General features: G+C 44.2%; 4 protein-coding genes across 5 annotated transcripts; 1 reads left to right on the top strand and 3 right to left on the bottom strand.

Moving 5' to 3' along the window:
* Positions 1–61,092: 61,092 nt before the first annotated feature.
* Positions 61,093–77,809, bottom strand: LOC138675887 (mitochondrial inner membrane protease ATP23 homolog). The gene is made up of 6 exons (XM_069764492.1): positions 77,599–77,809; positions 76,609–76,654; positions 75,925–76,006; positions 68,111–68,248; positions 66,711–66,794; positions 61,093–62,166 (listed from the first exon to the last, which is right to left on the bottom strand). Exons 1-6 carry the CDS (start codon positions 77,738–77,740, stop codon positions 61,963–61,965), a joined length of 696 nt encoding a protein of 231 aa, XP_069620593.1. The 5' UTR covers positions 77,741–77,809; the 3' UTR covers positions 61,093–61,962.
* A 4,626-nt stretch (positions 77,810–82,435) lies between these two features.
* On the bottom strand, positions 82,436–92,353 carry LOC138675886 (mitochondrial inner membrane protease ATP23 homolog). Of its 2 annotated transcripts, none has more exons than XM_069764490.1 (6): positions 92,137–92,353; positions 90,101–90,146; positions 89,450–89,531; positions 87,590–87,727; positions 84,381–84,464; positions 82,436–82,893 (listed from the first exon to the last, which is right to left on the bottom strand). In XM_069764490.1, exons 1-6 carry the CDS (start codon positions 92,255–92,257, stop codon positions 82,690–82,692), a joined length of 675 nt encoding a protein of 224 aa, XP_069620591.1. In that variant the 5' UTR covers positions 92,258–92,353; the 3' UTR covers positions 82,436–82,689. The 2 variants fall into 2 exon arrangements, with proteins under 2 accessions (XP_069620591.1, XP_069620592.1); XM_069764491.1 differs by having other exon boundaries at positions 90,024–90,146; positions 92,137–92,350.
* Positions 92,354–92,507: 154 nt separating this feature from the next.
* Positions 92,508–206,205, top strand: RPAP3 (RNA polymerase II associated protein 3). Its single transcript, XM_069764489.1, has 17 exons — positions 92,508–92,611; positions 95,009–95,174; positions 96,315–96,458; positions 97,597–97,722; positions 102,632–102,759; positions 102,856–102,977; positions 121,401–121,471; positions 122,562–122,708; positions 131,964–132,091; positions 143,256–143,377; positions 143,572–143,642; positions 151,893–152,006; positions 170,817–171,046; positions 194,381–194,561; positions 196,940–197,037; positions 199,467–199,567; positions 205,990–206,205. Exons 2-17 carry the CDS (start codon positions 95,022–95,024, stop codon positions 206,073–206,075), a joined length of 2,022 nt encoding a protein of 673 aa, XP_069620590.1. The 5' UTR covers positions 92,508–92,611; positions 95,009–95,021; the 3' UTR covers positions 206,076–206,205.
* Positions 206,206–213,918: 7,713 nt separating this feature from the next.
* Positions 213,919–215,956, bottom strand: LOC138674057 (G-protein coupled receptor 61-like). Its single transcript, XM_069762015.1, has one exon. It carries the CDS (start codon positions 215,935–215,937, stop codon positions 214,567–214,569), a length of 1,371 nt encoding a protein of 456 aa, XP_069618116.1. The 5' UTR covers positions 215,938–215,956; the 3' UTR covers positions 213,919–214,566.
* Positions 215,957–288,358: the final 72,402 nt, after the last annotated feature.

The following is a 288,358-nucleotide window of genomic DNA, read 5'->3' as shown; positions in this document are numbered from 1 at the left end:
AAGAGAAAGAGAAGAGAAAGGAGAGAGAAGAGAAGAGAAAGGAGAGAAGAGAAAGAGAAAGGAGAGAGAAAGAGAAGAGAAAGGAGAAGAGAAGAGAAGAGAGAGAAAGAGAAGAGAAAGAGAAGAGAAGAGAAAGAGAGAGAAAGAGAAGAGAAAGGAGAGAAAGAGAAGAGAAAGGAGAGAAAGAGAAGAGAAAGGAGAGAAAGAGAAGAGAAAGGAGAGAAGAGAGAGAAAGAGAAGAGAAAGAGAAGAGAAAGAGAAGAGAAAGGAGGAGAAAGAGAAGAGAAAGGAGTGAGAAAGAGAAGAGAAAGGAGAGAAAGAGAAGAGAAAGGAGAGAAAGAGAAGAGAAAGGAGAGAAAGAGAAGAGAAAGGAGAGAAGAGAAGAGAAAGGAGAGAAAGAGAAGAGAAGAGAAGAGAAAGGAGGAGAAAGAGAAGAGAAAGGAGAGATAGAGAAGAGAAAGGAGAGATAGAGAAGAGAAGAAGAAGAGAAGAGAAGGAGAGAAAGAGAAGAGAAAGAGAGAAGAGAAGAGAAAGAGAGAGAAGAGAAGAAAGGAGGAAAGGAGAGAAAGGAGAGAAAGAGAAGAGAAAGGAGAGAGAAAGAGAAGAGAAAGGAGAGAAAGAGAAGAGAAAGGAGGGATAGAGAAGAGAAAGGAGGAAGAGAAAGAGAAGAGAAAGGAGAGAAGAGAAAGAGAAAGGAGAGAAAGAGAAGAGAAAGGAGAGATAGAGAGAGAAAGGAGAGATGAGAAAGAGAAGAGAAAGAGAGAAAGAGAAAGGAGAGATAGAGAAAGAGAAGGAGAGAAAGAGAAGAGAAGAGAAGAAGAGAAGAGAGAGAAAGGAGAGAAAGAGAAGAGAAAGGAGAAGAGAAAGGAGGAAGAGAAGAGAAAGGAGAGAAAGAGAAGAGAAAGGAGAGATAGAGAAGAGAAAGGAGAGAAAGAGAAGAGAAAGGAGAGAAAGAGAAAGGAGAGGTAGAGAAAGAGAAGAGAAAGGAGAGAAAGAGAAGAGAAAGGAGAGGAAGAGAAAGGAGAGGTAGAGAAAGAGAAGAGAAAGGAGAGAAAGAGAAGAGAAAGGAGAGAAAGAGAAGAGAAAGGAGAGAAAGAGAAGAGAAAGGAGAGAAAGATAAGAGAAAGGAGAGATAGATAAGAGAAAGGAGAGATAGAGAAGAGAAAGGAGAGATAGAGACAGAGAAAGGAGAGATAGAGAAGAGAAAGGAGGGATAGAGAAGAGAAAGGAGAGAAAGAGAAGAGAAAGGAGAGAAAGAGAAGAGAAAGGAGAGAAAGAGAAGAGAAAGGAGAGAAAGAGAAGAGAAAGGAGGGATAAAGAAGAGAAAGGAGAGAAAGAGAAGAGAAAGGAGGGATAGAGAAGAGAAAGGAGAGAAAGAGAAGAGAAAGGAGGGATAGAGAGGAGAAAGGAGAGAAAGAGAAGAGAAAGGAGAGAAAGAGAAAGGAGAGATAGAGAAAGAGAAGCGAAAGGAGAGAAAGAGAAGAGAAAGGAGAGAAAGAGAAGAGAAAGGAGGGATAGAGAAGAGAAAGGAGGGATAGAGAAGAGAAAGGAGGGATAGAGAAGAGAAAGGAGAGAAAGAGAAGAGAAAGGAGGGATAAAGAAGAGAAAGGAGAGAAAGAGAAGAGAAAGGAGGGATAGAGAAGAGAAAGGAGAGAAAGAGAAGAGAAAGGAGGGATAGAGAGGAGAAAGGAGAGAAAGAGAAGAGAAAGGAGAGAAAGAGAAGAGAAAGGAGAGATAGAGAAAGGAGAGAAAGAGAAGAGAAAGGAGGGATAGAGAAGAGAAAGGAGAGAAAGAGAAAGGAGAGATAGAGAAAGGAGAGATAGAGAAAGGAGAGAAAGTGAAGAGAAAGGAGGGATAGAGAAGAGAAAGGAGAGAAAGAGAAGAGAAAGGAGGGGAAGAGAAAGGAGAGAAAGAGAAGAGAAAGGAGGGATAGAGAAGAGAAAGGAGAGAAAGAGAAGAGAAAGGAGGGATAAAGAAGAGAAAGGAGAGAAAGAGAAGAGAAAGGAGGGATAGAGATGAGAAAGGAGAGAAAGAGAAGAGAAAGGAGAGAAAGAGAAGAGAAAGGAGAGATAGAGAAAGGAGAGAAAGAGAAGAGAAAGGAGGGATAGAGAAGAGAAAGGAGAGAAAGAGAAAGGAGAGATAGAGAAAGGAGGGATAGAGAAGAGAAAGAGAAGAGAAAGGAGAGAAAGAGAAGAGAAAGGAGAGATGGAGAAAGGAGAGAAAGAAGAGAAAGGAGAGAAAGAAGAGAAAGAGAAAGGAGAGAAAGAGAAGATAAAGGAGAGAAAGAGAAAGGAGAGATAGAGAAAGAGAAGAAAAAGGAGAGAAAGAGAAGAGAAAGGAGAGGAGAGATAGAGAAAGGAGAGAAAGAGAAGAGAAAGATGAGATAGAGAAAGGAGAGAAAGAGAAGAGAAATGAGAGAAAGAGAAAGGAGAGATAGAGAAAGGAGAGAAAGAGAAAGGAAAGATAGAGAAAGAGAAGAGAAAGGAGAGAAAGAGAAGAGAAAGGAGAGATAGAGAAAGAGACGAGAAAGGAGAGAAAGAGAAGAGAAAGGAAGAGAAAGAGAAGAGAAAGGAGGGATAGAGAAGAGAAAGGAGAGAAAGAGAAAGGAGAGATAGAGAAAGGAGGGATAGAGAAGAGAAAGAAGAGAAAGAGAAGAGAAAGGAGAGAAAGAGAAAGGAGAGGTAGAGAAAGAGAAGAGAAAGGAGAGAAAGAGAAAGGAGAGATAGAGAAAGGAGAGAAAGAGAAGAGAAAGGAGGGATAGAGAAGAGAAAGAGAAGAGAAAGGAGAGAAAGAGAAGAGAAAGGAGAGATAGAGAAAGGAGAGAAAGAGAAGAGAAAGAGAAGAGAGAACAGAGAAAGAGAAGAGAGAGAAGAGAGAGAAGGCATAGAGAAAGAAGAGAGAGAGAAAGAGAAGAGATTGAGAAAGAGAAGAGAGAGAAGAGATAGAGAAAGAGGAGAGGAGAGAAAGAGATGAGAGAAGCGAGAGAAGAGACAGAGAAAGAGAAGAGAGAGAGAGAAGAGAGAAAGAGAAAGGTTAACCCCTTAGCGACCGCCGATACGCCTTTTAACGGCGGCCGCTAAGGGTACTTAAACCACAGCGCCGTTAATTAACGGCGCTGTGGAAAAAGTCCATAGCGCCCCCCAGAGGCCGATTTTCTCCGGGGTCTCGGCTGCCGAGGGTAGCCGAGACCCCAGAGAACATGATTCGGGGGGTTTTTAACCCACCCCGCATTTGCGATCGCCGGTAATTAACCGTTTACCGGCGATCGCAAAAAAAAAAAAAAAGCGATCTCTTTTTAATTTCTCTGTCCTCCGATGTGATCGCACATCGGAGGACAGAGAAAAGGGGTCCCAGGTGGCCCCCCCAATACTCACCTAGCTCCCCCGATGCTCCTCGTGTCTCCCGGTGGGCGCCGCCATCTTCAAAATGGCGGGCGCATGCGCAGTGCGCCCGCCGGCCGGCACCGGGAGAATCTTTGGGGTCTCGGCTGCCGGGGGTAGCCGAGACCCCAAAGAGCACGATCGGGGTCGGTATTACCGACCCCTGTTTTGCGATCGCCGGTAATTAACTGTTTACCGGCGACCGCAAAAAAAAAAAAAAAAAGTAAAGTGTAATTCTCTGTCCTCTGATGTGATCGCACATCAGAGGACAGAGTAATAGGGGGATTCGGGGACCCTAGCATACTCACCTAGGTCCCTGGATCCTCTTGCTGCTCCTCCTGGCCGCCAGCAGCAGAACATGGCGGACGCATGCCCAGTGCGCCCGCCATCTGTCTCCATCTGCCGGCCGGCAGGAGAACAGCAGTTGGGGCTAAAATTAGGGTTAGGGGTAGGGTTAGGGGTAGGGTTAGGGTTAGGGGTAGGGTTAGGTTAGGGGTAGGGTTAGGGGTAGGGTTAGGTTAGGGGTAGGGTTAGGGGTAGGGTTAGGGGTAGGGTTAGGTTAGGGTTAGGTTAGGGTTAGGGTTAGGGGTAGGGTTAGGGGTAGGGTTAGGGGTAGGGTTAGGGGTAGGGTTAGGTTAGGGGTAGGGTTAGGTTAGGGTTAGGGGTAGGGTTAGGGGTAGGGTTAGGTTAGGGGTAGGGCTAGGGTTAGGGCTAGGGCTGGGGCTAAATTTAGGGTTAGGGTTGGGGTTAAATTTAGGGTTAGGGTTGGGGCTAAATTTAGGGTTAGGGTTGGGGCTAAACTTAGGGTTAGGCTTCTTTCACACCTACGTCGGTACGGGGCCGTCGCAATGCGTCGGCCCGACATACCAACGCACGTTGTGAAAATTGTGCACAACGTGGGCAGCAGCTGTAGTTTTTCAACACATCCGCTGCCCAATCTATGTCCTGGGGAGGAGGGGGCGGAGTTACGGCCACGCATGCGCGGTCAGAAATGGCGGATGCGACGTACAAAAAAACGTTTCATTGAACTTTTTTTGTGCCGACGCTCCGCCAAAACACAACTGATCCAGTGCACGACGGACGCGACGTGTGGCCATCCGTCACGATCCGTCGGCAATACAAGTCTATGGGCAAAAAACGCATCCTGCGGGCACATTTGCAGGATCCGTTTCTTGTCCAAAACGACGGATTGCGACGGAATGCCAAACGACGCAAGTGTGAAAGTAGCCCTAGGGCTAGGGTTAGGGTTGGGGCTAAAGTTAGGGCTAGGGTTGGGGCTAAAGTTAGGGTTAGAGCTGGGATTAGGGTTAGGGTTTGGATTAGGGTTCGTATTAGGGTTAGGGTTTGGATTAGGGTTGGCATTAGGGTTACGCTTGGGATTAGGGTTAGGTTTGGGATTAGGGTTAAGGTTAGGGTTGTGATTAGGGGTGTATTGGGATTAGGGTTAGGTTTGAGGTTAGGGTTGAGATTAGGATTAGGGGTGTGTTGGATTTAGGGTTTTGATTAGGGTTATGGTTAGGGTTGACATTAGGGTTGTTTTGGGGTAAGGGTTGTGATTATGGTTAGGGTTAGTGATTAGGATTATGGATGAGGTTGGGATTAGGGTTAGGGGTGTGTTGGGGTTAGGGTTGGAGCTAGAATTGGGGGGTTTCCACTGTTTAGGTACATCAGGGGGTCTCCAAATACGACAGCCAATTTTGCGCTCAAAAAGTCAAATGGTGCTCCCTCCCTTCTGAGCTCTGCCGTGCGCCCAAACAGTGGGTTACCCCCACATATGGGGCATCAGCGTACTCGGGATAAATTGGACAACAACTTCTGGGGTCCAATTTCTCTTGTTACCCTTGTGAAAATAAAAACTTGGGGGCTACAAAATCTTTTTTGTGAAAAAAATAATATTTTTTATTTTCACGACTCTGCATTCTAAACTTCTGTGAAGCACTTGGGCATTCAAAGTTCTCACCACACATCTAGATAAGTTCCTTGGGGGGGTCTAGTTTCCAAAATGGGGTCACTTGTGGGGGGTTACTACAGTTTAGGTACATCAGGGGCTCTGCAATCGCAACATAATGCCCACAGACCATTCTATCAAAGTCTGCATTCCAAAAAGGCGCTCCTTCCCTTCCGAGCTCTGCCGTGCGCCCAAACAGTGGTTTACCCCCACATATGGCGCATCAGCGTACTCGGGATAAATTGGACAACAACTATTGCAGTCCAATTTCTCCTGTTACCCTTGTGAAAATAAAAACTTGGGGGCTACAATATCTTTTTTGTGGAAAAATATTTTTTATTTTCACGACTCTGCATTCTAAACTTCTGTGAAGCACTTGGGCATTCAAAGTTCTCACCACACATCTAGATAAGTTCCTTGGGGGGTCTAGTTTCCAAAATGGGGTCACTTGTGGAGGGTTTCTACTGGTTAGGTACATCAGGGGCTCTGCAAACGCAACATAATACCCGCAGACCATTCTATCAAAGTCTGCATTCCAAAACGGCGCTCCTTCCTTCCGAGCTCTGCCGTGCGCCCAAACAGTGGTTTACCCCCACATATGGGGTACCAGCATACTCAGGACAAATTGGACAACAACTTTTGGGGTCCAATTTCTCTTGTTACCCTTGTGAAAATAAAAATTTGGTGGCTAAAAAATCTTTTTTGTGGAAAAAAAAAATATTTTTTATTTTCACGGCTCTGCATTATAAACTTCTGTGAAGCACTTGGGCATTCAAGGTTCTCACCACACATCTAGATAAGTTCCATGGGGGGTCTAGTTTCCAAAATGGGGTCACTTGTGGGGGATTTCTACTGTTTAGGCACATCAGGGGCTCTCCAAACGCGACATGGCGTCCGATCTCAATTCCAGCCAATTCTACATTGAAAAAGTAAAACGGCACTCTTTCTCTTCCAAGCTCTGCGGTGCGCCCAAACAGTGGTTTACCCCCACATATTGGGTATCGACGTACTCAGGAGAAATTGCACAACAACTTTAGTGGTCTAATTTCTCCTGTTACCCTTGTGAAAATAAAAATTTGTGGGCAAAAAGATCATTTTTGTAGAAAAAATGCAATTTTTTTTTTCACGGCTCTACGTTATAAACTTCTGTGAAGCACATGGGGGTTCAAAGTGCTCGCCACACATCTAGATAAGTTCCTTAAGGGGTCTAGTTTCCAAAATGGTGTCACTTGTGGGGGGTTTCCACTGTTTAGGCACATCAGGGGCTCTCCAAACGCGACATGGCGTCCAATCTCAATTCCAGCCAATTCTACATTGAAAAAGTAAAACGGCACTCCTTCTCTTCCAAGCTCTGCGGTGCGCCCTAACAGTTGTTTACCCCCACATATTGGGTATCAGCTTACTCAGGAGAAATTGCTCAACAACTTTTGTGGTCTAATTTCTCCTGTTACCCTTGTGAAAATAAGAATTTGTGGGCGAAAAAATCATTTTTGTGTAAACAAAAGCGATTTTTTATTTTCACGGCTCTACGTTATAAACTTCTGTGAAGCACTTGGGGGTTCAAAGTACTCACCACACATCTAGATAAGTTCCTTAAAGGGTCTAGTTTCCAAAATGGTGTCACTTGTGGGGAGTTTCCACTGTTTAGGTACATCAGGGGCTCTCTAAATGTGACATGGTGTCCGATCTCAATTCCAGCCAATTCTGCATTGAAAAAGTCAAACGGCGCTCCTTCACTTCTAAGTTCTGCGGTGCGCCCTAACAGTGGTTTACCCCCACATATGGGGTATTGGCGTATTCAGGAGAAATTGCATAACAAAATTTATGGTTACATTTCTGTTTTTACACTTGTGAAAATAAAAAAAATGGTTCTGAATTAAGATGTTTGCAAAAAAAAGTTAAATGTTCATTTTTTCCTTCCACATTGTTTCAGTTCCTGTGAAGCACGTAAAGGGTTAATAAACTTCTTGAATGTGGTTTTGAGAACCTTGAGGGGTGTAGTTTTTAGAATGGTGTCACACTTCATTATTTTCTATCATATAGACCCCTCAAAATGACTTCAAATGTGATGTGGTCCCTAAAAAAAAATGGTGTTGTAAAAATGAGAAATTGCTGGTCAATTTTTAACCCTTATAACTCCCTAACAAAAAAAAATTTTGTTTCCAAAATTGTGCTGATGTAAAGTAGACATGTGGGAAATGTTACTTATTAAGTATTTTTCATGACATATCTCTCTGATTTAAGGGCATAAAAATACAAAGTTTGAAAATTGCAAAATTTTAAAAATTTGCGCCATATTTCCGTTTTTTTCATAAATAATCGCAAGTAATATCGAAGAAATGTTACCACTAACATGAAGTACAATATGTCACGAAAAAACAATCTCAGAATCAGCGGGATCCGTTGAAGCGTTCCAGAGTTATAACCTCATAAAGTGACAGTGGTCAGAATTGCAAAAATTGGCCTGGTCATTAAGTACCAAATTGGCTCTGTCACTAAGGGGTTAAACAAAGGTTATCCCACATACCGGGTGTGCAAAACAATAAAATATTTATCACTAAAGACATACAAACACCTTTGCAAACTACTATTCATCCCTTTACAAGAAAACAAAACAACGTTGCAGTCCAACACCAAATTGATTCACCAATTTTCAGAAAGCCTAAAGTTACCAAACTACCAGAAGAAAAGTAATCACATTAAACCAAACAATAACTCCGTTAGAGATAAAGGAAGTGATTAAGACAATGAAAAACAAGTCCCCCGGCCCTGATGGACAGACAAGCGAATATTACAAATTGTTTCAGGACCTATTAACCTCTTATAGAAATTCAGTTATCCATTGGAATCCGGCTGAGCCAATGAGCGGTGCCATACGGGATTCAAATCCCCCGCCAAGGCGCACGCGCTCATTGGCTGAGCGGTGCCACGCGGCTTTGGCAGGGGATTTAAATCCCGCGACGCTTATTGGCTCAGCCGCCGGCAGCTAAGCCAATGAACGGTGCTGCGTGGCTTTGGCGCGGATTTCAATCCGGCACTCCCGATGCAATAGCATCAGGCCTATTTCTAGTTTATTATATATACAGTACATATGCGATTATGCTGCAGATCAGGTGCCATGGCTGGTGACTGCCTGCAGAAGGGTTGGGTTTGTTTAATATGGATATAGAATATTCATTATGTAAACTAGGGGGCAGGTCAGTGAGGGATCAGCGACCTGTCAGCAGTCTGCATTATGAATACCTAAGCAGAGCTTCACACGAAGACCCCTTACAGGCCGCCCCGGGGCACAAGCATATCATTAACTCAAAACTGAAAATAAAGATTAAACAACCACAAGATGGATTTCATCAAACAAGGTATCATTGCAATCAGTATAACGGCGCCGACCTGACACTGTGTGTAGATTCCTGACGCAGTACTGCTGTAAGGTTCCCGTTAAGGATAGGTTCCCCTCTCTGGACACATATCTTCATAAATAGGAGAAGGATCTACAATGCACAATCACTCCAGATCAATGACTGACATCCTTCTCAATGATAGGCATACACTTGAAGTGTACAAATCATTTAGAAAATGCAAAAATAACTATTGTACAGGTAGTATTTCACACCATATACACTGCCACTGATGTGGACCAACAATAGAGCAAAACAATTATGGGATGCAATCACCCATCTAATATCCCAGATTAGCACCATCCCAATGACAACCACCCAGCACTTCTGGCCATTGACTTGGATTTAGTTCCTCCTGAGTTTCGGGCAGTGATTGTGCATATTCTCACAGCTAGCAAAATCAAAATCACAAGATATTAGAAAAATCCTGTGTGTCCGTCACTAGCTGGAATTACAGCACTGGTGAAGGAGAATTGTCTCTAGGAAAAAATACTTGCTTCATCTACTAATAACATTTTGTCGTTCCTCAACAATTGGGACAGATGGCTGTCATTCTGGTTAAATGCTGTGGCTGTAGAGAGGTAGCATGGAACTAGTTACACTACTGGATATAAACCATCTGTTGTCATCACCCTCTTTGCTTCCTCTTCCCCATTTACCTGTAATTTGTTCTGACGAGAAATTACTATTACTGTTTAACTAATAATAATTGAGGAGTTCAAGAGAATGAAACGTCATGATGATCAACAGTGATTGATAATATGTTGTAAATTATGACTAAATATTTCATAAAAAATGTCATGGTTAAAAAAAGACATGCACATACAGTACACAGATATACAAACATATGCAGACATGCACACATACAGTACGCAGACATGCACATATATGCCGACATACACATACAGTACGCAGACATGCACACATATGCACACATGCACATACAGCACACAGACATGCACATACATATGCAGACATACACATACAGTACAGATATGCACATACAGTACGCAGACATGCACACATATATGAAGACACACAGATAGTACAGATATACACACATATGCAGACATGCACACATACAGTACAGATATATACAGAAATACAGACATGCACATACAGTATGCAGATATGCACACATACAGTACAGATATGTACAGAAATACACATACAGTACACAGATATGCACATACAGTACGCAGACATGCACACACATATGCAGACATGCACACATACAGTACAGATATATACAGAAATATAGACATGCACATACAGTATGCAGATATGCACACATACAGTACACATACATGCACACACATATGCAGACATACACACATAGTACGCATGCATGCACACATACAGTACACATACATACACACACATATGCAGACATACACACATAGTACGCATGCATGCACACATACAGTACACATACATACACACACATATGCAGACATACACACATAGTACGCATACATGCACACATACAGTACACATACATACACACACATATGCAGACATACACACATAGTACGCATACATGCACACATACAGTACACATACATACACACACATATGCAGACATACACACATAGTACGCATGCATGCACACATACAGTACACATACATACACACACATATGCAGACATACACACATAGTACGCATGCATGCACACATACAGTACACATACATACACACACATATGCAGACATACACACATAGTACGCATGCATGCACACATACAGTACACATACATACACACACATATGCAGACATACACACATAGTACGCATACATGCACACATACAGTACACATACATACACACACATATGCAGACATACACACATAGTACGCATACATGCACACATACAGTATACAGACACTTGCACCCACTCCTGATTTTGGCTTACAAATTCCAACCCCAAATCCAAGCTACAATCTGTCTGAATGAGACCACAGATGGGGGCAGTAATATGGGATGGTGCTTTTAGGATTTCTCACAGTAAACAGATATGGTACCAGGGACGAGGTCCGACACCTGCTGCAATCCCTGTATCCTGCAGTACTGCGGCCATTGTATGGGGGTCCTAGAAAGTTACACCACAGGGAAGAGAGTGGAGGGGAGGAATACGGGAACAGATCATCGACACTTATCTGTCACTTCCTGATGAGCTTTTCCTGCGGAGCCGGAGATCAGTAAATCACAATCTTCCATCTGTGGCCTGGAGAAAACACTGCTCTCGTTTGGCATCTAAGGGGGCACATCTGGCGGTGAGACGACTGCTCTGCTCAAGTGATCGGCGACAATGGTGCGGGTGGCGGATGGAACTGTGTCACGGAGAAGGCGATGATGTCACAGAGGTAAAAGGCGATGATGTCACAGAGGAGAAGCCCAGGAGGAGGACAGTAATTCATTATTTCACTGATTTGAACACATCTTCATTTTTGTTAATCTGGAATACATAATTATTTAGAGGCTTTTCTGTGACAGAACAACCACCCCCAACATCCCCAACACAGGATGGGCCCCAGAATCATCACTACTATCCTGCACATGATATAACCTAGAACTATCCCGGTAGAAAAGGTGACAAGACGACTACCTGCAGCCACCAGTAGAGGGAGCGCAGGAGCAGCTGCAGAAAGCCGCACACACATTACATGTCCTGCGCATACAGGGTACAGGGCGCAATATTGAAAAAAATGAGTAAACGAAATAACCAACTGTCGCCGCCGCCGGGCTCCTCCTCCGGATCCAACACAGTCACGGCCGGTGCGCAGGCGTCCCGACTCCCTATAACACCGCCCTCTGCCCCCGGCTGTCGGTACCTCCCTGCTCTCCGCACCGCCGGGGCGGGGACAGAAGATGAGGGACACCGTTCCCTCAGGACGACCGCTACTTGTGGCCGTTAGAGCCGTTGTCACGCAGGGGACGTCGGTCAGCGCGGTGACGTCACTGCTTGGCCCCGCCCAGTGTCCCCTGTGACACGTGATAGGAGGGTTGCGTCTAGAGCGGAGCTGTGCGGAGGGCACGAGACCGGAGGTGCGGAGCGAGGACCTCACAGTCCCCTCCGGTGTAGTCAGCTCAGGCTGCGGGACTGTCCCGATTGTGAGTCCCGCACAGCCAGCAGATGCAGCCGACACGCCCCCTTGATTAGGCCACGCCTCCGTATCTTCTCCCGTGTTTCAGAGAGGGAGAGAGCACATCTGTGCGCGCATTCTGAGGGTGTGTGTGTGTGTGCACAGTCTGAGGGGTGTGTGTGAGAGCACTTTCTGAGGTGTGTGTGACATTCCAAGGTGTCTGTGTGTGTGACATTCTGAAGTGTCTGTGACATTATGAGGTGTCTGTGTGACATTCTGAGGTGTATGTATGTGTGTGTGTGACATTATGAGGTGTCTGTGTGACATTCTGAGGTGTATGTATGTGTGTGTGTGTGACATTATGAGGTGTCTGTGTGACATTCTGAGGTGTATGTATGTGTGTGACATTATGAGGTGTCTGTGTGACATTCTGAGGTGTATGTGTGTGTGTGACATTCTGTGGTGTCTGTGTGACATTCTGAGGTGTATGTGTGTGTGTGACATTCTGTGGTGTCTGTGTGTATATGTGACATTCTAAGGTGTCTGTGTGTATATGTGTAGTAGATAAATAACTTGGCACTCAACGTGGTGGATAGTGGTAATCAAGAAAATCAAAATGTATTACTTTGAATAGCAGTCCAGCAAAATAAACGTTTCGGTCAAACATTAAGACCTTCTTCAGTAAACTGCATAAACATGTAACAGAATATGACAATTACAATGTCGAAAATAAAGCACTAACAAAAATAAAAACAAAAGTAAATCTCATAATCAAAATATGTGATGGAAGGGAAGGAAGGAAGGAGAGGTAGGGAAGAGATTTTTTTACATACCCGACTGCTGTTATGATGGAGTGTGTTGTGAATTCTGTGGCAGAGCTCCCTCCTGTGGTCACAAGTGGTACTTCGGCTGATTCTCTCTGGGAGCTTCCGTTTGTGGAGGAAACTGGTACTGCTGCTTCTGAGTTTCCTCCCTCAGGTGATCTGGTGAGGTCGTTAGGTGCTTCTCTACTTAACCCCACCTAATGCTTTGATTCATGCTTCCTGCCAATGTTCCAGTGTTGGACTTGTGTTTCTCTGGATCGTTCCTGTGGCCTGCTGCTCTGCTTAGCTAAGTGCTTCTTTGCTATTTGCTGCTGTTTTTTCTGTCCAGCTTGTCTATTTGTTTTGCTGGAAGCTCTGGGACGCAAAGGGTGTACCTCCGTGCCGTTAGTTCGGTACGGAGGGTCTTTTTGCCCCCTTTGCGTGGTTTTCTTTAGGGTTTTGTGTAGACCGCAAAGTTATCTTTCCTATCCTCGTTCTGTCTAGAATATCGGGCCTCACTTTGCTGAATCTATTTCATCCCTACGTTTGTCTTTTCATCACACTCACAGTCAAACATTAACCCCTTGACCCCCAAGGGTGGTTTGCACGTTAATGGAACCAAAATTTTTTTTTGTTAGGGAGTTATAAGGGTTAAAAGTTGACCAGCAATTTCTAATTTCTACAACACCATTTTATTTTAGGGACCACATCTCATTTGAAGTCATTTTGAGGGGTCTATATGATAGAAAATAACCAAGTGTGACACCATTCTAAAAACTACACCCCTCAAGGTGCTCAAAACCATATTCAAGAAGTTTATTAACCCTTCTGGTGCTTCACAGGAATTTTTGGAATGTTTAAATAAAAATGAACATTTAACTTTTTTTCACAAAAAATTTAATTCAGCTCCAATTTGTTTTATTTTACCAAGGGTAACAGGAGAAAATGGACCGCAAAAGTTGTTGTACAATTTGTCCTGAGTACACCGATACCCCATATGTGGGGGTAAACCACTGTTTGGGCGCATGACAGAGCTCGGAAGCGAAGGAGCGCCATTTGACTTTTCAATGCAAAATTGACTGGAATCGAGATGGGACACCATGTTGCGTTTGGAGAGCCCCTGATGTGCCTAAACATTGAAACCCCCCCACAAGTGACAACATTTTGGAAAGTAGACCCCCTAAGGAACTTATCTAGAGGTGTGGTGAGCACTTTGACCCACCAAGTGCTTCACAGAAGTTTATAATGCAGAGACGTAAAAATAAAACAAATTTTTTTTCCCACAAAAATTATTTTTTTAGCCCCCAGTTTTGTATTTTCCTAAGGGTAACAGAAGAAATTGGACCCCAAAATTTGTTGCCCAATTTGTCCTGAGTGCGATGATACACCATATGTGGGGGGAACCACTGTTTGGGCACATGGGAGGGCTCAGAAGGGAAGGAGTGCCATTTGAATGCAGACTTAGATGGAATGGTCTGCAGGTGTCACATTGCATTTGCAGAGCCCCTAATGTACCTAAACAGTAGAAACCTCCCACAAGTGACACCATTTTGGAAACTAGACCCCCTAAGGAACTCATCTAGATGTGTTGTGATAGCTTTGAACCCCCAAGTGTTTCACTACAGTTTGTAACGCAGAGCCGTGAAAATTAAAAAAAAAAATCTTTCCCCCCAAAATTATTTTTTAGCCCCCAGTTTTGTATTTTCCCGAGGGTAAGAGGAGAAATTCGACCCCAAAAGTTGTTGTCCAATTTGTCCTGAGTACGCTGATACCCCGTATGTTGGGGGAAACCACCGTTTGAGCGCATGGCAGAGCTCGGAAGGGAAGGAGCGCCATTTGGAATGCAGACTTAGATGGAATGGTCTGCAGACGTCACATTGCGTTTGCAGAACCCCTAATGTACCTAAACAGTAGAAACCCCCCACAAGTGACCCCATATTGGAAACTAGACCCCCCAGGGAACTAATCTAGATGTGTTGTGAGAACTTTGAACCCCCAAGTGTTTCACTACAGTTTATAACGCAGAGCCGTGAAAATAAAAAATCTTTTTTTTTCCCACAAAAAATATGTTTTAGCCCCGAGTTTTGTATTTTCTCAAGGGTAACAGGAGAAATTGGACCCCAAAAGTTGTTGTCCTATTTGTCCTGAGTACGCTGATACCCCATATGTTGGGGTAAACCCCTGTTTGGGCACACGGGAGAGCTCGGAAGGGAAGAAGCACTGTTTTACTTTTTCAACGCAGAATTGGCTGGAATTGAGATCGGACGCCATGTCGCGTTTGGAGAGCCCCTGATGTGCCTAAACAGTGGAAACTCCCCAATTATAACTGAAACCCTAAACCCTAATCCCAACAGTAACCCTAACCACACCTCTAACCCAGACACACCCCTAACCCTAATCCCAACCCTATTCCCAACCGTAAATGTAATCTAAACCCTAACTGTAACTTTAGCCCCAACCCAAACTGTAGCCCTAGCCCTAACCCTAACCCTAACCCTAACCCTAACCCTAGCCCTAACCCTAGCCCTAACCCTAGCCCTAACCCTAGCCCTAACCCTAGCCCTAACTCTAACCCTAGCCCTAATGGGAAAATGGAAATAAATACATTTTTTAATTTTTCCCTAACTAAGGGGGTGATGAAGGGGGGTTTGATTTACTTTTATAGCGGGTTTTTTAGCGGATTTTTATGATTGGCAGCCGTCACACACTGAAAGACGCTTTTTATTGCAAAAAATATTTTTTGCGTTACCACATTTTGAGAGCTATAATTTTTCTATATTTTGGTCCACAGAGTCATGTGAGGTCTTGTTTTTTGCGGGACGAGTTGACATTTTTATTGGTAACATTTTCGGGCACGTGACATTTTTTTAACGCTTTTTATTCCGATTTTTGTGAGGCAGAATGACCAAAAACCAGCTATTCATGAATTTCTTTTGGGGGAGGCGTTTATACCGTTCCGCGTTTGGTAAAATTGATAAAGCAGTTTTATTCTTTGGGTCAGTACGATTACAGCAACACCTCATTTATATCATTTTTTTATGTTTTGGCGCTTTTATACGATAAAAACTTTTATAGAAAAAATAATTATTTTGGCATCGCTTTATTTTCAGGACTATAACTTTTTTATTTTTTTGCTGATGATGCTGTATGGCGGCTCGTTTTTTGCGGGACAAGATGACGTTTTCAGCGGTACCATGGTTATTTATATCTGTCTTTTTGATCGCGTGTTATTCCACTTTTTGTTCGGCGGTATGATAATAAAGCGTTGTTTTTTGCCTCGTTTTTTTTTTTTTTTTCTTACGGTGTTTACTGAAGGGGTTAACTAGTGGGCCAGTTTTATAGGTCGGGCCGTTATGGACGCGGCGATACTAAATATGTGTACTTTTATTGTTTTTGTTTTTTTTATTTAGATAAAGAAATGTATTTATGGGAATAATATTTTTTTTTTTTTTTCATTATTTTGGAATATTTTTTTTTTATTTTTTTTTACACATTTGAAAAATTTTTTTTTTACTTTTTTACTTTGTCCCAGGGGGGGACATCACAGATCAGTGATCTGACAGTTTGCACAGCACTCTGTCAGATCACCGATCTGACATTCAGCGCTGCAGCCTTCACAGTGCCTGCTCTGAGCAGGCTCTGTGAAGCCACCTCCCTCCCTGCAGGACCCGGATCCGCGGCCATCTTGGATTCGGGGCTCGAGCAGGGAGGGAGGGAGGTAAGACCCTCACAGCAACGCGATCACATCGCGTTGCTGCGGGGGGCTCAGGGAAGCCCGCAGGGAGCCCCCTCCCTGCGCGGTGCTTCCCTGCACCGCCGGCACATCGCGATCATCTTTGATCGCGGTGTGCCAGGGGTTAATGTGCCGGGGGCCGTGACCGCTCCTGGCACATAGTGCCGGATGTCAGCTGCGATAGGCAGCTGACACCCGGCCGCGATCGGCGGCGCTCCCCCCGTGAGCGCCGCTGATCGCGCTGGACGTACTATCCCGTCCATGGTCATAGGGGCCCACCCCACATGGACGGGATAGTACGTCCGATGTCAGAAAGGGGTTAAGACCTTCTTCAGTAAACTGCATAAACATGTAGGATGAGATTCCTACTCCTCTACCTCTCCTGTGGTTTAGTTTCACTATCTACTATATAAAGCTGAATGTGTGTGTGTGTGTGTGTGTGTGTGTATGTGTGTATGTCCGGGATTGGCATCTGCACCGTCACAGCTACAGCCACAAAATTTTGCACAGTCACACGTCTGGACCCCGAGAGCGTCATAGGCTATATTGTGAGGCAAAATTTTAACCCCGCGCGTTCCAATTCACCAAACAATTTTGCCCCTATCTACATAATGGGGAAAAAAGTGAAAGGAAAAGTGTTGGAGGCGTCGCAGCTACAGCCACAAAATTTTGCACAGTCACACGTCTGGACCCCGAGAGCGTCATAGGCTATATTGTGAGGCAAAATTTTAACCCCGCGCTTTCCAATTCACCAAACAATTTTGCCCCTATCTACATAATGGGAAAAAATGAAAGGAAAAGTGTAGGAGGCAAATTGACAGCTGCCAGATGTGAACAAGGGGGACTTAAAGAATGAGAGCGATGGCGCCAAAGAGTATATACCGTACAGTTGCTAAGGTGGGGCCTCGACATGGGATACTCACCACACACGGGGATATGAACACACACAAAATGCGCCACACACTACCACGTGCTTGAACACATATTACCCTCAGCACACATTTCACCACAAATACACCAACCTCGCCACATAAAAGTCAAAACACATGCAAAAACTAGGCTCTTGCAAAACTCGCCACAAGTGCAAAATTCTCCTCATGAAAAACTCGCCACACGCAAAACTTGCACACGCGGAAAAATTGCCACATGCACAAAAGTTGCAACACATGCAAAAGTTGCCTCACACAAAACTTGCACATACTCAAAAGGCACCACACATAATACTCGCAACGCGCAAAACTCGCCATGCGCAAAACTTGCTGCACACAACTTGCTACACTAACCTGTCACATGTAACTCGACACACAAAAAGTTGCTACACGCATGTTGCTACACAAAACTCATCTCACAAAAGTCGCTACATGCATGTCGCCACACGCAACTCAACACACACAACTTGACAAACGAAAATCGCCCTAAAACACACACAAGTCTGGTATTATCCTTCAAAAATAAAAATCTGATTAATAAGCAGACAAACTACAACAATTTCACCATATAGGAAATACGGCAGCTGTCAGTCACATGACCTGTCTATTATGTGTATGTGTGAGCTAATATATACTGCCAGGGGGAGGGCTTCCTGTTGGCTGGGGATTTATCAGGCTGCCAATTTAGCTTACAAATACTGAGGTAAAAATACTGAGCAAATAACGTGTGAACGAGGTCTAATACAGGAGGAGATGACACACAGGTATATACTATATACAGGGGAGATGACACACAGATATATACTATATACAGGAGAGATGACACAGGTATATACTATGTAGAGGAGGAGATGACATATAGGTACATATATATACAGGAGGAGATGACATACAGATATATACTATATACAGGAGGAGATGACATACAGGTATATGCTATATATAGAAGATGACATGCAGGTATATACTATATGCAGGAGGAGATGACACTCAGATATATACTGTATACAGGGGAGATGACACACAGGTATATACTATATACAGGAGAAGATGACATACAGGTATATGCTATATATAGAAGATGACATGCAGGTATATACTATATGCAGGAGGAGATGACACTCAGATATATACTATATACAGGGGAGATGACACACAGGTATATACTATATACAGGAGGAGATGACATACAGGTATATACTATATATAGAAGGAGATGACATTCAGGTATATACTATATATAGGGGAGATGACACACAGCAGGTATATACTATATACAGGGGAGATGACATACAGGTATATACTATATACAGGAGATGACATACAGATGTATACTATATATAAGGGAGATGACAAACATGTATATACTGAGGTGATGAGGTGAAAATGAGAGGTGTGAGGTGAAAATGAAAAGGTGTGACTGCAAAATGAGAGAAGTGAGGAAAAATAGTGGAGTGATCAGAAAATGACAGATGTGAGGTTGAAATGACAAGTGTTAGGGGGGAATGAGAGGAGTGAGGGAGAAAATGAGAGGTGTGAGGGAGAAAATGAGAGATGTGAGGGGGAAAATGAAAGATGTGATTGGGAAAATGAGAGGCGTGATCGGAAAATAAGAAGTGAGGTGCTATAACTAACCACAGATATTTACTATGCCCAGACAACGCCGGGCTCTTCAGCTAGTTATTAATATATCATTTATTATCCTATCTCTGCAGCTCCTTCTTCTACATTATCCTTTTCAATATTACCTCTGTGGATGAGAACATATATCCTCTTGTTCGGTTAGTACACCTATTTCCTTCTAATTTAGGTATTCTTATGGCACATTCCTTTACATATTGCTCTTGTTATCTTAGGCTATATGCCTCCATCTTTGAGGTCCTACTGGATTTCAACATAGGACCCCTCAGTCATACACACATAAGTGCCGTATACACTCCATCATAACAGCAGTCGGGTATGTAAAAAAAATCTCTTCCCTACCTCTCCTTCCTTCCTTCCCTTCCATCACATATTTTGATTATGAGATTTACTTTTGTTTTTATTTTTGTTAGTGCTTTATTTTCGACATTGTAATTGTCATATTCTGTTACATGTTTATGCAGTTTACTGAAGAAGGTCTTAATGTTTGACCGAAACGTTTATTTTGCTGGACTGCTATTCAAAGTAATAAATTTAGATTTTCTTGATTACCACTATCCACCACGTTGAGTGCCAAGTTATTTATCTACTATATATTTACTGGTGTGGGAAACCTCTCTTGAGCACCGACACAGCTGTGCCACGATATACTTCACTATTGACTTTCCTCTGCGTGAGCACGCTGTCTGCTATGTCATCCTTGACATTTTCATATAATCCGGATGAAACTAATACCATACTTTCTAAGTTAAATCTCCCCAGTGACTTCCTCAAAGCACCTCCGAGAGAAACGAGAGGGAGGGATTGGGAGCGTGAACAACGACACCAGATCAATTTGGAACTACACTGTGCCACCCTTACTGAATACCTGCGTGTGAAGAGAATCCCGAGGGGGTTGCGAGTTCCCCTCCGTCCTACCTTGTTCAGTGACTGTCAGGAATTCTGTCAAAAATATGAGCAAATACTGAATAAGTGCTCGTTTGATTTAATGACTCTTACAGTAGAACACTTGCAAAAAGCCATAGCCTCCAGTAAAGACACACTAAAAAACATCGAGACACAACTATCATCTTCTAGCACTGCCGAAGAACTTGAGGCCCTAAAGACTCGTATTAAAACAGTCACTGACCAACATAGACGAGATACTGAATATAGGAAAAGAACTAAATTTCAGAGAGACTCGGATGATTACCAAAACAATCGAGTCTATCGCTGGCAAGATAAAACTACATTCTATCCGAACACAACTAGATCTGATTTTCATTCCTCCATTGACCTTTCTACTTCAGGCTCAGAAACTGACAGACGTGACAACCCCAGTGGATCCAACAGTTTTTTAGGCCAGCGAAGAAGACGACAACCACAAAGAAGAAGAGGACAAGGAGGAGTCAACAAAAGAAGAGACGCGGACTTCTACAGGGTGACCCGGTCCCAGGTAAAACACCATTGGTAATAAATATCTCATCAAAGACTCTCAGCATTGCGGAATACAACGTCCTGCAGAAGGGCCTCTCCTTCTGCCCTTCATACAAATTCGACACATTTAATATGGACATGGACTTATATCGTTTTTACCGCCGCTTGAGACTACTAGTACATTTTGACTCCTCTGAGACATCTCCTGTTACCACCTCGGACACCCCTAGATCCTTGATCTCGTCACATAGTCTAGGATTACGTAACAAGAGTACGTATAGACCACCTAGGTCCTCTCATGCGGTTGAAGCCTTTATAGGCATCATTGAACAATCCTTCTCTAAACTCCATCAGGATATTGAGACACATAAATTACACACCTCTACCAATCTCAGTGCCCCTGACTTCCAAGCCTTACAGACATTAAGAAATGATAAGGAGATCATCATCAAGCCAGCCGATAAAGGCGGGGCTATAGTGATCATGAATAAATCCGATTACACTCAAGAGATCCACCGACAACTAAGTGACGACACTATTTACCGTCTGTTACCAGCTGACCCCACCATCATGATTAGAAACTTCATCAAGGAGACTCTTGATCCCTACGTGGAAAAGGGTGTCATTGATGGCAAAACGCGAGAATATCTGACTAAGGATTTCCCTATTATCCCGGTATTCTATATACTGCCCAAGATACATAAAAATCTTGAGCACCCACCTGGCCGCCCGATAGTGGCCTCTACCGAGTCCATACTCTCCCCACTGGCCATCTTCCTGGAAAAGATCCTGACACCACTCATACGTACATCACCATCATTTCTCCTTGATACAGGTGATTTTCTACACCAACTACGCAACATAGACTCTCTTCCAACTGACCTCCTGCTAGTCTCTCTAGACGTTAAAGACCTATATACGTCTATCCCCCACGCTTAAGGGATCCTCAGCGTTAGACATTTACTCAAACTCATTACTCCACCCTGACGTAATTAACCTCTGTATAGACCTTTTGACAATAGTTCTTACAAAAATTTTTTTTATGTTTGAAGACCAATTCTTTTTGCAAACGAAAGGCACCGCTATGGGGTCCAACGTTGCTCCGCCATATGCCAACAGCTACATGGCCCTATTCGAGGAGGAGATTGTATACCCAGACCCTCTGTTCCAAGCCTACTGTCCCTTTTGGAGACGCTACATAGACGATGTTTTCTGTCTATGGACCGGCACACCACAGTCTTTGGACTTGTTTTTCCATACACTTAATACGGCCTGGCCAGGACTAACTTTTACCATGACGAGCAATACAGAGAGAGTCAGTTTCTTGGACACGCTGATTTTCAGGGATGAGCTAGGTACTCTCAGGACAGATCTGTACACTAAGCCAACTGACAGAAACAGTTTGTTGCACTACAGCAGTTTACACCCTACAGCTACAAAAAAATCCATTCCTCGGTCACAATTCAAACGTGTACAGAGGATAGTCACCGATCCTAACCTTCTCAAGACCAGAACAGACGAGATGTACCTCAAATTTAGAGAAGGGGGCTATCCCCCCGAGCTCCTAACTGAGGCCATCAATCCCCACACTACAGCACGTCCCCTCAACAATAAAAGAGTACCCTTTGTACATGTGTATCACCCATATGTACATATCCTACATCACAATATTAGACGACATTGGAATCTACTTCGTACAGCTCATCCACAGATTCCAGAATTTCAGGATCACTTCCTGCCATGTTATAAACGCCCTTCTAATATCCGTGATTCACTGGTCAAAGCTGATTTAGGCAACAATAAGGATAATACGCAACGCTTCCTTACTCAACCTAAGCATGGTACCTTTCCATGCCTACATTGCAACCAATGTAACAGTGTAATCAAGGGGGACGTTTTTCATCATCCCCATTCCGGTAAGAGGTATAATATCAAAGGGTATTTTACTTGTGATTCGTCATTTGTAATTTATGCGATTAAATGTCCTTGTGGCCTCTTGTATATTGGTGAGACAACTCAACCCATTAGATCTCGTATCTCTAAACATAAGTCCACTATTCGCTGCCAGAACTTACTTTTGCCGCTTCCGTCCCATTTTATAACCAAGGGCCATAACATATCGCAATTGAGATTTCAAATATTGGAACACATCCCGATACAGAGACGGGGTGGGAACAGAATCCACCTCCTTAAAAAGAAGGAGGCATACTGGATCCATGAACTACAAACTCTGTCTCCTAAGGGTCTAAACAGAGAGTATGACCCCTTGGCCTTTATTTAAGATGGTCCATAGCCAAACGTTACTCCTCCATAATGCCATATATTAGGCTATATATGTAATCTGTACAGTATGCCATATACTAATATGCCTGTCTTTCTTTACAGAGTCGCCTTTATTGACATTCATCATGCAAGTCACTGCCTGCTCCCTCCCCCTCCTTGGATTTTCCCTTCCTCTGTTCCCTACCCGGCTGCATTTATTGCCACAATGTTACATTCATTTACTTGTATTTTCTTCTGTTTGTACATATATCCACCCTTTCTTACATACATATTGCCAACATACAGTCATCATTCCTCTTCCTCTGCCACACTTACACTATTATACAATATGGTATGACATACTCTATTACACTCTTCCGGTTTGCTACCTATTGCACTACAAGTCCCAGCATGCTTAGCGCTGTATTTCTGTCATGCGCACATCATCCTTTTGGTGACGCGCCCACTGGCTCTGGCCCCACAGACCACAGCGTCTCTCCTGATGACGCTGTTCCGGCTGCTGCCGCTCCCGGGACTACATGTCCCACAGTGCTCTGCGCCTTCTTCCGGTCTGACGCACTTCCGGTCGTCGATCCCGTAGGTAGTCCCGCCCCACCGCTATTTAGGCCGGGTCCTTTTGATTTGGAGCATTCAACCAGCGATGGACACCGCGTTGATGTACTCCTACGGCCTATCCTATATCGGTGAGTTACTTGTGCTATGACTTTCTTCTGTCTGCCGGTCACTGTAGTTCACTACTGACTTTGTTACATATTATAGGAGCTGACTTATACCGCTATCCCTATATGGAACTTTCTCCTGGATACTTTATGTAATAGGTGAGCGGATTTTTCCCTCCATTCTAGTACACATTATCAGAGAGCCTTTTACATATTATGTATTCCTTCTAGATTACTGCCGCTCACATTCTTTATTCTGAATCCCTACAAGGATTTCTTTGTCTATGGTGAGAATCTTAATATCCTGTACAGAGTCCCCTGCCTCATAGGCCCAGTTACAGTGCTCTTTCCTTTCACCCATAGTTATCTTTTGGATACCATCTATTATCCGTGTTTGTGACACTATCCTTCTGCCACGTATCTCTCAAGACATCCATAGTAGGTGAGATTCCTACTCCTCTACCTCTCCTGTGGTTTAGTTTCACTATCTAATATATAATTGCCTAGAATACTACTTCCTGCAATTTGTGCCAACTTCCGTGGCTTTGTCTGGAGCTAATGTCCGGAGCTAATGTCCGGAGCTAATGTCCGGAGATTAATTGCCTAGAATACTACTTCCTGCAATTTGTGCCAACTTCCGTGGCTTTGTCTGGAGCTAATGTCCGGAGCTAATGTCCGGAGCTAATGTCCGGAGATTAATTGCCTAGAATACTACTTCCTGCAATTTGTGCCAACTTCCGTGGCTTTGTCCGGAGCTAATGTCCGGAGCTAATGTCCGGAGATAAGTGACGTCAACAGTGTCCAGTGTCTGATTGGTTGCCGCCTGCTGCGAGCGACCAATCAGAAACATGCCGTACTGTGACACACTCCGCCCGCCATTTTGGTGTGATTTTTGAATTTTTACCTCACAGCAAGTTTCTACTACGTGGAGGCGGGCCCAGTGACGTTGCTCTTCAAGCTCCTGCCGAATTTCGTAAAAAAAATGATAATACCATTTACCAAAACTATATATATTTAGTTGTGAAGTGGTTCAGTGACATTTTCACACCAATTTTGAACTTTTGTTTGGTGTTTTCTCCATATACTGCCTATTATTCACTGACTGTTATACTGAGAGACTGCCGTTTATTAACCTCTTCTTTGCCACATTGGGTATATTGCTCTATTATTTGCCACATAAGGACATTGTCCATTATTGCCCAGCAATTTCTCTGCAATATAAACTGCCTATTTATTAATATCTGCATTCCTGCAAAGAACTATTGCCTATTATTAACTGGCTATTTTCCTACTACCTGACACTGCCTCTTATTAACCTGTTGTTTGCCACCACCACGCTTAAAGCTGTTTAGCTTAGCCAACATGAGCTCTAATAGTAAGGATACTAATGACACAGAGCCCAAAGCTGCTGATGGCGCACGTAAGATTAGGTCTGATAGAAAGTATACTAATAATGCAGAGCAAAAAGACGCCGATGCCGCACGTAAGCGCAAACAGCGTGCTAACAAGAGTACAGAGGATAGATGCAAGCGCATGGACACTGTTAAGTATACTAATGACACAGAGTCCAAAGCTTATGATGGCGCACGTAAGATCAGGTCTGATATAAAGTATGGTAATGATGCAGAGCGAAAAGCCGCCGATGCCGGACGTAAGCGCAAACAGCGTGTTAACAAGAGTACAGAGGATAGATGCAAGTGCCTGGATACTGTTAAGTATACTAATGACACAGAGCCCAAAGCTGCTGATGGCGCACGTAAGATCAGGTCTGATATAAAGTATGGTAATGATGCAGAGCGAAAAGCCGTCGATGCTGCACGTAAGCGCAAACAGCGTGTTAACAAGAGTACAGAGGATAGATGCAAGCGCCTGGATACTGTTAAGTATACTAATGACACAGAGTCCAAAGCTGCTGATGGCGCACGTAAGATCAGGTCTGATATAAAGTATGGTAATGATGCAGAGCGAAAAGCCGCCGATGCTGCACGTAAGCGCAAAGTTGTCGTCTGATGTCTTTCATCCCTCCCCTCATAAGCATGTTCATGGATCCTGTGTAACTGTACCTTAAATAACAAGAATTGTCAAGAGCTGGTGAGTGCAGCCATTTTTTGTTCTTTCTTACTATTATTTATTAATTGTATTATTCTTACATTTGAATAAATAAAGTATATATGGATTCTAGACTCCCGATTCTTTAGAATCGGGCTGCCATCTAGTCTAATATATAATTGCCTAGAATACTACTTCCTGCAATTTGTGCCAACTTCCGTGGCTTTGTCCGGAGCTAATGTCCGGAGCTAATGTCCGGAGCTAATGTCCGGAGCTTAATTGCCTAGAATACTACTTCCTGCAATTTGTGAAAACTTCCGTGGCTTTGTACGGAGCTATTGTCCGGAGCTAATGTGCGGAGCTAATGTCCGGAGCTAATGTCCGGAGCTAATGTCCGGAGATAAGTGACGTCAACAGTGTCCAGTGTCTGATTGGTTGCCGCCTGCTGCGAGCGACCAATCAGAAACGTGCCGTACTGTGACACACTCCGCCCGCCATTTTGGTGTGATTTTTGAATTTTTACCTCACAGCAAGTTTCTACTGCGTGGAGGCGGGCCCAGTGACGTTGCTCTTCAAGCTCCTGCCGAATTTCAAGTATATATGGATTCTAGACTCCCGATTCTTTAGAATCGGGCTGCCATCTAGTTATTAATATATCATTTATTATCCTATCTCTGCAGCTCCTTCTTCTACATTATCCTTTTCAATATTACCTCTGTGGATGAGAACATATATCCTCTTGTTCGGTTAGTACACCTATTTCCTTCTAATTTAGGTATTCTTATGGCACATTCCTTTACATATTGCTCTTGTTATCTTAGGCTATATGCCTCCATCTTTGAGGTCCTACTGGATTTCAACATAGGACCCCTCAGTCATACACACATAAGTGCCGTATACACTCCTGTTATGAAAGGCAATTCAGTATCACAATGGACATGGAGGTCAGAGCACACACAGTGATCTGACAACAACCCAAAATAACAGAACGAGCTCTGAGACGTGGGAACTCTGCAGACCGCAATCCCTGATCCTCTCCAAACACAACTAGAGGCACCCGTGGATTGCGCCTAACGCTCCCTATGCAACTCGGCACAGCCTGAGAAACTAACTAGCCTGAAGATAGAAAAATAAGCCTACCTTGCCTCAGAGAAATACCCCAAAGGAAAAGGCAGCCCCCCACATATAATGACTGTGAGTGTGATGAAAAGACAAACGTAGGGATGAAATAGATTCAGCAAAGTGAGGCCCGATATTCAAGACAGAACGAGGATAGGAAAGATAACTTTGCGGTCTACACAAAACCCTAAAGAAAACCACGCAAAGGGGGCAAAAAGACCCTCCGTACCGAACTAACGGCACGGAGGTACACCCTTTGCGTCCCAGAGCTTCCAGCAAAACAAATAGACAAGCTGGACAGAAAAAACAGCAACAAATAGCAAAGAAGCACTTAGCTAAGCAGAGCAGCAGGCCACAGGAACGATCCAGAGAAACACAAGTCCAACACTGGAACATTGGCAGGAAGCATGAATCAAAGCATTAGGTGGGGTTAAGTAGAGAAGCACCTAACGACCTCACCAGATCACCTGAGGGAGGAAACTCAGAAGCAGCAGTACCAGTTTCCTCCACAAGCGGAAGCTCCCAGAGAGAATCAGCCGAAGTACCACTTGTGACCACAGGAGGGAGCTCTGCCACAGAATTCACAACACACTCCATCATAACAGCAGTCGGGTATGTAAGAAAATCTCTTCCCTACCTCTCCTTCCTTCCTTCCCTTCCATCACATATTTTGATTATGAGATTTACTTTTGTTTTTATTTTTGTTAGTGCTTTATTTTCGACATTGTAATTGTCATATTCTGTTACATGTTTATGCAGTTTACTGAAGAAGGTCTTAATGTTTAACCGAAACGTTTATTTTGCTGGACTGCTATTCAAAGTAATAAATTTTGATTTTCTTGATTACCACTATCCACCACGTTGAGTGCCAAGTTATTTATCTACTATATATTTACTGGTGTGGGAAACCTCTCTTGAGCACCGACACAGCTGTGCCACGATATACTTCACTATTGTGTGTATATGTGTGTGACATTCTGAAGTGTGTGTGTGACATTCTGAGGTGTGTGTGTGTGTGTGTGTGTGTGTGTGTACATGTGTGTGTGACATTCTGAGGTTTGTGTGTGTGTGTGACATTCTGAGGTGTCTGTGTGTATATGTGTGTGACATTCTGAAGTGTGTGTGACATTCTGAGGTGTATGTGTGTGTGACATTCTGAGGTGTGTGTGTGTGTGACATTCTGAGGTGTGTGTGTGTGTGTGTGTGTGTGTGACATTCTGAGGTGTCTGTGTGTATATGTGTGTGACATTCTGAAGTGTGTGTGACATTCTGAGGTGTAGGTGTGTGTGTGTGACATTCTGAGGTGTGTGTGTGACATTCTGAGGTGTGTGTGTGTGACATTCTGAGGTGTCTGTGTGTGTATAGTGTGTGTGTGTGTGACATTCTGAGGTGTCTGTGTATATGTGTGTGACATTCTGAAGTGTGTGTGACATTCTGAGGTGTATGTGTGTGTGACATTCTGAGGTGTATATGTGTGTGACATTCTGAAGTGTGTGTGACATTCTGAGGTGTGTGTGTACATGTGTGTGTGACATTCTGAGGTGTCTGTGTGTATATGTGTGTGACATTCTGAAGTGTGTGTGACATTCTGAGGTGTATGTGTGTGTGACATTCTGAGGTGTGTGTGTGTGTGTGTGTGTGTGTGAGACATTCTGAGGTGTCTGTGTGTACATGTGTGTGACATTCTGAGGTGTGTGTGTGTGACATTCTGAGGTGTCTGTGTGTATATGTGTATGACATTCTGAAGTGTGTGTGACATTCTGAGGTGTGTGTGTGTGACATTCTGAGGTGTGTGTGACATTCTGAGGTGTCTGTGTGTGTATAGTGTGTGTGTGTGTGACATTCTGAGGTGTATGTGTGTGTGTGACATTCTGAGGTGTGTGTGTGTAACATTCTGAGGTGTCTATGTGTACATGTGTGTGTGTGAGATTCTGAGGTGTATGTGTGTGACATTCTGAAGTGTGTGTGTGTGTGTATGACATTCTGAAGTGTCTGTGTATATGTGTATGACATTCTGAAGTGTGTGTGACATTCTGAGGTGTGTGTGTGACATTCTGAGGTGTCTGTGTACATGTGTGTGACATTCTGAGGTGTATGTGTGTGACATTCTGAGGTATATGTGTGTGACATTCTGAAGTGTGTGTGTGACATTCTGAGGTGTATGTGTGTGTGTGACATTCCGAGGTGTCTGTGTGTATGTGTGTGTGTGACATTCTGAGGTGTCTGTGTATGTGTGTGTGTGACATTCTGAGGTGTGTGTGACATTCTGAGGTGTGTATGTGTGTGTGACATTCTGAGGTGTCTGTGTGTGTATATGTGTGTGACATTCTGAAGTGTATGTGTGTGTGACATTCTGAGGTGTATGTGTGTGTGACATTCCGAGGTGTCTGTGTGTATGTGTGTGTGTGACATTCTGAAGTGTATGTGTGTGTCTGACATTCTGAGGTGTGTGACATTCTGAGGTGTCTGTGTGTGTGTATATGTGTGTGTGACATTCTGAGGTGTGTCTGTGTGTGTGACATTCTGAGGTGTATGTGTGTGTGTGACATTCTGAGGTGTATGTGTGTGTGTGACATTCTGAGGTGTCTGTGTGTGTATAGTGTGTGTGTGTGACATTCTGAGGTGTCTGTGTATATGTGTGTGACATTCTGAAGTGTGTGTGACATTCTGAGGTGTATGTGTGTGTGTGACATTCTGAGGTGTGTGTGACATACTGAGGTGTATGTGTGTGTGACATTCTGAGGTGTGTGTGTGTGACATTCTGAGGTGTCTGTGTACATGTGTGAGATTCTGAGGTGTATGTGTGTGACATTCTGAGGTGTGTGTGTATGACATTCTGAAGTGTCTGTGTATATGTGTATGACATTCTGAAGTGTGTGTGACATTCTGAGGTGTATGTGTGTGTGACATTCTGAGGTGTATGTGTGTGACATTCTGAGGTATATGTGTGTGACATTCTGAAGTGTGTGTGACATTCTGAGGTGTACATGTGTGTGACATTCTGAGGTGTATGTGTGTGACATTCTGAGGTGTATGTGTGTGACATTCTGAGGTATATGTGTGTGACATTCTGAAGTGTGTGTGACATTCTGAGGTGTGTGTGTGACATTCCGAGGTGTCTGTGTGTATATGTGTGTGTGTGACATTCTGAGGTGTATGTGTGTGTCTGACATTCTGAGGTGTGTGACATTCTGAGGTGTCTGTGTGAGTGTGTGTATATGTGTGTGTGTGACATTCTGAGGTGTGTCTGTGTGTGTGACATTCTGAGGTGTATGTGTGTGTGTGACATTCTGAGGTGTGTGTGTGTGACATTCTGAGGTGTCTGTGTGTGTATAGTGTGTGTGTGTGTGACATTCTGAGGTGTGTGTGTGTGTGTGTATATATGTGTGTGTGACATTCTGAGGTGTCTGTGTATGTGTGTGTGACATTCTGAGGTGTGTGTGTGTGACATACTGAGGTGTATGTGTGTGTGACATTCTGAGGTGTGTGTGTGTGACATTCTGAGGTGTCTGTGTACATGTGTGTGTGTGAGATTCTGAGGTGTATGTGTGTGTGACATTCTGAGGTGTGTGTGTGTGTGTGTATGACATTCTGAAGTGTCTGTGTATATGTGTATGACATTCTGAAGTGTGTGTGACATTCTGAGGTATATGTGTGTGACATTCTGAAGTGTGTGTGACATTCTGAGGTGTATGTGTGTGTGACATTCCGAGGTGTCTGTGGGTATATGTGTGTGACATTCTGAAGTGTCTGTGTGTGTGTGTATGTGTGTGTGTGACATTCTGAGGTGTGTCTGTGTGTGTGACATTCTGAGGTGTGTGTGTGTATGTGTGTGTGACATTCTGAGGTGTGTGTGTATATGTGTGTGACATTCTGAAGTGTCTGTGTGTGTGACATTCTGAGGTGTATGTGTGTGTGTGACATTCTGAGGTGTGTGTGTGTGACATTCTGAGGTGTCTGTGTGTATATGTGTATGACATTCTGAAGTGTGTGTGACATTCTGAGGTGTATGTGTGTGTGACATTCTGAGGTGTCTGTGTGTGTATATGTGTATGACATTCTGAAGTGTGTGTGACATTCTGAGGTGTATGTGTGTGTGTGACATTCTGAGGTGTGTGTGACATTCTGAGGTGTCTGTGTGGGTGTGTATATATGTGTGTGTGACATTCTGAGGTGTCTGTGTGTGTGTATATGTGTGTGTGACATTCTGAGGTGTCTGTGTATATGTGTGTGACATTCTGAAGTGTGTGTGACATTCTGAGGTGTATGTGTGTGTGACATTCTGAGGTGTATGTGTGTATATGTGTGTGACATTCTGAAGTGTGTGTGACATTCTGAGGTGTATGTGTGTGTGACATTCTGAGGTGTATGTGTATATGTGTGTGACATTCTGAAGTGTGTGTGACATTCTGAGGTGTATGTTTGTGTGTGACATTCTGAGGTGTATGTGTGTGTGACATTCTGAGGTGTGTGTGTGTGACATTCTGAGGTGTCTGTGTACATGTGTGTGTGTGAGATTCTGAGGTGTATGTGTGTGTGACATTCTGAGGTGTGTGTGTGTATGACATTCTGAAGTGTCTGTGTATATGTGTGTGACATTCTGAAGTGTGTGTGACATTCTGAGGTGTATGTGTGTGTGACATTCCGAGGTGTCTGTGTGTATATGTGTGTGTGTGACATTCTGAGGTGTCTGTGTGTGTGTGTGACATTCTGAGGTGTGTGACATTCTGAGGTGTCTGTGTGTGTATATGTGTGTGTGTGACATTCTGAGGTGTGTGTGTGTATGTGTGTGTGACATTCTGAGGTGTCTGTTTGTATATGTGTGTGTGTGTGTGACATTCTGAGGTGTGTGTGTGTGTGTGACATTCTGAGGTGTCTGTGTGTATATGTGTATGACATTCTGAAGTGTGTGTGACATTCTGAGGTGTATGTGTGTGTGACATTCTGAGGTGTATATGTGTGTGACATTCTGAAGTGTGTGTGACATTCTGAGGTGTATGTGTGTGTGTGACATTCTGAGGTGTGTGTGTGTAACATTCTGAGGTGTCTATGTGTACATGTGTGTGTGTGAGATTCTGAGGTGTATGTGTGTGTGACATTCTGAGGTGTGTGCGTGTGTGTATGACATTCTGAAGTGTCTGTGTATATGTGTATGACATTCTGAAGTGTGTGTGACATTCTGAGGTGTATGTGTGTGTGACATTCTGAGGTGTCTGTGTACATGTGTGTGACATTCTGAGGTGTATGTGTGTGACATTCTGAGGTATATGTGTGTGACATTCTGAAGTGTGTGTGACATTCTGAGGTGTATGTGTGTGTGACATTCCGAGGTGTCTGTGTGTATATGTGTGTGTGTGACATTCTGAGGTGTATGTGTGTGTCTGACATTCTGAGGTGTGTGACATTCTGAGGTGTCTGTGTGTGTGTGTATATGTGTGTGTGTGACATTCTGAGGTGTGTGTGTGTGTGACATTCTGAGGTGTGTGTATGTGTGTGTGACATTCTGAGGTGTCTGTGTGTGTATATGTGTGTGACATTCTGAAGTGTATGTGTGTGTGTGACATTCTGAGGTGTATGTGTGTGTGTGACATTCTGAGGTGTATGTGTGTGTGTGACATTCTGAGGTGTCTGTGTGTGTATAGTGTGTGTGTGTGTGACATTCTGAGGTGTCTGTGTGTGTGTGTATATATGTGTGTGTGACATTCTGAGGTGTCTGTGTATATGTGTGTGACATTCTGAAGTGTGTGTGACATTCTGAGGTGTATGTGTGTGTGTGACATTCTGAGGTGTGTGTGTGTGACATACTGAGGTGTGTGTGTGACATTCTGAGGTGTGTGTGTGTGACATTCTGAGGTGTGTGTGTACATGTGTGTGTGTGAGATTCTGAGGTGTGTGTGTGTATGACATTCTGAAGTGTCTGTGTATATGTGTGTGACATTCTGAAGTGTGTGTGACATTCTGAGGTGTATGTGTGTGTGAAATTCTGAGGTGTCTGTGGGTATATGTGTGTGACATTCTGAAGTGTCTGTGTGTGTGTATTTGTGTGTGTGTGACATTCTGAGGTGTGTCTGTGTGTGTGACATTCTGAGGTGTGTGTGTGTATATGTGTGTGACATTCTGAAGTGTATGTGTGTGACATTCTGAGGTGTCTGTGTGTGTGACATTCTGAGGTGTATGTGTGTGTGTGACATTCTGAGGTGTATGTGTGTGTGTGTGACATTCTGAGGTGTCTGTGTGTATATGTGTATGACATTCTGAAGTGTGTGTGACATTCTGAGGTGTATGTGTGTGTGACATTCTGAGGTGTCTGTGTGTGTATATGTGTGTGACATTCTGAAGTGTGTGTGACATTCTGAGGTGTATGTGTGTGTGTGTGACATTCTGAGGTGTGTGTGACATTCTGAGGTGTCTGTGTGGGTGTACAGTGTGTGTGTGTGTGTGTGTGACATTCTGAGGTGTCTGTGTGTGTGTATATATGTGTGTGTGACATTCTGAGGTGTGTGTATATGTGTGTGACATTCTGAAGTGTGTGTGACATTCTGAGGTGTGTGTGTGTATATGTGTGTGACATTCTGAAGTGTGTGTGACATTCTGAGGTGTGTGTGTGACATTCTGAGGTGTATGTGTGTATATGTGTGTGACATTCTGAAGTGTGTGTGACATTCTGAGGTGTGTGTGTGTATGACATTCTGAAGTGTCTGTGTATATGTGTATGACATTCTGAAGTGTGTTTGACATTCTGAGGTGTATGTGTGTGTGACATTCTGAGGTGTCTGTGTACATGTGTGTGACATTCTGAGGTGTATGTTTGTGTGACATTCTGAGGTGTCTGTGTGTATATGTGTGTGACATTCTGAGGTGTGTGTGTGTGACATTCTGAGGTGTGTGTGTGTGACATTCTGAGGTGTCTGTGTGTGTGTGACATTCTGAGGTGTGTGACATTCTGAGGTGTCTGTGTGTGTATATGTGTGTGTGTGACATTCTGAGGTGTGTCTGTGTGTGTGACATTCTGAGGTGTGTGTGTGTATGTGTGTGTGTGACATTCTGAGGAGTCTGTTTGTATATGTGTGTGTGTGACATTCTGAGGTGTCTGTTTGTATATGTGTGTGTGTGACATTCTGAGGTGTGTGTGTGACATTCTGAGGTGTGTGTGTGTGACATTCTGGAGGTGTGTGAGTGACATTCTGAGGTGTCTGTGTGTATATGTGTGTGACATTCTGAAGTGTGTGTGACATTCTGAGGTGTATGTGTGTGTGTGACATTCTGAGGTGCATGTGTGTGTGACATTCTGAGGTGTGTGTGTGTGACATTCTGAGGTGTCTGTGTACATGTGTGTGTGTGTGTGAGATTCTAAGGTGTATGTGTGTGTGACATTCTGAGGTGTGTGTGTGTGACATTCTGAAGTGTGTGTGACATTCTGAGGTGTATGTGTGTGACATTCCGAGGTGTCTGTGTGTATATGTGTGTGTGTGACATTCTGAGGTGTCTGTGTGTGTGTGACATTCTGAGGTGTCTGTGTGTGTATATGTGTGTGTGTGACATTCTGAGGTGTGTCTGTGTGTGTGACATTCTGAGGTGTGTGTATGTGTGTGTGACATTCTGAGGTGTCTGTTTGTATATGTGTGTGTGTGACATTCTGAGGTGTGTGTGTGACATTCTGAGGTGTGTGTGTGTGTGTGACATTCTGGAGGTGTGTGAGTGACATTCTGAGGTGTGTGTGTGACATTCTGAGGTGTCTGTGTGTATATGTGTGTGACATTCTGAAGTGTGTGTGACATTCTGAGGTGTATGTGTGTGTGTGACATTCTGAGGTGTATGTGTGTGTGTGACATTCTGAGGTGTCTGTGTACATTGTGTGTGTGACATTCTGAGGTGTGTCTGTGTGTGTGACATTCTGAGGTTTCTGTGTGTATATGTGTGACATTCTGAAGTGTGTGTGTGTGTGTGACATTCTGAGGTGTATGTGTGTGACATTCTGAGGTGTGTGTGTGTGACATTCTGAAGTTTGTGTGTGTGTGTGACATTCTGAGGTGTATGTGTGTGTATATGTGTGTGTGTGACATTCTGAGGTGTGTGTGTGTGACATTCTGAGGTGTCTATGTGTATATGTGTGTGTGTGTGTGTGTGTGTGTGACATTCTGAGGTGTGTGTGTGTGACATTCTGAGGTATATGTGTGTGTGACATTCTGAGGTGTATGTGACATTCTGAGGTGTGTGTGTATACAGTGGGGCAAAAAAGTATTTAGTCAGTCAGCAATAGTGCAAGTTCCACCACTTAAAAAGATGAGAGGCGTCTGTAATTTACATCATAGGTAGACCTCAACTATGGGAGACAAACTGAGAAAAAAAAATCCAGAAAATCACATTGTCTGTTTTTTTAACAATTTATTTGCATATTATGGTGGAAAATAAGTATTTGGTCAGAAACAAAATTTCATCTCAATACTTTGTAATATATCCTTTGTTGGCAATGACAGAGGTCAAACGTTTTCTGTAAGTCTTCACAAGGTTGCCACACACTGTTGTTGGTATGTTGGCCCATTCCTCCATGCAGATCTCCTCTAGAGCAGTGATGTTTTTGGCTTTTCGCTTGGCAACACGGACTTTCAACTCCCTCCAAAGGTTTTCTATAGGGTTGAGATCTGGAGACTGGCTAGGCCACTCCAGGACCTTGAAATGCTTCTGACGAAGCCACTCCTTTGTTGCCCTGGCGGTGTGCTTTGGATCATTGTCATGTTGAAAGACCCAGCCACACTTCATCTTCAATGCCCTTGCTGATGGAAGGAGGTTTGCACTCAAAATCTCACGATACATGGCCCCATTCATTCTTTCATGTACCCGGATCAGTCGTCTGGGCCCCTTGGCAGAGAAACAGCCCCAAAGCATGATGTTTCCACCACCATGCTTTACAGTAGGTATGGTGTTTGATGGATGCAACTCAGTATTCTTTTTCCTCCAAACACGACAAGTTGTGTTTCTACCAAACAGTTCCAGTTTGGTTTCATCAGACCATAGGACATTCTCCCAAAACTCCTCTGGATCATCCAAATGCTCTCTAGCAAACTTCAGACGGGCCCGGACATGTACTGGCTTAAGCAGTGGGACACGTCTGGCACTGCAGGATCTGAGTCCATGGTGGCGTAGTGTGTTACTTATGGTAGGCCTTGTTACATTGGTCCCAGCTCTCTGCAGTTCATTCACTAGGTCCCCCCGCGTGGTTCTGGGATTTTTGCTCACCGTTCTTGTGATCATTCTGACCCCACGGGGTGGGATTTTGCGTGGAGCCCCAGATCGAGGGAGATTATCAGTGGTCTTGTATGTCTTCCATTTTCTAATTATTGCTCCCACTGTTGATTTCTTCACTCCAAGCTGGTTGGCTATTGCAGATTCAGTCTTCCCAGCCTGGTGCAGGGCTACAATTTTGTTTCTGGTGTCCTTTGACAGCTCTTTGGTCTTCACCATAGTGGAGTTTGGAGTCAGACTGTTTGAGGGTGTGCACAGGTGTCTTTTTATACTGATAACAAGTTTAAACAGGTGCCATTACTACAGGTAATGAGTGGAGGAAAGAGGAGACTCTTAAAGAAGAAGTTACAGGTCTGTGAGAGCCAGAAATCTTGATTGTTTGTTTCTGACCAAATACTTATTTTCCACCATAATATGCAAATAAATTGTTAAAAAAACAGACAATGTGATTTTCTGGATTTTTTTTTCTCAGTTTGTCTCCCATAGTTGAGGTCTACCTGTGATGTAAATTACAGACGCCTCTCATCTTTTTAAGTGGTGGAACTTGCACTATTGCTGACTGACTAAATACTTTTTTGCCCCACTGTATGTGTGTGTGACATTCTGAGGTGTGTGTGACATTCTGAGGTTCTGTGTGTGTATATGTGTGTGTGTGACATTCTGAGGTGTGTGTGTGTGACATTCTGAGGTGTCTGTGTGTATATGTGTGTGTGACATTCTGAGGTGTGTGTGTGACATTCTGAGGTGTGTGAGTGTGTGACATTCTGAGGTGTATGTGTGTGTATGTGACATTCTGAGGTGTGTGTGTGACATTCTGAGGTGTGTGAGTGTGTGACATTCTGAGGTGTCTGTGTGTGTGACATTCTGAGGTGTGTGTGTGTTCGGAGCTGAAGTTGGTTTCTTATTCGGCAATTTGTTTCTGTTTTTTATAGGTTTAACAACAAAAAATAAGCATCACAATAATAAAACACAATGCAGTGAGGTGCCCTGATGTGAATACACGTAAAAACAGCTATAAAAACAATAAAACTGGCACATGGACAAAAAAAGGGGCATCAAAATGGGCAACAAAGAGCGTTGAAGAAAGGGTTAAATTCCTTTGGGCCACTGATCTCACACTGCAGACATATAGAACAGGGCACCCCACATCAAAACCAGCTTTCTCCAGCCTGGCCCAAATGGGTTCTGGGCATCAGAACTGGCATCAAAGTTGGCAAACAGCCCATTGTCACTTATTTGAATAAGCAACTGATGTTTTTAAGGGTTTAAATGGCGTTGGGCCACTGATCTGACATGTAAAATACATAGATAGTGATGCGTTGCAGCAAACCCAGGTCCTTCCTGCTTGGCACAAATGGGTTCTTGGCATCAGAATTGGCATCAAAGTGGGCAAACGGACCATTGTCACTGATTTGAATAAGTAACTGGTGTTTTTAAGGGGTTTAATGACGTTGGGCCACTGATCTGACATGTAAAATACACAGATAGTGATGCCCTGCATCAAACCCAGGTCCTTCCAGCCTCACTCAAATGGGTTTAGGCCATCAGAATTGGCATCAAAGTAGGCAAACAGCCCATTTTCACAGATTTGAATAAGTACTGGTGTTTTTAAGGGGCTAAATAACTGGGCCACTGATCTCACACTTAAAATACACATATAGTGATGCCATGCATCAAACCAAGGTCCTTCCAGCCTGGCCCAAATGGGTTCTGGCCATCAGAATTGGCATCAAAGTGGGCAAACCGCTCATTTTCACATATTTGAATAAGTAACTGATGTTTTTAAGAGGTTAAATACCTTTGGGCCACTGATACCACAGTGCATACATATGGAACATGGAGCCCCACATCAAACCCAGGTCCCTCCAGCCTGGCCCAAATGGGTTCTGGGCATCAGAACTTGCATCAAAGTGGGCAAACAGCCCATTTTCACAGCTTTAAATAAGCAACTGATGTTTTTAAGGGGTTAAATGGCTTTGGGCCACTGATCTGACACTTATAATGCACAGCTAGTGATGCCCTCCATCAAATCCAGGTCCCTCCAGCCTGACCCAAATGGGTTGTGGGCACCAGAATTGGCATCAAAGTGGGCAAACAGCCTATTTTCACAGATTTGAATAAGTAATTTATGTTTTTAATGGGTTAAATGCCTTTGGGCCACTGATCTGACACTCAAAATACACAGATAGTGATGCCCTGCATCAAACCCAGGTCCTTCCAACCTGGCCCAAGAGGGTTCTCGGCATCAAAGTGGGCAAACAGCCTATTTTCACATATTTGAATAAGTAGCTGGTGTTTTTAAGGGGTTAAATGCATTTGAACCACTGATACCACAGTGCATACATATAGAACAGGGAGCCCCACATCAAATCCAAGTCTCTTCAGCCTGGCCTAAATGGGTTCTGGGCATCTGAACTGGCATCAAAGTGGGCAAACAGCCTATTTTCACAGATTTGAATAAGTAACTGATGTTTTAAGGAGTTAAATGACTTTGAGCCACAGATCCAACACTTAAAATACACATATAGTGATGCCCTTCATCAAACTCAGATCCCTCCAGCCTGGCCCAAATGGGTTCTGGGCACCAGAATTGGCATTAAAGTGGACAAACAGCCCATTTTCACATATTTGAATAAGTAACTGATGTTTTTAAGGAGTTAAATACCTTTGGGCCATTGATACCTCAGTGCATACATATAGAACAGGGAGCCCCACATCAAAACCAAGTCTCTTCAGCCTGGCCCAAATGGGTTCTGGGCATCAGAACTGGCATCAAAGTGGGCAAATAGCCCATTTTCACAGATTTGAATAAGTAACTGATGTTTTTAAGGGGTTAAATTGCTTTGCGACCCTGATCTCACACTAATAATACACAGATAGTGATGCCCTGCATCAAACCCAGGTCCTTCTAGCCTGGCCCAAATGGGTTCTGGGCATCAGAATTTACATCAAAGTGGTCAAATAGCCGATTTTCACAGATTTGCATAAGTACTTTTCGGACTATAAGACGCACCGGACCATAAGACGCACCCCAAATTTGGGGTGAAAATTGCAGAAAAAAAGATTTTTTATGAGGTGGGGGTCCGTGTTGTCCGAATTTACAGTATCTTACCTGAGGGCTGGCGGTGGCAGACCAGGGTCACAGGAGGCATGGTGTCGGCAGAGGTGCGGTGATGCGATGGGCGATATGGCATGCACCTGAGCAGGGTCCCTTCCTGTTTAGGTGGGCGATGCCATGGCCTGGTGTCCATGGGGGGTTGCAGCAGTGCTGTGGCGGCGGCAGAGGTGCAGGGATGATGAGGCGCAGTGAGCGGTATGGCGTGAGCAGGGTCCCTTCCAAAGGTGAGGTGACGCAGCGGCCCGGTATCCAAGGTGAGCAGCAGAGCCTGGTGAATCATGGCTTTATCGGTGGCAGTGGCCATCTTCCTGAGGACGCACGTGCACAGATGACGTGCTCTGCTTCCGGAGGCTTCAGGAAAATGGCCGCGGGAGGCCACGCATGCGCAGATGGAGATCGCGGCGATCATTTTCCTGAAGCCGAGTTCGCAGATTATTGCATGCATTTTGATGCCCTGCATGAAATTCATGTCACTTTAGCTTTTCCCAAATATGTTCTGGCAATGAGAATTGGCCTCAAAGTTGGCATCGATTTTGATGTTTTGAAAAAGTAACTGTTTTTTTTATGGGGTTAAATGACCTTGGGCCACTGATCTCCCACCACCATTACATGCACATGCTGGAGACACACTAGCGATTTAAAAATTGGTCCGATTTTGATGCAGGAGAGTTGGACGAGTGTAATGCAATTGTCATGTGAGTGTCATGCGTTTTTTTTATGTGAGTACAATCTATGAGATTTTACATAGAGAAATGTTCTAAATTATTTACACAAAGTTTTAAAACGAAATATTCTTCAAAACATATATATACTACTCACATTCTCTTCCCTCTCCACTCCTTGTCTACAATCCCCACCCCACAAACTTGCACACCCTCGCAGAAATCTTAAACACCTTGATCTACCGTCACACTCTGAATCCCTCCTCCCTCTCACAGACGTAAGTTCCCTACACAATGCGGATGCCGCTGCCTCTCTATATAACACCACAATAGCTTTAGCTTTGGAATCTGTTGCCCCTCTCACACATACCAAAGCTCGCAAAATCAACAGACACCCTGGCACACCAGCCTGACCAAAGAACTGAAGCGAGCTTCCAGGGCTGCTGAGAGGAAAAGGAAAAGATCCCACTCTAACGAGCTTTTTATCGTATCCTAACAGTCCCTCACTACTTTCAAGACCACACTCGCCACAGCTAAACAAACCTACTTCTCATCTCTCATATCCTCCCTGTCTCACAACCCTAAACAATTATTCAACACCTTCAATTCTCTCCTCCGTCCCCCAGCACCTCCTCCCTCACCACTTATCTCAACTGAAGACTTTGCCTCATTTTTCAAGCAGAAGATTGATAACATCAGAGACAGATTTGGTCAACAACCCCCAGGGCCCTTCCTTCCAACTTCCCAGCCCTCCATCTCCAAAACCATCTTCTCCATCATTACAGAAGATCGACTCTCCACTCTACTCTCAAGATCGCATCTCACCACCTGTGCACTTGACCCGATCCCATCCCACATCATCCCAAACCTCACCACAGTCTTCATCCCAACTCTAACCCATCTCTTCAACCTATCACTAACAACTGGTGTTTTCTCATCAAGCTTTAAACATGCCTCAATAACACCTATCCTCAAAAAGCACTCTCTTGACCCATCCTCTGTATCTAGCTATCGCCCTACATCACTTCTCCCCTATGCCTCAAAACTACTGGAACAACACATCCATCTTGATCTATCTTCATATCTCTCTTCCTGCTCCCTCTTCGACCGCTTACAATCTGGCTTCCGGTCACACCACTCCACTGAAACTGCCCTAAGGTCACCAACGACCTATTAACCTCCAAGAGCAAGCGACACTACTCTGTCCTCCTCCTCCTGGACCTCTCCTCTGTCTTGGCAGAGTGGACCATTCCCTATTACTACAGACCCTCTCATCCCTTGGCATCACAGACTTGGCCCTATCCTGGATCTCGTCATACCTAACAGACCAGGCATTCAGCGTCTCCCACTCACACACCACCTCCTCACCTCGCCCCCTATCTGTCGGAGTCCCGCAAGGTTCGGTCCTAGGGCCCCGGCTCTTCTCCATTTACACCTTTGCCCTGGGACAGCTCATAGAATCTCACAGCTTTCAGTATTATCTCTATGCTGATGACACAGAGATCTACATCTCTGGACCAGATATCACCTCCCTACTAACCAGAATCCCTCAATGTCTGTCCGCTATTTCATCTTTCTCCACTAGATTTCTAAAACTTAATATGGACAAAACAGAATTCATCATCTTTCCCCATCTCACGTGACCCCCCCAAGGGACCTATCCATTACACTAAACGGCTGCCCACTCTCCCCAGTCCCACAGGCTCGCTGCCTCGGGGTAATCCTTGACACTGATCTCTCCTTCAAACCTCATATCCAAGCCCTTTCCACTTCCTACCGCCTTCAACTCAAAAATATACACAGATCCGTACGTTCCTAAACCAAAAATCTGCAAAAACCCTAGTCCATGCCCTCATCATCTCTCGCCTTAACTACTACAACCTCCTGCTCTGTGGCCTCCCCTCGAACACTCTTGCACCCCTCCAATCTATTCTAAACTCTGCTGCCTGAATAATCCACCTGTCCCCCTGCTATTCCCCAGCCTCTCCCCTTCACTGGCTCCCCGTTGCCCAGAGACTCCACTACAAAACCCTAACCATGACATACAAAGCCATCCACAACCTGTCTCCTCCATACATCTGTGACCTCGTCTCCCGGTACTTACCTACACGCAACCTCCGATCCTCACAAGATCTCCTTCTCTACTCCCCTCTAGTACTAGTACGGCGCACCGATCACCGCGGTCTCGCGCTGAGCGCCGCGGTGATCGGGTGCGGGTGTCAGCTGTATATGCCCACAGCAATGCCCACGATCGGCGGTAGCGCCGATCGCGGGCATTTAACCCCTCTGATGCCGCTGTCAGTAGTGACAGCGGCATAGAGGGGGATCGCGCAGGGACAGGGGCTCCCTGCGCTCTCCCACCGGAGAAACGCGATGAGATCGCATTGCTCCGGTGACCCGGAAGGAGTCCCCGGATCCAAGATGGCCGCCGGACTCCTTCCGGGTCATGAAATGACATGGCTAGCCGGCGCCTGCTGAGAGTTGCTGAGAGCAGGCGCCGGAAAGCCACCTAAGCTTGTCTGTCAGATCGTTGATCTGACAGAGTGCTATGCACACTGTCAGATCAACGATCTGATCTAATACAGTGATGTCCCACCCTGGGACAATGGTAGAAAGTAAAAAAAAAAAAAAATAGAATGTATATAAAAAAAAAAAAAAAAAAAAAAAAAAAAAAAAAAATCGCCAAGTAAAGAAAAAAAAATTTTCCCAGTAAATCAATTTATTTATGTAAATTAAAAACAAACAATAAAAGTACACATATTTGATATCGCCACATCCGTAATGACCCGCTCTATAAAACTATCCCACTAGTTAACCCCTTCAGTGAACACCACAAAAAAAAAAAAAGGCAAAAAACATTGCTTTATTATCATACAGGCGAACAAAAAGTGGAATAACACGCGATCAAAACCACGGATATAAATAACCATGGTACCGCTGAAAATGTCATCTTGTCCCGCAAAAAAAAGCCGCCATACAGCATCATCAGCAGAAAAATAAAAAAAGTTATAGCTCTCAGAATAAAGCGATGCAAAAACAATTATTTTTTTTATATAAAATAGTTTTTATTGTGTAAAAGCGCCAAAACATAAAAAAATGATATAAATGAGGTATCGCTGTAATCGTACTGAACTGAAGAATAAAACTGCTTTATCAATTTTACCACACGTGGAACAGTATAAACGCCCCCCCTAAAAGAATTTCAAGAATTGCTGGTTTTTGTTCATTCCGCCTCATAAAAATCGGAATAAAAAGCGATCAAAAAATGTCATCTGCCCGAAAATGTTACCAATAAAAACGTCAACTCGTCCCGCAAAAAACAAGATCTCACATGACTCTGTGGGCCAAAATATGGATAAATTATAGCTCTCAAAATGTGGTGATGCAAAAACTATTTTTTGCAATAAAAAGCGTCTTTTAGTGTGTGACAGCTGCCAATCATAAAAATCCGCCAAAAAACGCTATAAAAGTAAATCAAACCCCCCTTCATCACCCCCTTAGGGTTACCATTGGGATTAGGGTTAGGGGTATGTTTGGATTTGGGTTTCAGTTAGAATTGGGGGTTTCCACTGTTTAGGCACATCAGGGGCTCTCCAAATGCGACATGGCGTCCGATCTCAATTCCAGCCAATTCTGCTTTGAAAAACTAAAACACTGCTCCTTCCCTTCCGAGTTCTCCTGTGCGTCCAAACAGTGGTTCCCCCCAACATATGGGGTATCAGCGTTCTCAGGACAAGTTGGACAACAACTTTTGGGGTCTAATTTGTCCTGTTACCCTTGGAAAAATAAAAACGTGGGGGCTAAAATATCATTTTCGTGGAAAAAAAAATATTTTTTATTTTCACGGCTCTGCGTTTATAAACTGTAGTGAAACACTTGTTGGTTCAAAGCTCTCACAACACATCTAGATAAGTTCCTTAGGGGGTCTACTTTCCAAAATGGTGTCACTTGTGGGCGTTTCCACTGTTTAGGCACGTCAGGGGCTCTCCAATCGTAACATGGGCTCCGATCTCAATTCCAGCCAATTTTGCATTGAAAAGTCAAATGGCGCTCCTTATCTTACCCTTGGGGAAAAAAAATTGGGGGCAAAAAGATCATTTTTTGTGAAAATTAATAAGAATTTTTTTTTACGGCTCTACATTATAAACTTCTGTGAAGCACGGGGAGGTTCAAAGTGCTCACCACACATCTAGATAAGTTCCTTAGAGGGTCTACTTTCCAAAATGGTGTCACTTGTGGGCGTTTCCACTGTTTAGGCACGTCAGGGGCTCTCCAATCGTGACATGGGCTCCGATCTCAATTCCAGCAAATCTTGCATTGGAAAGTCAAATGGCGCTCCTTCCCTTCCGAGCTCTGCCATGTGCCCAAACAGTGGTTTACCCCCACATATGGGGTATCGGCGTACTCAGGACAAATTGTACAATGACTTTTGTGGTTCAATTTCTCCGGTTACCCTTGGTAAAATGAAACAAATTGGACCTGAAGTAAAAATTTTGTGAAAAAAAAGTTAAATGTTAAATTTTTTTTAAACATTCAAAAAATTCCTGTGAAGCACCTGAAGGGTTAATAAACTTTTTGAATGTGGTTTTGAGTACCTTGAGGGGTGCAGTTTTTAGAATGGTGTCACTTTTGGGCATTTTCTGTCATATAGACCCCTCAAAGTCACTTAAAGTGTGAGGTGGTCCATAAAAAAAATGGTTTTGCAAAATGGTTTGTTGCAAAAATGAGAAATCGCTGGTCAACTTTTAACCCTTATAACTCCCTAACAAAAAAAAAATTATGTTTCCAAAATTGTGCTGATGTACAGCAGACATGTGGGAAATGTTTTTTATTAACTATATTGTGTGATATAACTCTCTAATTTAAGGGCATAAAAACTAAAATTTGAAAATTGCTAATATTTCATAATTTGACAAATTTTTGTTTTTTTTCACAAATAAATGCAAATCATATTGAAGAAGTTTTACCACTTTCATGAAGTACAATATGTCATGAGAAAACAATGTCAGAATCACCAAGATCCGTTGAAGCGTTTCAGAGTTATGACCTCATAAAGTGACAGTGGTCAGAATTGTAAAAATTGGCCCTGTCACTTAGGTGAAAACAGGCTTTGGGGTGAAGGGGTTAATGACTGGGCCAATTTTTATGATTCTGACCACTGTCCCTTTATGAGGTTATAACTCTGGAACACTTCAATAGATCCTGATGATTCTGACATTGTTTTCTCGTGACATATTGTACTTCATGTTGTTGGTAAAATTTCTTTGATAGTACCTGCGTTTATTTGGAAAAAAAACTGAAATTTGGCGAAAATTGTAAAAATTTTGCAATTTTTCAACTTTGAATTTTCATGCCCTTAAATCACAGAGATATGTCATACAAAATACTTAAGTAACATTTCCCACATGTCTATTTTACATCAGCATAATTTTGGAACCAAATGTTTTTTTTGTTAGGGAGTTATAAGGGTTAAAAGTTGACCAGCAATTTCTCATTTTTTACAACACATTTTTTTTTTTTTAGGGACCACATCACATTTTAAGTCCCTTTGAGCGGTCTATATGATAGAAAATATCCAATAGTGAACCATTCTAACAACTGCACCCTTCAAAGTGCTCAAAACCACATTCAATAAGTTTATTTACCCTTCAGGTGTTTCACAGGAATTTTTGGAATGTTTAAAAAAAAAAAAAATGAACATTTAACTTTTTTTCACAAAAATTTTAATTCAGATCCAATTTGTTTTATTTTACCAAGGGTAACAGGAGAAACTGGACCCCAAAAGTTGTAGTACAATTTGTCCTGAGTACGCAGATATCCCATATATGGGTGGGAACCACTGTTTGGGCACATGGGAGAGCTCGGAAGGGAAGGAGCGCCGTTTGACTTTCCAATTCAAAACTGGCTGGAATTGAGATCGGAAACCATGTCGCATTTGGAGAGCCCCTGATGTGCCTAAACAGTGGAAACCCCCCACAAGTGACACCATTTTGGAAAGAAGACCTCCTAAGGAACTTATCTAGATGTGTGGTGAGCACTTTGACCCACCAAGTGCTTCACAGAGGTTTATAATGTAGAACTGTAAAAATAACAAAAATCATATTTTTTCACAAAAATGATCTTTTCGCCCCCAATTTTTTATTTTCCCAAGGGTAACAAAAGAAATTTGTCCTGAGTATGCTGATACCCCATATGTGGGGGTAAACCACTGTTTGGGCGCATGGCAGAGCTCGGAAGGGAAGGAGCGCCGTTTGACTTTTCATTGCAAAATTGACTAGAATTGAGATAGGATGCCTGTTGTGAATTCTGCTTTTGGGTTCCCTCCAGTGGTTGTAGGTGGTAATGCAGTTGTCCCTGAGTGGCAGTCATGGTCAGGTGTATCTGCTGATTGCAGTTCTGACTGGGGTATTTAGGTGTGCAGGATTCATTAGTCCTTGCCAGTTGTCCATGGTTCAGGGAGGTTTTGGATCTTTGTCTGGTTCCTCCTGCCTTGCTGCCAATTCAGCAAAGATAAGTGTTTGGTTTTTTTTTCTGTGGCACACATGCTGTGTGCTTGATGATTTTGTGCTATTCATTTGTTTTCTCTTGTCCAGCTTAGATTGTGTCAGTGTTTTCTCAGTCTTGTTGGATTCTCAGGAGTTGCAGATATACGCTCCACATCTTTAGTTAGATGGTGGAATTGTTTGTATCATCTGCTGTGGATATTTTTTGGAAGGGTTTTAATACTGACCGCTTAGTATTCTATCCTATCCTTTCCTATTTAGCTAGAAGTGGCCTCTTTTGCTAATTCTTGTTTCCTGCCTGCGTGTGTCTTTCCTCTACTACTCACAGTCAATATTTGTGGGGGGCTGCCTATCCTTTGTGGGGGGCTGCTCTGAGGCAAGGTAGAATTTCTACTTCCATCTATAGGGGTATTTAGTCCTCCGGCTGTGTCGAGGTGTCTAGGATTTGTTAGGCACACCCCACGGCTACTTCTAGTTGTGGTGTTAAGTTCAGGATTTGCGGTCAGTACAGTTTCCACCAACTCCAGAGAAAGTTCCATGCGGCTCCAAGGCCACCAGATCATAACAGATGCCATAGGCCCCCCACAAGTGACCCCATATTGGAAACTAGACCCTTTAAGGAACTTATCTAGATGTGTTGTGAGAACTTTGAACCCTCAAGTGTTTTACTACAGTTTATAACGCAGAGCCATATCAAAAATAAAGTTTAGCACTCAACTTAAGTATCCAATAGTGCATTTATTTGTAGCACTCGAAACGTTTCAGTCCTTGTGGACTTTCATCAGTCACGTGCTAATCCTAGCAGATGTAGTGGAGCTCAATATGTGAAATTTATACACAAATAGTGCAGAGAAAGCTTAAAAGAGGGGGAGCCGCCACACTGTACCGCAGTGTATGGGGATATCCGATATGGCTTAATGCCAATGCTGTGGGTGCGGGGCGGTGACCATAGGAGACCCTTCAGCACGTAGAGGCTGTAGAAGCCTGGGAGTGGGGTGAGGAACCTTGCCTTCAGACGCGGTATCCACACCATTGCGAGGCAGAATGTGCAAAGACCAGCAATTCAAGAATTTCTTTTGGGGGGGCGAGGGGGGGCGTTTATACCGTTCCGCGTTTGGTAAAATTGATTAAGTAGTTTTATTCTTCGGGTCAGTATGATTACAGCGATATCTCATTCAGAACTTTTTTATGTTTTGGCACTTTTATACAATAAAAACTTTTATATACAAAATAATTGTTTTTGCATCGCTTTATTCTGAGGACTATAACTTTGTTATTTTTTCGCTGACAAACGCTCGCAAACAAACAAAACAAATCCAGACATAAATAAATGTACATTGTTGCAAATTTTCATTGTGGAAGATGCACCGAATAGCTACAATTTCTAGAATTTTTGGCTACCTGCTGCAAGGTCTATATTTATCCCATGCAGATTTGGTGCAAGTTTAATAAAGCATTTTTATTGGCTTCACATTGAATCCTTGGTGCAAATACTACAGCCTCTGTGCTGCGTCTACTAGTAGTTCTCCATATAGAATAGCAGGAAGTGACCTACTGTCCATAGTGATGTCATTGCAGCAGTAATTAGCATTTTGGAGATGTTGAGATTAAGGTCCATAGTTCACCCTTCGCATTGCAAATCATGCATCAAACAAATCAATATACTGTGAATTTCAACATCGATCAATTTTCGCTGTCGAATTTCTCTGCATGTGCATTAGGTTTCTGAAAAATCGTAGTTACTTATGGATAACGGTATTTCTCTGATCCCATGATGGCACCACAAAGAGCAGATCCGCCCTCAGGGACAGGAAACCTACAGGTGAAAAAGGCGGTACCTCTCCCCCCCGCAATCAGTTGGTTTACAGAGCATTAAAAGAACTGCAGATGCAACTTGAATGGTTATATATAAAAAAAAAATAGAGGCACTGCGTGGCTAATTACTAAACTAACTAATTCCAGTGTGCACACCCACACGTGAAGGGAGGGAACGTACAAGTGCCGTCATGGGATCAGAGAAATACCGTTATAGGTAAGTAACTACGGTTTTCTCTTTCCCCCATGACGGCACCATGGAGAGAATTACATAGATTGTACATTGGGGGGCACTGCCTCCAGGACCCTTCTCCCAAAGGTGAGATCTGAAGAAGAGGCCAAGTCTAGCCGGTAATCCTACTATATAATTGTCTAAGGGTCACTTCCGTCTGTCTTCCTGTCACGGATATTCTTTGGTCGCAGCCTCTGTCTGTCATGGAATCCAAGTCGCTGATTGGTCGTGGCAAAACGCCCACGACCATTGCCACAACCAATCAGCAACGGCCACAGTCCGGCGGCAATATGGCCGCTCTTTCCTCCCCGCAGTCAGTGCCTGCTCCATACTCCCCTCCAGTCATCCAGTCAGCCCTCACACAGGGTTAATGCCAGCGTTACCGGAGCGCGGTGTAATGCACTCCGGTTACGCAGCTATTAACCCTGTGTGACCAAGTTTTTACTATTGATGGTGCGTATGCAGCATCAATAGTAAAACGATCTAATGTTACAAATAATAATAAAAAAGCCAAAAAACTTTATTCTCACCCTCCGACGTCGCGTCCTGTCCGCCGGCAGGTTCCGGTGCTAAGGATGCTATGGGAGAAGGACCTGCCATGTGACCAGGTGCTGAACCTAGAGTCGCCAACTCGTATATAGTTAAGTAAATAAGGCAGCACACTGCAGCGCTAGAACATACAAACTTGAAAAACGAAATTTGAACTGCATTACTGCACTAGAAATATGAAAAGTGAGAGCGCATAAAAATGGCCAATTTTATGTGTACCTGGTAGCCCCGTTACGGCATCTCTCTTATACCAGGTCCTAAACTTGCCTTACCTCGCTGAGAATAAATGTCTCCATCTGAATGGGTACATGTGAAAACCTCTTACTAGACTAAAATTCTCTCTCTGTGGAGGGGTATTGGACCTGCTGTAATTAAAACACCTGAAGCTAGGAGGCGGAGTGCACGATCAGTAGGCTAGAGAATACATTTCAAAAACCTGACCTGCACATCCAAACATAGACTCAGTGTGAACAGGTGCTGAACCTAGAGTCGCCAACTCCCCTCCACAGAGAGAATTTTAGTCTAGTAAGAGGTTTTCACATGTACCCATTCAGATGGAGACGTTTATTCTCAGCGAGGTAAGGCAAGTTTAGGACCTGGTATAAGAGAGATGCCGTAACGGGGCTACCAGGTACACATAAAATTGGCCATTTTTATGCGCTAAAAGCTCTCATTTTTCATATTTCTAGTGCAGTAATGCAGTTCAAATTTCGTTTTTCAAGTTTGTATGTTCTAGCGCTGCAGTGTGCTGCCTTATTTACTTAACTGCCATGTGACCGTGACGTCGTCACAGGGCCTGCACGAGGACCTGCCATGACGTCACAGTCATATGACCGCGACTTCATCTCAGGTCCTGCGCAAGAAGGACCTGCCATGACGTCATGGTCATGTGACCGCGACGTCATCACAGGTCCTGCGCTCATAGTCATACCAACCCTGGCACCGGAAGCTGCCGCGTGCACTGTACACAGGAGCCAGGACTAAGGTGAGTATATGTTTATTTTTTATTTTAGGTCACTGGCCAATATACTACGTGGCTGACCAATAGACTACATACTACGTGGCTGGGCAATATACTACGTTGCTGGGCAATATACTACGTGACTGGGCAATATACTACGTGACTGGGCAATATACTACGTAGCTGACCAATATACTACGTGGCTTGGCAATATACTACGTAGCTGACCAATATACTACATACTACATGGCTGGGCAATATAGTACGTGGCTGGGCAATATAGTACGTGGACGGGCAATATACTACGTGGACATGCATATTCTAGAATACCCGATGCGTTAGAATCGGGCCACCATCTAGTGCTTAAAGAATATAGAGGGAGAAGACCAAGTAGCGGCTCTACATATCTGCTCTATCGAGGTGCCGGCTCTCTCTGCCCAGGAAGTTGCCACTGCTCTGGTTGAATGGGCTCTTATCTCCTCCTGAACGGCTGCTCCACATGAGGAATATGATAGGGTGATGGCGTCTCTTATCCATCTTGCCAGTGTGGACTTTGATGCTTTCTGTCCCTTCCGTGGACCCTGGAAGCATACAAAAAGATCTATCCTTCCTACACTCCCTAGCTACCAGATACTGGACTAGACATCTCTTTACATCTAACGTATGCAGCACTTCTTCCCCCTCACTTTTGGGATTGGGGCAGAAGGAGGGCAGAGAGATTTATTGGGCCCTATGCAACTGCGATGCAACTTTCGGGCGATAATTAGGGTTGGTTTTAAGGACGACTCGATCCTCCAGTATCTGTGTAAAGAGCGGGTATGCCGATAAAGCCTGTATATCGCTCACCCTATGAGCTAATGTTACAGCTACGAACAGAGAGGTTTTAAGGGATATGATTTTCAATGGGGCTTCTGACAAAGGTTTGAAGTGAGCCTTAGTTAATGCATTCAGGACTAAATTCAGGTCTCAGGGAGGAGTAGTATGAAGGGAAATAGGCCTGGATCTACTTGAAGCCTTAATAAATCTTACTACCCAACGGTTCCTGGCCAGGTCGTAGTTATACAGGGATCCTAGCGCTGCAACCTGAACTTTTAAAGTGCTTGTGGACTACCCCTGTTCCAACCTTCTGTAAGAATTCTAGGATTTTGTTTATTGGGACCTCCCCGGTTACGTTGGCACCTGATACGGAGATACATTTTTTCCACACTCGCCCTTATGCCCTGGTAGTTACTGGTTTCCTACTTTGTAGTAGGGTGGATACTAAGTTTGAAGAGAACCCCCTACTGCTCAGAAGTTCCCTCTCAAATGCCAAGCTGTCATGTGTAAGTTTTCTACCTGTGGAGGATTCACTGGCCCCGGGACGAGAGGTCCGGAATGTCCGGAAGGACACAAGGATCCGAGATGGACCTTATCTTCAGCCATGAAAACCATATCCATCGTGGCCAGAAGGGTGCTATTATGATTACACTTGCGTTTTTCTTCCGAATTTTCCTCAACACTAAGGGAATCAGAGCTATTGGTGGAAAAGCTAGATGGTAATTCCAGGGTATTGTAAAGGCGTCTAGAGCTACTGGGCCCCCCCCCAGGGATCGATTGAGCAGAAGGTCTTTATTTTCCGGTTCCGACTGTTCGTGAATAGCTCTATTTCTGGCCGGCCCCAAAGTTCTACAAGCTGATCGAATACTGAGATTCAGTTCCCACTCCCCTTGTCTCAGACGTGTTCAGCTTAGGAAGTCTGCCGTCTGATTTTCTGTGCCTTTTATGTGGAAAGATGACAATGAGTCTAAACTGTCCTCTGCCAGATGAAGGATGGATTTTGTTACCTCCATCAAGGCCCGAGACCTGCTGCCCCCTGGTGGTTTAAGTATGCTACCATCACCTGCTTGTCCGAGAACACTCTTACGTGGTAGGATAGAAGGGAGCCCAGAAAGTGGATGAGAGCAAATTTTACTGCTAGTAGCTCTTTCATGTTTGAGGAAGCTAATTTTTGTTCTTCTGACCAAGGACCTTAGGGATATTTGATCTTCCAGGTTAGGGTGCTACCGTTCGTGGTTAGAGTTTTGGATATTGGCCATACCCAGGGTACAGGGACTGTACCGTTTTTGATGTTTAACTGCCCTTCTAAATTCCCACCTAGGGATGCCCCTACCTCTAATATTTCCCATTGTAGATCCCGGGTATGGCTTTGTGCCCACTGGACCGCCGGGATACAAGCTGTCATTGATCCCAACAGGGACATAGCCTTCCTCAAAGTGGTGACAGGGGAGTCTCTTATACGTGATACCATCTATCATATTTTGAATTTTTCCCGGTGGGAGATAACATTCTTGTTTGTACGAGTCTAGGATTATTCTCAAGTACTCTTGAACCTGACTCGGTACGACTCTGGACTTGGATAAATTTAGCATTCATCCGAGACTCATCAGGGACTTCATGACCTTGTCCAGCTGTTTGCAGTGATGAGAGGAGACCCTTATTACTAGGAGATCGTCCAGGTATGGGATTATCAGAATGTTTTGTTCTCTTATATGGGCCATAACTTCCTCCATTATTTTGGTTAATACTCTTGGAGCAATCGCCAGGCCGAAAAGGGAGTGCTCTGAACTGGTAATGTTTTACTTTCCCCTGAATCATTACTGCTACTATGAGGAATTTTCGATGGTCCATGTGGATGGGTACATGATAGTATGCATCTCTTAAGTCTAATACAGTCATGAAGCAGGATGGAAAAAGCATTTTTACACATGATTTTATTGTTTCCAATTTGAAAGGTTGGGTTTCTAGGAACTTGTATAATTTTTTTAAATTTACAATTGGCCTGTACGTCCAGTCTGGTTTCTTCCGGAGAAAGAGAGGGGAGTAGAAACTTCTTGTAGCACGTCCTTCTCTATCAGATTCAGAATTTCTTTTTGAAGGGCTATTTGTTCTTCTGCTGCTTTTTGAGGAGTTACTACAAAGGAATTGGCTGAAAGGGTATGAAATTTCAATTTTAGGTCCCTTCTTATTATGTCCAGAATCCATGAACTTCTGGATATTTTTTCCCCAGGCCGGGAAAAAAGTGTAGTTACTCACCGATAACGGTGTTTCTCAGAGCCCATGACAGCACTACCAGAGAGAGGGGATCCGCCCTTCAGGGACAGGAAACCTACAGGATAAAAGGGCGGTACCTCTCCCCTGCATCAGTTTTGTTTACAGAGCATCGGAGGTCCTCCAGGTTAGTCACAACAACATAAAAAATATGCAATTTAATCATAATGCTTAACAGTGAACACCGTGTCTATATGTAAAAACCACTTCACACAAATAATGTGCTCACCGCACACGTGATGAGGGGGGAATAAGCAGGTGCTGTCATGGGCTCTGAGAAACACCGTTATCGGTGAGTAACTACACTTTTCTCAGTCGCCCATGACAGCACTACCAGAGAGAATTACAGAGATCATTGCTTAGGGAGGGACCACAGCCTGCAGAACCCTTCTCCCGAAGGTTAGGTCAGACGAAGAGGCTAGGTCTAAGCGGTAGTGTCTGAAGAAGGTTGAAGGTGATGACCAGGTGGCCGCCTTACAGATCTGATCTAATGGTACCTCTGACCTTTCGGCCCAGGAGGTCGCCATAGCCCTTGTAGAATGTGCCTTCAGTCCTTGCGGAATGGCGTTCCCGGAGGATGAGTACGCCAAAGCTATTGCGTCTGTGACCCATCGAGCTATAGTGCCCTTAGAAGCTTTGAGTCCTTTCCTGGGTCCCTGGAAGCAGATAAAAAGAGACCCTTCCTTCCTATACTCCTGGGTGATTTTTATGTATTGGACCAGGCACCTTTTAACGTCTAGTGTATGGAATTTCTCTTCCTTCTTATTTTTAGGGTTTTGACAGAAAGAAGGAAGGATGATCTCTTGGGATCTATGGAATGTTGACGCAACTTTCGGTAGATAGGAAGGGTCTGTTTTTAATATAACTTTATCATCCAGAATTTGTGTAAATGGAGGGTTTACGGACAGGGCTTGGAGGTCACTTATCCTACGGGCCGAAGTCAGGGCTATTAGGAGGGCCGTTTTAAGAGAAAGAATTTTAAGGGGTACCGATTCTATGGACTCAAACGGGGAGTCTGTTAAGGCTGACAGAACTAAGTTCAGATCCCAGGTTGGTAATCTACTTATAGTTAGCGGTTTAGACCTTGCGGTTGCTCTGATAAACCGTATAACCCAAGGGTTGGCTGCTATGTTCTCACAGTATAAAGCTCCTAGAGCTGCTATCTGTACCTTTAAGGTACTTACCGAAAGGCCTAAGTCTAAGCCCTTCTGTAGAAATTCTAGTATTTCAGATACTGGAACACCATCTTGCAATTTTACCCCAGAGGAGGACAAAATTTTTTTCCATGTTTTGCCGTATATTTTTGTGGTCACAGGTTTTCTACTTTTCATTAGTGTAGACACTAGCTTGTCAGAAAACCCTCTTTCCCTCAATAGTGACCTCTCAAAAGCCACGCTGTCAGATGGAGATTTTCTGATTGAGGGTGGAACACCGGTCCCTGAGACAGGAGGTCCGGAAGATCCGGAAGCACCCAAGGATCGGTGATTGATAACATCCTCAGCCATGAAAACCAGGCTCTCTTGGGCCAGAAGGGGGCTATCAAGATGAGTCTGGATTTGTCCTGTCTGATCTTTCTCAGAACTGCTGGAATGAGAATAGTAGGGGGAAATGCATACGTTAGGGTCTGTGTCCAGGGTATTGTGAATGCATCCACAGCCTGAGGATTCCCCCTGGGATCTAGGGAACAGAAAGTTTCCACTTTATTGTTGTGCATATTGGCAAAGAGGTCTATTACAGGGATCCCCCATAGATCTGTGATTTTGTTGACTATGCCCTGATTTAGAGACCACTCCCCCTGCTTTAGTAGGGTACGACTCAGAAAGTCCGCTTTTTGGTTTTCCACCCCCTTTATATGTAGGGCTGATAGGGACAGGAAGCTGTTTTGTACCAGGCTGAAAATTTCGGAGGTAGTTTCCATTAGTGATTGAGACCTGGTTCCCCCCTGGTGGTTTAAGTAAGCTACTACTACTTTGTTGTCCGAGAATACTCGGACATGATGGCCTTGTAGTTGGTCTAGGAAGTACAGTAGTGCATGATTCACGGCTCTCAACTCTTTTTGATTTGAGGAAGATCTGAGCTCCTGACTTGTCCATATCCCCTGAGTGACTCTCGTCTAGGTGAGCCCCCCACCCTGTGGGACTTGCGTCTGTGGTAACTTATCTGAGACGCCTCTATTACCCAGGGAATCCCTTTTGATAAGTTGTTGGGATTCAGCCACCAGCCTAGGGAATGAATAGTGGGTAAACTTAGAGTCATTCGACTTTCTAACCGTCCTCCCAGTATTTTTTGGTTGCTTAAAATATCTCACTGAAGTGTCCTTGTGTGGAGCTGTGCCCACTGAACGGCTGGGAGACAGGCAGAGAGGGACCCCAGTAATGACATTGCCTTTCTTAGAGTCATGGTAGGGTTTGCACGCGCTTGTGACACTAGGTGGATTATGTTTTGTTTTTTCTTGTCTGGTAGGTAACAAACCTGAGAACTTGAGTCCAGGGTGAGACCCAAGAATTCTTGAACCTTGGTTGGTTCCAGTTTTGATTTTTTGAGGTTCACCAGCCATCCCAATTTTGTTAGGGTGTCTATGACTGTCGCATTGTTGATGGCAGAGTTCGGCCGAGTTGCTCACAATCAGAAAATCGTCTAGATATGGAATAATCAAGACGTCTTCCTCTCTCAGATGTGCCATCATCTCCGCTATCAACTTTGTGAAGATGCGGGGAGCAATTGATATGCCAAAGGGAAGAGCCCTGTATTGGTATTCCCTGGTCTGTCCTTTTATGACTACTGCCAGTCTGAGGAATTTCTGAGAGGTCTTCTGGATGGGGACGTGATAATATGCGTCGCTGAGATCTAGAACTATCATAAAACAGTTGGGAAACAGATTTTTTATCGTTGATTTTATTGACTCCATTTTGAATCTGTAGTTTTTTACATAGGTATTCAACTTCCGTAAGTTTATTATAGTTCGGAAGGTTCCGTCCGGTTTGGGAACCAGGAACAATGGAGAGTAGAATCCCTTCCCTCTCTCTAGAGGGGGGACTTCTTGGATGACAGCCTTGTTTACTAGTTTTACAATTTCTAGTTCTAGAGCTTCTTGTTGATGAGTAGATGATCTCAGCGGTGTTACCACATAATTCCGTGGGGGTAGGGATAGAAATTCTATGCGAAGCCCTTCTCCTATTAATTTCAATATCCAAGGGCTGGTCGAAATTTTCTCCCAGGCCGGGAGGAATTGAGTCAATCTCCCTCCCACCCTGGGGAAGACGTCACTTGGGGGGGGGGGGGGGTGTTTCTATCTCGAGGGGAGTTACCAAGAGGAAACCTCTGTCTTTCCTTCTCCCGTCATCCCATCGGTTTTGCTCCCTCGGTGGTCTCCTTCTAAAAAATTTTCTGTTCCGAAAGGGCCGTTTATTATATGTTGGGGCCAGGATGGGAAAACCTTTCTTTTTATCACCTGCTTTTTGCAGGATATCGTCCAAAGTCTCTCCAAAGAGGAATTTACCTTCACAGGGGATTGAACACAGTTTGTGTTTAGTTTGTAAATCCCCCGGCCAGCTTTTTAACCATAGGGTTCTACGTGCCGCATTTGAGAGAGCTGCCGATTTAGATGTTAATTTAATGGAGTCGGCCGAAGAGTCTGCCAAGAATGCCGCGGCTCCTCTAATCATAGGGATGGAGTCTAAAATTGTATTCCTAGGGACCCCATCTCTAATCTGTTTCTCTAAGTTGTCGACCCAAATCATTAAGGAACGTGACGTACATGCCGCTGCTATAGTTGGCCTTAAAGGGACTCTGTCACCTGAATTTGGCGGGACTGGTTTTGGGTCATATGGGCGGAGTTTTCGGGTGTTTGATTCACCCTTTCTTTACCCGCTGGCTGCATGCTGGCTGCAATATTTGATTGAAGTTCATTCTCTGTCCTCCTTAGTACATGCCTGCGCAAAGCAATCTTGCCTTGTGCAGGCATGTACTACGGAGGACAGAGAATGAACTTCAATCCAATATTGCAGCCAGCATGCAGCCAGCGGGTAAGGAAAGGGTGAATCAAACACCCGAAAACTCCGCCCATATGACCCAAAACCAGTCCCGCCAAATTCAGGTGACAGGTTCCCTTTAAGCATCCTCCGGCTGACTCCCAGGCCTCTTTAAGAAAGGTATCTGCTCTTTTGTCAAGAGGGTCTTTCAAGGTTCCCATATCCTCGAATGGTAATGCGAACTTTTTCGAGGCCTTAGCTACCGCAACATCGAGTTTGGGGGCTTTATCCCACGAAACCGAAGCTTCTTCTTCAAAGGGGTATTTCCTTTTAATAGAGGGAACCGATGCATTTTTTCTCTCAGGTTTCTCCCACTCCTTCTTAATTAACGTTTGAATATTTTCATTAAGGGGAAATACCTTACGCTTTTTTTGGGAAAGACCACCAAACATAATGTCCTGTACCGTTTTATCAGGATGAGGATCTAACACCCCCATCGTCGATCTTACAGCCTTTACAAGGCCGTCAACCTCATCTAGGGGGAAGCAATGACGACCCCCACTTTCACTGTCTGAAGAGGAGGGGGATGAATCTTGTGTATCCGAGTTTTTACTCTCGGAGCTAGAAGAGTCGGAATTTCTATCAGGAGCTGATTTCTTAGTAGATCTCCTGTCGCTTTTAAGGGAGTTAAACACAGTCTCAACCTCCGCTTTAATTACAGAGCGTAACTCAGAGGCGAAGTTCGGGGTCTCCTCACAGAGGACTCGCTCAATACAGGAGTCGCATAATTTCTTCTCCCAGGACTGTGGTAATGCTTTCTCACATAAGGGGCATGTTCTATTTTTCATCTTCCCCGTTCTCTTCCTTGCCTAAGATAAGGGAGAAGGGGAACCCCAATTACAAAAATGAGCTTTCACGAAGATCACTCACCAATCTGACGCAGCCACAGGTACCGGTTCTGGAGGAGGGGTAGGATCCTGAGGTGTATGATCCGTGGCCGGCCGCAGGTTTACCGCACTGGAACTACATGGTGTGGAATGGCTACTGGATCGGGAACTTCGGTTGCTTGCAGAAGTTCTCTTCCCCTGGGCATCCGGTTTCTGGCGCTGCTGCTGCTGCGGTGGCGGCGGTGGCTGGAGCTCCTGATCGCTGTCTTCCATCTTGGAACAGCATGCAGCAAGGGTCTGTCAAGTGCACCTTCTTTTTAAAGGGTGGCGCTTGGTCCCCTCTCCCTGTGGCTGCACTGTTTGGGGGAAGCGTTTTTTTTTTTTTTTCCTTCCTTTTCTAGCCACTGCGCATGCGCGCGCAGCCAGTCGACCCGGAAATGAAGGATTCCGGTTCCGGGGCAGCGCCATCTTGGTGTAGCCATTTACCTCACTGCCCCCGAACCGGAAGTTCCTCCACTACTTCCGGTGCGGCGCCATCTTGGATCCTGGCGTCCTGCGGCAGTGTGCTGGAGCGCTCCAACTCCTATCCGGAGTGGCGGCGGCGCTTCCCCCCGCTCACGCTTCCGGACCCCTCGGTCGAAGTCGTGGCGGCCTCGGATACCGGACCAGCCGTGGCAGGGGCCTCCCCGCCGCCATAACTCGGACTGGCCGGTTCCGGATCTTCGCCAGGTTAGTCTTCTGGTCGTCCATGCCAGGTACCGTCCGAGAAGGTTCCCCGTCAGGGACAGGAAACCAAACTGATGCAGGGGAGAGGTACCGCCCTTTTATCCTGTAGGTTTCCTGTCCCTGAAGGGCGGATCCCCTCTCTCTGGTAGTGCTGTCATGGGCGACTGAGAAAGTAGTTTAACCTTCCTCCGACCTGGGGAACACCTTCATTGTGGTTGCTTTTTGTTATCGGGGGTGGGGATTGAGGGTTTCGATTGAACATAAATTTTTTGCCTTTATTTCTTTTATCTTCCCATCCATCCTTATTGCCTTTCGGGGGCTTTCGCCGCATGAATCTTCTGCTCCGAAAAGGCCGTCTGTAGGACTTGCTGGGGAACCCAGGAAAAGATTTTTTCTTGTGTCCTGCTTTGTCCAGGATGTCATTATTGGTATTTATTTATTTATATAGCACCATTAATTCCATGTCATCTAGAGTCGATCCAAACAGGAACTCTCCTTCACACGGGATGGAGCATAATTTAGTTTTAGTTTACAGGTCCCCCGGCCAGCATTTGAGCCATAAGGCTTGCCTTGCAGCATTTGAGAAGGAGGCGGATCTGGCCGCTAACCTGTCCGAGTCTACGAATGCATCCGCTAAGAACGCTGCTGCTCCTCTCTTTACAGAGACCGACTTTTTAATAGTTTCTCTGGGGGTTTTCCCTTTCAGTTATAAGTGGTCTAGTCATACCATTAAGGCTCGGGCAGTACACGTGGCTGCTATAGCTGGGTTTTAATCCTCCCCCAGCTGCCTCCCAGGAACCTTTTAAGAAAATTTCTGCCTTTTTATCAATGGGGTCTTTTAATGTCCCCATGCCGAAGCGCAGGGCAAATCTTTTGGAGGCTTTCGCCACATCTAGCTTTTTATCTGGTCTCTTCCTCTCTCTTTTGACTAGGAAGTGGATTTTTTCATTTATTGGGAAAGCTCTGTTTTTTTTTGCTTTAATCCACTAATCATTAGGTCCTGGGCTATTTTCTTAGGACGTTCCATCTACTAGTCCCATGATTGTTTTGACATTCTTTACAAGAGCGTCAGTCTCTTCAATCGGGAAGCAGCTGCGACCCCCTTCAGAGGATGATGAGGAAGACTGGGAAGATGACGAGTTACTTGAATCGGGCAAGTTGCTCTCCGCCTCACTAATACTGGATTCAGGGGATCTGTGCCTGGACCTATGTTTATTCTTGAGCCTTTGAGGGCATCTTCTACCTGACTTTTTATCACTGTTCTAAAGTCTGATGCAAAATTTGGGGACTCTTCTTGAATTGTTTGTTCTATGCATGCAGCGCAGAGCTTTTTCCCCCACGTGGTGGGCAGCTCTTCTGTGCATGTGTCCTATGTTTGGGCTTAGCTATGCATTTCTTCCCCTAAAAAAGACATAACAGACCCTAATTAAAGGGTGGACTTTCACGAAGATCACTTACCCTCCTGTAGTAAGAGAGATACCGTCTCTGGCCTAGGGATTATCTCCACAACTGGATCCACTTCTGGCCGTGCGGTTTTGTCGGAGCCCCTGTTGAGACCCTGAACGACCGCCGCTTCTGCGCTGCTGGGAAGAAGCGTCTCCCTTACGCTGTTGTCGCTGTCTCTGCTCATGCTCAGGGGACTGCACCTGCAGGTTCTGCTCCTCTGGCTGCTCCTGATCACTCATAGCAGTCTGGGCGGTTTCCCTGCCATTTAGGGCTTTAGACTCTCCAGGCCCCCTACCGCCCCTCAGGAGACACAGCGCTGTGGGTGACTGATTTCCGAGTGACGAACCGCGCTAACTCTGGGAACGCCCCTCGCGCATGTTTTCCCAGTAGTGTTTTGCGCCGCTCACGTCATAGGGTGGTTTGTCTCGCACGTGTACCGGTGTCCTGGCTTCATACCTTTCGGAGGCCCAGAGGATATGCAGTGAGGTAACCGCTGTTACCCTCTAGAGTGGCTGGTCCGGCGGCATGTAAATTGAGGCGGCAGCCACCACCCTCACGCCGGCATGCTCCATGTGGATGTTCCGGTGGTGGTCTCTCCAAGTGACCGCTTTCACTTAACCGCCTGGCTTATGATCCTCTCGGGAGAGGCAGACATGAGTCATGTTCTTCACTGCCTCTCCCCGCACACCCTCAAGGTCCACCGACCCTGGCGATGGCGCTTCGGGGAAGGAGAAAAAAACGCCCCAGCCAAGGCATGGAACCCCCGCTGCCTGGATCGGACTGGTCGGTCCTCGGCATCCCACGACGATCTAAGGTATGTTCGTTGCTGTAGGCTCCCCATCAGGGACAGGAAACTAACTGATGCGGGAGAGAGGTACCACCTTTTTCAGCTGTTGGTTTCCTGTCCCTGAGGGCAGATCCCCTCTCTCCGTGGTGCCGTCTTGGGGGAAAAGAGAAAATACAATGATGCTAATAATGTAAAACCTCAATCACACGCCCGTTATTTGCATACAAGAGCTATTCATGTTTTTCACGCACAGCACTCGTACCTATAAGAGTGATTTCCCGTGGGTTTAGTGATATGTGCAAAATCGCAGACACATGTCCAATTTTCATCCAAATGTAGGATCTTAATTAGCAATGCAAGTAAAAGAAAATCAGAGAGCCCGTGGTGGCGGCCCAATTTTCATTCGCTGTTAGATAGAAAAAACGTTTATCTATCCCATTCCTTTCTTTCACGTACGATAAAAACTGATGACACTCGGATCAAATTCGGATAAAACTGACTGAAATCCCTGATGAAACTCTGTAAAAATGTTCTTGTACGTGAAAAAATGTCTGAATGAGGTCTGCTATATAGAGAAATTACAGTGGAAAATCTGCTGGGTTTTTACCACATAAGAACGTACTGTAAACATATGATCAGCGTAGGAAGCAGCACTACGGTGGTGTTAATGACTACTAAGCATATTTAATTTATTTTTTTCTACAAATGACACAGTAATAAGTGTTTTCGGAGAACAAATTATTCTTATAAAACTTAAGCTTAGGGCTACACAGCAGAATTATCTTGTAGTGAGCGGAGCTTCTTTCAACATGGTGAGGACACTGAAAACACAAGTCACCAGCAACAACTAAAATGGTCGCGGGCCTTTCAACCAACTTTCCATAAATCAGTAGTACCCAATAATAGAGAACACTAATATCATATCCAAGAAAAATGCTTCTTTCTCCATTTATGAGCCACTTCTTTTCTTCCTCACTTAACTCATCACCTTGTGCTAGATGGGCTGACAAGACAAGGGAGGAGCAGTCAGAAAACAATCAGAGGCAGAGACACAGGCAGATAGTGCTGCAGCTTCCAGTCAGCTGCTTTTGCAAATCTTATAGCTGGATTCACAGCCGCATAGTGTTCTCCATGCTGTTTCTGAACATCAGAGACAGAAGAGCAGGAATTCCTCGTATAAACCTACAGGGGGAAGACGAAAGAAGAAACGAATGATACAAATCAATCTGCTGTTCACATGTTCAGTCCTTTGAGCGTTTTTCTTCCACTTCAGGTTTTTAAAAATGGCAGGTGAGAAAAAAAAAAAAAAGAGGAGGGAAGTGCATCTCTCCTTTTCTTTGAAGCGTTTATTGATGTAAAATACTCCAAAACTAGGCACTTACAGTTATTAGAAGGCTACAAAAAAAGAAACAGGAAAAAAAAAAAAAATTGTATGCACAGACCCTTACAAAGGGCGACTGTAGAAAGCTGTTTCCTCAGCTACAGGTTCTACTGTGTAGCATTAGACAGCTGGAGGATTAATATGTTATTTATTTCATATATTCGCATAATATCTTCCACGATTTCTAAACTCCTTGTATGCCATATTTGCTTCAGCTGTGTTATGAGGAATGCGACCAAAGGGTTCTCGGTCATTAAAACATGAATCAAACACTTCATCCACTGCCTTCTCTGCAGTCTCTTGACTAAACTTCCTTGCAGCCATAATGGAGCGAACGGCTCGGTCTCGCACACATGTCTATTAGAGAAATAAATACAAACAAGTCTTAGGTTACTCACCCGTGCATGAAATATTAATACAAGGCAGAAAAGCTAAAACACAAAAGAATCGTTCTACAGTTATCTTCGATTAGTAGCAATATCTTGAAGCTGTAATATGACAGATAAGCTGAGACTAGCAGATACCAACCACAATAGTAAGGGCTGTCGTCTCCTGGGTTCTTCATGTTCTGCAGCACTGTAAGAAAAGCACGGTATGTGCACAGACTGTTCGTAGAGGTTTAGGAGCAGAACCTGCAAGTTTTTGCTCCAAAAGCAACTGAAAAACTCCCTTATAGGGATTGCTCACTACTAGGACAACCCCTTCTTGATCTAAATCTTTGGTGCTGATAAAATAAAATACTTACACTCACCTTCCGTGCCGGCGGTGTCGGGGCTCACGTGCGGTTATGACACGTGAGCCTGGCGCCCAATCAGCGCTGGCGTCACTGGCCCTGCCTTCACACGAATTGAACATCCAGAGTAAGTGATAGAGCAGCAGCATTTCTGACTTCATCTTGATGTTCAGTATGTCCAAAGGTAGGGCCAGTGATGCCAGCGCTGACTGGGCACCAGGCTCAAGTGTCACACCAACCACACGAGAGCCCTGGGAACGCGAGTGCCAACATCACTGGAACAGTGCTGGCATGGGAGGTAAGTATAAGCTTTTTTTTTCTTTTATTGGCACCAAACATTTAGATCAAGAAGGGGTTGTCCTAATAGTGGACAGCCCCTTTAAAGTCTGGAGTATGGTTTTAGAGGACCAGAGCCAGTACTCAACTCACCAGTTTTATTTCTCCGTGCAAGAGACCCTATAGGTTGACTCTGCTAAGGTTGCACAGACCTTACTCCACACAGTCCTCACAACTAAGGAGTACATCCTGCCCAGCACCATGAGGAGTCCTTGTCACAACTTAATTTGTGAGAACATTAACCCCTGCTCTCCAGGCAATACTTTGTGCTTTTATTTTTTCTTACTCATTTTCCAATAACCATTTTACTTTTCCCGTTGACATAGCAACATGAAAGCTTGCTTCTTGCAGGACGAGATTTCGTTATGAATGACACCATTCATTTTAGCAAATTATACACAGAAGAAAGAAAAACGGGGAACAAATCCAAGAGGGTTGAAAGGATGAGAACAAACACTAGGAAAATGCCACTCTGCCATCGATTTTTGGATTTTGTATTTAAAGGGAACCTGTCACCCCCGTTTTTTGAGATTGAGATATAAATACTGTTAAATAGGGCCTGCGCTGTGTGTTACTATAGTGTATGTAGTGTACCCCGATTCCCCACCTATGCTGAGAAATAACTTACCAAAGTCGCCGTTTTCGCCTGTCAATCAGGCTGGTCAGGTCGGGAGGGCGTGTTCACAGCGCTGGTTCTTCCTCAGCTTTACGTTGGTGGCGTAGTGGTGTGCGCCTGTTGACGTGACTAATCCACTATGGGCACGTGAACAAGCAGCGCGCGATCTGCGCTGTCATCCCTTTCGTCGGTGGGGGCGGCCATCTTCCTGGGGCCGCGCGTGCGCAGATCGAGTGCTCTGCTGCACGGGGCTTCAAGAAAATGGCCGCAGGATGCCGCGCGTGCGCATTAGAGATCGCGGCGGCCATTTTCCTGAAGCCCCGTGCAGCAGAGCACTCGATCTGCGCACGCGCGGCCCCAGGAAGATGGCCGCCCCCACCGACTAAAGGGATGACAGCGCAGATCGCGCGCTGCTTGTTCACGTGCCCATAGTGGATTAGTCACGTCAACAGGCGCACACCACTACGCCACCAACGTAAAGCTGAGGAAGAACCAGCGCTGTGAACACGCCCTCCCGACCTGACCAGCCTGATTGACAGGCGAAAACGGCGACTTTGGTAAGTTATTTCTCAGCATAGGTGGGGAATCGGGGTACACTACATACACTATAGTAACACACAGCGCAGGCCCTATTTAACAGTATTTATATCTCAATCTCAAAAAACGGGGTGACAGGTTCCCTTTAAGGTGGTCATTGAGCACTAAATGTGACCTGGCAGTAGGATATAAATATCCTGCATCCGCCTTGTAGCCATATTACACCTTACATAACCCTATGACGTTTAAGTGGTGTCCAGGGCCATAGCCTCCTCCCATAAACCGTGATGCGATCATTGGGTGTCGCCATCTTGGTACATTTGTGAAGCCCTTCATTTTGACTATATATATTGCAATCCCACGGCATACAGTGAAAATAAAAGTAAAACTTGCCACATTTAACCTGTCGACAGGATATATGGATATATTACACAAAACTACCGTATATACTTGCGTATAAGCAGAGTTTTTCAGCACATTTTTTGTTAGCTGAAAATCTCCCCCTTGGCTTATACATGAGTCATTGTCCCAGTTTACAGAAGGGGAGCATCGGGTCGCAGGAGGCAGGAGTCGGTGGCTGTGGCTAAAGCCTGTGCCCGCTGCTAAAGATAAATAAATATTCACTGTACTGGCAATGAATATTCATTTCTTTTATAGCGCTTGCACAGTTACAGCTGCAGCCGCCGGCTTCCAGCAGCTGCCGGGCTCTCTAGGGTGCCCACTCATTAAGGTAATGAACATTCACCTCTCTCCACTCCAATAGGCGTGGAGAGAGGGAATATTGATTACCTTAATGAGCGGGGACGTGTGATCGCCCGGCCGCAGGAGCTGCTAGCACCGGAACGAGATGCTGAGAGGGCGCATAGGGAAGGTAAGTAGGATTTTTTTTATGCTTTTCTCATGGAGGCCATACATACAAGGATGGGAATAAGGAGCCATGCAGACAAGGATGGGAATAAGGAGCCATGCAGACAAGGATGGGAATAAGGAGCCATGCAGACAAGGATGGGAATAAGGAGCCATGCAGACAAGGATGGGAATAAGGAGCCATGCAGACAAGGATGGGAATAAGGAGCCATGCAGACAAGGATGGGAATAAGGAGCCATGCAGACAAGGATGGGAATAAGGAGCCATGCAGACAAGGATGGGAATAAGGAGCCATTCAGACAAGGATGGGAATAAGGAGCCATGCAGGCAAGAATGGGAATAAGGAGCCATGCAGGCAAGGATGGGAATAAGGAGCCATGCAGGCAAGGATGGGAATAAGGAGCCATGCAGACAAGGATGGGAATAAGGAGCCATGCAGGCAAGGATGGGAATAAGGATCCATGCAGGCAAGGATGGGAATAAGGAGCCATGCAGGCAAGGATGGGAATAAGGATCCATGCAGGCAAGGATGGTAATAAGGATCCATGCAGACAAGGATGGTAATAAGGATCCATGCAGACAAGGATGGTAATAAGGATCCATGCAGACAAGGATGGGGATAAGGAGCCATGCAGACAAGGATGGGAATAAGGAGCCATGCAGACAAGGATGGGAATAAGGAGCCATGCAGACAAGGATGGAGATAAGGAGCCATGCAGACAAGGATGGAGATAAGGAGCCATGCAGACAAGGATGGGAATAAGGAGCCATGCAGACAAGGATGGGAATAAGGAGCCATGCAGACAAGGATGGAGATAAGGAGCCATGCAGACAAGGATGGGAATAAGGAGCCATGCAGACAAGGATGGAGATAAGGAGCCATGCAGACAAGGATTGGAATAAGGAGCCATGCAGACAAGGATGGGGATAAGCAGCCATGTATACAAGGATGGGGATAAGAAGCCATGCATACAAGGATGGGGATAAGAAGCCATGCAGACAAGGATGGGAATAAGGAGCCATGCAGACAAGGATGGGAATAAGGAGCCATGCAGACAAGGATGGGGATAAGCAGCCATGTATACAAGGATGGGGATAAGAAGCCATGCATACAAGGATGGGGATAAGAAGCCATGCAGACAAGGATGGGGATAAGGAGCCATGCAGACAAGGATGGGGATAAGGAGCCATGCAGACAAGGATGGGAATAAGGAGCCATGCAGACAAGGATGGGAATAAGGAGCCATGCAGACAAGGATGGGAATAAGGAGCCACGCAGACAAGGATGGGGATAAGGAGCCACGCAGACAAGGATGGGGATAAGGAGCCACGCAGACAAGGATGGGAATAAGGAGCCACGCAGACAAGGATGGGGATAAGGAGCCACGCAGACAAGGATGGGAATAAGGAGCCATGCAGACAAGGATAGGGATGAGGGGACAATGCATACCAGGATCATACTCGAGTCAATAAGGTTTCCCAGTTTTTCGACACATAATGAGTTGCCTCGGGTCGACATGTATACGAATATATACGGTAATCTGGGTACAATATTTTGATTAAAATATTGCAAATGTATAAGAAATGTGAGCAGAATTTCATATACTGTATATTAAAAAATTCAATGGTCAATTTGAAACCAGATCGCTTTATCATCAAAAGAAACTCTGCTGCTATGAATGAACATGATTCATGAACACAGAGCTGTCAGGCATTTCCAAAATATGTTTTGGCTGTTGCTGAGCCACCAATAAAGATGAATGTAGCACAATGATCTCTGAGTGGAGGAGGGGCAGAGTTTATTTACATACCTGATGATGCCGCTTTACTCCAAATTTGAACTGCGACATTTCATTGCCAAGGGAGCAATCTCCACTAAGACTCGCAGCTCGGATCTAAAGCACAATTAAAAAGTTTTTATTTATAACCCGCTAATTAAAAATTCAGGTAGGACAGAACTTTACAGACTCCAAGCTGACTCTGCCTTTATGTAGCTTAGAAAATTCCAGAAAATGAAACTGGAGCAGTTTTGCCTTGAGGAATGGGCAAAAATCCCAGTGGCAAGATGTGGAAAGCTCATAGAGACTTATCCAAAAGGACTTGCAACTGAAAAAAGAGGATCTACAAAGTACTGACTTTACAAGGGTGAAATAGTTATACACACTGACGTTTTCATTTATTTTGTCCTATTTGTCGTTTGCTTCACAATAACAAGAAAACCAAATTCTCACAGCGGTAGGCATGTTCTTTACATGAACTGATGCAAACCCTCAAAAAAAAAGTGAAATTCCAGGTTGTGAGGTAGCAAAACACAAAAAATGTCAAGGGGGTGAATACTTTTGCAAGCCACTGTAGTAATTTAATTGAAGAAGCCCTCACATTAACTCTTTATGCCTAAACATATATTCATGTAATGTAGTGTGTGTTAATATACTCCCCTACCATCGCCTTCACCGGAATCCAACGCCGTCCTGCTTCTCAGTGACTTTGTCGCTCTTCAGACTGTCCGGCTCACTCTATGCAAGTCCTGGAAGTGGCTTCTACAGTGTAAGCCTATGGAGCGTCAGAACGAGGCCCCTTAGGGTAAAAGAGACTTCTGGCACCCTCATTAGGGCATCGAGTGAGCCGGACAGTCTGAAGAGCGGCAAAGTCACTGAGAAGAGACGCAGAACAGCGCTGGATCATGCAGAAAGTGGCAGCAGGTGAGTACATAACACATACACTACACTGCATACATATGTCTAGGTAAAAATGAGTGCAACTTAATGTGAGATGTTTCTTCGGGGGCTGACCAAAATCTGTGACCCAAGGTAGACGATTTAAAGACAATATTACTAAATAATAACCACGTGTATGTAAAAAAAATGGAGCCAGTGGAAATGTGATGACAGAAATAAATTTTGGCCTGACCCCGCAGGTCTAGAAAAGAAGCTTTGGAATTCCTAGCTTGAATAAAGCGATGGTCCTGCCTGCACACCACAGCTCCAGAGCCCTGATCTCACTCAGTGGGGGCCCTGTGATCGGACCCAAGTAATCAGCAAGTCATCACCCCGTTCTGCGAATCTAGAGAATTTGCATTTTTGGTGTAAATTCCCATAAGAATGTTTTTTCTAGTTTAAGGCTTTAACCAATCAGGCTTTAGTTTAAAAAAAAAATAAAAAATGTTCTCCGAAAAAGTTACTGAAATACTATGAAATGAAAATGAACATACCTCAGTGCAGGCTAAATGGCGAATGTTGCTTAAAAAGTCAACTTGTGCGCGGCAGTGATCATAAGCATGAATCAACTCGTGTGTGAGCATTCTGTTCATGGTTGTCTGATCATTAATGTTATTCTGACATATTACAATCTAGAAACAAAAAAGACAAAACTAAGGAGATAGTAAGACACAAAATATATTGTTCCCAAAATATTGTCATAAACAATTAGTAAAAAAATGTTATATAAGGCTACGCTCACATTAGCGTTACGCTAATGTGCGTCGCTGTTGCGTCGGCGACGCAGCGGCGACGCGCCCCTATGTTTAACATAGGGGACGCGTGCGTTGTTTTGGTGGCGTTTTTCGCCACGTGCGTCGTTTCCGACGCTAGCGTCGGACGCAAGAAAACGCTACATGTAGCATTTCCTGTGCGTCCGATTTTCGTCAAAAACGACGCACGCGTCGCAAAACGCGCGCGTTTTTGCGCGCGTTTTTCCGAGCGTCGCCGACGCAACGGCGACGCGACGCTAATGTGAACGTAGACTAAACAGTACATAGAAGACAGACCACTGATACTTGTACTGTCATTTTTACCAAAACTGCATCCATGTCCATCACATGACCAGGACACATACCTACCATCCTGCAGATGGAGGGTTAATCTGTAGGTTACTAGAGTTGTGAAGCTGTGTGGCTGCTGCACTGACAGCTCAGCTGCAGGGAGGAAATGAACTTAATTCTTCCTGGTAGCCTCCGGCTTTCATAGAGGCGGCGCGGCTTCAGTTACTTCTCAGTATGTATGGAGTGACACCTGTAACCATGTCCCCACACTGACTGACTAAGGCTAGTTTCACACTAGCGTTTTGCTGAGCTGTGGACTTCCTCCGTGAAGCCCCGCCCATGGCGGCACCTCCACATACGTCCGCATGCGGCCTGTGTACCTATCTTTAACCTTAGGTACACAGGTCGTGCGGATGTATGCGAATGTCTCCGCATGCGTCATTTTGACAATGCGGCGACCCGCGTCGAACGCAGCTGGTTGGAATTTGTTTTTTCTCTGCATCGTCAAAACGACGCATGCGGAGGCATCTGCATACAGCCATATGACCTGCGTACCTAATGTTAAAGGGAACCTGTCACCTGTATTTGGCGGGACTGGTTTTGGGTCATATGGGCGGAGTTTACAGGTGTTTGATTCACCCTTTCCTTACCTGCTGGCTGCATGCTGGCTGCAATATTGGATTGAAGTTCATTCTCTGTCCTCCATAGTACATGCCTGCGCAAAGCAAGATTGCCTTGTGCAGGCGTGTACTACGGAGGACAGAGAATGAACTTCAATCCAATATTGCAGCCAGCATGTAGCCAGCAGGTAAGGAAAGGGTGAATCAAACACCCGAAAACTCCGCCCATATGACCCAAAACCAGTCCCGCCAAATTCAGGTGACAGAGTCCCTTTAAAGATATTTATGTGTGACGCCCCAGGGTCCTGGTTGTCACAGTGGCATTGCTTTCCTCACGGGAAGAGTGATGTCACGCTTGGAAGCGATGGAAGATTCCTTTTTGACAGGTAATCAGCACATACAACACCATTCTGACTCCAGGCCAGAAGGGGGAGCTCTACACCAGACTTCAGGGGAGCTGCTCTCTCTGGTCGGGAAGAGGAGTTAGTTGCTAGGCAGTTAGGAAGAGTTAGACAGTTGGTGCGAGACAGCAGACTGGAGCAGTCTGAGGCAGAAGGACGAGGGAAGGGGCTGTACAGCCTGAAGTGCTGTAGCTTCTAGATAGCGAGATACAGAAGGAAGAACAGCCTTTAGCTAACGTGCCGGAGAGTGAAGCACAGGAGAGTGACAACAGGGGAGAATAGCTGGGACTGGGCTACATCCCTGATTGAGCGCAGACACCGGTAGCCAGAAGACCGAGGCTTTTGTGGGACTCTAAGACACATAGCAGAAACCGGCAGGACAGCTGGATTATACATCACCTGTTCGCCCTAACACCCAGGAGACAGTGACACAAAGCCTGGGTCGTGATAGAGACCCTGTAAAAAGGCTCGAGTCACCTACGCGTTTGTGTCCCACTTCACTAAAGGACAGAGATAACTGAGAGGACCTTGCTGAGACACCATAGGCAGTAAGGGACTATAACAACACAGTGCTAGAAGGAAGGCTTTTAACTCCACCTGATAAAGCTGGACTCTGAACTTGCTTCCAAGCCGGCCGGACCATGCCTGTACCTGTGATCTGGTGCCCTGGACTGTGGCTGCCTGCTACCATCAGTAAATCAGGTAAAAAAAGACTTCACAACTGCATCCTCCTTTCTTTACTGCATCACTCACCGTCCTCCATCTATTCACCGGGAGCCCTGGGGACCTACTTCACCTGTGGGAAGTTATACCATCTGGCTGCCATCACCCCAGAGGACCCCTTTAAGCAGCGTTGGTCATCCCTGACCGAATACCACATGTGGCATCATGAACATTTATTATTTTACAGATCCCTTTAAAGACCTATCCCTTTAACATGGGCACCTAGGGCCACGGACCAGGTCACTGCCGCCGTAACACGTCCCTTTAAGTAACAGACCCGGTACCGAGTACCCCACGGCCCTGATGGGTGACTCATACACAGGCCGCATGCGGACGTAGGCAGAGCTGAGCGGCGGAGGTGCCGTCGTGGGGGCGTGGGGCTTCACGGACGAAGTCCACGGCCCTCCGCAGCTCAGCAAAACTCTAGTGTGAAACTAGCCTAACAGCCGGCTCAGCAGTTCATCAGTACAGAGCTGGCTGTCAGTGTTGGGGTGTGGCTTGAGCTGCCGTTCACCAAGTACTGATCGGTGACTGAGGCCGTGCCTCTACATGTAAGGCTACTTTCACACTAGCGTCGGTACGGGCCCGTCACAGTGCATCGGGCCGACGTACCGACGCATGCTGTGAAGTAAAAGCACAACAGGGCAGCGGATGCAGTTTTTCTACGCATCCGCTGCCCCATTGTAAGGTCCGGGGAGGAGGGGGCAGAGTTCCGGCCGCACATGCGCGGTCGGAAATGGCAGACACGACGCACAAAAAAACGTTACATGTAGCTTTTTTTGTGCTGACGGTCCACCAAAACACGACGCATCCATCGCACGACGGATGCGACGTGTGGCAATCCGTCGCTAATGAAAGTCTATGGAGAAAAAAATGCATCCTGCGGGCAACTTTGCAGGATGCGTTTTTTTTCTCCAAAACGACGCATTGCGATGGAGGCCAATCTACGCTAGTCTGAAAGTAGCCTAAAAGACTGTTGTGAGGGGGAAAAAAAAAAAAAAGGTAATTTCCTGGCAGCCGGGCTGTGAGTGTGCCAGGCACATGGATCCAGGATGCTAGTAACCTGTAGATTAACCCCATAACTTTAGGTCAGGTCTGCAGATTGACCCCATGCAGTTTAATTGCGTGTTTTTTTTTTTATTTTTGACACAAGTTCGGGTACTTTAAAAACTATAAAAATCATGAAAAATTGATAAAGAAAATATTTTAAAACAACTGCATAACTTTCCATTGTAAAAACAATAATATTCATTTGCAGTAACCAGAATTCTCCTTTGACAATGAGCAGAAGTCTCCAGGAAAATTTGTTAATTTTTTTTCCACCTAAATATTTCTACAATGAATTAAGGATACGCCTGAAAAGCCATACTATTCTTCCATATGTACCTTTTCTTTATAACATAATCATTCTACAGCCATCTTGTCATCCACCGTATGACCTCCTCCCAAGCACATCTTCATACAAAGTCAACCCAACTCTTCAAATACCACAGACCTAAGGGAACGTTCACGTGAACAGACTTTCAATGTAAGTGACATCCACATGGAAATTGGGCCCCAGACAGGCTAGTGTTAGCTAAAGGGAACCAGTCACCAGAAAAACAGCTATGGGGTTAGGGTACCGTCACACAGTGGCATTTTGATCGCTACGACGGCACGATCCGTGACGCTCCAGCATCGTAACAATATCGCTCCAGCGTCGTAGACTGCTGTCACACTTTGCAATGTACGACGCTGGAGCGATAATTTCATGACGTATGTGCGATGTAGAAGCCGTTGGTTACTATGCGCACATCGTATACAATATCGTGCACACCTTTGTTACACCATGCGATCATGCCGCCACAGCGGGACACTAGACGACAAAAGAAAGTTTCAAACGATCTGCTACGACGTACGATTCTCAGCGGGGTCCCTGATCGCAGGAGCGTGTCAGACACAGCGAGATCGTAACTATATCGCTGGAACGTCACGAATCGTGCCGTCGTAGCGATCAAAATGCCACTGTGTGACGGTACCCTTAGTCCGCAGGATAATGGAGTTATTATGGTGCCCGGCGCCACACTTAGATTGAGTACACAGAGCGATGGCTGCAGCCGCGACCCCGGCCAGCCGGCCCCAATGCAGAGGCAGTGTCAGTCAGTGCACAGAGAACATACAATATAATATTCTTCGGGTCAGTGCGATTACAGCGATAGCAGATGTCACACACTAAAAGACGCCTTTTATTGCAAAAAAAATTGTTCTCGCATCACACCATTCTGAGAGCTATAATTTTTCCATATTTAGGCCCACAGAGTCATGTGAGGTCTTGTTTTTTGCAGGACGAGCTGACTTTTTTATTGGCACCATTTTCAGGCACATTGCATTTTTTGATCGCTTTCTATTCCAAATTTTGGGATGCTGAATAAACAAAAAACAGCAATTCAGGAGTTGTTTTTTTGAGTGTTTTTCTTATCACTTTTACCATACGGTGAGCAGCATAAGGCAGCTTTATTCTTCAAGTCAGTACATTTACAGCAATACACCATTTTTATTCTTTTTTTTCAGTTTTGGGGCTTTTACACAATAAAAGTTAGTTTTTGCATTGCTGTGTGCTGCATGCTAAAACGTTCTTATTTCTATGCTGACAGAGCTGTATATATATATATATATATATATATATATATATATATATATATATATTTTGAGAGACAAGATGATGTGTTCAGCTAGACCATTTTTATTTATATTGACTTCTTGATCGTGTTTTAGTTCACGTGTCTTTGGAGATATGATGAAAAGCATAGTTTTTTGCCACTTTTTACACATTTTTCACTGAAGGGGTTAAATAGTGTGGCATTTTTATAGATCGGGTTGTTCCAGCAATACAAAATATGTGCATTCTTTTTGTTTATTTTTACATAATAATGTGTATTTATTGGTATAATATTTTATTATTTTTTGTTTATTTAATAAAAAAAAAAAAAAAAACATAAAAAATATTTTTACAATTTTTTTTTTTTAATTAGTCCCTCTATGGGACTTTAACTTTTATTAGTCTGATTGCTGGAATAATGCATTGCAATGCACCAGTATTGCACTGAAGGAAGCCTTTTAGATCATGCTCGGAGCATGGTGCAACAGGCTTTCCGTAGCTGGGTGACCGGACGTCGTCAGGATGCCATGGCAACGATTGGGCCCTTGCGATGACGCCGATCTGAAGAGAAAAAGAGCCTCCTCCCACTCCCTGCTTTCTAAATATTACAATTGCGATTGATCGAGGCATTCAGGGGGTCAAATGGCCCGAGACGATGTGGGCAGCGCTGCTGGCAGCGATAGCCGATACTCGGTTTTCACTTATTTCGAGCTCCAGGCGGCGATCGTGCAGGCACTGCTCCCGCATGATTGCCATGAGGTAAATTTAAACCATTTTGTGGGAATGCCTTCCTGACCATGGCGTAAACTTACATCAAATGTCGTGAAAAGATTAAAGGGGTTCTCTGAGAAATGTACTAAAATAAACATACATTAAATGTTAAGCAATTGTCTAAATACCTTTATTTAGCAAGAAAGATCTGCTATCTACTGCCCTCTATCAGGATCTTAACCCCTTACTGACATTGGACATATTAGTACGCCGATGTCAGTATTCCCAGCTCACCACCGGAGCCTACATCTTTCCGGGGACATGGTTATCAGTGAAGGATTGCTGTGAGCGCCGACCACATAGAGGCGATCTGAACATCGCCTCTATGTAGCTGAGCCGATCAAGTTGTGCCAGCTTCTAGTCTTCTATGGAGACTATTAAAGGGAACCTGTCACCCCAAAAATCGAAGATGAGCTGCGGCCACCGGCATCAGGGGCTTATCTACAGCATTCTGCAATGCTGTAGATAAGCCCCCAATGTAATCTGAAAGCTGAGAAAAAGAGGTTAGATTATACTCATCCAGGGGCGTTCCGGTCCGATGGGTGTCACGGTCAGGCACCTCCCATCTTCATTCCATGACGTCCTCTTCTCATCTTCACGCCGCAGCTCCGACGCAGGTGTACTTTGTCTGCCCTATTGAGGGCAGAGGAAAGTACTGCAGTGCGCAGTCGCTGGGCCTCTCGGACCTTTCCCAGCACCTGCGCACTGCAGACAAAGTACGCCTGCACCGGAGCTGCGGAGTGAAAACAAGAAGAGGAGGTCATCGTAAGAAGATAGAAGGCGTTGGACCGGACCGCGACGTCCATCGGACCCGGACCGCCCCTGGGTGAGCATAATATAACCTGTCTCTTTTTCTCATCTTTCAGGTGACATTGGGGGCATATCTACAGCATTACATAATGCTGTAGATAAGCCCCTGATGCCGGTGGCCGCAGCTCATCTTCGATTTTTGGGGTGACAGGTTCCCTTTAAAGCATACCAAAAGTAAAAAAAATGTTGTTTTTTTTTAAACATAAAAAAAAAAAAAAAAATATATAAAAGTTTAAATCACCCCCCCTTTCGCCCCATTCAAAATAATACAATAAAAAAAAAAAAATATCAAACCTACACATGTTTGGTATCACCGCGTTCAGAATCGCCCGATCAATAATAAAAAGAATTAACCTGATCGCTAAACGGTGTAGCGAGAAAAAAAAAGTAAAAACGCCAGAATTACGTTTTTTTGGTTGCTGTGACATTGCATTAAAATGAAATTACGGGCGATCAAAAGATCATATCTGCACCAAAATCTTATCTATAAAAACGTCAAACCCTCGCCCAACCTGAGATCACGAAAAATGGAGACGCTACAGGCATTGGAAAATGGCACAATTTTTTTTTTTTTTTTTAAAACAAAGTTAGATAAAAAAAAGAACCTAGACATGTTAGGTGTCTATGAACTCGTAATGACCTGGAGAATCCTAATAGCTGATCAGTTTTAGCATTTAGTGACCTAGTAAAAAAAAAGTCAAACAAATAACAAGTGTGGGATTGCACTTTTTTTTTTGCAATTTCACCACACTTGGAATTTTTTTCCCGTTTTCTAGTACAAGACATGGTAAAACCAATGGTGTTGTTCAAAAGAACAACTCGTTCTGCAAAAAAAATAAGCCCTCACATGGCCATATTGACGGAAAAATTAAAAAAAAGTTATGGCTCTGGGAAGGAGGGGAGCGAAAAACGAAAACGCAAGACGGAAAAAAGCTCCGGTCATGAAGGTGTTAAACAGGGCACCTGCCATCAATTACACCCAGTCCTAGAGCTCAGATGGCACCTAGTAGGAGGACAGAGATGATGTCAGAGCAGCGTCCTGTCAGGCATCGTGACGGCATCCCTGTGATCAGTCACCCTGAGTGAAGCCGCAGCAATGGAGAAGATGAGACAGCCTAGCAGCTTAGTGCGTCCGTCCTACTGCATGTCCTGGCAGTTGCCATGTTTGAGATCCTGACAGAGCACAGTAGTTTCTAAATAATGGTATCCAGAAAAATGTTTACTATTTAAATGTGTATTTATTGGTTTTCCTCAGAGAGCCACTTTAAGCCATTTTTGCAACAAATACCTTGGCTGAATTACCTCAGAGGTAGAAGAATCAAACCCTCCTCCTACTTTTTCATCGCATTCTTCACACGCAAAATGTCTATCCCTGTATGCTGTGCTGAAAAAAAGAAATACATGGAAAAATCAGATTTCTCGTCATATCTCGTTATACTAAAACATCTAAACATGAATCACAAAGTGCATAAAAGTATATATCGTAATCAATATTATCAGTCAGAATTACAGGGTTTTCCAGTTTTGGCACAATGTTTTTTTTAATGGAGCTTTACTCCCTCTCACTGGGTCCAGTGATGAGTCTATGCCACTGCTCCAGTGCCATTGTTGGCAGAGCTGACACACCGACACCGCTGCAGCCAGCGACAGAGCGTCTCTGCCTGAGTCACATAGACCCACTGAGCTCAGTTATTGGCTGCAGACGGACACTGGAACTAATGGTGCAGACTCAGTGCTGGACCCAGGGAGGGTGAGTTATGCACAGTGTATTTGTTTAAACTGACAGCAGTCAGGAACAGGCGTTTTCCAAAACCAGAAACCCCCTTTATATTCTGGTAACCCTGTTAATGAGGAGTACGGCAGATAATAAATCCGTACAACGGACGCCGAGGTTGATATGTCATGGCTACAAGCTTCCAACTTATTATTTTCTGGTCTGAAATGCTTCCAATGTATAAAACGGTTTTACAAAGATAAGAAACTTACCAACCAGCTTGATTCATGGCGGCTAAAAGTAACTTGACATGAGGACCTAAGGAGGAACACAAGGCTTAGCACATGAACGACTAAACACTATGGATAATGTAATCCTCTGCTGTATGTGACCTTAGTAATCGCCAACATGGCTGCAACTACCAGGGAGCGGTCAGTGAGGAGGACGCGAGGCGCTAAAGTGTAAGGACGTATTCCTGCTGAGGGTGGGAAGCGTGCTGCCAGTCACTGGGAGAGTATGGAGAAAAACACACAATGGAGACCAAAGCCACGGGAGTGTACATACCACATACATACGTGACCACGGGTCCCTGCGAGGATTCACAGGTCTGCAGTCACATAGAATGACTGCACACTTTCCCTATGTCTGGTCACTAAGTAATGGTATAAAGGCACAATGCTGCAGGCGGCGGTCGTGTGTGCGCTGACCCCCACCATCAGGAAAGTGAAGGAAGGCATACCCAGGTGAGCGCCACCTCCTCACAGACGGAAGACAGCTTTAGTATCTGAGGGCGGCAGCGATGGCATGTACGCATCTTATACATGGGCACGTGTAAAATTCTTAGACGGCCATACATGTCATCATGTTCATTAAAGGGGCGGTCCACATTTGGCTATTTATCTTAAATACATGCATCTGGGGTTAAACATTATTTTTGCTCCTGGGTTTCATTACGACTGCACCTTTCGGCTTTCACAAGCTCTTTGCTTCCCTGTACAGGTAATGTTGGTGTGTTCTGCGGTCATAAGTCAGAGGAGAAGGCGAACTACAAGTACCAACTTCCCTGTCATTCCATCAGAATGATGGATTCTCAGAAAACTCATTCTGTAGCCAGAACCAGTGCACCACAGAGAGGAAGCTGCCACATTGTTAATGAATCCTAACTGCACAAATCCTATTCAACTAGGAAGGAAAAACCTCCCCTTTAACGATGGGACCCCCAAACTAGGAAACTACGGCATACAGCACCAGCGGTCACCTACTCGTGTCCATCGCGATCTTCAGCCTCGCTTTACATCTGATCTTCAGCCCGTACACCCGCGATAAGAACGGCTCTTGCTTGGGATTCCGGGGATCCCGCTCCGGGAACAGGTGGTACCCGTGCTCATCCTTCCCGTCCCCCATACCGGGGCCTGACCCTGTGTGGCACACACGCGCACGCAGCTGTCAGAGCAGCAGACCTGACCTTCAGGCGCTGGGAGATGACGTCAGGCGCCGTGGCGGCCATGTTTGATGTGGGCAGAGAATATGCATATCACTATTTGATCCCAGCTTAGGACCTGTGCTCTCGTTACTGGCAGCTGGAGGGGCAGGCCTACACGTGCATGCTGCCATGTGTCACATCTGTGCTTGTGGCCAGGGGCACTGGTTCCTACCACAACAAATAGCTTTCTAGGAAGCCCCAGTATGTCTGACTGTATAGGATATGCATCCCATCATGTTACTAACCAAATAATGGCTACTAGTGTGTAATGACAGCCATAGGGGTGGCACAGTAGTTGGACTAGCCATTAGGCCGGTTTCACACATCCATTTTTTTCCGGTACTGGCTAAAAAAAAGGTAGCAGAGATGTCAGTGTCCGTATGTGAGCTAGACTGCAGAGACCTCGTCACTGACTTTTTCCCAGGGTGCTGAGGGCACTGTGGTTCAGCCCGGCTGGGAACACAGCCTCACTGACCGGCGGTAACTAAGGCTACTTTCACACTTCCGTCGGTACAGGCCTGTCGCAATGCATCGAGCCGACGGACGTTGTGAAAATAACTGCACGACGTGGGCAGCAGATGCAGTTTTTCAACGCATCCGCTGCCCATTCTGCAGTCGGGGGAGGAGGGGGCAGAGTTCCGGCCACACATGCGCGGTCAAAAATGGCGGACGTGACGCACAAAAAAGTTACATGGAACGTTTTTTTGTGCCGACGGTCCGCCAAAACACGACGCATCCATCGCACGACAGATGCGACGTGTGGCCATATGTCGCAATGCGTCGCTAATGCAAGTCTATGGAGAAAAAACGCATCCAGCAGGCAACTTTGCAGGATGTGTTTTTTCCCCAAAATGACGCATTGCGACGTTAGCCAAACGACGGAAGTGTGAAAATAGCCTAAGATGTTGTCACCGCTGGTCAATTATGCTCCCAGCATCTCATTTGATGATGAGCGCTGTCTTCAGCACCTGGTGCTGGGGATCAGTGCTAACTGTACCGCTGCTTCTCAGGCGCTGGTGTGTGTTATACGGATGACATCCAAGTGTGCATCTGGGGGACGTTTTGGGGCCCATGCTGCTGGTAAAAAACGTACATGACCCGTGTGGGTCACACAGTCCATGGAAACACACTGATACGTGCATAGCAACATAGATTTCAATGTGTGTCTCCAGTATGTGTGAAAACTGTCACCACACGTACCGGAGACACAGACGTGTGAAAGAGCCCTTATACAGCATATCCCATGCCATTTCCCCACATACCAGGAAAATGCATGAAAAAAATACAGCTAAACAAAAATGGATGAAATCAGTGGCATGTGGGGTAATCGGCAGCTGCCACTAACCGATCTACAGAGCTGCGGTGTATTACCCCATACATCCGGCCTCTGACAACACTGCAGAGGTTCATAGGGATGTTGGACCCCCACTGATGTCATTGTGATGATCTATCCTACAGATATGTCCTCAGTGTGTTATGTCCTGGACAAGCCCTTTAAATTCACTATACCAGACACCAGAGCCAGTTACATATGAGGCCAATTACCGTAAATTGGTTTATTAGGGAGATAAAAAGTCGTTTAGATGCTTTTACCATACAGATTACTATAACCTACTAATGTACTGGAATTCTGAATACTGCCCCCTCGCCCTAAGTTCAGACCTTGTAGATTACTACAGGGGCTTCTCACTAAATTAGAATATCATCAAAAATTTACTTTATTTCAGCTCTTCAATACAAAAAGTGAATCTTATATATTATACAGTCATTACAAACAAGTGATCTATTTCAAGTGTTTATTTCTGTTAATGTTGATGATTATGGCTTACAGCCAATGAAAACCCAAAAGTCATTATCGCAGTAAATTAGAATAATTAACAAAAAACTCCTGCAAGGATGGAAAGGGGGCATGACACTATGGCTCGTCTAACTAATAACATTCGGTCTTAGGCTATGTGCACACGTTGCGGATTTTGCTGCGGTTCCGCAGCGTTTCCGCTGCTGCGAATCCCCAGCAGTTTCTCATGAGTTTACAGTACAATGTAAACTTATGGGAAACCAAAAACACTGTGCCCATGCTGCGGAAAAAGCCGTGCGGAAACGCAGCGGTTTATTTTCCGCAACATGTCAATTCTTTGTGCGGAATCCGCAACAGTTTTTCATCTGCTCCAATAGAAAACTGCAGATGGAAAACCGCAGCAGAATCCGCATTAAAAACCGCGATAAATCCGAAGTAAAAACCGCAGCGGTTTTGCACTGCGGATTTATCAAATCCGTTGCGGAAAAATCCGCAATGGAATCCGCAACGTGTGCACATAGCCTTATTCCTTACACCAGTTTCAGACTGGAGTAAGAGTTGTAGCAAGGCCACATTGAGGTGGATGACACTTCTAAGACAACTCATTCATTAAGAAGTATGAGCTTCTTACTGAATTAGAAGCATCTGACTCCAAAATGCCCCTTATCAAGACCAGAGGTGTTCACTCTGGTTATAGCGTTGGCACCCCTGCACAGTCGCCGCAGTACTCCTCATTCCTGGACCGCTTTCCGGTACCCTCCCCTCACCTCGGATCCGGCGCCTCTGCATGATTCCCAGTGGGTGCGCCGACCCTCTGTGCAATCCGTCCCTTGTTCCACTAGTCCATCCCCTGCTGCTGCTTCCTGGACGCTGCGCGCTCCCCACAGGCTTCCAGGAATGGCTCTGAGGGCATGCATTCTCCCGGTCTCTTAAAGAAACAGCGCACCATTTTCAAAAAGTATCTCAAGCAATGGCTGAGCGACTCTGGCTATTTCTGGCACCTCTGCCCTAAGAGAGGTGCCTGAGCAACGAGTGTTTCCTGTTGCTATTCTCAGGTTCCTTGCACCGCGTGCCAGTGTTTCTCAAGTACCTTGCTAACTCTGGTTTGTTTCCCCAGTGTGCCTGCCAAGTCTCTCTGGACTACACCACTACCCTTCACACCTGTTCCCACCAGCTGCTGCCCGCTTCTGCCGTTTACCCTCCTGCAGTTCCTGCCAGCCTGCCTGTCACGCAGAGTCAGCTTCCACTTGTTCGGGGTCTAACTGGAGGTAGCGCCTTGCGTCCGTCGGGCATCTCAATCAACCTGGCCTTGTTTGAGAGGTCTTGCTATGGGTGTCTGGAGCTCGCATAGGTACGCTCCCTTCGGAGCCCCCAGATAGTGGTTGTGTGGTTCCACAAAAATTTCATTAAACGAATGTGCACTTCAACATCTGTCTCCATTTCCATTCGATACACTGGTCTTAAGAATTCAAGGCCTCAGACCGCAAGGTAAGCAGACCGCATCCTCATTTCTTACTGAGGTCAGTGGGTGCTGGAGAAACCCTTTTTTAATGAGCTCATTATCTGAACATCAGAATATCAGGAAAAAGTGCCATACCTGCCTGTACATCGTGTGTGATATTGTAGGTAATACCAGACACCACATTTTGGCAAATATGTTTTTTTTTTCCTGGAAGAAAGTGGCAATGTTCCTATTTTAATCAAGGTAAACTCCTTTATTTACCCTGATCAAGGAAAAGCACCTTGTTGCTCCAACAGGCCCCAAGCACACTGTTCCCCCTCCTTGGTACACCCCTGATAATATTGCCATCATTTTTGTAGAAGATGCTTTAGGAAAATGCCGGCAGTGGTTTCCCTGACGTGTCCTTTCTGACCTCTTTTTGGACATCTGTTGCGGAGTCTACATTTTCATATTCTATGTAAAATTGAAAGTGGACCAATTAGCACGCCAATAAGGCAGTACAAGGCTGACCTGCTGTTCTCCTGGTTGGGGGTAGGAGGGGAACTATTCGGAGTGATGCACTTAAATGATGTCACAAAGAATTTCAGACATTTCGAAAGCCATGAAGCCACCAAAAAGTAGAGAGAGCTGACAATTCTGTTGGCAGCCTCCACTTCAAAGCAGCCACTATTTGTACATTTCAGAGGATGGACATCAGCTGGAAGAACATGACTTTGGGGCAGACCGCATATCTAGGACTGCACTTCAAAAAATAAGCTCATGCACGGCCCCAAAATGGTGTGTTAGCATTGTCTTCCTCTCATGCACCCTGTCCTGTATCACCAAGAAAGTTCACCATCACAAACTGGTTAATACAGTCAAGGAGTATTTGTTGCAGAATATTTTGAGAATTCCTAAAATTCCACTATAGTACGATGCAAGGAAAGGGAATTACAATTCTGTAGCAAGCCATTACAGAAATGTTCCGAAGGGTTGTTTTTTTTTTTAACAGAAACAGCAGATTGAATCATTTACAATGGATTAAAATCTATAGCTGCAACTGCAGCAAAATCCACATGCAACACTAGTAGATTATCAGATTTTGGTGTGAATGTTTAGGTCAGATCAACAGCATTAATAGTAACGTGATGGCAGCATTGGAGAATGAATTGTTCTGGCTAGCAGTACAACCAAATTGTCAATCAGAAGGGCAAGAACAGAAGTGATGTCCTCTGAAGATAGAAATTTGAGACAACTCCTATAGGATATGCAGTGTATTGTGTGCTTAGTATTTATTGGGTGCGGAGGGCAGAACGGTAAACTCCACTGGAAAAATTGGAGCAGAGTGAATCCACAGATGAGACATTACATAAAACCTTGGTTTTACTTCCTGTGATGAAAGAAAACATTGTCATATAAACTTTATTATATTCCTCACAAAACAAATCAATTTTAAAAATCACAGAATTAAATATAAAATTAAAAAGAACATACAATAAACAGAAACAGAAATTGAGGCATATTCTAATACATTCTATCATCTCTGTTAGAGGGGCGCAATCCTCATTCATGATTACTAGATCATAACAAGAATTCATCTGAACCCTGATTTATCTGCGCTTTTCTGTAGCTCAAAGGTTTGCGTAATGTCTTCCTCGGTTTTTAAAATCTCTGTGCGCCATATCGGCATCTCTTGCACAATGAGGGATTCGACCAAATGGTTCATAGTCATTAAAGCACGATTCAAACACGTCATTTACGGCTTTTTCTGCTGCCTCCCGACTGATCTGCCTGACTGCCAATATGGAGCGGAGAGCGCGGTCTCTGACACAGGCCTGGTAGGGAAATAAGGAAAAGGTTAAGCAACACCAGAAATCAATATTACGCATGTCAAATAACATGTATTATTTGCACAAGGCATCAAATCAGTGTCATTTGTTTCTTATTACGATTAAGACCGGAACAGAGCATGCATTAATACAGCAGAATGCCCACTACATTCGTCTATTCAAGGCCCTGTCCACATGTGGTTTTTTTCAAACTGAAAAAATTACTAACAGGGAAACCAACAGAACAAAGAACTTGTGCAGCAGATGAAAGCATCACCTGGCCGATGGGGTCTGTCACTATCCTGTAAGAAATAGCACGGTCTACTGCACGCTATCTTACAGGAGGGAATATGCTGTGCAGCCTCTGATGTGAACAAGGCCTATTCAGGTCTTCCAGCATCCTATCCACGATGGGGAAGCTGAAGAAAATCACATTTGAATTCCTTCATTGAAATGCTGTTAAATACAGTGCATCAGAGGCCTGGCCTGGAGTAGACACCATCCACAAGGATTTATCAACCTCATGTCGCCTTCCCATGTGATCCTTTTACAAAAATAGAACACTTCATTCTCACTTGTCCTCTAAGTGTCTTGTCCCAAGAACCCGGTCAAAACCCACTGACTGCAATTACCACAAATCTCCATATCCCACAGCCCTGGACTCAGAGGTTGTTCACTTCAATCACCTGAAGACATAGTGAAAATTGAATTAGAATTCATTTATTTTCAGTTATCTTAAACCTGGAAGTGCGCTATAGTCTGGCACATTATACAGTTCAATATCTCTTGTGCCACAAAAATATATACCGTCTGTGCAAAAACTCTTTGTAACTGCTGTCCATGACTACGATGAGGAATCTGAAAGTTGGACGCCTTCCCCTCTATCAACTCAAAGTTCTCTATTCAGTTAGATGAAACTGGGTGTGTTCTAGACAGGACAATTGCCTTAAGTCCAGCCCACTTGGCTAAACTCCCCTTCCTCAACCATCTGCCAGCCATAAATAGAAGTGCTAAGAAAGGATTTCCCAGTACCCTGTGCACGATATCTACAGGACTTAAAGAGGTTTTCCTAGAAAAAATTAATTTTAATCAATAGATCTTGGAATGAAAATACTGTAACTTCCACTGTATGAGTTGTTAAAAAATGTCCCTGTGCTGAGATAATCTTATAAATGCGCCCCTGCTGTGTACTGTGTAATGGCCGTGTCTGACCGTGCAGGAACATGGTCTGGTAATACCACAGCTCCTGGGTGGGGAAGGAAGTAATAGAGAATACATACAGTACAGTGTGGGATTACAGCTGATTCTTTCTGTGAGGTAAAACATTTCACTGCCTGTTTTTAAGCAATGTTTTACCTCACAGAAAGAATTGTTTATTTCCCACTCACTTATTATTCACTTCTTGATCTGGTGTCCAGTTATTAGGCTATCTGAATGGATCCATCCATAAAACATTTTGCGGGAACCACAGGTACCCACACTTCGGGACATACCTGATGATGCTGTTTCAAGCCAAAGTTAAAGCGGCTAATTTCATTACTAAGTGAGCAGTCTCCACTGAGATTGGCAGCTCTGATCTGTAGAAAATGGCAAAACGTAAATTACAAGAATATCAAAGCGGAGCATCGGCTCGTCAAACAGACATCTGTACTGGTCACTACTGAGAAACGTGTTCTTTTAGGCCATGTGCACACACTGAGTTTTGGTCAGTATTTTACCTCAGTATTTATAAGCCCAGACCAGTAGAAGAACAACCAGAGGGAAGGTATAATAGAAACATATCACCATTCTACATTTATCACCTGCTTCTGGTTTTGGCTTACAAATACTGAGATAAAATACTGACCAAGTACTGACCGTGTGAACGTGGCCTTATAGTCTCTGTGCCTCTACTCTCCGTCCCAATCATGTGTGCGGAGGAGCTGACACACTCCGGCTGGTATAGTATGCATTAGCTTCTCTGCCCGCTCAAGGAGTCTCAAGCATTGTCATTTCCTAATTAAAGGGACTCATGCATGAGACTCCTCGAATGTTGTAAGGATGCCATAACTGCACTTACCAGAGCCCTCTGCAGTCTCTTCACATCCAATATTAGATATGAAGGGAGAGCAAGTGGCCCATTGCACTGCTCCTACACAACCATCATCTCCCAATTAGGTAAAGGAGAACTCAGGCAGGTTTTTATCTTTATTTTCGCCCCCTGTGTAGGCAATTAGTAAGGTGTGTGTAGTATGTGCATGAAAAGACTTATTGGTTGCAGCCATTTCTAACGCACCCTCTTCGGCATCATGCAATCGGCTCACATTAGAAACTATTACTTCAATTATTAATATAATAATAATAATCTTTATTTTTATATAGCGCTAACATATTCCGCAGCGCTTTACAGTTTGCACACATTATCATCGCTGTCCCAGATGGGGCTCACAATCTAAATTCCCTATCAGTATGTCTTTGGAATGTGGGAGGAAACCGGAGTGCCCGGAGGAAACCCACGCAAACACGGAGAGAACATACAAACTCTTTGCAGATGTTGTCCAAGGTGGGATTAGAACCCAGGACTCCAGCGCTGCAAGGCTGCTGTGCTAACCACTGCGATTAATATCCCAATTTCCAGACTCAGTGTGACCCATGCACAATACTAGGTCACTATGTTTACCTCCATAACAAATAATACTAAAACACTGGAGAAGGCTAGGAGTTTTGATAAAAATGTAGAAAAGCTTTATTTGTTCACAATACAAGAATACTTAAAAAGACACAGACAAAATAAATAGATGTGTTATAGAAAAAACACCAAGAGGACTCGAGCACTGTACACATCATTTGCATTGTAGCATGACCATTATTTGCTAATGGGTGAAGATAATAGATGAAAATGATCCCTACCCTAGATGTCCCAAAACAATAGATCCCTCTTTTTAAATCAATCAAGTCCCTTTCATTAATGATATTCACAAATGGCCACCTGGGGATAAATTCTCAAACAAGTCCACCAACTATCTAAAGAGTTCTGTCAATTAAGTATGCCCAACATGGTGGACACAGGGGGAAAGGGCAGGGAGAGGAAAAGAAAATCTCTCACCGTGTGCTTAGATGCTCACTGTACGCACCCCAACGTGCGTTTCGCTGCTGTCAGCCTCGCTTTCTCAAGGGGCAGTGTGGCTTGACTCAGCTTGAGGACCTTAAGTATCCATGGATACTAGTCACATGGATATCACATGACCCGGCCGGCTCATGTGGCGCATGCGCGTGCCGCCACCCACAACACACCACCCCCGTCCGGTCGTATCCCAAGACAGGTCCCAGTCATGCACGCAGCGGGACAATGCCAGACAGAGAGAGGCAGCCGCAAGTGACCAGTACACGCACGTGTGTGCGCGTCGGGATGCGACCGGGCGGGGGTGGTGTGCCATGGGTGGCCGCGCACGCATGCGTCACATCTATGCAGCCATGAGCTGGCCGGGTCATGTAATATCCATGTGACTAGTATCCATGGATACTTAAGGTCCTCAAGCTGAGTCAAGCCACACCTCCCCTTGAGAAAGCGAGGCCGACAGCGATGAAACGCACGTTGGGGTGCGTACAGTGAGCATCTAAGCACACGGTGAGAGATTTTCTTTACCTCTCCCTGCCCTTTCCCCTCTGTGTCCACCATGTCGGGCATACTTAATTGACAGAACGCCTTAGAGAGTTGGTGGACATGTTTGGGAATTTATCCCCAGGTGGCCATTTGTGAATATCATTAATGAAAGGTCCTTGATGGATTTAAAAAGAGGGATCTATTGTTTTGGGACATCTAGAGTAGGGATCATTTTCATCTATTATCTTCACCCATTACCAAATAATGGTCATGATACAATGTAAATGGTGTGTACAGCGCTCTAATCCTCTTGGTGTTTTTTCTATAATATCTATTTATTTTGTCTGTGTCTTTTTAAGTATTCTTGTATTGTGAACAAATAAAGCTTTTCTACATATTTTTATCAAAACTCATAGTCTTCTCCAGTGTTTTTGAATTATTAATGTAGGTCTAGGAGACCCTTCTTCAGAGTCTCATAGACTTACATTGACTGACAAAGGCCACCTAGAAACGCTGTGGGAGCTGGATGGTGGTAACTTCGATCATATATTGCAGAAGAGAGACAGAGCAGAGCTGAAAACAGTAGCAGACAGCAACCAGTAAGTATTTTAATACATACAATGAACATAAAATACTGATAGCACACAGAAGGGACATAAAAAACGCGCTGGAGTGGTACCTTATCTGTACGCCAATTAGAAAGCCGTATACACATACCGTGAGGTCTGTCATTTTCCTCTTAATATGGATTGTAAAAAATAGTATGCATTTGTACTTCCCAAGTTTTACATTACATGCGATTAAAGAAAACTATCAAAAACAGAAAAAAAAAATACATTTCCACCCACACTGAAAACTGGCCTTGTATCAGTAAATCAAGAGGTGGAGAAATAGCAGACAACGTTTTGTTGCGGCAGTTATATCTAATATGTGCCAACAGAAGGTTCTGCCAGCTTGATTGCCACCCTTGTGCTTTATGTTTTGGGTGCATATCCTTTTATTGCTTGAAGGATCCAACAGCTGCACCAGATCTTTTATAATGCTCGTAACCCTTCTTAGCCAGCTTAGATCACTAAGAGATCAGTTGACAATGGGAACATGTGTAAGTGATCTGCTTACCTCCGAGCATGCTAAATGGCGAATGTTGTTAAACCAATCTACATGTGCACGGCAGTGGTCAAATGCGTGAATCAGCTCGTGGGTCACCACGCGGTCCATGTGTGGCTGATTGTGGATATTATTCTGACACAGTACAATCTGAAAGGAGGGAAATATTATTCAGACATTATTTCTCCTGTTTTACAGGAAATCCTTATGGCTTGGCCTGGGACAACTCAGAGTCCCATGGCTCTCTGTATCACCGCTCTGCTGCTGGCACAGATCTACATCTCTGGGCCTGATATCACCTCCCTACAAACCAGAATCCCACCATGACTGTCCACTATTTCATCCTTCTCTGCTAGATTTCTAAAACTTAATATAGACAAAACAGAATTCATCATCTTTCCTCCATGTCACTTAATCCCTCCAATGGACCTATCCATTAAAGTAAATGGCTGCCCACTCTCCCCAGTCCTACAAGCTCGGTGCCTCAGGGTGACCCTTTGACTCTGTTTTCTTCTTCAAACCACTTAGCCAAGCACTTTCCACATTTTGCTGACTCCAACTCAAAAAGATTTCCTGGATCTGTACATTCCTAACCAAGAACCTGAAAGACCCTAGTCCATGCCCTCACCATCTCCCATCTTGACTACTGTAACCTCCTGCTCTGTGGCTTCCCCTCGAACACTCTCGCACCCCTCCAAGCTATTCTAAACTCTGCTGCCCGACTAATCCACCTGTCCCCCCGCTATTCCCCGGCTTCTCCCCTCTGTCAATCCCTGCACTGACTCCCATTACCCAGACACTCCAGTACAAAACCCTAATCATGGCATACAAAGCCATCCACAACCTGTCTCCTCCATACATCTGTGACCTCGTCGCCCGGTACTTACCTACACACAACCTCCGATCCTCACAAGATCTCCTTCTCTACTCCCCTTCCCACAATCGCATACCAGATTTCTGTTGCGCATCACCCCTACTCTGGAACCCTCTACCACAACACATCAGACTCTCACCTACCATCGAAATCTTCAAAAAGAACCTGAAGACCCACCTCTTCCAACAAGCCTACAATGAACAGTAACCATCGCTTCACCAAACTGCTGCACGACCAGCTCTGCCCTCACCTACTGTATCCTCACCCATTGTGAGCTCTCGTGGGCAGGCTCTTCCATCCTCCTGTACCAATTGTGACTTCCAGTGTGTAAGATTGCATGTTAAAAGGGGTATACATAACAAAAACGAGTACAGGAAAGCATAACGGAATAAGTGGCACGATAATAATAATAATAAATGGCTGTCCAAAACTACTGATAACTAACCATAGGATAGTTCATTGGCAGGGGTCCGACATCTGCTACTCTCACTGATTATCTGATGGCTGCACTGGCAGAAGCTGGATGAGAATGGAGAATAGACGGCAGTCCTCAGCAGTGGCCAGTAAGCCATGTATAGAGAGGTTGTGTTCCGCTAAACATATTGCCTTCATTCGGCCTCTGCCAGAGATGTCAGCTGATCGGTGGGGGTGCTCGGTGTCAGACTCACACTGAGCGGATATTGATGACCCAGTGGGTTCGAGACAGCTGAAATACATTAAGGCTCGGGTTACGCAGTGACCTTGGCCACGACACTTGTGCGACCAAGGTTCGTTTGGTGTTGCTGCTACATCGCAGCGTGATACAAGTGAATGGAGCGCATTGAATGGTAGTGTGGTAAGAAAGTCAAAAGAAGTCCAACCTCGGATGTTTCGCAACCTCCTTCTTGTAAGCGGTCATGTAGTATCAGCATTGAGTGAATCTTGTCGCACAACAGGTGTCTCTACCAAAGTCGCTGTGTAGTCTTCGAATAATCTTTGTTTTTAAGAGGTTCACTTACTTCAGACGTATCTGCATCAAAGCCTCCACTTACTGATCCATCACAATCCTCACAGGAAAAATGTCGAACTCGTGAAACTGTGCTGAAAAAAAACAAAGTGCGGACACTTAAAGGGATTTCTGGAGGGCTGGAGCACATTGATATCAAAGCTTTATTGCTATGTCCCAACTGGTATATTTGGTCCAATCAAGAACGCAGAGAACATTTCTAGTGTTTTATTCTGGCCTAGAAAGTGCGGGTATCAGCAAGATGGTCGGCTGCCTAATGATGCAAACATGATCTCCCTCTATTGCTGCCCACTAAATGCTCCCTTTCAGTCCCAAAGAAGGAGACACACGTGGACCTCAGTCAGCCCGCTTGGCATGGCTCGTTTACCCAATGGGCGGCAGCAGCTTTGCCACTGACTATACACATCCTGATATGTGAGTGAGGTTTGCTGAATGCCGGCCATTATCGGGGGTCATTCTGTCCTCTAAATCAGCTGCTGTGCTAATTAGGGAATGGACCATAGTAAGGGCCCACCCTTATGTAAATGATATGTATAACCGCAGCACTGAAGTATGACAAGACTTACCTTACTGTAGTGACACTGACAACTGCACTCTGGAGTGGAAAATGAAGGAATTCTACTGATCCACAAGTGACACTTACCAACCAGACCTCGTCATGGCATCTAAAAGGAGCCGGGCGTATGGACCTGAGGGACAGAAAGTGAGAAGGGTCAGTATAAGGGTAACATACATTACACGTACGTATACGCTCTGCATTAATTGCACGTATGTCTATACATACACACGTACATAGTGTACACACACACATTATACACACGCACACGTACATAGTGTACACACACACACATTATACACAAACACGTACATAGTGTACACACACACACACACACATTATACACACACCCGTACATAGTGTGCACACACATTATATATACACATAGTGTGCACACACATTATATATACACATAGTGTACACACACATATATACACACATAGTGTACACACACATTATATATACATAGTGTACACACACATTATATATACATAGTGTACACACACATTATATATACATAGTGTACACACACATTATATATACATAGTGTACACACACATTATATATACATATTATACACATTATATACACATATTGTATACACACACATTATATATACATATTGTATACACACACATTATATATACATATTGTATACACACATTTATACATATTGTACACACACACACATTATATATATACATATTGTACACACACATTATATATACATATTGTACACACATTATATATACATAGTGTACACACACATTATATATACATATTATACACACATTATATATACATATTGTATACACACACATTATATATACATATTGTATACACACACATTATATATACATATTGTATATACACACATTATATATACATATTGTATATACACACATTATATATACATATTGTATACACACACACATTATATATACATATTGTATACACACACACATTTATACATATTGTACACACACACATTATATATACATACATCTTGTATACACACATTATATACACATACATCTTGTATACACACATTATATACACATACATATTGTACACACACATTATATACACATACATATTGTATACACACATTATATATACATATTGTATACACACATTATATACACATACATATTGTACACACACATTATATACACATACATATTGTATACACACACATTATATATACATATTGTATACACACACACACACATTTATACATATTGTATACACATTATATATAAATATTGTACACACACATTATATATATACATATTGTACACACACTATACATACATATTGTATACACACACATTATATACACATACATATTGTATACACACATTATATACACATACATATTGTATACACACATTATATACACATACATATTGTATACACACACATTATATACACATACATATTGTATACACACACATTATATACACATACATATTGTATACACACATTATATATACATATTGTATACACACATTATATACACATACATATTGTATACACACATTATATACACATACATATTGTATACACACATTATATACACATACATATTGTATACACACATTATATATACATATTGTATACACACATTATATACACATACATATTGTATACACACATTATATACACATACATATTGTATACACACATTATATACACATACATATTGTATACACACATTATATACACATACATATTGTATACACACATTATATACACATACATATTGTATACACACATTATATACACATACATATTGTATACACACATTATATACACATACATATTGTATACACACATTATATACACATACATATTGTACACACACATTATATACACATACATATTGTATACACACATTATATACACATACATATTGTACACACACATTATATACACATACATATTGTATACACACATTATATATACATATTGTATACACACATTATATACACATACATATTGTATACACACAGTATATACACATACATATTGTACACACACAGTATATATATATACATAGTGTATACACACGCTAGGTCGTTATACACCCCCCACACAAGTACAGGCTGACTGTCACCTACTCGTCTCCATGGCCATCTGCAGCATCTTGTGGCATTTGTGGTGGGCTTCGCCCCTGCTCTCCCAGCTGTTCCTGGCCGGGGGGCAGCCGTGGTCTCTGGGGGCCGCCCTGTCTCCCTCCATCTGTCTCCCCCTTTGCTTTCCCCTTCACAACTCTCTTCCCAACCCCACCGAGCCCGCACAGGAAGCTGCCATCTTCATCTTGGACTGTGCACATGTGACACCGTGACGTAAGTAATCACGCGGAACACATTCAGCCATTTTTATTTGTGGCAACCTAAACTCTCCACATTCCACATGCTCTGTATGTATCTGATAAGGGGCAGTACACCGGACGTGCCGCTAGGGTGTGCTGCTGCATAATGCGGCGATAGGTGACTTGGCGACGTTGGTCTCTATGGCTACAGTATGTGCGCAGAGCATGCCGGGAGTGAGTGGGAAGTGATAGTACACAAGCGGCTGAGGGAGAAGCTGGAGGTAAGCGACAGCCATGTGTGCGCACGGTACTGGCACGGGTCTGCTGCTTTACGGCTGGCGGTGAAGTGTGCCATGCCAGTCACGTGTGCTGGCCTGCGGGGATTGTGGCAGACATTCCTTCTACTAGGCTGTTCTTACAGGGGCTGTGCACCAGGAGACCCCTCTCTGTCAGACATAGGCCCCCACCTGTGCATGGTTGTGTCAGGACGTCTTCACCTCAGTATTACACACCACCTATGAGGCTGTACACCTGACAGGGCATCTCCCCAGTGTAACAGCTGCCCTGCACACCCTGTGAGCCTGGAGAATCTCCAGTCCTGCGCTTTGTTTCTTCCAAGAGACACAACTCTCTTGCGGGCATCGTGTGACGTTCGTCGCAATGCGTCATTTTGGGGAAAAAAACGGATTCTGCAAATGTGCCGACAGGATGCGTTTTTTTACCCATAGACTTGTATTAGCGACGGATGGCCACACGTCGCGTCCGTCGTGCACTGGATGCGTCATGTTTGGTGGACCGTCAGCACGAAAAAACGTTAAATGTAACGTTTTTTCGTACGTCGCGTCCGCCATTTCCTGCCACACTTGCGTGGCCGAAACTCCGCCCCCTCCTCCCCGGACTTTAGAATGGGCAGCGGATGCGTCGAAAAACTGCATCCACTGCCCACGTCGTGCCAAATTTTCACAACATGCGTCGGTACGTCGCGCTGACGCTTAGCGACGGCCCCGTATCAGCGCAAGTGTGAAAGAATCCTTAGGCTGCCGTCACACTATCAGTATTTGGTCAGTATTTTACATCAGTATTTGTAAGCCAAAACCAGGAGTGGGACAATTAGAGGAAAAGTATAATAGAAACATATGCTCCACTTCTGTATTTATCACCCACTCCTGGTTCTGGCTACAAATACTGATGTAAAATACTGACCAAATACTGCTAGTGTGACGGCAGCATCACTCTGTTGTCCCCATACGAGGGTTTGTTATTCCAGGGATGAGATGTAGTTCTGAATATCACCATTCATTGTTCATGGTGTGAAATGGTAAGAAAAAACAAAGGTAATTGTATTTTGTTGTTTTTTTATTGATAATGTAAAAATGTTCTGACAGAAGGATTCTGTAGGGCAGTACAATTACAGCAATGCTAAACTTAAAACCAATGTGTCACGACTTTTAAGTTTTGAATTTAAATTTAAAAAAAAAAAAAAAAAATGATGTGTCGCCCTCACTTTTGACAACCAGCCTTGCTAAAGCAGATAGCTGGGGGCTGGTATTCTCAAGTTAGTAAGGGGCCATGGATATATTTGTCCCCCCCAGCCTAAAAATAGCAGCCTGCAGCTGCCCAGAAAAGGCGTATCTATTAGATGCGCCACTTATGGCGCTTTGCCCGGCTCTTCCCACTTGCCCTGTAGCAGTGGCAAGTGGGGTTGATATCACCAGATAATACAAAGGTGACATCAAGCCCGCGGATTAGTAATTCAGAGGTGTCTATAAGACACCCATCCATTACTAATCCTCTAGTTGAAAGGATAAATAAAGACACAGCAAGAATAAAGTTGTTTTTTTATTTGAAGTAAAACAAAACACACATATCCATTTTTGTTTAAAAATAACAAACACAGTTATACTAACCTAACACCTAATTCCACTGAAGCTCTCGTCTCCTGTATTAAAACTACAATATCCCCCAGCTCTCCGCCGTTCTGTCCCACACCATAGTCCATGTCTGGGGGATAAACAGTTTTAAACCTGGACTGTGCCAAGATGCGTCTGTCCAGAATTAGAACCTTTGGTGAATGAGCTGCTGCGAGCGTATCATCATTCACCAGCGGTGACCACATCACGGTTACTGTCGGTCACTGAGGCTGTGTTCCCAGCCGGGCTGAACTGCGGTGACCTCAGCATTGTGAGGAAAAGTCACTGAGTTCACCACAGATCACCATGAAAATGACAGCCCCAATGCAGAGCCAGTGTCAGTACCAGCCTCATGGCGGAAAGTAGAACCCTGCCGGGGGAATAAGGTTCATTTTCAGCCTCGCATGGTTCGGCTACGTGCAGGCGCCAGGCAGATTAGTAATACTATTAACCTGCAGGTTAATAACGCTCTTTCTGGTGACAGCTTTCCTGTAAAGTTATTCTTAAGGATCATTCACCAACCACTTATTCTGTTATTGGCTCACACATGGCCCACAACAGCTGGATCATCACCAGCACACCCTCCCCCTCCACCACCAATAATTTATCAAGCAGTTCCACCACATTCCGAGCCCTGGCACGAGGAGGACAGTTCAGGTGGTCTCCACAATCAATGATTCTATCTGTAGTAGGATAGTTTTGCTTTCAATTTGGTGCTGTGAGCAGGTACATATGGATGTATGTAACACGTATAATATTTTTTTCAAGGCACATCACCACCATGTCGTCTCCAAACAAAGCTCTAGAGTTGCAGTTACAAATGAAGCAGAATGCCGAGGAGCTGCAAGACTTTATGAGAGAGCTCGAAACCTGGGAAACGGACATAAAACAGAAGGATGCTAAGCTGAGTAACCAGACAGTCGTGGGGGAAGAGGTAAGCATGTCTGCAATACGCGTACAAAAGAGGAATCATTCTCTACTTGTTGTTTGCAGCTTTTTAGCCAATCCTATATGCATAAACAAAGTTAGACCTTATACCGACCTGCAGTGGCCCTCTGCAGCCCATTAGTGTCCCCTAATTAAAATGTTTATATGTGGAGAAATAAAGTGACTGGAAGACAATCGGATGTCTGCCAGGGCCGTGGAGTCGGTAAAAACTGGACTGACTCATAAAATATGAAATACATTGGGTGCAGGATGTGCTGTAAATGTTTCCATAAGAATTTGGGAAAGTTCTGAAATGTCCGTTTTGATCTAAGGATCTTGGCTGTTAGCTGAGATGAATCTGTGCTGCACTTTATGTACATGCTCAGTAGTGAGGCCGGGCTGGGGAGTTGGAGGTTTGGCTTACAGATTCCACAGCTATGATTTCCACTGTGATATCTCTGGAAAAACCTCGATATCTTCCCTACCTGACCATGGACGCTGACACCCAAAAAAAACCAGCGCAAGAACTGGAACCACTGTTCCTCGTCCACAACTTCTGCAATATTGACACAGACCCTTGCTCCATTTCTTGTTGAATAAGTCTTCCAGCAATGGAATAAACGCCTTTGTCAATATTTTTTTTTCTGCCCTCAGAGCAGCGTAAAAGTAGCGACAGATTGTGCCTTTAAGGCTGTGTGCACACGATGCAGATTTACTGCGGATCCGCATAGATTTTTCCGCGCAGAAACGCTGCAGATCCGCAAGTGATTTACAGTACAATGTAAATCAATAGGAAAAAAAAATGCTGTGCTAATGGTGCGGAAAACTACGCTTGGAAAACGCTGCGGATCAAAAGAAGGAGCATGTCACTTTTGCGCGGATCTTCAGCGTTTCTGCACCCTTCCATTATAGAAATCCGCAGGGGTAAAAAACGCATGAAATCCGCAACAAAAACGCACAAAATCTGCATAAAAAAAGCATCAAATTTGCACCTGCGTTTTCTGCCAGGAGATGCAGATTTTGTGCAGAAAATTCTGCACCCCAATCCGCAACGTGTGCACACAGCCTATGTCAGTCAATATATTACTTGTGTATGGACTGGAACATTTTGTACCCTAAATTAATATTTTCATACATTTTCTTATAGACTCTACCACCAATTAGAAACAAAGACTATAGAAAAAAGAAAAAAAACAGAAGTAAAGTATCTACTGAAACTAAGAAAAATGAAAAGAATCAAAACCCGAAAGGGAAATTGCATGACTATGACTACTGGGACAAGCTGGATGTGGTAATTGTAATTTGTAATAATACAACTCCAAAAGACCACCTCTTTTTATAGATCCGCCTATCCAGACTAGAGTTTCTATATTCCACCATACATTGTTCATACTGGCCATCTTCTTTGAGAAGGGTGCCCACCTAAAAGACCACGTATTTATGGTATTTTAGGTGGTCATGTCAAAGCGACCTCTCTGTATGTACAAGAAAATGAACCGTCAGCCTGGCCCCTTCATAGGCAGCAGTAAAGATGTGCTGAGCGAAGATGCTCGGATAAGGTGCTAGCTCAAATAATATGTTCAAGTCCTTGCGGCTGTTCATCAGCCACAAGACAGTAGGGATTTCATAACAAGCAGGAGTTCCCCACGTGTTGTGGCTGTCGAACAGCTGTGAGACACTCAGCACCCTAACATGCTTGGATAACATTTCCCGAGCATGTTCGCTAATCTCTAGTGCTAACACAAGTCGTTCTCTCTTGTGGACCTTCTGATCTGTGATCTGTCTGCTTTTGCTATGTAAGCTGAAAGCAATACGGTGTAGGGGCAGAGACCCTGATTCCAGTGTTCTCACTGTTCTGTGGTTTGTTGTTTTCAATAAAGTCAGTGTTTTATAAGAAGGACATGCTCACTAGAGGAGTAGGTTTCTCCTGCCTCCTGGTCCCACCTTGCCAACATCATTGAATAGCAGCTTTCTGTCAATATACTATGTACATAGAAAGTTGCCAATCAGTGGTGTGTGTGTGTGTGTCATTTAGGGCTCAGTATTTAGAGCCCTGCTAGATCTGAAGCAGAGAAAATTCATTACATCAAAGCTGCTGCATCCCATCAACTAAGTGACACATCACTGGAATCAGGCTCTCTGTCCCTAAATCATGCTGTTGTAAGACTAAATAACAAATACTTCTGTCAGATTCCCTTTACGTGTGGTTGACAGTGTGTAAAGAAGCTGATTTTCGAGTCAACTTAATTAAAAAAAAACTGGTTGTTTTAGTGAAAGTTAATCACTACAGAAGTATTTTTTTGTGTAATTTTGGTAATTGAATAGCTTATTACGTGTTGTCTTTGTAGTAGACACATCTGTATTTATTTTATCACACGTATGATTGATTTTCCAGTGTAACATGTAAGTTATATATCTTATCATTTTAGGACAAAGCCTTACAGGATCTTGATAAAGAAGAAAACACAAATGAATCAATGTCTGCCGAATCTGATTCTGATGGTGAAGATGGCATTAAAATTGATACAGAAAAAGCTTTAGCAGAAAAAGAAAAGGTATTCAAACTCTTTAAAAATGAGATGTTTCTATAATTTGGGTAGGGTCAGGTGGATATTTTTCTTTTCTGCTGTTGCTTCTCAGTTTTCCTTCAGGTTACTTTGTTTATTTATTATTGTTTGTTTATTTCAGTTATTAAATGTTATTTCAGGTATTTTAATATAGTACCACAAATAAGTGGAGGTAGCAGCGCATGCGATTCCACCACTTCCATTCCTTCCAAGCCTTGTTCTTGAGGCATGCAGGTTCCGGCACTGAACATTTATGACATTTCCTGGGACTGTCACGTAAATGGTTTAGAACAGACAACCCTTTTTAAAGATGATTGGTCACCAGATCTAACAATGTGCTTCATGAAATAAATCACCTAGCCATGATGAAGACCCAGTACTTATGTTCCAAATCCATCTCCGAATGACCGTCTAATCCTTCCTGAACACTTAGCATGTTATGAGTCCAGCTGTGCACTGCCAGATTCCAAGTGTATCGCCACCCACCTACCCTGAGTGACAGGCTCTTTTCACTGCTCTCATTGATGAAATCTGGCCCAGGCTTAGACGTTGCCGTGTCCATATTACTACTGTAAGTAAGAACCCATCTTCCAGTAGCGTCTAACGACATCTGCAACAACTGCAAGCTCATATGTGAAAGTTATGTGGACAGTATGTCTGTGGTCAAACATGGTAGGCTTTGACTGTTTCTCCGTGCTGGTGGCAGGAGAGAGGAGATGAAATTGAATCCTGATGAAGCAACGACCCGCAGAACCCCCCTTAGCACAATTTATATATTTGCTGGGAAAAGAGGGGTAAACTTTTTTCTTTTTTTATAGGACAGAGGTAGTCTAGAGAATATAGCTATGTGAGTAGTGTTGAATGAACACTATGGAGACATTAGGGCAGGTGCAGACGATTGTATGAAAACTAGTCTGATGTTTCAACCAGAAAACTCAGATGATTTTCATATGTATTGTCATTCATGAATCATCCGTATTTATAGGTCATCAGTCTAAAATGTCCATAATTAAGTAGATTCCTATGTTAATAATGATAGTGCATCCTTAAAGTGTACCTGTTCAGCAGTTTTGGCCAATATCAGATATGGCCATCACCTTTCAGGGCTTATACATCGCATTCTATAATTGTGTATATAAGCCCCAACCCGAACTGCAAGAACTGAAAAATAGGTTTTATTATATTCACCTGTGGGGCGGTCCGGTCCGATGGGTGTCGCTGGTCTTGGTCCAACGGCTCCCATCTTGTGGATGACACGACCCTGCATCATCCGCACAGGCTCCCTGACATCGTGCTCCTGCGCAGGTGTACTTTGCTTTGCCTTGTTGAGGGCAGAGCAAATTACTGCAGTGCGCAGGTGCCGGAGCTCTTTGACCTTTCCCGGCGCCTGCACACTGCAGTACTTAGCTCTGCTCTCAACAGGGCAAAGAAGTGTGCCTGCGCCGGAGCACGATGTCAGGGAGCCTGTGTGGATGATGCAGGCTTGTGTCATCTAAAAGAAGCAAGCACGAGGGTGGCGATCATAAGAAATGGGATGAACTTGACCAGCAACACCCATCGGACCGGACCGCCCCACAGGTGAGTATAATAACTTATTTTTCAGTTCTTCCAGGTCGGGTTGGGGGCTTATATACAGCATTATAGAATGCTATGTATAAACCCCGAAAGGTGATGGCTGCATCTTATATCATATATACCTATATATATGATACACACTTCATTATTTGAAAAAATGTATATTTTATTATTTACATCATGACACAAATATAACACGGGAAAAGAACCACCAGATGGCACAAAATTGCTGGAAACAGCACAAGGGCAGGAAATTACATGTGATAATTTACATCAAAACAGTGTAAAAAATTCTATGTATGTATGTATGTGTGTGTGTGTGTGTGTGTGTGTGTGTGTATATATATATATATATATATATATATATATATATCTATATATATCAAGTGATATATGAACAGTGGCATTTAGATATTAAAAAGGGATTTTTTAAAAAGAGAAGTTATATCCCACTGTCCAATAACGCTAAGCTATTGTATAGTATTTGTTATATATATGTATATAGCACAAAGGAACATATATGTGCAGTCTATATTAAATTATAATAAACCAACAATATGACACTAATAATATAATACTTCACATACAATAAAGTAATTCCCAATATATCCTCATAAATTATATAATAAATATCAGTGATGTTAGTAAAAATATTATAAATAAGTATTTCATATAGTATTTGCTAGAGGAAAAAAGTGCTATTGTGCAATCTTGACCAATAGGGAAATACCCATCATATGGCTTTTGCTACAGAAAACATGCTATGTGCAATATACATCCTAGCGTTTTACCAGACAATCAAAAAGAATCAAATGCAATCACTTGCTGAATAAGGACATACCCAGGTGTAGAAGACCAGCACAGCCCGACGCGCGTTTCGCCTTGGCTTTGGCTTGGCTCTACCTCCTCAAAGCCAAGGCGAAACGTGCGTCGGGCTGTGCTGGTCTTCTACACCTGGGTATGTCCTTATTCAGCAAGTGATTGCATTTGACTCTTTTTGATTGTCTGGTAAAACGCTAGGATGTATATTGCACAATAACATTTGTGAGGATTCTGTCCTATTTTTACTCTGACAACATGTCTGTACAATATGCTCATTTCAAGGAGCCCTGAGATGGATACGGTGGTTCTAGCGATAGATCCATAAATACTAAAATTTCCACTCCTTTCTGAGGAGTGCAGGTGCTCTGACTGCTGAAATGTCCATACTTTGCACTGAAGTTTGGCTTAATCTAGACATGGAGTTCTTTTTAGGTTGTTTATGACGTATAAGCAAATTCTTAACCAGGTTATGCACCTCAGATCGAGCAGAATAAAGTAGTGACAGACACGGATTTTAGTGATGTGTTACTAAGGCTACTTTCACACTAGCGTCGTGCACTGCACGTCGCTATGCGTCGTTTTGTAGAAAAAACGCATCCTGCAAAAGTGCTTGCAGGATGTTTTTTCTCCATTGACTTGCATTAGCGTCGCATTGCGACGCTTTGCCACACGTCGCAACCGCCGTGCGACGGTTGCGCCGTGTTGTGGCAGACCGTCGGCTGCAAAAAATGTTACATTTAACGTTTTTTGCTGCCGCCGGTCCGCCATTTCTGACTGCGCATGTGCGGTCGGAACTCCACCCCCACCTCCCCGCACCTCACAATGGGACAGCAGATGCGCTGGAAAAATGCATCCACTGCCCCCGTTTTGCGGCGCATTCACTGCTAGCGTCGGTACGTCGGCTCGACGCACTGCGACGGGCCGAGTATGACGCTAGTGTGAAAGTAGCCTTACTTGTCAATGTGGTGTAATGTTCATCAAATCATAGTTTCTCTGGTGCAGCATCAGCAGAGTGCTGTGAGCTCAGGACCTACTGTGCATAGAAAGTTGTTAATTAGTAGTACATCATTGAAAGTACTGAACATGGCAAAGGCGTGGTTGGAATATGCTAACCAATTTAATTTAAAAAAATGCCATTGTTTAAAGGGTGTTCCTATCTGTCCCTGCGTGGCTGCTTCCATAGTCCCAAGCTCTTTTGGCTGCTGCATTGAGATGGATACTCCTACTTCAGCCATTAGTGGCAGACATGGGAATACCCTTTCTAGAGTATTGCATTAAATTTGGAAACATTTGAAACATTGTAGAGCTTCTGCTGTTAATTGAAAGAAGGCTGTTCGTTTTCATAGCAAAAAAACAAACGCATGTTTATTTCCGTATTTTTAGGGAATCCAGGTAGGATTGTGCTAAATACTAGATGCATGTAGCTAGCTGTGACTGAGAATCATGACAACATAGTGATAGCGAATTTAGATTGTGAGCCCCATTGTGGACAGCGATGATAATATGAAAACTGTAAAGCGCTGCGGAATATACTAGCGCTATATAAAAATACAAGATTATTATTATGTTCTCTTAGAAGTGCTCAATCTGCTGGGGATGTTGAGCAGAGTGGAGTGTGTTGAATCTGGTGAGTGACCAACTAAAATGTGAGTTGTTGCTGTGTGATATACATACCAGTGTCTCTGAATGCAGACCACATAGTTCAGCTAGGAAAGCAGAGCAGTCTGTGTGTTGGAGCTGCAGAAAAAGTGTAGAAGCTGCAGCCTGTTCAGTGTGAACTGTTCCCGGGGTTGTAGGACCGTACCTCTTCTATGTGTAAAGTTTGCTCTAGGAGAAAAGACTGTAATCTGTTCGGGCGAACCCACACTGACATGTACAGCTCTGGCAAAAATTAAGAGACCACTGCAAAACGTTCAGTTTGTCTGATTTTTCTCTTTATAGGTATATTTTTGAGTAAAATGTAAATTGTTCTTTTATTCTATAAACTTCTGACAACATGTCTCCGAATTTCCAAGTAATACATTTTATATATTTTTTTGTCTGACAAAAATGGTCAAAATAAAAAACCCCTCAGTGCTTTGAGACCTCAAATAATGCAAAGAAAACAAGTTAATAATAATAATTTAGAAACAACAATACTAATGTTTTAACTCAGGAAGAGTTCAGAAATCAATTTTTTGTGGAATAACCATGATTTTTAATCACTGCTTTGCGGTGATACCTTTGTGCAAAGAGGAGGCTGTTTTTGGTTATGAATCCCTTGGAGTTTTATGAAAGCAGAAAAACTGCACATATTTGGATCAAACCGCATTGCCTGTGTGAAATCCACCTACTGCTTAATGTGAATTCCTACATAATAAACATATGTACATTATTTTGTGGGATCAGGTCTTGGCTTTATATGATGTTGATAACTAGAACTGTAGAAACTTACTAATGCAGACACATCTGAAACAAGGTTATCTTTAATAAGTTATGTACATTTTCAATTTTTACACAGGGAAATAATTGTTTTAAAGCTGGGAATTATGATGAAGCTATCGAGTGCTATACAAGAAGCATGGATGCTGATCCATACAATGCGGTGCTGCCCACAAATCGAGCATCTGCTTTCTTTAGACTAAGGAAGTAAGTGTTTTGCCTTTGTTTTTTTTTTTCTATTCCTGAACAAGCTGACTATGATCTCATTTTCTTTCCATACGTTTCATTTTTTGTTATTTTTAGGTATGCGGTCGCTGAATCAGACTGCAATCTGGCCATTGCTTTAAACCGTAACTACTGGAAGGCTTATGCTCGCAGAGGAGCCTGTCGCCTGGCATTGAAGAACTTCCAAGGCGCAAAGGAAGGTTGTCTAATGTGTTTTTTTTTTTTTACAAAGTCCCACAGAAGTATTCTATGAGTATCTATTGCTACTTTATTTTCTGTTTGTGACACTGGAAACAGTTCTGGTCATCAAGCCGCTTTCTGAGATACAAGTATTGATTTAAATGTACAATTTTAAGTAAGGTAGTGACTTGTATTTACTAGTGATTGTTGTATTTGAAGGGGAAATATATAGTCATGGACACAAATTTTGGTTGTCACGTCATTGTTTTTAGATCTTTTAGTCTATTTGCTTGGGTAATGAAGTGCAATTCTAAGCATTTCATAAGTTTTTACACTTTTATTGACAAATACATCCAGTTTATGTAAAGACCAATATTTACAGCGTTGTCCCTTATTTTTCAAATTGAAAGTTTAAGGGTATGTACACACAATGCGGATTTTGCTGCGGATCCGCAGCGTTTCCGCAGCTGCGGGTCCGCAGCAGTTTCCCATGCGTTTACAGTTCAATGTAAACCTATGGGAAACCAAAAACGCTGTACACATGCTGCGGAAGAAAAAGCGCGGAAACGCAGCGGTTTACATTCCGCAGTATGTCACTTTCTGCGGATTCCGCAGCGATTTTACAACTGCTCCAATAGAAATTCGCAGTTGTAAAACCGCAGTGAAATCCGCAGAAAAACCGCAGTAAATCCGCAGCGGTTTTACACTGCGGGTTTATCAAATCTGCTGCGGAAAAATCAGCAGTGGACCAGAATACGTGTGCACATAGCCTTATTGGTTATATCAACATACAGAAAAGAAAACACTAGGAAATTAAACAAATTGGAAGCCATACCCGAAACAGAGGCCAAACGACACAGTACCTCTAACATTGATGGAAGGAAAACGGTTGCCATTCAGTAGCCTCCAATAGGTAAATAGTGAAAAATGAAAATAACATGTCTGACAGTCATCCCATACCTTGGCAAGGAAGGCTAGAAAGACTGGTAACGATGGGAAGGTAGAACAATGGAATATAGGGGTAGGTGGAGGGGAAGGAAGGGCATACAATTCAACATTCAAACAAAAAAGTACAGGGAAGCAGGAGACGAGCTGGGGTACGTGATGCGATGGACCTCTATAGGGAGGAGGATAGAAAGGTATCCCAATAAAACCATTTTTTGCTGATTTTGATCTTATCCTCCTGGGTTTGAATAATCTATATTTCTATACAGTGGGTCATAGCGATTTCAGCGAGCCATTCTTCTAAGGAAGGTATATCTTGAGATTTCCAGTGACTTGGAATTATTGTTTTAGCAGCCTGAAGCAGATGTCTCAAGTTGTCTCTTATTTATCAAGACTTCTGCAATTCGCCCTGGCAGTTGGATATCAACCTCTGGACCAAATCTTAAGTTTAGTAATAACCCAATTTTGCCTACTCGGTGCTGGAAATTTATCTACGTTCCCCACGTCATGAGGATTTAATTGCTTGTTCTTAATGGGATTGTGGTCTACAAAGTTTCCTGGTTATGAATCCAAATTTAATTTTTTTTGTTCACGGTGCCACTGATTTGTCACTTTAGCTTTGGGACATGGTGTTCCAGTATGCCGGAAAAAGCATTGTTCATCACCAAATTGCTCCTGGATTGAATGGGAGAATTTAACTTTAGTTGATGCTTAGATGCATAGCCGCGTTCTTAGGCAAAATTGTGAGTGAGCCCCTCCCTAAGATCATAAGCATCCCAATACGTGTGGTCTTAGGATAATTTAACCCCTTCACCCCATGGGCCGTTTTCCATTGTTTTTGGTTTTTTCCTTCCCTTCTTCCAAGAGCCATAACTTTTTTTTTTTTTTTTGTTTTCGCAGAACGAATTGTACTTTTCAATGACTTCTTTGATTTTACAATATAATGCACTGGAAATGGTTATTGTTATAACTTTACAATATAAAGTTATTGTTTTGTTTTTTTTTGTATTTATCATGGTCACTATATGGTAAAACTGACATGGCAGTATGATTCTACAGGTCAGTACAAGTACACAGATGCCCAGTGGTGGAAAGAAAAAAAAAATTGCTGTTGTCTCCATTTTCAGAGGCCTGTAACGTTTAGATTTTTCTGGGGCTGGGTGATGGCTCATATTTTGTACCCTGAGCTGACATTTTTACTGCTACAATTTTGGGGTAGATCCAATGTCTTGATTGCCTCTTATTGCATTGTCACGGCAGCCAGAAAAAAGTAATTCTGCCGCGCTGTTTCTTGATCGGATTACTTTGTTTTATATTTTGATGGGGGTTTTTTAATTGTTTTATTTTCAGTGGGTCAAAAGGGGAGGGATTTCAACTTTTATATTTTTTTTTTCTATTTAACCCCTTCATGACCCAGCCTATTTTGACCTTAAAGACCTTGCCGTTTTTTGCAATTCTGACCAGTGTCCCTTCATGAGGTAATAACTCAGGAACGCTTCAATGGATCCTAGCGGTTCTGAGATTGTTTTTTCGTGACATATTGGGCTTCATGTTAGTGGTAAATTTAGGTCAATAAATTCTGTGTTTATTTGTGATAAAAACGGAAATTTGGCGAAAATTTTGAAAATTTCGCAATTTTCACATTTTGAATTTTTATTCTGTTAAACCAGAGAGTTATGTGACACAAAATAGTTAATAAATAACATTTCCCACACGTCTACTTTACATCAGCACAATTTTGGAAACAAAATTTTTTTTTGCTAGGAAGTTATAAGGGTTAAAATTTGACCAGCGATTTCTCATTTTTACAACGAAATTTACAAAACCATTTTTTTTAGGGACCACCTCACATTTGAAGTCAGTTTGAGGGGTCTATATGGCTGAAAATACCCAAAAGTGACACCATTCTAAAAACTGCACCCCTCAAGGTGCACAAAACCACATTCAAGAAGTTTATTAACCCTTCAGGTGCTTCACAGCAGCAGAAGCAACATGGAAGGAAAAAATGAACATTTAACTTTTTAGTCACAAAAATGATTTTTCAGCAACAATTTTTTTATTTTCCCAATGGTAAAAGGAGAAACTGAACCACGTACGTTGTTGTCCAATTTGTCCTGAGTACGCTGATACCTCATATGTGGGGGTAAACCACTGTTTGGGCGCACGGCAGGGCTTGGAAGGGAAGGAGCGCCATTTGACTTTTTGAATGAAAAATTGGCTGCACTCTTTAGCGGACACCATGTCACATTTGGAGAGCCCCCGTGTGCCTAAAAATTGGAGCTCCCCCACAAGTGACCCCATTTTGGAAACTAGACGCCCCAAGGAACTTATCTAGATGCATAGTGAGCCCTTTAAACCCCCAGGTGCTTCACAAATTGATCCGTAAAAATGAAAAAGTACTTTTTTTTCACAAAAAAATTCTTTTAGCCTCAATTTTTTCATTTTCACATGGACAACAGGATAAAATGGATCCTAAAATTTGTTTGGCAATTTCTCCTGAGTACACCGATACTTCACATGTGGGGGTAAACCACTGTTTGGGCACATGGTAAGGCTCGGAAGGGAAGGAGCGCCATTTGACTTTTTGAATGAAAAATTATCTCCATCGATAGCGGACACCATGTCGCGTTTGGAGAGACCCTGTGTGCTTAAACATTGGAGCTCCCCCACAAGTGACCCCATTTTGGAAACTGGACCCCCCAAGGAACTTATCTAGATGCCTAGTGAGCACTTTAAACCCTCAGGTGCTTCACAAATTGATCCGTAAAAAGGAAAAAGTACTTTTTTTTCACAAAAAATTTATTTTCGCCTCAATTTTTTCATTTTCACATAGGCAATAGGATAAAATGGATCCTAAAATTTGTTGAGCAATTTCTCCCGAGTACGCCGATACCTCATATGTGGGGGTAAACCACTGTTTGGGCACACGGCAGGGCTCGGAAGGGAAGGCGCGCCTTTTAACTTTTTGAATGGAAAATTAGCTCCAATTGTTAGCGGACACCATGTCGCATTTGGAGAGCCCCTGTGTGCCTATGCAATGGAGCTCCCCCACAAGTGACCCCATTTTGGAAACTAGACCCCCCAAGGAACTTATCTAGATGCATACTGAGCACTTTAAACCCCCAGGTGCTTCACAGAAGTTTATAATGCAGAGCCATGAAAATAAAAAATAATTTTTCTTTTCTCAAAAATGATTTTTTAGCCTGGAATTTCCTATTTTGCCAATGGTAATAGGAGAAATTGGACCACAAATGTTGTTGTCCAGTTTGTCCTGAGTATGCAGATACCCCATATGTGGGGGTAAACCACTGTTTGGGCGCACGGCAGGGCTCAGAAGGGAAGGCACGCCATTTGGCTTTTTAAATGGAAAATTATCTCCAATCATTAGCGGACACCATGTCGCGTTTGGAGAGCCCCTGTGTGCCTAAACATTGGAGATCCCCCACAAATTACCCCATTTTGGAAACTAGACCCCCAAAGGAACTAATCTAGATGTGTAGTGAGCACTTTGAACCCTCAAGTGCTTCACAGAAGTTTATAACGCAGAGCCATGAAAATAAAAAAAAAAATTATTTTCTCAAAAATGAATTTTAGCCCGCAATTTTTTATTTTCCCAAGGGTAACAGGAGAAATTTGACCCCAAAAGTTGTTGTCCAGTTTCTCCTGAGTACGCTGATACCCCATATGTGGGGGTAAACCACTGTTTAGGCACATGCTGGGGCTCGGAAGTGAAGTAGTGACGTTTTGAAATGCAGACTTTGATGGAATGCTCTGCGGGCGTCACGTTGCGTTTGCAGAGCCCCTGATGTGGCTAAACAGTAGAAACCCCCCACAAGTGACCCCATTTTGGAAACTAGACCCCGAAAGGAACTTATCTAGATGTGAGGTGAGCACTTTGAACCCCCAAGTGCTTCACAGAAGTTCATAACACAGAGCAGTGAAAATAATAAATACGTTTTCTTTCCTCAAAAATAATTTTTTAGCCCAGAATTTTTTATTTTCCCAAGGGTTACAGGAGAAATTGGACCACAAAAGTTGTTGTCCAGTTTCTCCTGAGTACGCTGATACCCCATGTGTGGGGGTAAACCACTGTTTGGGCACACGTGGGGGCTCAGAAGGGAAGTAGTGACTTTTGAAATGCAGACTTTGATGGAATGGTCTGCGGGCGTCACATTGCGTTTGCAGAGCCCCTGGTGTGCCTAAACAGTAGAAACCCCCACAAGTGACCCCATTTTGGAAACTAGACCCCCAAAGGAACTTATCTAGATGTGTGGTGAGCACTTTCAACCCCCAAGTGCTTTACAGAAGTTTATAACGCAGAGCCGTAAAAATAATAAATACGTTTTCTTTCCTCAAAAATAATTTTTTAGCCCAGAATTTTTTATTTTCCCAAGGGTTACAGGAGAAATTGGACCACAAAAGTTGTTGTCCAGTTTCTCCTGAGTACGCTGATACCCCATGTGTGGGGGTAAACCACTGTTTGGGCACACGTGGGGGCTCAGAAGGGAAGTAGTGACTTTTGAAATGCAGACTTTGATGGAATGGTCTGCGGGCGTCACATTGCGTTTGCAGAGCCCCTGGTGTGCCTAAACAGTAGAAACCCCCCACAAGTGACCCCATTTTGGAAACTAGACCCCCAAAGGAACTTATCTAGATGTGTGGTGAGCACTTTCAACCCCCAAGTGCTTTACAGAAGTTTATAACGCAGAGCCGTGAAAATAATAAATACGTTTTCTTTCCTCAAAAATAATTTTTTAGCCCAGAATTTTTTATTTTCCCAAGGGTTACAGGAGAAATTGGACCACAAAAGTTGTTGTCCAGTTTCTCCTGAGTACGCTGATGCCCCATGTGTGGGGGTAAACCACTGTTTGGGCACACGTGGGGGCTCAGAAGGGAAGTAGTGACTTTTGAAATGCAGACTTTGATGGAATGGTCTGCGGGCGTCACGTTGCGTTTGCAGAGCCCCTGGTGTGCCTAAACAGTAGAAACCCCCCACAAGTGACCCCATTTTGGAAACTAGACCCCCCAAGGAACTTATCTAGATATGTGGTGAGCACTTTGAACCCCCAAGTGCTTCACAGACGTTTACAACGCAGAGCCGTGAAAATAAAAAATCATTTTTCTTTCCTCAAAAATGATGTTTTAGCAAGCAATTTTTTATTTTCTCAAGGGTAACAGGAGAAATTGGACCCCAGTAATTGTTGCGCAGTTTGTCCTGAGTATGCTGGTACCCCATATGTGGGGGTAAACCACTGTTTGGGCACACGTCGGGGTTCGGAAGTGAGGGAGCACCATTTGAATTTTTGAATACAAGATTGGCTGGAATCAATGGTGGCGCCATGTTGCGTTTGGAGACCCCCTGAAGTGCCTAAACAGTGGAAACCCCTCAATTCTACCTCCAACACACCCCTAACCCTTATCCCAACTGTAGCCGTAACCCTAATCACAACCCTAACCCCAACACACCCCTAACCACAACCCTAACCCCAACACACCCCTAACCCTAACCACAACCCTAATTCCAACCCAACTCTAAGGCTATGTGCCAACGTTGCGGATTCGTATGAGATTTTTCAGCATCATTTTTGAAAAATCCGCGGGTAAAAGGCACTGCGTTTTACCTGTGGATTTACCGTGGATTTCCAGTGTTTTTTGTGCGGATTTCACCTGTGGATTCCTATTGAGGAACAAGTGTAAAACGCTGCGGAATCCGCTCAAAGAATTGGCATGCTGCGGAAAATACAACGCAGCGTTCCCGCGCGGTATTTTCTGCACCATGGGCACAGCGGATTTGGTTTTCCATATGTTTACATGGTACTGTAAACCCGATGGAACACTGCTGCGGATCCGCAGCGGCCAATCCGCACCGTGTGCACATAGCCTAATTCTAAAGGTATGTGCACACGCTGCGGAAAACGCTGCGGATCCGCAGCAGTTTCCCATGAGTTTACAGTTCAATGGGAACCAAAAATCGCTGTACACATGCTGCGGAAAAACTGCACGGAAACGCAGCGGTTTACATTCCGCAGCATGTCACTTCTTTCTGCGGATTCCGCAGCGGTTTTAGAACTGCTCCAATAGAAAATCGCAGTTGTAAAACCGCAGTGAAATGCGCAGAAAAACCGCGGTAAATCCACGATAAATCGGCAGCGGTTTAGCACTGTGGATTTTTCAAATCCGCTGCGGAAAAATCCGCATAGGACCAGAATACGTGTGCACATACCGAAACCCTAACCCTAGCCCTAACCCTACCCCTAGCCCTACCCCTAGCCCTAACCCTAGCCCTAACCCTACCCCTAACCCTACCCCTACCCCTAACCCTAGCCCTAACCCTACCCCTACACCTAACCCTAACCCTAACCCTAACCCTACCCCTAACCCTAACCCTAGTTCTTACCCCAACCTTAGTGAAAAAAAAAAAATTCTTTATTTTTTTTATTGTCCCTATCTATGGGGGTGACAAAGGGGGGGGTCATTTACTATTTTTTTTATTTTGATCACTGAGATAGGATATATCTCAGTGATCAAAATTCACTCTGGAACGAATCTGCCGGCCGGCAGATTCGGCGGGCGCACTGCACATGCGCCCGCCATTTTGGAAGATGGCGGCGCCCAGGAAAGAAGACGGACGGACCTCGGGCGGCCAGGTAAGTATAAGGGGGGGGAGATCAGGGCACGGGGGGGGCGTCGGAGCACGGGGGGTGGATCGGATCATGGGGGGGGTGGATCGGAACACGGGAGGGAGGATTGGAGCACGGGGAAGGATTGGAGCACGGGGTGAGGGATCGCTGTGCGGGGGGGGGTGGATCGGAGCACGGGGGGGGTTCGCTGTGTGCGGGGGGGGGGATCGGAGTGCGGGGGGGTTTGATTGCAGCACAGGGGGTGTGATTGGTGCACGGGGAAGCGGACAGGAGGACGGGGGAGCGGAGCACAGGACGGAGGGGAGCGGACCACAGATCGGGGGGCTGGGGGGGCGATCGGAGGGGTGGGGTGGGTGCACATAAGTGTTTCCAGCCATGGCCGATGATATTGCAGCATCGGCCATGGCTGGATTGTAATATTTCACCAGTTTTTTAGGTGAAATATTACAAATCGCTCTGATTGGCAGTTTCACTTTCAACAGCCAATCAGAGCGATCGTAGCCACGAGGGGGTGAAGCCACCCCCCCTGGGCTAAACTACCACTCCCCCTGTCCCTGCAGATCGGGTGAAATGGGAGTTAACCCTTTCACCCGGCCTGCAGGGACGCGATCTTTCCATGACGCATATGCTGCGTCATGGGTCGGAATGGCACCGACTTTCATGACGCAGCGTATGCGTCAAAGGTCGGGAAGGGGTTAATTTTTTCATCATATTTTTCACCCCTTCAACCCTGGGCCATTTTTCGTTTTCACGTATTCGTTTTTTGCTCCCTTTCTTCCCAAAGCCATAACTTTTTTTTTTTTTCCTCATCAATATGGCCATATGAGGTGGTTGTTTTTTGCGGGGCGAGTTGCACTTTTGAACAACACAATTAGTTTTACCATATAGTGTACTAGAAACGGGAAAAGTGCAGTGAAATTACAAAAAAATTCCACAATGGCTTTTTTTTTAACCCCTTCATGACCCAGCCTATTTTGACCTTTAAAGACCTTGCCGTTTTTTGCAATTCTGACCAGTGTCCCTTTATGAGGTAATAACTCAGGAACGCTTCAACGGATCCTAGCGGTTCTGAGATTGTTTTTTCGTGACATATTGGGCTTCATGTTAGTGGTAAATTTAGGTCAATAAATTCTGCGTTTATTTGTGATAAAAACGGAAATTTGGCGAAAATTTTGAAAATTTCGCAATTTTCACATTTTGAATTTTTATTCTGTTAAACCAGAGAGATATGTGACACAAAATAGTTAACAAATAACATTTCCCACATGTTTACTTTACATCAGCACAATTTTGGAAACAAAATTTTTTTTTGTTAGGAAGTTATAAGGGTTAAAATTTGACCAGCGATTTGTCATTTTTACAACGAAATTTACAAAACCATTTTTTTTAGGGACCACCTCACATTTGAAGTCAGTTTGAGGGGTCTATATGGCTGAAAATACCCAAAAGTGACACCATTCTAAAAACTGCACCCCTCAAGGTACTCAAAACCACATTCAAGAAGTTTATTAACCCTTCAGGTGCTTCACAGCAGCAGAAGCAACATGGAAGGAAAAAATGAACATTTAACTTTTTAGTCACAAAAATTATCTTTTAGCAACAATTTTTTTTATTTTCCCAATGGTAAAAGGAGAAACTGAACCACGAAAGTTGTTATCCAATTTGTCCTGAGTACGCTGATACCTCATATGTGGGGGTAAACCACTGTTTGGGCGCACGGCAGGGCTTGGAAGGGAAGGAGCGCCATTTGACTTTTTGAATCAAAAATTGGCTCCACTCTTTAGCGGACACCATGTCACGTTTGGAGAGCCCCGTGTGCCTAAAAATTGGAGCTCCCCCACAAGTGACCCCATTTTGGAAACTAGACGCCCCAAGGAACTTATCTAGATGCATAGTGAGCACTTTGAACCCCCAGGTGCTTCACAAATTGATCCGTAAAAATGAAAAAGTACTTTTTTTTCACAAAAAAATTCTTTTAGCCTCAATTTTTTCATTTGCACATGGGCAACAGGATAAAATGGATCCTAAAATGTGTTGGGCAATTTCTCCTGAGTACACCAATACCTCACATGTGGGGGTAAACCACTGTTTGGGCACATGGTAAGGCTCGGAAGGGAAGGAGCGCCATTTGACTTTTTGAATGAAAAATTATTTCCATCGTTAGCGGACACCATGTCGCGTTTGGATAGCTCCTGTGTGCCTAAACATTGGCGCTCCCCCACAAGTGACCCCATTTTGGAAACTAGACCCCCCAAGGAACTTATTTAGATGCCTAGTGAGCACTTTAAACCCTCAGGTGCTTCACAAATTGATCTGTAAAAATGAAAAAGTACTTTTTTTTCACAAAAAAATTCTTTTCGCCTCAATTTTTTCATTTTCACATGGGCAGTAGGATAAAATGGATCATAAAATTTGTTGGGCAATTTCTCCCGAGTACGCCGATACCTCATATGTGGGGGTAAACCACTGTTTGGGCACACGGCAGGGCTCGGAAGGGAAGGCGCGCCATTTGACTTTTTGAATGGAAAATTAGCTCCAATTGTTAGCGGACACCATGTCGCGTTTGGAGAGTCCCTGTGTGCCTAAACATTGGAGCTCCCCCACAAGTGACCCCATTTTGGAAACTAGACCCCCCAAGGAACTTATCTAGATGCATATTGAGCACTTTAAACCCCCAGGTGCTTCACAGAAGTTTATAACGCAGAGCCGTGAAAATAAAAAATCATTTTTCTTTCCTCAAAAATGATTTTTTAGCCTGGAATTTCCTATTTTGCCAAGGATAATGGGAGAAATTGGACCCCAAATATTGTTGTCCAGTTTGTCCTGAGTACGCTGATACCCCATATGTGGGGGTAAACCACTGTTTGGGCGCACGGCAGGGCTCGGAAGGGATGGCACGCCATTTGGCTTTTTAAATGGAAAATTAGCTCCAATCATTAGCGGACACCATGTCACGTTTGGAGAGCCCCTGTGTGCTTAAACATTGGAGATCCCCCCAGAAATGACACCATTTTGGAAACTAGACCCCCAAAGGAACTAATCTAGATGTGTGGTGAGGACTTTGAACCCCCAAGTGCTTCACAGAAGTTTATAACGCAGAGCCATGAAAATTAAAAAATTTTTTTTTCTCAAAAATGATCTTTTAGCCTGCAATTTTTTATTTTCCCAAGGGTAACAGGAGAAATTTGACCCCAAAAGTTGTTGTCCAGTTTCTCCTGAGTACGCTGATACCCCATATGTGGGGGTAAACCACTGTTTGGGCACATGCCGAGGCTCGGAAGTGAAGTAGTGACGTTTTGAAATGCAGAGTTTGATGGAATGCTCTGTGGAATGCTCTGTGTTGCGTTTGCAGAGCCCCTGATGTGGCTTAACAGTAGAAACCCCCCACAAGTGACCCCATTTTGGAAACTAGACCCCGAAAGGAACTTATCTAGATGTGTGGTGAGCACTTTGAACCCCCAAGCGCTTCATAGAAGTTTATAATGCAGAGCCGTGAAAATAATAAATACATTTTCTTTCCTCAAAAATAATTATTTAGCCCAGAATTTTTTATTTTCCCAAGGGTAACAGGAGAAATTTGACCCCAATATTTGTTGTCCAGTTTCTCCTGAGTACGGTGATACCCCATATGTGGGGGTAAACTACTGTTTGGGCACATGTCGGGGCTTGGAATTGAAGTAGTGACGTTTTGAAATGCAGACTTTGATGGAATGCTCTGCGGGCGTCACGTTGCGTTTGCAGAGCCCCTGATGTGCCTAAACAGTAGAAACCCCCCCACAAGTGACCCCATTTTGGAAACTAGACCCCGAAAGGAACTTATCTAGATATGTGGTGAGCACTTTGAACCCCCAAGTGCTTCACAGACGTTTACAACGCAGAGCCGTGAAAATAAAAAATCATTTTTCTTTCCTCAAAAATGATGTTTTAGCAAGCATTTTTTTAGATTCACAAGGGTAACAGGAGAAATTGGACCCCAGTAATTGTTGCGCAGTTTGTCCTGAGTATGCTGGTACCCCATATGTGGGGGTAAACCACTGTTTGGGCACACGTCGGGCTCGGAAGTGAGGGAGCACCATTTGACTTTTTAAATACGAGATTGGCTGGAATCAATGGTGGCGCCATGTTGCGTTTGGAGACCCCTGATGTGCCTAAACAGTGGTAACCCCTCAATTCTACCTCCAACACTAACCCCAACACACCCCTAACTCTAATCCCAACTGTAGCCATAACCCTAATGACAACCCTAACCGCAACACACCCCTAACCACAACCCTAACCCCAACACACCCCTAACCCTAACCACAACACACCCCTAACCACAACCCTAATTCCAACCCTAACCCTAAGGCTATGTGCCCACGTTGCGGATTCGTGTGAGATATTTCCGCACCATTTTTGAAAAATCCACGGGTAAAAGGCACTGCGTTTTACCTGCGGATTTTCCGCGGATTTCCAGTGTTTTTTGTGCGGATTTCACCTGCGGATTCCTATTGAGGAACAGGTGTAAAACGCTGCGGAATCCGCACAAAGAATTGACATGCTGCGGAAAATACAACGCAGCGTTTCCGCGCGGTATTTTCCGCACCATGGGCACAGCGGATTTGGTTTTTCATATGTTTACATGGTACTGTAAACCTGATGGAACACTGCTGCGAATCCGCAGCGGCCAATCTGCAGCCAAATCCGCACAGTGTGCACATAGCCTAATTCTAAAGGTATGTGCACACGCTGCGGAAAACGCTGCGGATCCGCAGCAGTTTCCCATGAGTTTACAGTTCAATGTAAACCTACGGGAAACAAAAATCGCTGTACACATGCTGCGGAAAAACTGCACGGAAACGCAGCGGTTTACATTCCGCAGCATGTCACTTCTTTGTGCGGATTCCGCAGCGGTTTTACAACTGCTCCAATAGAAAATCGCAGTTGTAAAACCGCAGTGAAATGCGCAGAAAAAAACGCGGTAAATCCGCCATAAATCCGCAGCGGTTTAGCACTGCGGATTTATCAAATCCGCAGCGGAAAAATCCGCAGAGGAACAGAATACGTGTGCACATACCGAAACCCTAACCCTAGCCCTAACCCTAGCCCTACCCCTAACCCTACCCCTAACCCTACCCCTAGCCCTAACCCTAACCCTAACCCTAACCCTACCCCTACCCCTAACCCTAACCCTAGCCCTAACCCTAACCCTACCCCTAACCCTAACCCTATTCTAACATTAGTGGAAAAAAAAAATTTCTTTATTTTTTTATTGTCCCTACCTACGGGGGTGACAAAGGGGGGGGTCATTTATTATTTTTTTTATTTTGATCACTGAGATTATATCTCAGTGATCAAAATGCACTTTGGAACGAATCTGCCGGCCGGCAGATTCGGCGGGCGCACTGCGCATGCGCCCGCCATTTTGGAAGATGGCGGCGCCCAGGGAGAAGACGGACGGGACCCCGGCTGGATCGGTAAGTATGATGGGGTGGGGGGGACCACGGGGGGGGGGGATCGGAGCACGGGGGGGGGAATCGGAGCGCGGGAGGGGTGGAACGGAGAACGGGGGGCGTGGAACGGAGCACGGGGGGGCTGGAACGGAGCACGGGGGGGGTGGAACGGAGCACCGGGGGGGTGGATCGGAGTGCAGGAGGGGTGATCGGCGCACGGGGGGGTGATTGGAGCACGGGGGGAGCGGACAAGAGCACGGGGGGGAGCGGAGCACTGGACGGAGGGGAGCCGGAGCAGTGTACCGGCCAGATCGGGGGGCTGGGGGGGCGATCGGTGGGGTGGGGGCACATTAGTATTTCCAGCCATGGCCGATGATATTTCAGCATCGGCCATGGCTGGATTGTAATATTTCACCCGTTATAATAGGTGAAATATTACAAATCGCTCTGATTGGCAGTTTCACTTTCAACAGCCAATCAGAGCGATCGTAGCCACGAGGGGGTGAAGCCACCCCCCCTGGGCTAAACTACCACTCCCCCTGTCCCTGCAGATCGGGTGAAATGGGAGTTAACCCTTTCACCCGGCCTGCAGGGACGCGATCTTTCCATGACGCCACATAGGCGTCATGGGTCGGAATGGCACCGACTTTCATGACGCCTACGTGGCGTCATGGGTCGGGAAGGGGGTTAATTTACCATGTTTACTAAATGCTTAACCCCTTCCCGGCCTCCGCCATACTATTAGGCTGGTTTCACATTTGCGTTTTTTTTTTTTGCGGTAAAAAACGCAAAAACAAGCATGCGTTTTTTTCCCCTATGTTTAACCCCTTTCTGACCTCGGATGGGATAGTACGTCCGAGGTCAGATCCCCTGCTTTGATGCGGGCTCCGGCGGTGAGCCCGCATCAAAGCCGGGACATGTCAGCTGTTTTGAATAGCTGACATGTGCCCGTAATAGGCGCGAACAGAATCGCGATCTGCCGCTTAACTAGTTAAATGCCGCTGTCAAACGCAGACAGCGGCAATTAACTACCGCTTCCGGCCGGGCGGCCGGAAATGACGTCATCGCCGACCCCCGTCACATGATCGGGGGTCGGCGATGCTTCAGAATTGTAACCATAGAGGTCCTTAAGACCTCTATGGTTACTGATCGCCGGCAGCTGTGAGCGCCACCCTGTGGTCGGCGCTCACAGCACACCTGATTTTCAGCTACATAGCAGCGAACAGCAGATCGCTGCTGTGTAGCAGAGCCGATGGTACTGTGCCTGCTTCTAGCCTCCAATGGAGGCTATTGAAGCATGGCACAAGTAAAAAAAGAAAGTTAAAAAAAATGTGAAAAAAATAAAAAAAAATATAAAAGTTTAAATCACCCCCCTTTCGCCCCAATCATAAATCAATAAAAAAATCAAATCTACGCATATTTGGTATAGCTCCGCTTAGAATCGCCCGATCTATCAACTAAAAAAAAGCATTAACCTGATCGCTAAACAGCGTAGCGAGAAAAAAATTAGAAACGCCAGAATTACGTTTGTTTAGTCGCCGCGACATTGCATTAAAATGCAATAACGGGCGATCAAAAGAACGTATCTGCACCAAAATGCTATCATTAAAAACGTCATCTCTGCACGCAAAAAATAAGCCCTCAACCGACCCAATTTCACTGCACTTGGAATTTTTCTCCCGTTTTCTAGTACACTACATGCTAAAACCAATGATGTCGTTCAAAAGTACAACTTGTCCCGCAAAAAATAAGCCCTCACATGGCCAAATTGACGGAAAAATAAAAAAGTTATGGCTCAGGGAAGGAGGGGAGTGAAAAACGAACACGGAAAAACGAAAAATCCCAAGGTCATGAAGGGGTTAACATTAAAAACGCATGCTTTTTTTGCATGTGTTTTGACGTGTTTTTGCAACGCATGCGTTTTTTCTCTGCATGCGTTGTGTTGCAGAAATGCAACATGTAGTAATTTTTGCGGCGTTTTTTTTGCCGCAAAAAAAACACATGCGTTTTTTCGCGGCAAAAAAACCTATTGATGTCTATGTAAACGCATGCGTTTTTAAGCACATGCGTTTTTGCGTTAAAAACGCATGCGTTTTTATAGAAAAAAAACAGAAAACACACTGATATGCCACCCCCACCATAAAGGTGATAAAGGGATCCTAACCTTAAAGGGATCCTAACCCTAACTCTAGAGGGATCCTAACCCTATCCCTAACCCTACCCCTAAGGGGATCCTAACCCTAACCCTAAAGGGATCCTAACCCTAATCCCTTTAGGGTTAGGATCCCTTTAGGGTTAGGATCCCTAACCCTACCCCTAACACTAACTATTTCTGTTTATAGTGGGTTTTTTACTTTATTTTGATGATTGGCAGCTGTCACACATTTCTCAGCATGCGTTTAAAAAACGCAAATGCATGAAAAAACGCATGTAAACGCGTCAAAACGGCGCGTTTTTTTCACCACATGCAAAAAGGCATGCATCAAAAAAGTTTGCACGCGTTTACATGCGTTTTTTCACCATGCGTTGTTTTTTTTTTTCAAACGCATGCGTTTTAAAACGCAAGTGTGAAACCAGCCTTACTGCGGAGGTCGGGTCCCCTGCTTTGATGAGGGCTCCGGCGCTGAGCCCACCTCAAAGCCGGGATATGTCAGCTGACATGTGCCCTCAATAGCGGCAGGTGAAATCGCGATTCACCCGCTGCTATTAACCAGTTAAATGCCGCTGTCAAACGCGGACAGCGGCATTTAACCGGCGCTTCCGGCTGCGCGGCCGGAAATGATTGCATCGCCGACCCCTGTCACATGATCGGGGGTCGGCGATGTGTCAGGACAGTAACCATAGAGGTCCTTGAGACCACCCTGTGGTTGGAGCTCATAGCAAGCCTGCGATTCAGCTACATAGCAGCGATCTGATGATCGCTCCCATGTAGCTGAGCCGATCCAGTTGTGCCAGCTTCTAGCCTCCCATGAAGGCTATTGAAGCATGGCAAAAGTTAAAAAAAAATGTTTTAAAAAATAAAAAAATAAAAGTTTAAATCACCCCCCTTTTGCCCCATTCAAAATAAACCAATAGAAGAAAAATCAAACCTACACACATTTGGTATCGCTGCGTTCAGAATTGCCCGATCTATCAATAAAAAAAAGGATTAACCTGATCGCTAAACGGCGTAGTGTGAAAAAAAATTGAAACACCAGAATTACGTTTTTGGTCGCCACGACATTGCATTAAAATGTAATAACGGGCGATCAAAAGAATATCTGCACAAAAGTGGTATCATTAAAAACACCAGCTCAGCATGCAAAAAATAAGCCCTCACCCGACCCCAGATCACGAAAAATGGAGACGCTACGGGTAATGGAAAATTCTGCAAATTTTTTTTTTTTTTTTACCACTTAGATAAAACGTAGTGACCTGGAGAATCATAATATCAGGTCAGTTTTAGCATTTAGTGAACCTAGTAAAAAAGCCAAACAAAAAACAAGTGTGGGATTGCACTTTATTTTGCAATTTCACCGCACTTGGAATTTTTTTCCCGTTTTCTAGTACACGACATGCTAAAACCAATGACGTTGTTGAAAAGTGCAACTTGTCCCGCAGAAAAAATCCTTCACATGGCCATATTGACTGAAAAATAAAAAAGTTATGGCTCTGGGAAGGAGGGGAGTGAAAAACGAGAACGCAAAAACGGAAAAGGGCAAGGTCGTGAAGGGGTTCAACTGACCTGCTATTATGACTCTCCAGGTCCTTACGAGCTCACAGATACCAAACATCTATAGGTTAAACATCCCCCAAAAGCAACTTCTCCCAACAATCCAGGAGCAGTTTGGTGATGAACAATTGTTTTTTTCCAGCATGAAGGAGCACAATCCCACAAGGCAAAAACGTGAGCAAAATATTGCAATTTTGGGTCCCTGGCCAAGAAACTCCACAGATCTAAATTCTATTGAGAACCTGTTGTCTATCCTCAAAAAGCAGTTGGACAAACAAAAACAGAGCAATCCTAATAAACTCTTAAATAGTGATTAGACACGAATCTTGGTTTGGCCCCGATGCTGATATCCATCATGCCAGGGTGAACTGCAGAAGTCTTAAGAAATTGCGGCGAACACTAAATATGGAGTCTTTTCATAAACTTGATGTATTGGTCAATAAATGTGTAAAAACGTATAAAATGCTTTTCATTGTACTTTAGTAACTATAGAAACATTTTTCTATAAGATCTAAAAACACTGAAGCAGCAAAGTTAGTGAAAACCAAAATGTATGTCAGAAACGTTTGACCATGACAGTAAATGCTTTTGAAAACACTTTCCGCTCCTTTATTCTCGGACTTGTGGTGTACCAGATAACTTTCTGCTCTGAGAAGCTATCCATTATTTTGCACAGTAATATAACTGACTTTTACTGGTTCTTTTCACGGATGTCAAACTCAAATATACAGTGGGCCAAAATTAAAACTTAAAACGTGGGCAAAATGTCGAGAAAATTTTGATATTTATAACATTAATGTAGACAGAAAAAAATAGGGGTGGTGAGGGGAAAAGATCAGATGGGGGAAAATCTGCCTAGGGTGGGAAAAACCCCAATACTGCAGAAGTTAGGGCTTGTAGATAGCAGTATACCAGGGGAATTGAAAGGGTGCAGGGACTCGATTAAAAGGAAATATAGGGAAATATAGAGCACATCGGAAGTACTGAAACAATAATATTCGCAGAGTCAAGATGCTATGGAGTGAAGAATAAGATCTCAATGCATAGTGAAAGGATAACTGTGTGCACAAAAAAAAAACAAAATGGACAATATGTGAAAAAGAACAATGAAATACATCACGGTATGAGCTCAGCGGCTCAATAGCATACCTGGGAGGAGATAGAGGGTAAAAAATGGAAGAAAAGGATCCACCTGGCCGTATGAATAAAAATGTGTAGCTTTATTTCACATGGTTAAAATAGGAGTGTCCAGACAATTGAAAAATCATGTCCATTTTGACCCGCGTTTCTGGCCTAAGCAGTTAGCCATAGAATGATGGAGGGTAGTAGGCGCTAGGCGTGCTGAGATGTATGTGTAGGTGTATGAGCACAAGCGGAGTGCGTGCTGCTGAAGTAGGGATAGTAAGGGGGAACTTCCAGCTCAGGCGAATGCCTGTCATGCAGGGAGAGCATTACTACGGGGCGTGTTGTAAACAGTCTTGCTATAACCAGGGCGTGTGCCGAACCGGGAGTGTGCGATTGGTAGTATTAGCGGTGCATGCGCTGTCTAGTAGACTTCTTTTTTCTCTCGCAGATATAATAGAACTACACTGCAGACCAGATTTGGCCAGCGGGCCTGAGTTTGACATCTTTGTTTTAGAATTTTGCAATGAGAAATCCTAGTTATGTAGAAAGTACTTACTTCATGTGTGTAATTGTTCTGTTTTTGGCAAGATTATGACAAGGTCTTAGAATTGGATCCAAACAATTTTGAAGCCACAAATGAGCTAAAGAAAATAACCGTGGTGAGTTTTTTTTTTTTGTATTAATTAATTCAGATGGCTTTTAATATAATATATTTAGTTTCTTTGTTGCATTTAGTAATACATATTGGGGTTGATTGATCAAAGTATTTATACCAGTTTTCTGGCATGAAACACTTTTAGAATTTGCTAAATTTTTGTAGAACACAAACTTGCTCGGAAAATGTGCAACTATTGGCATTTTCACATCAGATTCTGCCAGGGCAACCAAAATAGATGGAGCTGGAGAGGAGCCAAGGGTGGGAACAGGCTTTTCCTGCCTGTCAAATTAACTAAAACTGATGGTATTTTGTCATGCTAGAAATGTAACTCCAATCGCTGACTGGAGTAGCATTTCTGGTGAGGCACAGGGAAGAAGCATGCCAAAGCGAAGATGCTCAAATGTATTAAGTGACAAGGTCCTCCTAATGATTTTGGGGCATTGTACTCTAGCGAGCCCTTCATAAACACTTCATAATGCCAGTCTTAATGAATTGGCTCCATTATATTTGAGCTACCTAATCGTTATGATGACTGTGAATAATGCACGACTCGTTAAAGGGTTGATTGTGACTTGTAGGATCGCTACTTCCAACAGGTGGCGCTATAGAGTTTAAGTCCTCTTTTTCTCAGAAGAGGCAATTTGCATATTTAATTTCCCAGAGGCGAATAAACCTCCTTACCTTGACAAGCCAGAGCTGGTATGTCCCTCTCCATAAGGAGAAACGATACCCCTTAGACCCCAGTCCAGAGCCTCTCACCTAGCCAAATTAGTTCTCATGCTTCGCACTGACGAGGGCCAACAGCCCGAAACACCGTGTCTGCGAATTGAGATACTGATTTGGCTTTTATCCTAAGAAATATTGCACGACTCGTTAGAGGGTTGATTGTGACTTGTAGGATCGCTACTTCCAACAGGTGGCGCTATAGAGTTTAAGTCCTCTTTTTCTCAGAAGAGGCAATTCGCATATATGAATAATATATAAAGAGTATTTACATCAGCATTTGTATTGTGCATAGACTCATAACCAGACACTAAAGAAACAAATTTGTATCCACTGGCTTTAGTCAACCATTTGTGTGTATATCTTAGGAGCTTCGGTCATCCTCCAGTACATTACAGGAAAAGGAAGAAATTAGTGAAAGCATACGGGAGAAAAGTTCAGAAGTGTGTGAGGAAGAAAGGAGTCATATAGAAGCTCAACAATTGAAGCAAAAAGCCATTGTGCAGAAAGATCTAGTAAGTTTTTTCACTATTGTCAGAAAAATATAAAATTTGAGAGTCCTCAGTGGTTGATACCTTTTTAATGGCTAACTGAAAAGATGGTAACAAATAGCGGCTTTCAAGACTACACAGGTCTCTTCATCAGGCATAAACTAACACAAAATCTGAAGAGTCACATAAACAGGACACCTGAATAATGCAGTGAATAAGACAGGTGATGAGAGTGAGAGAAACAGTTATGGCAGTTCATAGAGGAGTATGAAAGTTATATTGTCTTCTGATTGAGGTCTGGTCTGGCGATTGTGATGCCCCACAAGGTCTGAGGAGCAAATTCCGTAAGTGATGTCTCCATATATCCATACAACACATACATTCCTGCTATGATTGTGTCAAAGGTCATCATAAGTTTTACTCCCACACTCTTTTGTCTCTCTGGGACGTTACCTTTCAATACCAGCAATTTTATGTCCCTGGTCCTGCGATCAGAGATACAAAAATGTTTGGCCACGGGTAAATCATTTAATTTTTTTTCTTTTATTGTGTGGCGATAAGAATTCATCGTACCAATAGGACATTTGGTAAGAACACTACGTTAGGTGTGGTGCAACTGAAAGTACCTGGGATCTTCTGTTGCTGATGTGAGATTTTACGTCTTTTTCTGCTTGCAGTTTGTGTTGTTGGAGATTTTCGGAAGCTGCTGACAATGATGTTTCTTAGGCTACTTTCACACATCAGGTTTTTGGTTTCAGGCGCAATCCGGCTATTTAAAAAAAAAAAAAAAAAAAAAAGGGATCCGTTTTTTTTTTTTTTCTACGCCGGATCCGTTTTTTTTTTTGTCATAGAGTTGTATTACCGCCGGATTGCGCCTGATGGGCAGACGTTTCATCTGTTTTTCTCCTTCGCCTCATTGGGGGACACAGACCATGGGTGTATGCTGCTGCCACCAGGAGGCTGACACTAAGTGATACAAAAAAGTGATCTCCTCCCCTGCAGTATACACCCTCCTGCTGGCTCCCAGCTAACCAGTTCTTGCTTAGTGTCCGTAGGAGGCACACGGACGGGTCTGCTATTCAGACCCAAAGAACTCTTTTTTACCGTTTTTTACTTTTTACTACGGTCGAATGGGGCGACGGATTCTTTCATGTTCCGATCTCCTCGAACCAACAACAGGCGAGCACGGGAGTTTTACCTCTCCGTATCCTCTCCTGCGACGTGGGAAGCCACTGCCTGAGCTGATTCTAGGGGCGACGGGCCTCTTCATGGGCACCGATCTTCCCCCTCCCTTATCAGACGAGCACTGGAGTTTCACCTTCAGTATCCTCTTCTGCAGCCAGGCCTATTGCCGGACATTCAGCCCTGTCCACCAGGTTTTACCCTCGGCTGTACAGAGGCACCTTCCAGCGTGGCGTCCGAGCAGCCCCCACTGCATCACCACTGAAAAAGCGGATGATGGAAGGAGGCAGACGGTTCCCCAACCCTGCACCGTCCTATCTACCCGGGCACAGCTCCTACCTGCAGCATCTGCCATCCCCTTCATATTGGGGTAAGTGCTCCGTGAGATTTGGGTTTTTCCGGCGGTCAGAGGAGGGCTCCATAGCGGCAGGGTCTCCCCACAGAGCTTCGCGGCACTTTTCCCTTCAGTCTGCAGGTGCGCGCCGGCCGAAGCCATAAATTTAGTCCCCGGCTTCGGCCCTGTTTAGGCCGCATCCCGGGAAGCCCCGCCCACCGCTTGCTTCATTCTAGCGGCTCCGCCCCCCTATTCAGGCGCTTCTCATTCCAGACGAGATCTCGGCGGCCATCTTCCTCCTCCTCCATTTGCCGGTCATTAGTTTTTCTGGAAGGGGCTGCCGCCGGCGGTTTTTTCAGCGCTGAAGTCAGCGGTATTCCAGTCGGGGGACTCAGAGCCTCGGTAAGGTGATTCGCCCAAACTACCCCCCTGCCCGCACCCCGGCAGTATTAAGGGACTAGCTTTCCCTGTTTTTTATATACTTAAGGCCTGCAATCTCTGGCTCTCCTGCAAGCTCCGGTCTTAAAGGCACGGGTCTTAAGGGTACATGACCTCATTCCCTGGTATTTAAGACTCATGCCCAGTAGTCGCTGGGCCCCTAGGTGCATCCCCAGCTTTCCATGCCTTTTTATTAAACTCATGACCAGCATTCCCTGGTCTTAAGGGTTCCCTAGTCTTAAAGGGGCACATCTCCAGCATTCTCTGCTCTGCCAGAAGCCGGTCATTTTTCCCATAGTTCTTAATCAAATGAGCTCAGGAGCCCCCGCTGCCGCCGATCCCGGCTCTTCCAGTTTCCCTCAGGGGGCTCCACCTTTCCCTGGCCTTACACACATGGCCAGTATGTCCTGGTCTTAAAGGCACATGGCCAGTATGCTCCCGTCTTAAAGGCACATGACCAGCATTCCTGGTCTTATAGACGCATGACCAGCATTCCTGTTCTTAAAGGCACATACCAGCTTTGCTGGTCTTAAAGGCATATGTCCAGCATTCCTCACTCGACCAGTATTCCTGGTCTTAAAGACACGTGACCAGTATACCCTGGTCTTAAAGGCACGTGACCAGTATACCCTGGTCCTAAAGGCACATGACCAGTATACCCTGGTCCTAAAGGCACATGACCAGTATACCCTGGTCTTAAAGACACGTGACCAGTTTACCCTGGTCTTAAAGGCACATGACCAGTATGCCCTGGTCTTAAAGGCACGTGACCAGTATTTCCTGGTCTTAAAGGCACATGACCAGTATGCCCTGGTCTTAAAGGAACGTGACCAGTATCCCCTGGTCTCAAACGCAAATAACCAGTATGCCCTGGTCTTAAAGGCACATGACTAGTACGCCCTGGTTTTCAAAGGCACATGACCAGTATACCCTGGTCTTAAAGGCCCATGTCCAGTATGCCCTGGTCTTAAAGGCACATGACTAGTACGCCCTGGTTTTCAAAGGCACATGACCAGTATACCCTGGTCTTAAAGGCCCATGTCCAGTATGCCCTGGCTTTTAAAGGCACGTGACCAGTATACCCTGGTCTTAAAGGCTCATGACCAGTATGCCCTGGTCTTAAACGCAAATGACCAGCATGCCCTGGTTTCAAGGGCACATGACCTGTATGTCCTGGACTTAAAGGTTCATGTCAAGTATTTCCTGGTTCTTAAGGGCTCATGACCAGTAGGCCCTGGTTCCTGAAGGCACATGTCCAGCATGCCCTGCTTTTAAAGGCACATGAACAGTACGTCATCTTACTAAGGCACAAGACCAGTATTCCCTGGTCTTAAAGGCTCATGACCAGTACTCCCTAGTCTTAAAGGCGCATGACCAGTATTTACTGGTCTTAAGGGCACATCACCTATCCTAAGCTGGTCACCCTAACTGAGCTCCGGAGCACTCTACATGCTCCCTCTCCTACAATGGGAGCCGTCGGCTAGCAGGGGCCGCAAGTATTCTAGAAAAACGTACAGGTTCTAGAAAATCTCCATCAACAAATTGACGGGGGATGCACCGGACAGAAACCTCTAAGTAGGATGCCATACCTGGTCGGATTTTTATGGGCGACGGGTCCTTTAGAGGGCTCCAATTTCCTCCCACACCTTCAACAGACGAGCACACGGAGTGTCGCCTCCATGTATCCTCTTCTGCATCCAGGCCTATCACCAGACAACCTGTCCTGTCCACTCGGAATTCTGGGCATGTACGGAGGCACACATTTGTGGCATCCTAACAAGGAGGTTTTCCCCCCTTTGTATCAGATGCAAGAAAGCGGACGATTCCTCTCCACGTCCCTGTTAAGAAGAGGGTGGATCGAGGGTTCCTTATTTTCTACTCTGCACGACAATGGCAGAGACCTGCTGGTTGCAGTCCCGCATTCTGCCACTGGGCAGACTATCCGGGTAGAATTTCTTGTGGTATACCTACCTGTATCCTGGCCGGTGTATCATCAATTAAGATACCACAGACGGTCGGATAGCAAATCTAGTTTGTTCCGTCTTGTGTTTTCGGGTTCAGCGCTCTACCCTTCCTTGGCCGCCACATGGGTTGCTTGACCAATAGTCTCCTGGTCAGAGACCTTAACTACTTCGTTTTCAACAGTATAGCTGGCCAATCAAATCTTCTGAGCGGGAGACTAGCAGGGGATCGTATCTCCTCTACAGACCCAACCAGCAGTGGAAGCATTGTCCAGGACAGTCTAGATCTAAGGGACCTTGGTTCCAAAAAGGAGGGAATGAAAAGTGTCACCATTCCTGGACCTCAAACTTATAACAACCTTTGACAAGGTCCTCCTTTTTTCGGATGGAGTTCCTCCGCTCAGCCATTACTTCAACAGATAGAGGTGGACTTTTCTGGCATCCATCGACATTCAGGATTCTTACCCCTCACATGTCTATTTCTCCTCTCTACAATAATCTCTTCGCCTTTCCATTCGCGAACAGCTTTTTCAAGTCACGACCTTGCCCTCCGGCCTGGCTACCACACCAGAGTGGTCGCAAGGGTCATGACTGTTGTCATGTGCTTCTTGCACCCTAGAAGCATGATCATCCTGCCCTATTTGGTCGACTTTGTAGCCGCTCTTCTAGGACTACGCTGAGTCGTCTATATGACTTGCAATACCCTCTCAACTGGTCTAACAGCTAAACTTAGACAAGTTTTTTCCTCATGCCCAGTCCAGCAGATCCTTTTTGAGGATGATCCGGCCCAAGAAGGATGGTTATTCTCTCTCGAGTCAAGGTCGTGGCCCTTTAACAGAGAGCTTGTGCACTTGATCACTCATTCCCTCGGTTCAGTCAAGTTCGCTAGGAGGGTTCTGAAAAAAAAAAAAAATAGGCGACAATGGAAGCGTTTTCCTTCGCTGCGCTCGTTTTCTGCAAGTCAATCAGGCTTGCAAAGGGTAGTCTCTGAACTCCTTCCTTGTCCAGAGCCTTCTCCTGGTCCAACGGTTATTAGGGAATACCAATGCCAGTCTTCTTCTCCCGATCTTTTCTCTGGAGATCCGAACGGTACGACTGATCCTACAGCAGGTCCACTGCCTTTTGGCGGGTCTTCAGTTGGATAATGCCACGGCTGTGCCACACGTTAACCATCTAGCAAGTACCCACAGTCAAGCGCCATGGCCAAGGTACCTCGCACTATCTGATGAACCGAGATATATCATTCGGTGATCTCAACAGTACATATCCCTGGAGTAGAACACTGGGCGGCAGACATATTCAGCCGTCAGGTTTTCTCCTCAAGTGAGTGGGAACTTCACTCGGAAGTCTTCCATCGGATCTGCCTTCACTGGAGTACTCCAGATGTAGGTCAGATGGCGTCCAAGCTGAACGCTAATGTACTCCGTTCTTGGTCTGGCCTCGCTCCAGGACCATCGCAGTGCATGCTCTGTTCTTCCATGGTACCAATTTCTATAACCCCTCTTCCACTACGTCTGAGATCTTTTCGGAAGCAGGAAGGGCCCCAGTGATCCCGGGAGACCCGCACTGACCATGTCAGGTTTTCTCGCTTACGGTTCTAGTATTTTTCCGTCTTATTGTGACAAAACTGGAATTATGGACTTTCTCGCAGGGAGCCTTAACCTGTAGTTCTTCCCTACCGCGTACCGTTAGATCCGTGGGACCTTAATGGTCCTGGGCATCTTACAGTGGACTCCTTTTTTGATCCGGACAGATTTTACTATCAGGGAAGGTCACTTCCCTTCTTTCTCTGCGTTCTTGTCCTCCTGACGAGTCTTCTGAACTCGTCGTTCTGTTCTTTGTCTTTTTTCCTTATTACCATCAAGGCAGGGTTGCCCTCAAGCCATCCCCTTCCCTCGTTGCCAAGGCGGTATTGTATTCCCACTGTTGCAGGGGCATCGTCCTCTCATCTCTTTCGGCTCCAGTCCACAAAACGGAATGGGTTCTCCATAATCTGGAAGAAGTGAGTGCTCCGAGTGGGTACGTATCGAGGACGGCGTCCTTCCAAAGGTTGGACACATTACTTGGGTTCCTCGATGGTAAGTAGGCTTCCTGACGGTCGCAGGAAGGGTTTAGCCGTTTCTTCGGCCATGTTAGCCTGGTGGATTCTTTCTCCATCCAGGAGTCCTTCCGGGCTAGATGTCAGCCTATTTCCCTGTCTGAGGGCTCTAGGCACCAGACGTCGGCAAGCACGACCGCAAGCTTGCGGATTCCTCCAGTCCGCATGCATTCTTGAAGCACTATTATTCACATACTTCCACAGATGTGAGTCTGGGCAGGCGGACTTTGCAGGCCGCGGTGGCACACTTGTAAGTAGCGGTTACACGGCCTGATCTGATGTTGTCCCCGCCCAGGGACTGCTTTGGGACGTCCCATGGTCTGTGTCCCCCAATGAGGCGAAGGAGAAATAGGGATTTTTGTGTACTCTCCGTAAAATCCTTTTCTCCGAGCCATTCATTGGGGGACACAGCTCCCACCCTGTTTTTAGCTTATGATTGTTTTTTATCTTTTGATATGTTACACTCTCATACATAATGTGACATGTTTTACGCTTATATGTCGTTATTGATCTCCTACTGCTTTTGCACCGAACTGGTTAGCTGGGAGCCAGCAGGAGGGTGTATACTGCAGGGGAGGAGCTAACTTTTTTTGTATTACTTAGTGTCAGCCTCCTGGTGGCAGCAGCATACACCCATGGTCTGTGTCCCCCAATGAATGGCTCGGAGAAAAGGATTTTACGGTGAGCACACAAAAATCCCTATTTTTTCCAGATCCGTCGTAACACTCGTTTCCGACGGATGTAGAAAATGTCCAGAGGGACGTTTATTTGTCCGGCGAAAAAAGCGCACAGTGACGGAGCCTGCAAAAACGTGTGAAACGATGAATCCGTTAAAGCCGCAATGCTGCTCTTGGTATTATGCAAATTGTCTCTTCATCGAGGAAGAGAGCTAGAACTCTATGCCACCTATTGGAAGGTAGCAATCCTACAAGTCAATGTTGACTTTTTAACGAGCCTTGTGACATGACTTGGGATAATAGCCAAACCAGAATCTCAAAGAATCTTAAAGGGTCAACATTGACTTGTAGGATTGCTACCTTCCATTAGGTGGCACTAGAGTTCTAGCTCTCTTCCTCTCTGAAGAGACAATTTGCATAATTAGCATATTACCCAGAGGAGCATTGCAGCTTTAAGTCTCCTCATCTCGGCATGCTTAGCATGTCTATCTCCGCAAGGGTAAATGATACTTTTTGGATCCCGGTAAGACGCCTCTCATTTAGCCAAACCAGATCTCCACTTTGCACTGACGAGGGGCAGCACCCCGAAACACAGTGTCTGCAAATTGAGATTCTGGTTTTGCTATTGTCTTAAGTCATGTGACACGGCTCGTTAAAGGGTCGACATTGACTTGTAGGATTGCTACCTTCCAATAGGTGGCACTAGAGTTCTAGCTCTCTTCCTCTCTGAAGAGACAATTTGCATAATTAGAAATCTTAGAAACAGAATTGTCAGGAGCTTCCTGTCCTCTCCAACAACAGGTACCTTTCCCAGAAAGCAGAAAAAAAGTAAAACCTGTCCATTTATAATGGCCACGGACAAGATAATGATCCCCAGCTCACATCAAGACTACAAGATCCCAGGTACTTTCAGCTGCGTCACTTCTAAGGTGGTGTACTTAATTATTTGTACTAAATGTCCAACTTGGGGTCTGTATATGGAGGAGACAGTACAAAAACAAAGATGACTTCTCATCGCCACACAATAAGAGAAATAGGAATAGATCTACCTGTGGCCAAACAGTTTTGAAGCCCTTGTCACCGCATCATAGACATGAAATAGCTGGTATTTAAAGGTAGCTTCACATCCCAGAGAGACAAGAGTGTGGGAGTACAAACTTATGATGACATTTGACACATTCAGCAGGAATGTATGAGGTGCATGGATTTATGTCTTATTACATCAATTAAGGCATGTGCTCCACAAACTTTACACTCCTTATACTATACCTGACGAAGAGACCTGAGTAGTCTGGAAAGCTGCTATTTGTCACCATTTTTCCAGTTAGCCATTAAAGGGTATCAGTCACTGGGGACTCTCAAATCTTAATATTTTTCTATCTAGTTGCTAACACAGTACAAAGATATATATTTTTCTTGTATCACTATTGTCATTAACACAGTGCACTCCTCAATATATATCATTATCAGCCTTCAGGTGTGGGAGTAAATATCCGCTTCCTGATTCTTTGCAGTTACATGATGTATCCTAGGAAGAGTCACAGATGCAGCATCAATATCGGTACGATGGTACCATAATAGGCATCAAATTTTCCACCTTGAAATCCTCTTTGTATTTGACCCATGTGAACGCTCTTAGGACTTAAAGTGCATTTTTACATCTACTATTTGGGTGTAATTGTAACCCCTAGTGAACATGTACTAGGGTATAACATTGATATCCTTATTATTCATTCATTATTATTCATCATTCATGAAAATATCTATTCATCCAGTTATAATGATTAAGTCCATGCCAAAATGGTCATACAAAATTTAGAAGAGAAGACGTGTCTTTTGAGTGACTTTGACCTTGAAGTTAATTGTTTAAGTAACACAGAGACTTTAAAGGGAATCTGTCAGTAGAATCAATTTTCTGTCTATATGAGTATGTAGATCCTGACACAGCTCATTTAGATATAAGAAAAATAGTCACAAATTAACATGAGAGCTCTATGTACCTGCTGAAGATTGTACAGTTCTGATGCAAATCTCTCAAGCACATGCCAGATCGTTTCCACATGTAATAAAGAGCCTAATGTATGTGAACCCATACGCTGACCCATTATACCATCAATAGCCCGAACCACTGACAATAGACATGTCAATTTGGAGTAGTCTTCTGCTGCTCTGGCCCATCCACTTAGATGTGAAGTGTTCAGCCACTCACTGGAAACCCGAAAGACGATCATGAAGTTATAAAGGGAATCTGTCAGTAGAATCAACCCTCCTAAGCCGTCTACATGGGCATGTCAGTCATAGGAAGCCGAATAAGATGGTACCTTGATATCTATGATCCAAAGTCTTATTCTAGAGTAAAATCTCATTTCTCTGATCACTATTTTGCCCACACAACAAGGAATTGGGGCTGTTCTGAAGGTAATCGGAGCCAGCATTGTAAAGGTGTCCCTTATGTAGCCATGAGTGTACAGTTATCTTGCAGTGCTCTTATTGCTAAATTTAGCTTATTCTTTATTTTTTTTTTTTTATTCCATACAGACATTTCCACTCTATCAAAATGTCTAACAAAATTATGTTTTATTACTACAGGGAAATGCTTACTTTAAAGAAGGAAAGTATGAACTTGCCATTGAGTGCTACACACAAGGAATAGAAGCAGATAGTTCAAATGCACTGTTACCAGCAAACCGAGCTATGGCCTACCTAAAAATCCAGAAGTAAGGGCTGTTTTCTATCTAGATGTAATACATCCTTTGACTTGATTGAATGGCATATGCCAGACTGTAAGGTTTAGATGTGTTTAGAGAAGTGAGAAGGGCCAGTGTCCAGGTCACTTGAGTCTGATGCTGGCCATAGACATAAGTTAGCCAGTAGCCATTTGAACTCATAAGTTATGTCTGCAATGTTTCACCATTTATCACTATGTAAGAGATTGGGAGTTCGTTATCTAAAATACCTAATATATACATTAATTAAGACCGCAATGGCCACTACTTTAGTTAATAAAAGTAAAATAAAATGATGTTCAAGGCTTGGACAAATCACTTTTAGGCTATGTTTGACAAGTGTGACCAACCTGTCAATCAGTTTTCCAAGCGATGCTACAGATCGCTTGGAAAACGCTAGCATTCTGCAAACTAATTACGCTTGCAAAATGCTAGTGTTCAGCGGGATTACGCATGCCAATTCTGCATGTGATATACCCGCGGCAGGGATGCAGAATTACTGCAGAAATTTCCACGGCAATTCTGCAACTTGTGCACATAGCCTAAAAGGATTTGTATTTTGAGAGACCTTTTTTTAAAATGTGATCTCCAGAAGAATGGCAGTGTACAGAGTAACACTCCTTTATCGATTAATAGAGGATGATAAATATGATTGTGTGTGATCTAATAAGGTCTTCATGAGACAAATCATTCAACCCCTTTACGACCTCCGATACGTCTTTTAATGGCTGCATTTAAGGGTACTTATTCCGCAGCACTACTTTTTAATGGCGCTGAAAAATAAGGGTATAGCGCCCCCAGTGTCGGAAAATCTCCGGAACATGATCAGGGACCGTTTTTACTGGTCATTGTCACGTGATCGCCATTATTCATTGAATAATAGCGATCACAAAAAATGATCTGAATTTCAATTAATTTCTCTCTCCTCTGATATGATCTAGCATATCAGATATGAGAGAAATGGGGTACCTTCGCCATGCCCGGGCCATCCTGCTCCATCCCCCGGCCCTCCATGTCATTGTCCTGAAAGAAAATGGCAAACGTATTAGCAGTGCGCCTGCCGTGATCTACCGGCCCCCAGCAATAATAGGAGATTTTTCCTATTAGTTCATTTTGATAGACTCTATCACAGTGATCAAAATAAAAAAAAGTAACTCAAACCCCCCTTTGTCAACCCCTAGTTAGATTAAAAATAAAAAAAAAATGTTTTTCCATTCTTTGCAGTTAGGGTTGTGGTTAAAGCTGTGATTAGGGTTGTGTTAGGGTTAGGGTTGTGTTAGGTTTGGGGTTAGGGTTGTGTTAGGTTTGGGGTTAGGTTTGGGGTTGTGTTGGGGTTAGGGTTGTGTTGGGGTAAGGGTTGTGTTGGGGTTAGGGTTGTGTTGGGGTTAGGGTTGTGTTGGGGTTAGGGTTGTGTTGGGGTTAGCGTTGTGTTGGGGTTAGGGTTGTGTTGGGGTTAGGGTTGTGTTGGGGTTAGGGTTGTGTTGGGGTTAGGGTTGTGCTAGGTTTGGGTTAGGGTTGTGTTAGGTTTGGGGTTAGGGTTGTGTTAGGTTTGGGGTTAGGGTTGTGTTAGGTTTGGGGTTAGGGTTGTGTTAGGTTTGGGGTTAGGGTTGTGTTAGGTTTGGGGTTAGGGTTGTGTTAGGTTTGGGGTTAGGGTTGTGTTAGGTTTGAGGTTAGGGTTGTGTTAGGTTTGGGGTTAGGGTTGTGTTAGGTTTGGGGTTAGGGTTGTGTTAGGTTTGGGGTTAGGGTTGTGTTAGGTTTGGGGTTAGGGTTGTGTTAGGTTTGGGGTTAGGGTTGTGTTAGGTTTGGGGTTAGGGTTGTGTTAGGTTTGGGGTTGTGTTATGATTGGAGTTAGAATTGAGAGGTTTTCATAATGAAAAAAAAGATTACGATATGACGGCTAGTGTGTTAAGCGCAAGTGCTCTCTACATCAGTTTGCATCGGGTGCTCGGATAGGCACTGAGTATCGCAGATCCCCGCATGTTTTTTTGGGGGTGTCTAACAGCCATGAAACATGCGGGGCAGGAACTCAAGTATGTCACTCGAGCACCCGCGATATTCGGTACATAGCCAAACACGCGATGCAAACTGGAGTAGCGACCACTTGCGCTCCGCACTTATGACGACATATTTAATATGACGACCTAATGTTATCAAATTCTGTTATGTACCGGTGCGTTCAAAATGCTCACTATACCCCTTAGGGGTCTAATTTCTAGAATGGGGTCACTTGTCGGGGGGGGTTTCCACTGTTTAGGTACATTATGGGGTCTTCAAACGCGACATGGTACCTGCCATAGATTCCAGCCAATTTTACGTTAAAAAAGTCAAAAGGTGCTCTCTCCTTCTCAGCCCTGCCATGCGCCCAAACAGTGGATATCCCCCACATATGAGATATCGGTGTATTCAAGAGAAATTGCACAAAACATTTTGTGGTCCGTTTTCTCCTGTTACCCTTGTAAAATAAAAAGTTTGGGTCAAAAGTACATTTTTTGTGCATAAATTTAAATGTAAATTTTTTTTCTTCCACATTGCTTTAGTTCTCGTGAAGCACCTGAAGGGTTACTAAACTCAATGTGGGTTTGATCACCTTGAGGGGCGCAGTTTTAGAATGGTGTCACTTTATTTTTTTAACGAAGAAAAAGAAGACTGACAGCACTCACTTATTGGGGCGCCAGGTCTGCATCCAGGGAACCTTCCTGGATCATCCACATAGTCCAAAGAGAAACAAAAGACCAGCGCTCCATCCGGATGTAGTATTCCAACGTGCAAACTTTATTGAGCCATGTAACAGCGACGTTTCGACCCGGAGGTCTTTATCAAGCATGATAAAGACCTCCGGGTCGAAACGTCGCTGTTACATGGCTCAATAAAGTTTGCACGTTGGAATACTACATCCGGATGGAGCGCTGGTCTTTTGTTTCTCTTTGGACTTTATTTTTTTAGGGACCATATCACATTTGGTTTGTAAATTTTGTTAGAAAAATTAGAAATTGCTGGTCAACTTTTAACCCTTAAAATGTCCTAACAAAAAAAATTGTTTCCAAAATTGTGCTGATGTAAAGTTGACATGTGGGAAACACTATTATTTATTAACTATTTTGTGTGACTTAAATCTCTGATTTAAGGGCACAAAAATTGTTTGAAAATTGAAAAATTTTCTACATTTTTACTAAATTTCCGTTTTTTTTATAAATAAACAAAAGTCATATTGAACAAATTTTACCACTAACATGGAGTACAATATGTCACAAAAACACAGTCTCAGAATCAGTGGGATCCATTGAAGCGTTCCATAGTTATTACCACATAAAGTGAGTGGTCAGAATTGTAAAAATTGGCGTGGTCATTAACCCCTTAATGACCAGAGGTATTTTTGGTAATTTTCCAATACCCGTAGCGTCTCCATTTTCATGATCTTGGGTTGGGTGAGGGCTTATTTTTTGTGCACTGAGCTGACGTTTTTAACTATTCCATTTTGGTGCAGATACGATCTTTTGAACGCCCGTTACTGAATTTTAATGCAATGTTGCGGCAACCAAAAAAATTAATTCTGGCATTTTGACTTTTTTTTTTCTCCGCCATTTAGCAATCAGGTTAATCCTTTTTTCTTATTGATAGATCTGGTGATTCTGAACGCGGCAATGACAAATATGTGTATGTTTTTATTTTTAATTTTTTTTATTTTGAATGGGGTGAAAGGGGGGTGATTTGAACTCATATATTTTTTTTCTTATTTTAAAAAACTTTTTTTTTTTTTTCACTTTTGGCATGCTTTAATAGTCTCCATGGGAGGCTAGAAGCTGCCATAACCCGATTGCCTCTTCTACATACAGGCAATGATCAGATCACCTTCATGTAGTAGATTTACTAACTTGCTAAGAGCGCCGACGACCGGGTGGCACTTATAGCAATCCGGCAGTGACAACCGTAGAGGTCTCCTAGAGACCTCTAGTTGTCACGCCAACTCACCAATGACCCGGTCACCGTTGGTTGGATTTCTGTCCCGATGTCCGTAAGCGTGCGTTAAATTCCGCTGTCAGAGTTTGATAGCTGCATTTAATGAGTTAATAGCCACGTGTGGATCACGATTCCAACCATGGCTGTTCTGGGCACATGTCCGCTGTTCAAAACAGCTGACATTTGCCAGGATAGATGTTGGCTCACCGCTGGAGCCCACATCAAAGGGAAGGAGTCCAACATCAGCGTAAATGTATGCCTGATGTCGGAAAGGGGTTAAAGTCAAAATTGGCTCTGTCACTATAGGGTTATGGTTCTGTCCATGCTGACTTCAATGTGGAATTTAAAGGGGTTGTTTAGTACTAGGACAAGTCATTCTTAAAACGAACCTGTCAGCAGGATTTTGCTAAGTAAACTACAGGCATTGTCATGTTGCTTCTGTTATACAGATTAAAATAACTGGGGTGAAGAAATCCGTCTTCTGGTTCTTGTGTAATCAGTGTTAAAAGTTTTTAGTTAATGATATGCCCATGCTCTGGGGCAGGACTGTGGACAGAGTCTTATCTTCTTGCTCTAAGCCAGGAAAACAAAGGAAATACCTGCCCACAGGCTGCCCCTAAGCACAAACAGTCTGTCTCTCTCTCTCTGACTCTATGATGAGGAACATGTTTGTGCTTCGGGCGGCTGTGGGCTGGTATTTCCTTGATTTCTCTGGCTTAGAGCAAGAAGATAAGACTCTGCCTACAGCCCCGCGCCGGAGCACAGGCTTATCATAACTGAAAACTTCCAGCACTGATTCCACAAGATGTATTTCTTCCCCCCAGGTATCATTTTAATCTGTATAACACTGACAAGCTGTAGTTGACTTGGCAAAATCCTGCCAACAGGTTTGCTTTTTAACCCCTTTCCAACGTTGGGCATAATAGTACGCCAATGTCTGACTCCTTCCCTTTTATGTGGGCTCCAGCACTGAACCCACATCTTTCCCGGCACACGTCAGTTGTTTTGTACAGCTGACATGTGCCTCTAACTCGCACTCACCGGAAACGCAATGGAAATCCCACCCATCAGTGACCCCGTCACGTGATCGTGGATCACCGATGGGATGGCATCTCCAGCAGACCTCTATGGTTTTTTTGATTCAAATAAATTTTTATTAAGAATAATAAGATAAGTGACATGTTACATTCTCATTTTCAATACAAAGTTTTTTCCCCCCTTCAAACAACCCCCTTCAATCCCAACACCCCCCACCCCCACCCAACAAAGCAGCTCACCTTGCTTAGCACTTGCATCATTAGAACAATATACGGTAATATCTAATCCCTCAGCCAATAATATAAGCCACATTTTATATTACCATTAATTAGGAACCTTAATTCACTCACCTTTTATAATTACCCTATCCCATAGCAATCCACGGAGACCACAACTTATTGAACATTTCAATTTTCCCTCTTTTTTTATAAAACCCCTTTTCCAGTGTCAGGCCCTGCTTCACATACTGGAGGAATTCTCCTCTTGACGGCGGTTCTAACCTAATCCAATTTCGAGCTATTACCTTCCTAGCCATGTATAACAATCTGACAATAGCTATCCTTAGGTTGTTATCCACTCCAATCTCATCCACACATCCCAACAAGCACCCAACTGGATCCCTTGGCACCTTACATCTATACGCACCTTCCATACGACTCAAAACTACCACCCAAAAGGCAGCCAGTCTCGGACACGTCCACATCATATAGAGTATATCAGCATCTGCAGTTTTACACCTCGGGCATTCAGAATCATCACGCAAACCAGCCTTATATAGCACCATTGGAGAGTTATAAACCCTGTGTATCACATAGAGCTGTGACAGTCTATACGGTTCGCTCATTGACAATCGTGGGACCCATTCTAGCACCGACTCCCAAGTCTCATTCTCCATTGGACCCAGATCCCTCTCCCACTTAGCTCTCGCCATTATTGGAAACCCCAGTAGGAAAGTATGCAACAGATCTTTATACAAAGTAGATATGACTCCCCCAGTAGTCCCTTCATTACACACATACTCCAGTACTTTATCCCTCTGAATTCCAATACCTCAGTTTCTACTCTGAGCTCCAAAAGCATGCCTCATCCGCAAATACTGAAATTCCCCCACTGTCCCAAGACCAAATTCCACCTGCAATTAGGAAAATGATTTCAATTCACCTCGCTCAATTATTTGATACACGTATTGAATCCCTTTGACCTGCCATTCTGTCAGTACCGCCAGTGCCTCAAACTCCTGTAAATTATTTTTATGCCATAGCGGTGAGAATCTAGTCAAATCCGTGATCCCACGTATATGTCTCAGCCTACCCCACAGCCTGCGTATCAACAACACAGTCGGGTATAATTTCCCCAGAGCCCCCAGGGATCCATCCTCCAAACATTGTACTACTGGCCTTCTTTTTGTCACCACTTCCATCAACCGCTGTACCGCCCCAATGACCCTTCATGCGCCCAGCCTTTTAGATGCTGACTTTGGGCTGCAAGAAAATATATTTCAGGGTTAGGCAGTGCCAGTCCCCCATCTTCCTTGGGTCGCTGAAGTGTCTCCAGTCTGATACGCGGATGCTGTCTCCCCCATATTAAATTCCTAAACAGAGAGTTAATCTGTCTAAATCTCCCGCGCGGTATCCAAACTGGCGCATTATGAAGAATATACAGTATTTTTGGCATCAGAATCATTTTAATAAGATTCACCCTACCTACCACATAAAGCCAGACTGGTCTGAGTGTACCAGGCCGGAAATGACACTTGTCAACCTCATCGCCAACACTTAGCCAGGAGTTTAACGTCTATAGTAAGCAAGGAGATTGGCCGATATGAATCCGGCTGTGTCGGGTCCTTCCCCTCCTTAGGAATCACCACTATTATGGCCTTCCGCATAGATGCCGGTAGACGTCAGCCATTCCTAGTCTCCTCCAGGAGCACCCTTAATTTAGGGATCAACACTTCCCCAAAGTTTTTATAAATTTCGGCAGGAAATCCATCTACGCCAGGTGCCTTCCCATTAGCCATAGATTGCAATGCCTGACCCAACTCCTCCTCCGTGATGGGAGCCTCCAAATCCTCTCTATCTATGTCACTCTGCCTTGGGAGCTCTAATTCTTCAAGGAACGCCACCGTGTCCTCCAGCGACCCATCTATTCCGAGAGGAATGCAGACCTCTATGGTTGTCCTAGCTGGATTGTTACAGTTTTCTGCTCAATCAGAAAAAATAAATCCTATAAATCAAACAAATTTCCTTACAATGATCATGATTAGTTCCAACTTATTATGAAACCAGAAAAAGATCTCTCATATGGAGATAAAGAACCCCATTATGGAGGAAGTTCAAAGGAATAATGTTGGTACAAGGGGAACAGGGTAAGGAGACCTACCCAACTGGTTAAAATAAAATAAAAAATTGTGAAATTATGAACTTTTTTTTTTTGCAATTTCACTGCTCTTGGAATTATTTTCCGGAGCACAATATGTTAAAATCATTGGTGTAGTTCAAAAGTACAACTTCTCCCCAAAAAACAAGCCCTCACATTGAAATTTTGACTGAAAAATAGAAAAGTTATCACTCTGGAAAGAAGGGGAGCAAGAAACGAAAATGCAAAAATGAAAATACCTCCAATCATGAAGGGGTTAAATACTATATTGCCACCTTGTATCAGTGTTGTTACAGCTATGACTGCTCCAGGTTTCCCAAAGCTCTTGTGATATTGTTATACCATGTGAGCCCTTCAGCCAATCACAGATGCTAATGAGTCACTGTCCTCTGTCTTCCTTTCATATTGCGACCATGCAGGGGAGGTGTTAGCGCTGCGGGGCTCACGTAGCATTGCAATGTCCAGTGCGTCTTGGGATACCTGGCACCGACATCACTGGAATGGCGCCGGTATGGGAGGTTAAAGGAGTATTCCCATCTCCAAGGTCCTGTCCCATTATGTAGTGTGTGTAAAATAATTACCGTAATATTAGTAAATACCTCTAATTAGATATGTAGAATAGTTCTTCTAATTTAACTATTTTGCGTACCCCATGTGCAGGGCATTACTGTAGCTCAAGTATCCTTGGATACGACCATGAGTGGTCGTAACAATGGATATCTAAGCTACTGCAATGCCCTGCATATGGGATAAGTGACATGGCTAAATCAGAACTATTCTACATATCTAATTGGAGGTATTTGCTTATTATTATTACTAGATGGTGGCCCGATTCTAACGCATCGGGTATTCTAGAATATGCATGTCCACGTGGTATATTGCACAGCCCACGTAGTATATTGCCCAGCCACATAGCATATTGCCCAGCCGCGTAGTATATTGCCCAGCCACGTAGTATATTGCCCAGCCACGTTGTATATTGTCCAGCCACGTAGTATATTGTCCAGTGACGTAGTATATTGCCCAGTGACGTAGTATATTGCCGAGCCATGTAGTATATTGCCCAGCCACGTAGTATATTGCCCAGTCACGTAGTATATTGCCCAATTACGTAGTATATTGCCCAGCCACGGAGTATATTGGCCAGTTACGTAGTATATTGCCCAGTTACGTAGTATATTGCCCAGTTACGTAGTATATTGCCCAGTTACGTAGTATATTGCCCAGTTACGTAGTATATTGCCCAGTTACGTAGTATATTGCCCAGTTACGTAGTACATTGCCCAGTTACGTAGTATATTGCCCAGTTACGTAGTATATTGCCCAGTGATGTAGTATATTGCCCAGTTACGTAGTATATTGCCCAGTGACGTAGTATATTGCCCAGTGATGTAGTATATTGCCCAGTTACGTAGTACATTGCCCAGTTACGTAGTATATTGCCCAGTGACGTAGTATATTGCCCAGTGATGTAGTATATTGCCCAGTGACGTAGTATATTGCCCAGCCATGTAGTATATTGCCCAGCCACGTAGTATATTGCCCAGCCACGTAGTATATTGCCCAGCCACGTAGTATATTGCCCAGCCACGTAGTATATTGCCTAGCCACGTAGTATATTGGCCAGTTACGTAGTATATTGCCCAGTTACGTAGTATATTGCCCAGTTACGTAGTATATTGCCCAGTGACGTAGTATATTGCCCAGTGACGTAGTATATTGCCCAGTGACGTAGTATATTGCCCAGTGACGTAGTATATTGCCCAGCCACGTAGTATATTGCCCAGCCACGTAGTATATTGCCCAGCCACGTAGTATATGGCCCAGTCACATAGTACATTGCCCAGTGACGTAGTATATCGCACAGTGACGTAGTATACAGCACAGAGCCACGTAGTATATTGCACAGCGACGTAGTATACAGCACAGAGCCACGTAGTATATTGCCCAGCGACGTAGTATATTGCCCAGCCACGTAGTATATTGCCCAGCCACGTAGTATATTGCCCAGCCACGTAGTATATTGCCCAGCCACGTAGTATATTGCCCAGCCACGTAGTATACTGCCCAGTTACGTAGTATATTGCCCAGTTACGTAGTATATTGCCCAGTTACGTAGTATATTGCCCAGTTACGTAGTATATTGCCCAGTTACGTAGTATATTGCCCAGTTACGTAGTATATTGCATAGTCACGTAGTATACAGCACAGAGCCATGTAGTATATTGCCCAGTGACGTAGTATATCGCACAGCGACGTAGTATACAGCACAGAGCCGCGTAATATATTGCCCAGTGACGTAGTATATTGCCCAGCTACGTAGTATATTGCCCAGCCAGGTTTGTCACAGGTGAAAAAATAAAAAATAAACATATACTCACCTTTCCGAAGGCCCGTTGTAGTCCACGGCAGCTTGTGGTCCCAGGGTTGGTATCCCAGTGCAGGACCTGTGATGACGTCGCGGTCACATGACCATGACGTCATGGCAGGTCTTTGTAGCGCAGGGCCTGTGATGTCGCGGTCACATGACCGTGACGTCATGGCAGGTCCTTGGCGCACAGGGCCTGTAATGACGTCGCGGTCACATGACCGTGACATCATGGCAGGTCCTTCTGCCATACCATCTTTGCCACCGGAAACTGCAGCGGAAGATGGCGGCCGGCGGGAGCTGCTCAGTTTACAACGGAGGGTGAGTATAGCAGGTTTTTTGTTTTTTTAAAATTATTTTTAACATTACTTTTTTACTATTGATGCCGCATAGGCAGCATCAATAGTAAAAGGTTGGGGACACACAGGGTTAATAGCGGCAGTAACGGAGTGCGTTACCCGCGGCATAACGCGGTCCGTTACCCCCGGCATTAACCCTGTGTTAGCGGTGACCGGAGGGGAGTATGAGGGCGACAGGCACTGACTGCGGGAAGTAAGGAGCGGCCATTTTCTTCCGGACTGTGCCCGTCGCTGATTGGTCGCGGCAGCCATGACAGGCAGCTGGCGAGACCAATCAGCGAATGAATAACCGTGACAGAAGGACAGACAGACAGACGGAAGTGACCCTTAGACAATTATATAATAGATTACTACACCTACTACATATTGGGATAGTGTATTGGAGATAAGAATACACCTTATAAATAAAATGTGTTTTTTATTTGCAAGGGAGAATATACTATTTAAGAAGGGATTGTCCCAATTACTGTGCAACCCCTTTTAATTTGTTCTCAGTTTTGGTTACCCTTTTATGACTGGCCATATGAATGCAGGGGCTGCAAAGCATTTGGAGAAGGCATTTATCTAACTTGTCATTTTTTTGCTTTTATATTTTACTTATCGAACACTACCATGGCTCATGGTTATACCAGGGTATAAGATTAGATGAAATGTACTTTGCTGTTGAGTAGAATGTCGGTGCACTTCTGATGCTCATGTGTTTGAAGTTTTGTAGACGTTTGATGTCTTTCAGTTGTGTTTTCTAAAGTCAAGGTCACTTTCAGTCTGTGCTGAGCCATCCGCATGTAATTCCTTTAGAGACTTTAGAGACCTTTGTGTGAAGAGAGTGACATTTAAGAATGTGAATGTACAAGAGAGAGGTCAGAAGAAGGTTAATGCTCAGGAATCGATGGTCTTCTCATTTTTTTCCTAAGTACAGTTTCTTCTCTGCTCCCGTTTTATAGGGAATATTATTATTTCACTTATGAGCATCAGTAGAAGACCTGACTTAATGTATGGATGACATCCAAATACACTGAATCTCCAGAAGGCATTCATCTGTTTCTATTTCATTCAGATACAAGGATGCAGAGGAGGACTGCACGCAAGCAATAGCTTTAGATACTTCATATGGAAAAGCCTTTGCCAGAAGAGGGACTGCAAGGGTAATGCTTGGGAACCTGGAAGAAGCAAGAGAAGGTGAAGTTGGATGGATGGAGTCTGATGGCCATTACACTATACAATTATTCTGCAATCTTACCAAATATTATAAAATCCCCAACATCCTTAATGTGATAGCAGTAGTAAGCACCGCTGCGCTGACCTTGAGATAACTTCTAGCATGTACTCTTGCACTACCTTCAAGTTATTAACTTTTATTTGTTCTCTTGTAGATTTTGAGATGGTACTAAAACTTGAACCTGGAAATAAGCAGGCAATAACAGAACTGGCCAAAATTTCTCAGGTCTGTACAGGGATGAACTAGCACTTATTTGTCATGACTTTTAATTGTTATATTGAGGAATATTTATCAATCTAAGTATGCAAGAGCTCTGGTGTAATTTGCTTCTAAAACCTTTCTTTTATGACTTCCACCATTTTTTGGGGCATGGCCTTGTCAAAAAGAAATGTGATTGTTCAGAAAATGGGAATATTCTAAAAGGTGACCCTGCACCAATAAAGTAAACTAATAGGTGGTGCAAATTTAACCTAGATAATCTAAAAATCTGTCAGATTTATCAGATAGCACAAGATGAATCTGTGGCTTTTTACGACTGTGTAAAGTAAGAAATAGTGTTGATAAATGATGTATATGGAATAAATTAATCAATGCAACTGTGGTCTTACATTTTAAGTATTCATAATTAATATTAAAGTGAGCCTATAATTAGATTTATGCTGACTGAATCACGGCAGCATGAATCCGAGCCAAGCTGTGTGATTACAGACTTTTACATGTTTCAAAAGAAACGTAGTTTGAAGAGCTGGCAGGTGGATATATGAAGAAACCTGACTAGTCCAATGCTGTCCCCCAACAGCTTTTCCTTGCTCTGGTAAGTTGGTTGACTGACTGTTCTCACATTTGTGTACTGTACATAGGCAGACACCCGTCGGACAAGGGGAGCAAGGCAAGTAGACTCTCTTCAGGGATCACACCAGACTTGTCGAGTGTCTTTCTAAAGTCTCCGGTTTGCCTTTCAAACTGTTGTCTTTGAAACGACATTGAATTTTAGAGTAAAACATATCTGGCTATAGTCACACAACTCGGCTGTGATGCATGCTGTTTGTGGTTTGGGCAACCTGAATCTAATGAGAGGTTCCATTTAAAACATGTAAAAGTTACTTTGATATACATAAAGACATCATGTTTGTGTAGGAAAAAGTAGGAAACTTAGGAGCAAGACAGGGGAGGGAGATGCTGAACAGGTAGCACATGTTAATAAGGTTTTAAGTAAAATGGAGTAACCAGCAGTATTTCCTTAAAGGCATTGTCCAGCCTTAGGCTACAAGTCTGAAGTCACTGTGAATCCTTACATTGTGCACCGGATGCAGGCAGTTATGTGACCACGAGTGTATGATTTGTGTTCTTTTGACCACAATCTGACTAGAATGTGTCTGGCCTCACTCGATACTAGAGATGGGCGGACACCTGGATGTTCAGGTTCGGCCAAACAATTACAAAAGGTTTGGATTTGGGTACCAGAACAGTACCCGGACCAAACCCGGATCATCACCGCTGATTAGACAGCCGCGTTTCCCACATTGTCAAAAGACAGCATGAGCGCTCAGTTGTGATCGAAGCTATAAAGTTTACCTTCAGTCACTGGTGTCAGCGGACGGGACTAATGCTCCCATCAGCCGACGCCTGCTGCTGCTAATAAGAGCGAGAGCAGGCAGCGCCTGATGGGAGTATTCATCAGCCGGCGCCTGCGCTGTATATAAATAATTGAAAAAAAAATTGTGTGGGTTCCTCTGTATTTTTGATAACCAGCCAGGCAACACTCAGCTGTCAGCTTCAGCAACGCCAATTTTTTTTTTTTTTAATTATTTAAATAAATCATTAAAAACTGCGTTCTTTCCCACACTATAATCCATGTCTGAGGGACAAATAGTTTTCATCCTGGATAGTGCCAAGATGCAACCATCCAGGCTGAGAACCACTGATGAATGAGCTTCTGCGAGCGCAGTATCAGTGATTTGCGGTGGCATCATCGAGAACACTGAGCACACTGAGAAAAAGTCTCACAGTGCAGAGAGGAGTTCACTGCAATTCACCAGGAGAACTTGAACTGCGATGAATTTTAACTGCGGTGAACTCACCTCTGCACCGTGAAACTTTTTCACTGTGCTAGCGGGGATCTCACCAAGGTCACCACAGTTCATTGGGCCAGCCGGGAATGCATTTTCAGTGAGCGGTGGTAACCTCGATGATCTCACCTCTAGTCACTGATGCTACACTCACGGCAGCTCATTCATCAGTGGTCCTAGGCCTGTACAGTCGCATCTTGACACCGCCCAGGTTGAAAACTGTTTATCCCCCAGACATGGATTATGGCATGGGACAGAACGACAGACAAGTGAGGGATATTGTATTTTATTTTTGTTTTATTTCATTAGACGAAGGATTCAATGGAATGGGCGTTATGTGAGTATAACTGTGTTTATTTTTAAATAAAAAAGTAAAAGTGTATTTTGTTTTATTTCAAATAAAGGACTTTATTCTGGCTGTGTCTTTATTTACCATACAACTGTAGGATTAGTAATGGAGAGGTGTCTTAACCCCTTAAGCCCCGAGGGTGGTTTGCACGTTAATGACCGGGCCAATTTTTACAATTCTGACCACTGTCCCTTTATGAGGTTATAACTCTGGAACGCTTCAACGGATCTTGGCGATTCTGACATTGTTTTCTCGTGACATATTGTACTTCATTTTAGTAGTAACATTTATTCGATATAACTTGCGTTTATTTGTGAAAAAAACGGAAATTTGGCGAAAATTTAGAAAGTTTCGCAATTTTCCAACTTTAAATTTTTATGCCCTTAAATCACAGAGATATCTCACGCAAAATACTTAATAAGTAACATTTCCCACATGTCTACTTTACATCAGCACAATTTTGGAACCAAAATTTTTTTTTGTTAGGGAGTTATAAGGGTTAAAAGTTGACCAGCAATTTCTCATTTTTACAACACCATTTTTTTTTAGGGACCACATCTCATTTGATGTCATTTTGAGGGGTCTATATGATAGAAAATACCCAAGTGTGAGACCATTCTAAAAACTGCACCCCTCAAGGTGCTCAAAACCACATTCAAGAAGTTTATTAACCCTTCAGGGGTTTCACAGGAATTTTTGGAATGTTTAAATAAGAATGAATATTTAACTTTTTTTCACACAAAATTTATTTCAGCTCCAATTTGTTTTATTTTACCAAGGGTAACAGGATAAAATGGATGCCAAACATTGTTGTACAATCTGTACTGAGTACGCTGATAGCCCATATGTGGGAGTAAACCACTGTTTGGGCGCATGGCAGAGCTCGGAAGGGAAGGAGCGCCATTTGACTTTTCAATGCAAAATTGACAGGAATTGAGATGGGACGCCATGTTGCGTTTGGAGAGCCACTGATGTGCCTAAACATTGAAACCCCCCACAAGTGACACCATTTTGGAAAGTAGACACCCTAAGGAACTTATCTAGATGTGTGGTGACCACTTTGACCCACCAATTGCTTCACAGAAGTTTATAATGCAGAGCCGTAAAAATAAAAAATCATATTTTTTCACAAAAATGATCTTTTCGCCCCCAATTTTTTATTTTCCCAAGAGTAAGAGAAGAAATTGGACCTCAAAAATTGTTGGCCAATTTGTCCTGAGTACGCTGATACCCCATATATGGGTGTAAACCATTGTTTGGGCGTATGGCAGAGCTCGGAAGGGAAGGAGCGCCATTTGACTTTTCAATGCAAAATTGACTGGAATTGAGATGGGACGCCATGTTGCGTTTGGAGAGCCCCTGATGTGCCTAAACATTGGAACCCCTCACAAGTGACACCATTTTGAAAAGTAGACCCCTTAAGGAACTTATCTAGATGTGTGGTGAGCACTTTGACCCAACAAGTGCTTCACAGAAGTTTATAATGCAGAGCCGTAAAAATAAAAAATCTTATTTTTTCACAAAAATGATCTTTTCGCCCCCAATTTTTTATTTTCCCAAGGGTAAGAGAAGAAATTAGACCACAAAAGTTGTTGTGCAATTTGTCCTGAGTGCGACGATACCCCATATGTGGGGGGTAAACCACTTTTTGGGTGCATAGCAGAGCTCGGAAGGGAAGGAGCGCCATTTGACTTTTCAATGCAAAATTGACTGGAATTAAGTTGGGACGCCATGTTGGTTTGGAGAGCCCCTGATGTGCCTAAACATTAAAACCCCCCACAAGTGACACCATTTTGGAAACTAGACCCCATAAGGAACTTATCTAGATGTGTTTTGAGAGCTTTGAACCCCCAAATGTTTCACTACAGTTTATAACGCAGAGCCGTTAAAATAATTTTTTTTTTTTTTTCGCAAAAATTATTTTTTAGCCCCCAGTTTTGTATTTTCACAAGGGTAACATAATAAATTGGACCCCAAAAGTTGTTGTCCAATTTGTCCTGAGTACGCTGATACCCCATATGTGGGGGGGAACCACTGTTTGGGCACATGGCAGAGCTCGGAAGGGAAGGAGCGCCATTTGGAATGCAGACTTAGATGGATTGGTCTGCAGGAGTCACGTTGCATTTGCAGAGCCCCTGATGTACCCAAACAGTACAAACCCCCCACAAGTGACCCCATATTAGAAACTAGACCTCCCAAGGAACTTATCTAGATGTGTTGTGAGAACTTTGAACCCCTAAGTGTTTCACTACAGTTTATAACGCAGAGCCGTGAAAATAAAAATTATTTTTTTTTTTCACAAAAATGATTTTTTAGCCCCCAGCTTTGTATTTTTACAAGGGTAACAGAATAAATTGGACCCCAAAAGTTGTTGTTCAATTTGTCCTGAGTACGCTGATACCCCGTATGTGGGGGGGAACCACTGTTTGGGCGCATGGCAGAGCTCGGAAGGGAAGGAGCGCCATTTGGAATGCAGACTTAGATGGATTGGTCTGCAGGCGTCACGTTGCATTTGCAGAGCCCCTGATGTACCCAAACAGTAGAAACCACCCACAAGTGACCCCATATTGAAACTAGACCTCCCATGGAACTTATCTAGATGTGTTGTGAAAACTTTGAACCCCCAAGTGTTTCACTACAGTTTACAACGCAGAGCCGTGAAAATAAAAAATCCTTTTTTTTCCCACAAAAATGATTTTTAGCCCCCCAAATTTTTATTTTCCCAAGGATAACAAGAGAACTTGGACCCAAAAAGTTGTTGTCCAATTTGTCTCGAGTACGATGATACCCCATATGTTGGGGTAAACCCCTGTTTGGGCGCACGGGAGAGCTCGGAAGTGAAGGAGCACTGTTTTACTTTTTCAATGCAGAATTGGCTGGAATTGAGATCGGACGCCATGTCGCGTTTGGAGAGCCCCTGATGTGCCTAAACAGTGGAAACCCCCCAATTATAACTGAAACCCTAATCCAAACGCACCCCTAACCCTAATCCCAACTGTAACCCTAACCACACACCTAACCCTGACACACCCCTAATTCTAATCCCAACCCTAATCCCAACCGTAAATGTAATACAAACCCTAACCCTAGCCCTAACCCTAGCCCTAACCCTAACCCTAATGGGAAAATGGAAATAAATACATTTTTTTTAATTTTATTATTTTTCCCTAAGGCTAGGTTCACATTGCATTAGGGAAATCCGTTTAGCACTAGCGGATTGCGCTAACGCAATGTCTTTTTAGGTGTCGTGTTTAGTGGTCGCGTTAACGTCCCCGCTCTGGAAGATCGGGGATCGGACCTCGGGCGCGCCGCGGACGCTGCAAGCAGCGTCTGAGGCGCGCCACAAAAGAACGGCACCTTGCTAGCGCGAGCCGAAAATGGCACGCTCTAGCGATGCGCTACACCCGAAAATCACATTGCTGTCAATGGTTGTGCTAACGGACCCGTTGCACGGCGTTAATTGTGACATTTTCGCCGTGCAACGCTGTCCGTTAGCGTTAACCCATTAACGCAATGTGAACCTAGCCTAACTAAGGGGGTGATGAAGGGGGGTTTGATTTACTTTTATAGCGAGTTTTTTATATCGGATTTTTATGATTGGCAGCCGTCACACACTAAAAGACGCTTTTTATAGCAAAAAAGTTTTTGCGTCTCCACATTTTGAGACCTATAATTTTTCCATATTTTGGTCCACAGAGTCATGTGAGGTCTTGTTTTTTGCGGGACGAGTTGACGTTTTTATCGGTTACATTTTCGGACATGTGACAGTTTTTGATCGCTTTTTATTCCGATTTTTTGTGAGGCAGAATGACCAAAAACCAGCTATTCATGAATTTCTTTTGGGGGAGGCTTTTATACCGTTCCGCGTTTGGTAAAATTGATGAAGCAGTTTTATTCTTCGGGTCAGTACGATTACAGCGATACCTCATTTATATCATTTTTTTTATGTTTTGGCGCTTTTATACGATAAAAGCTATTTTATAGAAAAAATAATTATTTTGGCATCGCTTTATTCTCAGGACTATAACTTTTTTATTTTTTTGGTTATGATGCTATATGGCGGCTCGTTTTTTGCGGGACAAGATGACGTTTTCAGAGGTACCATGGTTATTTATATCCGTCTTTTTGATCGCGTGTTATTCCACTTTTTGTTCAGCGTTATGATAATAAAGCGTTGTTTTTTGGCTCGTTTTTTTTTTTTTTTTCTTACGGTGTTCACTGAAGGGGTTAACTAGTGGGCCAGTTTTATAGGTCGGGTCGTTACGGACGCGGCGATACTAAATATGTGTACTTTTATTGTTTTTTTTGTTTTTTTTTTATGTAAAGAAATGTATTTATGGGAATAATATTTTTTTTTTTCTGCTTTATTTAGGAATTTTTTTTTTATTTTTTTTTACAAGTGTGGAAATTTTTTTTTTTACTTTTTCACTTTGTCCCAGGGGGGGACATCACAGATCACCGATCTGACAGTGTGCACAGCACTCTGTTAGATCGGTGATCTGACATACAGCCGGGCAGGATTAGAGCTGCAGCTGCAGCCTGATCCTGACCCGGAAGTGCTCCCTGCAGGACCCGGATGCAGCCCGGCGGCCATTTTGGATCCGGGGACTGCAGGGAGAAGACGCTCGGTACACGGTGAGCACATCACCGTGTACCGATCGTCTCAGGGAAGCCCGCAGGGAGCCCTCTCCCTGCGCGATGCTTCCCTGCACCGCCGGCACACCGCGATCATCTTTGATCGCGGTGTGCCGGGGGTTAATGTGCCGGGAGCGGTCCGTGACCGCTCCTGGCACATAGTGCCGGATGTCAGCTGCGATAGGCAGCTGACACCCGGCCGCGATCGGCCGCGCTCCCCCCGTGAGCGCGGCCGATCGCATATGACGTACTATCCCGTCCATGGGAATTAAGTCCCAGGTCACCTGGACGGGATAGTACGTCATATGGGATTAAGGGGTTAAAGACACCTCTCCATTACTAAGCCGTGGACTTGATGTCACCTGACAATACAAAGGTCACATCAACCCCACTTGCTACCGCAAGTGGGAATAGACAGGCAAAGTTCCAAAATTGCCACATGTAATAAATGCGCCTTTTCTGGGTGGCTGCGGGTTGCTATTTTTATTCAATATCTATGGCCCCTTAGCAGCCTGAGAATACCAGCCTCCAGCTGTCTGCTTGAGCTTGGTTGGTTGTCAAAAATTGGGGAGAAACCACACCATTTTATTTTTAAATTACTTATTTAAATAATTAAAAAAATCTTAGTGGGGACACCTCTATTCTTGATATCCAGCCTTGCTGACAACTGACTGTTGCAGCCCCTAGCTGTGACTTTTGCTTGGCTGGTTATCAAAAAAACAGAGGGACCCACGCCGTTTTTTTTAATTTTTTTAATTTATTTACTGTGCAGGTGCTGGCTGATGAATACTTCCATCAGCCACTCCTGCTCTCGCTGTTATTAGTGGCAGCAGACGTCAGCTGATGGGAGCAGTAGTCCCATCAGCCGACACCAATGACCAAAGGTAAACTTTTTACCTCCGAGCACAGCTGCGGGTTCTCACTGTTATTTGACAATGTGGGAATGCAGCTATCTGTCCGGCGGTAATGATTTTACCGCCTATTAAAGCAGTGTTTGCGAAAAACACGCAGTGATCGGGGAGCCGAACCCGAACAGTAACATGAACTTCCTGGTGAAGTCCGTGTTTGGTGTCCTTTCCCGAACAGTAGGTGTTCGGTACGGATGCCGAACTTTACTGTTTGTGTTCGCCCATCTCTACTCAATACACTTGTATTGAGCGAGGATGCACCCATCTAGTTGGCATGTGACTGCATATATGCAAATCACCTACTTGCGGTCATGCGCCCGGCAAGACAGAATCCTCGCAGTGAGCATGTTGTGAGGATTCACAAGTTTGAAGTCAGAGCGAATATAGACTTGTAGCCTAAGGCTGGTCAACCCCTTTAATTGTTGCCAAGTCATAACATTTCTCATGCTCTCATTTTAATATCCTCTAATATGAGTGGGGCTACATATTTATTCCTCTTTTTTTATTTGTCTAGGAACTTGGTAAAGAATCAGAAAATAGAAATCGTCAGTCTGCTGATGAGAGTAAAGAACTTGATAAAAGACGCATTGTAAAAGCAATAGATAAAGCGCCTTATCTAAGGTCAAATGTAAGTGTATGCATGCATAGTAAAATGTGCAGTAGTAATTCAGTATCTTTTTTGTGAGCAAAATAGTATCATTAATGCAATCTTCAGTTATTCAATAAGCTTGAAAAAAGCATCTCCTCCTTATTTGCAGCCTATTCTCTTTTGCTTATGTTGAACTTGAGAAACGCAAATCTACCTCCATGTGAGGAAAAGCTCCCCATGATTTAGCAGTTTTAGGTTTTGCACTTTTGCAGAAGAAACAAGGAAGTTTCTTTTGTGACCTGATGACAACACATTACAGAATAATTCTCATCATGTACAAAACCTACTTCAGAGCTATGTATTTTCATGAAATAAGCTGCAAAAAAGTCAGTCATATAGAATTGAGCTTAGCTTACTTATCTTGTCAAAGTTCTGGCCAAGCATGTGAAATTTAAAGCGAACTTGTGACCATTTTTTTTCCGATATAATCTATGGCCACCATCTTTCAGTCCCATGTGACCACATTCTACAATTCTGCACATATGACTCCAATTCGCCTTGCAAGGCCAATAAAAAAACTTTTTTTGTTTTGCTCACTTATTAGTTAGTATTTGATGGGCATCGCTAGTCTTGGTCTGGTGCCTCTGCTCTTCTTACGATGCCTCCCTTCTCTTCCTCGTGTGCTTGACGCATCTTGTCATCCAGACAGTGTTACCCTTTGCGCTTCTGCACAGTCGCAGTTCTCTTTGCCCTGCCACGGGCAGAGAAAAGTACTGCAGTCCGCATGCTTCGGGAAAGGTCAAAAGAGCTCCTGCGCCTGTGCACTGAAATATTTTACTATACCCTTGTCAGGGCAGAGAGAAGTGCACCTGGGCAGGAGCGTGATGCCAGGGGCACTGTGTGGATGCGTAGGACCCCGAACCTAGACCAGCGACGCCCATTGGATCGGACTGCCCCATAGGTGAATAAAAGGTCTTTTTTTTTTACCTTGCAGGACTAATTGGAGTCATACAGTGGGGGAAAAAAGTATTTGATCGCTTGCTGATTTTGTAAGTTTGCCCACTGACAAAAACATGAACAGTCTATAATTTTGACCCCTTTCTGACCTCGGACGGGATAGCATCAAAGCTGGGACATGTCAGCTGTTTTGAACAGCTGACATGTGCCCGTAATAGGCGTGGGCAGAATCGCGATCTGCCCGCACCTATTAACTAGTTAAATGCCGCTGTCAAACGCAGACAGTGGCATTTAACTACCGCATCCGGCCGGGCGGCCGGAAATGACGGCATCGCCGACCCTCGTCACATGATCGGAGGTCAGCAATGCTTGTACCTTGTAACCATAGAGGTCCTTGAGACCTCTATGGTTACTGATCGCCGGTAGCTGTGAGCGCCACCCTGTGGTCGGCGCTCACAGCACACCTGATTTTCTGCTACATAGCAGCGAACAGCAGATCGCTGCTATGTAGCAGAGGCGATCCTGCTGTGCCTGCTTCTAGCCTCCCATGGAGGCTATTGAAGCATGGCAATAGTAAAAAAAAAAAAAGTTTAAAAAAATTTTGAAAAAAATAAAAAAAATATAAAAGTTTTTAAATCACCCCCCTTTCGCCCCAATCAAAATAAATCAATCAAAATAAAAATCAAATCTACACATATTTGGTATCGCCGCGTTCAGAATCGCCCGATCTATCAATTAAAAAAAAGCATTAACCTGATCGCTAAACGGCGTAGCGAGAAAAAAATTCGAAACGTCAGAATTACGTTTTTTTGGTCGCTGCGACATTGCATTAAAATGCAATAACGGGTGATCAAAAGAACGTATCTGCACCAAAATGCTATCATTAAAAACTTAATCTCAGCACGCAAAAAATAAGCCCTCAACCGACCCCAGATCATGAAAAATGGAGACGCTACAAGTATCGGAAAACGGCGCAATTTTTATTTATTTATTTTTTTAGCAAAGTTTGGAATTTTTTTTCACCACTTAGGTAAAAAATAACCTAGTCATGTTCGGCGTCTATGAACTCGTAGTGACCTGGAGAATCATAATGGCAGGTCAGTTTTAGCATTTAGTGAACCTAGCAAAAAAGCCAAACAAAAAAACAAGTGTGGGACTGCACTTTTTTTGCAATTTCACCGCACTTGGAATTTTTTTCCCATTTTCTAGTACACGGCATGCTAAAACCAATGATGTCGTTCAAAAGTACAACTCGTCCCGCAAAAAATAAGCTCTCACATGGCCAAATTGACGGAAAAATAAAAAAGTTATGGCTCTGGGAAGGAGGGGAGTGAAAAACAAACACGGAAAAATGAAAAATCCCAAGGTCATGAAGGGGTTAAGGGTAGGTTAATTTTAATATTGAGAGATGGCATATTAAAAATAAAATCCAGAAAAATCACATTGTATAAATTATATATATTTAGTTGCATTTTGCAGTGAGAAATAAGTATTTGATCCCCTACCAATGATTAAGTGTTCTGGCTCCTACAGACAACTGTATTACATAGTCACCTTTATAAAAGACTCCTGTCCACAGACTCAATTAATTAGTTAGACTCTAACCTCTACATCATGGCCAAAGAGCTTTATAAGGATGTCAGGGACAAGATCATAGACCAGCACAAAGCTGGAATGGGCTACAAAACCATTAGTAAGATGCTGGATGAGAAGGAGACAACTGTTTGTGCAATAGTAAGAAAATGGAAGAAATACAAAATGACTGTCAATTGACATCGTTCTGGGGCACCATGCAAAATCTCACCTCATTGGGGTATCCTTGATCATGAAGAAGGTGAGTGATCAGCCTAAACTTACACGGGGAGAAATTGTTAATTATCTCAAGGCGGCTGGGACCACGGCCACCAAGAAAACCATTGGTAACACATTACGCTGTAAAGGTTTAAAATCCTGCAGTAGCCTGCAATATCCCCCTGCTTAAGGAAGCACATGTGCAGGCCCGTCTGAAGTTTGCCAATAAACACCTGGATGATTCTGTGAGTGATTGGGAGAAGGTGATGTGGTCAGATGAGACAAAAATTGAGATCTTTGCCATTAACTCAACTCGCAGTGTTTGGAGGAAGAGAAATGGTGCCCATAACCCAAAGAACAACGTCCCCACTGTCAAGCATGGAGGTGGAAACATTATATTTTGGGGTGTTTCTCTGCTAAGGGCACAGGACTACTTCACAGCATCAATGGGAGAATGGATGGAGCCATGTACCGTAAAATTCTGAGTGACAACCTCCTTCCCTCCGCCACGATATTAAAAATGGTTGGTGGCTCGGTCTTTCAGCAAGACAAGACCCAAAACATACAGGCAACGAAGGAGTGGCTCAAAAAGAAGTACATTAAGGTCATGGAGTGGCCTAGCCAGTCTCCAGACCTTAGTCCCGTAGAAAACGTATGGAGGGAGATGAAACTCTGAGTTGCCAAGCAACAGCCTCAAAATCTTAATGATTTAGATGATCTGCAAAGAGGAGTGGACCGAAATTACTCCTGACATGTGCACAAACCTCATCGTCAACTACAAAAAAAATGTCTGCTGTGCTTGCCAACAGGGGTTTTGCCACCAAGTGTTAAGTCTTGTTTGCCAGAGGGATCAAATACTTATTTCTCACTGCAAAATGCAAATAAATTTATATAACATATACAATTTGCTTTTATGGATTTTATTTTTGATATTCTATCTCTCAATGTTAAAATTAACTCACCCTTAAAATTATAGACCGTTCATGTCTTTTTCAGTGGGCAAACTTACAAAATCAGCAAGGGATCAAATACTTATTTCCCCCACTGTACGAGTTTATACAGCATTTGGGGCTGAAAGGTGGTGACCATAGGTTAAATTGGAAAAAAATGGTGACCTGTTCCCTTTTAAAGGTATTTTCTTTGGACATATGTTCTTTCCAGCAGAGGTCAGTCATGGGTAAGACAGGACAGAATTTCAGTTTTCTTCCTGTACTATGAGTTTACCTTTCCCAAAACCAATCTAATGTCATTGCAAATGCTCACTTAACAAGTCATGTTACTGTTTTTTAAGTATAGCTGATTGAAACTTATATTATACTAGCTGAAGAGCCCGGCAGTTGCCTGGGCATAGTAAATATGTGGTTAGTTATAGCACCTCACTTCTCTTATTTTCCCATCACACCTCTCATTTTCCCCCTTACATCTCTCATTTTCCCCCTCACTCATCTTATTCCCACCTAACACTTGTCATTTTGACCTCACATCTGTCATTTTCCAATGACTCCACTATTTTCCCTCACTTCTCTCATTTTGCACTCACACCTTTTTATTTTCACCTCACACCTCTCATTTTCACCTCACACCTCTCATTTTCCCCTCAGTATATACATGCTTGTCATCTCCCTTATATATAGTATACACCTGTATGTCATCTCCTGTATATAGTATATACCTGTGTCATCTCCTATATATAGTATATATCTGTGTCATCTCCTCTTGTATATAGTATATACGTGTGTCATCTCCTCTTATATATAGTATATACCTGTAAGTCATCTCCTCCTGTATATAGTATATATCTGTGTGTCATCTCCTCCTGTATATAGTATATACCTGTGTGTCATCTCCCCTGTATATAGTATGTACCTGTATGTCATCTCCTCCTATATATAGTATACTAGATCGTGGCCTGATTCTAACGCATCGGGTATTCTAGAATATGCATGTATGCATGTCCACGTAGTATATTGCACAGCCCACGTAGTATATTGCCCAGCCACGTAGTATATTGCCCAGCCACGTAGTATATTGCCCAGCCACGTAGTATATTGCCCAGCCACGTAGTATATTGCCCAGTCACGTAGTATATTGCCCAGCCACGTAGTATATTGCCCAGTCACGTAGTATATTGCCCAGTCACGTAGTATATTGCCCAGTCACGTAGTATATTGCCCAGTATAAGCAGCATACAGGTGACCAACAGCACTCACTTGCAGGGGCGCTCGTTTTAAGTCCAGGGAACCCTCCTGGAGAAACATATATCCAGAGAATAGGAAGAACAGCGCTCCAAACTGGTGTTATTGTCTAAAAAGAGAAGTCTTTATTCCAGCCATGGTGAGGTAGCAACGTTTCGGCCGCACATCCGGCCTTTTTCAAGCATACAACATAGTGCTGTGGGCTGTCTTAAATAGTGTGCACTCCACACAGGGAGCCAATCACCAATCACTGCCAGCCCACCATTAAAACATACAAAAAAATAAGCAAAAAAATAAAGTGCAAAACAGACATCAGATATATGTGAACATGTAAATCATATACAAATAGGTCACCTCTATATATGATAATATAATAATCACTTCATAAATGCAAAACATATAGTGTTTATTTATTTCTGCCCCATATGTTTCCATGATGCATGTTCATCTCCATAGCAACCACTTGTCAGTGGGTTTGGCTTCATGTCAGACTTCCTGTGTTGTCCCAGTCAGTTGCAGTAGTTGGCGCTGAATAACTTAAACACCCAATCCGGACTTCTAATACATCGGTGTGCAGCCCAAGCCACCAATGCAGTGAGATCATTCATTGAAACATACTTACAGCGTCATTGGTAATGTTCACCCTGGTCTTCCCCATGCTCTTCTGGTCTCGACACAGGTCGCGGTGTGCTTGCATCAGCGCCCCACGTCATTGCTGAGTAACCCCGCCTAAACGGGGAGGAGCTCAGCGCCGGCATGATGCATCCCAGCAACGCACACCGCAAACCCCACGTGATTGCAGATCACATGGATTGCCAAGGAAACTCCGATGCTCCACTCCGGTCAGCTGTAGTAACCATAGTAACCACATAACACTGCTAGCACTGCATAACCGCAGATCGCATAGGTTGCCGAGGGAACACCAATGTTATGCTCTATTCGGCTATAGCATCCATAATTATTATTCAAAGCGCTCATACTTCACCATAATGTTAGCCCATAGTTTAGTGAAGAGTCTAATCCGCTTATATGGGCATATTGGTACATAGGATGTAGCTTAATAATAGAGAAACCGCATCTAACTAAAAATAATCAGAGCATATATTCTATCTATATTATCGATAATCCAAAAAGTCTTACAATCATGGAACAACCATAGAGCATCATAATTATTAATACATATATCATGATGGCAGTTCAAATGGGACAGTCGGGGAGAATCCCAGACTGGACAAACCAGAATATTAGTATATATGATATAGGACTGTATAAATCCAGTATTTAATTCTAGTAAAGGATCCTAATATTCCATGCACCGACTGTCGCATTCGCTGTCCATCTGGTGACACACAAAAACAAAAACAGACACATATATGTTAAAAGCAATATCTGTACATATTAAAAACAAAGACGATGGCGATCCTAAGAAGGGGACATCAAATAATCAGGGCATGCAAATTTGTGGATTAAAGTCTATATTCAAACCCTTTGGTTGCAGTGCATTTAAAGTATAAATCCATCTCATTTCTTTGGTTTTTAACATTTTTAACCTATCCCCTCCCCTTCTTAAGGTTGGAACACTGTCAATGACTCTAAATCTTAATTGGTTCACTGAGTGCTTGTTCTCTAGGAAGTGCTTAGGAACCGGCAACTCTATTAAGGTACCTTCACACTAAGCGACGCTGCAGCGATACTGACAACGATGTCGATCGCTGCAGCGTCGCTGTTTGGTCGCTGGAGAGCTGTCACACAGACAGCTCTCCAGCGACCAACGATGCCGAGGTCCCCGGTAACCAGGGTAAACATCGGGTTACTAAGCGCAGGGCCGCGCTTAGTAACCCGATGTTTACCCTGGTTACCATCGTAAAAGTAAAAAAACAAACACTACATACTTACCTTCAGCTGTCTGTCCCCGGCGCTCTGCTTCCCGCACTGACTGTGAGCACAACGGCCGGAAAGCAGAGCGGTGATGTCACCGCTCTGCTTTCCGGCTGACCGGCGCTGACAGCCAGAGCAGAGAAGTACAGCGCCGGGGACAGACAGCTGAAGGTAAGTATGTAGTGTTTGTTTTTTTTACTTTTACGCTGGTAACCAGGGTAAACATCGGGTTACTAAGCGCGACCCTGCACTTAGTAACCCGATGTTTACCCTAGTTACCAGTGAAGACATCGCTGAATCGGTGTCACACACGCCGATTCAGCGATGTCTGCAGGGAGTCCAGCGATGAAAGAAAGTTCTGGCCTTCTAGCTCCGACCAACGACATCACAGCAGGATCCTGATCGCTGCTGCGTGTCAAACACAACGATATCGCTAGCCAGGATGCTGCAACGTCACGGATCGCTATCGTTATCGTTGTGAAGTTGTTTAGTGTGAAGGTACCTTTAGTCCCGTTCTGATCGTGCTTTTATGTTTACTGATGCGTGTTCTAATCTCAGTGGTGGTCTCACCGATATACACCAATCCACATGGGCATGTAATCATATAGATGACATAGCTCGATGTGCAGGTGTATCTCTCTTTTAGATAGAATTTCTTTCCCGTCAAGGGGTGACAAAAAGAATCTGCTTTTAGCATGTTGTTGCAACATGCGCAACCAAGGCATGGGAAATTCCCAAGTCTTGGTGCGCTAAAAGTTTGCTGATATGACACGCTAGAAGTGCTGAAGTCGGATTTCACTAATTTGTCACCCAAATTTTTCCCCCTCCTGTAAGACATCATGGGGAATGTTCTAAAACTAGGGACTTGTGGTAGGCCACGTTGTACAAGGGTCCAATGATTCTTTATGATGTCACCAATGCGGTTGCTCACTGAACTATACGTAGACACAAACGGAACCCGTTCGCATCTAGGTTTCACTGAATTTTTATTCCTAGCACTTTCACGTGAGGTATTAAGAGCCTTCGTTTTAAAGTTAAAGACTCTTTGGATTATTGATAATATAGATAGAATATATGCTCTGATTATTTTTAGTTAGATGCGGTTTCTCTATTATTAAGCTACATCCTATGTACCAATATGCCCATATAAGCGGATTAGACTCTTCACTAAACTATGGGCTAACATTATGGTGAAGTATGAGCGCTTTGAATAATAATTATGGATGCTATAGCCGAATAGAGCATAACATTGGTGTTCCCTCGGCAACCTATGCGATCTGCGGTTATGCAGTGCTAGCAGTGTTATGTGGTTACTATGGTTACTACAGCTGACCGGAGTGGAGCATCGGAGTTTCCTTGGCAATCCATGTGATCTGCAATCACGTGGGGTTTGCGGTGTGCGTTGCTGGGATGCATCATGCCGGCGCTGAGCTCCTCCCCGTTTAGGCGGGGTTACTCAGCAATGACGTGGGGCGCTGATGCAAGCACACCGCGACCTGTGTCGAGACCAGAAGAGCATGGGGAAGACCAGGGTGAACATTACCAATGACGCTGTAAGTATGTTTCAATGAATGATCTCACTGCATTGGTGGCTTGGGCTGCACACCGATGTATTAGAAGTCCGGATTGGGTGTTTAAGTTATTCAGCGCCAACTACTGCAACTGACTGGGACAACACAGGAAGTCTGACATGAAGCCAAACCCACTGACAAGTGGTTGCTATGGAGATGAACATGCATCATGGAAACATATGGGGCAGAAATAAATAAACACTATATGTTTTGCATTTATGAAGTGATTATTATATTATCATATATAGAGGTGACCTATTTGTATATGATTTACATGTTCACATATATCTGATGTCTGTTTTGCACTTTATTTTTTTGCTTATTTTTTTGTATGTTTTAATGGTGGGCTGGCAGTGATTGGTGATTGGCTCCCTGTGTGGAGTGCACACTATTTAAGACAGCCCACAGCACTATGTTGTATGCTTGAAAAAGGCCGGATGTGCGGCCGAAACGTTGCTACCTCACCATGACTGGAATAAAGACTTCTCTTTTTAGACAATAACACCCGTTTGGAGCACTGTTCTTCCTATTCTCTGTAGTATATTGCCCAGTCACGTAGTATATTGCCCAGTCACGTAGTATGTTGCCCAGTCACGTAGGATATTGCCCAGTCACGCAGTATATTGCCTAGCCACGTAGTATATTGCACAGACCACGTAGTATATTGCCCAGTCACGTAGTATATTGCCCAGTCACGTAGTATATTGCCCAGTCACGTAGTATATTGCCCAGTCACGTAGTATATTGCCCAGTCACGTAGTATATTGCCCAGTCACGTAGTATATTGCCCAGCCACGTAGTATATTGCCCAGCCACGTAGTATATTGCACAGCGACGTAGTATACAGCACAGAGCCACGTAGTATACAGCACAGACACGTAGTATATTGGCCAGTCACGTAGTATATTGCCTAGCCACTTAATATATTGCCCAGCCACGTATGTAACAGGTTAAAAAAGACTTAAAAGCTTCTGGTTCCAGGGTTGGTATGAGCGCTGGACCTGTGATGACGTCGCGGTCACGTGACGTCATGGCAGATCCTTCTCGCATAGCATCCTTAGCACCGGAACCTGCCGCTTGCACTGCCGAGGACAGGACGCCACGTCGGAGGGTGAGAATAACGTGTTTTTTTTTTTGTAACATTAGATCTTTTTACTATTAATGCATACGCAGCATCAATAGTAAAAACTTGGTCACACAGGGTTAATAGCAGCGGTTACGGAGTGCGGTACCCGCGGCCCGTTACCGCTGGCATTAACCCTGTGTGAGCAGTGAGTGGAGGGGAGTATGCGGGCGCCGGGCACTGCAGGGGAGTAGGGAGGGACTAATCAGACTGTGCCCATCGCTAATTGGTCACGGCAGCCATGACAGGTAGCTGGCGAGTCCAATCAGCGACGCGGGATTTCCGTGATGGAAGTTGCCGACAGACAGACAGACGGAAGTACCCCTTAGACAATTATATATATATATATATATATATATATATATATATAGATACCTGTAAGTCATCTCCTCCTGTATATAGTATATATGTGTCATCTTCTCCTGTATATAGTATATATCTGTGTGTCATCTCCTCCTGTATATAGTATATACCTGTGTCATCTCCCCTGTATATAGTATGTGCCTGCAAGTCATCTCCTCCTGTATATAGTATATACCTGTGTGTCATCTGCTCCTGTATATAGTATATACGTGTGTCATCTCCCCTGTATATAGTATATACCTGTGTGTCATCTCCCCTGTATATAGTATGTACCTGTGTCATCTGCTCCTGTATATAGTATATACCTGTCTCATCTCCCCTGTATATAGTATATATGTGTGTCATCTTCCCTGTATATAGTATATACCTGTGTCATGTCCCCTGTATATAGTATATACCTGTGTCATCTCCTGTATATAGTATATACCTGTGTGTCATCTCCCCTGTGTGTCATCTCCCCTGTATATAGTATATACCTGTGTGTCATCTCCTCCTGCATTAGACCTCGTTCACACGTTATTTGCTCAGTATTTTTACCTCAGTATTTGTAAGCTAAATTGGCAGCCTGATAAATCCCCAGCCAACAGGAAGCCCTCCCCCCTGGCAGTATATATTAGCTCACACATACACATAATAGACAGGTCATGTGACTGACACAGCTGCTGTATTTCCTATATGGTACATTTGTTGCTTTTGTAGTTTGTCTGCTTATTAATCAGATTTTTATTTTTGAAGAATAATACCAGACTTGTGTGTGTTTTAGGGCGAGTTTCATGTGTCAAGTTGTTTGTGTTGAGTTGTGTGTGGCGACATGCGTGTAGCAACTTTTTGTGTGTCGAGTTGCATGTGACAGGTTAGTGTAGCAAGTTGTGTGGAGCAAGTTTTGCGCATGGCGAGTTTTGCACGTGGCGAGTTTTGTGTGGTACGTTTTGAGTATGTGCAAGTTTTGTGTGAGGCAACTTTTGCATGTGTTGCAACTTTTGTGCATGTGGCAATTCTTCCGCGTGTGCAAGTTTTGCGTGTGGCGAGTTTTCCATGAGGTGAGTTTTGCACGTGTTGCGAGTTTTGCGTGAGCCTAGTTTTGCATGTGGCGAGTTTTGGATGTGGCGAATTTTGCTCTTGGCGAGTTTTGAGTGGCGACTTTTGTGTTTCGACTTTTATGTGGCGAGGTTGGTGTATGTGTGGTACAATGTGTGCTGAGGGTGGTATATGTGTTCAAGCACGTGGTAGTGTGTGGCGCATTTTTTGTGTGTGTTCAAATCCCTGTGTGTGGTGAGTATCCCATGTCGGGGCCCCACCTTAGCAACTGTACGGTATATACTCTTTGGCGCCATCGCTCTCACTCTTTAAGTCCCCCTTGCTCACATCTGGCAGCTGTCAATTTGCCCCCAACACTTTTCCTTTCACTTTTTCCCCATTATGTAGATAGAGGCAAAATTGGTGAATTGGAACGTGCGGGGTTAAAATTTCGCCTCACAACATAGTCTATGACGCTCACGGGGTCCAGACGTGTGGCTGTATCTGCGACGGTGCAGATGCCAATCCCGGACACACACACACACACACACACACATACAGCTTTATGTGTTAGATGATAATTACTTATGTCCATAATTCTGCTATTTGGAAGAGGAAGCTGTTAAATGGGGCTCCAGTTGCCCCACCTCCAACCATACCCTTGCTGAGGCACTGCTAAACGAAAGGAGGTTGGTGTCCTTGGTGCAAACCCTTAAAAATATATAACATGGTATGTGCAATAAACTATGGAATGGCAGGTAATCAACAGTAAAAAGTGCAATTGAAAAATAGGTACGTGAGCATAAAATGTTTTTTTGGACTGTCTGCAATGAGATATATGGTACTTTATTTTTACAAAAAGAGAACTATTTTGCATCTACAATGTATCCAGATGGAATTTAGTAGATTACCGTATATACTCATTTTTCAAGCAGAAGATTGAGAATATCAGAGACCGTTTTAGTCGACAACCCCCAGAGCCCTTCCTCCCAACTACCCACCTCCAAAACCAACTTCTCCACCGTTACAGAAGATAGACTCTCCACTCTACTCTCAAGATCGCACCTCACCACCTGTGCACTTGATCCGATCCCTTCCAACTTCATCCCAAACCTCGCCACAGTCTTCATCCCAACTCTAACCCATCTCTTCAACCTATCACTAACAACTGGTGTTTTCCCCTCAAGCTTTAAACATACCTCAATCACACCTATCCTCAAAAAGCCCTCTCTTGACCCATCCTCTGTATCTAGCTATCGCCCTATATCACTTCTCCCCTATGCCTCAAAACTACTGGAACAACACGTCCATCTTGATCTATCTTCCCATCTCTCTTCCTGCTCCCTCTTCGACAGCTTACAATCTGGCTTCCGGTAACACCACTCCACTGAAACTGCCCTAAGGTCACCAATGACCTATTAACCGCCAAGAGCAAGCGACACTACTTTGTTCTCCTCCTCTTGGACCTGTCCTCTGCCTTTGACACAGTGGACAATTCCTTCTTACTACAGACCCTCTCATCCTTTGGCATCACAGACTTGGCCCTATCCTGGATCTCATCATACCTAACTGACTGAACATTTAGCGTCTCCCATTCACACACCACCTCCTCACCTCGCCCCCTATCTGTCGGAGTCCCGCAAGGTTCAGTTCTAGGGCCCCTGCTCTTCTCCATTTACACTTTTGGCCTGGGACAGCTCATAGAATCTCACGGTTTTCAGTATCATCTCTATGCTGATGACACACAGATCAACATCTCTGGACCAGATATCACCACCCTACTAACCAGAATCCCTCAATGTATATCCGCTATTTCTTCCTTCTTCTCCGCTAGATTTCTAATACTTAACATGGACAAAACAGAATTCATTGTCTTTCCCCCATCTCACGCGATCCCACCTCAACGAACCTATCCATTACAGTAAACTGCTGCCCACTCTCCCCAGTCCCACAAGTTCGCTGCCTCGAGGTAATCCTTGACACTGATCTCTCCTTCAAACCGCATATCCAAGCCCTTTCCATTTCCTGCCGCCTTCAACTCAAAAATATTTCACGGATCCGCACATTCCTAAACCAAGAATCTGCAAAAACCCTAGTCCATGCCCTCATCATCTCCCGCCTCGACTACTGTAACCTCCTGCTCTGTGGCCTCCCATCGAACACTCTCGCACCCCTCCAATCTATTCTAAACTCAGCTGCCCTACTAATCCGCTATTCCCCGGTCTCTCCCCTCTGTCAATCCCTTCACTGGCTCCCCGTTACCCAGAGACTCCAGTACAAAAGCCTAACCATGACATACAAAGCCATCCACAACCTGTCTCTTCCGTACATCTGTGACCTCGTCTCCCGATACTTACCTGCACGCAACCTCCGATCCTCACAAGATCTCCTTCTCTACTCCCCTCTTATCTCCTCTTCCCACAATCGCATACAAGATTTCTCTCGCGCATCACCCCTTCTCTGGAACTCTCTACCACAACATATCAGACTCTCACCTACCATCGAAACCTTCAAATAGAACCTGAAGACCTACCTCTTCCGACAAGCCTACAACCTGCAGTAACCACCGATCGACCAAACCACTGCACGACCAGCTCTACCCTCGCCTACTGTATCCTCACCCATCCCTTGTAGATTATGAGCCCTCGCGAGCAGGGTCCTCTCTCCTCCTATACCAGCTGTGACTTGTATTGTTTAAGATTATTGTACTTGTTTTATTATGTATACCCCTCCTCACATGTAAAGCGCCATGGAATAAATGGCGCTGAAATAATAAATAATAATAATACTCGTGTATAAGCCGAGATTTTCGGCACATTTTTTTTCTGCTGAAAACGCCCCTCTCAGCTTATACACGAGTCATTGCTGGCAGGGGAGGGGGGTGGGTTGAGCAGAAGACATCATACTCACCCTACTGGAGTCATTGCTGCATATCAGTCCCTGCATCTCGGGCGCTGGCATCTCTCTTCCTGTCTTCCTTCCTGTGCTGAGCGGTCACGTGGTATCGCTCATTAAAGTAATGAATATGCACGCGTCTCCACTCCCATAGGCATGGAGCGCATAATCATTACTTTAATAAGCGGTACCATGTGGCCGCTCAGCACAGGAAGGAAGACAGGAAGAGAGATGCAGGCGCCTGAGATGCAAGGACTTATATATGCAGCGCCAGGAGGGTGAGCCTTGCGATATTCACCTGTACCCTTTCCACCGCCGTGCTGTCTTTTGTGTCCTCTGGCTGTGACGTTCAGGTCAGAGGGAGTGATAACGTCTTTAGTATGCGTGCTGCCCTCTGCCTGAACAGTCACTGCAGAGAGCCGGTGACGCTGAGGAGCAGCGGGCAGTGACGAAAGGTGAGTATGTCATTTTTCTTTTTAATCGCAGCAGCAGCATTATATGTGGCTTATTTTAATATGGATCATCTTATGGGGCCATCATTAACCTTTGTGCAGCATTATATGGGGCGTATTTTAATATGGAGCATCTTATGGGGCCATCATGAACTGTATGGAGCATTATATGGGGCTCCTGATTCAATATGGATATTCAAAAACATTTAACCTACTGATGTCTCAATTAATTTTACTTTTATTGGTATCTATTTTTATTTTTGAAATTTACCAGTAGCTGCTGCATTTTCCACCCTAGGCTTATACTCGAGTCATTAAGTTTTCCCAGTTTTTTGTGGCAAAATTAGGAGGGTTGGCTTATACTCGAGTATATACGGCAAATGACTCAATTGTGTCTAAATCTGTGAATGTTAAAAAAGGCACCCCGCCACAGCAGCTTAGGCTGGTTTCACATTTGCGTTTTTTTTTTTTTTTCGTTTTTGTGCAAAAAAACGCAAAAAAAGCATGCAGTTCTTTTCCTATACTTAACATTAAAAACGCATGCGTTTTTTTGCATGCGTTTTTGCAACGCATGCTGTTTTTTTCTGCATGCATTGTGTTGCAGAAATGCAACATGTAGTAATTTTAGTGGCGTTTTTTTGCGGCAAAAAGAACCTATTGATGTCTATGTAAACGCATGCGTTTTTAAGCACATGCGTTTGCATGCGTTATTAAACGCATGCGTTTTTATAGAAAAACACAAGAATACACACTGAAAAGCCACCCCCCAACCCTAACCCTAGGGATCCTAACCCTAAGGGTTAGGATCCCTAGGGTTAGGATCCCTAGGGTTAGGGTTAGGATCCCTAGGGTTAGGATCCCTAGGGTTAGGGTCCCTAGGGTTAGGATCCCTAGGGTTAGGGTTAGGATCTCTAGGGTTAGGGTCCCTAGGGTTAGGGTTAGGGTCCCTAGGGTTAGAGTTAGGGTTAGAGTTAGGGTTAGAGTTAGGGTTAGAGTTAGGGTTAGAGTTAGGGTTAGGGTTAGAGTTAGGGTTAGGGTTAGAGTTAGGGTTAGAGTTAGGGTTAGAGTTAGGGTTAGAGTTAGGGTTAGAGTTAGGGTTAGAGTTAGGGTTAGAGTTAGGGTTAGAGTTAGGGTTAGAGTTAGGGTTAGAGTTAGGGTTAGAGTTAGGGTTAGAGTTAGGGTTAGAGTTAGGGTTAGAGTTAGGGTTAGAGTTAGGGTTAGAGTTAGGGTTAGAGTTAGGGTTAGAGTTAGGGTTAGAGTTTGGGTTAGGGTTACAGTTTGGGTTAGGGTTAGAGTTTTTGTTTTAGGGTTAGGATTCCTAGGGTTGCTAGGGATCCTAACCCTAACCCTAGGTATTTCTGTTTATAGTGGGTTTTCTAGTTGATTTTGATGATTGGCAGCTGTCACACACTTCTCATCATGCGTTTCAAAAACGCAAACGCAGGAAAAAACGCATGTAAACGCGTCAAAACGCCGCGTTTGCGGTAAAACATGCAAAAACGCATGCGCCTAAAAAACGCAGCGTTTAACCGCGTTTTTTCACCAAATGCGTTTGCGTTTAAAACGCTGCGTTTTTAAACGCAAATGTGAAACCAGCCTTAGTGTGTCAGCGACCCCCACCGCCAAAGCAGCACTGAGTATCGGCGACCCTCCCCCCGCCACCACAGCATCACTGAGTGTCAGCACCCCCTGCCACCGCCACAGCAGCACTGAGTGTTGGCGACCCCCGCCACCACAGCATCTCTGTGTATGTGTTTCAGACATGGGCTTGTGCGACTCTCTCTTTGCCTGTCTCAGAGATGGGTCACTGACAGACTCTGTGCTACTGTGCGGGGGGCAATGACATACTCTGTGCTGCTGTGCGGGGGGCAATGACATACTCTGTGCTGCTGTGCGGGGAGCACTGACATACTCTGTGCTGCTGTGCGGGGAGCACTGACATACTCTGTGCTGCTGTGCGGGAGCACTGACATACTCTGTGCTGCTGTGGCAGGGTCTCTGGAGGGGTCGGTGTACGTATGAGCGGCTGATCAGTGTTGGCTCCCGATGCAGAAGAGGCACTGAACAAACAAAAATCAACATTTACCGCAGTCATCAAGAAATGGACCATCTGTAAAAAAAAAAGTGTCCAGACAGTTACCGTACCAGTATACATGTAAAAACGCTAAAAAGATCTACGGTATTTGTAAATGAGGTATAGCCATAAATAAATTCTAAAGTAATCCTCTTGTTACCTTTTGTGATATTTGATACAAGTAATAAAGATCTACAGTACTTTTATAATTTATACCTGGCTATAGCTCTTTTTCAATGCAAAACACAGTGGAATCTTTCATCAAGGAAAGCAGACATCCCCAAAAGACAATGTATTAACAAAATTTAGATGAAATACAAATTATTGAAAAATGACAATTAAAATATAAATATATCAATGGCACCACATAACAAATTATTAATCAAATTATAAGACCTACAATTTCCAAAATGAATGAATGCCGCATCTATTTGTCATATACGTGTTGGGTAACATTCCTTTTAGAAGTTGTAGGTCTTATCATTTGATGAATACTCCATTCAGGATTACTATGGTAATTTTACTGGTTAATTTATATATTTCTATTTTAATTAGCATTTTTCTATAAATTGCATTTCTCCTTCGCCTCATTGGGGAACACAGACCGTGGGTGTATGCTGCTGCCACTAGGAGGCTGACACTAAGTGATACAAAGAAAGTGATCTCCTCCCCTGCAGTATAAACCCTCCTGCTGGCTCTCAGCTTACCAGTTCTTGCTTAGTGTCTGTAGGAGGCACATGGGTCTGGTTCAGACCCCAACGTTTTTATTTTATTTTTTACTTTTCTGTACATTTTTATTTTTTAATTAATGGAGTGAAGGGGCGACGGATCCTTTCAAGGTTCCAATCTCCCCCCGAATAATCAACAGGCGAGAACGCCGAGTATACCTCCCACGTACCCTCTCCTGCGACGTGGGAAGCCATGCCTAACCTCACTTCAGGGGCGACGGTTCCTTCACGGTCCCGATCTTCCCACACCAGCAGCAGGCGACCACATGGAGTGTCACCTCCATGTATCCTCTCCTGGAGCCAGGCCTATTGCCGGACAACTGGCCCTGTCCACCCGGGGGCTGAACTCCGTGGATGTACAGAGGCCCCTCTCTTTGGCGTCTGAGCAACCCCCCTGTCCCACCACTGTTAAAGCGGATGGCACAAGGAGGTGGATGGTCCCTCTCCTCCTCCCTAACAAAGGATTGAGATTTACACCTTTATCCCTGCACCGTTTTTGCTGCAATACCCGACCTGCAGTCATCCGCGGCGGCTCCATGCTGGGACGCGCACCGATGGTGAGTGGATCCAGTCAGCGGTGGGCCTCTGCCAGCGGGATATTCACATGCTCACAGGCAGTCTCAGGCTTCCCTGTGGCTCACCTCCCCGAGGTAACGCTCCAGCCGGATGCAAAAATTTAGCCTCCGGCTTCGGCAGATGTGTAGGCCGCACCCCGGAAGCGCCCTAAGGCGGCTCTGCCCACTTTTCTGGCGCTTCTCGCCTGGCACGGAAGCGCTCAGTTTTCTCGGCCACTACAACGCCCCTCACTTCTACTGCTGGTATCGCTCCCGCCGGCTGCACAAATTTATAAATTTTCAGGGGGAACACTGAAGTCCAGAGTATTAATTAGGAGCGCCTTCTCCCTGGCCAGCAGCAGTAGGTGAGTCTGGGGAGCAGTGCGCTCATGTGAGACAACCTCCTTTTAAACAAGATGTTAGCAGGGCTGTGGAGTTGGTAAGCCAAACCACAGACTCCGACGCCCAACTCCTCAATTTCACTGACTTCCAACTTCACTAGCATGATTAGCAGCCCATATACTCTTTTATTCTTTCCGACATCCTAAAATTCAATTGGATTTTAGCAAAAGAAAAGATCAAAACACCATTCACAGTTTTTAAGGCTGCGGAGCTGAAATCGGCATTAAAGCAAGTGCATATACTATAACGTGCCACTGTCATTAGCCTCGTGAGCCTTAGGCTACGTTCACATTAGCGTTTTGCATGTTTGCGTCGGGCGACGCAGCGGCGACGCATGCGTCATGCGCCCCTATATTTAACGTGGGGGACGCATGGACATGCGTTGTGCGACACATGCGGTTTTTTTGCCGCAAGCGTCGGGCGCAGAAAACGCAACAAGTTGCATTTTTCTTGCGTCCAAATTTCGGCAAAAAACGACGCATGCGTCGCAAAACGCAGCGTTTTTGCGTGCGTTTTGGTGCATTTTTATTTGCGTTGTGTGTTGCGTCGCCGATGGAGCGGCGCACAACGCAAATATGAACGTAGCCTTAGAGATGCCCATGACTCTGTGTGTGTGGAGCTTAGGGTGCTGTTTGCTGAATCCGCAGCTTCTGAACTAAGGACTCGTGGGAATGGCCATAATGCCTCTCAAATAATCAGTCTGCCAACAAGCTTGTTGTCCTTATCCCATAGCCACTGGCAGAAGTTTGAATACAGTTCTGGATGATCATAAATGTAATATTTTCTTGGTTGAATTTTTGGACATATAAATACCTTTTGTTTCTGATTGCAAATATTTCATAATTTTAGAAACCTTTGAGGAGGATGGAAATTGAGGAGATTGGAGGTTTGTTACTAGCTCCAGTGGATGTTATTGGTAAATCTCACGATGATGATAATGGTAGTGTTTTAATCCAACCTGAGGAGCCTGAAAAAGGTAATGAAGACTTGAATTCTAAAGAACCAATTTCCATTTACCCAGAAGCTCCCAGTGCAAAGATGTTAAAGATTGAGGAAATCAGCGATTTGCCAACACATCAGTAAGTACTAACTAACCATTTGATCATTTATAAAAAATGTTTTGAGTTGTGATAAAAGAATGCTTTCCTACACATATGTATGTAGTGTACCCTGATTCCCCACCTATGCTGAGAAATACATTACCAAAGTCGCCGTTTTCGCCTGTCAATCAGGCTGGTCAGGTCGGGTGGGCGTGGTGACATCGCTCTTTTCTTCCCCAGCTTTCCGTTGGTGGCGTAGTGGTGTGCGCATGTCGCAGTGACGAATCCACTGCGCGCACGTGAAGAAGCAGCGCGCGATCTACGCTATTACCCCCTGTCATCGGTGGGGGCGGCCATCTTCCTGGGGCCGCGCGTGCGCAGATGGAGTGCTCTGCTGCACGGGGCTTCAGGAAAATGGCCGCGGGATGCCGCACGTGCGCAGAAGAGATCGCGGCGGCCATTTTCCCAAAGCCGAGTTTGCATCTCGGCTTTGGGAAAATGGCCGCCGCGATCTCTTCTGCGCACGCGCGGCATCCCGCGGCCATTTTCCTGAAGCCCCGTGCAGCAGAGCACTTCATCTGCACACGCGCGGCCCCAGAAAGATGGCCGCCCCCACCGATGAAAGGGATAACAGCGCAGATCGCGCGCTGTTTCTTCACGTGCGCGCAGGGAATTCGGAACTTGGACATGCGCACACCACTACGCCACCAACGGAAAGCTGGGGAAGAAAAGAGCGATGTCACCACGCCCACCTGACCTGACCAGCCTGATTGACAGGAGAAAACGGCGACTTTGGTAATGTATTTCTCAGCATAGGTGGGGAATCAGGGTACACTACATACACTATAGTAACGCACAGCGCAGGCCCTATTTAACAGTATTTATATCTCAATCTGAAAAAACGGGGTGACAGGTTCCCTTTAATATTGCAATACCATACATCCCTATAATAAGGCACATAATATGCGTGCAGGATACTTCAATAATATAGAAACTTTAGTCATATGGCAAAAAGAAAAAATGTAACTGATGAAAAAAGGCGTACAACAAAAATGGTGATGAATGAGACAGTAATAGTACGCATAGGACCTGCGGGAGGGGGAGGGAGAGGGGGAACTAGACAATGCAAGAGCCCAAAACCTCAATCCCATGGGAAAAAAAAAAAAACTAGTCATACCCACAGTCCAAAGCCATAGAGAAAAATCTTGTGAAGTGGGGAAGCAGAATGTGGGATAGGCTCCCACGCGTATCGCCGCCTGAGTAGCGGCTTCCTCAGGGAAAAGATATCTAGTTTTTTTTTGTTTTGTTTTTTTTCCCCATGGGATTGAGGTTTTGGGCTCTTGCATTGTCTAGTTCCCCCTCTCCCTCCCCCTCCCGCAGGTCCTATGCGTACTATTACTGAGACACTTCATATATTAACATCTCTTATGCTTTTCTATTTTTTCTACTGTCTCATTCATCACCATTTTTGTTGTATGCCTTTTTTCATCAGTTACATTTTTTCTTTTTGCCATATGACTAAAGTTTCTATATTATTGAAGTATCCTGCACGCATATTATGTGCCTTATTATAGGGATGTATGGTATTGCAGTATTAACATCTTTACACCCATTTCATGGAGTGGTCATTTATCCTTGCATTATCTTCGCTTGTGCAGTCAGATTCTTGTGATAACATTATTGTGGGAAGCACATGTTTTGTGGGCTGTCATTTTCCTCATTCTAGGATATGATATATGATATATGATATATATATATATATATATATATATATATATATATATATATATATATATATATATATATATATATATATATATATATATATATATATATGCATGTTTTCTTGCATGTTTGCGTTTTTTAAGTGTTTTTAATGGTTTTTGTGTTGTTGTTTTGTGTGTGTACTTATGTGCAGTCTTGAGTTTTTTGCCAATTTAATAATAAAAACTATTTTTGATACTGGATTATATACGGAGGTGTTCCTGTCTATGTGGGCATGATCTTTTTCTTGCTCTTTCTTCATGTTTAATCACAAGCCCACAGTGAACCTTCCAATCTTTGTTGTATTTTTGCGGTGCCCTCCATTTATATATTTATTCCTTATACATACCAGGATGGGGACGCAGGATGGGTGCAGCACATGACAGGATGGGGGCGCAGGATGGGTGCAGCACATGACAGGATGGGGACGCAGGATGGGTGCAGCACATGACAGGATGGGTGCAGCACATGACAGGATGGGGGCGCAGGATGGGTGCAGCACATGACAGGATGGGGACGCAGGATGGGTGCAGCACATGACAGAATGGGGACGCAGGATGGGGCAGCACATGACAGGATGGGGACGCAGGATGGGTGCAGCACATGACAGGATGGGGACGCAGGATGGGTGCAGCACATGACAGGATGGGGACGCAGGACTGAGCAGCACATACCATATGTGTATATATATATATGTGTATATATATATATATATATATATATATATATATATATATATATATATATATATATATATACAGTGGGGCAAAAAAGTATTTAGTCAGTCAGCAATAGTGCAAGTTCCACCACTTAGAAAGATGAGAGGCATCTGTAATTTACATCATAGGTGGACCTCAACTATGGGAGACAAACTGAGAAAAAAAAATCCAGAAAATCACATTGTCTGTTTTTTTATCATTTTATTTGCATATTAAGGGGGAAAATAAGTATTTGGTCAGAAACAAAATTTCATCCCAATACTTTGTAATATATCCTTTGTTGGCAATGACAGAGGTCAAACGTTTTCTGTAAGTCTTCACAAGGTTGCCACACACTGTTGTTGGTATGTTGGCCCATTCCTCCATGCAGATCTCCTCTAGAGCAGTGATGTTTTTGGCTTTTCGCTTGGCAACACGGACTTTCAACTCCCTCCAAAGGTTTTCTATAGGGTTGAGATCTGGAGACCGGCTAGGCCACTCCAGGACCTTGAAATGCTTCTTACGAAGCCACTCCTTCGTTGCCCTGGCGGTGTGCTTTGGATCATTGTCATGTTGAAAGACCCAGCCACGTTTCATTTTCAATGCCCTTGCTGATGGAAGGAGGTTTGCACTCAAAATCTCACGATACATGGCCCCATTCATTCTTTCATGTACCCGGATCAGTCGTCCTGGCCCCTTTGCAGAGAAACAGCCCCAAAGCATGATGTTTCCACCACCATGCTTTACAGTAGGTATCGTGTTTGATGGATGCAACTCAGTATTCTTTTTCCTCCAAACATGACAAGTTGTGTTTCTACCAAACAGTTCCAGTTTGGTTTCATCAGACCATAGGACATTCTCCCAAAACTCCTCTGGATCATCCAAATGCTCTCTAGCAAACTTCAGACGGGCCCGGACATGTACTGGCTTAAGCAGTGGGACACTTCTGGCACTGCAGGATCTGAGTCCATGGTGGCGTAGTGTGTTACTTATGGTAGGCCTTGTTACATTGCTCTCTGCAGTTCATTCACTAGGTCCCCCGCATGGTTCTGGGATTTTTGCTCACCGTTCTTGTGATCATTCTGACCCCACGGGGTGGGATTTTGCGTGGAGCCCCAGATCGAGGGAGATTATCAGTGGTCTTGTATGTCTTCCATTTTCTAATTATTGCTCCCACTGTTGATTTTTTCACTCCAAGCTGGTTGGCTATTGCAGATTCAGTCTTCCCAGCCTGGTGCAGGGCTACAATTTTGTTTCTGGTGTCCTTTGACAGCTCTTTGGTCTTCACCATAGTGGAGATTGGAGTCAGACTGTTTGAGGGTGTGCACAGGTGTCTTTTTATACTGATAACAAGTTTAAACAGGTGCCATTACTGCAGGTAATGAGTGGAGGAAAGAGGAGACTCTTAAAGAAGAAGTTACAGGTCTGTGAGAGCCAGAAATCTTGATTGTTTGTTTCTGACCAAATACTTATTTTCCACCATAATATGCAAAAAAATGATAAAAAAACAGACAATGTGATTTTCTGGATTTTTTTTTCTCAGTTCGTCTCCCATAGTTGAGGTCTACCTATGATGTAAATTACAGACGCCTCTCATCTTTTTAAGTGGTGGAACTTGCACTATTGTTGACTGACTAAATACTTTTTTGCCCCACTGTGTGTATATATATATATATATATATATATATATATATATATATATATATATATATATATATATATATATATATATACAGTACAGACCAAAGGTTTGGACACCTTCTCATTTAAAGATTTTTCTGTATTTTCATGACTATGAAAATTGTACATTCACTTTGAAGGCATCAAAACTATAAATTAACACATGTGGAATTATATACTTAACAAAAAATGTGAAACAACTGAAAATATGTCTTATATTCTAGGTTCTTCAAAGTAGCCACCTTTTGCTTTGATGACTGCTTTGCACACTCTTGGCATTCTCTTGATGAGCTTCAAGAGGTAGTCACCGTGAATGGTTTTCACTTCACAGGTGTGCCCTGTCAGGTTTAATAAGTGTGATTTCTTGCCTTATAAATGGGGTTGGGACAATCAGTTGTGTTGTGCAGAAGTTTGGTGGATACAAAGCCTACTGAATAGACTGTTAGAATTTGTTTGTATTATGGCAAGAAAAAAGCAGCAAAGTAAAGAAAAACGAGTGGCCATCATTACTTTAAGAAATGAAGGTCAGTCAGTCCGAAAAATTGGGAAAACTTTGAAAGTGTCCCCAAGTGCAGTGGCAAAAACCATCAAGCGCTACAAAGAAACTGGCTAACATCAGGACCGCCCCAGGAAAGGAAGACCAAGAGTCACCTCTGCTTCTGAGGATAGGTTTATCCGAGTCACCAGCCTCAGAAATCGCAGGTTAACAGCAGCTCACATTAGAGACCAGGTCAATGCCACATAGAGTTCTAGCAGCAGACACATCTCTACAACAACTGTTAAGAGGAGACTTTGTGCAGCAGGCCTTCATGGTAAAATAGCTGCTAGGAAACCACTGCTAAGGACAGGCAACAAGCAGAAGAGACTTGTTTGGGCTAAATAACACAAGGAATGGACATTAGACCAATGGAAATTTGTGCTTTGGTCTGATGAGTCCAAATTTGAGATCTTTGGTTCCAACCACCGTGTCTTTGTGCGACGCAGAAAAGATGAACGGATGGACTCTACATGCCTGGTTCCCACCGTGAAGCATGGAGGAGGAGGTGTGAAGGTGTGGGGTGCTTTGCTGGTGACACTGTTGGGGATTTGAGATCTTTGGTTCCAGCCACGCTTTTTTGTTAAGTATAGAAGTCCATATGTGTTAATTCACAGTTTTGATGCCTTCAGTGTGAATGTACAGTTTTCATAGTCATGAAAATACAGAAAAATCTTCAATGAGAAGGTGTGTCCAAACTTTTGTTCTGTACTTTATATATATATATATATATATATACCGTATATGCTCGAGAATAAGCCGAGATTTTCAGACCATTTTTTGAGTTGAAAGTCCCCCTCTCTGCTTATTCTCAAGTCATACCCAGGGGTTGGCAGGGGAGGGGGAGCGCGGGGCTGTCTAATTATACTCACCTGCTCCTGGCGCGGTCCCTACAGGTCCCTGGCTCCCCGGCGCCCCAGCTTCTTCCTGTACTGAGCGATCACATGGTACCGCTCATTACAGTAATGAATATGCGGCTCCATCTCCCATGGGGTGGAGCCGCATATTCATTACTGTAATGAGCGGTAACGGTGACCGCTCAATACAGGAAGAAGCTGTGGCACCGGGGAAGCAGGGACCGCGCCAGGAGGAGATGAGTATAACGGGGAGGGGAGCGCAGCGTTGCGCGATATTCCCCTGTTCCTCGTTCCGGGCGCCGCTCCGTCTTCAGCCTTTTCTGCAGTGACGCTTCGGTCAGAGGGCGCGATGACGTGGTTAGTGCGCACCCTCTGCCTGAACGTCAGTGCAGAAAACGCTGAAGATGGAGTGGCGCCGGAACGAAGTCAGGTGAATATTGAAAGTGCCAGGGGCCTGAGCGACGGAGAGGTGAGTATGTGATTTTTTTTTTTTTTTTTTTTTTTTTTTTTTTATCGCAGCAACAGCAAATGGGGCAAGTGGTTGTACGGATCATCTTATGGGACCATAACCTTAGTGCAGCACTATATGGGGCAAGTGTCTGTATGGGGCCATAATCAACGTTTGTGCAGCACTGTATGGGGCAAGTGTCTGTATGGAGCATCTTATGGGGCCATAACCTTTGTGCAGCACTATATGGGGCAAGTGTCTATATGGGGCCATAATCAACGTTTGTGCAGCACTGTATGGGGCAAGTGTCTGTATGGAGCATCTTATGGGGCCATAACGTTTGTGCAGTACTATAAGGGGCAAGTGTCTGTATGGGGCCATAATCAACGTTTGTGCAGCACTGTATGGGGCAAGTGTCTATATGGAGCATCTTATGAGACCATAATCAACATTTGTTCAGCACTATATGGCGCAAATATCTTTATGGAGCATCTTATGGGGCCACAATTAACGTTTGTGGAGCATTATATGGGTCAAATATCTTTATGGAGCATCTTATGGGGCCATAATCAACATTTGTGCAGCATTATATTGGGCAAATGTGTCTATGGAGCATCTTATAGGGCCATTATTAACCTTTATGCAGGATTATATGGAGCATATTTTAATATGGGGCCATCATAAACTTTAGGGAGCATTATATGGGGCTCCTTATTCAATATGGATATTCAAAAACACTTAACCTACTGATGTCTCAATTAATTTTACTTTTTTTGGTATCTAATTTTACTTTTGACATTTACCCGTCAAAATCCCGGGACCTGCTAGCCACCTGTTGCGATGCTCTAGTAATATCGTAGTCAGAATTCCATCTGCTCTCTCCTTTTCCGTCTCTCCCCTCGGCCCGAGAGTTGTGAAAAGGATAAAGGAAGAAGGCTCCCTATATTCCTGTTATCTTTGGATTGGCCAAGAAAGGCCCTTTGAATATGTTCATAGATGCCCCTTGGAAGCTTCCAGGCCGTCCAGATCCTCTCTCTCAAGGTTCCCTCTGCCACCAGAGTTCATAGTCTCTGTCTTTAGCATGGATGTTGAGGCCATAGTGCTGGGGGAGGCTGCTTTTTCCCTGGCTGGTCATTCAGACCATGATTGGGACCGGGAAACCAGCAGCCTTTCATATCTACTACAAATACTGAAAGGCCTTCTTTTGGTGGAGTATGGACAAGGGTCTGGTCCCTATGTCTGTTTTCCTTTCATTCTTGGTTTTCTTCAAGGAGTCGCCCACCTGGCTCCTCCTTATTGTCCTCCAATAAATCCATGGGATTTTAATCTTGTCTTAGGTGCGCCACAGCGCGCCCCTGTTTTAGCCCATTCAACACATGACATTTCTCTTTGTTCAATTATGTCCATCAGGAGAGTTTCCAAGTTAGCGGCATTGTCCTGCCATTCCCCACTCCTGATCCTATATCAGGACAAGGTGGTTCTCGGGCCTGGCCCTTCCTTTCTTCCCGAGGTGGTCTTTTCCTTTCTCATTAACAAAGTCATTGTCCTTCCTTCTGTGTCTTTCCAGTCCATCCCCTGGAGAAGTCCCTCTACAAGCTGGATTCCGTCACAGCTCTCCGAGTCTACCTTTCAAGGACTGCTCCCTTTCGTCAATCTGATTCCCTGCTCATCATCTCTGAAGGTTGCCTTAAAGGCTCCTAGTTTCTCTATTGCCGTGAGGCAGGCCCCTTCCAAGACAAACAGCCTCTTGCGGCGGTGCAGGCTCCTCTGGTGCTGAAGCCTCACTCCGCCCTGCGGTAGGGGCCTCCTAGGCTGTTTGTCACCAGGATTTGGCTTTCCAGACCGTAAGGCCGCAACTTGGTCATATTTGCCCTCTATTGTTAGTCTTTACAGGGTTCATACCATGCCTCGTCTAATGCAGGCCTGGGAAGCAAGGTGCTGCAAGTGGCGGTTTTGCACCGACTGACCTAAGCCCATTTATTCCTTGAATCTTCCTGTGTCCCACCCTAGGGACTGCTTTGGGACGTCCCATGGTTACCTGTGTCCCCCGATGAAGCGATAAAGAAAGAGGGATTTTTGGTACTCACCGTAAAATCTTTCTTGGAGCCTTCTTTGGGGGACACAGGTGCATTTTCCACCCTAGGCTTATACTCGAGTCATTAAGTTTTCCCAGTTTTTTGTGGCAAAATTAGTGGGGTCGGCTTATACTCGGGTCAGCTTATACTCGAGTATATACAGTGTGCATATATAGAGGACAACCTTTTTTTGCATATTGTGTATGGAGGTAGCTGATCCTGGTATGCACCTATTCAGACTAATTTGGATGTGCCAGTCAGTCAGTTTTTTTTTGTTGTTTCTATATTGTCTTAGGCTGGTTCCACACATCAGTGTGTCCGGTACTTGTGGTGTCAGTTTTCACACGTACCGGAGACACTGACACACGTAGACCCATTCAAATGAACGGGTCTGTGCTCATATCTGTGTTTCCACACGGACCGTGTGTTCAAGTGACACACACCTAGGCATGTCCGTTTTTGTGCAGCTGCACGGATCACACGGACCCATTCAAATCAATGGGTCTGTGTAAACACGTACCGCACACGGATGCCATCCGTGTGATGCATCAGTATCACACGGACAGCTGCCATGGAAGAAACGCTACAGTAAGAGCTGTTTCCCGGCGGCTGGTGCTGAAGCTGGCAGTCCTCATTCTCCCCTGCTCTGCCGGCGAGCAGAGGAGAATGATGAGCATTGTATTAAAGTCCAAACGACAGCAGGTGGTGGCTTTTGGGACTGTTACCCCATCATCCAACACCTGCTGTCGCTAATAACAGTGACTGCAGGTGCGGATGATCGGGGTATTCCACAGCCGCCAGCTGCGATTGCTATTTAATTGAACAAACCAAACAAAACTCACAGCTGGGTGCTGCAACCCCAGCTGACAGCATCTGCAAGGTTGGTTATCAAGAATAGCGGGGTCCCCACACTGTTTTTTTAAATTATTTAAATAATTTTTAAAAAACGGCGTGGGGTCCCCCCCATTTTTGACAACCAGCCTTGCTAAAGCTCACGGCTGGGGGCTGCAATTCTCAGGCTGGTAAGGGGCCATTGATATAGGCCCCCCATCCTAAAAACAGCTGCCCGCACTGCCCAGAAAAGGCGCATCTATTAGATGCTCCTTTTTTGATGCTTTGCCCGACTTTTTCCACTTGCCCTGTAGCGGTGGCAAGTGGGGTAATTTTTGTGGAGTTGATGTCGCCTTTTAGGTGACACCAAACCCATGGTTTAGTAATGGAGAAAAATACACAGACTCCTTTTAATGTTCTAAATTAAACCATACTTACTGCAACACCTAATTCCCCGACGCCCTAGATCTCCTGTAATAAAAGTAAAATAATAAATCAACAATATACCATACCTGTCCGTTGTTGTGTCCCACACTGTAATCCCAGTCTGGGGGCTAAATAGTTTTCAACCAGGACAGTGCAGCATCATTCACCAGCTGGGACATCATCACGACCGGGCTGAACTGAGGTGACCTCTGGACCGTGAAAAAAAAAAAGCCGGTGATGTCACTGGTGGTGAATGATGCTGTGTTCTCCACAGCTCATTTACCAGTGGTTTTCAGCCGGGACGGTCGCATCTTGGTACCGTCCTGGTTTAAAACTATTTAGCCCCAGACTTGGATTACAGCGTGGGACACACTGACAGACAAGTCTGGTATATTGTTGGTTTATTATTTTATTTTTATTACAAGAGATCGAGGGCGTTTGGGAATTAGGTGTTACAGTAAGTATGGTATAATTTAGAACATTAAAGGAGTCTGTATTTTTTCAAATAAAGGACTTTATTCTGGCCATGTCTTTATTTAACATTACAACGATAGGATTAGTAATGGATAAGGTGTTTTATAGACGTCTCTGCATTACTAAGTCATGGGCTTCATGTCACATGAAAGGTAACCTCAACCCCACAAATATTACCCCACTTGCCACCGCTACAGGGCAAGTGGGAAGAGCCGTGCAAAGCGCCAGAAAAGGCACATCTAATATATGAGCCTTTTCTGGGCAGCTGTGGGCTGCTGTTTTTAGACTAGGGGGCCTATATCAGTGGCCCCTTACCAGCCTGAGAATAGCAGCCCCCAGCTGTGAGCTTTAGCAAGGTTGGTTGTCAAAAATGGGGAGGACCCCACGCCATTTTTTTAAAATTATTTAAATAATTTAAAAAAAACAACGTGGGGACCCCTCTATTCTTGATAACCAACCTTGCAGAAGCTGACTGCTGAGGGTTGCAGATCCCAGCTCTGAGTTTTGTCAGGTTGGTTCAATAAAATAGGGGGAAACCCATGTCGGGTTTTTTATTCATTTATTTCCAAGCAATCGCAGCCGGAGACTGTGGAATACCCCCATCCTCCGCACCTACTGTCACTGGTATTAGCGACAGCAGGTGTCGAATAATGGGGGTAACAGTTCCAAAAGCCATCACCTGCTGTCATTTGGACTTTAATATAACGCTCATCATCCTTCTCTGCTCGCTGGCAGTGCAGGGGAGAATGATAACAGCTGGCTTCAGCACCAGCTGCCGGAGAACATCGCTTACTGTAGCACTTCTTCCCCAGCTGCTGTCCGTGTGGTACTGATGCGGCACACGGTTGCCACACGTGTGCCACACACGGACACGGATATCTCCGGTATCAATTTTTCCGGTACCGGAACTATCAGGACTAGTGATGAGTGAGTGTACTCGTTGCTCGGGTTTTCCCGAGCACGCTCGGGTGGTCTCTGAGTATTTATGACTGTTCGGAGATTAAGTTTTCATTGCCTCAGCAGCATGATTTACAGTTATTAGCCAGCTTGATTACATGTGGGGATTAACTAGCAACCAGGCAACCCCCACAAGTACTCAGCCCGGCTAATAGCTGTAAATCATTCAGCTGCCGTAATGAAAACTAAATCTCCGAACACTAACAAATACTCGGAAGTCACCGAGCGTGCTCGGGAAAACCCGAGCAACGAGTACACTCGCTCATCACTAATCTGGACGTATGAAACTGGCCTTACTGACCGAGCACTTCGCCCTACACCACGTGGTGATTTTTAATTACAGCAGTTTCCTACCGGCCCATAAATGCAGGCTTTACTGTGAGAAGTGTCCACATTCACTCAGGAATTCAGACATCAGCCTAAGGGCTCATACTCATCTGCGAGAAACTCGGGTGAGTCTCGTACGTTAATACCCGGCGCTGCTGCCGACACTCGGGAGCGGAGCGTGCGGCTGCATGTATTCCTATGCGGCCCGTACGCTCCGATCTGAGTGCCGGCAGCAGCGCCGGGTATTAACATGCAAGACTCATCCGAGTTTCTCGCAGGTGAGTATGGGCCCTAAGAGAGGTATTCACACTGGTTAGGGGATCAGTCTTTGAAACCACCTTTATGTTGGTTGTTGGGCAGACATTGTTTGGCCAAATTTTGTGAAAAGTGGCTCATTTATGTTTTCCTAATATTCAAAAGCAATATTGCTATTCATATTTCATATATTTCACATTGACATGCTTTAGCACGATGGAGTGCAATCTTTTTTTTGTATATTGTATATGGAGGTAGCTGCTCCTGTTATGCACCTATTCAGACTAGTTTGGATATGCCAGTCGTTTTTTTATATGTTGTCCCAGCTGAGAAACTGGTGACTCCTCGCTGAGCATAGTACGTGCCCTGGAGGGATTCAAAAATCTGCAGTCACACAGAGTGACTGCAGACTTTTCATCTTGGACCAGACAACCCCTTTTAAGTTATGTGCATACATGGTGCGGTCTTGGAGCATGTCTATTGTCATGTTATTGGAATAAAATTTTGAAGATTTTACCCGATGAGCTGGAACAAAGACCCTTTTTGTTTTTGCTCGCCAGAGGTAGGTTGACTGCCATTAGGTACCGAGATGAGATCCTCAGACCCCTTGTGAGACCATATGCTGGTGCGGTTGGCCCTGGGTTCCTCCTAATGCAGGACGATTCCAGACCTTATGTGGCTGGAGTGTGTCAGCAGTTCCTGCAAGATGAAGGCATTGAAACTATGGACTGGCCCGCCCGTTCCCCGGACCTGAATCCGATTGAACACATCTGGGACATCATGTCTCGCACCATCCACCAACATCACGTTGCACGACAGAGTGTCGAGGAGTTGGCAGATGCTTTGGTCCAGGCCTGGGAGGAGATCCCTCAGGAGACCATCCGCTGTCTCATCAGGAGCATGTCCAAGCGTTATAGGGAGGTCATACAAGCACGTGGAGGCCACACACACTACTGAGCATCATTTCCTTGTCTTGAGGTATTTCCACTGAAGTTTGATTAGCCTTTAACTTCATTTTCCACTTTGATTTTGAGAATTCCAACTTCAGACCTCCGTGGGATATTAGTTGTGATTTATGTTGATCGTTTTTAGGTTTTACTGACCTGAACACATTCCACTATGTAATAAATAAAGATTTACAACTGGAATATTTCATTCAGTGATATCTAGGATGTGGGATTTTAGTGTTCCATTTATTTTTTTGAGCAGTGTATTATATGAAGTCATTACAAGCAAATGATCTATTTCAAGTGTTTATTTCTGTTAATGTTGATGATTATGGCTTACAGCCAATGAAAACCCGAAAGTCATTATCTCAGCAAATTAGAATTCTTTATAACGCCAACTTTAAAAATGATTTTGAAATCCGAAATGTTGACCTACTGAAATGTATGTTTAGTAAATGCACTCAATACTTGGTCGGGGCTCCTTTTGCATCAGTTTCTGCATCAATGCGGCGTGGCATGGAGGCTATCAGCCAGTGGCACTGCTGAGGTGTTATAGAAGCCCAGGTTGCTTTGATAGCAGCCTTTAGCTTGTCTGCATTGTTGGGTCTGGTGTCTCTCATCTTCCTCTTGACAATACCCCATAGATTTTCTATGAGGTTAAGGTCAGGCAAGTTTGCTGGCCAATCAAGCACAATGATACTATTGTTTTTAAACCAGATATTGGTACTTTTGGCAGTGTGGACAGGCGCCAAGTCCTGCTGGAGAATGAAATTTCCATCTCCCAAAAGCTTGTCATCAGCGGGAAGCATGAAGTGCTCTAAAATTTCCTTGTAGATGGCTGCGCTGACTTTGGTCTTGATAAAACACAGTGGACCTACACCAGCAGATGACACTGCTCCCCAAACCATCACTGATTGTGGAAACTTCACACTAGACCTCAAGCAGCTTGGATTGTGTGCCTCTCCACTCTTCCTCCAGACTCTGGGACCTTGATTTCCAAATGAAATGCAAAATTTACTTTCTTCTGAAAACAACAACTTAAACCACTGAGCAACAGTCCAGTTCTTTTTCTCCTTGACCCAGATAAGACGCTTCTTGTGTTGTCTATTGGTCATGAGTGGCTTGACACAAGGGATGTGACACTTGTAGCGCAAGTCCTGGATACGTCTGTGTGTGGTGGCTCTTGAAGCAATGACTCCAGCAGCAGTCCACTCCATGTGAATCTAGCCCAAATTTTTGAATTTCCTTTTCTTAACAATGCTTTCTAGGCTGCGGTTATCCCGGTTGCTTGTGCACCTTTTTCTACCACACCTTTTCCTTCCACTCAACTTTCCATTAATATGCTTGGATGTAGCAGCCAGCTTCTTTAGCAGTGACCTTTTGTGGCTTGGCCTCCTTGTTGAGTGTGTAAATGACTGCCTTCTGGACATGTCAGCAGTCTTCCCCATGATTGTGGAGCCTACCGAAACAGACTAAGGGACCTTTTGTAAAAGCTTATGAAGCCTTTGCATGGTTTTTTTGTTAATTATTCTAATTTACTGAGATAATGATTTTTGTGTTTTCATTGGCTGTAAACCATAATCATCAGCATTAACAGAAAATAAACACTTGAAAGAGATCGTTCTGTTTGCAATGACTTTTTGATGATATTTAATTCCGTTATAAGCACTTGTCACTTGTCTATCTTGTAAAAGGAGGATCTCAAACAAATACTATATATTATTTGCAAAAAAAATAAAAAAATGACAAAAACTCTTTAAAAAAGAATCTGATTTTCCACAGACACGAATCTCAAGAAAACTAGCTACATATATATTTTTAGTAAACTTTCGATAATTAAGCACATGCCCATTCTCTATTTTAATCAGCCTAAAAATATCCATTGCTTGGAAATATGTCTACGGTAACTATTACAAGCCATTGTGCTGAATAGCGGTTTATTTTTATACATAGGTCATGAAGGGAATGTTGCTCTAATTTCTGTCAGTTTTTATTAGATGGGAATATTTTTAGACAACTATTTTTAGCTTTGGAGTTGTAGTGTTGTTTAATTGCCTCAACAGAACAACTTGAAAATCATTCACGTGGATCATCCATTTAATTAAATCCATTTATGCCGCTGAGTAGTCTGTGATTTTTCTTTGAAATTCAGGAATTCCTCTTTTCTAATGAAAATCACCATGCTTTTATTAGACACAATGACTACAGAAATTGCAGGCCCGAGTGCTGCACTTAGATCTCATCTAAGACGGGTAGTATGATTGTACATTATTATGGAATATTTTCTTATTGCTTTACAATCATTATTAGCTGCAGCTCATGAAAAGCATAGCTTAATTACCAGGACAGTTCTTATGCTGTAGCCCTACAGCTGTCACTCTTACCATCATGTATATAATACGGTATTGTTCTGTCATTTACCACCATCTGAAGGCTTTATTGCATGCTACTTTTAAGAAAACAGCATTTCTGCAGCAGAACTGCTGAAATGAAATTCGCTAGGGTATGTACGGTTGAGCACAAGGCCGAACTGGGACTGAAAACACTCAGGCCTATAATGACTTTTTAATTCCACCACAAAGTGACAGAACAATACCATCATAATGCTGATCATTAGAAAGGTTATGCAGTGCAGTGCAAGTACATTTTTGGCATGCAGTGCAGCTTACCAAATCCTAGCTATGTGTAACATACACGGTTAGGATTTCGTCACGTTGCCACAATATGTGATTTGCATATTTGCAGTCACGTTACGAGAAGTCATTGAGCAAAGTGGCGGAGACTACAGCTGGCATGGTACCGTAGATATGCATATCGCAGACTTACTGCCATATGATGACTGCTGGAACCGTCAAGCGGAGTCAAATCCTAACAGCGTGTATGTTACACACTGTTAGGATTCGGCAAGCTGAGATTCTTGTCTATAATTTACTCATGTACTGTCCATTTAGCAAAACACTGTACCAAAACTATTATCAATAGTGCATTATAATAGACAAATAATACCACTAGACTATAACCAAATATGTACAGCATAGCATGTACAGTAGTGATGATGCCACCATACTGTTTAATCAAACCAACTGTAATATGACTGATATTACCACCATACAGTGACCATATAATGGTTGTATCAGTTTTTAATTTGTGCTGTGCAGACCATGTGCAGTGTGTACCCAAAAAGAAGGACCGGTCAAATAATGGACCCTCCTCCAAAAATAAACAAAAATAAGTGAAAGCTTCTGAATAAAATCTAATAAATCTTTAGTAAGAAGCAATAATAATACCGTATTTTTCAGACCATAAGATGCACTTTTTCCCAAAAAAATTTGGGGGGAAATGGGGGTGCGTCTTATGGTCGGAATATACTTACAAATACTATGGCAACGATCCCGGTTCGACTCTGCAGGGCGATGCAGCCTCCCTTCCCAGGCTGGTGTGGCGGTGGTGGTGATGCTCTGTTTGGCAGGGGACTCCGCCTGCATTTCGTGAAAGCCCGGAGGCCCCCAGCCGATCCAGTGCTGCGATGCGGTGGCCTCTGGGAAAATGGCCGCTGAGGGTGGTGCATGCTCAGATTCAGATCTCGTTTCACGAGAACTCGAAACGAGATCTCATTGCCGAGATCTGAATTGAAGCATGCCCTGCACCCGAAGGTCATTTTCCCGGAGGCCACCGCATGCTCAGATTCATCTGGATCTGCGGGGCCCTGTGCTTTAACGAAATACCGGCGGAGCCCTGCCGCCCTACAGAGCACCACCACTGCCGCTGCCCCACAGAGGAGCAACATAGAGCACCGCCACCGCCGCACCAGCCTGGGATGGGATTTCCCAGATACCACCGCACTAGCCTGGACCACCGAATAACCCCTGTGACCACTCCTCCACCTGTGCCGAACCCTCCCCTGGTAAGTTGAATTCGGACTGTAAGACAGACCCCCATTTGACACATATTATATTCCTTCTGAAAATTTAGGATGCGTCTTATGGTCCGGTTCGTTTTATAGTCTGAAAAATACGGTAAATAAAATCCATAACAAGGAATTATTCACAGGGAAAAAGTGACCTGAAGTGCTGCACCACTCCAGGAAGCACGCAGAGAATCAGTAATATGTATAACACAGTCAAATGAGACCAGCTATATTCAGAGTTTGCACAACATGGGGAAATATATTCTAAACCCTACAGTCAGCATATAAAGTGTCAAGTGCAAAAACATCCAAATGTGGCATAGCCTTAGTAGGATTTCAAGTGCCATTGCAACAATAATTCCTTGTTATGGATTTCATTTATTATTATTGAGTCTTAATAAAGATTTATTAGATTTTATTCAGATGCTTCTTTTTTTTCTGTTATCATATACAGTATGTGTATACTTTACAGATACCAGTGACATTCTCGCTGGTAGTAATCTGCCATGACAGCTTTTTCCATCTATGATTCGTCTTTGCAAGATGTAACACAGACATTTGTGGCTTCTCGCTTTTCCGGGACTCTCCTCACATTCCCCCACGTCTACAAAAACCATATAGTGCCTTAGACAGTAATAATGCCCACTCCGTAACCTGCACAGTAATAGCTCGCTCTTTTCCTGCCTCGCACAGAAACGGTGCCCTCTATAACCCAACACAGTAATCCTATTTCCCCAGTACCTCCAGATAGGAATAATGCTCTCCTCTGTGCTTCCTCTTATTAATAATGTTCCCCTGGGCCTCCTTATAGTTGCAGTTTTTTGAAAAGGTATTCATACTCGTAAACTTTTCCACGTTTTTTTTTTTCACATTACACCCACAAACTTAAATGTATTTTATTTGGATTTTATGTGATCTACCAACACAAAATGGCAAATATTTGTGAATTGTAAAGGAAATTACCGGTATATGGTTTTCTAATATTTAAAAATATATATCTGAAAATTTTGATGTGCATTTGTATTCAGTAGTCTGATAGCCCTACATAAAATCCTGAGTGCCCAATTTCCTTCAGAAGTCACATAATTATTAGTACATTTAGGCACTAATTGTGTGTAATTTACTCTCTGTATACCTACATATGTTTTGTGAAAATCTCAGAGGTTTGTTTGAGATTAGGGATCAGACAGCATTATGAAAACCAAGGAACACACTGGACAGGTGAGGGATACAGTTGTGGAGAAGAGTATATCTGTGTTAGGTTATAAAAAATAGCCAAAACTCTAAACATCTCACAGATCACTATTCAAGCCATCATCCAAAAATGTAAGGAATATGGCACAACTGCAAAGCTACCAAGGCATGGTTGTCCACCTAAGCCGAGATCCCAAGCCAGGAGAATACATATTAGAATCTGTCCATAGGACAACTATTACTTGTATGCTCCACAAATCTAACTTTTAAGGGAGAGTGCTAAGAAGAATAGAAAACCCTATGTGTGGCAGAAAGCTAACGATGCACATTACCCTGGAAACACCATCTCCACCATCAAACGTGGTGGTAGCATGCATCATGCTGTGCAGATGTTTTTCTACAGCAGGGGCAGAGAAGATGGTCAAAGTTTATGGGAAGATGGATGAAGCTAAATACAGGACAATCCTCGAGGAAAACCTGTTAGAGGCTGCAAAAGACTTGAGACTGGGGTGTAGGTTCACCTTCCAGCAGGTCAATGACCCTAAATGTACTACCAGAGCTACAATGTAATGGCTTAGATCAAAGCATATTCATGTGTTGTAATGGCGCAGTCACAGTTGCCGAAATCCCATTGAGAATCTGTGGCAAGACTATAAATTACTGTTCACAGACGCCTCCATCCAATCTCACTGAGCTAGAGCTAGTTTGCAATGAAGAATGTGCATAATTTTCATCCTCTAGATGTACAAAGCTGGTAGAGACATATCCCAAAAGAGTTGCAGTAAAAGGTGGTCCTATAAAGTCTTAACTCAGGGGAAGATGGGGGGGAGCTGAATACAATTGCACTTCACAATTTTTTTTCAGATTTATAGTGTTAAAATAATTACAAAACCATGTATAATTTCCTTTACACTTCACAAAATAATTGTGACTTTGTGTTGGTATGTCACACGAAATCCCAATAAATACATTTAAGTTTGAGGGTGTAACGTGAAAAAAAATATGTAAAAGTTCATGAGGTATGGATACTTTTTCAAAGCACTCAATATAGCCCTTATAATAGCAATGTCCTTCTGTTCCCTATTATAAATATTCCCCCCTGTACTTCCTTTTAAACATCCCCATCTTTACCATCTTATAATAATGCCCCCTGTTCTTCCTTATAATACTCTCCTGTGCCTCCTTATAATAAGAATGTCGCCTATTGTGCCTCCTTATAATAATGCCAACCATTGCGCTTCCTTATAATCACGCCCCACGTTGTCAGTGTAGGAGTAATATAGTCAGCCTGATGCTGGCAAAGAACCTAAACTAATGCCACACCTCGCTCCCACCGCATGATGTGCTCCTCCTCACTGCAGTCTGGGGTATGGAGGGGTGGGCGTTGCAGAGCCGTAATGTCATAACCCCATCCGATGTTTCCTGTGTGGCGCCAGTTGCCAAAAGCTGCCTCCCTCTGTACAGTTTGACAGTATCAAGGTCCTGAATTTGTTCATTAAGGTCAAAATGATAAAAACAGAATCGATAAAAAATGCAATTAGGGAAGGTTTATGTTATTAAGCTTTTTCCAGGTCACAATGACAATACCAAGAGTTAGGGAAATATAGGAGTTAGATATGTTATATTGACGGTGCTGGCAAATTTATTGCTCAGTGATTATGCGCATAGTCGGGATTCAGTAACTCTTTCCTGACGTGATGTACATGTACGCTAGCTTCAACTTAATGATGTTTAACCACTTGAATAGATGCTGTCAATCTCTGATAACGATGTTCAAGTAGAGTGATTGCGTTATGCAACTGTCCCGGTGCCCATTGCCACCACCCACCCCACCCGTGCGTGACTGATCATGGAGTGCTGATGGGTTGCCATGGTAACCAGAATTACACTTGATTCTTGTGCAGGAGAACATCATTTTTACTATACACTGTAGTAGTGTAGCATTGCTGGATATAGAACAAACCGTGAAATGGTAGCAGGTTCAACTCCCCCCCCCCCCCCCCCCCCCCAAAAAAAAAGAAATAAAAATGTTTTTAAAAAATAAGTTTTAACCACTCCATAAACTTAGTTTAAAAATTGAGAATTAAAAATAATAAACATATTTGGTATTTTCTTCTGTAAAGGTCTTGTCTATGAAAATATTAAATTAACCTATATAATAAACACTGTAAAAAAGACAGAACTAACATTTTTGGTCACCACACCTCCCTCAAAAATGCAATAAAAAGCGAGCACATCATCATAAGTATCCCGAAATGGTATTAAAATGCCAGCTTGCCATGTGAAAACCAAGCTCTCACACAGATCCATTGATGGGAAAAAATAAAATTTACCCAGTAAATATATTTTTACAAACTTCTTAATATTTTTTATTTATTTTTTTATTACTAACAATAGTGTATATCTATATATATATATATATATATATATATATAATTGTCTAAGGAGTACTTCCGTCTGTCTATTTGTTTGCAACTTCCGTAACGGAAGTACCCGCGTCGCTGATTGGTCTCGCCAGCTGCCTGCCATGGTTGCCCCGATCAATCAGCGACGGGCACAGTCCGATTAGTCCCTTCCTACTCCCCTGCAGTCAGTGCCCGGCGCCCGCTCCATACTCCCCTCCAGTCACCGCTCACAAAGGGTTAATGCCAGCGGTAACAGACCGCGCTATGCCGCGGGTAATGTTAACGCTGCTATTAACCCTGTGTGTCCCCAACTTTTTACTATTGATGCTGCCTATGCAGCATCAATAGTAAAAAGATGTAATGCTAAAAATAATAATAATAATAAAAAAAAACCTGCTATTCTCACCTTCTGTAGTCCGACGATGTGCTCGGGCCTGCTGCCAGCTTCCGTTCCCAGAGATGCATTGCGAAATTACCCAGAAGACTTAGCGATCTCGTGAGACCGCTAAGTCATCTGGGTAATTTCGCAATGCATCCTGGGAACGGAAGATGGCGGCAGCCACGCGTGCATTGCCAGAGCTTCGCTGTATCCCGCCAGGTGAGTATAGAACTATTTTTTATTTTAATTATTTTTTTTAACAGGGATATGTGCCCACACTGCAATATACTATGTGGGCAGTGTTATATACCGCGTGGCTGCTATATACACTACGTGGCCAGTGTTCGATACTATGTGGGCTGTGTTATGTACTGCATGGGCTGTGCTATATATTACGTGGCCAGTGTTATATAGTGCATGCCCTGTGTTATATACTACGTTGCCTGTGTTATATACTGTGTGGCTGCTATATACTGCGTGGGCTGTGTTATATACTGTTTGGGCTTTGTTATATACTGCGTGGCCACTGTTATATATTGCGTGGCCTGTATTAACGCATCGGGTATTCTACAGTATGTATGTATGTAGTATATAGGAGCCATGTAGTATATAGCAGACAAATACTACGTGGCCTGTGCTATATACTATGTGGCTGCTATACATACATACATACATACATACATACATACATACATACATACATATTCTAGAATACCCGAAGCGTTAGAATCGGGCCACCATCTAGTAGTGAATAACTAGTGAATAGTTAGGTCCAACAATATTTGGGCAATGAACGAATCTTCGTGAGATGGCCTCTACATGCCACTGTTTTATTTAAAATGAAACAACTGAAATGCAATTGAAGTGTAGACTTTCAGGTTGAGCTAATTTTGATCTTAACGAACAAGCCAAATTCTGACCACTGTCACTTTGTGGTAATAACTCTCGAACGCTTTAATGTATCCCACTGATTCGAAGATTTTTTTTTTCCGTGACTTATTGTACTTCATGATGGTAGTAAAATTTATTCGATATGATTCGCATTTATTTATGAAAAAATTGAAAATTTATGGAAAAATTGGACATTTTGCAAAACATTTCGCAATTGTCAAACATTTAATTTTTGTGCCCTTAAATCAGAGAATTATGTCACAAAATAGTTCATAAATCACATTTCCAACATGTCTACTTTACAACAGCACAATTTTGAAAACATAATTTTTTTCGTTAGAAGGGTTAAAAGTTGACCAGCGATTTCTAAATTTTTCCAACAAAATTTACAAAACCATTTTTTTAGGGACCACAACACATTGCAAATGGCTCTGAGGGGTCTATATGACAAAAAATACCCAAAAGTGACACCATTTTAAAATCTGCACCCCTCAAGGTGTTCAAAACCACTGTACTGTTCACCAAAGGAAACCATCTAACTTGAAGGAGCTGGATCAGTTTTGCGTTGAGAAATGGGTAAAAATCCCAGTGGCAAGATGTGGAAAGCTGATGGAGGCTTATCCAAAGTGACTTGCAGTTGTAATTGCCACAAAAGGAGGCTCTAGAAAGTACTGACTTTGGGGGGGTGAATAGTTATGCGCACTGAAGTTTTCAGTTATTTCATCCCATTTGTTGTTTGCTTCACAATAAAAAGAAAATCAAATATTCACAGTCGTAGGCATATTCTTTACAGGAACTGATGCAAACCCTCAGGAATAAAAAGATGAAATTCCAGGTCTGGATTATGGTTTGGAAAACCGCTAAAATGCCATAACTTGTCGTTGTCCAAACATTTCTGAACATATCCGTGTGTATATGTATATATGTGTCCCTGTGTGTATGTGTATATATATATATATATATATATATACATACATACATACATACATACATACATACATACATACATACATACATATATACATACATACATACATACATACACACACACATATACACACATATATACACACACACAAGTTAGCGACTCCTGTAATTATGCCGAACTAAGCATTAATGTTGGCTGGTTATTTTTACCACACGGTTATCTCCTTAATGACCACCAATATGTCTTTTTACTGACCTCCAATATCAGACAATAGCTTCCCCGACTGGTGAAAATGCAGTAGCTGTTGGCTGTACGCTATAGCTGACACTTTGCTTTATCAGCCTTGATGTTGTTGGCACCAACCATGGCTTTTTAACAACTTAAATGCTACTGTCTAGTGACTACGGCATCTAATTGGCCAACAGAGCGTGGGGGCTCCCTCTTTACCCCCATCGGCACTCTGAAATTATGATTATGTTGCCCTGATGTTTACCATGGCAATTCATGGCCAAACAGTGGCCATAGAGTCTGCTGGCTATAGTAGCGTGTTGAGAAGTTAGCAACATTTAGGTGGTAGATATAACATGTTTGCTTCCTGCTATTCCACTTTGTATTAATTGCTGAAAAGCATCTGAGGGGTTATTAAACTACCTGACCGCAGTTTTGAATATGTTCAGGGGCGCTGTTTTTAAAATGATCTCACTTTTGGGGACTTTATGACCCACAGGTCTACCAAAGTCGCTTCAAAACTGACTAGGTCCCTAAAAAAATAAGTTTTGCAAATTTCCTTGAAAAAATTAAAAATTTTTGCTACAGTTTTAAATAAAAGGATATTTTTACAATGGTGCCAATGTAAAGCAGACATGAGGTAAATGTTATTTAATGACTATTTTCTGCAGGGCTGTGGGGTCGGGAAGCAAAATCTCCAACTCTGACTCCACCAAAATGGGATCAGACTCCACGACTCCGACTCCACAGCCCTGATTTTCTGTGGTATGACTGTCTGGATTAAAGGGATGACCATTGAAAGTTTTACAAATTTCTGATATGATCTGCATTTATTTATAAAAAATATCAACATAAATTTCCTATTAACATAAAGTACAATGTGTCACGAAAAAAACAAAATAAAAATCAATGAGATGTGTTCAAGCATTCCAGAGTTTTTACCACATAAAGTGACATTGGTCAGATTTGAAAAATATGATGTCATACAAATCTAAATCTCATCTTGCAAAAAAACCAAAAAAAAAAACAAGCCCTCATGTAGTTACTGTATATCGATGGGGATAAAATGACTTTTGGAAGAAGGGGAGGAAAAAGGGTTAATATAGTCTCTATGTAGAAATGTTGTCCATTTCCTTCCTTCAGTGTAAAATATTTTCATTAATATAGGGATAACACAGAAAACAGTATGGCAACTCCCACCAGCCCGGCAAATCCGGGAAAGGATCAGCCTGCGTTATCTGCATCACTAGACCGTGTCGTTCCTGGAGTTCCTGCAAACTCATTTCAATTGGAATCAGATCTAAGAAGACTGAAAGGGCACCCAGATATGTTATACACATATGTAAAAGTAAGCACACCTACGGTATATTTGCTATTCTTTTATTCCTCAAAGAAGTCTCAATCCGTCCTAATCCTTTTTGTAGTAGTGCGTAAGTGTATTAAAATACTTAACGATTGCTGCCTTCCTGTCCTCTGACCTGAAATTAGACAAGCTGGCTCACACTAAGTTTTAAAATGGATTAAGGAATACAAATTTTAATGACAATTCTTGTTAAAAGTGGTACCGTCATCATAATTTCTATTTGTATAATCAATGGTATACATGAAACTAAAAAAACTTTGTAATATATGTTATCAAAGAAATCTGCTTCTTTGTCCTCCTGGACTGATCTTTAATTTACAAAATTCTCAGTTTATGGGTAAAATGTGCATTCAGTGAAGATTCTACTAAGAATCTTCTCAGTAGCAGCCGCCATCTCCTACCTCAGTAATGTAAACATCTGGCTTCTGAATACAGACTTTACAAAAGAATTGAGAATTTCGAGAATTAATGATCAGTCCTGGTGGAGAGAGAAGCAGATTTCTCTGATAAGGTGCATCACAATTTTTCTTATTTTCAAGTGTATTAATGATGTATGACATAAAATTGAAATTATGGATACTCATTTAATGATATAAGTATATTATTTAATTGTTAATATTAGAAGTATTTGGATTGAGGACTGTAGGATCAGGGTCTGGCAAACCATTGGTGCCTCCCAGGGGCCTAAGAAGTAAAGGATGGGCCGTAGTTCTACCTTTAAGGCAGCTGGAATTGTGCATTATGACTAGAGGGCTCCTATATTGCTCTTGCATAGGGGCCTTCTTCTGTCTGTGTCCTTTACAGTGTAGGATGCTGTGTTTATTGGGTGTAGCTCATCTCACCTTTATATCTTAGGTCTTTTCCCCTCTCTCTGATGGTTTCCCTCTATACTTGCTGAGTAGTCTTAGGCTGGTTTCAGACTTGCGTTCCTGTGCGCTGCGGATGGCAGCGTACTTCCTCCTTGCCATCCACAGCGCACAGGAACGCAAGTCTGAAACCAGCCTTAGGCTTCTTTCACACTTACGTTTTTACAATCTGCACAGGATCCGTAAAAATGTTGAAATTACGGATCCTATGCAGATTGTAAAAAACGGGTTCACTGGGCCTGTTTTTCTGACGGACCCGTCGAGGCTATGTTTTCCGCTGTGAAAACGCATACACAACAAAACCCTGGTTAAAAATAATAAAAAATGGCAATATTCTCACCTTCCGGCGTCCCGCGCAGCGTTACCGATGCTCGCGATGCTCCCGGCAGCTGGCGTTCCCAGTAATGCCTTGCGTGCAATGACCTTTGATGACGTTGCGGTCTCGCGAGACCGCGACGTCATCGAGTCATTTCACAATGCATCCATGGGAATGCTAGCTGCCGGGACCATCGGTAACGCTGCGCGGGACGCCGGAAGGTGAGAATATTGCAATTTTTTTTATTTTTTATTATATTTAACATTATGTCTTGTTAGGCAGCATCAATAGTAAAAAGAGAGAGCGAGCAAGAGAGAATTTCCCTGACTGGAAATTCTTCCACGCATGCTCAGTTTGAAAAGACGGAACCCGTCACTGGATTCCTGCTTTTGACAGTCAGTGACGGATCCTGTGCCCATAGGCTTCCATTATAGCCAACGACGGGCAGCGCGGGTCCCATCACTGAGCGATTTTCCGACATGCAGAAAAAACGTTCCTCTGAACGTTTTCTCCGCCCGGCCGACAGTGATTTTCCGACAGATTCAGTGCACAACGCATGAAATGGATGGCCATCCGTCACAATCCGTCGCTAATACAAATCTATGGGAAAAAACAGGATCCAGCAGAAAAATTTGCTGGATCCTGTTTTTTCAAAGATCGACGGATTTCTACGGGAGCTAAAAGACGGAAGTGTGAAAGAGGCCTGGTGTGATGTAAGTGGTGTGATGTAAGTGCTGGGCTTTGTGTTCAGAGCCAATCAGACGTCCTCCTAATTTTGCTCCACCCCCTCCCTAACAGCATGAGTCTCATGCATATAAACAAGGTACAGTAATAGATGCTGCAGCTTTCATCCCCTTCCTCCATTTTAACTATTTACTAAATCAATTAAACTAGATGTATGTTTTTTTTTAATTATGTAGAAAGATCAGGAAGGTAGTATGAGGAATGCAACAGAGGTTTCTGAACATTTACTAACATTATATATTATTTTCTCCCAATAAGATGTATTAAGTTCATGTATGGTAACTTTTTTTTTTTAAACTAGTTTATAGAAAATTAAAACAATATGGATTATTTTGTTTCTACATAAATGCACGCTAAGACTATTTGTAGTTGGACCATACATATCAGTGTGTAATCCTGTTATTAAACATACTTTGTTCTTTTTGCTTCATTTTTAGCAAATTGAGCCTTCCCTTTACCGTAAGCTGTTTCAAAAAGCTTTAGATCCAGATGTCTTCAATGAAATTGTAAAGATTCTTCGACTTAAATACATTGAGTAAGTGGCAAGTAATTGGTTTATGCTCAGAAGTGTTTCATACATTTAGAGAGAGATGTCCGCGGTTATTTGTCATTTTAGAGCCACATTTGATAGTTGCCGATTTAAGGGAATCTGTCAGCAAGATCAAGTTCCCCCTAAACCATTTATATGGGCATCTAGGCCAGTGAAGGATAAACACTTTACATTTGCTAACCATTGCTTGAATACAGAGAAAAATTGTGGATTTCTCTGGATTCTGACAACAGGTAATGGTCATTAAGGTACAACGCGTTCATCTTTCTCTGACCTTCTGTGCCAGTTGAATGGTTTAGGCAGGTTGATCTTGTTCACAGATTCCCTTTTAAGACCGCTCCATAACACTTGCGTTTCACAAGTGACAGGAAGGAAAGAGATCACCAAATACATCCAATTCCTTTCTGGCTGAATCGTATCCAGTGTATTTGGAGATTGGCGTTTGTCATATGAATCAATATATTTTCTTAGTGACAATACTGCAAATGCTGCAAAAGAGGATAGTTCTCTGGGGAATCTCTACGTAGTGGACCATTCAGATATGTTCATACATTGTAAGTAAAATCTGCTACTGTTTCAGACATAGCACAGTGGATGACAATGTTACATATTCTCATCCATGCGGTGTATAACCATATACATGCAGATCTTAAAGGGAACCTGTCACCTGATTTGGGCGGGCCCTGTGTTCGGTCCGATGGGTGGTGTTTTCTGTTGTTTCATTGACCCCTTTCTTTCCCACTGGCCGCACTATTTTCTTGAATGTGAGTTGGTTTCCTCCATAGTACACGCGTGCGCAAGGCAATATTGCCTTGCGCACGCACAGTATGCTTTGCCCAACTGCAGGCCAGGCCGGAAAGCATTAGTGTGCATGCACCGCCGCGCTGTGTTTCGGGACATAGTGCAGCGGCGCATGCGCACTAATGCTTTTCGGCTTTGCCCGCAGTTGGGCAAAGCATACTGTGCGTGCGCAAGACAAGATTGCCTTGCGCACGCATGTACTACGGAGGAAACCAACTCACATTCAAGAAAATGTGAATTTTTCTTTTAATTTCTTCTGTAGATCCTACGTGAGGTCTCTATGTATGTAGCGGGCTCAAGAGTATAACTGGCACAAAACCCCACAGATACTGGCCACTGTGAAAAGCTGGTAACTGCTTGTTACAATAGTAACCAGAGCTTATTTAACCATTTAAATACTCTGTCCATCACTGGGTGCTGATAGGCTGTCATGGCAGTGTAGATGTGATGAAGCTCCATGCTTGTCATCTTGGCCTACCTGTGACGCGCGGCCTGTAGCTGGGCTTTGTAAGAGGACTTTTTTTAATCTATGTACTCCAATACTGGGGTACTGTTGTACATAGAGCAAGTGAACAAATGATCGCAGGTTCAAGTCCCCCAAAGGTGACTAAGAAATAAATTAAAAAATAAAAATGATTTCTGATATGTTCATTACCCACCCCCTCCTTTTTCATCATCATATTTGGTATCACCGCATCCATGAAAGTCCAAAGCATAAAGAGTTAGAAAATTGAAATGCTCTAATTGTCATTTTTCAGTCACCAGCACTAAAAAAAAAATGCAATTAATACATCGTATGTATTCCAAAAAATGTATGTATACAAACGTTAGCCATTGATGGAAAAATGAAAAATGTTATGGATCTCAGAAACTGGAGACACAAATCCAGATTGTTTATTTATTTTAATTTTAAACATTTTTTTTCAACACTAAAAAATGATGCTGTAAGTTTGATATCGCTGTAATAATGCTGACCTGAAATATAATGTTGCCTAGCACTCTCACAGCACAATGCATTTTTTCTTTTCACTCGTTCACTGCACTTGGATTTTTTTTTTCTGTTTTTCAATACATTACATGAAAAGTAAATGGTGTCAGTCAAAGGTACAACTTGTCTCGCCAAAAAATAAGCCCTCCCTGTCAACAGAAGAATAACAAAGTTATGGCTCTCAGAAAAAGGTGTGGGGGGAAAAAACAAAGATCAAAATTGGCTGTTGCGGGAAGGGGCGAGTTGTGGATCTGAGGGTGCGAAGGATCAGTTATTATTATTCAATGATTTATTTCTAAAGCTGTAGGACAAGGTTTGGCTGAGTTGATGGTATGCACAGTACAATGCAGGAGTTCTCATGGTTATTGATCCACATAGCAGCACACGGTCTCCATGTTCAGGCTTTCGCCAATACAAACTACTGGGTTTTCCATTAACTTTGACTAGATGCCAATAGTTAGCATGACCTTGCCTTTAGCTCCGCTACAATGAAAGTTCTTCTACACACAAGTATATCCACATACAGCTTGGTAAATAATCATTCCCAAGATCTACAGCAAGTTTATTGAAAATAGGGAATAATACCTTATTATTATATTGTGTTTTTTTTCGTAATTTCTCCTAGAAATGAAGACGCAGATATTGTGATGGAAATTTTACAAACCTTTTCTGAGCTTAGGAGGTTTGATATGGCAGTAATGTTTTTGTCAGAATCGGAAAAAGAAGGTACTTTTAAATAGTTAGAATATATGCTTGTTATACAATGAAAGTATGAATATCTAATATTTCTAATGTATAGTGATTAAGTGTTGCTATAAACCTGTTTACTATCCTTTCCAGTAGGAAATTAAATATATTGCAGTGACCTTATTCCTAACATACCCAACCCCTCAATAATGAAATCCTGTTCAGTCCCAGTTCCTCTGGATGTAGCCTAAAGCAGGGGTGTCAAACTGCATTCCTTAAGGGCTGCAAACAGGTCATGTTTTCAGGATTTCCTTGTACTGCACAGGTGATAATTTAATCACCTACACACATAATGATTACAGCACCTTGTACAATGCTAAGGAAATCTGGAAAACATGCATGGTTTGCGGCCCTCGAGGAATGCAGTTTGACACCCCTGGCCTAAAGAGTAACCACTTAAGACCGGACATATGTGTGATACTATTCATAATAGCTAGAAATTATTAGAATGGGTTCAGATACAGGGTGTCAAGTGAAGATATGCAGCGGATTTGCCTTGGGTTCCAACTCCTACACTCCATTTTGCAGTCTTAAATGTAATAAGCAGGTTTTTGCTATGATATGTAATCTGAGAGCTGCAAGATGTAGGGGCAGAGAAACTGATTCCAGCGAGGTGTCGCTTAATAGGCTGCATTTTGCCGTTTCAATAAAATCAGTTTTATCAGAAGGAGATTATCACTAAAGGGCTAGGTGTCGCATCCCATCCCGCCCCTCCCCCACCACTGATGGCAGCTTTCAGTTAATATATATTGTACACAGAATGCTGTCAGTGTTGTCGGCAGGGATATACACGAGGCTCAACTTTCTTGTCCCTGCTAGATCTGCAGCAGAGAATGCATTCTATCACAACTGCTGCAGACTTTAAACTACATCACTGGAATTGGGGTCTCTGTCTATGCATCATGCTGCGGTCGGGTTACATAGCACAAACCTGCTGACAGATTCCCTTCAAAGGGGTTGTCTGGTTTGGTAAACCCATATTTCCTTGTCTTTTACAAAGTTCTGAGTTTGAATTGATAACTGAATAGCATCATTTTTCTTGCGATTGTGCAGTAGAGACAAAAAATAGCGCACTTGCTTCCTGGTTTGCTTGCAGATTTCTTTATTAGCGGTGCCTCAGGATCAAAGCTAAGAAAGACTTATCTCGGCTGCCTAAGAGCAATTACGGAAGCTTTGTTTAGCTCCTCGTGGTGGGCAAAGGAGCGAGGCAGATGGAGTTTTTCATTTGGATCTTGCCGCTCCAGATGCTTGACAAATAAAATGAGGTTTTCGATTGAAAAGTTTTACCATAGTAAATCTTCCATTAACCCCTTGACCCCCTAGCCTGTTTTCACTTTCCTGGCCAGGCCAAATTTTGCAATTCTAACCAGTGTCCCTTTATGTGGTAATATCTCTGGAACGATTCATCGGATACCACTGATTCTGAGAATGTGTTTTTTGTGACACATTGTACTTTGTTAGTTGTAAATTTAGGTCGATGTTGTTTGCATTTATTTGTGAAAATATTTTCAAACATTTAATTTTTGTGACCCTTCAGGACATCCGCCGTACATATATGGCGCTGCGGGAGGTGCATTCCTGCAAACTGTCATACATGCATGGTGTGTCGGCGCTGTATGAGAGTTGACACAAAGTGGCAATGCCCACCACCGGTGCTACTGAGTGCCATGAGGTCATCCAGGTACGATGGCCTATAAGTTCTGAGGCTGACACGCCTCATCCGTTTGTGCGAATAACTAATCTAATGCCCTGGAATGCAAAAAGCATTGCACAGTATTTGATCAGCAATCAGGGCATGGAAAGTTGATGTCCCATACTGGGACTTCAACATGGGCGTGGAGAGAGGTGAATATTCATTTCTCTTAAGTAGCAGCATACGTGACCACCTGGCGGCTGACACTGTGTGCGCTACTTAATACTCACTGCAATTCCGGCGTGGGGAGCGGTGAGTATTCCGGCAGCTGTGCTCTGCTTGTGTGCAGCTTATGAGGTCCCTGCCATTCGCTGCTTACAAGCATAAAGCAGCTGCTGGCAACGGGACAAGACGCTGCAAGGAATTGCAGGAAGGTAAGTGTTATGTTTTTTTTTTATGTTTTTTTTTGATGGGGACCAATCATGCATACACGGTTAGGGATGGAGCCATGCATTCAAGGATAGGGATGGAGCCATGCATTCAAGGATAGGGATGGGACCATGCATACAAGGATAGGGATGGAGCCATGCATACAAGGATAGGGATGGAACCATGCATACAAGGATGGGGATGAGAGTATGCATACAAGGATAAGGATGGGACAGTGCATACAAGGATGGGAATGGGACCATGCATACAATGATAAGGGATGAGGAGCCATGCATTCAAGGATAGGGATGGAACCATGCATACAAGTATAGGGATGGAGCCATGCATTCAAGGATAAGGATGGGACCATGCATTCAAGGATAGGGATGGAACCATGCATACAAGGAATAGGGATGGAGCCATGCATACAAGGATAGGGATGGGACCATGCATACCAGGATAGGGATGGAGCCATGCATACAAGGATAGGGATGGAGCCATGCATACAAGGATGGGGATGGGAGTATGCATACAAGGATGGGGATGGAACCATGCATACAAGGATGGGGATGGGAGTATGCATACAAGGATGGGGATGGAGCCATGCATTCAAGGATAGGGATGGGACCATGCATACAAGGATAGGGATGGAGCCATGCATACAAGGATAGGGATGAAGCCATGCATATACAAGGATAGGGATGGGACCATGCATACAAGGATAGGGATGGAGCCATGCATACAAGGATAGGGATGAAGCCATGCATATACAAGGATAGGGATGGGACCATGCATACAAGGATAGGGATGGAGCTCAGGAGGGAGTGAAAGGTTTTAAAACATCATTTTGGATTGTGGGCTAGAGATGTGATGAGGATGGTAAAGTGGACTTGTTTAGCCAGGGTGGAGAGCAGAGTTTTAAGTTTTGAGCATGATCTTATAGTGGATGAAGTCTTCTGCTGAGTGTTTTTCTCCACAGACGCTCGGCACACCTTGAGCAGCGCTGAAGAAAAGGTGTTTACAGCATGTGCCAGGGCTGCTGTCATTGCTGGGTAGTTCTGCATTTGGCAGGTGCCTCTTCATGCAGGGTGCTCTGCAGTGTATTGTTATAATGTGACAATGGACAGGAGAGGGAAGAGATGGCAGCTAAAGATATCTGTAGATTGTTCATAAGCTGGATATTGATGGCACATAGATTTCTGTGTGTGTGGTAAGTGGGGGTGTCTTGGGTGTTGAGACAGTTCTTGACATAGAAGGAAAGAAGGTTATGGTCAGTGAGTGGGAGAGGGTAGTTGATAGTCATGCAACGAGCAGAGTCATGAGTATTCCCGTCTTGTTTAGTAGAGTTAGTAAGATGTGAAAGGCCAAAGGAGTAAGTTAAAGAAGATGAGAGGCTGATGGGAAGAGCGGCTCATCAATGGGGATGTTAAAATCCACCATGATAAGAGTGGAAATATCACAGGATATTCGATATAGTAGTGAATGGAGGCTCAGGGTTGGGAGAGATGTCGCCAGCGACGAAATGAAAGAATAGTTGGTTCACTGATTTGTGTGAGCGTTGTGCACTGTAGGGTGGTAGTGGATGGTTTTGTGTAATTGAGAAATGTGTACAGGGCCTCAGAGTTCTACATGGGAGAGGGGAGGAGAGCGGGGCTCATGTATAGACTAGTGATGAGTGAATGTGCTCGCCTAAAGTGTTATCCAAGCATGCTCGAGTGCTAACCGAGTGTCTTCGGTGTGCTCGATTTAATATGTTAAAGTCCTCGCGCCTGCATGTCTCCTGGCTTTTTGACAGCAGCAACAAATGCATGGATTGCCTAACAATCAGGCAATCCATGCATGTGTTTTGTGGTTGTCGAACAGCCGCTAGACATACAGGGACTCGAACATATTATTTGAGCACGCCGAAGACTCTCGGTTAGCACCTGAGCATGCTCGGATAACACTTTGTCCGAGCATGTTCGCTTATCACTAATAGAGACTGTAGAATATGTCAAAGGGCAGTAGACATAAAGGGAAACAGCAGCTAGGAAATATGTGAAGCAAAGAGATTTGGAAATTAGATGGTGTAGTACAATTTAACAAGGAGCATGGTTGCTTGGATATCTGGCTTACCTGTCTTCTGCCCTATCCATGTGCCATGTTTAACTGGCGAGACACTTTAAGAATTTTGGACATAGAATAAATTTCACGTGCGAGCCGGAGCCGAGTGTCATGTCTCGCACAGAGTGCGCCGAGTCTCGATAGGAGCTGCCCCATGGATAAATACTGGTCCGAGTGCTATGCAATGTTTTTTCTCATAGCACAGAAGTGAAGCAAGCACCTTAATAAATAATACCTTCTGGTTACTTCTGGGGCATTTGTAGAGTATTCGTTCTACACTGTGAAAACTGCACTTAGAATAACTGCACTCAGAGACCAAAAGAAATATAGGGGGCTTCAACATTACTGGTAGCACAAAGGCGCTGAAAAAGCGCTATGGTTCCTTGCCCCCCTTCTGTCCCACAAGAAAACCCGCAAATTCTGCCCTCCCAAATCCAAATGTCCCTTTCCCTTATGATCCCCACAGTGTGCCTAGACCACAGTTACCATCCACGTGTTTGGCATGTCTTTAGCATTGGGAGCCCGCTTAATTTACATGTCTCCAGAAACACAAGCAGGACACTGCCATGTAAGGCCTCTTTCACACTTCAGTTGTTTGGCGTCAGTCTAAAACCGCCATTTTCCTCAAAAAAACGGATCCGTCAATTTTTTTTGACGGATCCGTTATTTTCCCATAGACTTGCATTAGCGACGGATTGTGGCGGATGGTCGTCCGTTCCATCCGCCATGCGACGGATCCGTCGAAATTTGGCGGACGTTTTCTGAAAATAGACAGACATTGAAACGTTTTTTGTCAACGCCGAAATGGCGGATCGCCTATGGGCGACGGATCCGCCGCAAACGTTTTTTCGGCGGATCCGTCGCCCCAATCCGTTTTATTCAATTGCGCATGCTCCAAAAAGTAGATACTTTTCCCAGACAACCCCCAAGTAACGGATCCGTTAGAACCGTTTTCTCAACAATTGTGACGGATCCGTCAATCCGTCACTATGTCGGTAGTGGCTGACGCCAAACAACTGAAGTGTGAAAGAGGCCTAAGGGTGCTACAGTGGCAGATTTTCAGTTTTTCTCAGCCACATTCACTGCTGCTTGTTTTCTGGCAAACAGCCATGGTGTCAAAATCATCAGTACATCTGTAGGTAAATTCCTGGAAGGGTGTAATTTCCATAACAGGGTCACATGAGGATGATTCTGCTCTTCTGGCACTTACGGGCTCTGTATATGGAGTCCGCAAACTATTGTACTATAATTTGTTCTCCAAGAGTAAGAGTCCCTCCATTCCGAGTCTCAGTGTGGCTAAGCAGTACTGTGCCTCAAAAGTAGTTTTGGACCACTTATGGGGTATTTGTGTACTCAAGCAAAAATGAATGGCACTATTCGTTATACAATTTCTCCTATTATCCCATTCGAAAATTTAAAACTCTGGGCTAAATCAACATTTTAGTGTAAAATAAATAATTTTCCATTGAATCGGCCCTATGTTATACAAATGTGTGAATCACGTTTGGGTTAAAAATGCTCACTATACCCCTAGATGAATTCCTCAAGAGGTGTAGTTTCCAAAATGGGGGGGTTCTGCTGCTTGGGCATGTTAGGGTCCCTTCAAATATGACATAACATCCACAATCTATTCTAACCAAAATTGCACTCCAAACGTCAATTGGCGCTTCTTCCCTTCTGGGCCCTGCCATGTGCCCAAACAGTAGTTCTCACCACATTTGGGATATCGGAGTGCTCAGAAGGAATTTCACAACAAATTGTATGGTCCATTTTCTCCTATTACCCTTGTGAAAATGAAAAATATGGGACTAAAGCAATATTTTTGTGGGAAAAATGTTTTTTCCCTTTTCAAAGTTTGTTATAACATTCTGTGAAGCATCTGTGGGTTCAATGTACTCACCACAATTCTAGATAAATTCCTTGAGGGGTATAGTTTCCAAAATTGGGTGACTTGTGGGGTGTTTCCAATATTTAAGCTCTGCAAATCCGCTATCGATTCCAGGTAATTTTGCGCTCCAAAAGTCAAATAATGTTCCTGCTGTTCTGAGCCCCCCAGTGCCCCCAAATAGTAGTTTTCCATTCACTATAACGAGGCAGCAGCGTTGCTCATTTTACCGTTGACTGTAAATTCTGATTCAAAATCGCCATTAAAAGCGCCTCAAGCTTAAAAAAAATCATGGAATGATGGACTCGGCATTTGTTTTCTCTTGATTTATCTCTGATATTTTCTTTACAGATGTCCGCTCCTTATTTGCCTTCATAGAAAAAGCAAAGATGATGGATGACACTTATGAAACACTAAAGAAGAAATATGGCCTCTGAGTGTAATACAAACTGGGAGAAACCTAAATGTATTAAATAGACATTTGTGCGATCCAGTGTTATGAGGAAACCATATGCAAACTACCTGGAAAATACTGACGTTATGTACAAAATAAATTTTGCCTTTGTATGTGTGTTTTTTAATGATGTTCTAGTTTTCCTAGTATTTTTGGAAGCTGTAACCTTTCCAGGGCTTGAGGGACCAACGTTTCTTTTCGAATAAGGGTATGTCTTAGCCTCAGAGTTCCTCTTAGTGAACAATGTGCCCACATTGCGGATTGGTGTGCGGATTTTTCCGCACCGTTTTTGAAAAATCCGAAGGTAAAACGCTCTGCGTTTTACCTGTGGATTTATCACAGATTTCATGCGTTTTTTGTGCGGATTTCACCTACGATTTTACGACTGCAGATTCCTATTGAGCAGGTGTAAAACGCTGCGGAATCGGCACAAAGAATTGACATGTGGAAAATACAACGCTGCATTTCCACGCGGTATTTTCCGCACCATGGGCACAGCGGATTTGGTTTTCCATAGGTTTACATGGTACTGTAAACCTGATGGAAAACTGCTGTGAATCCGCAGCGGCCAATCCGCACCGTTTGCACATAGCCTTAATAGATGAACCTTTAGGTGATGTTATGCCTTTTTAACCCCTTAGCGACCAGGCCAATTTTTTGAAGTCTGACCAGTGTTTTTATGTGGCAATAACTCTGGAACGCTTAACCAAAAGCCAGTGATTTTAAGACATTTTTTCATGGCACATTATTATTTGTGATAATGGTAAATTTAGGTCGAATTGTTTTGTTTATTCATAAATATCAGAAATTTAACAAAAATGTAAAGAAAAAAAAATCGCAATTTTCAAACCAGATGGATCATACCATAGAAAAACATTGGTAAATAACATTTCCCTCGTTTCTGCTTTAAATCAGCACAATTTGTGAAATGTTTTTATTTTGTTAGGCAGGCTCCGCACTAGCGTTCGGCAGGGCTGCGGATGAAAGCCGGCCTCCTCCGTGAAGCCCCGCCCACTGTCGCGCCTCTTCCTTCAGCTCCGCCTACGTCCGCATGCGTCCTGCGTACCCTATGTTTAACATTTGGTACGCAGGCCATGCGGATGTATGCGGATGCCTCCGCATGCGTCGTCTTGATGCTGCACTGACCTGCGCCAAATGCAAAATGTTAGGATTTTGTTGCGGTCGGCGCAGCTTCAAAACGACGCATGTCGCTAAATTCTTAACAGGCCGCTATAGCCTGCAGACTCTAAGGCAGCAATTTGCTCATGAATTGCCATGGCAAACATCAGGACCACACAATCATGATCTCACGGTCTAGATAGGGAAAAAGGAGCCCCCCCCACACTCTATTAACCATTTCTATGATGTAGTCACTATTTACAGCAGCATCTAAGGGGTGAAACAGATATGGACGGTGCCAACACTAATTGCGGCTGATGCTTCAAGTTGTCAGCTATAGAGTACAGCCGACAGCTGCTGGATTGCCACCTGTATGGGGATGCTAGTCTCTTATATCTCAGGTCAGTAAAAAGACGTATTGGTGGTCACTAAGGGGTTAAGGCCAATTTGCTCTTTGAAGGGTTATTCAAGGCATAACTTCCATTTTCATTGATGAGCGAACGTGCTCAGATAAGTTGCTGTCCAAGCATGCTTGTGTGCTAAACTAGGGTCTTCGACGTGCTCGAAGAATATGTTTGACAGCCGCAGCACATGCCGGGATGGCATGTTCGTTAGGGAATCACTGCATGGGTAGCACCTGTCGAATAGCCACAGGGACTTGAACATATTATTTGAGCATGCCAAAGTCGCTCTGTTGGCACACAAGCATGCTCACATACCAACACCTTATCCGAGCACGTTCGCTCATCACTAGTAATTATATATTTTTTTTACAGCAGCAGCTATTAATCATATAGCACATCAATCGGATGCTCTTCCTTGGCTCCGTACGATATCTGATCTTTTTCACACACCCATAAACTTGACTCGGTGAGTCTCATCCAATTTATGGAAGAAACTAACGCACGCTGCGATTTTTTTTTCACTCGTAGATTCGGTCAATGAAAAAAATTGCCCATCGGCACTGCCATATTGAATAACATTGATCCAAGTGCTGTCTGTTTTTTCACGGATGGCATTTGGATGAAAATAATATCACATGAACCAGCCCCGGAAGAAATGGCCGGAGTTTTAAAGTCAAACAGAGCCTATCTCCTTCATCAACATTTTTAGCACTTTTCTGCCTTGGTTTTTAGCCTATACCAAATAAATAAACCTGCAATGCTGAACCGAGTAGAGAGATTTTTTTTGTTTTCTCTGGAGTGTAGTGGGGGTACATTTAATTGTAATAATGAAATTACTGAACAAAGAGGAACAGCTATGGGATTTAATATCACAGTGTAAGGCTCACATAATTAGGCTTTATTCACACATCAGTATTTTTTATCAGCCTTTCACCAGTATTTCTATGCTAAAATTAGCAGTGTCTCCAAAACACAGGAGAGGTGTCAGTCTTTTAAATATAGTTTTTCCTCTGTACATTTTGGCATGCAAACACTGCCACATAATATTGACTGTATACTAATGTGTGAATAGGCCCTTACAGGGGATTCCATAGATCCAAAATACATTTCCAATCTACAGTGAATATTTTCAATTTACTAACTTAGTCAAAAGTGTACCACTTAGCTTATGCTATGGGTTACATAACCCTGACTGTGAAGCTAGCCTCTACTACCGATGACATTCCATACATTACAACCAAGGGCCTTTGTGGCTGAAAGAACATTATTTCTGGCGTCATAAACAAGACGGGACATAAGGCAGAGTGGATGCCATCTCTATTGAGCACATGCTCGTCGGCACGCTAGATGCATGCTTAGTTTCAGCTATCCATGGATCCTATGCTGAAATTACTGTGCCGTATATTCTGGCAGATTTAGGTTCTCTTTTTAGGAAACTGCTGTGAACCAGAAGAGCTTGTGACAAAACCACAGAAAATGGCAAAAAGGCTTCTGGGGCTCTTTATTGGCCAACGGGGGAAACGAGATATGAATCTAGGCTTAGGCTAGTTACAAATAAGCACATGGGCACATTTGGGTGGCCATATTACAGATGCAAGTCCTGATCTGGCTGCAGGTCCAGGGACCTGAATTGATAGCTGTGAAGCTTTGAGTTCAGATACTAGAATCTGCAGTTACGCCACAATGACACCCATACTAGGCTTGTCTAAATTTATCCTACATCCAAATACATATAAGGACCTTTTCCTACATCCGAATACATGCAAGGAGCTTTTCCTACATCCGAATATATGTAAGGGCCTTTTCCTACATCCGAATACATATAAGGACCTTTTCCTACATCCGAATACATGCAAGGACCTATTCCTACATCCGAATACATGCAAGGACCTTTTCCTACATTCAAATACATGCAAGGACCTATTCCTACATCCGAATACATGCAAGGACCTTTTCCTACATCTGACTACATGCAAGGACCTATTCCTACATCCGAATACATGCAAGGACCTTTTCCTACATTCGAATACATGCAAGGACCTATTCCTACATCCGAATACATGCAAGGACCTATTCCTACATCCGAATACATGCAAGGATCTTTTCCTACATTCGAATACATGCAAGGACCTATTCCTACATCCGAATACATGCAAGGACCTATTCCTACATCCGAATACATGCAAGGATCTTTTCCTACATCCGAATACATGCAAGGACCTATTCCTACATCCGAATACATGCAAGGACCTATTCCTACATCCGAATACATGCAAGGATCTTTTCCTACATCCGAATACATGCAAGGACCTTTTCCTACATCCGAATACATGCAAGGACCTATTCCTACATCCGAATACATATAAGGACCTTTTCCTACATCCGAATACATGCAAGGACCTATTCCTACATCCGAATACATATAAGGACCTTTTCCTACATCTGAATACATGCAAGGACCTATTCCTACATCCGAATACATGCAAGGATCTTTTCCTACATCCGAATACATGCAAGGACCTTTTCCTACATCCGAATACATGCAAGGACCTATTCCTCCATCCGAATACATGCAAGGACCTATTCCTACATCCGAATACATGCAAGGACCTTTTCCTACATCCGAATACATGCAAGGACCTTTTCCTACATCCGAATACATATAAGGACCTTTTCCTACATCCGAATACATGCAAGGACCTTTTCCTACATCCGAATACATGCAAGGACCTTTTCCTACATTCGAATACATATAAGGACCTATTCCTGCATCCGAATACATATAAGGACCTTTAATCACAAACGTCAAAACTAGTTCCATCTATCTCACTTATTGCTACCAAAAGTATGTTAGCAAGTACAGATAATACAGGGTTGTATGGAGACACTTATATAACAACTATCTGCCTCCTGCATTCAACACCTATTCATGAAAACCACTCTGACAAATGTCCAAGGTGTTCCCACGCTAACCACTTGCTTAATTTAGTCTGCTGCATAAGTTTTCAAGTACAGCTAGGATCACATCTGCAGACGTACGTACAGGTTGTATGTTTTAAAAACGTATGCGAGCGCGTGCAATATGTGACACTAGATCTGTGTGAATTTTGACATATCTATCCATCTACTTCTGCATACGTTTGTTTTTAACTCCTTTTTCAGCTAGGTTGTAATGGCACAGACAGGAAACATGTTTTAGATGTGTTGAAACATAGTCTACATAATTTTATTTTAGGGAGGCTACAAAAACGTGGTCAACGTACTTTTTTTTTTCTTTTTTGAAGCGTATAAAAAAAAAAACCTGAACTACAAAAAATAAACCTGACAAAACGTAGTCAAAAGAATTAAACAAAAAAAACAAAGCAATGTCTTGTCCATTTTAATCTATGGACATGCTGCCATCCATGTACGTCTGAATAAAGTTTTTTGCAATTTGAGCATTTATGTCCAGCAGAGAACACTGAATAAATGTGAACCTGGCCTAGACCTCATTCAGACATCAGTATTTTCCCTACACAAATAAATAGTATCACCGTCACTAGTGTGTCGTCAGCGGATCTGGGTGTACCCTCTGTATCATCCGTGTGTCCGTTTTTACCCTCTGTGTCATCCGTGTGTCCGTTTTTACCCTCTGTGTCATCCGTGTGTCCGTTTTTACCCTCTGTGTCATCCGTGTGTCTGTTTTTACCCTCTGTGTCATCCGTGTGTCCGTTTTTGCCCTCTGTGTCATCCGTGTCCGTTTTTACCCTCTGTCATCCGTGTGTCCGTTTTTACCCTCTGTCATCCGTGTGTCCGTTTTTACCCTCTGTGTCATCCTTGTGTCCGTTTTTACCCTCTGTGTCATCCGTGTGTCCGTTTTCACCCTGTGTCATCCTTGTGTCCGTTTTTACCCTCTGTGTCATCCGTGTGTCCGTTTTTACCCTCTGTCATCCGTGTGTCCGTTTTTACCCTCTGTGTCATCCGTGTGTCCGTTTTTACCCTCTGTGTCATCCTTGTGTCCGTTTTTACCCTCTGTGTCATCCGTGTGTCCGTTTTCACCCTCTGTGTCATCCTTGTGTCCGTTTTTACCCTCTGTGTCATCCGTGTGTCCGTTTTTACCCTCTGTGTCATCCGTGTGTCTTTTTCTACCATCAGTGTCATCATCAGCTGTTTTCTCGGGTAAAGAAATGAAAGTTTCTCCTATACTTTGCAGTGTTAGATACAGACGGCATGGCTATCCGCGTGTTGTTCGTGTTTACCTCTGGCTAAGCTCCACCCTTTTTCAAAATGGTGGAAGAGCTTAAAAGTACTACAATAAAAACACCAACGTTTGCTGCATTTTTACATAACGGCCAAAACTGGTTGATGTGATGGGACCAGGAAGCTGAGAACAAAGCAAACCATTATGTGGGCAGGTGTCGCCTGGCTTCACAGGTCTTTCCCTCTAGCAAAAAATGATGGATGTCTGCAATGAGGGACCGTGCCCACGATTCACCCCGCGGGCTCGCTCACACAGGCAAAGAAAGCGGACGAGTGCACAGTTGGCTAGCACTCGGCCCAGTGCTACTCTACGGGGCAGCTCACATCTGCCATTATTTCCTCATACCCATTCCAATCCCAGCATGCTGCAAGTGAACCCGGCCTAGCAGTGGTTTAGGCCTGGCAGGTTCCCATTAAAGGAAATTTGTCAGGAGATTTTCCATATCCAACATGATTTACTGAGGTTTCCCCACAAAAAAAAAGTTAATTTTAATCAATAGATCGTGGAATAATAATAACTTCCACTATATGTTGTGTTTAAAATGTTCCTGTGCTGAGATAATCTTATAAATGTTCCCCTGCTGTGTGCTGTGTAATGGCCGTGTCTGACTGTACAGGGACATGGTCTGATCATACCACAGCTCCTGGGCGGGGGAGGAAGCAAAAGAGTATACAGGCAGGACAGCCTGGGATTGCAAATGATCCTTTCTTTGAGGTAAAACATTGCTTAAAAACAGGCAGTGAAATGTTTTACCTCACAGAATCAGATGTGCTCCCATGCTGTCCTGTCTGTATACGTTTTTGTTCTCCCCCACCTGCCCAGCAGCCGTGGTATGATCAGACCATGTTCCTGTACAGTCAGACACAGCCATTACACAGCAGGGGAACATTTATAAGATTGTCTCAGCACAGGGACATTTTATGTAAACACATCCAATTGTGGAAATTATTATTATTCCAATATATATTGATTAAAATGAACTTTTGTTTGTGGAAAAAAAACCTTTAAGGGCAGAGACGCTGATTCTAGTGATGTCAGTTAATGAGCTGTGTGCTGCAGTTTTGATAAAATCTCTTGTTTTACCTTCTGCAGATCTCTGAGCTCAATATAACCCTGCCCCACCACTGATTGACCTCTTTCTGTGTTCACTGTGCATAGGCAGAAAGCTGCCAATCAGTGGTGGTGGAGTTTTTATACAGAACCCGTGAATATGGCTACCTGGCAACAGGTTTCCTAGTCTTTTAGTGATAATCTGCTGTGATTTTTATCAAAACTACAAGAAGTAGCCCAGTATCGCTGGAATCAGGGTTTCTGTCTCTACCTGATGCTGTTCTAAGATTAGGTGGCGAAACCCAGTGACAGATTCCTTTTATAATACATTGCCGTCAGTATGCAGTGGAAACAAAGATTAATGTGACAGTGTTAAAACTTTTTTTTTTTACCATAATATCTAAAAATACATCTATTTATTATAACAGGAATATTTAAAAAATAAATATTGTAAGAACATTGACAATTTCTCGGCTAATTTGCCACAGAACAGACCTGAGTAATCTGAGACTGGCGGCTAGGAGCATACAGCCTGGCTGCCCCTGCTCGCGTGATTCGGATGGTTAATTCCAGGTAGCATTGCTATTAATCAGGTGTTTCTAGATTGGGTCAAAACAATTTTGAAGATTTTCCTAATTTAATATTTAGGAAATGTAAAATATCAGACGGTGAATATCTATACAGTGCTTTATGTCATTCTTCAGAGTTAGCGGAGATCAGTGCTCTGTGTTCCTATTATTAAAGACATTCTATAATGTAAAGTGCTGCGGAATATGTTGGCGCTATATACGGTAAATAAAAAATTATTATTATAGTCTCGGAGTGACTTAAGATGCACCTAAAATTATTTGTACATTTTCCTTCAGACTTCACACGACATTTTTTTTTTTTTTAATGCAAATAACTTATTAACCCTTCACTATACTAATGTGAACGCTGGGCTCGCCATACATCCCACTTCCATATTATTTTTTTATTTATTTTTTTATCAATCAAGATCTCACACTGCATTTTTCTTGTGTTGCAATTTTTATTGCTGTTTTGTGCTTAGTATCTATTGAGAGCTTGTAAAGGAGCATCACGGCCCGTGGGCACAACACAAACATTGGCACAAAGGTTGGTAAGTTATATCCCAGCAATATATATGGTGACGGGGTTACAACATACTACTGAATTCTCCATTAAAGCACAGAATGACTGATCAAACCAAGTGCCGGTGCTCCATGGCGTTGCCAGTCATTGATATACACCTTCCCACCTGCTGGTTTTCCCTCATCCTCCACACCACCTCTTTGATTGACCTCTCTGGCCTCATAGAGCCATAGAAGAGTGGAGATAGGTGGGGAGGTGTATATAGATGACTGCCCCGCCATGGAGCGCCCGCACTTGGTTAGAACAGTCATTCTGTGATGAGAGTCCCACATCTAGAACAAACCCCACCACAGATACTCCTCTGGCGGAGTCCATGGCCTACGCCGCCATCTGTCCCTACTTCATGTAAAAAGTGCTTGTGCCTTCACTGTAAACACTGAGGATTCCTTAATCATCTAACAATATTTCGTCTACACAGGTTACATACAGAAAGATAAGATCAATCAGATATCTTACAAGATGGGGGCCCATGTAACAACCCAACAGCAGGATGTCATCAGGAGGAACATTCACTTGGTTGTCCCTAAATTGTTCCCCTGCCTAGGACACATCTGCATACTCCGAAACCCGTCACTTGGGTCATGTTCCAGCAACTCTGGGGTTTCTTCCAAAATTTGCCCCGGGATCCTAAAACTCAAAGTACTTTGATTAACGAGCAGCTTAGAAGTAGACGACGTAGGAAAACTGTTTCTTCTCTCGACCACGCAGCTAGTTCTTTGGAGGAACTGGAGGAAGTTCTCCTCTACGGACCCCTCATGGCTGGACAGGCCTAGCTGCTCATCCAGGGACTGCTTTAGGAAACATTTTGGGATCCGAGCGAGCTCGGTTCGGATTTGCCTGTTCAGACAGCCATAGAAGAATGGGTTGACCGTGAAGGAGGTGTAGGCCAGCCACTTCACTATGTTCTCCCACTTGCTGGCTGGACCTTTGTAGGAACCATTTCCTAGGGCATTGTGAACGTGGTACACAAAATAAGGGAACCAGCACATAACGAACTGTCCGCCTATGATCATGAGGGTAAACGCTGCTTTCGCGCCTCCCAGTGTCCTGTCTGGCGACCCACGGTGAGAGCGGTTCCCTGGCACAATGTTGGTTTGGCTTCCAGTAGAGTTGGACCGCTGGCGAGGACTTGCTGCCCAGGAGGGGATGGGTCCATGCTGCATGGCAGCGATTCTGGCCACTTTAAAGACATTACAGTATACTGTCAGTATAATAACAAGGGGCAGCACAAAGTAGACCACCACAAAGAAGGTCACAAACACTTTCTTGTGCCCGCCCGCATTCCTCTGCAGTGAGCAGCGAGTGGCATTCCCCAGGCTGGCACTGCCCACATGCTGGCTCAGGAAGGGCACCGTGGAGGTGAGGGATGCCTGGAACCAGATGAACACCAGCACGGAGATGGCCAAGCCCAAGGTCATCTTCACCTCGTACCTCATGGGGTGGACGATGTAGTAGTAGCGCTCGATGTGGATGGCAGACACGGTGAGGATGGACGCGCTGCTCAGGCACACCTCCAGGGAGATGTAGGCTTGGCACAGGGACTCGCCGAAAGCCACCCAGCTGGCCACCATGCCCAGCGGCATCACAGTGAGGGCAGCCAGCGCGTCTATAATGCACAGGTGCACCACGAAGAGGAATTTCCGGAGCCGCGGGGTCTTCAGGATGACGGCGGCCACCGCCACATTGCCGGCCACGGCCACCACGTCCAGCAGCAGCATCAGCAGCAGCCCCAGGTACCGGGGGATGCCCTCCGCAGCGCCCAGAGGGGCCGGCCAGCCGGGGGAGCAGTTACCGCTGCCATTCACGCACGGATCCGCCATCCCTGGCCCTGTCACCGGGGGAGCGAGCCAGTGCAGCAGTGCTCTGCCGGCATCGGTCATGTCTGCCGCACTCCCCCGCAGCATCCCTCACCTGGAGGAGGACGCATCCCGCTGCCAATGCCGTACCTGTAACGATCCGCGGCTGCACAGGCGCCTGCTGGAGGCATCCATCATCACCCGTGACGTCAGGTGACAGGTGCCCCCGAGGGTGCCCAGGACAAACGCTGACCTTCCCTGTGTGGTCATCAGCAGTGAGCAAATATACAAGAACAAATACAGTATGCTATGTAAAGATGCCACACAATACGGCTGACCTGTGCGGGATGCCACTTTCATTGCCCCCATGGACTTCTATAGGGGCGTCTCATCAGAAATACGGACGAGAAGAGCGCGTGCTGCCATTTATGTCCTAGTGCTGTCCGCCTGAGGTCCTGCGGACAGTACCGGCTCCTATCAGGATCCGGTAGGGCACGTCTCCACAATGCGGATCCGCATGCAGAAAATCCTCTGATATTACACCGGCACCGCAGATCTCATTCCCACGACCATCCACGGCGTATGTCAGGCAGGTGGGCACAAGGCCTAGGGGTCAGATTAGAAGCTCTGTTGGATCCAGTCATAATTGTCATCTGGGCACTGTGATCGCCATGATGATCGTAAACATTTATTACATAGCTATAAGGCTAAGTTCACACCAGGCGCTTTTTCAGCGTTTTTTTAATGCAAATTTTCAGCTGCGTTTTACAGTACCGGCCATGTGTATGAGATTCACAAACCTCACGCACACACCTTGGTGTTGTCATCAGGATTTAGTGCTGTGCATGTTTTTTTGCACCATAGAGCATGTCACCTCTTTCACAACTTTCAGCATTTTTCACCCATTGAAATGAACGGGTAGTGAAAAAACGCTGAATTTCCACCACAAAGACGCAGGTATCAGGTTTTGCTGCGTTTTTTTTTTGTGCCAAAACTTGATCCTATAGTATAGTACTTTTGGGGGGGGCACTAAACGTTATCAGCACGCACAAGAGACATATCTAGCATACAAAAAGCGGAAGAAAAAACAAGGAAAGGAAACATGTGTTTTTTACTGCAGCTTCTTTTTGAGGTGTCTGGATTAGGGGGGAAAGACCTGCCCCCCCCCCCCTGGCGATTTCACAAGTATGAGGGACAAATTTCAAAAGAGATTATTGCAGCAGTGCCAGGGACCCGAACTAAAAGAGCCACCTTGTCAGAATGCAGCATTAGGCCGGAGTCACACTACAGAGAGATACGGCCGAGTCTCGCAGGTTAAAACCAAGCTCTGGCACCAGCACTCCGGAGCGGAGCGTGCGGCTCCATGTGTTGCTATGCGGCCGCACGCTCCGCTCTGGAGTGCCGGTGCCAGAGCTTGGTTTTAACCTGCGAGACTCGGCCGTATCTCGTTGCGTGTGATCCTGGCCTTAGTGCAGCACAAGGTGGCTCTTTTAGTTACAAACGCCTGGGGGGTGACAAGTTCCCCTTAACAATCCTTTCAAGGCTGCTGTTATCCCGGTTGCCTGCGCACCTTTTTCTAACACACTTTTTCCTTCCACTCAGCTTTCCATTAATATGCTTGGATACAGCACTCTGTGACCAGCCAGCTTCTTTAGCAATGACTAGGCTTGAGCGAAATGGATCGGACAAATTCAAAAGTCGCCGACTTTTGGCAAAGTCGGGTTTCATGAAACCCGACCCAATCCTAGTGTGGGATCGGCCATGCGGTCAGCGATCTTCGCGCCAAAGTCACATTTCGTATGACGCGTTTGGCGCCATTTTTTCAGCCAATGAAGGAGCGTGGGCAGAGTGATGACATAGGTCTTAGGGGCGTGCCTATCGCCATCTTGTCGCTTGTGCGCTGTAGCGATTTGCAATGTGTAACACCAGCTTTTCTGAGAGAGAGAGAGAGAGAGAGAGAGAGAGAAAAAAAAAGGTAGATTTCCCATTGACTTTGCATTGGGTTTCGTGTTTCGGTCGATCCCCGACTTTTCGCCATAATCCTCCGATTTCACTCGACTCGACTTTTGAGACTCGACCCTAAAAAAGTAAAAGTCGCTCAACCCTAGCAATGACCTTTTGTGGCTTACCCTTCTTGTATAGTGTGTCAATGACTGCCTTCTGGACATCTGTCAGGTCAGCAGTCTTCCCCATGATTGTGGAGCCTACTGAAACAGACTAAGTGACCTTTATAACCCCTTCATAACTGGAGGTATTTTCATTTTTGCGTTTCCATTTTTTGCTCCCCTTCTTCCCAGAGCCATAACTTTTTTATTTTTCAGTCAATATGGCCATTTAAGGGCTTGTTTTTTTGTGGGATGAGTCCACACATTTTTAATGATAGAATTTTGGTGCAAATATGATCTTTTGATCACCCGTTATTGCATTTTAACATAATGTTGCGTCAACCAAAAAAAACGTAGTTTTGACATTTTTCTCGCTACACCGTTTAGCAATCAGGTTAATTTTATTTTATTTTGATAGATTGGACGATTCTGAACGCGGCAATACCAAATATGTGTAAGTTTGATTTTATTATTGTTTTATTTTGAATGGGGCGAAAGGGGGGTGATTTGAACTTTTATATATTTTTTTATTTTTTGAAAAACATTTTTTTTTACTTTTGGCATGCTTCAATAGTCTCCATGGCAGGCTAGAAGCTGCCATAACCCGATCTTCTCTGCTACATACAGGCGATGATCAGATCACCTGTATGTAGTAGAATTGCTGACTTGCTATGAGCGCCGACCACCAGGCAACGCTCATAGCAATCCAGCAGTGATAACCATAGAGGTCTACTGGAGATCTCTGGTTGCCATGCCAACCCATTGGTGACCCACGGTCATGTGACACGGGCGTAAGGATAAGTTTGAGAAAGGCGAGGAATCAGCCCAGACCTACATAAGCAGACCTGTGCTATTCCTAAAAAAAGTTTTATCGCCAGCATTTTTTGATTTAATTCTGTACATTTGTGTAACACACATGAAGCTTTATTCCCGGGAGTTACCCATTCATTGATCCGTCATCCTTAGCCAGCAGCAGTCTGTCTTCTAGCGTTAGCCAGGTCTAGAGTATGTTCCTGGTGACCTGATGCAGTTTACACATTCTTACCATTGATCACAACGTAAGCGGCTTGAGTGGCTGCTGCCCTAATGACTCAGGCTTAGTAACTTCAGGTCATATGAACATGAGTTTGAATCTCGGATGGGATGTTTCTCAAAGACAAATTCACATGTTTTGATAAAGGAGCTTTTTATTCAGCAATCATTTTTATACATTTTTATATAAATACCTGTTTTTTATTTTTCTTTCTCTGCTTGGTTCATTTTATTCGTAGATTTGTTACGTGTTTGTATTGTATTTAATAATTGTTAATAATTGTTTGTGATGTTTTTGCCTTATGAACTTTGACTTGTCTTGTGCCTAGTTTGGCGTTTTTTTTTTTTTTGTTTTTTTTTTTAGAGAGTATTAAAAAAAAAATGAGATAGCATATAAGAACGTGCCAATCTGACAATCCACTTGTAAGGTTTTGTCCTGAGGAAGAGGTCCGGCATGACCTCGAAACGCGTTAACTATTAACCTGTTTGAAATAAAGATTTGAAGAATATCGTGCGCCATTCATCTCTATCAGCAGCGCAGATTTGGACACATACACCCGGTTTCACCACTATCCTACACGTTACAACTTGATGAACTTGAACTGACTGGTGAATGTTTGTTTGTCACAATGAACTTGGTGCCCTTGAATTGTGCGCTTGGGTCCCATGCCCTGCATGCCTCCACCCCAAGTTTCGCCTTCTTATGCTTGTTGCTATTCTATTTTGTGCTGAACATTTGCCAGGTACAGAAACAATATGTATGTCATCTATTCCTGCTTGCATTCCTTTGCATACCTACAATCTGACAATGTAGCCCTAGAACCTAAAAGTTTTTACACCCTTGTTTTATACTTATGTGTTCTATTTTCATGTTGAAAGTGATTTGTATGTGTCAAATCATAGGTCACTCACATTTCAGCCACAGTGACCAGCCATAGGACAAAAGACTATAGTGGACGGTTCCAGCTTCAATTCCGTGGGGGGAAGTTCCGACTACCAGCTGAGCAAGAACATATCGGGCAAGTGTCTTTACAGCCCGGCCATTTATAGGTACAGGCACTGGTCCATACTTATTAAAAGATCGTCACACAATGTGTGGTAAAATGTAAGAGCTGGGAGAGCACTGACTACATGAGTACCACATTAATTCTGCCCACAGTCTCTATATGATATCATAATAACTCATCAGTATTTATTAAACCCTTTCCCACATCCATGTGTGGCGTATGTTTGCTGTGGGTTTATAGAGTGAGCTCATAATGTCAAGACTTGCTGCTGTTTGAGTCCAGAGAAAGGTAGCTGGCAGCACTCACTGAGAAGGACGCACATCCAAAATCTTCAAGGAACCTACTTCCTGGGTTGCGATCAGGTGACCGCTCCATTGGTGACGTTCGCTGGTCTGTCCGCGCAATTGAACGTCGGGCACACATGCGTGATGGACTTCTGCGATCAGAACAGTGATAGGGTTGTGGTTACTGGGATATCTTTGATGCTCCGCACCATTGGAGGGTTGAGGACACACCTTGAGTATGTCTCCAATTTTTCTTTTGGCGCACTTTTATAGGAGTCCTTTCTTTGGATCTACATTTAGGGTTAGTTGCATAGTCATAACCTATGATGTAACCATGACAATGTTGATGCCTTCAACCTGCAACCTGCAGTATCAACCGATCGACCAAACCGTTGCACGACCAGCTCTATCCTCACCTACTGTGTCCTCACCCATTCCTTGTAGATTGTGAGCCCTCGCGGGCAGGGTCCTCTCTCCTCCTGTACCAGTTATGACTTGTATTGTTCAAGATTATTGTACTTGTTTTTATTATGTATACCCCTCCTCACATGTAAAGCGCCATGGAATAAATGGCGCTATAATAATAAATAATAATAATAATGCCTTTCTATGATTGGCTGATTATCACATCTTTGTTCCAAAAACAATTTTTTAGTTGCTGTATATGGGGATTGTGTTCCACCTTTTTATCTTAAATTATGCTGTTCATTTCTATTACTGTCTTGGGCTTTGTATCTTTTATTGAAATATGCATGCAATTGTTGTATTTTATATAGAGGGTTTGGTCTTTGTAGTGACTGGTGTATGTTTGTAAACCACACTATAAAAGCCCGCCCTGTGTTTTATTGTACTTGATAAAGACCTATAACAGGTTGAAACGTTGTTCATTTGATGGTGGAATAAACTTTAATTTTTAACTGAACACCCTGGATTGGATTGTTGCTGCTGTTTACTGATGCAATCCCCCTACCATACAGAATAGGGCATTTACCAGCTTCCTAAGATGCCATTGTGGGGTGTCGATGGGTTGTCTGGTAGAAGGGGCATACAGAGGGCACAACTGTTCTCTATCTCTGTTCTTATATGACGCTAAGTCTATATTTTTACAACCAGGAGAAAGATTGGAGTAACAAATTAAAGAGTAAAAAAGTGCAAAATTTATTAGGAATCATCAAAATACACACTATAAAATTGCCAAACTCAACGGACGCATAGGAATGTACATAATGGTAATGTGCACATGGTAATAGATCATGAAGTAATGCATCCACCAGGACTGGATGCCAGCAAATTGCAAGGTAAGTCAAGCCAGGTGCGGTATACTCAAGTCATTACCCATGAAACAAAAGAGGGCTGTATAATGATTAAATGGCAAGACTTACCAGAACTTTGTGCACAAGACCAGCAAGATGACAATCAACCCTAAATGATGGCGGGTAGTGTGTATTTTGATGATTCCTAATAAATTTTGCACTTTTTTACTCTTTAATTTGTTACTCCAATCTTTCTCCTGGTTATAAAGTTATTTATGGAGTTTATATAATTTAATAATTGTGGGTTGATACTACTTAGTATCCCCACTTCTGGCATTTAATATGCAACTGGGTTTTTCTTCTCTATGACGCTAAGTCTGTAGCTGGGTCTGTGATTGCATCATAGGAAATTATTAAATTTACTACATAATGCAATGCAAGTTGCCTATTAGGAATAAAAAATAAGTTTTCAGTTTTTAAAAATATAAATATTAAAATCACCCCCTTTTTCCCAATTAAAAATATGACATTAAGAAAAAAAAAACATTGCCATATCAACAAGAGGCAGATACATCAATATATATAATTTTTTTTTAATAGTACGTTAAAAATAAATTGAAAAAGCAGAATTGCCATATATTGGTTGCCAACTTGCTACTTCACAGTCTAAGAAATGCAATAAAATGCAATTATAATTGAACCATATGAACCGCAAAATGGTACCAATAAACAGTACAACTAGGCACATAATAAAACAAGCTCTCATACAGCTCCATCATTGGGAGTTACGTGTCTCAGAAAATAATGATACAACAAAATTATCTTTAACTAATAAAATATAAAAAGAAACAGCTATTGGCAGATAATACACTTGTATTGAGCAAGGCTACGCCATACAGTGGGCGTGGTTGGGGTCGCTCAATAGAATTAAATGGAGCGAGGCAGCACCGAATAGTTGGGCTCTAGCCAGGAGTATGTACAGTCATGGCCAGAAGTATTGACACCCCTGCATTTCTACTTTTCTGCACGGTGGCAACTTGTGGGGGCTGGGGCGTGATAGAGTCCCTGTAAAAAGCCTCAGGCCATCAGTCATACGGGTTTGTCCTATCCTTACCATCAGGGGGACGGAGAGAGAAAGAGACTTAACATCTACAATAGTTGTGAGGACCTCACCGAGAAGCTCAGCAGGGAGGGACTACAACACTTAGGCGCTAGAGGAAGGCTACTGATTTCCACCTGGATAAGGGGACTCTGGATTTGCCTTCAGACCAGCCGGACTCTGCCTACCCTGTGATCTGGTGCTCTGGACTGAGGACGCTAAAGCTTACAGTAAAAAGGTAAAGAGACTGCAACCTTTTGTCCTCGTTCTTCATTGCGCCTCACACCATCATCATTTAGACTCTGGGAAGCCCTGGGGGACATACTTCACCTGTGGGAAGGTATACCAAATAGCTGCCATCACATCACCCCAGCGGACCCCTAAGCAGTGTCGGTCACCCTGACCGAATACCACAGGTGGCGTCCCGAACATTATCCCTTTAAAGACCTTTCTCCCTTTTATCAACAGACGCCCCTAAGGCCACGGACCGGGTCAGCCACCGTGACATCCCCCTTGAGAACCGAAGGGCCCGGCTCCGAGTACCCCACTGCCCTAACGGGGGCGCTCCATACGGACCCGACAATCACGACTCAGGTACTGGTGAATCCCCTCAGGGCACACTATATGCACTGGGGGGATTCATAAGTCAGCAGTCGCACAGAGTGACAATCCTAAAAACATACAACACCTCCAGCACAAATTTGTATATCATACTGTTAAAAAGTTTAGATGCACCTGTTCTTACCTTGTTCTTACTGGAATGTGAACATTGTATGTTTGGACAAGAAGTAACAAAACTATGAAGGAATACATTTGGAAACAAGGAGTAAAGAGACAAGTTTAAAAAAAACAAAACAATATCTATGTTAAAAGTGCTAAACTTTAGATTCCCTAAAGTATCCCTCATTTAATCTGATGACAGGTTTACACTACCTGGCATTGTCTGAAGCATCTGTGAGGCTACGTTCACATTAGCGTTCCGCTAATGTGCGTCGCTGTTGCGTCGGAGATGCAGCGGCGATGCAGCGGCGACGCGCCCCTATGTTTAACATGGGGGACGCGTGCGTTTTTTTGTTGCGTTTTCCGACACGTGCGTCGTTTCCGACGTCCGCTAGCGTCGGACGCAAGAAAATGCAACAAGTTGCATTTTTCGTGCGTCCGATTTTCGTCAAAAAACGACGCACGCGTCGCAAAACGCAGCGTTTTTGCGTGCGTTTGCGCGCGTTTTTTTGTGCGTCGTGCGTTGCGTCGCCGACGCAGCGGCGCGCAACGCTAATGTGAACGTAGCCTGAGAGTGGTGGACTCCTGAAGACACACCAGTAATGTGTAATGCGAATAATGTCATGAATGTAATATACATATGGTTTCATATGAAATGTTAACTATGAACCATGGTTTCAGTGTCTATGGTAAATAGACTTTGATATGGGATAGTATAAGTGCTGTTAATGTCGTAAGGTGAGGTATAATATGTATAGTGCATGGCAGCGGTATAGGACATATGATACCGTTGAGATAGTAACTGTAGGTAGCTCAAGGAACAGGTAGGTATAAGATACAGTTAATGTTTGGGACTAGCCCACAGTGGGAGGATGTTTGTAAGGTTAGAAAGGGGACTCGCTTTCTGATGGTTGGGAGATTGGGAAGTACAGTCACAAGCACAAGTTCAAGTGCCGTACTAGAATCCCTTGTGGATATGACAGCAATGTCAGGAGCTCAAGGCCCGGCATAGGGGCTAAAATGTGCATCGTGTCCTCTGGTGCACAGGGGAAGATAGACGTGGAACCATGTGAAGGGAATGTAGCGGATCCGGAGTGCACTGCAGAACTGGATAGGAAATTCCTGGATCTGACGGAGCCAGTGGGAATAGAGATAGTCCAGGAGGAAGGAATGGTAAAGCTGACAATGTTTTGTGTTAAGGAAGTGAAGAAAAAGAAGAGTTGTGCCCTATCCCACATGTTACAATATGATCAACTTGAACTATCCAGTAAACTTCTGTTGGTGGAAATGAACCTGGAGTCTCCTCGGTTGTGTGTGGCGGCTTGTGATGATGGTGGCCTGGACACCGGCGAGGCTTGCAGCCTACAAGTGAGTGTGATGTACGGCAGACCTGATAGCACACTGGGACTGGGACTTGGTTTTAATGTAAAGTGCCAGAGCGTAACGGGATAGCAGCTCGATCATGACTACGGCTGTCGGCCACTTTACACAACTTCACCAGGCAGTCATCTTTATCTTTATGCTGGTTAAATGTGCATCCTTTCCCAACAAAAAATTGTAAAAAAAAATGACAGAGAAGTGTGGTGCCAACTTACCCATGCCCTAGTTATTTCAATTTAAAATAAGAAAAATAAAAACATAATTGTCGTTAGATTAAAATTGTAAAATTCATAAAGACAACTCTGGAGAGGGGGCATATCACCCTCACATTGAACATACAGTATGTGATTAATTATAACTAGGGAAGAGAGAGCTGACATTTCAACCTACATTGAAGTGGGTCTCCTTCTGAGAACAGGTAATTATCACAGGGGATTTGCTGAGAACCTGCCAACAAGGCTAGAATTTGTGTTCTCAGAGGCAGAGAAGTACAGGGGCTTCCTCTGTTCAAAGGAATCAGCTTCCTGTGTTGAAAGGATTTGTCTCAGGAGCCAGTGGACAGTGATCAATATTGGGGTTTGCATCAATCCAATATTTATGGGAGATATATTTTCGGTTTAGCAGTGAAGGGACGAACATACTGCATCCACTCACATCACTGTAGGGCCAGTCGAACAAATCCATCTTAATATCGGTGAGTTGGATGGTGCTATTCATGCCACGTTTTATCTCTATAGAAAAGTAAAACCAAGATCGCAAAATGACAAGGATATCGGCCTGTAAAAATGTTTGGTGGTGGCAGCTAGTAGTTCTTTTTCTTATTGTGGAGTTATCAGGGTATAGTTAAAAAAAATGCTAAAATCAGTTTGTTTAAGAGTATATATTTTTTTGTGGTTATCATCTGTGTCTCCATAGCATCCCTGTTCTCCTAAAATTGAGCAATAATTGAATTTGACAGAATTTCTATTCAGGCCAAGGATAAACCATTTACGGTGATCTTTGAGACATATTTTAGGCGTCATGATGGCAGCATAAGTATAATCCATCATTTCAAAAGTCATGTTCTCTGCCAAATGATTGTTTCTACCAATATTCATGCCAAACATTGTGAAATACTCTGCATAACCAGAGCCCCCTGTAATAGATGGGCTCATGGCATAATAAAGAGAGAATGTCTAGAAAGACAACCCTGGGGTGCGTGTCTTTGTTGTTTAGTCTTCAACAAACATCCTGTTTACCAATGCCGATCAATTCTACCTGAGAGAGAACATCTCGTCTCTGACAATAACCTGAAGGCCCCAGTGAGAACCTTATTTTCTTCTTTGAGATTCTTCCTTTACTGAACGCCTAACATCTCGAACAGAAAAACAAAATCCCTGGGGTAAGTGAACCTTTGGCTCACAAATATTTTTTTCTCCGGGAGAGAAGGCTTTTTGGGTCAGTGTTTGGGGAATTAATATATATATTTATTCCATGCATTGGAATCGTAGGTGTATATACCATGCACTGACTGGGAGTTCTCCAATAACCGGACTTGTAGTGGAAACAGCTGGTGCCTCGTCCATCACTCGTCAGTCAACTGTGCAAGTGTCCTGATGATTGGAGGCAGCAGAGTTGCGTCCCCTGACAGATTAGTGGCAGTGGTGGGATCTCCATGATGTTTCCAGTGTTCGCCTTAATAATAATAATTACTGTCATCAGTCTCCAACACATAGTACCAAACACACTGTAACATAAAGATACTAGAAGTCTCAACACCAAAAAGTGATCATATGAAGAATGCAAAACTGAAGTATACAAATCCTATCATGGACAAAAGTGAGTTTATATACACTATATCATTCAGGTACCACAAGCCCCAACAGAACACATGCCTCTTGTCCACAGGAAACAGATAAGAGGCCAGAAAATCTAGAGAAGGCTGCCTATTGGAAAGAAGGTAGGAAGCGGAGGGTGAGAGGCTCGAGAAGAAGGTTGCCCATGAGGTGGAAGGAAGGGATGGAGCTACAGAATGAGGAAGGAAGGAGAGGGAGAGAGGCTACAGAAGAAGGCTGCCTGTGAGGAGGAATGAAGGGGAGAAGCTACAGGAGGTTGTCTGATGCAGCAGACACTATTAGTAACATAGTAACATAGTTAGTAAGGCCGAAAAAAGACATTTGTCCATCCAGTTCAGCCTATATTCCATCATAATAAATCCTTAGATCTACGTCCTTCTACAGAACCTAATAATTGTATGATACAATATTGTTCTGCTCCAGGAAGACATCCAGGCCTCTCTTGAACCCCTCGACTGAGTTCGCCATCACCACCTCCTCAGGCAAGCAATTCCAGATTCTCACTGCCCTAACAGTAAAGAATCCTCTTCTATGTTGGTGGAAAAACCTTCTCTCCTCCAGACGCAAAGAATGCCCCCTTGTGCCCGTCACTTTCCTTGGTATAAACAGATCCTCAGCGAGATATTTGTATTGTCCCCTTATATACTTATACATGGTTATTACATCGCCCCTCAGTTGTCTTTTTTCTAGACTAAATAATCCTAATTTCGCTAATCTATCTGGGTATTGTAGTTCTCCCATCCCCTTTATTAATTTTGTTGCCCTCCTTTGTACTCTTTCTAGTTCCATTATATCCTTCCTGAGCACCGGTGCCCAAAACTGGACACAGTACTCCATGTGCGGTCTAACTAGGGATTTGTACAGAGGCAGTATAATGCTCTCATCATGTGTATCCAGACCTCTTTTAATGCACCCCATGATCCTGTTTGCCTTGGCACCTGCTGCCTGGCACTGGCTGCTCCAGGTAAGTTTATCATTAACTAGGATCCCCAAGTCCTTCTCCCTGTCAGATTTACCCAGTGGTTTCCTATTCAGTGTGTAATGGTGTATTGAGGTGTGCCAGCAACAGAAAACTTGGATTTCCCAGTTTGCCCCCATAATGCCAGCCCTAGCAGTAGAGAACAGACAATAAAGGAATTCACAGCTGCAGTTTAATGTGCAGCCATCCCACTATGATTTGCTACTGACTTCACTAACTGCCTAGAACTTCGGCCCGGGCTGGAAGAGAGGAGACTATGGAGAAGCCAGCCTCTGTCAGGCTGTAAAGCATGTAAAATAACATTCTTTCAAGTTTTTGGGGCAAAGTTTTTGACACTTAGTCCTTTGCAACTACCGATGATGCCAGAACAGTTCTCTGAAATGATCTGGTGGAGCAATGGCCACGCATCTGCGTCACAAGTTCTTATAATTCTTTTATTCTTAGTATGGCACTCAACTTTTTCCACCAGTTTAATAGAGAATAGAGCAGTGGCTCGCATGTACAGTCATTAATAATAATAATAATAATTTTATTTCTATAGGAAGTTTGTTTCAGAGTCCCAAACCTGTGTTGCAAAAAGGTTTAAGCTTCAGCAAATAAATTATGAATAACTGAGCTACATATCAGTCTTATAGGTCATAAAAGTAAGAAATGCTGAGAAGAATAATGAAAAGGAAAGAATGTCTGTTCCATAATATGTGAGTGTATTTACCAAAAGAGATAAACTAATGAGAAGCTAAAATAAATAATCCAGGTATCAACGATGTAGGGGATCATTTATGAGCCACTCAGAGATCTTCAGTGGAATTTCCAGCAAATCTATAGCAGACAAACAGTAACTTGTTATTCTTTAATTGTGCAAGGCCAAGATTCAAGTGATCATTGGTGTCCAGGCAACATCATCATAACATTGCACACATGGAAATGGAACAGAACTAGAAGTGTTGCAGATATATTATTTTCTAACTGCTAATGTAAACAAGTCATTAACACTAGGACTACTGGACTCGTGAACCCTGACTAGAACTACTGCAAGTAAGTAGTCAAAATAACTAAAACCTGTAAGTAGTCAAAATAACTAAAACCTGGTTGATCATGCACGCCTGAAAGGCAGCCAGGGTGGTAGTCGTGGCAACGAGCTGTACGGTTCTCACACCCTGGCGCCCCACAGATGAAATGTAAAGTCCTTTGTGCTGCATATGCAGCAACACACTCACGGTTATCATCAAAGACCTCTCGGCTGCTATCATGTCGACTCCGCATTCATGAGCACCGCAATTCACTTCAGAGATGGGATCTTTTTCCAACAGTTGAACTTTACTAAACAGCAGCATATTCATCTCATAGGCAGCGCAATTCAAACACAGAGACATCTTCTTATCTTTCCCTGCCGTCTGGGCGGCGCCTATCCTCTCAATCAGCTCTGTCTCCCTTTTCCTGGCAATCCCTGCCATATCTCTGGACAGTCCATTTCCTATCAGTATCTTCTGCGTCACCAGCTCCCTGTCAGCCCCCTGTCAGGGAAAGGTGCAGGGGACGCCATCTCAGCTGCTCTCACCCCGGTCTTACAACCCGAATCCTTCTTGGGGATGGTCCATTTGAGCTGGTGCCCGACTTCACTATTCTCCAGCCTGGGGCCCCTTGCTGACATAGCAGCTTTATCCCCACGGCTGTCTATCGTCTGTGTCACTCTTTGTCACATCTCGCCCTGGGCAAACCTGCCCGGGCTCTGCTGTCTATCCGGGAAGTACTTCTCCTATATCCCTGTGGCTCTGCCCTGCTCTGTTCTAACTCATCCCCACTAACCAACTCCCATGCTGCCTTACTAACACTTCTATGTATTCTGTACTATCCTATCTCTATAATGCCCCCTCTATTCTACTCCCCCTACAGTCCTATACTGTCTCTAAGCTTACACACAGTATATAACAAATGCATCACATTACAGTACACAAACATTAGTAAACATGTATAGCCGTTGCATTTCTCATTAATACACCACGGGGTGCCACATGTAATATGTGAACAGTGACCAGGGAAGGGGAGGCATGTGAGGGTCCCTGCCACCTTGTTACACACCTCCGCTCCTTACAAGACAGGGCTCATCAGAGACTGGTTCCCCTGTTCTAGACCTTAATTTTTTGAAATTGCAAGGAGGCCCAGCAGGTGGACCTTAGAGATCCGTAAGTTATCCCCTGTCCCTTAAATCAGGGATCACCCATCTGTAGATCGAGGGCCACATGTCACAGGCCTGTGATGTGTGGCTCGTGGCTGTCTGCCAGCTTGGTGCTTTAGCACCAGATGTAGCAAACAGCTGTCATCAGTAGATCTTTAGATGGTGACTTTTGTGTGTAGCCTTGCACAGAAGAGGAGATCTGAATGAGGGAAGATCATTTGTTGAGTGTCAGCTAAGTCTACATAGTAACATAGTAACCGTAACATAGTATGCATATTACTATGTTAGTTAAGTCTGATAGAGTCTGAGAGTCATTCACTACTGTCAGTGGGGCAGGAGCTGGATGAGGCTCCCGATTCTCTCTCAGAGCTGAATATTGCTTGTGACCCTTTTTCATAGTTGAATGTGGCTTTCAATGTCAGAAAGGTCGAGGACCTCAGCTTTAGAAGGACTGTAAGGCAATAAATGTTGCCTAATCCACAACTATAAATGAAGCAAGGGAAATGCACATGTAACCCAATAGAAATAGTAATATTAGATAGCGCAAAAATTGGGAATATTAAAATTTACCTTTAATTTTAAAATCTATTAAAATATTTATTAAAGCCCAAATTAGTGCTCTGAACAAACAGTGCGATATATGTACCTTCATGCTCATAAAGACTAGACTATCTGTATCCAACAGGTGATCAAAAAAGTCTACTACACCTTTTATCTTACCAGTAGGTGTATTCTTTAGGAGCTAGTGTATCATATGGGCTGATGGATCAGTATAAATATGTTGAACGTAAGCGCAACTACCGAATGGTGCTCAAGTAGGTTCCCAAACCGTGCTTTACTTGTGCAATAAACTTGGCACACAAAATATTGTTTAAGTGGAAATTTTATGTAATCCATGTGTTGTAATAAAAGATATACATACAAACGTTTCGGTTAATCAGACCTTCCTCAGTGTACCGACTGCAAAGTGTAATATTGGTATATGTGATAGCCATTGTTGTCCACTATCCATAAAGGCCATTTCAGCCTGTTTAACATGACCTATATATGTGACCAAAAGAGGAGAATCCTTGTCTTGCTGTGGTGTAAGGGGACTGCGACTCGGTGTCCACTGCAGTCGGTACACTGAGGACGGTCTGATTGACCGAAACGTTTGTATGGATATCTTTTACTACAACACGCGGATTACATTAAATATCCACCTAAGCAATTTCTTGTGTGCCAAGTTTATTCTACAAGATGGATCCGTATAGACACCCTAGATAGAGGCAAGTAATCATTCCTTACTAGAGTCACCCTGTTCCTGGTAAAAGATTGCGATATGTCTCTAAAGATCACGCTCAACAAGCGCAAAGAATAAATCTATCAAGACCAGATGGCGTCTCAGTCAATCTACATGTAAGGATAGTACTCACGTTAGATACAATAGTATGCCAAACATCAAGGGTATATATATATATATGATTTAGTCTATGTATATATTTGAAAAGGTCTAAAGAAATGAACTGAAGAAAATAAAGACAGAAACATAAGTAAATACCCTTCAGTAAATAACACGCACAATTTTTCCTCCCCTTGACAAAGCAAGAACGCGAAACGCGCGTCGGGGCTTTCTGAGATTGAGGACAGGCGGATCATATGGGTATGTGTTGGCAGCTACATTAACCCTTTATGCACTTGCACCTTGCACTTTAAAAAGATGGTTACTTCTTTATGCATACCACTATGAGGTTGGTATATATACTAACTTAATCCCATAGCCTGGGCTACTTTCTACCTCAAATTTCAATTTGTGCATCCTACTTTGGTATAAATAATCCTTCCTCTTACTGTTTTCTGTTATAATTTTTATTATTATTGTATTTTAATAAAATGTGTTACCTTTTTACTTCTGTCTCTTGAGTGGTGTGTCATGATACTATGTATCTATTGGGTTAGAGTAAATAAACAGCAATAGTGCATGAAAATAATATACGGTACTTATTTAACATAATTGTGATAAAAAAAATGGAAAAGCCATCCCACCACTTTATGGTGATCCTAATTTGGGTGGTCCTAACTCTAACATTAAAAACCTTACTGTTTGTCAAGTGACATGCATTATGATAAAGACTGAGAAGGACTGAGCCCAGCTAGTAGACACACATCCATGGGGAACCACTTCAATACAGGGTCTGGCTCAAAGAAAATGGTGCCAACAGACTGAAAATATCCTAAAGAAATGAACTGGGATACAGACTAGTGTGCATGCACATGTAAGCGCACGTTCACACTGGCCACTGAACAGAAAAAAAAATAAAGACAGAAACACAAGTAAATACCATGCTGTAAACAAACAGCAGTAATAGTGCATGAAAATAATTTAGGGTACTTATTTAACATAATTTTGATAAAAAAAATGCACTTACATGTGCTTACAAATGGTAAGATTTTTAATATTAGAGTTAGGACCGTCCCAATTAGGGTCACTGTGAAGTGGTGGGATGGCTTTTGCATTTTTTTTGTTAGCTTGTTCTTCCCAAAGTGGAGCAGTTACAGCATATTCTCAAATATTGGCTCCTTTGGAATACATCTCTTGAGGGGGGCAGGATGGTTCCCACATCAGGAGAGAATTGCCCGACTTTTTTCCGTGAGTTTTGTTGACAATTTCCCCATTGTTATTTTTCTCAATACAGATATTCAGGAAGGCTGATTTGGACGGATTCACCTCATAGGTGAATTGAAGTCCAATAAAGTTGGTGTTAAGTCTCTGGACAAACCTTCCAAAGTCCTCCACACTGCCCTTCCATATGACAAAAATGTCATCAATGTGGTGTAGCCACATGGCAATACTCTTGTCAGGGCACTGTGCAGAGTCACCAAAGACAATGGTTTCCTTCCACCAGCCCAGGAGCAAGTTGGCCTAAGATGGGGCACAGGGACTACCCATCACTGTGCCCCTGAGCTGGTGGAAGTACGGTTTTATCAAACAGAAACACAGTTTTAGTTAAGCAAAATTCCAGGGCCTTTAGAATAAATTTATTATGCCTGTCAAATTGCTGACCCCTGGTCCTGCGATAGTGGTCCTTTATTGTGGGGGTAAAGGAATAAAGTGCCTCCACATCTATGCTGCCCAGAATAATGTCAGAGTCTAAGCAAATGCCATTTAATTTATACAATAGGTCGGTGGTGTTGCGTACATGTGAATTGAGTGCTACCACAAAAAGTCTTTGTATTTTATCAACATGCACTCCAAGGTTCTCCCTCCAGCTGCTGATACCAGAGACAATTGGTCTCCCTTTCAAAAGATTGGTACCTTTGTGGACCTTGGGCAAACACTAAAATGTAGCCATCACTGGATATTGTGGGAGTAGAAAATCTCTCTCACCCTCGTCGATCACCCCACAGTCAAAACCACCATCCACCAAAGATCTCAGTTTAAGGAAAAATAGACTCAGTGGATTATGGGACAGTTTTTGTTATTCGTGTCTCCATCCAGTAGAGACTGACACAGAGACCAGTAATCTGTAGTGTCCATTATTACGATGTTGCCACCCTTGTCGGGCAGATTTATAGTAACACTTTGATCTTTTTCTAAATTACATAAACATTCTATATCAATCTTGGAAAGATTGTACTGACCCTGTGTCCCATCTCAGATAGCTTCATAAGTTCCCTCGATAGGATGTTCAAAAGAACGTAATTGGAACACAGATCGCTCGGTGGAGGCGGCATCCGTGAGCATTTATTTTTTAACTCTATAAATGGACCGTCTCCCTTAACATTGTGATCTGTGTCCCTTAAATGGAATAACAATCGTACATCCTGGAGAAGGTCATCTGATATCTCTAGTTCCAAACATCTTTTTTTGTCCTCTCTCAGAAAGTGTTTTTTTCCATTTCAAGTGTCTAACAAATGGCTTAAGGTCCTTAATCACCTCAAAGGTATCCATATCCTTTGTAGGAACGAACAACAGTCCTTTGCTTAGTACGCACATTTCCCCAGGAGTTAAGGGGTCTAGAGGATAGGTTGATAACTTGGGACCCTATAAAAGGTTTTGTGGGTTAGAGCAACTCCTCAGCGGGTAATTTAGATCCAAAAAATGTCTTTATTGCTCCCTCTACCACGGTTTCCCCCTTTTCCTTTTCCTCTCCATCTTTATGTTTCAGACTTAATATCACTGTCACAAACTTTTGTTTTGGAGGAAGATAAATCAGTTTCGATAGATATAGTGTCCACCTTATTCTCCATGAACTCCTGGAGATCTCTAGTAAAGAATTTGTGTTTCCTTTTGTGAATTCTGTGGTCAAGCTCCCTCCTGTGGTCATGAGTGGTACTTCGGCTGGTTCTGTCTATGAGCTTCCTCTGGTGGATGTGAGTGGGGCTGCGGCTTCTGAGTTCCCTTCCTCAGGTGACGAGGTTAAGTCGTTAGGTGCTGCTCTATTTAACTCCACCTAGTTCTTTGTTCCTGGCCTCCAGTCAATGTTCCAGTATTGGCCTTGCTCTCTCCTGGATCGTCTTGTGGCCTGTCTGCCCTGCATAAGCTAAGTTCTGCTTGTGTTACTTTTGTTTGCTATTTTTTCTGTCCAGCTTGCTATATTGGTTTTTCTTGCTTGCTGGAAGCTCTGGGACGCAGAGGGAGCACCTCCGTGCCGTTAGTCGGTACGGAGGGTCTTTTTGCGCCCTCTGCGTGGTTGTTTGTAGGTTTTTGTGCTGACCGCAAAGCTATCTTTACTATCCTCGGTCTATTCAGTAAGTCGGGCCTCACTTTGCTAAAACCTATTTCATCTCTGTGTTTGTATTTTCATCTTTACTCACAGTCATTATATGTGGGGGGCTGCCTTTTCCTTTGGGTAATTTCTCTGAGGCAAGGTAGGCTTATTTTTCTATCTTCAGGGCTAGCTAGTTTCTCAGGCTGTGCCCGAGGCGCCTAGGTCTGGTCAGGAGCGCTCCACGGCTACCTCTAGTGTTGTGTGATAGGATTAGGGATTGCGGTCAGCAGAGTTCCCACGTCTCAGAGCTCGTCCTATGTTATTAGTAACTATCAGGTCACTTTGTGTGCTCTTAACCACCAGGTCCATTGTGTTTCTGAATCACCAGTTCATAACAGTACTGGAGGCCCAAAGTACTAATGCTTCTCAATAGAGGGAAAAGAGAAGTTCTGAGACCATTTTTTTTCTCTGCACTGTGTTTTGTCTTTCTTTTCCCCTAGACATTTGGGTGGTTCAGGACACAGGTGTAGTGATGGACATTAAAGGTCTGTCTTCTTGTGTTGATCATCTCACTACAAGAGTACAAAATATTCAAGACTTTGTGGTTCAGAATTCTATGTTAGAACCAAGAATTCCTATTCCTGATTTGTTTTCTGGAGATAGAGCTAAGTTTCTGAGTTTTAAAAATAATTGTAAACTGTTTCTGGCTTTGAAACCCCGCTCCTCTGGTGACCCAGTTCAACAAGTTAAGATCATTATTTCTTTATTACGTGGCGATCCTCAAGACTGGGCATTTTCCCTTGCGCCAGGAGATCCTGCATTATGTAATATTGATGCGTTTTTTCTGGTGCTCGGATTGCTTTATGATGAACCTAATTCAGTGGATCAGGCAGAAAAAAATTTGCTGGCTCTGTGTCAGGGTCAGGATGAGGTAGAGATATATTGTCAGAAGTTTAGGAAGTGGTCTGTGCTCACTCAATGGAATGAATGTGCGCTGGCAGCAATTTTCAGAAAGGGTCTCTCTGAAGCCCTTAAGGATGTCATGGTGGGATTTCCTATGCCTGCTGGTCTGAATGAGTCTATGTCTTTGGCCATTCAGATCGATCGACGCTTGCGTGAGCGTAAAACTGTGCACCATTTGGCGGTATTACCTGAGCATAAACCTGAGCCTATGCAATGTGATAGGACTTTGACCAGAGCTGAACGGCAAGAACACAGACGTCGGAATGGGCTGTGTTTTTACTGTGGTGATTCCACTCATGCTATCTCCGATTGTCCTAAGCGCACTAAGCGGTTCGCTAGGTCTGCCACCATTGGTACGGTACAGTCGAAATTTCTTTTGTCCGTTACTTTGATCTGCTCTTTGTCATCCTATTCTGTCATGGCATTTGTGGATTCAGGCGCTGCCCTGAATTTGATGGACTTGGAGTTTGCTAGGCGCTGTGGGATTTTCTTGGAGCCCTTGCAGTATCCTATTCCATTGAGAGGAATTGATGCTACGCCTTTGGCCAAGAATAAGCCTCAATACTGGACCCAGCTGACCATGTGCATGGCTCCTGCGCATCAGGAGGATATTTGCTTTTTGGTGTTGCATAATCTGCATGATGTGGTCGTGTTGGGGTTGCCATGGCTACAAGTCCATAACCCAGTATTGGATTGGAAATCAATGTCTGTGTCCAGCTGGGGTTGTCAGGGGGTACATGGTGATGTTCCATTTCTGTCTATTTCGTCATCCGCCCCTTCTGAGGTCCCAGAGTTCTTGTCGGATTACCGGGATGTATTTGATGAGCCCAAGACCAGGGCCCTACCTCCGCATAGGGATTGCGATTGTGCTATCGATTTGATTCCTGGTAGTAAGTTTCCTAAGAGTCGACTGTTTAATTTGTCTGTGCCTGAGCACGCCGCTATGCGGAATTACGTAAAGGAATCCTTGGAGAAGGGTCATATTCACCCGTCGTCGTCGCCATTGGGAGCAGGGTTCTTTTTTGTGGCCAAGAAGGATGGTTCGCTGAGACCTTTTATTGATTACCGCCTTCTAAATAAAATCACAGTCAAATTTCAGTACCCCTTGCCGCTGCTGTCTGATTTGTTTGCTCGGATAAAGGGGGCTAGTTGGTTCACCAAGATAGATCTTCGTGGTGCGTATAATCTTGTGCGTATTAAACAGGGCGATGAATGGAAAACAGCATTTAATACGCCCGAGGGCCATTTTGAGTACCTGGTTATGCCATTCGGGCTTTCTAATGCTCCATCAGTATTTCAGTCCTTTATGCATGACATCTTCCGAGAGTACCTGGATAAATTCCTGATTGTATACTTGGATGATATTTTGGTCTTCTCGGATGATTGGGAGTCTCACGTGAGGCAGGTTAGAATGGTGTTCCAGGTCCTGCGTGCGAATTCTTTGTTTGTGAAGGGGTCAAAGTGTCTCTTTGGTGTTCAGAAGGTTTGATTTTTGGGTTTCATTTTTTCCCCTTCTACTATCGAGATGGACCCTGTTAAAGTTCAGGCCATTTATGATTGGACTCAGCCGACATCTCTGAAGAGTCTGCAAAAGTTCCTGGGCTTTGCTAATTTTTATCGTCCCTTCATCAATAATTTTTCTAGTATTGCTAAACCGTTGACTGATTTAACCAAGAAGGGTGCTGATGTGGTCAATTGGTCTTCTGCTGCTGTGGAAGCTTTTCAGGAGTTGAAGCGTCGTTTTTCTTCTGCCCCTGTGTTGTGCCAACCGGATGTTTCGCTCCCGTTCCAGGTCGAGGTTGATGCTTCTGAGATTGGAGCAGGGGCTGTTTTGTCGCAAAGAAGTTCTGATGGCTCGGTGATGAAGCCATGTGCCTTCTTTTCCAGGAAGTTTTCGCCTGCTGAGCGTAATTATGATGTTGGCAATCGAGAGTTGCTGGCCATGAAGTGGGCATTCGAGGAGTGGCGTCATTGGCTTGAAGGAGCTAAGCATCACGTGGTGGTCTTGACTGATCACAAGAACTTGACTTACCTTGAGTCTGCCAAACGGTTGAATCCTAGACAGGCTCGTTGGTCGCTGTTTTTCTCCCGTTTTGACTTTGTGGTTTCGTACCTTCCGGGCTCTAAAAATGTGAAGGCGGATGCCCTGTCTAGGAGTTTTGTGCCCGACTCTCTGGGTTTGCCTGAGCCGGCGGGTATTCTCAAAGAGGGGGTAATTTTGTCTGCCATCTCCCCTGATTTGCGGCGGGTGCTGCAAAAATTTCAGGCTAATAGACCTGACCGTTGCCCAGCGGAGAAACTGTTTGTCCCTGATAAATGGACGAGTAGAGGTATCTCTGAGGTTCATTGTTCGGTGTTGGCTGGTCATCCTGGAATCTTTGGTACCAGAGATTTGGTGGCTAGATCCTTTTGGTGGCCGTCTCTGTCACGGGATGTGCGTTCATTTGTGCAGTCCTGTGGGATTTGTGCTCGGGCTAAGCCATGCTGTTCTCGTGCAAGTGGGTTGCTTTTGCCCTTGCCGGTCCCAAAGAGGCCCTGGACACATAACTCTATGGATTTTATTTCGGATCTCCCCATCTCTCAAAAGATGTCGGTCATTTGGGTGGTTTGTCATCGCTTCTCTAAGATGGTCCATTTGGTACCCTTGTCTAAATTGCCCTCCTCCTCTGATTTGGTGCCATTGTTTTTCCAGCATGTGGTTCGTTTACATGGCATTCCGGAGAACATCGTTTCTGACAGAGGTTCCCAGTTTGTTTCGAGGTTTTGGCGAGCCTTTTGTGTTAGGATGGGCATTGATTTGTCTTTTTCCTCGGCTTTCCATCCTCATACAAATGGCCAAACTGAACGAACCAATCAGACCTTGGAAACATATCTGAGATGTTTTGTTTCTGCTGATCAGGATGATTGGGTGTCCTTTTTGCCGTTGGCTGAGTTCGCCCTTAATAATCGGGCCAGCTCGGCTACTTTGGTTTCGCCGTTTTTCTGCAATTCTGGTTTCCATCCTCGTTTCTCTTCAGGGCAGGTTGAGTCTTCGGACTGTCCTGGTGTGGATACTGGTGTGGATAGGTTGCAGCAGATTTGGACTCATGTAGTGGACAATTTGACATTGTCCCAGGAGAAGGCTCAACGTTTCGCTAACCGCAGGCGCTGTGTGGGTCCCCGACTTCGTGTTGGGGATTTGGTTTGGTTGTCGTCTCGTTATATTCCTATGAAAGTTTCCTCTCCAAAGTTTAAGCCTCGTTTCATTGGTCCGTATAGGATTTCTGAGGTTCTTAATCCTGTGTCTTTTCGTTTGACCCTTCCAGCTTCTTTTTCCATCCATAATGTATTCCATAGGTCATTGTTGCGGAGATACGTGGCACCTGTGGTTCCATCCGTTGATCCTCCTGCCCCGGTTTTGGTTGAGGGGGAGTTGGAGTATATAGTGGAGAAGATTTTGGATTCTCGCATTTCGAGACGGAAACTCCAGTACCTGGTTAAGTGGAAGGGTTATGGTCAGGAAGATAATTCATGGGTCTTTGCCTCTGATGTTCATGCTGCCGATCTGGTTCGTGCCTTTCATTTGGCTCATCCTGGTCGGCCTGGGTTCTCTGGTGAGGGTTCGGTGACCCCTCCTCAAGGGGGGGGGATACTGTTGTGAATTCTGTGGTCAAGCTCCCTCCTGTGGTCATGAGTGGTACTTCGGCTGGTTCTGTCTATGAGCTTCCTCTGGTGGATGTGAGTGGGGCTGCGGTTTCTGAGTTCCCTTCCTCAGGTGACGAGGTTAAGTCGTTAGGTGCTGCTCTATTTAACTCCACCTAGTTCTTTGTTCCTGGCCTCCAGTCAATGTTCCAGTATTGGCCTTGCTCTCTCCTGGATCGTCTTGTGGCCTGTCTGCTGTTACGACCGCTGCGCATACTTACCCGGCTTCTCCCATCCCTCGGCGCACTCACGATCCTGTCCAGCGCCGCTCTGCTTCCTCCTTCACTGGCTCACGGCGTCCGTTCTCTCTGCGCATGCGCGGTCGCGTCTCCTCCATCGCAGAGCCTTCTGGGAGGTCGCGACCCGGTGGCTCCGCCACAACATGGCGGCGCCCATCGGGTATTTCTTCCCGGCGTCTCCCTAGGTAAGACGCCTTTGCTTTTTAGGTGCACTGTCTGCCGTCAGTGTCCCTATGTCCTAGGCTCCCTTATTCCAGTCTCGTTTCCCTGCTTAGTCTTCGCTTTGTTTCAGTGCTGTGTCCTACCCAGTTCCGTCTTCCTGCTGTGTCCCGCCAAGTTCCGTGTACCTGCTGTGTCCTGCCAAGTTCCGTCTTCCTGCTGTGTCCCGCCAAGTTCCGTCTTCCTGCTGTGTCCTGCCAAGTTCCGTCTTCCTGCTGTGTCCCGCCAAGTTCCGTGTACCTGCTGTGTCCTGCCAAGTTCCGTCTTCCAGCTGTGTCCTGCCTAGTACCGTGTTCCTGCTGTTTCCTACCAAGTTCCATGTTCCTGCTGTCTCCTGCCAAGGTCCGTGTTCCTGCTGTGTCCTTCCAAGTTCCGTGTTCCTGCCGTCTCCTGCCAAGTCCTGTGGTCCTGCCTTGTCCTACATTGTCTGTGTTCCTGTCATTATCAGTTAAGTCCTGTTTTCTATTATTCCCCGCCACTCTAATAGCTCTGTAGTCTCCATCTTATCTTGGGTCGTCCCTTTGGCTCTAGCTGTTGTGTCTCCATTCCCCCGAGGTCCTGCTCCTAACACTCCCTGTATAGGGGGTGATTCCATCTGGTCCGCTCGACCCCGGGGTCTCTGGAGTCACGACCCAGAGGGTCCACTCTTGGATTTCTGTCCGAATCCCTACAGTAACAGTAAGCAAAGGCCATGGACCCCGCTGGGGCCTCTGCTGCGCAAAAAGAGCTACTCTTTTTGCAGGAGAATCAGTCCCGTATAATGTCCTTTTTGAAAGCTATGGATTCTTGCTTGGCTTCGCTCCTGCCCTCTGATCCTGGCAACGCCGCTCTACTCGTTGGCTTACAGCAAGAGTTAGCTCAGCAGCGTGACACCCAGGCCCATATACTTAGTTATATGTCTTCAATAGACGATCGGCTGCTTTCTATCCAGACAGCCGCTTCTACATCTGCTCCTGCTTCCCACCCTCCACCCCGCTTGGCTAAACCGCCTCGGTACAATGGGGATCCTAAATCCTGCCGGGGATTTTTAAACCAATGCCGTCTTCACTTTGAGCTTCTGCCCCAGCATTACCCAACGGATCGGTCCAAGGTTGCTTTTCTCATTTCCCATCTGGAGGGTGACGCCTTGGCATGGGTTAATCCACTCTGGGAGCGAGACGATACCCTAGTCTCCCGGTTGCCTGAATTTTTGGAGACTTTCCGTCTTGTCTTTGACGAACCTGGACGTCTGGTCTCTACTACTGAAGCTCTATTTTCTCTCCATCAGGGATCGCTTTCCGTAGGCCAGTACGCTATTCAGTTCCGCACCCTTTCCTCTGACTTGGGCTGGAACAATGAGGCGTTGGTGGGTGCTTTCTGGCGGGGTCTCTCTGGGCGCATAAAAGATGAGTTAGCTGGTCGGGACACCCCTACAGTTTTGGAGGAATTAATTTCCTTAGCTACCCGTATTGACCTTCGGTTCCAAGAACGCACCCGCGAGCGGAGATCTCTTCGTCCTTCTCCTGCCACTCGTAAGCCACTCAGCCCACAGCCTAGAACTTCCTCTCAGGCATCCGCACCGGAACCTATGCAAGTGGACCGTCTTAAGATGTCCGAACAACGTCGTAAAGAGAGGCGCACTCAAGGGTTATGTTTTTACTGCGGGAGTGCTGCTCATTTATTGCGCTCTTGCCCTGAACGTCCGGAAAACTCCTCCGCCTAGGTCAGGTAAGAGAGGCCTCCCTAGGTGTGTGTGATCCCTCTCAACCCCTTACTTTGTCCGTTCTTTTGCATATTGCGGGCAAGGGCATTTCTCTGGATGCTTATGTGGATTCGGGCGCTGCAGGGAATTTTATCAGGTTGGAAGAGGTTTTGAAATTCTCCGTTCCAGTCAAAACTTTAGAGGCTCCTGTGATTCTTGCATCTGTGGATGGTAAACCTTTACAGGAGACCATTACTCAAGTAACACTTGAGGTGGAACTTCAGGTTGGGGCTCTGCACAAGGAGAGAATTGCATTTTATGTTTTAGCGGGTCTGTCTCATCCTATGCTCTTAGGTCTTCCTTGGTTACGGAACCACGAGCCCATTTTAGATTGGCGCAATGGTAATATCTTGCGCTGGGGTGAGCTTTGTCGGGAACGTTGTCTGCTGCCGGTGCGTCCTGTGGGATCTTCCTCTAATTCTTCTCCTTCCTCTTCTTTTCCCTCCTTACCCTGTGTCAACAGCGCTTTTTCTGATGTCTTCAACAAGAAGGAGGCTGAGGGTCTTCCGCCTCACCGTCTCTATGATTGTCCCATAGATCTCGTGCCTGGAACTAACCCGCCCAGGGGCAGAATTTATCCTCTCTCTCCTGCTGAGACTCAAGCTATGTCTGAGTACATCCAAGAAAATCTTGCTAAAGGATTCATTCGCAAGTCTTCTTCTCCGGCCGGAGCAGGGTTTTTTTTCGTGAAGAAGAAAGACGGTTCTCTCCGTCCCTGCATTGATTATCGAGGCCTAAACAACATCACGGTGAAGAACAAATATCCTCTGCCACTCATTCCGGAACTCTTCGATCGTCTTCGGGGTGCGCAAATTTTTACCAAGTTAGATCTACGTGGCGCATACAATCTGGTTCGTATTCGTGCAGGCGATGAGTGGAAGACTGCCTTCAATACTCGTGACGGTCACTACGAATACTTGGTTATGCCGTTTGGTCTCTGCAACGCCCCCGCGGTTTTTCAGGAATTTGTGAACGATGTATTTCGGGATCTTCTCTACTCCTCAGTCGTAGTTTACCTTGACGACATTCTCATCTTTTCTCCAGATCTCTCCACTGACAGGCGAGATGTCCGTCGTGTTCTGCAAAGGCTAAGAGAGAATCATCTGTTCGCTAAGATTGAGAAGTGCGTCTTTGAACAATCTTCTCTTCCCTTCCTTGGATATATTGTCTCAAGATCTGGCTTAGAGATGGATCCAGAGAAGGTTTCTGCTGTCCTGAATTGGCCTCGTCTTCTTGGAACAAAAGCAATCCAACGTTTTCTTGGCTTTGCCAACTACTATAGACAATTTATTCCTCATTTTTCTTCCATGACCAAGCCTATCTCTGCCCTAGTTCGCAAAGGAGTCAACTCCAGTCTTTGGACCCCTGAGGCTGAAGAGTCCTTTCTGTCCCTCAAACAAAGTTTCGCTACGGCCCCTGTGCTTCATCGTCCTGATGCTAATAGACCGTTTGTCCTTGAGGTCGACGCATCCTCTATTGGAGCTGGAGCTGTACTTTTGCAAAGATCCTCGTCCGGACGTTTGGTGACCTGTGGTTTTTTTTCTAAAACCTTTTCCGCTCCTGAGCGTAACTACTCTATAGGCGATAAAGAACTTTTGGCTATCAAGCTTGCCTTGGAGGAATGGCGTTATCTCCTTGAGGGGTCTCTTCATCCATTCACCATTTACACAGACCACAAGAATCTGGCCTATATTCAGTCTGCCCAAAGACTAAATCCACGACAAGCCAGATGGTCTTTATTCTTCGGACGATTTGAATTTGAACTTCATTTCCGACCCGGAAATAAGAATGTCAAAGCAGATGCTCTTTCGAGATCCTTTCAGCCTCAGGACATTGAGGATTCTCCGGCTCACATCATTGTGAAGTGAAGCAAGAAGACCATGGAGAAATCACCAACCACACAACTGAAGAACCGATATCAAATCTTTGTAGAGGATGAAGATGGCACACCTAAGGATGAAGCAATACCAGCAAGGAAAAAAGAAAAGGGCACACAGCAACAAGTGACAGCAAAAAGTACAGCCAAGAAGCAACGAAGAGTGGTGGTGGTGGGAGACTCACTACTGAGAGGCACAGAAGCAGCCATCTGCAGACCGGACATAACTGCAAGAGAAGTATGCTGCCTTCCAGGTGCGATGATCAAGGATGTGACCGATAGGATACCAAAGCTCTTCAGCTCCAAGGACGTCCACCCATTTCTTCTGATACATGTTGGCACCAATGACACGGCAAGGAAAGACCTACCGACAATCTGCAAAGACTTTGAAGAGTTGGGGAAGAAAGTAAAGGAACTGGATGCACAGGTAGTTTTTTCTTCTATCCTTCCAGTAGACGGGCATGGCACCAGGAGATGGAACAGGATCCTTGATGCAAACAACTGGCTAAGACGATGGTGCAGACAACAAGGATTCGGATTCCTGGACCACGGTGTGAATTACTGGTACGATGGACTCCTCGCCAGAGATGGACTACACCTCAACAAACCTGGGAAACACACATTCGCCAGAAGACTCGCTACACTCATCAGGAGGGCGTTAAACTAGAAGAAGAGGGGACGGGAAGAAAAACATTAGACTTGAAAAAAGAAGACCCAGGAAAACATACTCAGATGGGAGGTAAGAACATTTCTAAAGCAATCCACAGCGAGGAGATTGGAACAAAACAAAATCCTCTAAACTGCATGCTCGCAAACGCCAGAAGCCTGACAAACAAGATGGAAGAACTAGAAGCAGAAATATCTACAGGTAACTTTTACATAGTGGGAATAACCGAGACATGGTTAGATGAAAGCTATGACTGGGCAGTTAACTTACAGGGTTACAGTCTGTTTAGAAAGGATCGTAAAAATCGGAGAGGAGGAGGGGTTTGTCTCTATGTAAAGTCTTGTCTAAAGTCCACTTTAAGGGAGGATATTAGCGAAGGAAATGAGGATGTCGAGTCCATATGGGTCGAAATTCATGGAGGGAAAAATGGTAACAAAACTCTCATTGGGGTCTGTTACAAACCCCCAAATATAACAGAAACCATGGAAAGTCTACTTCTAAAGCAGATAGATGAAGCTGCAACCCATAATGAGGTCCTGGTTATGGGGGACTTTAACTACCCGGATATTAACTGGGAAAGTGAAACCTGTGAAACCCATAAAGGCAACAGGTTTCTGCTAATAACCAAGAAAAATTATCTTTCACAATTGGTGCAGAATCCAACCAGAGGAGCAGCACTTTTAGACCTAATACTATCTAATAGACCTGACAGAATAACAAATCTGCAGGTGGTCGGGCATCTAGGAAATAGCGACCACAATATTGTACAGTTTCACCTGTCTTTCACTAGGGGGACTTGTCAGGGAGTCACAAAAACACTGAACTTTAGGAAGGCAAAGTTTGACCAGCTTAGAGATGCCCTTAATCTGGTAGACTGGGACAATATCCTCAGAAATAAGAATACAGATAATAAATGGGAAATGTTTAAGAACATCCTAAATAGGCAGTGTAAGCGGTTTATACCTTGTGGGAATAAAAGGACTAGAAATAGGAAAAACCCAATGTGGCTAAACAAAGAAGTAAGACAGGCAATTAACAGTAAAAAGAAAGCATTTGCACTACTAAAGCAGGATGGCACCATTGAAGCTCTAAAAAACTATAGGGAGAAAAATACTTTATCTAAAAAACTAATTAAAGCTGCTAAAAAGGAAACAGAGAAGCACATTGCTAAGGAGAGTAAAACTAATCCCAAACTGTTCTTCAACTATATCAATAGTAAAAGAATAAAAACTGAAAATGTAGGCCCCTTAAAAAATAGTGAGGAAAGAATGGTTGTAGATGACGAGGAAAAAGCTAACATATTAAACACCTTCTTCTCCACGGTATTCACGGTGGAAAATGAAATGCTAGGTGAAATCCCAAGAAACAATGAAAACCCTATATTAAGGGTCACCAATCTAACCCAAGAAGAGGTGCGAAATCGGCTAAATAAGATTAAAATAGATAAATCTCCGGGTCCGGATGGCATACACCCACGAGTACTAAGGGAACTAAGTAATGTAATAGATAAACCATTATTTCTTATTTTTAGGGACTCTATAGCGACAGGATCTGTTCCGCAGGACTGGCGCATAGCAAATGTGGTGCCAATATTCAAAAAGGGCTCTAAAAGTGAACCTGGAAATTATAGGCCAGTAAGTCTAACCTCTATTGTTGGTAAAATATTTGAAGGGTTTCTGAGGGATGTTATTCTGGATTATCTCAATGAGAATAACTGTTTAACTCCATATCAGCATGGGTTTATGAGAAATCGCTCCTGTCAAACCAATCTAATCAGTTTTTATGAAGAGGTAAGCTATAGGCTGGACCACGGTGAGTCATTGGACGTGGTATATCTCGATTTTTCCAAAGCGTTTGATACCGTGCCGCACAAGAGGTTGGTACACAAAATGAGAATGCTTGGTCTGGGGGAAAATGTGTGTAAATGGGTTAGTAACTGGCTTAGTGATAGAAAGCAGAGGGTGGTTATAAATGGTATAGTCTCTAACTGGGTCGCTGTGACCAGTGGGGTACCGCAGGGGTCGGTATTGGGACCTCTTCTCTTCAACATATTCATTTATGATCTGGTAGAAGGTTTACACAGTAAAATATCGATATTTGCAGATGATACAAAACTATGTAAAGCAGTTAATACAAGAGAAGATAGTATTCTGCTACAGATGGATCTGGATAAGTTGGAAACTTGGGCTGAAAGGTGGCAGATGAGGTTTAACAATGATAAATGTAAGGTTATACACATGGGAAGAAGGAATCAATATCACCATTACACACTGAATGGGAAACCACTGGGTAAATCTGACAGGGAGAAGGACTTGGGGATCCTAGTTAATGATAAACTTACCTGGAGCAGCCAGTGCCAGGCAGCAGCTGCCAAGGCAAACAGGATCATGGGGTGCATTAAAAGAGGTCTGGATACACATGATGAGAGCATTATACTGCCTCTGTACAAATCCCTAGTTAGACCGCACATGGAGTACTGTGTCCAGTTTTGGGCACCGGTGCTCATGAAGGATATAATGGAACTAGAGAGAGTACAAAGGAGGGCAACAAAATTAATAAAGGGGATGGGAGAACTACAATACCCAGATAGATTAGCGAAATTAGGATTATTTAGTCTAGAAAAAAGACGACTGAGGGGCGATCTAATAACCATGTATAAGTATATAAGGGGACAATACAAATATCTCGCTGAGGATCTGTTTATACCAAGGAAGGTGACGGGCACAAGGGGGCATTCTTTGCGTCTGGAGGAGAGAAGGTTTTTCCACCAACATAGAAGAGGATTCTTTACTGTTAGGGCAGTGAGAATCTGGAATTGCTTGCCTGAGGAGGTGGTGATGGCGAACTCAGTCGAGGGGTTCAAGAGAGGCCTGGATGTCTTCCTGGAGCATAAAAATATTGTATCATACAATTATTAGGTTCTGTAGAAGGACGTAGATCTGGGGATTTATTATGATGGAATATAGGCTGAACTGGATGGACAAATGTCTTTTTTCGGCCTTACTAACTATGTTACTATGTTACTATGATCCTGCGAAGATCGTCACTCTTGCTCCTTTAAGAGTGATTTCAACTCCTCCTGGCAAGACTCTTGTGGCTAATCAAGACAAGGAGAGAGTTTTACGTTGGGGTCACTCCTCCAAAATTGCAGGACATGTAGGAGTCAAGAAGACACTTTCTCTTATCTCTCGGCATTACTGGTGGCCATCTCTCCGACAAGACGTCACCAAATTCATTGCTTCTTGTCCTTCTTGTGCAAAAAATAAAGTCCCTAGGCAGCTTTCTTTCGGTCTCCTGCATCCTCTGCCTGTGCCTTCCGTTCCTTGGAGTCATATAGCTATGGACTTCATCACTGATCTACCTTGTTCCTCGAATTGCTCTGTCATCTTGGTTGTTGTAGATCGGTTCTCTAAGATGGCTCACTTCATCGCATTGCCTGGTCTGCCTTCCGCTCCTGAGTTGGCTAAGATCTGTTTACACCAAGTCTTCCGTCTTCATGGTTTTCCACATCATATCGTCTCAGACCGTGGAGTACAATTTACCTCACGTTTTTGGAGAGCTCTCTGCAGTCTATTAAAGGTTAACTTGGACTTCTCTTCCGCCTATCACCCTCAGTCCAACGGACAAGTGGAGCGAGTTAATCAAGTCCTGACTACATATCTGCGACATTTCTCCAATGCACACCAAGATGACTGGGTCTCTCTTCTCCCCTGGGCCGAATTCTCATATAACAATCTTCCCAGCAAGTCTTCCTCCAAAACTCCCTTTTTTGTGGTCTATGGTCAACATCCGAACATTCCTCTTCCTGTTTCTCTTTCCTCGGGGGTACCGGCAGCGGATTGCTTGTCCCGGGAATTCTCTACGATTTGGAATGAGACCAAAGTGGCTCTTGAGAGAGCTAGCCTTAATATGAAAAAGTTTGCTGACAAGAGGCGTTTGGATGCTCCGCCATATTCTCCGGGTGATAAAGTTTGGCTTTCCTCCCGCTATATCAAGCTCAAAATTCCCTCTTGCAAACTGGGTCCCCGCTATATTGGTCCTTTTCCTATCTTGAGTCGCATTAATGATGTCTCTTATAAGTTGAAGCTGCCTGCCTCTCTGCGCATTCCCAATGCCTTCCATGTGTCTCTTCTCAAGCCTGCAGTCTTTAATCGTTTTCACTCCGCTACCTCTCCCTCTCCTCAGCTCTGTACTTCTGATGTAATCTTTAATGTTAAAGACATTCTTGCCAAAAAGGTTGTTAGGGGTAAAACCTTTTTTTTGATTGATTGGGAGGGATTTGGCCCTGAGGAGAGGTCCTGGGAGCCCCGAGAGAACATCAATGCTCCCCTTATCATGAAAAGATTCCTTTCTAGCCTTAAAAAGAGGGGGACTAAGGAGGGGGGTACTGTTACGACCGCTGCGCATACTTACCCGGCTTCTCCCATCCCTCGGCGCACTCGCGATCCTGTCCAGCGCCGCTCTGCTTCCTCCTTCACTGGCTCACGGCGTCCGGTCTCTCTGCGCATGCGCGGTCGCGTCTCCTCCATCGCAGAGCCTTCTGGGAGGTCGCGACCCGGTGGCTCCGCCCCAACATGGCGGCGCCCATCGGGTATTTCTTCCCGGCGTCTCCCTAGGTAAGACGCCTTTGCTTTGTAGGTGCACTGTCTGCCGTCAGTGTCCCTATGTCCTAGGCTCCCTTATTCCAGTCTCGTTTCCCTGCTTAGTCTTCGCTTTGTTTCAGTGCTGTGTCCTACCCAGTTCCGTCTTCCTGCTGTGTCCCGCCAAGTTCCGTGTACCTGCTGTGTCCTGCCAAGTTCCGTCTTCCTGCTGTGTCCCGCCAAGTTCCGTCTTCCTGCTGTGTCCTGCCAAGTTCCGTCTTCCTGCTGTGTCCCGCCAAGTTCCGTGTATCTGCTGTGTCCTGCCAAGTTCCGTCTTCCAGCTGTGTCCTGCCTAGTACCGTGTTCCTGCTGTTTCCTACCAAGTTCCGTGTTCCTGCTGTCTCCTGCCAAGGTCCGTGTTCCTGCTGTGTCCTTCCAAGTTCCGTGTTCCTGCCGTCTCCTGCCAAGTCCTGTGGTCCTGCCTTGTCCTATATCTAATAGCTCTGTAGTCTCCATCTTATCTTGGGTCGTCCCTTTGGCTCTAGCTGTTGTGTCTCCATTCCCCCGAGGTCCTGCTCCTAACACTCCCTGTATAGGGGGTGATTCCATCTGGTCCGCTCGACCCCGGGGGCTCTGGAGTCATGACCCAGGGGGTCCACTCTCGGATTTCTGTCCGAATCCCTACATCTGCCCTGCATAAGCTAAGTTCTGCTTGTGTTACTTTTGTTTGCTATTTTTTCTGTCCAGCTTGCTATATTGGTTTTTCTTGCTTGCTGGAAGCTCTGGGACGCAGAGGGAGCACCTCCGTGCCGTTAGTCGGTACGGAGGGTCTTTTTGCGCCCTCTGCGTGGTTGTTTGTAGGTTTTTGTGCTGACCGCAAAGCTATCTTTACTATCCTCGGTCTATTCAGTAAGTCGGGCCTCACTTTGCTAAAACCTATTTCATCTCTGTGTTTGTATTTTCATCTTTACTTACAGTCATTATATGTGGGGGGCTGCCTTTTCCTTTGGGTAATTTCTCTGAGGCAAGGTAGGCTTATTTTTCTATCTTCAGGGCTAGCTAGTTTCTCAGGCTGTGCCCGAGGCGCCTAGGTCTGGTCAGGAGCGCTCCACGGCTACCTCTAGTGTGGTGTGATAGGATTAGGGATTGCGGTCAGCAGAGTTCCCACGTCTCAGAGCTCGTCCTATGTTATTAGTAACTATCAGGTCACTTTGTGTGCTCTTAACCACCAGGTCCATTGTGTTTCTGAATCACCAGTTCATAACAGTTTCCTCTCTTTCAGATGATACTGGAACTTCTCCAGTGTATTTTGTAACTGCATCTCTATTTTTTAGAAGTCTGGCTCATATGAAAAAAATTTTTTCACCTCTATCTGTTTTTTTTTAGGGATTAATTCAGGGTACTCAAGGACTGCTTTCCTTCATCCAACAGAAGTCTCATCAGTCTAGTAGAGCTTTCTGTAGTCTTCTTTTCCCATCTGGCTAACAGGTTAGGATTTTTGTTACTATAGCCTGGTGAGCGTGATATCCTTAGTTGTCTGGGGACAATGTCTGATTTTATATAATTGTCCAAACTCTGTACCTCCTACCAGGAAGCTTTCTGATCTTTATAGATCTTAGTAAGCTCTTTAAAGGCTGTGTTAAAAGAAGGGATGTACTTTTTTGTAAAACTGTCTTGTCAAAAAATACCTCTTTTGCTTCAGAAAACCATTGGTCAACATGAATTCTTGTTGTGAGGAATCCTGCCTTGCAATGGGTATCCATCTTATGCCAACTTGCTCCTGGGCTGGTGGGAGGAAACCGTTGTCTTTGGTGACTTTCCACAGTGCACTGACCAGTGTATCACGATGTGGCTATGCTACATCGATGATATTTTTGTCGTGTGGAGGACTTTGGAAGGTTTGTCCAGAGACTTAACACCAATGATATTGGACTCCAATTCACATATGAGGTGAATCCGTCCAAATTGGCCATCCTGGATATCTGTATTGAGTAAAATAACAATGGGGAAATTGTCATCAAAACCCACAGAAAAGAGACGACTATGAATTATCTCCTGAGGTGGTAAAGTAACCATCTGGTTTGTTTTCTGGAGATAGAGCTAAGTTTCTGAGTTTTAAAAATAATTGTAAACTGTTTCTGGCTTTGAAACCCCGCTCCTCTGGTGACCCAGTTCAACAAGTTAAGATCATTATTTCTTTATTACGTGCGATCCTCAAGACTGGGCATTTTCCCTTGCGCCAGGAGATCCTGCATTATGTAATATTGATGCGTTTTTTCTGGCGCTCGGATTGCTTTATGATGAACCTAATTCAGTGGATCAGGCAGAAAAAAATTTGCTGGCTCTGTGTCAGGGTCAGGATGAGGTAGAGATATATTGTCAGAAGTTTAGGAAGTGGTCTGTGCTCACTCAATGGAATGAATGTGCGCTGGCAGCAATTTTCAGAAAGGGTCTCTCTGAAGCCCTTAAGGATGTCATGGTGGGATTTCCTATGCCTGCTGGTCTGAATGAGTCTATGTCTTTGGCCATTCAGATCGATCGACGCTTGCGTGAGCGTAAAACTGTGCACCATTTGGCGGTATTACCTGAGCATAAACCTGAGCCTATGCAATGTGATAGGACTTTGACCAGAGCTGAACGGCAAGAACACAGACGTCGGAATGGGCTGTGTTTTTACTATGGTGATTCCACTCATGCTATCTCCGATTGTCCTAAGCGCACTAAGCGGTTCGCTAGGTCTGCCACCATTGGTACGGTACAGTCGAAATTTCTTTTGTCCGTTACTTTGATCTGCTCTTTGTCATCCTATTCTGTCATGGCATTTGTGGATTCAGGCGCTGCCCTGAATTTGATGGACTTGGAGTTTGCTAGGCGCTGTGGGATTTTCTTGGAGCCCTTGCAGTATCCTATTCCATTGAGAGGAATTGATGCTACGCCTTTGGCCAAGAATAAGCCTCAATACTGGACCCAGCTGACCATGTGCATGGCTCCTGCGCATCAGGAGGATATTTGCTTTTTGGTGTTGCATAATCTGCATGATGTGGTCGTGTTGGGGTTGCCATGGCTACAAGTCCATAACCCAGTATTGGATTGGAAATCAATGTCTGTGTCCAGCTGGGGTTGTCAGGGGGTACATGGTGATGTTCCATTTCTGTCTATTTCGTCATCCGCCCCTTCTGAGGTCCCAGAGTTCTTGTTGGATTACCGGGATGTATTTGATGAGCCCAAGACCAGGGCCCTACCTCCGCATAGGGATTGCGATTGTGCTATCGATTTGATTCCTGGTAGTAAGTATCCTAAGGGTCGACTGTTTAATTTGTCTGTGCCTGAGCACGCCGCTATGCGGAATTACATAAAGGAATCCTTGGAGAAGGGTCATATTCACCCGTCGTCGTCGCCATTGGGAGCAGGGTTCTTTTTTGTGGCCAAGAAGGATGGTTCGCTGAGACCTTGTATTGATTACCGCCTTCTAAATAAAATCACAGTCAAATTTCAGTACCCCTTGCCGCTGCTGTCTGATTTGTTTGCTCGGATAAAGGGGGCTAGTTGGTTCACCAAGATAGATCTTCGTGGTGCGTATAATCTTGTGCGTATTAAACAGGGCGATGAATGGAAAACAGCATTTAATACGCCCGAGGGCCATTTTGAGTACCTGGTTATGCCATTCGGGCTTTCTAATGCTCCATCAGTATTTCAGTCCTTTATGCATGACATCTTCCGAGAGTACCTGGATAAATTCCTGATTGTATACTTGGATGATATTTTGGTCTTCTCGGATGATTGGGAGTCTCACGTGAGGCAGGTTAGAATGGTGTTCCAGGTCCTGCGTGCGAATTCTTTGTTTGTGAAGGGGTCAAAGTGTCTCTTTGGTGTTCAGAAGGTTTGATTTTTGGGTTTCATTTTTTCCCCTTCTACTATCGAGATGGACCCTGTTAAAGTTCAGGCCATTTATGATTGGACTCAGCCGACATCTCTGAAGAGTCTGCAAAAGTTCCTGGGCTTTGCTAATTTTTATCGTCCCTTCATCAATAATTTTTCTAGTATTGCTAAACCGTTGACTGATTTAACCAAGAAGGGTGCTGATGTGGTCAATTGGTCTTCTGCTGCTGTGGAAGCTTTTCAGGAGTTGAAGCGTCGTTTTTCTTCTGCCCCTGTGTTGTGCCAACCGGATGTTTCGCTCCCGTTCCAGGTCGAGGTTGATGCTTCTGAGATTGGAGCAGGGGCTGTTTTGTCGCAAAGAAGTTCTGATGGCTCGGTGATGAAGCCATGTGCCTTCTTTTCAAGGAAGTTTTCGCCTGCTGAGCGTAATTATGATGTTGGCAATCGAGAGTTGCTGGCCATGAAGTGGGCATTCGAGGAGTGGCGTCATTGGCTTGAAGGAGCTAAGCATCGCGTGGTGGTCTTGACTGATCACAAGAACTTGACTTACCTTGAGTCTGCCAAACGGTTGAATCCTAGACAGGCTCGTTGGTCGCTGTTTTTCTCCCGTTTTGACTTTGTGGTTTCGTACCTTCCGGGCTCTAAAAATGTGAAGGCGGATGCCCTGTCTAGGAGTTTTGTGCCCGACTCTCTGGGTTTGCCTGAGCCGGCGGGTATTCTCAAAGAGGGGGTAATTTTGTCTGCCATCTCCCTTGATTTGCGGCGGGTGCTGCAAAAATTTCAGGCTAATAGACCTGACCGTTGCCCAGCGGAGAAACTGTTTGTCCCTGATAAATGGACGAGTAGAGTTATCTCTGAGGTTCATTGTTCGGTGTTGGCTGGTCATCCTGGAATCTTTGGTACCAGAGATTTGGTGGCCAGATCCTTTTGGTGGCCGTCTCTGTCATGGGATGTGCGTTCGTTTGTGCAGTCCTGTGGGATTTGTGCTCGGGCTAAGCCATGCTGTTCTCGTGCAAGTGGGTTGCTTTTGCCCTTGCCGGTCCCAAAGAGGCCCTGGACACATAACTCTATGGATTTTATTTTGGATCTCCCCATCTCTCAAAAGATGTCGGTCATTTGGGTGGTTTGTCATCGCTTCTCTAAGATGGTCCATTTGGTACCCTTGTCTAAATTGCCCTCCTCCTCTGATTTGGTGCCATTGTTTTTCCAGCATGTGGTTCGTTTACATGGCATTCCGGAGAACATCGTTTCTGACAGAGGTTCCCAGTTTGTTTCGAGGTTTTGGCGAGCCTTTTGTGTTAGGATGGGCATTGATTTGTCTTTTTCCTCGGCTTTCCATCCTCATACAAATGGCCAAACTGAACGAACCAATCAGACCTTGGAAACATATCTGAGATGTTTTGTTTCTGCTGATCAGGATGATTGGGTGTCCTTTTTGCCGTTGGCTGAGTTCGCCCTTAATAATCGGGCCAGCTCAGCTACTTTGGTTTCGCCGTTTTTCTGCAATTCTGGTTTCCATCCTCGTTTCTCTTCAGGGCAGGTTGAGTCTTCGGACTGTCCTGGTGTGGATACTGTGGTGGATAGGTTGCAGCAGATTTGGACTCATGTAGTGGACAATTTGACATTGTCCCAGGAGAAGGCTCAACGTTTCGCTAACCGCAGGCGCTGTGTGGGTCCCCGACTTCGTGTTGGGGATTTGGTTTGGTTGTCGTCTCGTTATATTCCTATGAAAGTTTCCTCTCCTAAGTTTAAGCCTCGTTTCATTGGTCCGTATAGGATTTCTGAGGTTCTTAATCCTGTGTCTTTTCGTTTGACCCTTCCAGCTTCTTTTTCCATCCATAATGTATTCCATAGGTCATTGTTGCGGAGATACGTGGCACCTGTGGTTCCATCCGTTGATCCTCCTGCCTCGGTTTTGGTTGAGGGGGAGTTGGAGTATATAGTGGAGAAGATTTTGGATTCTCGCATTTCGAGACGGAAACTCCAGTACCTGGTTAAGTGGAAGGGTTATGGTCAGGAAGATAATTCATGGGTCTTTGCCTCTGATGTTCATGCTGCCGATCTGGTTCGTGCCTTTCATTTGGCTCATCCTGGTCGGCCTGGGTTCTCTGGTGAGGGTTCGGTGACCCCTCCTCAAGGGGGGGGGGTACTGTTGTGAATTCTGTGGTCAAGCTCCCTCCTGTGGTCATGAGTGGTACTTCGGCTGGTTCTGTCTATGAGCTTCCTCTGGTGGATGTGAGTGGGGCTGCGGTTTCTGAGTTCCCTTCCTCAGGTGACGAGGTTAAGTCGTTAGGTGCTGCTCTATTTAACTCCACCTAGTTCTTTGTTCCTGGCCTCCAGTCAATGTTCCAGTATTGGCCTTGCTCTCTCCTGGATCATCTTGTGGCCTTTCTGCTGTTACGACCGCTGCGCATACTTACCCGGCTTCTCCCATCCCTCGGCGCACTCGCGATCCTGTCCTGCGCCGCTCTGCTTCCTCCTTCACTGACTCACGGCGTCCGTTCTCTCTGCGCATGTGCGGTCGCGTCTCCTCCATCGCAGAGCCTTCTGGGAGGTCGCGACCCGGTGGCTCCGCCCCAACATGGCGGCGCCCATCGGGTATTTCTTCCCGGCGTCTCCCTAGGTAAGACGCCTTTGCTTTGTAGGTGCACTGTCTGCCGTCAGTGTCCCTATGTCCTAGGCTCCCTTATTCCAGTCTCGTTTCCCTGCTTAGTCTTCGCTTTGTTTCAGTGCTGTGTCCTACCCAGTTCCGTCTTCCTGCTGTGTCCCGCCAAGTTCCGTGTACCTGCTGTGACCTGCCAAGTTCCGTCTTCCTGCTGTGTCCCGCCAAGTTCCGTCTTCCTGCTGTGTCCTGCCAAGTTCCGTCTTCCTGCTGTGTCCCGCCAAGTTCCGTGTACCTGCTGTGTCCTGCCAAGTTCCGTCTTCCAGCTGTGTCCTGCCTAGTACCGTGTTCCTGCTGTTTCCTACCAAGTTCCATGTTCCTGCTGTCTCCTGCCAAGGTCCGTGTTCCTGCTGTGTCCTTCCAAGTTCCGTGTTCCTGCCGTCTCCTGCCAAGTCCTGTGGTCCTGCCTTGTCCTACATCGTCTGTGTTCCTGTCATTATCAGTTAAGTCCTGTTTTCTATTATTCCCCGCCACTCTAATAGCTCTGTAGTCTCCATCTTATCTTGGGTCGTCCCTTTGGCTCTAGCTGTTGTGTCTCCATTCCCCCGAGGTCCTGCTCCTAACACTCCCTGTATAGGGGGTGATTCCATCTGGTCCGCTTGACCCCGGGGGCTCTGGAGTCACGACCCAGAGGGTCCACTCTCGGATTTCTGTCCGAATCCCTACAGTAACAGTAAGCAAAGGCCATGGACCCCGCTGGGGCCTCTGCTGCGCAAAAAGAGCTACTCTTTTTGCGGGAGAATCAGTCCCGTATAATGTCCTTTTTGAAAGCTATGGATTCTCGCTTGGCTTCGCTCCTGCCCTCTGATCCTGGCAACGCCGCTCTACTCGTTGGCTTACAGCAAGAGTTAGCTCAGCAGCGTGACACCCAGGCCCATATACTTAGTTATATGTCTTCAATAGACGATCGGCTGCTTTCTATCCAGACAGCCGCTTCTACATCTGCTCCTGCTTCCCACCCTCCACCCCGCTTGGCTAAACCGCCTCGGTACAATGGGGATCCTAAATCCTGCCGGGGATTTTTAAACCAATGCCGTCTTCACTTTGAGCTTCTGCCCCAGCATTACCCAACGGATCGGTCCAAGGTTGCTTTTCTCATTTCCCATCTGGAGGGTGACGCCTTGGCATGGGTTAATCCACTCTGGGAGCGAGACGATACCCTAGTCTCCCGGTTGTCTGAATTTTTGGAGACTTTCCGTCTTGTCTTTGACGAACCTGGACGTCTGGTCTCTACTACTGAAGCTCTATTTTCTCTCCATCAGGGATCGCTTTCCGTAGGCCAGTACGCTATTCAGTTCCGCACCCTTTCCTCTGACTTGGGCTGGAACAATGAGGCGTTGGTGGGTGCTTTCTGGCGGGGTCTCTCTGGGCGCATAAAAGATGAGTTAGCTGGTCGGGACACCCCTACAGTTTTGGAGGAATTAATTTCCTTAGCTACCCGTATTGACCTTCGGTTCCAAGAACGCACCCGCGAGCGGAGATCTCTTCGTCCTTCTCCTGCCACTCGTAAGCCACTCAGCCCACAGCCTAGAACTTCCTCTCAGGCGTCCGCACCGGAACCTATGCAAGTGGACCGTCTTAAGATGTCCGAACAGTGTCGTAAAGAGAGGCGCACTCAAGGGTTATGTTTTTACTGCGGGAGTGCTGCTCATTTATTGCGCTCTTGCCCTGAACGTCCGGAAAACTCCTCCGCCTAGGTCAGGTAAGAGAGGCCTCCCTAGGTGTGTGTGATCCCTCTCAACCCCTTACTTTGTCCATTCTTTTGCATATTGCGGGCAAGGGCATTTCTCTGGATGCTTATGTGGATTCGGGCGCTGCAGGGAATTTTATCAGGTTGGAAGAGGTTTTGAAATTCTCCGTTCCAGTCAAAACTTTAGAGGCTCCTGTGATTCTTGCATCTGTGGATGGTAAACCTTTACAGGAGACCATTACTCAAGTAACACTTGAGGTGGAACTTCAGGTTGGGGCTCTGCACAAGGAGAGAATTGCATTTTATGTTTTAGCGGGTCTGTCTCATCCTATGCTCTTAGGTCTTCCTTGGTTACGGAACCACGAGCCCATTTTAGATTGGCGCAATGGTAATATCTTGCGCTGGGGTGAGCTTTGTTGGGAACGTTGTCTGCTGCCGGTGCGTCCTGTGGGATCTTCCTCTAATTCTTCTCCTTCCTCTTCTTTTCCCTCCTTACCCTGTGTCTACAGCGCTTTTTCTGATGTCTTCAACAAGAAGGAGGCTGAGGGTCTTCCGCCTCACCGTCTCTATGATTGTCCCATAGATCTCGTGCCTGGAACTAACCCGCCCAGGGGCAGAATTTATCCTCTCTCTCCTGCTGAGACTCAAGCTATGTCTGAGTACATCCAAGAAAATCTTGCTAAAGGATTCATTCGCAAGTCTTCTTCTCCGGCCGGAGCAGGGTTTTTTTTCGTGAAGAAGAAAGACGGTTCTCTCCGTCCCTGCATTGATTATCGAGGCCTAAACAACATCACGGTGAAGAACAAATATCCTCTGCCACTCATTCCGGAACTCTTCGACCGTCTTCGGGGTGCGCAAATTTTTACCAAGTTAGATCTATGTGGCGCATACAATCTGGTTCGTATTCGTGCAGGCGATGAGTGGAAGACTGCCTTCAATACTCGTGACGGTCACTACGAATACTTGGTTATGCCGTTTGGTCTCTGCAACGCCCCCGCGGTTTTTCAGGAATTTGTGAACGATGTATTTCGGGATCTTCTCTACTCCTCAGTCGTAGTTTACCTTGACGACATTCTCATCTTTTCTCCAGATCTCTCCACTGACAGGCGAGATGTCCGTCGTGTTCTGCAAAGGCTAAGAGAGAATCATCTGTTCGCTAAGATTGAGAAGTGCGTCTTTGAACAATCTTCTCTTCCCTTCCTTGGATATATTGTCTCAAGATCTGGCTTAGAGATGGATCCAGAGAAGGTTTCTGCTGTCCTGAATTGGCCTCGTCTTCTTGGAACAAAAGCAATCCAACGTTTTCTTGGCTTTGCCAACTACTATAGACAATTTATTCCTCATTTTTCTTCCATGACCAAGCCTATCTCTGCCCTAGTTCGCAAAGGAGTCAACTCCAGTCTTTGGACCCCTGAGGCTGAAGAGTCCTTTCTGTCCCTCAAACAAAGTTTCGCTACGGCCCCTGTGCTTCATCGTCCTGATGCTAATAGACCGTTTGTCCTTGAGGTCGACGCATCCTCTATTGGAGCTGGAGCTGTACTTTTGCAAAGATCCTCGTCCGGACGTTTGGTGACCTGTGGTTTTTTTTCTAAAACCTTTTCCGCTCCTGAGCGTAACTACTCTATAGGCGATAAAGAACTTTTGGCTATCAAGCTTGCCTTGGAGGAATGGCGTTATCTCCTTGAGGGGTCTCTTCATCCATTCACCATTTACACAGACCACAAGAATCTGGCCTATATTCAGTCTGCCCAAAGACTAAATCCACGACAAGCCAGATGGTCTTTATTCTTCGGACGATTTGAATTTGAACTTCATTTCCGACCCGGAAATAAGAATGTCAAAGCAGATGCTCTTTCGAGATCCTTTCAGCCTCAGGACATTGAGGATTCTCCGGCTCACATCATTGATCCTGCGAAGATCGTCACTCTTGCTCCTTTAAGAGTGATTTCAACTCCTCCTGGCAAGACTCTTGTGGCTAATCAAGACAAGGAGAGAGTTTTACGTTGGGGTCACTCCTCCAAAATTGCAGGACATGTAGGAGTCAAGAAGACACTTTCTCTTATCTCTCGGCATTACTGGTGGCCATCTCTCCGACAAGACGTCACCAAATTCATTGCTTCTTGTCCTTCTTGTGCAAAAAATAAAGTCCCTAGGCAGCTTTCTTTCGGTCTCCTGCATCCTCTGCCTGTGCCTTCCGTTCCTTGGAGTCATATAGCTATGGACTTCATCACTGATCTACCTTGTTCCTCGAATTGCTCTGTCATCTTGGTTGTTGTAGATCGGTTCTCTAAGATGGCTCACTTCATCGCATTGCCTGGTCTGCCTTCCGCTCCTGAGTTGGCTAAGATCTGTTTACACCAAGTCTTCCGTCTTCATGGTTTTCCACATCATATCGTCTCAGACCGTGGAGTACAATTTACCTCACGTTTTTGGAGAGCTCTCTGCAGTCTATTAAAGGTTAACTTGGACTTCTCTTCCGCCTATCACCCTCAGTCCAACGGACAAGTGGAGCGAGTTAATCAAGTCCTGACTACATATCTGCGACATTTCTCCAATGCACACCAAGATGACTGGGTCTCTCTTCTCCCCTGGGCCGAATTCTCATATAACAATCTTCCCAGCAAGTCTTCCTCCAAAACTCCCTTTTTTGTGGTCTATGGTCAACATCCGAACATTCCTCTTCCTGTTTCTCTTTCCTCGGGGGTACCGGCAGCGGATTGCTTGTCCCGGGAATTCTCTACGATTTGGAATGAGACCAAAGTGGCTCTTGAGAGAGCTAGCCTTAATATGAAAAAGTTTGCTGACAAGAGGCGTTTGGATGCTCCGCCATATTCTCCGGGTGATAAAGTTTGGCTTTCCTCCCGCTATATCAAGCTCAAAATTCCCTCTTGCAAACTGGGTCCCCGCTATATTGGTCCTTTTCTTATCTTGAGTCGCATTAATGATGTCTCTTATAAGTTGAAGCTGCCTGCCTCTCTGCGCATTCCCAATGCCTTCCATGTGTCTCTTCTCAAGCCTGCAGTCTTTAATCGTTTTCACTCCGCTACCTCTCCCTCTCCTCAGCTCTGTACTTCTGATGTAATCTTTAATGTTAAAGACATTCTTGCCAAAAAGGTTGTTAGGGGTAAAACCTTTTTTTTGATTGATTGGGAGGGATTTGGCCCTGAGGAGAGGTCCTGGGAGCCCCGAGAGAACATCAATGCTCCCCTTATCATGAAAAGATTCCTTTCTAGCCTTAAAAAGAGGGGGACTAAGGAGGGGGGTACTGTTACGACCGCTGCGCATACTTACCCGGCTTCTCCCATCCCTCGGCGCACTCGCGATCCTGTCCAGCGCCACTCTGCTTCCTCCTTCACTGGCTCACGGCGTCCGGTCTCTCTGCGCATGCGCGGTCGCGTCTCCTCCATGGCAGAGCCTTCTGGGAGGTCGCGACCCGGTGGCTCCGCCCCAACATGGCGGCGCCCATCGGGTATTTCTTCCCGGCGTCTCCCTAGGTAAGACGCCTTTGCTTTGTAGGTGCACTGTCTGCCGTCAGTGTCCCTATGTCCTAGGCTCCCTTATTCCAGTCTTGTTTCCCTGCTTAGTCTTCGCTTTGTTTCAGTGCTGTGTCGTACCCAGTTCCGTCTTCCTGCTGTGTCCCGCCAAGTTCCGTGTACCTGCTGTGTCCTGCCAAGTTCCGTCTTCCTGCTGTGTCCCGCCAAGTTCCGTCTTCCTGCTGTGTCCTGCCAAGTTCCGTCTTCCTGCTGTGTCCCGCCAAGTTCCGTGTATCTGCTGTGTCCTGCCAAGTTCCGTCTTCCAGCTGTGTCCTGCCTAGTACCGTGTTCCTGCTGTTTCCTACCAAGTTCCGTGTTCCTGCTGTCTCCTGCCAAGGTCCGTGTTCCTGCTGTGTCCTTCCAAGTTCCGTGTTCCTGCCGTCTCCTGCCAAGTCCGGTGGTCCTGCCTTGTCCTACATCGTCTGTGTTCCTGTCATTATCAGTTAAGTCCTGTTTTCTATTATTCCCCGCCACTCTAATAGCTCTGTAGTCTCCATCTTATCTTGGGTCGTCCCTTTGGCTCTAGCTGTTGTGTCTCCATTCCCCCGAGGTCCTGCTCCTAACACTCCCTGTATAGGGGGTGATTCCATATGGTCCGCTCGACCCCGGGGGCTCTGGAGTCACGACCCAGAGTGTCCACTCTCGGATTTCTGTCCGAATCCCTACATCTGCCCTGCATAAGCTAAGTTCTGCTTGTGTTACTTTTGTTTGCTATTTTTTCTGTCCAGCTTGCTATATTGGTTTTTCTTGCTTGCTGGAAGCTCTGGGACGCAGAGGGAGCACCTCCGTGCCGTTAGTCGGTATGGAGGGTCTTTTTGCGCCCTCTGCGTGGTTGTTTGTAGGTTTTTGTGCTGACCGCAAAGCTATCTTTACTATCCTCGGTCTATTCAGTAAGTCGGGCCTCACTTTGCTAAAACCTATTTCATCTCTGTGTTTGTATTTTCATGTTTACTTACAGTCATTATATGTGGGGGGCTGCCTTTTCCTTTGGGTAATTTCTCTGAGGCAAGGTAGGCTTATTTTTCTATCTTCAGGGCTAGCTAGTTTCTCAGGCTGTGCCCGAGGCGCCTAGGTCTGGTCAGGAGCGCTCCACGGCTACCTCTAGTGTGGTGTGATAGGATTAGGGATTGCGGTCAGCAGAGTTCCCACGTCTCAGAGCTCGTCCTATGTTATTAGTAACTATCAGGTCACTTTGTGTGCTCTTAACCACCAGGTCCATTGTGTTTCTGAATCACCAGTTCATAACAGTTTCCTCTCTTTCAGATGATACTGGAACTTCTCCAGTGTATTTTGTAACTGCATCTCTATTTTTTAGAAGTCTGGCTCATATGAAAAAAAAATTTTCACCTCTATCTGTTTTTTTTTAGGGATTAATTCAGGGTACTCAAGGACTGCTTTCCTTCATCCAACAGAAGTCTCATCAGTCTAGTAGAGCTTTCTGTAGTCTTCTTTTCCCATCTGGCTAACAGGTTAGGATTTTTGTTACTATAGCCTGGTGAGCGTGATATCCTTAGTTGTCTGGGGACAATGTCTGATTTTATATAATTGTCCAAACTCTGTACCTCCTACCAGGAAGCTTTCTGATCTTTATAGATCTTAGTAAGCTCTTTAAAGGCTGTGTTAAAAGAAGGGATGTACTTTTTTGTAAAACTGTCTTGTCAAAAAATACCTCTTTTGCTTCAGGAAACCATTGGTCAACATGAATTCTTGTTGTGAGGAATCCTGCCTTGCGATGGGTAGTCCCCGTGCTCCATCTTATGCCAACTTGCTCCTGGGCTGGTGGGAGGAAACCGTTGTCTTTGGTGACTTTCCACAGTGCACTGACCAGTGTATCACGATGTGGCTATGCTACATCGATGATATTTTTGTCGTGTGGAGGACTTTGGAAGGTTTGTCCAGAGACTATTGGACTCCAATTCACATATGAGGTGAATCCGTCCAAATTGGCCATCCTGGATATCTGTATTGAGTAAAATAACAATGGGGAAATTGTCATCAAAACCCACAGAAAAGAGACGACTATGAATTATCTCCTGAGGTGGTAAAGTAACCATCTGGTCCCCTGAGGAGAGGTTTCCCAAAGGGGCAGAATTTGAGAATACGCCGTATCTGCTCCACTATGGGAACATTTGGCAATCTCCACAAAAAATTTGTGGATAGAGGATATCCAAGGAGGGTCCTGAGAGAGGCATATAAGGAGACAGCCCACATTGTTTTATTTGCGGCTCGTGTGCTTTTGTTTGCTATTATTTGTTTTTCGGCATCTCTAATCCTTATTTCCGTCACTGAAGCATGATCAGAAAATGAGAGAATACAAGCACACACTGGTCGACCCACCACTGATGACGTCACCACCTGACAACTGGGGCTCAGTGGAAGCACAAGGAAGAGAAGGAGGTAGTCGCCAGTGCATCTGGGGCACTGGCAACAACTCAGAGGGGATGGTTAGCATGGCCGAAATGTGGTAAACCTTCTTCAGCACATTACAACATCCTGAACCACCATCTGATACAGTCCAAATTAGCACCACACTTCCTAATGACTAAACTCATTACTTGGCGACTCCCTAACGGAGAGTCTTTTATACAGGATGACTCCCAGCAATTGGCTTGTAGCCATCTTGCAGATGGACATCAATTATACTAAATGCTTCTCATCTACAGGCTGATGGCATTTAGCAATATGTGAGTGCTGCTCCTTCAAGAGCAGGGAAGTGCGCATGTGCACACAGCAAGGAGTAGGAGAAAACTAGGGAACCACGCTGTGGGGTTGAGGCAGTTAGTAAGCTGGTGTCCATGCATGGAGGTAGAAGGGGACACCATGCAAGGGCACTGGCCATCACTCTATGCTTTGTTTCAGAAATCTTCAGTTCGAGTGCATAGTTGTGGCAAACAGTGCTAAAACTGACAGCTGAGCGGGCATCCATGGCAGCAGTCCCCGGACTCAGAGCGCTGTGATTGGTCAATCAATTGGTCAGTCAACAAAAATCTATTCTCTAAGAGTCAAATAACGCTCCTATCCTCCCGCGTCTCGCTGTGTGGCCAAATTACTGTGTAAAATAAACCTGTGGATTTTTTCCATCACTGGCAATGGGGCTTCCTCATATTCACACACCTTGTAGATGGTAGATGAAGCCTTGGTACTTAATGTTCATTCATGGTGTCCCTTACTTTACAAGTCACCGGTATCTAGTGCAGGCTTCAGCGCTAGTTCTCTGGCGAGTTTATCAGCTCACGAGACATTGTGTAACAAATTATGTGGTCATTTTTACATATTTATTGTTGGGAAAATGTATCTGGGGCAAAACCAACATTTTAGTGGTAATTTTTTTTTTCTTCACTGCTCAATGGTTTAAAATTTTGTGAAACAAATGTAGTGTCACTATGATCACTCTACTCCTAGATGATTTCATTAAGAGGTGTAGTTTGTGAAATGGGGTCACTTATGGGAGTACTGCTGTCCTGACACCTCAGAGGCTCTTCCAATATGACATGTTACCTGTACACCAATCCAAGCAAATCTCCTTCTCTTCTGAACTTTGCACAGTGCCTAAAAAGGAGGTGTCGACCACTTATGGGGCACTACCATACTCATGAGACATTGTGTAACAAATTTTTGCGGTCCATTTTCTCCTGTTAGCTGTCTGAAAATGAAACATTTAGGCCATGTGCACACGTTCAGTATTTTTCGCGTTTTTTTTCGCGTTTTTTCGCTATAAAAACGTGAAAAAAACGCTTACATATGCCTCGTATTAATTACAGTGTATTCTGCATTTCTAGTGCAAATGTTGCTTTTTTTCCGCGAAAAAATCGCATTGCGGAAAAAAAAGCAACATGTTCATTAAAAATGCGGAATTGCGGGGATTCCGCACACCTAGGAGTGCATTGATCTGCTTACTTTCTGCATGGGGCTGTGCACACCATGCGGGAAGTAAGCAGATTATGTGCGGTTGGTACCGAGGGTGGAGGAGAGGAGACTCTCCTCCACGGACTGGGCACCATATAATTAGTAAAAAAAAAAAGAATTAAAATAAAAAATAGTCATATACTTACCCTCTGATGGCCCCGGTGTCTTCCCGCCTTTCAGCGGTGCACGCTGCCGCTTCTGTTCCTATAGATGGTGTGTGTGAAGGACCTGCGATGATGTTTTGGTCCTGTGATTGGTCGCGCGACCGCTCACGTGACCGCTCACGTGACCGCTCACGTGACCGCGACGTCATCAAAGGTCCTGCACACACACACCATCTATAGGAACGGACGCCGCTGAGATCGGCTGTCTGCAGGGTGAGTATCACATTTTTTTAATTTTTTTTAATTATTTTTAAACATTCTATCTTTTACTATAGATGGCCACAAAAACCTCTCTGACATGTTTCTGTCAGAAGCGATGGCTATAGTTAGCCCATTTAACAAAGAAGAAAGAAAGTATACCCACTCAATACAACATACTATGAAAGGAGAAAGGAGAGCTATACTAGGTATATATGTATAAAAATCCTAAATTTATTGAAAAATCACATAGTATATATTAAACATACATTAGTACATATGCAGAGACAATACACCAGGGTGAACAGGATCCACCAAAGAACCCTAATACCTAGATGCCTAGCCGGCTATCCATAAAGTGCAAAGTGCTATAACACAAGGCAAGTGTGCCCACCAAAACAGCGCCCTATATAGGCATAGCCCCCAGTGAGGCAGTAATCATAATATGAGAGGTGGGCAAACACTTACCAGTGGCAGGGGTTGGAGGATCCTAGGCCGGGTGTGAGGCCCCCGACGCGCGTTTCGCGTCCCTATTAGACCGCTTTATCAAGGTGTATTGTCTCTGCATATGTACTAATGTATTTTTAATATATACTATGTGATTTTTCAATAAATTTGGGATTTTTATACATATATACCTAGTATAGCTCTCCTTTCTGCTTTTACTATAGATGCGGCATAGGCTGCATCTATAGTAAAAAGTTGGTCACACTTGTCAAACACTATGTTTGACAAGTGTGACCAACCTGTCAGTCAGTTTTCCAAGCGATGCTACAGATCGCTTGGAAAACTTTAGCATTCTGCAAGCTAATTACGCTTGCAAAATGCTAAAAAAAGGCGAAAAAAAACGCAAAAAAAAATGCGGATTTCTTGCAGAAAATTTCCGGTTTTCTTCAGGAAATTTCTGCAAGAAATCCTGACGTGTGCACATACCCTTAGGGCTGAAACAATTCAATTTGTCTCTTTAGAGAGGAAGAGAACTAGAACTCTAGTGCCACCTATTTGAAGTAGCAATACTAATCTCAATATGCATGAGAGATGAGAGCCCCACACCAGATGTATCAGGGTGTGGAAAATCCACCGTGCGTAAATTCGCCACCTCCAGACTGAGCTGCTGCAATTGCCCTGTCAGAACAGAGACTGGATCCATCATGGATAAGAGTAAATGATAACGGTCAGAGTTAATGTCATGACACCGCTGTCGGGTGTCCCAGGACCAGGAGCTCCTTTCATGGTCCTAATAATAGGGGGCGCCCTAGCTTGCCCTGCTCCCTGGGATACTTCAGATGGCGAAGAAGCCCGGGCCTCCACCCTTGCCTTATCTCCTAAGTTAGCCCGCCTTCTGTTCTCCACACACATAAAATATTCACTCACATATAACAGAGGAATCCACTGGGGTGTGTAGGAAGGGGAAGAAACCAAAATATGGAAGGATACGGAATTATCTGCGTGTAAACCAAACAACAGTCGCCTATTACATCTCCAGCTCTCCTTCTCATACCAACTTCTCTCCCTCCTTCAGCCATGCATCAAAATCCTAACTCTGACGAGGATTAGTAATAAAGCACAGATTATACAGGGAAAATTAATATGCTATAACACTGTGTAAACAGCCAGCTTCATTAGCAATGACCTTTTGTGGCTTACCCTCCTTGTGGAGTGTGTCAATGACTGCCTTCTGGACATCTGTCAAGTCAGCAGTCTTCCCCATGATTGTGGAGCCTACTTAAACAGACTAAGGGACCTTTTTAAATGCTTAGGAAGCCTATGCAGGTGTTTTTTGTCAATTAGTCTAATTTACTGAGATAATGATTTTTGGGTTTTCATTGGCTGTAAGCCATGATCATCAATATCAACAGAAATAAACACTTGAAATAGATCACTCTGTTTGTAATGACTCTATATACAGGTGTATCTCACAAAATTAGAATATCATCAAAAAGTTAATTTATTTCAGTTCTTCAATTCAAAAAGTGAAACTCATATATTAGAGACATTACTAACATAGTGATGTATTTCAAGTGTTTATTTCTGTTAATGTGGATGATTATGGCTTACAGCCAATGAAAACCCAAAAGTCATTATCTCAGTGAAGTATCCACAATCAATGATGTTTTGGGGAGACGTCATCTGCTGGTGTATGTCCACTGTGTTTTATCAAGACCAAAGTCAGTGCAGCCGTCTACCAGGAAATTTTAGAGCACTTCATGCTTCCCTCTGCTGACAAGCTTTATGGAGATGGAAATTAATTCTACTGCAGAACTTGGCACCTGTCCACACTGCCAAAAATACCAATTCCTGGTTGAAAAACAACAGTATGACTGTTGTGAATTCTGTGGCAGAGCTCCCTCCTGTGGTCACAAGTGGTACTTCGGCTGATTCTCTCTGTGAGCTTCTGTTGGTGGAGGGAAGTGGTACTGCGGCTTCTGAGTTTCCTCCCTCAGGTGATCTGGTGAGGTCGTTAGGTGCTTCTCTACTTAACTCCACCTAATGCTTTGATCCTGGCTTCCTGTCAATGTTCCAGTGTTGGACTTGCTTTTCCCTGGATCATTCCTGTGGCCTGCTGCTCTGCATAGCTAAGTTCTTCTTTGCTATTTGTTTGCTATTTTTTCTGTCCAGCTTGTCTAATTTGTTGCTGGAAGCTCTGGGACGCAAAGGGTGTACCTCCGTGCCGTTAGTTCGGTACGGAGGGTCTTTTTGCCCCCTTTGCGTGGTTTTCTTTAGGGTTTTGTGTAGACCGCAAAGTTACCTTTTCTATCCTCGATCTGTTAAGAAAGTCGGGCCTCACTTTGCTGAATCTATTTCATCTCTACGTTTGTCTTTTCATCTTAACTCACAGTCATTATATGTGGGGGGCTGCCTTTTCCTTTGGGGTATTTCTCTGAGGCAAGGTAGGCTTATTTTCTATCTTCAGGCTAGTTAGTTTCTCAGGCTGTGCCGAGTTGCATAGGCAGAGTTAGGCGCAATCCACGGCTGCCTCTAGTGTTGTTTGGAGAGGATTAGGGATTGCGGTCTGCAGAGTTCCCACGTCTCAGAGCTCGTTCTATGATTTTGGGTTATTGTCAGATCACTGTATGTGCTCTGACCGCTATGTCCATTGTAGTACTGAATTGCCTTTCATAACAGTACAGGAAGCCAAAAGTACTAATGATTCTCAATAGAGGGAAAAAAGAAGTTCTGAGACCATTTTTTTTTCTTTGCACTGTGTTTTGTCTTTTTTTTCCCCTAGACATTTGGGTGGTTCAGTACACAGGTGTAGCGATGGACATTAGAAGTCTGTCTTCATTTGTGGATCAGCTCTCGGCAAGAGTACAAAAGATTCAAGACACTATTGATCAGAAAGCTATGTTGGAACCAAGAATTCCTATTCCTGATTTGTTTTTTGGAGATAGAACTAAGTTTCTGAGTTTCAAAAATAATTGTAAATTATTTCTGGCCTTGAAACCTCGCTCCTCTGGTGATCCAGTTCAACAGGTTTTGATTGTTATTTCTTTTTTGCGCGGCGACCCTCAGGACTGGGCATTTTCTCTTGCGCCAGGAGATCCTGCATTGAGTAATATCGATGCGTTTTTCCTGGCGCTCGGATTGCTGTACGATGAACCTAATTCATAGGATCAGGCAGAGAAAAATTTGCTGGCTCTTTGTCAGGGTCAGGATGAGATAGAGGTATATTGTCAGAAATTTAGAAAGTGGTCCGTGCTCACTCAATGGAATGAATCTGCGCTGGCAGCTATGTTCAGAAATGGTCTCTCTGAAGCCTTTAAGGATGTCATGTTGGGATTTCCTATGCCTGCTGGTTTGAATGAGTCTATGTCTTTGGCCATTCAGATTGGTCGACGCTTGCGTGAGCGTAAATCTGTGCACCATTTGGCGGTATTATCTGAGCTTAAACCTGAGCCTATGCAGTGCGATAGGACTTTGACCAGAGTTAAACGGCAAGAACACAGACGTCTGAATGGGCTGTGTTTCTACTGTGGTGATTCCACTCATGCTATCTCTGATTGTCCTAAGCGCACTAAGCGGTTCGCTAGGTCTGCCACCATTGGTACGGTACAGTCAAGATTTCTTCTGTCCGTTACCTTGATCTGCTCTTTGTCATCGTATTCTGTCATGGCATTTGTGGATTCAGGCGCTGCCCTGAATTTGATGGACTTGGAGTATGCTAAGCGTTGTGGGTTTCTCTTAGAGCCCTTGCAGTGTCCTATTCCATTGAGAGGAATTGATGCCACGCCTTTGGCCAAGAATAAGCCTCAATACTGGACCCAGCTGACCATGTGCATGGCTCCTGCACATCAGGAGGTTATTCGCTTTCTGGTGTTGCATAATCTGCATGATGTGGTCGTGTTGGGGTTGCCATGGCTACAAGCCCATAATCCAGTATTAGATTGGAAATCCATGTCGGTGTCCAGCTGGGGTTGTCAGGGGGTACATGGTGATGTTCCATTTCTGTCAATTTCGTCATCCACCCCTTCTGAGGTTCCAGAGTTCTTGTCTGATTACCGGGATGTATTTGATGAGCCCAAGTCCGATGCCCTACCTCCGCATAGGGATTGTGATTGTGCTATCAATTTGATTCCTGGTAGTAAATTCCCAAAAGGTCGACTGTTTAATTTATCCGTGCCTGAGCACGCCGCTATGCGCAGTTATGTGAAGGAATCCCTGGAGAAGGGGCATATTCGCCCGTCATCGTCACCATTAGGAGCAGGGTTCTTTTTTGTAGCCAAGAAGGATGGTTCGCTGAGACCTTGTATAGATTACCGCCTTCTAAATAAGATCACGGTTAAATTTCAGTACCCCTTGCCATTGTTATCTGATTTGTTTGCTCGGATTAAGGGGGCTAGTTGGTTCACCAAGATAGATCTTCGTGGTGCGTATAATCTGGTGCGAATCAGGCGAGGAGATGAATGGAAAACTGCATTTAATACGCCCGAGGGTCATTTTGAGTATCTAGTGATGCCATTCGGACTTGCCAATGCTCCATCAGTGTTTCAGTCCTTTATGCATGACATCTTCCGAGAGTACCTGGATAAATTCCTGATTGTGTACTTGGATGACATTTTGATCTTCTCGGATGATTGGGAGTCTCATGTGAAGCAGGTCAGAACAGTTTTTCAGGTCCTGCGTGCTAATTCTTTGTTTGTGAAGGGATCAAAGTGTCTCTTTGGTGTGCAGAAGGTTTCATTTTTGGGGTTCATCTTTTCCCCTTCTACTATCGAGATGGATCCTGTTAAGGTCCAAGCCATCCATGATTGGACTCAGCCGACATCTCTGAAACGTCTTCAAAAGTTCCTGGGCTTTGCTAATTTTTATCGTCGCTTCATCTGCAATTTTTCTAGTATTGCCAAACCATTGACTGATTTGACCAAGAAGGGTGCTGATTTGGTCAATTGGTCTTCTGCTGCTGTGGAAGCTTTTCAAAACTTGAAGCGTCGTTTTTCTTCTAACCCTGTGTTGTGTCAACCAGATGTTTCTCTTCCGTTCCAGGTCGAGGTTGATGCTTCTGAGATTGGAGCAGGGGCTGTTTTGTCGCATAGAGGTTCTGATTGCTCAGTGATGAAACCATGCGCTTTTTTTTTCCAGGAAGTTTTCGCCTGCTGAGCGAAATTATGATGTGGGCAACCGAGAGTTGCTGGCCATGAAGTGGGCATTCGAGGAGTGGCGTCATTGGCTTGAAGGAGCTAAGCATCGCGTGGTGGTATTGACTGATCATAAGAACTTGACTTAACTTGAGTCTGCTAAGCGGTTGAATCCTAGACAGGCTCGTTGGTCGCTATTTTTTGCCCGTTTTGACTTTGTGATTTCGTACCTTCCGGGCTCTAAAAATGTGAAGGCGGATGCTCTGTCTAGGAGTTTTGTGCCCGACTCTCCGGGTTTGTCTGAGCCGGCGGGTATCCTCAAGGAAGGAGTAATTGTGTCTGCCATCTCCCCTGATTTGCGGCGGGTGCTGCAAAAATTTCAGGCTAATAAACCTGATCGTTGTCCAGCGTAGAGACTGTTTGTCCCTGATAGGTGGACCAATAAAGTTATCTCTGAGGTTCATTGTTCGGTGTTGGCTGGTCATCCTGGAATCTTTGGTACCAGAGAGTTGGTGGCTAGATCCTTTTGGTGGCCGTCTCTGTCGCGGGATGTGCGTGTTTTTGTGCAGTCCTGTGGGATTTGTGCTCGGGCTAAGCCCTGCTGTTCTCATGCCAGTGGGTTGCTTTTGCCCTTGCCGGTCCCGAAGAGGCCTTGGACACATATCTCTATGGATTTTATTTCTGATCTTCCTGTTTCTCAAAAGATGTCAGTCATTTGGGTGGTCTGTGATCGCTTTTCTAAGATGGTCCATCTGGTACCCTTGTCTAAATTGCCTTCCTCCTCTGATTTGGTGCCATTGTTCTTCCAGCATGTGGTTCGTTTACATGGCATTCCAGAGAATATCGTTTCTGACAGAGGTTCCCAGTTTGTTTCAAGGTTTTGGCGAGCCTTTTGTGGTAGGATGGGCATTGACTTGTCTTTTTCCTCGGCTTTCCATCCTCAGACTAATGGCCAGACCGAACGAACCAATCAGGCCTTGGAAACATACCTGAGATGCTTTGTTTCTGCCGATCAGGATGACTGGGTGTCCTTTTTGCCTTTGGCTGAGTTCGCCCTTAATAATCGGGCCAGCTCGGCTACCTTGGTTTCGCCATTTTTCTGCAATTCTGGGTTCCATCCTCGTTTCTCTTCAGGACAGGTTGAGTCTTCGGACTGTCCTGGTGTGGATACTGTGGTGGACAGGTTGCAGCAGATTTGGACTCATGTAGTGGACAATTTGACCTTGTCCCAGGAGAAGGCTCAACGTTTCGCTAATTGCAGACGCCGTGTGGGTCCCCGACTTCGTGTTGGGGATCTGGTTTGGTTATCTTCTCGTCATATTCCTATGAAGGTTTCCTCTCCTAAGTTTAAACCTCGTTTCATTGGTCCGTATAGGATTTCTGAGGTTCTTAATCCTGTGTCTTTTCGTCTGACCCTTCCAGATTCTTTTTCCATACATAACGTATTCCATAGGTCATTGTTGCGGAGATACGTGGCACCTATGGTTCCATCTGTTGATCCTCCTGCCCCGGTTTTGGTGGAGGGGGAATTGGAGTATATTGTGGAGAAGATTTTGGATTCTCGTGTTTCTAGACGGAAACTCCAGTATCTGGTTAAATGGAAGGGTTATGCTCAGGAAGATAATTCCTGGGTTTTTGCCTCTGATGTCCATGCTCCCGATCTTGTTCGTGCCTTTCATGTGGCTCATCCTGGTTGGCCTGGGGGCTCTGGTGAGGGTTCGGTGACCCCTCCTCAAGGGGGGGGTACTGTTGTGAATTCTGTGGCAGAGCTCCCTCCTGTGGTCACAAGTGGTACTTCGGCTGATTCTCTCTGTGAGCTTCTGTTGGTGGAGGGAAGTGGTACTGCGGCTTCTGAGTTTCCTCCCTCAGGTGATCTGGTGAGGTCGTTAGGTGCTTCTCTACTTAACTCCACCTAATGCTTTGATCCTGGCTTCCTGTCAATGTTCCAGTGTTGGACTTGCTTTTCCCTGGATCATTCCTGTGGCCTGCTGCTCTGCATAGCTAAGTTCTTCTTTGCTATTTGTTTGCTATTTTTTCTGTCCAGCTTGTCTAATTTGTTGCTGGAAGCTCTGGGACGCAAAGGGTGTACCTCCGTGCCGTTAGTTCGGTACGGAGGGTCTTTTTGCCCCCTTTGCGTGGTTTTCAGGGCCTCACTTTGCTGAATCTATTTCATCTCTACGTTTGTCTTTTCATCTTAACTCACAGTCATTATATGTGGGGGGCTGCCTTTTCCTTTGGGGTATTTCTCTGAGGCAAGGTAGGCTTATTTTCTATCTTCAGGCTAGTTAGTTTCTCAGGCTGTGCCGAGTTGCATAGGCAGAGTTAGGCGCAATCCACGGCTGCCTCTAGTGTTGTTTGGAGAGGATTAGGGATTGCGGTCTGCAGAGTTCCCACGTCTCAGAGCTCGTTCTATGATTTTGGGTTATTGTCAGATCACTGTATGTGCTCTGACCGCTATGTCCATTGTAGTACTGAATTGCCTTTCATAACATATGACTGTACTTGATTGGCCAGCAAACTCGCTTGACCCTAACCCCATAGAGAATCTATGGGGCACTGTCAAGAGGAAGATGATAGTCACCGGACCCAGCAAAGAAGGTGACCTGAAGGCTGCTATCAAGGCAACCAGGGCTTCCATAACACCTCAGCAGCACCACAAGCTGATCGCCTCCATGCCACGCCGCATTGATGCAGTAATTGATGCAGAAGGAGCCACGACCAAGTATTAAGTGCATTTAGTGAACATACATTTCAGTAGGCCAACATTTCGGATTTTAAAATCATTTTTTCAAGCTGGTGTTATAAAGTATTCTAATTTACTGAGATAATGATGGAGCGCTCGCTAGGGCCGTGGGGTACTCGGGCCGGGTCCGATGGTTCTTAAGGGGGTGGTCATGGCAGCAGTGACCTGGTCCGTGGCCCTTGGCATCCAATAAAAGCAATGAAATGAAGGGGAAATAGAGTCTATAGGGAGTTAGTTCGTGACGCCACCTGTGGTGTTCGGCAATGGATGGCGGACGCTTCTTAAAGGGAATGCTGGGGCCAATGGTGATGCAGCTTTGATGGTTCTACTCCCCACAGGTAGAGCGGGGCCCCAGGGCTACCGGTATATTTGGTAAGGGATCGTAGATGATGGGATGCAGGACTGAGAGTGCGGTAAATGACTGGAGGACACAAGGATTGCAGTTTCCTTTACCTTTACTTGTTGGTGCAGGTGCAGTCTGGGGCATGGATAACAGATGATGATGGGGTCCGGGCAGCCTGGAAGCAATTTAGGATCCACCCAGCCAGGTGGGTTTGGAGGCCTTCCTTCTGCGCTGTTCTCTAGGTCCTTGCTGCTTTAAGCTCTGCTCAAGTTCCTCTCCTGCGTGTTGCTTCTAACCTGCATGGCAGGCAGCGTGAGCCTATCACGGGTACTGCCTTTTCACTGGCAGCCCAGGCTCTTGGTTTGCTGCGGTGCTTCAAGGCGTTCAATGTGGCCAGGGAGCTTGAAGTTCCCTGCCCTCCAGATTTGGTTGTCAGGGCGTGCAGCAACCATATAGCCAAGGATTCTGGCTTCCTCGTTGTCTGCGCTCTGTCCTGGGGTGAGCCTGGCTACAACTCCCCAGGTTCTCCTTGACTTCCTCCTCTACCCTCACTCTCTCAGACTGACAATCCCCGCCTACAGGAGAGAACTTATAGGGAAGCTCCCCTGAAATCAGGTGTTAGGGCTCCCCTTCTGGTCTGGAGTAGGAAGGTGTTTGATGCTGGTATTACCTGGTAAGAGAATCCCCCCTTGCTTCCAGGCATGACATCACCCCCTGTGAGGGAGGCTATGCCACTGTGGCAACCGGACTTCTGGGGTGCTTCAAATGAGTTTTTGGTTTTTATTGGCTGTAAGCCATAATCATCAACTTTACCAGAAATAAACACTTGAAATACATCACTCTGTTTGTAATGACTCTATCTAATATATGAGTTTCACTTTTTGCATTGAATAACTGAAATAAATTAACTGTTTGATGATATTCTAATTTTGTGAGTAGCACCTGTATGTCCTCCACATAGATCTTAACAGCTCACTTACGTATTAAGAAAAGTATGGATTTCTCAGGAATAAGACATTGCATTGCATTTATCAAGTTATCATTTTTTCATCTTTCTCATACATACATGCCCATATAGACAGCTTAGGAGGGCTGATTGTATTGGCAAAATCCCTTTAAAGGGAACCTATCAACTGAATTTGGCGGGACCGGTTTTCGGTCATATGGGCGTTTTCAGGTGTTTGATTCACCCTTTCCTTACCCGCTGGCTGCATGCTGGCCGCAATATTGGTTTGAGGTTCATTCTCTGTCCTCCGTAGTAGACGCCTGCACAAGCCTTGTGCAGGTGTGTACTACGGAGGACAGAGAATGAACTTCAATCCAATATTGCGGCCAGCATGCAGCCAGCGGGTAAGGAAAGGGTGAATCAAACACCTGAAAACTCCGTCCATATGACCGAAAACCAGTCCCGCCAAATTCAGGTGACAGGTTCCCTCTAAGGGTGCTAGTTTGAAGAAGCAACGTCTGGCTATTCTTTCAATTTTATGTAGATCACTTTTTTTTGCAATTTTTGTCTCATTAAAAATCAAGGTCTGAAAGGGAACGTGTTATGTACTAGGTAGCTAAAAACTGGATTTCTGTTTTGTTTTCAGTACAATGCTGCCATCTTCTGGAAAAAAAAACAATTTTTCAGCCGAATGCTCTATTTAACACAGAAATATACTAGTTAAGTTACAGCTTTATTTTCTACTTGTCATTTTGGTTTTCAATAGTTTTTAATATACAGTGATAGTATATTGAGCAAGGAAGTTGTATATTCCAAGAAACAATGGAGCTGTGATATGTACACTATAGAGAAAAAGGATGTGGACACCCATCCAAAGTGTTGAGTACATGTGACTCTGATTTATACTTGTCTTTGCAGTGAATGTGTCAAACGATATAATCTCCATATACATATACTAGTAGTAGTATGTGTAATGTGTAGCATAAATCATAGAATGGCACTTTTGTCATAAATGAGGTTGTGAAATTTTTGTTCTTCTAGATACGTCCAAGTCAACTATAAGTGCTAATAAGTTAACATGAGTGCCATCAATACAGCCAGAAAAGAGACAGATTGCACAAACTCATAGAATAGTCCATCAAGTATTGAAGTCTGGAGAGCGCAAAAATCTACTCTTGGTGAGCTCAATACTAACTCTGAGAGGTAGTTTTTTCGCCTTCTCTATTTTCTCAGTCTGTTATCAGAGTGCAGTTCCTTTTTTTTTTCACGGGCCCATAGACTTGCATTGTTGATTTTGATCTGACACTTCCATCATGTCTTTGATTTTTTTCAGCGGACAAATCGGCCCAAGGAAAAAATCGGGCGTGTGCACAGCCCCACAGACTACCATGAAAACCACAGATAGCACCCGTACAAGAAATGGAGAGCCAACTGTGTGGCACCCCTAGGGGTATTTGCCACAAAAATAGTTACTGACAGTAAGTACAAATACTAAAATAGCAAGACTGCACTACCACCTCCGGCCAGAAGGGGGAGCTCCAGAGACTCCCCTTGATCCATTCTGGTCTGAGAGAAGAAATGGCAGTTGGGCTAAGGAGCTGAAAGTGAGAGGTCATACAGTTGAATCTCTAACAGCCCTGTGACCGTGACCAGGCCTAAATCACCGGCCTGAGGAGAAGAGGGATAGAGAAAAAGGACATTGTGAGAACCGGGTAGCATTAATCACTACCCAGAACAGGCGCAAAGACGGATACCGGATCCGTGGCTGTATTCATTATATATAATACAGCAACCGGAAAAACTTGAGGTGATATCAGCTTCACTAGGGCCGGACGCAGCAACAGGCACAGAGTTCAGCGGTACTCCCGGAGGGGGTAAGCCGATAAAAGGACTCGGGTTGCCCGTCGAACCAGGACCCGGAGGGGACAGATTGGGCCGGCAGCCAGTTCACATACAGCAGCAGGGCCACACAGAAATTGCGCACAATAAGAGGTGAAGACCCCGGCAGGGTCAAAGTAACTCAGAGTTCCCATACAGACTCCGGTGACAGGACTGGTTGTAAATCCTTTTATGTTAAAGTAAACTGGTTAAACGTTTCAGTGCCTCAGTCTTTCATTTGGACAATAGCCATCTATCCAGGATCGGGATCATCGCCGCTGGGAGAACCTGCTGCTGATCAAGTAAGTGCCTGTCCCCTCACGATACCCCTTACACTGTGCATTGCCTGAGGCCACAGCACCGGGTCAAGCCACCCGTGACATCCCCCTCAAGAGACAGACCCCATTGGTCCGGTGCTGAGTATCCCGGTCTCCTGGGCGTCACAATTGGCGTCACGAACAGGATCTAGCCAGCCCGTATACCGGGTATTGTGTGCCGTGATTGGAGCCCAAAACTGTGAAAACTTGGATGAAAAATCTTGAAAATTGACTTTATTAAAGAAAAATCCATTCCCCATTGAAAACTATTGAAAGTGACTTTTCCCCATTGGTTATAATGGAGTAAAGATGGCCGCCATCCCCTGAGGTAATCACTTCATAACCGTTAGGCACGAGACTGTTAATTGAGCTACGCCATCACCTGAACCCCAGTCTAACTGAAAAACTTCACAATCCGCCATTACAGAGCACGGTGGGTGGGAGCAGCAGGGGGCGTGTCATTGTGGGCGGCACCAAGCTGAGCGCTCTGACATCAGAGCAAGGGGAAAATCGATCCTGCTGCACAGCGGAACGAATCTACACTATCCTGACGGAAGCGGAGGACCGGAAGGGTCCGGATTAACTAAGGGGGCACAGTATGTCGCAGCACGGAGACGCCGCAGCACCCGGCGACGCTAATGCAGCTGAAAGACAGAGTGTCGATAGAGAGTCCGGTAGCGCAGCGGTGCAAGGAGTGGCGCCCATCATGCCGGTGCTGATGCCATATACCCCGGGTGGCCCATGGCTTCCAATGTATGAAGGTGAGCCTAATACCCTTGACGATTTCAGAGAAAAGATGCTGGCCCATTTTGACATGTTCCCTGTGGGTGAAGTTCAGCGTGTTAGTCTCCTGATGATGCAGTTAAGTGGCCATGCTAAGCGAGAAGTCACAGCATGGGCAGCTGATCTAAAAGGCACTGTTGAACGCATATTTGCTGGATTAAAAGCTACATTTGAAACCACTGCCAGCAGCAAAGCTAAAATACGATTCTTTAATTGCAAACAAAAAGCTAATGAGGGCGTGAGAGACTTTGCCTTAAACCTGCAGGAAGCCCTTAAATCACTTACACTGGCTGAACCCATTTTTAACACCGGAGCGGATAAACTGCTAAGAGATCAATTTATTGAGGGACTCTACACCCCTTCTCACCGGGGGCATGTGAGCATGCTTGTTTTTAAGAACCCTGAATTGACATTTGCCCAATTAAAGGAGAGCGCTATACGTCTCCAGCTGGCAGAGGCACCTCGGGATCAGGATCCTGCGCAACCCATGGCAGAGGCACCTCAACAACAGGGAGTGCCAGTGACATCAGCTATGTCTGGGGCCATTGCTAAGCCCCTGGGGCCCAGTACTAATGAGGCTCTTCAACAAAAGCTTGACTCTTTAGCTGATGTTGTTGCTTCAATGGCTAAAACCATGCAGGAGATGAGAGGACACAAGATGGAGTTGGCAAACTGTAGAGAGGATGTTCCATGGATGAGACCCCGGAGATACCCGACATGGAGAGGACGACCCCGCGACCGCTACCAACCGGATGGACAGCCCATTTGCCGCCGTTGCCAGCAGCCAGGCCACTTTGCACGAGATTGTGATTTAAACGGGAATCCCCTGGGAATGCGGGCCGCTTCGCAGGAATGAACTTTCAAGGCCCAAGGCACGACAGGTACATCGGAGGACGACCCATTATCCCTATCGTGCTAAACGGAATTCCCCTCAACGCTTTGCTGGACACAGGTTCCCAGATTTCATCTATACCGTATATCCTTTATAAGAGGTACTGGGCTGATGCAGATATTGATAAAGGGCCCTCTGATGTTGAACTAGATATATGGGCAAGTAATGGTAAGTTGGTACCGAAACTAGGATTCAGGGAGATGACCATAAAGATTGGTAAAGTAGAATTGAAGAAACAGGGTATAATTGTTGTTGATGTTGACCGGCGGAACTGTGAACCAACTGTATTGATAGGAATGAATGTGTTAGAGAACTGCTTTTCCGAAGTCATTTCTGTCTTACAGCAAATTGCTGAAACTGCCCAATCCTGCCAGCAGAGAGTTCTCCGGAGGGAAATAAAAGTATTGATGTTAAGGCAACAGGTAGAAGTTGCAGGTGGAGAAATCGGCAGTGTGAGGGTAAGTGATTCAACGTCTATTGTAATCCCACCAAAAACAGAAATGCTGGTATGGTGTAGAGCAGCCATTGGTACTAAGGGACGAGATTATCAAGCCTTAATAGAACCAGTGTACACCGACAGCAGGCCCACTATACTCACAGCACGAGGGATAGTCGAGGTACACCGGGGACGAGTGCCGGTACGACTTTTGAACTGTGGAGAGGAAGAGGTCACTTTGCCAAGGTATGCTACAATGGCAAAGCTATATACTGTTGACAACAATGCCATCACAACCATTGAGCCCTTAGAACCAACCTGTCAGGTGGAAGGCAATGGCTCAGATGGAGAAATGGAGGATTGGTGCCAACAGCTACACGTGGGCATAAATTCAACACCTACCCATCAAAAACAAGGGGTGTATAGGCTAGTGACGGAATATGAACAAGTCTTCAGTAAACACCCATTGGACTTCGGACGGATAGAAGGGGTAGAACACACAATCCCCACCGGTGACCATCCCCCAATAAAAGAAAGATATAGACCCATACCGCCCGCTCACTATCAGTGTGCAAAAGATATGCTGAGGGAGATGAAACAGGCCGGGGTAATAAGAGACAGCTGTAGCCCCTGGGCGGCCCCTCTAGTGATTGTCAAAAAAAAGGACGGAACCATGAGAATGTGCGTAGACTACCGGAAGATTAATAACATCACCCATAAAGACGCCTACCCCTTGCCTAGGATAGAAGAGTCCTTAACTGCTTTGAAATCTGCTAATTATTTTTCCACCTTAGACTTAACAAGCGGGTATTGGCAAGTCCCTGTGGCTGAGAGAGATAAGGAAAAGACGGCATTCACCACACCAATGGGTCTATGTGAATTTAATCGCATGCCGTTCGGACTCTGCAACGCATCCGGTACCTTCCAGCGGCTGATGGAATGCTGCCTCGGACACAAGAACTTCGAGATCGTCCTCCTGTACCTAGATGATGTGATCGTCTACTCAAAGACGTACGAACAACACTTAATAGACCTGGCAGAAGTGTTCGAAGCCTTATCCAGGTATGGCATGAAAGTCAAGCCATCCAAATGTCACCTTCTCAAGCCAAAGGTACAGTACCTGGGACACATCGTGAGTTCGGAGGGAGTAGCACCAGATCCCGAGAAAATAAGCGCCATAAGGGATTGGCCAAGACCTACCAGCGCAAAAGAAGTGAGACAATTCCTGCGATTGGTGGGTTACTATCGCAGATTTATAAAAGGATTTACCAAGTTGGCAGCACCCTTGCAAGACACCTTGGTAGGGCAGACGAAGAAACCTTCAAACCGAAACCCTCCTTTTCAGTGGAACGACGAAAGGGAAGACTCCTTTGAACAATTAAAGAAGGCACTAACCGGAGAAGAGGTTCTGGCATACCCAGATTACCATCAACCTTTCATCCTCTACACCGATGCCAGTAATGTGGGACTAGGAGCGGTGCTGTCACAAAAGCAAGAAGGTCGGGAGAAAGTCATCGCCTTTGCAAGTAGAAAGCTCCGGCCAACTGAAAGAAATTCAGAAAATTACAGCTCCTTCAAATTGGAACTACTGGCAGTAGTTTGGGCTGTGACTGAACGTTTCAAACACTATCTGGCCGCTGCAGAATTTATTGTCTATACTGACAACAATCCGTTGACCCATCTGGACACAGCCAAATTAGGTGCGTTAGAACAGCGATGGATAGCCCGGTTATCTAATTACAACTTCATAATCAAGTATCGAGCAGGTCGCAAGAATGGAAATGCCGATGCCCTATCCCGGATGCCACACTTGAGAGATGTAGAAGAAGAAACGGGGGAGCTTGAAGAAATTGAACTACCAGCCTTCCATCATCCCAAGGCAAAACATCATCAGTCAAGTACCTATCAGAAACAACAAGAGGTGAATTTTAATCCGTTAGCACACCATAGATGGGCTGACACCCAAGACAGCAATCCGGCTGTGAAGTTGGTGAAGGAACTGCTGACTGAGCAAAGCGCATATCCCGATGAGGATGCCCCAGAAGAGACGCATCAACTCTGGAAAGAGAGAGGCAAAATGTTCCTGTATCAAGGGAAGCTCTGTAGAAGGTACACCAATCCGAAAACACATGAATTGGTTTGGCAGATTATCGTGCCTAAACAAGATGTGAAGATGGTCCTCGAAGCTTACCATAATGGTGCTGGTCACTTCGGTTGGAAAAAGTTAGAAGTACTTCTAAGAGAAAGATTTTATTGGGTCGGGATGAGAAAATCAATCGAACAGTGGTGCAGAAACTGTGGCCCGTGCAACCTCAGAAGAAACGATCAAAAGAACCAAAGAGCACCACTGCAGCCCATTATCACCAAACAACCACTTGAACTTGTAGCCATAGACCACGTGAAGTTGACACCAAGCCGGTCCGGCTATGTCTATGCCTTGACCATCGTGGACCATTATTCACGCTTCTTGGTAGTAGTACCCGTAAAAGATCTGACAGCAAAAACAGCAGCCAAAGCATTCCAAACGTACTTTTGTAGACCCCATGGATATCCGGAACAGGTTCTCACCGACCAAGGTACAGCCTTTGAATCAGAGATCTTCAGAGAATTCTGTAATATGTATGGTTGCAAAAAGATCCGGACGACGGCCTATCATCCACAAACAAACGGCTTATGCGAGAAGATGAACCATATTGTAATAGACCTACTAAAGACTTTACCTGAGACAGAAAGGAATCAATGGCCTGAGAAATTGCCTGACTTGGTGGATCTATATAATCATGTCCCGGTGAGCTCCACCAACTGCACCCCAGCTTACCTTATGCGTGCAAGACCCGGCCAATTACCGATCGATCTAGAAATGGGAATTCTGAAACCAGACGCAGAAGTTCAAGACTCCAATTGGGATATCATACGGCAAAAGCAGTATCGCCAAGTGCAAGAGAGTGTGGAAAGAAGCCTTCAGCAAACTAGAGAAAGACAAGAGCGAACTTTCAACCAGAATGCTCTAGCGACCCCATTAAGACCGGGTGACCAAGTGCTCAAGAGAAATCGTCGAACCAATAAACTAGACAATCAGTGGGAGGCCGTACCCTACACAGTTTTACCAACAAGAATGGATAATCCTAAAATGTGTCTCATTAGCAAAAACGGAGGCTTAACATCTGTACTAGTGTCAAGAGACAATCTTAAATTATGTCCGGAAGCATTGAAAGAGCCAGAAGTTGTCCAGCCAGAACCAGAAGTTATTCAACCCATGCAGGTCCAACCAGTAAAGGAAAAAGAAGAGGAAATGTATCACACCTGCATAGGAGACTTTCCCAAAACCCTTCTAACATACCATGGTGCAGTAGTGGTTCCCATGGTGGCCTTTTACTCAACACCGAACCCAATACCAGAAGTCCCAAGACAGGAAGAGGCTGACCCCGTACTACAGGAGGTTCCAGGCCAGGAAGAACAGATTCCTGATCAGAGTAATCCCATTCACGGTGGACTTGCCAACTCCATAGTCGTGGAATTATCTTTAGCAGAGCGGGCAGATACTACATCCACAGTAGACAGTAGTACACCACATGAAGAGACACCGCTATTACGTAGATCACAGCGTAGTACCCAGGGTCAATTACCGGCCAGGTATGCAGATTACCAACTATAAAGCTCGTAATGTGAATTGTATATATGTTATGCCGTATATAGTTAAACAGAAAATGTAGTATAGTCATTGTTATCAGTCTGCAACGTTTAAGCCCAGTACCTACAGAGACTTGTCTGTATGAACTTCTTGCATATTCTTGAACTTGTTATCAGCCCGGAGGCACTAAATCAAAGCTCTGGAAAGACTGCTTTTTGAACTTTGCTTTTTGCTCTTTTTGAACTTTCTTTAGACTTTATATTGATAACTCTGTTGGAACAATGGAACTAAATTCCTGGACACTAAGTGCAGTGCCTTTCCTAGTACATTCAAGGATAGAACTGTATTAATAGACGCTATTTGAAGTGACTTTTTACAGAACTCTATTTTTGTTTCCTTGAGTGATTTTTGTGACTTTTCATTTTTAAGACTCTGTACATATTAATTGTTATGTCAAAATGTTATCGTCCCACAGTCCCGAAGTACTGTTCTTAACTAAGGGGGAATGTGGCACCCCTAGGGGTATTTGCCACAAAAATAGTTACTGACAGTAAGTACAAATACTAAAATAGCAAGACTGCACTACCACCTCCGGCCAGAAGGGGGAGCTCCAGAGACTCCCCTTGATCCATTCTGGTCTGAGAGAAGAAATGGCAGTTGGGCTAAGGAGCTGAAAGTGAGAGGTCATACAGTTGAATCTCTAACAGCCCTGTGACCGTGACCAGGCCTAAATCACCGGCCTGAGGAGAAGAGGGATAGAGAAAAAGGACATTGTGAGAACCGGGTAGCATTAATCACTACCCAGAACAGGCGCAAAGACGGATACCGGATCCGTGGCTGTATTCATTATATATAATACAGCAACCGGAAAAACTTGAGGTGATATCAGCTTCACTAGGGCCGGACGCAGCAACAGGCACAGAGTTCAGCGGTACTCCCGGAGGGGGTAAGCCGATAAAAGGACTCGGGTTGCCCGTCGAATCAGGACCCGGAGGGGACAGATTGGGCCGGCAGCCAGTTCACATACAGCAGCAGGGCCACACAGAAATTGCGCACAATAAGAGGTGAAGACCCCGGCAGGGTCAAAGTAACTCAGAGTTCCCATACAGACTCCGGTGACAGGACTGGTTGTAAATCCTTTTATGTTAAAGTAAACTGGTTAAACGTTTCAGTGCCTCAGTCTTTCATTTGGACAATAGCCATCTATCCAGGATCGGGATCGTCGCCGCTGGGAGAACCTGCTGCTGATCAAGTAAGTACCTGTCCCCTCACGATACCCCTTACACTGTGCATTGCCTGAGGCCACAGCACCGGGTCAAGCCACCCGTGACATCCCCCTCAAGAGACAGACCCCATTGGTCCGGTGCTGAGTATCCCGGTCTCCTGGGCGTCACAACTGCATATTAACTTTTGCCATTTAGTGCATATACAGTACATAAACATATCTTATTGCCAGTCACAGTCATGTTCTATTGCAGTCACAACAACTATTAGATGTAGTTACACTGAGGAACGTAGTGTTTTACATGATCACTATGTTACAAGGTGCTGTGTAAAAGAGTGAAGAAGCTTTCGACACCCTCCTTTGAAAGTTTTATGATGATATAATGCATGTTTAAATGTTGTTTTCTCTGGTTAGTATCCTGCAACATTTGGTTAGCTGCAGACAGGGTTAATTATTGGGTCAGCCAATGGTGGACATAAGGAACTCAGTTACTGCCATTATGCAGCTAGAGAAAAGTACTCAGAAGGAAAGGACCTGATGTTAGCAGACCTGCATTGAAAGGGGTGTTTGAAGAAGGGAGACTATGGTCAGATAACATGATCTGAAATAAATAGGATTATCTCAGGCAAGTGGGGTATAAAGCAAACATTATCTATATTAGAAGTGGAAGTTTAGGCCATGTTCACACCATCCTTTTTTTAATGCGGAACCGCCGCGATTTTCCCGCTGCGGGTCCGCAGCTGTTTTCTATGCAGGGTACATTACAATGTACCCTATGGAAAACAGGAACTGCTGTGCCCACATTGCGGAAAATCGCGAAAAAAGCCGCGCTGAATAGCCGCGGTAAAAAAGAAGTACCATGTCACTTCTTTTTGCGGAACTGCAGTGGTTCTGCACCCATAGACCTCCATTGTGAGGTCAAACCCGCAGTAAAACCCGCAGATGAAAAAAATATCTGCGGGTTTTCTGCGGTTTGTGGTGCAGAACCGCTGCAGTGTGGCTGCCCCCCCGTGCCCCAATCCCACCCCCCCATGCTCCGATGCCACCCCCCGTGCTCCGACGCCCCCCCGTGCCCTCATCTCCCCCCCTTATACTTACCCGGCCTCCCGGTGTCTGTCCGTCCGTCTTCTCCCTGGGCGCCGCCATCTTGCAAAATGGCGGGCGCATGCGCAGTGCGCCCGCCGAATTTGCCAGCCGGCAGATTCGTTCCAAAGTGCATTTTGATCACTGAGATATAACCTATCTCAGTGATCAAAATAAAAAAAATAGTAAATGACCCCCCCCCCTTTGTCACCCCCATAGGTAGGGACAATAAAAAAATAAATAATTTTTTTTTTCCCCCACTAAGGTTAGAATAGGGTTAGGGTTAGGGGTAGGGTTAGGGGTAGGGGTAGGGTTAGGGGCAGGGTTAGGGTTAGGGGTAGGGTTAGGGTTAGGGGTAGGGTTAGGGGTAGGGTTAGGGTTAGGGGTAGGGTTAGGGGTAGGGTTAGGGTATTTTCAGCCATTTTAACCCTAAAAAACTTCCTAGAAAACACACAGACTCTGCATAGAAAACTGCATAAAAAAACGCACTAAAAAACGCATCAAAAAACGCATCAAAAAACTCACCAAAAAAGCACCAAAAAAAGGACCTGCGTTTTCTGCCAAGAGCTGCGTTTTTTAGTGCAGAAAAAACAGCAGGGAAATCAGGATCGTGTGAACATGGCCTTAGTTAGACCTGAGGGTCATAGAGAAGACTGGACAGATAGGAACACGTGTTCTGCTATGGGCAACTGAAGATAGAGTGGCACAGCAAGGAGCATGTGGCCCTCATCAAATGGACTTTGAAAATAATAGTGAGGATTTGTAGTGATGCACATCAGCCAGTGAGGTCTTCACATGAAGGGAAAATGAAGATTAACATGATTGTTTGCTGGATTAACCCCATTATGACCAATGAAGAAAATAGCGTGCCATGAGCAGAGGTCAATTCTCACATCATGACATGCTATGCTGGGATCTCACTGACAGATCAAAGCATGATATATCGGCACCTCCCATATGATCACCGCAGGAGCTCACAGCTGAGCTACTACCAGATTAACCTCTTAAATGATGCTATCTAGAGGGATTGCAACATTTAGGAGCTGGGAGATGAATGGGGCTCCCTCTTCCTTCAGATTGGCACCCTCATGACGTCATCGCAGGGCCCAATCGTCGCCATGGTGACCCAAGGTCATCATGATGACTCCTAGGTCACAAAGCTCCGGAAAGCCTCTTAGACAATGCTCAGAGCATGGTCTGAGAGGCTTGTGTCAGTGAATTTCTGACAGGTATGAGGCTTCACAATACTTTATACAAGCGATCAAAGTCAAAAAAGTGAAAGTCCCATAGGGAGACTAAGGAAAAAAGTTTTTTAAAAAATTTAAAAAATGCAAAAATATAAAAAATATAAAACATAAATATGTACTTTTATGTAAAAAAAATAAACAAACAAAAAAGTGCATATATTTGGTATTGCTGTGTTCGGAACAACCTGATCTATAAAACTGTCATGCTAGTTAATCCCTTCAGTGAACACTGTAAAAAAAAAAAATGTGGCAAACTATGGTTTTTCATCATACTGCTGGAAAGAAAGTGCAATAAAATGCAATCAAAAGATAAATGTAAATAAAAATGGTATCAATGAAAACATCATCTTGTTCTGCTAAAAGCAAGCCGCCACACAGCTCAGTCAGTGAAAAAATAAAAGTTACAGCTCTCAGAATATAGCAATGCAGAAAAACGTTATTTTTTCAGTAAAACTGTTTTTATTATGCATACGTGCCAAAACATAAAAAATATGGAAATGTAATATTGCTGTACTGACACTGAAAAAAAAAGGCGCATTATCACTTTTACCACACGGCGAATGGCATAAAAAAAAGCAAAAAAAACAATCTCTGGGTTGCTGGTTTTTGTTCATTCTACCTCCCAAAAACCAGAATAGAGAGCGATCAAAAAATGTTATGCGCCCAAAAATAGTACCAATAAAAACATTGTCCAAAAAAAAAATGAATGTGTGGGCAGAAATATAGAAAAGTTATAGGTCTCAAAATATGGCGATCCAACAACTTGTTTTTGTAAAAAACAGTGTCTTATATTGTGTGACAGCAGCCAAACATGAAAAAAGATGCATATCTAGTATCGCTGTAATAGCACCGACCCGAGGAATAAAGTCGCCTAATTATTTATAGAGCATGAAGAATGGCGTAAAAAATAAATAAAACCTATTCTTGGCCTGGCGGACACAGTTTTGTGCACCTCTTAAAAGACAGATACTGCCGAACAGAAGCGACCCAGATTTCAGAGTACCTCTGCTGCCTCATTAGAGAATTGATCCCATGGGGTTTCATCTGAATTAGGTATTTTGTAGATTTAGATGTTTACCCCGATGTAAGTGCTCAGCATAGAGCACAGGATAAATATGATCCAAAATGTTCTGTACCCCAAAATTTCACCAATAAAATGTTCTACTCAACCCACAAAAAACAAATCCTCAGGTTTGTCAACAGAAATATAGGGGATGTCCACGTTACTGGAAGCACAGAGGCTCTGGAAAAGTGATATGGCTCCCACCAAAAGAAATCAGTAAAATTTTTGTTCCCAAATGCAAATGCTGTCCTCCTCCTGAGCCCCACACTGTGCCTATTCCAGTTACCATCAACATGAATTACTTTACTATAGGTAAGAGCCCACTTAATTTACATGCAGGTTTCCAGAAGCATGAGCTGGGCATAATGTATAGGCACTACAATGTACTAGGTGTCATGATCCGTTCCAGGGTTTAATCCTGTCTGCCCTTTTTCCGGGCAGATCTTGTCAAGGGTTAACTTTGCTCTGCCTCATTCTGGGTTCAGGTGTGCTATTTATCTCTGATGCATCCTGCTGGCAGTGTCAGCTATAGTTCTGCTTTCGGCATGCGAACCTAACTCTGGTAGCTCTTGATCTGTCCTGCTGTAATCCCTGACTTGCCCCGTGTCTGTTGACTCCCTCTGTCTGCCCTTTTCCCAGTGTTTCCCTGTGTATTTGATTCTCTGGTTTTTGACCTTGGTTCATATTTGGACTCGCTTCTGCCTTCTGTCTTTGTCTTATCCGCTTCTGACCGTTGCTGAACCCCTGGCTTGTTCATGACCACTTATACTGCTGTTATTGTTGGTACTTCTGCTTCTAACGTTTTGTTGACTCAGCTTGTCTGACTAATCTCTCGCCAGTTGGTAGCGTCTGTGCTGCTGCTTTGTGTGTGCAGTCTCACTTCCCTCTCAAGCTCCCCTTCGTGGAGGTTGCGCTATACTGCACTGCAGCAGCATGACACTAGGCAATACAGTGTATGGGTCACTACAACATACTGGGTACTACAATGGCATATTTGCATTTTTACTTAGTAACATTCATTGGTAGCAAAATCATCACTACACCTGTAGATGAATTCCGAGAGAGGTGTAGTTTCCAAATTGAGGTCAATTGATTGGGGATTCTGATTTTTGGCACTTAGGGGCTCTGTATATGGAGTCTGCAATCTATTATATGAAAATTTGTTTATGTGATCATTTTTACCTATTTCCCATTGTGAAAATGTAAAACATGTGGCTAAAACAACGTTATAGTGGTAAAAATTAAATTTTTGTATTCTTTACTGTTCAATAGCCTACAATTTTGTGAAACACATGTGGTGTCAATACACTCACTGAGCCCCTAGAAGATTTTATTAAAAGTTTGTAGTTTGTAAAATGGGGTCATTTTCCATTCTGCTGTCTTGACATCTCAAGGTCTCTGCCAATGTAACATAGCAATCACAAATCATTCCAGCAAAATCTGTACTGCAATATGTCACCCCTTCCCTTCTGAGCTTTGCACTGTACCTAAAAAGTAGTTTTTGATCACATATCTATAATATAACGCTGGGAGCGTCACTCTGTCCGAAGCCTTTTTAGACCGCGCAAGCGCAAGCGCCGGCGCAGTTTGGGCCTCACAAAGTGACGCTCCCAGGAGATCGCGGTATGCGTAAACACTGAACGCACACCGCGATCTCCACCGGAGAGTCAGGGACCGCCAGGAGGGTAAGCATATTCACCTGTCCCCAGTTCCAGCGCTGCGTGCGGCTCCGTCTCCCGGGTCCTCTGCTGTGATGTTCACAGTTCAGAGGGCGCGATGACGC

This window comes from Ranitomeya imitator, chromosome 4 (assembly GCF_032444005.1).
Source record: "Ranitomeya imitator isolate aRanImi1 chromosome 4, aRanImi1.pri, whole genome shotgun sequence".
NCBI lineage: Eukaryota > Metazoa > Chordata > Amphibia > Anura > Dendrobatidae > Ranitomeya > Ranitomeya imitator.
Note: the sequence above shows the minus strand (reverse complement) of the source record. Positions and strands in the feature narration are given on the sequence as shown.

Excerpts from the sequence above, each read along its gene's own strand:
- RPAP3 (XM_069764489.1), top strand. The coding sequence starts at position 95,022 with ATGTCGTCTCCAAACAAAGCTCTAGAGTTGCAGTTACAAATGAAGCAG. Across the intron at positions 132,092-143,255 it reads GCCTACCTAAAAATCCAGAA|ATACAAGGATGCAGAGGAGG; the intron begins GTAAGGGCTGTT and ends TATTTCATTCAG. Across the intron at positions 143,643-151,892 it reads AACTGGCCAAAATTTCTCAG|GAACTTGGTAAAGAATCAGA; the intron begins GTCTGTACAGGG and ends TTATTTGTCTAG.
- LOC138675887 (XM_069764492.1), bottom strand. The coding sequence starts at position 77,740 with ATGGGGGACGGGAAGGATGAGCACGGGTACCACCTGTTCCCGGAGCGG. Across the intron at positions 76,655-77,598 it reads GAAGATCGCGATGGACACGA|GTCCTCATGTCAAGTTACTT; the intron begins GTAGGTGACCGC and ends GTTCCTCCTTAG. Across the intron at positions 68,249-75,924 it reads TTGATTCTTCTACCTCTGAG|ATTGTAATATGTCAGAATAA; the intron begins GTAATTCAGCCA and ends TTTTGTTTCTAG.
- LOC138674057 (XM_069762015.1), bottom strand. The coding sequence starts at position 215,937 with ATGACCGATGCCGGCAGAGCACTGCTGCACTGGCTCGCTCCCCCGGTG.
- LOC138675886 (XM_069764490.1), bottom strand. The coding sequence starts at position 92,257 with ATGGAGGGAGACAGGGCGGCCCCCAGAGACCACGGCTGCCCCCCGGCC. Across the intron at positions 90,147-92,136 it reads GCAGATGGCCATGGAGACGA|GTCCATACGCCCGGCTCCTT; the intron begins GTAGGTGACAGT and ends TCTGTCCCTCAG. Across the intron at positions 89,532-90,100 it reads GCCATGACGAGGTCTGGTTG|CACAGTTTCACGAGTTCGAC; the intron begins GTAAGTGTCACT and ends GTTTTTTTTCAG.